Below are 288,358 nucleotides of genomic sequence, written 5' to 3' on the forward strand. Positions count from 1 at the left end.
ATCCCTTGTAAGTTGGATTCCTAGGTATTTTATTCTCTTTGTAGTAATTGTGAATGGGAGTTCACTAATGATTTGGCTCTCTGTTTTTCTGTTCTTGGTGTATAGAAATGCTTGTCATTTTTGCACCTTGATTTTGTATCCTGAGACTTTGCTGAAGTTGCTTGTCAGCTTAAGGAGATTTTGGGCTGAGATGATGGGGTTTTCTAAATATACAATCATGTCATCTGCAAACAGGGACAATTTTACTTCCTCTTTTCCTAATTGAATACCCCTTATTGCTTTCTCTTGCCTGATTGCCCGGGCCAGAACTTTCAATGCTATGTTGAATAGGAGAGGTGAGAGAGGGCATCCTTGTCTTGTGCAGCTTTTCAAAGGGAATGCTTCCAGTATTTGCCTATTCAGTATGATATTGTGTGTGAGTTTGTCATAAATGCCTTTTATTATTTTGAGATGCGTTCCATCAATATCTACTTTACTGGGAATTTTTAGCATGAAAGGCTGTTGAATTTTGTCAGCCTTTTCTGCATCTATTGAGATAATCATGTGGTTTTTGTCATTGGTTCTGTTTATGTGATGGATTATGTTTATTGATCTGTGTATGTTGAACCAGCCTTGCATCCCAGGGATGAAGCCCACTTGATCATGGTGGATAAGCTTTTCGATGTGCTGCTGGATTCAGTTTGCCAGTATATTATTGAGGATTTTTGCATCAATGTTCACTGGGGATATTGGCCTGAAATTCTCTTTTTGTTGTATCTCTGCCAGGCTTTGGTACCAGGATGATGCTGGCCTCATAAAATGAGTTAGGGAGGATTCCCTCTTTTCCTATTGATTGGAATAGTTTCAGAAGGAATGGTACCAGTTCCTCTTTGTACCTCTGGTAGAATTTGGCTGTGAATCTGTCTGGTCGTGGACTTTTTTTTGGTTGGTACGTTATTAATTATTGTGTCAATTTCAGAACCTATTATTGGTCTATTCAGAGATTCAACTTCTTCCTGGTTTAGTCTTGGGAGGGAGTATGTGTCCAGGAATTTATCCATTTCTTCTAGATTTTCTAGTTTATTCGCGTAGAGGTGTTTGTAGTATTCTCTGATGGTAGTTTGTATTTCTGTGGGATCAGTGGTGATATCCCCTTTATAACTTTTTATTGCATCGATTTGATTCTTCCGTCTTTTCTTCTTTATTAATCTTGCTAGCAGTCTATCTCTTTTGTTGATCTTTTAAAAAAAACCAGCTCCACGATTCATTGATTATTTCTTGAAGGGTTTTTTGTGTCTCTATCTCCTTCAGTTCTGCTCTGATTTTAGTTATTTCTTGTCTTCTGCTAGCTTTTGAGTTTGTTTGCTCTTGCTTTTATAGTTCTTTTAATTGTGATGTTAGGGTGTCGATATTAGATCTTTTCTGCTTTCTCTTGTGGGTATTTAGAGCTACAAATTTCCCTCTACACACTGCTTTAAATGTGTCCCAGAGATTCTGGTACATTGTGTGTTTGTTCTCATTGGTTTCAAAGAACATCTTTATTTCTGCCTTCATTTTGTTATTTACCCAGTAGTCATTCAGGAGCAGGTTGTTCAGTCTCCATATAGTTGTTTTGAGTGAGTTTCTTAATCCTGAGTTCTAATTTGATTGCACTGTGGTCTGAGAGACAGTTTGTTGTGATTTCTATTCTTTTACATTTGCTGAGGAGTGTTTTACTTGCTATTATGTGGTCAATTTAGAATAAGTGCAATGTGGTGCTGAGAAGAATGTATATTCTGTTGATTTGGGGTGGAGAGTTCTGTAGATGTGTTTTAGGTTCACTTGGTCCAGAGCTGAGTCCAAGTCCTGGTTATTCTTGTTAATTTTCTGTCTCCTTGATCTGTTTAATATTGCCAGTGGGGTGTTAAAGTCTTCCATTATTATTGTGTAGGACTCTAAGTCTCTTTGTAGGTCTCTAAGGACTTGCTTTATGAATCTGGGTGCTCCTGCATTGGGTGCATATATATTTAGGATAGTTAGCTCTTCTTGTTGAATTGATCCCTTTACCATTATGTAATGGCCTTGTCTCTTTTGATCTTTGTTGGTTTAAAGTCTGTCTTATCAGAGACAAGGATTGCAACCCCTGCTTTTTTTTTTCTTTCCATTTGCTTGGTAGATCTTCCTCCATCCCTTTATTTTGAGCCTATGTGTGTCTTTGCAAATGAGATGGGTCTCCTGAATACAGCACACTGATGGTTCTTGACTCTTTATCCAATTTTCCAGTCTGTGTTCTTTAATTGGGGCATTTAGCCCATTTACATGTTGGCTAATATTGTTACGTGTGAATGTGATCCTGTCATTATGATGCTAGCTGGTTATTTCACCTGTTAGTTGATGCAGTTTCTTCATACCATCGATGGTGTTTACCATTTGGCATGTTTTTTCAGTGGCTTGTATTGGTTATTCCTTTCCATGTTTAGTGCTTGCTTCAGGAACTCTGGTAATGCAGGCCTGGTGGTGACAAAATCTCTCAATATTTACTTGTCTGTAAATAATTGTATTTCTCCTTCACTTATGAAGCTTAGTTTGGCTGGATATGAAATTCTGGGTTGAAAATTCTTTTCTTTAAGAGTGTTGACTATTGGTCCTGACTCTCTTCTGGCTTGTAGGGTTTCTGTTGAGAGATCCACTCTTTGTCTGATGGGTTCCCTTTGTGGGTAACCAGACCTTTCTCTCTGGCTGCTCTTAACATTTTTTTCCTTTATTTCAACCTTGGTGAATCTGACAATTGTGTCTTGGGGTTGCTATTCTCAAGGAGTATCTTTGTGGTGTTCTCTGTATTTCCTGAATTTGAATGTTGGCCTGCCTTGCTAGGTTGGGGAAGATCTCCTGAATAGTATTCTGAAGAGTGTTTTCTAACTTGGTTCATTCTCCCCATCACTCTTAAATACACCAATCAAATATAGATTTGGTCTTTTCACATAGTTCTTGGAGGTTTTGTTCATTTCTTTTCACTCTTTTTTCTTTAATCTTGTCTTCTTTCCTTATTTTAACCTTTTGATCTACAATCACTGATATCCTTTCTTCTGCTTGATCGAATTGGTTACTGAAGCTTGTGTATGCTTCACGCAGTTCTTGTACTGTGGTTTTCACCTGCATTAGGTCATTTAAGCTCTTCTCTACCCTGGTTATTCTAGTTAGCTGTTCATCTAACCTTTTTTCTAGGTTTTTACCTTCTTTGCGATGGGTTAGAACATGCTCCTTTAGCTCGGAGGAGTTTGTTATTACTGACCTTCTGAAGCCTTTTTCTGTCAACTCTCAAACTCATTCTCCATCCAGTTTTGTTCCCTTGCTGGGGAGGAGCTGTGTTCCTTTGGAGGAGAAGAGGTGTTCTGGTCTTTGGAATTTTCAGCCTTGTTGCTGTGGTTTCTCCTTATCTTAGTGGTTTTTTTTTTTTTTTGAGACTGAGTCTCGCTCTGTCGCCCAGGCTGGAGTGCAGTGGTGCAATCTCGGCTCACTGCAAGCTCCACCTCCTGGGTTCACGCCATTGTCCTGCCTCAGCCTCTCTGAGTAGCTAGGACTACAGGCACCCGCCACCACACCCAGCTAATTTTTTGTATTTTTAGTAGAGATGGGGTTTCACCATGGTCTCGATCTCCTGACCTCGTGATCCGCCCGTCTCGGCCTCCCAAAGTGCTGGGATTACAAGCGTGAGCCACTGTGCCCGGCCTATCTTAGTGTTTTTATCTTCCTTTGGTCTTTGATGTTGGTGACCTATGGATGGGGTTTTGGTGTGGATGTCCTTTTTGTTGATGTTGATGCTATTCCTTTCTGTTTGTTAGTTTACCTTCTAACAGACAGGCCTCTCAGCTGCAGGTCTGTTGGGGTTTGCTGGAGGTCCTCTCCAGACCTTGTTTGCCTGGGTATCACCAGCGGAGGCTGCAGAACAGCAGATATTGCTGCCTGATCCTTCCTCTATAAGCTTTGTCCCAGAGGGACACACACCTGTATGAAGTGTCTATCGGCCCCTACTGGGAGATGTCTCCCAGTCAGGCTACAGAGGGGTCAGAGACCCACTTGAGGAGGCCATCTGTCTGTTAATGGATCTCAAATGCCATGCTGGGAGAACCACTGCTCTCTTCAGAGCTGTCAGGCAGGACGTTTAAGTGTGTAGAAGTTGTCTGCTGCTGCCTTTTGTTCAGATATGCCCTGCCCTGAGAGGTGGAATCTAGAGAAGCAGTAGGCGTTGTTGAGCTGTGGTGGGCTCTGCCTAGTTCGAGCTTCCCTGACTCTTTGTTTACACTGTGAGCATAGAACTGCCTATTCAAGTCTTAGCAATGGTGGACGCCCTTCCCCCCACCATGCTCCAGCATCCCAGGTTGATCTCAGACTGCTGCACTAGCAGCGAGCAAGGCTCCATGTGTGTTGGCCTCGCCGAGCCAGGCATGGGAGAGAATCTCCTGGTCTGCCTGCTGTGATGACTGTGGGAAAAGCACAGTATTTGGGCAGGAGTGTACAGTTCCTCCAGATACAGTCATTCACAGCTTCCCTTGTTTAGAAAAGGGAAATCCTCCAACCCCTTGAGCTTTCTGGGTGAGGTGACACCCACCCTGCTTTGGCTTGTCCTCCGTGGGCTGCACCCACTGTCCAACCAGTTCCAATGGGATGAACCAGGTACCTCAGTTGGAAATGCAGAAATCACCCATCTTCTGCATCAATCTCGCAGGGAGCTGTAGACTGGAGCTGTTCCTATTGGGCCATCTTGGAAGTGCCCCCACAAAGAGCTTTACTGAGAGACAGAACAGCTCTCAGTGAAGAGGAGATCCAAAATACGTAGCTCCCATCCTCAGGCAGGTAGTCCTGAAATGTGTCTGAGTCTGGCTGAGTCTGGGGTTTTTATGGGCTCAGAATGTAGAAAGTGCATGCTGATTGGTCTATGGGTGGGCCCAGAAAAAGCACCATCTGATTGGCCGAAAGGCATCAAGGAAGTTCTCACTCCTGGTCATGGACTCTACCCAGAACTGGTAGCCTGGCCCACAGGCTTCAGGCCATCCCTGGCTTGAAGGTTGGTCCTCACTGGGGACCTACCCTTTCCCACGTAGGAATCTGTCTGCCTTCCACCACCATCAAAACCTTGAAAGCCCATCTAATTGGTGGAATCTAAATCATATCTATAATCCTAGTTTTAAGTGAGTCTGAGAAATGTAGTTTTTATTCTAGCATGATATGTAATACAGAGGAAGAGGTGAGAATGAAAGTCACCTGCTAGTGGACAATATCTAGCCCAGTTCTATGCTTTGTCTACTCAGCAGCCAGATATACCCTTCTATCCATAAACCTCCCCACAATAACAATAGCCATCAAACCACTACCACCAAACATAAGATAACTCTTCCTAATATAGATAGAAACACTGTCTCCTTCAGGGTCAGAATTTGTCCTTGCCCCTTGGAACATACTAGGATCTGATTCCATTTATAGGGATGCAGTGAGGGGATGCCATAGAGATGGGCATGAGGAGAATCAGCATCCCTTTGCAAAGTAATGAACTCAGGTGAGTCCATTCATTACAGTGTCTTCAACAAGGCAGGTAGCTTCACCAAGAAAGAAGGGTCTAATTCTACTAAGAAAATGAGGCTCTGAGATTTTGAGGCTTGATTTTCAATTCTCAAGGTACCATTCTATCCCAATAAATATCCTAAATTCTTACAAAGTTGCCTAAAACCTGCAACTTGTGTATTCAGATTTATTGATTGTTAATGATATCAGTCCTATGATGACATGAGATGAAATTAATTTAGAGTAGTAGTTTTCATTGGAGGGGTGAGTGATGGTGGTGCCACTGTTGTTGGTAGTGATTTCGCTCCCCAGTGGATATTTGGCAAAGTATGTCCATTTTGGGTTGTCACAATGTGGGTTAGGGAGAGATGTTAGTGGCATCTAGTGGATAGAGTCCAGAGGTACTGAGATATCCTACAATGCATAGGACAGCCTTCCTCAGCCTTTTGCCACAGGGCCAAAGAATTATCTGGCCCATCAATAATGACAAAGATAAGAAATCACAGAAGCTCTCTGGGTATTGGAACAAGTTTTGAGTCAAGCAGTTCAAGTCAGCTGGATGTAGTCGCTCACACCTGTACCCCCAGCACTTTGAGAGGCTGAGGCAGGAGGACCAGTTGAGCTCAGGAGTTCAAGCCCAGCCTTGGCAACATAGCGAGGTCCCATGTCACATTTAGAAATTTTTTTTAAAAAGTTAAAACCCTGGGCTTGTCATCATTGTTCTCTAATTTTTCAAAGGCTGTCAGAACTGCCACCTCAGCCCACCCCAGTCCATTTATTTCTTATTTCCATTTTAGTGTTTTATCATAACAAACAATTGCTAACAGATCTTGTGTTCAACAGGCACCTTATTTCAGGTGATGACATATGATAATTTAAGTAAGTGTATTACCACTGCATGTCTTGGACTACCAATATCTTATTTTCCACTGGTAATCAAGATATCATTGCCTTTAAATCCAAACTGGGTCAAATAATAAATATCAAATTCCCAGTGTTGAAGTTTTATTTCTTTGTTTTTTGAACATCTTTATGTACCAACTATTGTATCAGCCAAAATTAGTATAGCAAATAGAAAGCACTATATATATTTCATGTAGAAAAATATTTTGGTACATACAAAATCATTTAAAAGACTGAAGGAGTGAAAGTCAGAGATTCAAGGAAATTTTCAGTTTCAAGATTATATAACTGTAGCTATGATCTAGAGGTCAGAAAACTAGTGCAGCTGTTGCTGCTAATCCTCTCCACAGCTGCTCCTCCACCTTGCCCTTATACCTTTGAATGAAGCTAGTGAATACAGATTCTATTCTTATAGATGATTGAGCTTGTTTTCTGCTGTTACAGCTACACGAACATGGCCTTTGCCTCCCTTACATTTTCTAAATATCAAGATGCCCATGGGATACCTAATACATCTGAATTAAGTAATTGTTTAAAGTTTTTAAAAATTTAGTTTCTCCAATGTTGTTAGTTTTATTTAAATATTTGATGATTCTTGGTTGTCTATATATGTGTTCATAGTATATAATATGTAGTGTTGGTGGCCAGAATTGATGTACTTTGTCCAAATAAGAAGCCCTGTTCACCTGGCAGAGAATAAATGCAAGTTTTCATTATAGGTATACTGGTTCTGATGGTTGTGTGTTTGTTTGTAGGGTTGAGGAAGTTGGTAGTATAGGGAGGTTACATGTGAGTAGGCTCTTCTTTATGATTTATGAGTAGTTTCTATGCTGGATCTTCCTATTTCAGCTATTAAGACAACTGAAAGTCAGTGAGGTTACTATCAGTCTCCTTCCTATAAACCTGTTTTCCATTCTGGTAATCTCTGAAGTTAGACTTCTCCCTTAGTAGAGCTGTACTTGAAGTTTTATTCAGGAGAGAAATGCTATTTTCAGCTCCTCTGATAACAGAATTACTATGTGGCTCTTTTCCTTCTAATGAATTATCCAGTCTACTGTCCAAGTTTCAGCCCTTCTCACAACCCTCATTGTCTCTTACCTAAGTGTTATGCAGACAATTTATCGGAAAAACTCACTTTAGTGATTCTTCTCTTTGATGATTCATCACCTGGATGAATTTATTAGCTCCATAGTCTTTTGGATTTTGTTGGCAATGTGGACCTGCTTCCAGAACTGTCAAAATTCCTCCATAGCCCTCGAAAGTCTGCTGGTGACATTACTCTCAGGTTTATAGCAATGTTATGATTTTATGGATTTATTTCTATTTGTATATTTCTTCTGTGATTTCTGTGTATTTTGGGAAGGATAGTGAGGTAATTCACATGTTCAATTAGTTCAATTAGTTGTGAACCAGCACTATTATCCTTAGATTTACAGCAAACTAATTTTACTTTTTGGCTTCTTAAAAAATTAATCAGGATCTGCAGTTTCTCTCTCAACAAAATAAGACAATTCACTTTTTTCTTCATTTATCTTATTTTACTTTCCCTAAGCACTCCATCTCTTTACCCCCTACCTCTTGGATTTGGTTACAATAATTTAGAATTATGACCCCTCTAGTTTGCATATCCTTGCTTAATAAAACTGTATTAAATCCCACAATCTCAGTGTTGACAATTATTCACAATTAATTCTGTTATTTTCTTTTTCTCTTACATCATTTTTTCATTGCATGTCCTCTAATTTCTTGGATTTAAAAGACTTTTTTCTTAGAGTAATTTTGGAAATAGGGTACACTGTTATCTGCTTCTCAAAACTTTAAGTAAGTAACCAGACAGGTTATTAATATTATTTCCAGATTCTGGGTGATGAATCACAGGCTCAATGTTGACTTTTTTAAGGTAACACAAATTCAGTGGCAAAGCCTAGACCCAAATTCGGATCTCCAGACTCTTAAGTTTGCTGTCTTTTGTATACATGTTTGTTTCTTTTTCTTATAGTAGGTGTCCACAACAAGCTGTTTATTTTACTATCTTTTGTTGGAGTAGTTTGAAAGACCATTTCTAAATATAGATCTCTGCTTTTCATAATTATTGCTGATGCTTGTACAGTCATATTCAGTTTGCTTAGTTAGACAGAATTGTGGACATTAAGAATATTATTTGGCAAAATCCTACATTGAGGCAGTTTGTGGTTGCTGTTTTTTGGGAATAATAATTATTATATAATTCTTCTTCTTTGTGTAGTCATGCATAAATATCTTGAATTTGAATACCTGGCAACTAGAATAAAAGAGAAACGTGATGGATTACATAACATAAATATTCTACCAAGAAGATGGCAGAGCATTAGGAGACTCAAAATTTTCTGAGTTAAGGCTAGGTGTGGTGGCTCACACTTGTAATCCCAGTACTTTGAGAGGCTGAAGTGGGTGATCAGTTGAGGTCAGGAGTTGAAGGCCAGCCTGGCCAACATGGTGAAACCCTGTCTCTACTAAAAATATAAAAATTAGCCAGGGATGGTAGCAGGCATCTGTAATCCCAGCTACCAGGGAGGCTGAGGCAGGAGAATCACTTGAACCTGGGAGGCAGAGGTTGCAGTGAGCTGAGATTGCTGCCACTACACACTCCAGCCGGGGCAACAAAGCGAGACTCCATCCCCCTACAGCCCCCCCAAAAAATTCTGAGTTAAGAATGCCAAGAGTAATTTATCACGTATGCCTTAAAGATGTTCAGAAGAATATTATTGGAGATGCTATTATAGCCAGTTTACAACTAATAAAGACAAATTCTTTATATGACATAAAAATGTAATTTCCTTTATAAATATGAGTGCAAAAATTAACAAAATACTAGCAAACTGAATCTAGCATCTATAAAAAGATTTATACAGCATGACTAAGTAGAGTTTATACTAGAAATGCAAGGTTGATTAAACAAATAAAAATCAAGCAATATAATAATATACCATATTGAAAAAATAAAGTACAAAAATCACATGATCATGTCAATAGACAGAGAATAAGTATTTAATAAAATTCGAAGCTCTTTCATGATAAAAACAATTGGCAAACTGGGAACAACAAGAAAGTTCCTCCACCTGAAAAAGGGCATCTATGAAAAACTATAGATAACATAAGACTAAGTAGAAGACTGAAAGTTTTCTTCCTAAAATCAGAAACAAGACAAAGAAGTCTTTCCCTCACCACATTTATTCAACAATGTTCTGCAGGTTCTAAGCAGAGCAATTAGGCAAGAAAAAGAAATAACAAGCACTCACAAAAGGGAGGGAAACGTTCAAGCCCCTTCATTTAATATCATTTCCTGGAAGTTACACGTACTGTTTCTGCTGACATGCAACTGACCAGAACTTAACTGCATAACTCCAAGCAACATCAAGAAAGTTGGTATATTAAGTCTTTATTCTTTGAAAACTTATGCCCAGTTAAAATTTGGAGATTCCATTTTTGAAGAAAAAGGAGACAATGGGTATTGGGAGACAACCAGCAGTTCCTTCCATGTTTATTAAATGCAGGTCAAAAAAAGGAATTAGGTAATTTTTTTCTTTTTTTTTTACTTTACTTTTCTTCTTCCTTTTTCCCTCCCTCTCTTCCTTCCCTCCTTTTCTCCTTCTTTCCTTCTCTTACTTTCTTTCAATACATGAATTGCAAAAGATTACTAACCTAAATGCAATATTGTCTTATGGATTGGATCTTGGAACAGAAAAAAGGACATTAGTAGGAAAATTAGTGAAATATAAATAAAGTCTTTAGTTAACAAAACTGTACTCAAGTCAGTTTCTTAGTTTTGATAAATGTATTATGGTTGTATAAGATACTGATATTAGTGGTAGCTAGGTGAAGGATGTACAAAAACTCAGTATTATTATTGCACTTTTTGGTAAATCTGAAATTACTTCAAAATTAAAAGTTAAAAAAAAATGATTGCTGATATCCAATGGCCATGGGTTTGGAAAACGAGAAAGAATTCTTATCCACTCTTGGTGGTGTATATATTAGTACAGACTTTTTTTTTTTTTTTTTTTTTGAGATGGAGTTTCACTCTTGTTACCCAGGCTGGAATGCAGTGGCGTGATCTCTGTTCACTGCAACCTCTGCCTCCCAGGTTCAAGTGATTCTCCTGCCTCAGCCTCCCAAGTAGCTGGAATTACAGGTATGTGCCATCACGCCCGGCTAATTTTTGTATTTTTAGTAGACACGGGGTTTCACCATGTTGGGTAGGCTGGTCTCGAACTCCCAACCTCAGGTGATCCACACGCCTCAGGCTCCCAAAGTGTTGGGATTAGAGGCGTGAGCCACCTCGCCCGGCGGTACAGTTTTTCTAGAGCAACTAGATGTTATTTATTAGAGGTAAATGAATTAATACATTTTGATTCTGAAAATCTCCTTCTAGAAATTAGTTTTACATAAACACGAATGCCAGATTTTGAATTTCTCTTTTAGATAATTCAGCACAATTGCTCCAAATAAATCTAAAAGGCTATTGTCAAACAGTGGAATATTTGGATTTATAATTTCATAGGTAAAACGTTGGTGTTTAAAGTAAAATGGAAGTGAAATTCCCAGAGTGGAGTTTTTAAAATAACCAAGTTCCTAGGATTTTAACTGGAAGAATAAATATCTGAAAGGCAATGAGGAGTATTAAGGATGGGATGCCACTTTTGCACCTTGAGAAAATGAAGTATGGAAGGATGAGTGGTTTTCATTTGAGAGGGCTGCAGGGTAACTGTTTCTATTTCAGATGAGGAGGTAAAAGAATGATCATTGAAAAGGAAAAAAGTTTACTAAGCAGGTTATACGTTTTGGAATAGAAGTTTCTATAGCACAATAGAAAAGTTTGAGAGGACACATAGCAATGATAGTTTGGGTGAGAGTGAGGCAGGAGAATAGGGTGTGGAGGCAGAGAACCTAAGGATGTTTCACGCTGACTTCCTAGAACTAAATTGAAAGGAAACCCCTAACTTTCCATGCCTAAGTAACAAAAGGACCAGAGGCTACTCCCTTTGCAAACCCCCACTTTTTCTGAGGGCAGATGGGAAATTGGCTGTCGGCAACAAATCAGACTGATTGCAGGCGAGTCTTCCTTTGCATAGAAGTATCACTTTGTAACTTCACCATCCGCAACAAATCAAACTGATTGCAGGGGAAATCTTCCTTTGCATAGAAGTATATCACTTTGTAACTTCACCGTAGCCTCTGATTGATTGCTTTTTGCACCAATGTTTGCACAGGAGCATGACCTTTGTAACTTCACTTCAGCCTCTGGTTGGCTGCTTTCTGCCACCAATCAGACTGATTGCGCGTTACTTCATTTACATGAGGTGAGCATTAAGTGGCCAATAGGAAGCTTCTAGAGGGTATTTGGACTCAAGATTCTGTATCCGGGCCCTTGAGCCGCTGCTCAGGTCGCTCCCGTAGAGAGCATGCTTTAATTTTAAATAAATCCCTGCTTTTGTTCTTTTGTTGCTTCATTCTTTCTTTGTTTTGCTGGGCGTTTTGTCCAATTCTTTGTTAAAAACGCCAAGAACCTGGACAACTTGCAGTCACGACCCTCTACCGGTGACAATATCATTTAATTATTGGTAGTGGCTTAAGGTAGCAAACATCCCTTTGTGGAAAGTTTACTCAGTAAATCCTTAAAAAACAGATCAGAAACAAAAACTGGCCTCCCAGGGATTTGGACTCAGGAGGTGAATTAGGCGCGGAGAGGGCGGAGCCTTTGGGGTTTATGGGCGGAGTTGCACAGGGTTTGGCGGGGACCTCTGCTTCTGCTTGGCACTACTTGGCTCCGCTCGCCTCCGCGCGGCTCCCTGGGCTTCCACTCGGCACTGTTCGGCTCCTGCTCGAGAAGGGTGCGCGGGGGCGAGTTCTGCGCATGCGCCCTCAATTCCTGCTGCTCTCAGGGCTGGTGCTCGTGTTTTCACTTCCTTCTTCTCAGAGCTGTATCCGGGTCGCTGCTTTCCCTATTGTCTGAGGCAGCCGGCCTCGCGCTGTGCAATTGCCGGTCTTTTGTTGCTTCTGGTCCAGGCTAATAAAGTTTTTCTTTCTTTAATTTTTTTTCTTCTAGTTTTAACGGGAGAAATTAACTCCCCAGGGCCGCCGGGTTGACTGCGCTGCCTGGGCCGGAGGTCTTCTCCGGCCAGGGAGCGCTGTGGGGAAGGGGCTCGAGCGGCCAGGGCCAGGCGAGGCCGGGGGGGCGGGGGGTTAGGGGACCGCGGGGCTACTCTTGGGAGCGCCCCTGTCCGGCTGGCTGCGCGCCGGTTTTAAATAGCATCTTTCGGACTTGTCTTCGCGGCCCCAGTCCCCGACCTCGGCGCTGCCTGGGCTCCTGCAGCCTCTCGCTAAGTCTCCTCCAAACGACCACCTCACGGATTCCTTAGTAAGTGTGTCCGAGGCCTCTGCGGCGAGAGATCCATTTCAGCCATTCTAGAAGTCAGGGCCGGTGGGAGCAGGGCAGGGGGGGGAGAGCCCTGCGGGAAAGCTGGATTGGTGGACCCTCGCCCTCCTTGGTCCACGAGAATGAAGCCCACTTCTTTTATTCCCTGATTTTTGCCTTTTTTATTGACTGTTACGATGTCTAAGTGGGGGATTACGAGGAAGGTGCAGAAACATCTCGAAAAGATGAGCAAGAGGGTCAGCTTCGATTTTAGCTGGTCTGAGTTGGCGTTGGCAGCATCAGGGCTGGAGCTGCCTCTGAAACTGCCCGTGGAGCTGTCCAGCCCTCCCCACCCCGCTTCTGCACCCCAACCTTCTCCTGACCCCTTTTGCTGAGAACTCAATTAGACAAAAATTCCTCGTGCGAGGTCATCTTTATGTTCTCTTAGCACCACAACTCTCCCCTGTGTTTGGTGTGATTATGAATGACAATGTAATTTTTTTCTCTTCACAGTGGATCGCAGCTCCAAGAGGAGGCAGGTGAAGCCTTTGGCAGCTTCTCTGCTGGAAGCTCTTGATTATGATAGTTCAGATGACAGTGATTTTAAAGTTGGAGATGCCTCAGGTAAATATTTCCTTCTCTCTTCCCCTTTTCCAGCTGTCTGGAGTTAGGCTTATTTTTAGACTTTTTAAATTGGTTTTGGTTAAAATGCCAATTTTAAGTGAAAGCACTAAACTTCATTTATTTTGTCCATTTGATTTCCCATTTTGCTTTTAGATCCTGTCACTAGACCTATAATTGCTTCTGTTTTCCTCAGAGATAATTAGCAGTCAGGGGAAGGACTTTTTCCAAAGATGCAAAAGGATTTCTCTGTTTTACACCTTAAAATATATTTATACTTATAGAGGAAAAAACTGAAAGATATCCCGAAGTAGAGAAGTATCCTGAGAGGTGTGTGGACCATTAATAGTCCCTGAGCAGGGTCCTTCTTTTTTCAGATCACTTGACAATCTCTTAGGGCAGTTTTGCTTTTTTTGTGTATTAGCTCTTTTACTAGAATAAAATTGACCAGAGTAAGAATTGCACTTTAAATTATAGTAGGTGCTGGACCTTGTGGATTGGGCCTTTCAGATATCTCTGAAGTATAAGTCATGCATGCTTGCTCACTATATTTAGTAATTTTAAAAACTTTTTTTAAAGGTCGTGTATTCACATTGTACTAAACTGGAAAACAGAAAAGTATGCTTTTCCTTTGTATCTTCTGTTCAGTGTACCTTATGTATATAATATATACAGTTTCAATTGAAGGAATCTGAGAAACATAAAAATTATGTTTAAATATTTTATGGGAAAAATACTGATAAACATGAACAATAAAAATTATTTGTAATTCCACCTCTTTTGAAAATTTTAATAAAGTGAGATGAAAATTTGAATAAAATGAGAAGTAAGGCCGGGCGCGGTGGCTCACGCTTGTAATCCCAGCACTTTGGGAGGCCGAGGTGGGCGGATCACGAGGTCAGGAGATTGAGACCATGGTGAAACCCCGTCTCTACTAAAAATACAAAAAAATTAGCCGGGCGTGGTGGCAGGCGCCTGTAGTCCCAGCTACTCGGAGAGGCTGAGGCAGGAGAATGGCGTGAACCTAGGAGGCGGAGCTTGCAGTGAGCCGAGATTGCGCCACTGCACTCCAGCCTGGGCGACAGAGCGAGACTCCGTCTCAAAAAAAAAAAAAAAAAGAAGTAAAAGCCTTTCCAATTTCATCTCTTCAACAGTTTTTAAATATATCCTTCCAGAGAATTTGCTGTGCTTAGTCACATCTCTCCTCCTTCTGGTTTTCCCTTGTCTTTTTCCTGCTAGGGATAGTAGGAAGGGATGAATGAAATTATATTACTGTTGCTACTTTTAGTAGCATCAACAGCAGAATTTGCATTGTGATTTACTGATAACTTTTTGTTTGCATAATCTCATTTAATTTTCACAGTAACTTAGTGAAGGAGATACTGTTTTACAGGTAACACGGGTATTGAGTTTAAAGAACTGGCATGAGGTCACTCAGGCAGTAGCGGATCCAATGGATTTGACTTCAGAATTTAGTCTGTTTATCTGCTTGGATCCCAAGAGTTGATGGACCGAATCTTAAACAGAAACTGGATATTTGGTTACTAATTGAATTCATCCCCAGCAATCAAAAATTGATAAGTTTATCTTGATTAACTGTTTTTTTATCCTTTGCTTCTCAGCTCTTTATCTCCCATTTAGTTGGTTTGCTGATGTTTGGTATTTCCAAAGAAGGAAAGGGGAAGGGAAAGGAGGTAAAATTTAAATCTTAGTTCTCTTGGTAAAGACCTTGGCAGATAAGAATATTCCTGGCTAGGATGTAGTTTTGGTTTGTTATGGTTGTGGTTGTAAACTTTGACAAACATAGTTGGGTCTTGGAAGTTATGAATTCTTTGAATATGGGAACAATTCTAAAACTTGTATTAAGTATTACATAATTATGTGACAATAAATCTTGACTTTATGGACAATTTGTTTCTAAGGTTTGTTCATTGAGATGGAGTAGTCAAAGGTATCACTTCTTTTTCAAGTGGTAAAACAATCTGATACAAACATAAAGTACTTTCTGAAAATATTTTATGATATCAAGCTAAGTAGAGATTTCTGACCTTGTTAAATCCCAATTATAGTTGAAGAGAACTGTTATTTGTGAAAAATGATAGGATGAATTTTGTTAGGTTGCTATATCTATATATCCCTTAAATACACTAAAAATATTTACTCTCTCTTCCCTCTTGTAATATAATATCTAGGATGCTGCACTCATAATTTACCTTCCTGGCCCCCTGGGGAGCTTAAATTTGCGACCTATGGTCTCAGGTCACAAATTTATATGTATAGTTCTTGGTATTTATTGTAAAAGGGAATTTAGAAGAAAATGATTGTATTTAAAATGATTAGTAGTCAACAGAAATTGAATCATATTTTTGACTCTTGTTTTAGGTGCATTGATGCTCTGCATAGCTGAGATATTGGCTTACTCTAGATTACCATTGTTTTCCATTTGAATCTTTTCTGTGCCTGAGATAGTATATATTTAATTGGAGTCTTATAGAGAATAAGACATTAGTCCTATCACTGGTTTCCAAACATGTTGAAGTTGTGGATTCCCAGCCCTACTTATGAATAGATTAAATTGGAAGTAGAGAAACGGTAGCTAAACATCTGTCTGATCATATCTTCTTTCAAAACAACTTCTAGAAATGACTTATTGAATGAACTACGGACTTCCTTAGAACTTAATATTAAAGTGGTTAGATTGGTTGGCCTTAATTTTGGCTAACTGGATTCCGTGGATCAATTTCTTCTTACCTTCATCTTGAAATCTGAAATTCTGCCTATAAAACTTTTTATATTTCTGTTTGGTTTTAAAAATAAATATAGAAAACATTTGCAGATAAACATAATTTAACTCTATCATGAAATAGAAACAAATCAACATTGGTAAAAAATGACCAACCCGTAAGATTGGCAAGTGATTACGAGCCTGTACCTTTAGAAAATTATGAAACTGGCTGGGCGCAGTGGCTCACACCTGTAATCCCAGCACTTTGGGAGGCCGAGGAGGGCGGATCATGAGGTCAGGAGATCGAGACCATCCTGGCTAACACAGTGAAACCCCACCTCTACTAAAAATACAAAACATTAGCTGGGCGAGGTGGCGGGCGCCTGTAGTCCTAGCTACTCAGGAGGCTGAGGCAGGAGAATGGCGTGAGCCCCGGGGCGGGGAGCCTGCAGTGAGCCAAGATTGCACCACTGCACTCCAGCCTGGGCAACAGTGAGACTCCATCTCAAAATAAAAAGAAAAAAAAAAAAGAAAATGATGAAACTGAAGATAGTTTATGTTTTGTTTTTAATGCAAAAGCAAAAGTAAGCTTCTCATTTTTGATTGAAAGCAGTCAATAAGGTTTGAAATGAGTAAGTCCTAAAATAGGATATATATGCATTAGAATTATGGTGATAACCACCAGAAGAACCATATGTAGAAATGTTAGGTTGAACCGTATGGAATTACCAGTTTTGTAGGTCCAAAACACACAAATATTAGCAATTTCATGGTTTGACCTAGTTAAAGTGTTTATATTTGAGATTGGGCATAGGATTGGGTGTGTCATAGTTGACTTATTTACATTTAGTTATCTGCTACATTAATTGAATGTTTTAAAGAATGTTTACATCTTTTTAAAGATGCAGACATGTATTTTATTACTAGACAGATTAGCCATGCCCTCTACCCCCATCCCCCACCAAGCAAAGTAAAATGGGGTTAACTTTAGATCTTGATCAAAAGTTAGTTTAGTTAGGCCATATTGCCAGGAAATAATTTAATGAGAAGAGTCAGCCTGAGACTTTGGTGGTATTTTGTGCTAATCTGACTTTGAATAAATGGACCAAGATGTGTTCATTGATTGTCCATAGTCTAGCCCTTTGCTAGATGTTATGGTGAATTTACAAAACAATAGTAATAATATTAGAATAAGTAAATAAAATAACATGTAAGCAAAATAAAAATTAGAATAATTAAATAAAATAATTGATACAAAGGATGGTTGATCACTTGTGTAGTTCAAGTCTTTCATAGGAGATGAGATTAGATTGATGTAGAACAATTTCATTGAGGAGAGGAGATAAGAGTGGAACTATGAACAGAAGGATTTAGATAAACAGCAATCTTGGTGAGGCAAAAATTAAAAGTGTTGAGACTTGGGATTGTTTTTTATCTTTGGGGATCGGTGTTGAGTAAAGGTAGAAGAGATAAGCCTGGAAAAATAGAATAAGGTCAGATTGTGGCCATATATACGAGTTAACGGTTTCTCAAACCCTTGGCGCTATTGGCATTTTGTGTTGGATAATTTTTTGTTGTGGAGGCTTGTCCTGTACCCAGTAGGATGTTTACCAACAACAACCCTTTCCTCTACTAGATGCCAGTAGCATCTTTCCTACCTGCCCCAGCCTCACCTCCACCCCCACTTCCACTGTTGTGGCAACTATTGTTTCCAGACATTGCTAGTTGTCCTCTGGGGGAAAAAATTCTTCCCATTTGAGTACCACTGGCTCATACAAACTAAGATGACATAGCTGGAACTAGAATCAGAAGTAGAGGATGAGTTGTGTTGACTGATTGGCTGTCTTCAAGACATATACAGTTTTGGTTAAACATAGCCCTGGGATAGCTGTAAATAACTAGTAGAATAGTGATTGATCTGTTATCTATTGTGTAATATTTATAGTACTAACACTGTTGTACCAGATCAATGAACAGAATTAGATTGATGAAATTGATGAACAAATTTATATTGCATATATTAACATAAAACTAAATTAAATCATATTGATTTTGTTATGGGGAGAACATTGGATATAATGGTATTGATGGTTGATATTAATTAAATTAATTTTTATTTTATTATTTGATATTGTAAAGGGATTCTTGAAGGTTGGTGTTTTAAATTCTAATTTTAAAATTTATTTTATTTTTTTGTCTGGCCATTACCACTCAGAGGAGTTTTTAAAAATTCTGTAATGTTAAAAAATTTCTTAACTGTCTGTTAGTTGAAATAGCTATTGCCTGGAGAGATTCTGATATATTGTATGTTTGAGAAAGGTTATCTTTTATTTAACCAAATGGGAAGTAGGATTTCAGTTTTAAAGATATATTTTTTTCAAATGTAAGAAAGGTTTATTGTAGACTTGAAATTAACTCTGTCTTTCTGCCTAAGATAATTTCTCCAGTCTATTTCTTTTTTTCCTTTCTCTTTTTTTTTTTGGAACATGGCACAGAGTCATTCTTTGATGACTAGGAAATTTTTTCTTTGCAGCCTATGGAAAAAATAGACAGCCAAGGACCTTGATTTTTCTCATTGTCATTATTACCCAGCTATGCTTGTAAATAAATATGGTTTATCTCCATCCCTCCAGTGCATATGTATAAAAAAGAAATAGTGACTAATCAGATGAAGAAGTTATTTTTCAGAGATCAGAGAAAGACAAGATTTGATATATTGCTGATCCCTATAAAAAGATAAAATTTGACATATTGCTGATCCCTGTAGTTGGAGTCTGACTAATGTACTATATTTGGAGAATGAGGGGTTGGGTAAGCTATTAGGAGTTGGTTTTGTGGAAAAAATGTCCATTCTTCTAATAGTAGTTAACAAACATAAAACATTGAAATTTTTTTAAAAAATTGCTTTCTATTCAGGCATGGTTATAAATCAAAAACAGAATCAAGGAGTCTCAATTTACCTCTCATTTGAAAAAACAATTAATTAATTGGCATTGGCAACTACCAAAACAAAATCACAAGAATCTCTGACATTTTGTAAAATTTACCAAGTAATAGCAAAGTTGGATTGGTCCCAATTTTGATCAGCTACACACACTTCTGCCCCAGTTAATCTTACTTTTGTGTCTATCTTGAAGTTTTTATTGGTAAAAAGCCTTCTAGAAGGTTGATCCAGAAGAAAAGTACCTTTTCTTTCATCTTCATCTCCTAGCTGTCTTAATTATGGCATTGCTTCCATTCTAGAGCCTAAGGTGTTTCAGTTTTCTTTAGTCAGTGCGCATAAAAAATCTTTCTGTGTCTTAGAAGTGTTTAGTCAACTCTGGTTATTATTTATTAAATCATAATTTTAAAATGTCTAGATATTACTATTGTTATTTTTACCAGATGTGATTTTTCTTGGTAGATTGGGTTTAATTGCTGTGAGTGGTTTACAAAGTCATAATTTTCTTAATGCTTTAGAGACTGAAAAGAAGTCACTTGTTTGTGAGTAATATTGGGTCCACACACTTGAAATCCAAGAAGCTCAAAAATCCAAGTGTTTTGTAAGGTTGACACAAACTTACTTGATGGCAAAGCCTAACAGGAACTGGTAGGAGTTTGTGGTATTTATTTCTCATACTCTGTAAATATTTATATTTTTCTCTGCAGAAATAATGTTTGATTATAGGATAATACCATAGACTTCAGTGGGGGTATTAGTGTAATATATGGTGCATGTTCCATGTTACCCTTGAAAATCTGAGAAATTATGAATTCTGAAACACATCTAGTTCTTAAAGTTTCAGATAGGGAATTGCTGACCCGTATGATATTGCTCTTGTATCCTGTGCAAGGTTGTTTAGGATAAGAGTGTTTTTTTCAGAACAGTCCCAAGTAAGCTATGGATACCTGCATGACAGTTGTGAGATTGATAATGATTTCATAGGGTCAGTCAGTATCTGTTAAATGTTAGTGTTTATTTTTTATGTAATTTTGCTTGCAGGATGTTTTTGTTAGCAGTTATTTGTATATGACTTGTGGGGTTCACTAGATACCAGATACTAATTACAGACAGCTTCCTTCAATTTTAGTGCTTAGTTAATTACAGAGGTTAAGCCTAGTTGAGTTAATAGAAATTAAAATGATGTGGAAACACTACTTTTTCCACCATTTTATCATTACCTTTTTCTTGGCTATAGGTGCAAAAAAATTCATCATCCTGTGGATTTTACAGGCTAAGACTTGACTGGTTTCTTCCCCATTTCCTACTGCTCCCTGTCCTCTTTCCCTCCTCCCATTTATTTCTCGCTTCAAATATTTTAGATTGTTATTTACTTGATTGGGTACAAAAAGAATGATTACTGAGTAATTACTGAGTAATGATTACTGAGTTACTAAGTAGTGTTGGGTTGAGAGGGACTGGGCTGCCCTAGGTAGGAGTGGAAGAAACCTGCTAGAAAGCTTATAGTCCTGTGAGCTCTTTAATGTCTTCAGCCTAACTTTTTAGTAACCTCTGTGACTGCTCAATTTCAGGATGGACTGCTTTATTCATCAATTTCTTCCATTCTAGAGCGTATAGTAGTTACTGCGTAGAAGTTTGGAAAGTGTAGTGACTCTTCTTTTATTGATATGAACAGTATCCTAATAAACAGGAAGATTGATAATTTCTCTTGCAACTTCCTTTTTCTGTGCCATTGCTATTGTCTCTTTTCACCTGTGTTCTTGGTATTCCTAAAATTTGTTTGGTATATTAGAATTGTAGTATAAGTTGACTGTCATAAATATCTATGCTCATTTTACTGGGTAACGAGTAAAATAAATGAAGCAGTTTTATGGGTTAGATTTATCTTGTTTTGGTTTTGACTCAATACTTACAAGTCCATATAGTTTATAAAAGATGTTTAAGGGAGGAAGAATTTTGTCTGTATTATCAGTAAAATTAAAATCAAGTGCCCAATCTTAAAAGAAGCACATTTACTTTAAAAAAAAATTGCCTTTTCGGTACCAAATATTGCCATATGACATAAAATAGTGCTTCTCTTTTTAAAGCATATTTTAATTTAGGGTTATATATATTCATCTTCATTAGCACTATACTGAACTAAAACCATTGTATCAACTTCATTGATTTATTATTTGATCAGGTTGGGAATGTCTACCATTCTTTGACTTAAATTTGTTTATATTGTTTTGCAAGTTATTCACAAATTTTGGTGGTTTCATTTGTGTCAGCGTTGTGTGTGTGTGTGTGTATGTATATACATATGTGTGGTTTTTTTTTTCTCATATTTTCAACAGATTCTGAAGGGAGTGGTAATGGAAGTGAAGATGCTTCAAAGGACAGTGGAGAAGGTTCCTGTAGTGATTCTGAAGAAAATATTTTAGAAGAAGAACTGAATGAAAATATTAAAGTAAAAGAAGAACAACTTAAAAATTCTGCAGAGGAAGAAGTACTATCATCAGAAAAACAATTGATTAAAATGGAAAAGAAGGAGGAAGAAGAAAATGGAGAAAGACCTAGAAAGAAAAAGGAGAAAGAGAAGGAAAAAGAAAAGGAAAAAGAGAAGGAAAGAGAGAAGGAAAAAGAAAAAGCAACAGTATCTGAGAATGTGGCTGCTTCTGCTCCTGCCACCACACCAGCCACAAGTCCTCCTGCTGTTAACACATCCCCTTCTGTTCCCACTACGACAACTGCTACAGAGGAACAAGTCAGCGAGCCAAAAAAATGGAACCTTCGACGAAACCGACCACTTCTGGATTTTGTGTCCATGGAAGAGCTGAATGACATGGATGACTATGACAGTGAGGATGACAATGATTGGCGACCTACTGTAGTAAAGAGAAAAGGGAGATCTGCATCTCAGAAAGAGGGAAGTGATGGAGACAACGAGGATGATGAAGATGAGGGAAGTGGGAGTGATGAAGATGAGAATGATGAAGGCAATGATGAAGATCATAGTAGCCCTGCCAGTGAAGGGGGTTGCAAGAAGAAGAAGAGTAAAGTTCTTAGCAGAAACAGTGCTGATGATGAGGAACTGACCAATGATAGCCTGACCCTATCTCAAAGCAAGAGTAATGAGGTAGATCAACCCAATTTTTATATCTGTCTGTCTGGGGAAAAGGGAATTCTTCTCTAAATCAGTCTACAAATTGTATTAAATGGCTTCCTTGAAATCCTATTTATAGACGGCTGTGGGATGAATGAGCACCCTAACTGTAACATTTTTTCATTTGGCCAACAGACTTTTATTAAATATCTACTATTTGTCACCGTTCTCAAGGAGCTCACAATCTCTGTCCTCAAGGAGAAATATTTAGAGAAATATTTTTATATCCATAGACTTGGGAAATGACAAAGTTTTCCATTCTCCTTTTTATCCCTTTACTCCTTTGTTCACAGGACTGCTGAATGGTGCTGAGTGGATTATGAAAACAAAGGTCACCTTTCTTTCAACTTAGTTATGTCCATATCCATATTAAAATGTAGGCCTTTAGAATACTTTAGAGCAGGGCAACAGTCTAATGATTTTCTCAAACCTTTAGAGATTCGTTTTAAAGATTGATTCCTTTACCGGTTGTAGCACTCATCATCTTTTTAGTCACCAAATCTTTGCTTTATGTGTATGGGACATACACATACGTATGAACTATTTTTACATACATTTAGTAAATAAATTTTCTCTACAAAGAAATGGAATAAAAACCCAAACATTTCCATCATAAAACAGACATTTTTGTCATAAAACTGCAGTAATGGCTCAGTGCTTCTACTTGAAGTTCTACTACTGAAAGTTAGGTTTATCCATTGATCTCAGAGATGCATCATTCAAGACTCTTCAGTCAAACACATTTGTGTCTCTTTGTCTATGTGTTTTTGTATATGTTTTTCTTCAAAAGAAAGATTGAGTTGTTGTCTTACATGTAGATGTATCTGTTACATCACATGTAGAACTGTAATAATTCTGTCATTTCTGTTAATGTGTTTATATTCACCAAAATTTAGTTCTTTACCAAACACTTATTTTTTTTCCATATCACTGAAGTAAGTTAAACTGGTAGAAAGATTTTTCCTCTTATGCTTTATTTGTTCTTTCACATTTTTCTGCCTACAAGTTTTACATAGCAGTGATTATCTATTTTAATTGCTTTGCTTAAAAATTTGGTGATTTTCTTACCAAAATAATCTATAGCAGGCTGTGAGGTTATCAGTGGAGATGAGACTGCAGTTTATATTTGGATTATAAACATTGGTTAACTTCTGAAACCAGTATTTTATAAGAAAAAATATTGCCTGCCTTCAATGTCATTCTAATTTTTATCTTTAAAGGAAAGTTGTCTTTTGGGAAATAGTATATTTTTAATGATATAGCACAGGCAGTTCCATATTATCAATGCTATCTTAAACAGGCATGGAAAAATCTAATTGTTTGTATTTAATTTAGGCATGCATGCAGTTTATGTTATAGCAGTTAATACTCTATATCTAATGAATAAGTTTACTTTTGACCACATCACTTCCTTCATTTTTATTAGGTTGATATTCTTAGAAGTGGTCTAGCTAATGATAGAGGCAGTGTGGATTAGATTTATGCTAAAGTGTGGGGGACACCTGCATATGTTTAGAAATCTGCCACGTAAAATGTGTATAGTATCTGTTTATTAAACCTGTACTTCATAAATACTGCCTAAGAGGTTGTAGACTAACATCTATGATGCATTTAAAGTCCATGTGTTGGTTGTTTAGTTTTTTTTCCCCACTAGAAGACACTTTAGTAAATAAAGGGACCTTTTATGTTTGGGTTAATAGTCCCAAACACAAACACATTCCAGGAATGAGATTCCAAAGTGCTTCTTCGAAAAGTGCCCATGTAGAAGAGATTATAAAAAGTTACTTTTTCTCCAGAATAACATTCTACTTAAAAGCTTGAGTCATTTTCCCCACAACTCTATTATTCAAGCTCTACAGTAATTTTTTGATGATTTTAGTTTATTGAAATTATGTCCCTCAAATTAGATAACTACATTTTAATTAAAAAACTAACTAATTGTGATTATTAGTTATATTTCTAGTTTTCTTATTTGTATGATCTTAATTTTGTAAAAAGATGATTAAAGCTAGTCCTTGTTGCCTGTGGCCAATGTTTGGGTCTTAATCTTCCTGGTTATTTTAGCTAGTGATAATTTCTGTCCATTACATAGTTAAGTATATATTTGATTATATTTGAAGTTTGATTTTCCCTGCTTTTACTTTGTTTTCAGAAACTACTTTGTAGTAGAGATAGGTGAAAATGTAGCTTTAGAAATACATAATAGAAATATATAATTATACCATATTTAGTTTATAAGCAGGCAGAAATTTTTCTTGGCTGCTATGTTAAGTTCAATTTGTAGCAAAATGATGACCTGAAACTTTCATAATTTTGAAGTTTCTTATGGGAACTTGATATTTATTTTAGCAGGGCCCTTTTATAATTACCTCTCTTAATGGCCTTAACATATGCTTAATGGCCTTAACAACATGCTGCAGACCCTGAAATACTCTCTAGCAGTGATTCTCAAACTGTTTTGTTTTTTTTTTTTTTTTGAGACAGGGTCTCACTCTGTTGCCCAGGCTGGAGTACAGTGGCGTGATCTTGGCTCACTGCAACCTCCACCTCGTGGGTTCAAGCAATTCTTCTGCCTCAGTCTCCTGCGTAGCTGGGACTACAGGTGCATGCCACCATGCCCAGCACATTTTTGTATTTTTAGTAGGGATGGGGTTTCACCATGTTGGCCAGGCTGTTCTCCAACTCCTGACCTCAAGTGATCCACCCGCCTTGGCTTCCCAAAGTGCTGGGATTACAGGCATGAGCCACCACACCTGGCCTCATTTTAAAATTTTTTAAATGTTTATTTTTTTTGAGACGGAGTCTCGCTTTGTTGCCCGGACTGGGGTGCAGTGGCATGATCATGACTAACTGCAGCTTTGATCTCCCAGGCTCAAGCAATTCTCCCACCTCAGCCTTTGGAGTAGCTGAGACTACAGGTGTACAACCACGACTGGCTAATGCTTTTATTTTTGATTATTATTATTATTTTTTTTTGTAGAGATAGTATCTCACTATGTTGCCCAGGTTGGTGTCAAATTCTTGACCACAAGCGGTCCTCCTGCTTCTGCCTTCCAAAGTGTTGGGATTACAGGTGTGAGCCACCACACATAGCCCCTTTACAGTTTTAAAAATTATTGAGGACAACCATTAATATTTATGTAGATTATATCTGTTGATATTTACCATTTCAAATTAAAACTGAGGAAGCACACAAGTTGTCAGATCCCATTTCATGTAGTGTCTGGAAAACTTCATGGTACTCCCATGAGAGAAAGAGTGAAAAAGACGGATAATGTCTTAGTATCATTATGAAAACTGCCTTTACCTTTTATACCTGCTGAAAGAGAGTTCACTGGACCACACCTTGAGAACTGCTGCTCTAGAACTGGGCATTAGATAAACTGCATTTTCTGCAAACGGACACCTGTTTTTGTCAATGACCTTATGGCATTTTTTTAATTTAGTGCAGCCTGAAGAATCCCCTTGAAGTATAGTTGTATGTCTTTTTCAGCTGTTAATCTTGCAGCTTTGAGATTCCTTAAGATTATCTTGCCCTTTAGTTTTCTGAGGTAAGTTTTTTGGGGAAGGCAGTGTACCATTTTCAGAAATGGTTCCCATTTTCAAGATTTTGAAACTAAAGTTTTGCATAAGAATTAATACATGACAGTAAATTATATCAATAGAATTGCCATTTTTTGTAAAAGAAAGGAGCTCTTTTCTCACAGAAAATATTTAATATTAGAGACAGTTTGGATTTTGGATTACTGCTTTATAAATGTAATTTTATGTTCTTTGCTGAGTAGAATTTTTTTTCCATAAAAGGCTCTGTTAAAGATATTAGGTGTCATGTTAAGAAATGGCAGTTGTCACCTGATTTTTGTGAATTAAAATGTAAAAATTTTGCCAAAATTTATAAATATCCACTTCTATTTGGGACTTCTAACTTATTAATCAGTTGCCTTTTTACACATTGCAAAATGAAACAAATTGCTCTGAGTCCTAAAAAAAGTCAGTTCTGTAACATTTATAAATATTGAGATTCATGAGAATTTAACCTTTTCTAAAAACAGAGGAAGTATGATTGGTCAAGCTTTTTGTTATAATAATTTTTTCTTATCTTCAGGGCAGTAGGATTCTTTTAATTCTAATTTTACAGGAAATGTGCTGGAATTTCCTTGTATTAAACATGTGATTTAGATAAAATTTAGCCTATTGTATATATCATTTACAATCATACGTGGAATATATATATATATAAATGAACAGTAAGTATATTTTAGAGCCTGTGGAGAACATTGATCAATATTATCATTTTGGGGGTAAGTTTTAAATCCTGTTGGAAAGAATGAAATAATTTACTATAAGTAGTGATTGATTTATTCATATAGTATCATTTATTCTTCCTATAATTACATTGGATTCCATTAAATTATTCCATCGTAATAAAGTTATTTTCTAGGTGGTACTTTTTTGCCATTCAAAACCTATTTTCCTGATGTCTATTTTTATGTAAAACCATATTTTAGAAATTTTATGTTAGAAGCTTCAGCTTAACTACTTTCTCTAAAACCTTGAAAGATGATATACGTCTTCAGAACTATACTAACAACAGTTGATAATAAATCAGGTTTTGTATTGATCTAATCATAAGTGTGCTTAAACCTGTGTTTGATCTGTTAAAACTGAGATCTACCTGGGCGTAGTGGTACATACCTGTAATCCCAGCTACTCGGGAGGCTGAGGCAGGAGAATCGCTTGAACCCAGGAGGTGGAGGTTGTGGTGAGCCGAGATCCCACCATTGCACTCCAGCCTGGGCAACAAGAGCGAAACTCCTTCTCAAAAAAAAAAAAAAAAAAAAAGAAAAAGAAAAAAAAGAAAACTGAGATCCTAATTTTTTTAAGGAGGATGTGTTGTTTAGATTTTCCAGTTGAAACATTGTCTGCCAGCCGTTTGGTTAGGGAAAGATTTTATCTCTAGTTTTCCCTATTTCCCTCTTTGCGTTACATTTCTATTAAGAGCCTCAAGTCATGAGGATCAGAGGGCCAGAAACATTAGTTAATGTTGTTTTCTCTGCCTCTAAATGATAATAGATGTGGAGAGAAATTGGCGTAGAGATATGATTTAGGCATTTATGGTTTTTCTGAGCAAAATGGAAAAATAGGAAAATAGAGGAATTAGAACTGCATTTTGATACAACTTTTTCTGACCCTTAGACATTTACTTGTTTCCCATATGGGTAAACCTTTTTTCCAGGGCTGATTAATTTTAATTCCACCAGAGAAATTACCACACAGTCCATAAAGACATGTAGCATCCTAATTTTCAAACTGTGATTGTTTGCTAGATTAGTTTCTAGTCTGTTTTTTTTTTTTTTAACCTAGATGTGGTATTCTAAGGAAAGTCTTTTTTGGACTTACCGTGGGGATGATATTTAAAGTAGTAGTGCTCATTGGAGGTCGCAACTTTTCTTTTGGGGATACAAGGAAGATCCTCAGTGTAATAAATTGTCAGTTCATGTTCCTCTTTGTGAACCACCTTAACAAGAGATACAGTGGAAAGGAAAAGGCATTGACCATTTATTGAGTGTCTAGTTTGTGCTAGGAACATTCTTGCCATATATTGTTAATTCTTATAACCTCCTGAGGTAGATATTATTTTTATCGCCATTTTGCAGATAAAGAAATTACAGCTTCGAGGTTCAGTAGGGAATAAGCGAGAGGTGAGAAAGAAACTTAAGAATGTTTGATTTCAAGTCAACTTTGAAGCATGGCTAATAGTATGAAAATCTGGGCAGATTTTTGTTTGCTTACTCTGGTACTATAAAACCAGATGACTTTTCTTTAGGATGTTTGCAGTTTTATTTGCCAGCCATTTGTCAGCCCCAGACCTATTTTGTTTGGTTTTATAACACAGAGAAGCAAAATACAGAACTTAGAAATACTAGAATTCTAAAGAGAAATGATACTATATTCTTGTTGATATTTGCATTCTTTTCTGATTGTTTTACAAATCTGCCGCAATTTTAGATGTTATACACAAAGTATATTGGAAGAATTATTAATTGTGACCTTCAAGTGTATTCAAGTGTCACTTACAAATTGCTGTTGAAATGATGGCTCCAAATGTTACTTTTGGATATTGCTTGAGTTTAAAAGAATATAAAAATACAAAAAATAATAAAATATATTTATGAAAAATATATATTGTGTATGGTATGAAACTAATTTATTAAATTTATTTCTGAATATTGTTAGGTTCATAAATAAAAATGTATGGACCCAAGTGCCATCTTTTATTATGTGTAATGTTAAGCACAATCTATTAAATATGCAAGAATCATTTTCTTAACTTATTTAAAGTTTAAAGCTATAATGCAGAAGGTTTAAATGAAAACAAGCAAACCCTGTTCTGAAATTTTATCTTTTAAATATTAGTTTATTAATACATCTTCCTATACTTTTTCTTTTTGAGACAGGGTCTTGCTCTGTCCCCCAGGCTGGAGTGCAGTGGCGCAATAATAGCTCGCTGCAGCATTGAATTCCTGGGCTCAGGTGATCTTCCCACCTCAGCCACCTGAGTACCTGAGACTAAGGGCATGCATCACCACGCCCAGCTAATTTTAAAGTATTTTGTAGAGACAGGATCTCACTGTGTTACCCAGGCTGGTCTCAAACTCCTGGCCTCAAGTGATCCTCCTGCCTCAGCCTCCCACAGTATTTGGGATTACCGGTGTGAGCCACTGTGCCCATCCTCTCTTTTTATAGTATCACTAGCTAGATGTCTTTATTACCAGTTTACACTAGATATTTCTTGATAGAGACCTAATTAATAGAGTTCTCTGACCCTTCTAGCAGCTAGTCAATCTGGATCCTTTTTTAGATTATTTTCTGTATCTGTGTATGTTCATATACCTACGCAGGCTCTCATGGATCTGTCTTACAGTAGTCTGATAATGCTGGAATTTCTGAATTTCCTGGTACTTAAGGAGTATAGAGTCCTTAAGTCTGCCATCACATACATACTGGCTTATATGTTATTTTGAATTGATTTTTTCCTATTTTGTATATGTGTGTCTTGTCTCCTCTAGGTAGGATTATAAGCTCCTAAAGTGTAAGAATCATGTCTTGTACTTTTAAAACACATGTATAGGATCGATGTTTACTTTGATTACTTGTAGATTCATTTTTCGTTTTTCCTAGTTTAAGGGGCAAAGCAGAATGGCAAAGCAGATCAAGAGTTGTTAGTTGCATGCGTGCTTTTTCATATCCTAGAGGAGAGAGAATACGAAGCTTGCAGAGAAGTGAAAAATTAAATAAGAGGGTGCTTATAGGGTTCTTTGACAAAAAGGTCAAGTATATATTTCTTAAATATAATGTACTTTGAAGTTAATAAAAGAATGGAAAATGGGGCATACATTTGGAAATGCATATAATAATGTTTAATAAAGAGAATTTTAGTGATTAATTTTTTTTTTACTTTGTGATTTTCTGATATATGTTAATATTTTAATATTAGGACTCGCTGATTCTTGAGAAGAGTCAAAACTGGAGCTCTCAAAAAATGGACCATATTCTGATTTGCTGTGTTTGTCTGGGAGATAATAGTGAGGACGCTGATGAAATAATTCAGTGTGACAATTGTGGCATTACAGTCCATGAAGGTAATGTTGCTTTCTTTTCTCTCTTTTTAGAAATGGCTGACTGTGGCTCTTTTACATTTGTACTAAGGTGGTTCTACAATATTTCATGGTGTTTCGGTTGAAATAATGCTAAATCATCAAAGTATGGATGCTATTTTTCAGGTTATCTTTTCTTTGAATTTGAGATGGAGTCTCACTGTGTCCCTCAGGCTGGAGTGCAGCGGCACAATCTCGGTTCACTGCAACCTCCACCTCCCGGGTTCAAGTGATTCTGCTGCCTCAGCCTCCCGAGTAGCTGGGACTACAGGCACCCACCACCACACCTGACTAATTTTTGTGTCCTTTTTATTTTATTTTTATTTATTTATTATTTTTGAGATGGTGTCTCGCACTGTCGCCCAGGCTGGAGTGCAGTGGCACTATCTCAGCTCATTTCAACCTCCGCCTCCTGGGTTCAAACTATTCTGCCTCAGCCTCTTAAGTAGCTGGGATTACAGGCACGAGCCACCACGCCTGGCTAATTTTTGTATTTTTAGTAGAGATGGAGTTTCACCATATTGGTCAGGCTGGTCTTGAACTCCTGACCTTGTGATCCACCCGCCTCGGCCACCCAAAGTGTTGGATTACAGGCGTGAGCCACCGCGCCTGGCCAATTTTTGTGTTCATAGTAGAGACGGGGTTTCACCATATTGGCCAGGCTGGTCTCAAACTCCTGACTTTAAGTGATCCACCTGCCTCAGCCTCCCAAAGTGCTGGAATTACAGGTGTGAGCCACCGCACCTGGTCCCCCGGTCATCTTAATTTTAAAAAAAAGTTTAAATAATGAAAATAGAAATACTATATGGAAATCAGTATTTCTTTAAAGGTCAGTGTTCTGGTATTGTATTTTATGGTACTATTTCTTGTTTTTTGTTTTTTTTTTTAAATTTTTAAATTTTTTTTTTTTGTAGAGACAGGGTTTTGCTATGTTTCCCAGGCTGATATTGAACTCCTGGCCTCAAGCAGTCTGCCTGCCTTGGCCTCTCAAAGTGCTGAGATTACAGGCATGAGTCAGTGTGCCAGGCCTTATTTCCAGTTTTTTTTTTTTTTAATTTTAAATTTTTAAAAATATTTCTAGTTTTTAAATAAAATTCAGAAGTAGGAAAAAGTTGACTATTTTAGTCTGATAGAAAGCATTCTTAAAAAACTTACATTCTATCAATTTTTTGTAGCTTCTTCTTTCATCATTGTACTTTTATTTTTGAGACAGAGTCTTGCTCTGTTGTCCAGGCTGGAGTGCAGCGACGCAATCTCAGGTCACTGCAACCTCCGCCTCCCAGGTTCAAGTGATACTCCTGCCTCAGCCTCCTGAGTAGCTGGGATTACAGGTGCCTGCCACCGTGCCTGGCTGATTTTTGTATTTTTAGTAGAGATAGGCTTTCACCATGTTGGCCAGGCTGGTCTCGAATTCTGGCCTCAAGTGATCCACCTCACTCAGCTTCCCAAAGTGCTGGGATTACAGGCGTGAGCCACCATGCCTGGCTGACAGTATGTATTTCTTAAGAGCAAAGGGCTGGGTGCAGTGGCTCACGCCTGTAATCCCAGCACTTTGGGAGGCCGAGGCGGGTGGATCACCTGAGGTCAGGAGTTTGAGACCGGCCTGGCCAACATGGCGAAACCCCATCTCTACTAAAAATACAAAAATTAGCTGGGTGTGATGGCTTATGCCTGTAATCCCAGTTACTCGAGAGGCTGAGGCAGGAGAATCACTGGAACCCAGGAGGTGGAGGTTGCAGTGAGCCGAGACTGTGCCACTGTACTCCAGCCTGGGCGACAGAGGAAGACTCCATCTCAAAATTAAAAAAAAAAAAAAAAAAAAGGCATTCTCTTACATAACCACAATAACCACATAATTATCAAAGTCAGGAAGTTAGCATTGATGAAATATTGTTTTATCTAATCTATATAGATTGTATTCAGATGTTGCCAATTGTCCCAACAATGTCATTTCTAACAAAATAAAACCCAGGATCATGTATTGCATTTAATTGTCACGTCTGTTCAGTCACCTTTAATGTGGAACAGTCCTTGAGTTTCTGTCTCACAGACATTTTTAAATATAGACCAGTTTTTTTTATTTTGTTTTGTTTTTACATAATGTTCCTAATATGATTAGATTTGGGTTATATGATTTTGGCTAGAATACCACGGAAGTTATATAGTGTTCTTAGTGCATCGTATTAGGAAACATATGATATTTATTTGTGCAGTTACTGGTGATATTAATATTATTTTTTTTCTCAGTTTTATTGCATAAGCCTACCAATTTAGAATACTGGTGATATTTTGATCACTTGGTTGAGAGGGTGTCTTTCTGGTTTATCTGTGGTAAAGTTATTTTTTCTTACCAACTAATTATTATTATTATTATTATTTTTTAATCAGGGCTGTGACTACCACAAAACAGTACTTCTATGGCCTTTCTCTTACCTGCTTTTCTGGTATTACAGCCCTTGTCCCAAGTAATTCTGGGAGTCTGCTGGACTTGTGGGACTTCGCATGATCTGTGATTCTCTAGCTAATCCTCTTGTCTTCATGTGGAGCTGCCCTTTTTTGCTGCTAACACTCACCATGGGAATATCTCTAGTTACTGTTATTCATTTATATTTTTAGTAATGTTTGTTGAGTACCTTCTGTGTGCTTGGTATTCTGTAAATTTTAGGCATATGAAATAGAATGTACAAATTGTTGACCTGGTGGAACTTAATGTCTGGACAGACAGGCAGTAAACAAACCAATAAATATCTCTTAGTTGGTGGCCCAGATTCTGAAGAAAAATGAAGTAGGACAAGGAGTATAGGAATGCTATGTGTGAGGGTGGTTGGGTGAGTTGCAGAAGTTTATATTTATAAAAGTTGATAAGGGGCCGGGTACAGTGGCTCACGCCTGTAAATCTCAGCACTTTGGGAGGCCAAGGCAAGCGGATCACCTGAGGTCAGGAGTTTGATATCAGCCTGGTCAACATGGTGAAACCACGTCTCTACTAAAAATACAAAAATTAATCCAGCATGGTGGCATGTGCCTGTAATCCCAGCTACTCGGGAGGCTGAGGCAGGAGATTCGCTGGAACCTAGGAGGTGGAGGCTGCAGTGAGCCAAGATTGCACTAGTGCACTTTGGCCTGTATGACAGAGGGAGACTCTGTCTCGAAAAAAAAAAAAAAAGTTGTTAGGGGAAATCCACTCTGATAGGATATTTGAGCAGTGACCTGAAGGAAGTAAAGGAGCAAGTCATGTAAATATATCGGGAAAGAGCACTGCAAGCAGAGGGAGTAGTGAATGTAAAGATCTCAGCCAAGCACAATGGCCCACGCCTGTAATCCCAGCACTTTGGGAGGCCGAGGCGGTGAATCACTTGAGGTCAGAAGTTCAAGGCCAGCCTGTCCAACATGGTGAAACCCCGTCTCTACTAAAAATACAAAAAATTAGCTGGACATGGTGGCATGTGCCTGTAGTCCTAGTTACTCAGGAGGCTGAGGCAGGAGAGTGGCTTGAACCCAGGAGGCAGAGGTTGCAGTGAGCTGAGATCGAGCCACTGCACTCCAGTCTGGGCGACAGAGTGAGACTCTGTCTCAAAAAAAAAAAAAAGATCTTGAAGTGGTAGCATGCTTAAGAGTGTTTGTATAATGGCACGGAAGTTTGCATGGCTAGCACTGGGTGAGCAAGCTGGTTAGTGGTGGGAGTAGAGATGGGAGTAATCCAGCTGGGGCCTTACAGATTCTGGTACTGATTTTAGATTTTATTATTGTGTCCGGAATTGGTGGGTTCTTGGTCTCACTAACTTCAAGAATGAAGCCGTAGATCCTCGCGGTGAGTGTTAACAGTTCTTAAAGGCGGCATGTCCGGAGTTTGTTCCTTCTGATGTTCGGATGTGTTCAGAGTTTCTTCCTTCTGGTGGGTTCGTGGTCTTGCTGGCTCAGGAGTGAAGCTGCAAACCTTCGCAGTGAGTGTTACAGTTTATAAAGGCAGTGCGGACCCAAAGAGTGAGCAGCAGGAAGATTTATTGCAAAGAGCGAAAGAACAAAGCTTCCACAGTGTGGAAGGGGACCCGAGTGAGTTGCCACTGCTGGCTGGGGTAGCCTGCTTTTATCCCCTTATGTGGCCCCACTCACATCCTGCTGATTGGCCCATTTTACAGAGAACTGATTGGTCTGTTTTACAGACAGCTGATTGGTCCGTTTTGACAGGGTGCTGATTGGTGTGTTTGCAATCCCTGAGCTAGACACAAAAGTTCTCCAAGTCCCCACAGAGCACTGATTGGTGCATTTACAAACCTTGAGCTAGACACAGGGTGCTGATTGGTGTGTTTACAAACCTTGAGCTAGACACAGAGTGCTGATTGGTGTATTTACAATCCCTTAGCTAGACATAAGTGTTCTCCAAGTCCCCACCAGATTAGCTAGATACAGAGTGCTGATTGGTGCATTTACAAACCTTGCGCTAGACACAGAGTGCTGATTGGTGTATTTATAATCCCTTAGCTAGACATAAAGGTTCTCCATGTTCCCACCAGATTAGCTAGATACAGAGTGCTGATTGGTGCATTTACAAACCTTGCGCTAGACACAGAGTGCTGATTGGTGTATTTATAATCCCTTAGCTAGACATAAAGGTTCTCCATGTTCCCACCAGATTAGCTAGATACAGAGTGCTGATTGGTGCATTTACAAACCTTGCACTAGACACAGAGTGCTGATTGGTGTATTTACAAACCTTGAGCTAGACACAGAATGCTGATTGGTGTATTTACAATCTGTTAGCTAGCCATAAAGGTTCTTCAAGTCCCCACTAGACTCAGGAGCCCAGCTGGCTTCACCTAGTGGATCCTGCACCAGGGCCACAGGTGGAGCTGCCCACCAGTCCTGCACCATGTGCCTGCATTCCTCAGCCCTTGGGTGGTCAATGGGACTGCGCCACAGAGCAGGGGGCAGCGATTGTCAGGGAGGCTCAGGCCGCGCAGGAGCCCACGGCGGGGCGGGGAGGCTCAGGCATGGTGGGCTGCAGGTCCCAAGCCCTGCCCCGCGGGGAGGCACCTGAGGCCTGGCGAGAATTTGAGAGCAGCGCTGGTGGGCCAGCACTGCTGGGGGACCCAGTGCACCCTCCGCAGCTGCTGGCCTGGGTGCTAAGCCCCTCACTGCCCGGGGCTGGCGGTGCCCGCCAAGCCCATGCCCACCCGGAACTCACGGTGGCCCGCAAGTGCCTTGTGCAGCCCCGGTTCCCGCCCGTGCCTCTCCCTCCACACCTCCCCACAAGCTGAGGGAGCCGGCTCCAGCCTCGGCCAGCCCAGAGAGGGGCTCCCACAGTGCAGCTGCAGGCTGTGAAGGGCTCCTCAAGTGCGGCCAGAGTGGGTGCCGAGGCTGAGGAGGCGCCAAGAGCGAGCAACAGCTATGAGGGCTGCCAGCACGCTGTCACCTCTCATTATGATGGATATGGGAAGCCATAACATGGCTTTTGAGCAGAGGATTAATATGGTTTGATTCATGTTTTGGAAGGATCACTCAGACTGTTGGGTTGGGAGTAGACTGAAGTGAATCTAAGGTGGGAAACTAGGAAAATATTTAGGAGACCATTGCAATTATCTAAGAGAGGAATTGGTTTTGAGATAGATAGTAAAAGTTTGGTTTTAAACTGTGTTTATGTAAGATGTTAGGACTAGAAATTTAAATTTGGGACTTATCAGCCTGAAGATGTTATGCAAAGATGTAAGACCAAATGCTTGTAACAAAGTCATCCTAGTACTTTAGAGGAGATGCGGAACACATGGCCAGTGAGATATGAGAACCATGGGTGATGACCCAGAGAAAACTGTTTCAAAAAGAGAAAGTCAGTAAATGTGTCAAATAATGTTTTTAAGAGTGGGAAATCACCCTAAGTCAGTGCTGGACTTCAAGTACACCACCAGGCAAGCTATCCCAGAGGTTATTGAAAAAAAAACTAATTGATAAAATGTTTATATCACATGATTCATTAAATAAATATACACAGAAGCAAGGGGAAAGATAGAGGATAAGTTAACACTTTTAGGCAGGGGTTTAAGTAGGATAGAAGGACCACACTACCTAAATAAATCCTGGGGTACATAGTGTTTATATGTTTTGGCTTATCAACCTTCTTTGCTAATGCTGTGGTTGTGAGAACCAGAGCCCACAAGGTAGGTGCCCTGGGCCAAAGATACACACACTGTCAGGAAGATACAGGAACAAGTATGCCTGGTCATGGCGTTAGCTCTCCAGTTAATCTACCCAACAGCCATAGGTTTTATTTGTATTTGTTAGTGGACAGAGTAGGTATCACCAATGGGTGGCCAAATTAAGGCCTCATGAATATTGAGTTCTAAGTGTTGCATATATATTTAATGTATTCTGACTCTTTGGTGCCTTTTGCATATTTGCCTGAAAAATATTAGATACATCTTGATCCTTCTATCCCTTTCTGTCTGTATTTAATGCATACATGCTTTACTTACTTTTTATCTATACATACACATATAAGTTTTATTGATCTCATTTTGTTTCTCTATAGTAGAGTTTAATATCTTCAAGCAGAGCAAAAACACATTATAACTGAAAATATATCACTGAATTTAGTAACATGAGGGTCATTGGCCATCTTGACCTGAGAGAGTTCGAAGTGAGAATAAAAGAAGGGAAAGTGCAAAAAGTGACCAAATGCAATTCCTATGATGAGTTTTTATATAGAGAAGGCAGGAGATGGGAAAAGGGATGTGAAATTGAGGGAGGGTTTTTTCCCTTCTTATTTTAGATGCTGTATTAATTATCTGCTGCTGTGGAACAAATTATCCCAAAACATAGCAGCTTAAAAGAACAAACATTTATTATTTCACATGATTTCTAAGGGTTAAGAATCTGGGAGCAGTTGTTTGGGTTGTTCTGGCTTAGAGTCTCTCATGAAGTTGCAGGTCAAAGCCATAGCCTGGGCTGTAGTCATTTTAAGGTTTGGCTGGGCCTGGAGGATTTACTTCTAAGCTAAGTCAAATAGTTGTTGGTAGGCTTCAGTTCTTTGATGGCTGTTGGCTAGTGACCTCAGTTTCCTACTGCATGGACCTCCCTCATAAGCTGCATGAACGTCTTCATCAAGGGCAGCTGGCTTCAGAGTAAGTGATCAAAGAGAGAAAGAGATGGAAACAGTTGTATCAGAGTGCTAGTATATTTTATAATCTAATATTGGTAGTGCATACAACGATTTTTGCCATATTCTGCTGTTCACACAAGCCAACCCTAGTCAGATGTAGGTGGGGACATTCTAAGAGTGTCAATACCAGGAGGCACTGATTATTAAGGGCTATCTTAGAGGCTACCTACCACATGTGCAGAGATTATATAGTATGTTGTGTGCTGATGGAAGTGACCCAGTGGAAAGAGAGAATTGGTGATATAAGGAAAATAGTAAGGAAAAGAAGGGGGAACAATTGCTGGAACAAAGGTTTTGAGTGCAAGATTAGAGGGGATGAGATCCAGTACCAAGTAGAGAGATTGAGTAGATAAGAGTAACCATAGTAATTAGGGAAAAAAGTATATATGGGTCCAGATGTAGGTAGGTTGTTAGATGTGGTAGTTGGAGCATGTGTAAGTTATTTTTAAAATGTTTCTTGTTTTCTCAGTGAAATAGGAGGCAAAGCCATTAGCAGAGAGTGGGGACAGTGGGGAGTTAGAGATTTGGGGAGGCAGAGTTGTGTAAATTTATTTGGGAAAATAAACTGAATAAGGAAATATACACCTAAAATGTATATGTATACACACACACACACACACACACATAGACACACATACATAACAATAAGACCACTTGATATTAGTGGTAATGAATATAAAGGGCTCATTAATATAAATATTCATATGAATATGATATTAGTGGTAATAAATACTGTTACTGAGAAAAGTAAACATGGTTGTATGTATGTGTATTTTTCTTCTCCAGGTGTGGTTCAGATTCCTGGGAGTAGGTAAAGAATATGTTAACTCAGGAGTAGCAGCTACTTTGGCAGTGTTTGTTACATTGATCACTGATGATCACAAACATGTTACTGCTGCCTATATCCATGAATGTCATTGCTGATGTGTGATACAGTCATGATGAGTTCTGTTAGTTTTGGTAATTCTCTTATGATGTTGAGGGCACTATCTCTATTTTTCTTTGTTTCATTATAATGCTGAGTACCATCTCTACTTCTTAAGTCATTCTTAGGTCTACTTCTTAGATTGTGGTCATTGACTATGGATGTATTTTTTTAGGCCAGCACAGTAGTTTTAAGTAATTGAATTGGTTGCTAACATTTAGACATTGGGAAATCTTACACATTTAGGATTTCAAGCTTTTGCAAAGTTCTGGCGGCACTAGGGTTTTTTGCTGTTATTGTCGTTGTTTTTAAGTGATGGAGTGTCCCAGGCTTGCCTCAAACTCCTGGGCTCAAACAATCTTCTTGTTTCAGCTTCCTGAGTAGCTGCGCCTAAAGGCATTAAAGGCATATGTGTGCCCTTGCATTAGTTTTCACTTTCTTCTAGCACAATCTGCTGGAGCTGAATAAGGCTGCCCCCTGCTAGTAAGGCCTGTGGTCTCCAGTTCACTACAGTCCTCTCTCAAACCACTTACTCATTTTTGTTAGTTGCCTAGTCCCTAACTATATATTTGAATATATAGTTCTTCATCTGCTTTGAGGGTACTGTCTCTTGTTGCTGATATTTGGGCTGCTGATGCCTTGTGGTCTCAATGTCTCACATCTATAATAGTAAAGCAACTCTTTTACTATAGCTTTTATTTTAGGACACAAGCTTGAGTCCACTGGGGACTAGTTCCATGTACATTTCAAAATGAACCTCGCTCTCTGTTCTGTTGTTTTTGAGTCATGTTTTGCTCCTTGGACTCTTAACTTAGGATGAGTTCTTTCCCAGTATATTCATTGTTCAGATAAACATAGATTTCTGTAAGGGCACAACATTAGTTCCACTGACATGCTTACAGCTATTAAAAGTTATAGGACCCCTGCTTCAGATGAATAGCCTCAGTACTGGAAAATCTACCTTCTTTCCAAAGTAGCTTTGATTTTCAGAAGCATTTAAAAAGTCTGAATCAAGGCAGACAAATGAGATGATCAAGCTGAGTGGTAATGCCAGTTAAGTCAACAGGATGTTGTGTCTATATAAAGTCATGTTAACAACTCTTCTTGTGTAATTGATTTAACGGCTTTGATGGCAGTCCAAGTTATAAATATTTTTGGGACTTTGCTAATGATAACTCATTTAATTCCTAAAACTAATTCATTAGAATTGGAGACCTATTTTTTCATGTGTTTTTTAGCTGCATAAATGTCTTCTTTTGAGAAGTGTCTGTTCACGTCCTTCGCCCACTTTTTGATGGGGTTGTTTGTTTTTTTCTTGTAAATTTGTTTGAGTTCATTGTAGATTCTGGATATTAGCCCTTTGTCAGATGAGTAGATTGCAAAAATTTTCTCCCATTCTGTAGGTTGCCTGTTCACTCTGATGGTAGTTTCTTTTGCTGTGCAGAAGCTCTTTAGTTTAATTAGATCCCATTTGTCAATTTTGGCTTTTGTTGCCATTGCTTTTGGTGTTTTAGACATGAAGTCCTTGCCCACGCCTATGTCTTGAATGGTATTGCCTAGGTTTTCTTGTAGGATTTTAATGGTTTTAGGTCTAACATGTAAGTCTTTAATCCATCTTGAATTAATTTTTGTATAAGGTGTAAGGAAGGGATCCAGTTTCAGCTTTCTACATATGGCTAGCCAGTTTTCCCAGCACCATTTATTAAATAGGGAATCCTTTCCCCATTTCTTGTTTTTGTCAGGTTTGTCAAAGATCAGATAGTTGTATATATGTGGCATCATTTCTGAGGACTCTGTTCTGTTCCATTGATCTATGTCTCTGTTGTGGTACCAGTACCATGCTGTTTTGGTTACTGTGTAGCCTTGTAGTGTAGTTTGAAGTCAGGTAGCATGATGCCTCCAGCTTTGTTCTTTTGTCTTAGGATCAAAACCACAGTGAGATACCATCTCACACCAGTTAGAATGGCCGTCATTAAAATGTCAGGAAACAACAGTTGCTGGAGAGGACGTGGAGAAATAGGAACACTTTTACACTGTTGGTGGGACTGTAAACTAGTTCAACCATTGTGGAAGTCAGTGTGGCGATTCCTCAGGGATCTAGAACTAGAAATACCATTTGACCCAGCCATCCCATTACTGGGTATATACCCAAAGGACTATAAATCATGCTTCTATAAAGACACATGCACACGTATGTTTATTGCAGCACTATTCACAATAGCAAAGAGTTGGAACCAACCCAAATGTCCAACAACGATAGACTAGATTAAGAAAATGTGGCACATATACACCATGGAATACTGTGCAGCCATAAAAAATGATGAATTCATGTCCTTTGTAGGGACATGGATGAAACTGGAAAACATCATTCTCAGTAAACTATCGCAAGGACAAAAAACCAAACACTGCATGTTCTCACTCATAGGTGGGAACTGAACAATGAGAACTCATGTACACAGGAAGGGGAACATCACACTCTGGGGACTGTTGTGGGGTGGGGGGAGGGGAGAGGGACCGCATTAGGAGATATACCTAATGCTAAATGACGAGTTAATGGGTGCAGCACACCAGCATGGCACATGGATACATATGTAACAAACCTGCACATTGTGCACATGTACCCTAAAACCTAAAGTATAATAATAAAAAATTAAAAAAAAAAGAATTGGAGACCTATTTTTGTTACAGAGAAGGAAGAAAATTAGAGAAGGAGAGGGAAATTGATGCATAAATAGGGAAGCTGAATAGTCTTTGACCACTTTAGGTGAATCATTATGTTGTATAATTAATTTGTTGGTAGTAGTTGGAATTCTGTGAACTTTATGTATGTTCCAAGTAAAGATGCAAAAAGGTCAAAAATACGTTTTGACTTTAATTGTGCTACTACTTTCATCCTCTAGTTTAAATAATTTCCCATTTCCCTTTTTAATTTTGGAGTTTCTGTTGTATGATTGATTTTGTATGTTGTATAATTGGACTTTCTGTTGTATGATGTGGAGTATCTTTTCATATGCTTATTTGCCTTTTGTTTTTTTTTTTTTGAGATGGAGTCTTGCTCTGTTGTTCTGGCTGGCGTGCAGTGGCGTGATCTTGGCTCACTGCAACCTCTGTCTCCCAGGTTCCTGCGATTCTCATGCCTCAGCTTCCTGTGTAGCTGGGATTACAGGCACACACCACTACACCTGACTAATTTTTTATTTTTAGTAGAGACGGGGTTTCGCCATGTTGGCCAGGCTGGTCTCAAACTCCGGACCTCAAGTGATCTGCCTGCCTTGGCCTCCCAAAGTGCTGGGATTACAGGCGTGAGCCACCACACCCACCCTTATTTGCCTTTTGTATATCTTCTTGGATGAGGTGTCTATTCAGATCTTTTGCCCATTTTAAAAAATTGAGTTGTTTTCTTATTTTTAAGTTTTAAGAGTTCCTTGTATATTTTGGATAACAGTTCTTTATCAGATAGGTCTTTTGCAAATATTTTCTCCCAGTCTGTAGCTTCTCTTTTTATTCTCTTGAAGGTATCCCTCACAGAGCAGAAGTTTTACATTTTAATGGAGTCCAACTTATAAATTATTTCTTTTGTTTATTATGCTTTTGGTCTTGTATCTAAAAAGTCATTACTGTGCCTGAGGTTATCTAGATTTTCTCCCATGTTATTTTCTAGTTTTATAATTTTTAATTATAAATTTTCTTTATTAAAAATTTTAAAATTTTTATAATTTTGCATTTCACATTTGAGTCTGAATTAATTTTTGTTACAAGTATAAGGTCTGTCTCGGAATTCATTATTTTGCATGTGTATGTTCAGTTTTTCTATCACCATTTGTTAAAAAAGCTGTCTGTGCTCCCTTATATTGCCTTTGCTCCTTTGTCAAAGATCAGTTGACTATATTTATTTGGGTCTTTTTCTGGGCTCAGTTTGTTCATCAACTGACCTATTTGTCTATTCTTTGATTAATACCACACTGTCTTGATTACTGCAGCTTCATAGTAAGTCTTGAAGTTGAGTAGTGTTACTCCTTTGACTTGTTTTTTTTCCTTCAATATTATGTTAGCTCTTCTGGGTTTTTTGCCTCTCCATATAAACTTTAGAGTCAGTTTGCAATATCTACAAAATTACATCCTGGAATTTTGATTGGGATTTTATTGAATCTATAGATCAAGTTGGGAAGAAATGACATCCTGACAATATTAAGGTTTTTTGTTCATGAACATAATAAATATTTATTTATTTAGTTCTTTGATTTCTTTCATCAGAGTTTTGTAGTTTTCTTCATAGAGATCTTGGCAATATTTTGTTAGGTTTATATCTAAGTGTTTTATTTTTTTGGGGGTGTTAATGTAAATGGAATTTTGTTTTTAATTTCAAGTCTACTTGTTCATTGCTTTCATAAGAAAGCATTTGGCTTTTGTATATTAACTTTGTATGCTGCAGTCTTGCTATAATTGCTTTTTAGTTCCAGGAAATTTTTGGATACTCTTCCAGATTTTCTACTTAGACAGTCATGTCATCTGAAAGCAAAGACAGTTTTATTTCTTTCTTTCCAGTGTGTATATTTTTATTTCCCTTTCTTGTCTTATTACCTGATGTTGAAAGCAGTAGTGACAGAGAACATCCTTGCCTCATACCTCATCTTTGTGGGCAAGCTTCTAGTTTCTCATTGTTAAGTATGATGTTAGCTGTAGGCTTTTTTTGGAGAGTTTCTTTATGCTCTAGTTTAGGAAATTACTCCTTATTTCTGTTTGTGTTTTTTTTTTTTTTTTGCTTGTTTGTTTGTTTTGAGACAGAGTCTCACTCTGTCGCCCAGGCTGGAGTGCAGTGGCGCAATTTCGGCTCCCTGCAACCTCTACCTCCTGAGTTCAAGTGATTCTCCTGCCTCATCCTCCCCTAATATGTATAATTTTAAAAGGTGCCTCGAGATTCCTCATGCAGGAGATGGGGAGGATCATCCTTTGAGAGACATTGGTTTAGAAGAAAGTAAAAATGGGGGGATAAAAGGAACTCTACAGTGTGGATGATGTCATGCTGGAGCTTAGACAGCCACAGGTATAGGTCAAGGGAGGAGCCAGAGCAATGTAGAATGAAGTATGGTTCCTGGTATAAGGCAAGTATCAGGTTGACAGTGAGGTTTCTAAAAATTAAGACTTTTTATTTTATTTATTTATTTATTTTTGAGACGGAGTTTTGCGCTTGTTACCCAGGCTGGAGTGCAATGGAGCAATCTCGACTCACTGCAACCTCCACCTCCTGGGTTTAGGCAATTCTCCTGTCTTAGCCTCCCAGAGTAGCTGGGACTACAGGCATGCGCCACCACGCCCAGCTAATTTTTTGTATTTTTATTAGAGACGGGATTTCTCCATGTTGGTCAGGCTGGTCTTGAACTCCCACACCTCTGGTGATCCACCCGCCTCTGCCTCCCAGAGTGCTGGGATTACAGGTATGAGCCACCGTGCCCGGACAAAAATTAAGACTTTTTATTCCTCTTAATAATGGTTAGGGCAAGCACAGGAAAGAAGAGGCAAAAATGAAATGCTGATGACAAAAAGTAATGGTGTGAGCACCAATAGAAGGTTGAGGGTCAATGCAGATGGAAGCTTGGGTAGTATATGCTAAACAGATGTGCCGCCTCTTGCTCCAGCTCTTCTCCTGTCTTCAGGGTGATTTTTCTTTTTTTTTTTTTTGAGACGGAGTCTCGCTCTGTCACCAGGCTGGAGTGCAGTGGCATGATCTCGGCTCACTGTAATTTCCGCCTCCTGGGTTCAAGGGATTCTCCTGCCTCAGCCTCCCAAGTAGCTGGGACTACAGGCATGTGCCACCACACCCAGCTAATTTTTGTATTTTTAGTAGAGATGGGGTTTCACCCTGTTGGCCAGGATGGTCTTGATCTCCTGACCTCGTGGTCTGCCCACCTTGGCCTCCCAAAGTGCTGGTGCATATCTGTTCATATTATTTTCTGCTTAAAATCAGTCCCTTAAAAATAAAGTTCACACTAATAGCAAGACTCTCTGAGATCCCATACCCTGACCATTTGAATGACTTGTCTTTTTCTCCAGTGTTTGGAGGCTTTCATATATGCTTTTCCTTTTACTCAGATTCCTCTTGTTCCACAAATATAACCTAAATACATAGGCGTTAAGCCAGTGTTTACCATTTGTCTTCCTGTTATTCAGAGATTTGAAAAATCTTATTTTTAATTTTATTTTTAAAGATTTTATTGTGTATATTTAAGGTATACAATGTGTTGTTATGGGATACATATAGATAGTATAAAGGTTACTGTAGTGAAGGAAATGAACATATCCATCATCCCACATAATTATGCAATTTTTAAAAAGTTTACCAAGTCCATCCTTCTGTAGAAATTACCCATTTTTTTGTTTTTGTGATAAGAACAGCTAAAATTTACATTTAGCATAAATCCCATACACAGTACAAGTTTATTACCTTGAAAAATCTTAATTCATTAAAATATTTTTTCTTAATTATAAGTAATATATGAGTAGATATGTAAAAATAGTTATGCTGTCTGTCTTAACTCGACTTCTCTTTGCATAGGGAATCACTGTTAAAAATTTGGTATGCATCTACCCCATCTGTCGTACCTTGTGTACCAGGGGTTTTTAAACTTTATTTTATTATGTAGATATATGTCCATTGTGGAAAACATCAGAAATAAGCTAAGAAAACATCTCCCAGTTGGGCTTAGTGGCTCACGCTTGTAATCCCAGCACTCTGGGAGGCTGAGGTGGGTGGATCGCTTGAGCTCAGGAGTTTGAGACCAGCCTGGGCAATGTGGTGAAACCCTGTCTCTACAAAAAATAGAAAAATCAGCCAGGTGTGGTGGCTTGTGCCTGTAGTCCCAACTACTTGAGGGGCTGAGGCAGAGGATTGCTTGAGCCAGGGAGTTCAAGGCTGCAGTGAACCAAGATTGCACCACTGCATTCCAGTATGGGCTACAGAGGAAGACTTTGTCTCAAAAAAAAAAAAAAAAAGAGAAAAGAAAAAGAAAACATCTCTCATAATCATATCACCTAGAGGTAAATATGCTTAAAATTTCAGTGTTTGTTCTTCCAGGCTTTTTTTTTTTTTTTTTTTTTTTTGCTTGCTTATACATATACACAAATATATATTTTTAATTTAATAGCCAATAATATGCACACTCTTCTTATAATCTCTATACCTCTATTGTCACTATGGTTTCTCCACACCCCACAGGATCCGTTCAGGTGCCATGAGTTGCACTTGTGTTATATCTCTTTAGTCTCCATTAATCTAGAACAATTTTTCTGCCCTTTTGTGGTGTTCATGATATTGACATATTGAAGAATCTTATTTTTTATAATGTCATATTGAATATCTCAGTCTGGATATATCTGATTGTTTTCTTGTGATTAGATTCAGTTTAAATTTTTTTTTTGTACGAGTATTGTGCTGGTGTTTATTTCCCATTATATCACATCAAAAGATGTATAATGTGGCTGGGTACGGTGGCTCATGCCTGTAATCCCAGCACTTTGGGAGGCCAAGGTGGGTGGATCACTTGAAGTCAGGAGTTTGAGACCAGCGTGGCCAACATGGTGAAATCCTGCCTCTACTAAAAATACAAAAATTAGCCTGTAATCCCAGCTAGTTGGGAGGCTGAGGCATGAGAATGGCTTGAACCTGGGAGGCGGAGGGTACAGTAAGCCAAGATTGTGCCACTGCACTCCAGCCTGGGCAACAGAGCGAGATTCCATCTCAAAAAAAAAAAAAAATGTATAATGTCAACTTATTGCATTACTGGTGATATAGTTTAAGTGGTGTCAACCACAAACCTCTTAATTTTAAAGGTTTTTTTTTTCTATTTGTAATTAATGAGAAATCTTTGGGGTAATAACTTTTAGACTCTGTTAATATGCCATTCTCTAGCAACTTTCCGCTTAATAGTTTTAGCATCCTTGTCAAAGTCACTGATTACAATTACACTGATTACATATGTGGGCTGCAAGATGGACATTTGCTAATTCTAATTCTAATTCCTCCTACATTTATTAGGAAGCATTTACTGTGTAAAGAAATTCTCTTCCCCTTTTTTTCCTTTTCAGTATTACTGTGAGCTTATATGTTATAATCTATTAACTGATTGCTGTTTCTGATACTTATTACATTGTCTAAGTTTGACCAGTGAGAGTCCTTTAAGCAGGCCCTTGTGTATACACAAACACCTCTCTCTCTCTCTCTCACTCTTTCTCTGTTCTGTCCACCACTTTTCTCTCTCCACCTCTAAATAAATTGGATAAATCCCAAAGATATTTTTCTATAACTTGCTTTGTTTCACTCGTCTGCTAATTCTGTAATTCTTCTCATGTCAGTGTATATGGGATATTTCATTCTTTTTAATGATACATAGAATGGCTCAACCATAATGTACTTATTTTTTTGTTTGAAGTTTTTCACTTATATATTGTGCTGAGAAACATGTGCCATGTATATATATGTAATAATTTCTGTGGGATAGATGCCTAGAAGTAAAAATTCTTCCTTTTTTTTTTTTTTTTTGAGACGGAGTCTTGTTCTGTTGCCAGGCTGGAGTGCAAAGGCGAGATCTCGGCTCACTGCAACCTCTGCCTCCTGGGTTCAAGCGATTCTCCCGCCTCAGCCTCCTGAGTAGCTGGGACTACAGGCATGCACCACCTCACCCGGCTAATTTTTGTATTTTGAGTAGAGATGGGGTTTCACCATGTTGGCCAGGATGGTCTCGATCTCCTGACCTCGTGATCTGCCCACCTCGGCCTCCCAAAGTGCTGGGATTACAGGGAAGTAAAATTTCTGAGTCAAAAGATAAGTGTATTTAAACTTCTAAAAACCATTTCCAGATTGACTACCAAAAAGACTGTACTAATTACCAACAATGCACAAACTGCTTGATAACATTGCATATTTGTGAATTTTCTTTTATTCTTTTGGATATAATCTCTTTATTACAATGTGCATTCACCTTATTAAGAATGAAGTGTGGTATCTTGTGGCCATTTGCCACATTTTGTTTTCTGTTACTTACCTGTCATTTTCTTAGTCATTTCTTTTTTTTCTGGTGAAAACATACACATATATTTAGAATTAGCCAGCTGGACTCAGTTTAGATTATCCCAATTTTGTTGGCAACATTCAAAGCATTGTAATCAGGAGCCAGTCGAACATATGCCTTCTTTTCTCCATCAGGCCGAATTAGGGTGTTGACACCTTGGCCACATCAATGTCAGAGCTCCTTCACAGCCTGTTTGATCTGGTGCTTGTTGGCTTTAACTTCCACAGTGAACACAAGCATGTTGTTGTCTTCTATCTTCTTCATGGCAGACTCAGTGGTCAGCAGAAACTTGATGATAGTATAGTAGTCAAGCTTGTTTCTCCTGGGGGCGCTCTTCTGAGGATATCTGGGCTGCCTCCGGAGTCTCAGTGTCTTGGGCTGCTGGAAGGTGGGTGACGGGCAGATCTTTTTTTGGTGGCTGTGGACACCTTTCAACACTGCCTTCTTGGCCTTCAAAGCCTTCGGTTTGGCTTCATCTTTAGGAGGGACAGGAGCTTCCTTCGCTTTCGGCGCCATCTTGTAAAAAGCGTAGTCATTTCTTGTCCTGGCGTGGTGGCTCATGCCTATAATCCCAGCACGTTGGGAGGCCGAGGCATGTGGATCACCTGAGGTCAGGAGTTTGAGACCAGCCTGGCTAACGTGGTGAAACTCCCTTCTCTACTAAAAATACAAAAAATTTCCCAGGTGTGGTGGTGGGCATCTGTAATCCCAGGTACTCGGGAGGCTGAGGCAGGAGAATCGCTTGAACCCAGGAGGGCTTGAACCCAGGAGGCAGAGGTTGCAGTGAGCCGAGATCGCGCCATTGCACTCCAGACTGGGTAACAAGAGCAAAACTCCGTCTCACAAAAAAAAAAAAAAAAAAGAAAAAGAAAAGAAAAGCTTAGTTATTAGGTTCTCTTTGTCTTTTTCTCATTGACTTGTTGGGATTCTTTTTTTAATGTTCTTTGTCTGTTATATGTGTTGCAAATATTTTCCATCCTTGCAAATATTTTTTATGTTTTCCATCCTGTTCTATATCCTTTAACTTTGTGATTTTTTTTATTGTTTACAATTTTCTGTACAGTTAACACCTGTAGATTTTTTTTTCCGTTAACTCTTTTGGGACTAGTTTTTAAGTTTCAAAATGAATTTTTATCCAAAACTCAATCCACAGAAAGGGACATTTTAAAAAGTGTAATAAGTAGCTAGTGTTACTGGAGTCTTTTGTTTTTAAATACGGGTGCTTACAGTGATAGACTTCCATATTGTAATTCAGCCATGCAATTTTTAAAAAACATCTCATGGTTAAATATGAACTTCATGAATACTTTATTTAGAGAAAGCTATTTGCCCATCATAATACATGAATATTAATTAAAATGTGGAAAATATAGAACAGAGAGAAGAAAAAAACATTTCTAATTGTCCTAATATCCTGACAGCCATAGTATTTTGTTGCATTTCTTTCATCTTCTTTTTTTTGAGAAATATGCTTATTCTCAAGTAATTGCATAAAGATTTTTAAGTTGAGATTTTGCTAAAAGATAGTATGCCAAATTTCGCTTATTGAATTTATAATTGTTTACTGTAATTACTTTTCAGAGTGCTCACTTCATCTAAATCTCTTTTCTTTTTGAAATTTGAGGGCTGCAGTGTGTCACTTAGTATAAATATCTTTGTGGGAAGCTCTTCTAATGTTAGGGTACCTCTGACCGTGATGTCACTTATCCTGATATCCTGATTGTAGTGTGTCTGAAGGAAAATGTCAGGTATATGTTAGTACTTGACGGAAGTTAGGTAGTGTACTTACCAGCGGTTGCCCTCAGGTTTAGTTGCTATTCATTAAATGAGATAAGGCTTACTAAGAGATGCTTCCCCCTATTTGTTTTTCAGTTTACTGTTACCCTAGCTCAAGGCCATTTTTGTTTTTTCGTGTATGCAAAAAGATATCCTTAGGAGTGTTTACTGGATAGTAGAATATGTTCAAGTTATAACCATTTGGCACTTTACTTCTTTTGTGCTTTAGGAGAGGGGTCCCCAACCAGGTGGTACTGGTCTTTGGCCTGTTAGGAACTGGGCCTCACAGCAGTGGGTGAGCAGCTGGTGAGGGAGCATTATTGCCTGAGCTCCAGCTCCTGTCGGATCAGTGGCAGCATTGGATTCTCCTGGAAGCGCGAACACTATTGTGAACTGCACATATGAGGGATCTAGGTTTCATACTTCTTCTGAGAATGTGATGCCTTATGATCTGAGGTGCAACAGTTTCATCCAAAATAATCCCCCTGTCCCATCCATGGAAAAATTGTTTTCCACAAAACCAGTCCTTGGTGCCAAAAAGGTTGGGGACCAATGCTTTAGGATATAGTTCTGACAGGTATTATGCATGTTGTAGGTACTGTCTGTCTCGTAAACAATATTACTCATTTTAAAATCTTTTTTAGCCGGGCGCGGTGGCTCACGCCTGTAATCCCAGCACTTTGGGAGGCCGAGGTGGGTGGATCACAAGGTCAGGAGATTGAGACCATCCTGACTAACATGGTGAAACCCCGTCTCTACTAAAAATACAAAAAAATTAGCCGGGTGTGGTGGCGGGCGCCTGTAGTCCCAGCTACTTGGGAGGCTGAGGCAGGAGAATGGCTTGAACCTGGGAGGTGGACCTTGCAGTGAGCCGAGATCGTGCCACTGTACTCCAGCCTGGGTGACAGAGCGAGACTCCGCCTCAAAAAAAAAAAAAAAAATGTTTTTTATTGATGAGTTTCGTAGTCAAAAGTCTAATGATATATTAAGTACAGAAAGAGTGTTTTAAGTTTTTAAATGGCAACTTTTATATACCTGTTTTATGTATACTGAAATATAATTAGGATAGGTATTATTAAACACATACTGCAGATGAAATAACTACGCTTCAGAGATTTGATTTGTTCAAAGTTACACAGCTAGAAGGTGGAAGACTGAAAGTCCACTGGCCCCTGTGTGAAAAGCTGAATGGGGAACATTTCCACTGATTTGAATTATCCATACCTTTGTACAACTCAGAGCAATTGTAAACACATATTTTTATTTTCTTAAATATGAGTTGTGTACATTGCATATATTAGTCAAAGATTGATCCTAATTAAATGGCCATAGAAACATGTCTTCTGTATTACCCATTGGAAACACATTGAGCACATATGAAATGAGTTTTATGTGTTTATACATTGTTTATTTTGTTTACCCATATGAAATAGAAAATATTTTTCCCATACTCATGTTTTATATGGAAGAGAGAAAGATTTTAGAACGTATTTAGTCACTAATTAAAATGAATTGGAGTAGATATACAGTGCTAGAACTTTGGTCTAGAGCTCAGTAAACCCAACAGGTATGACAGAAATATGGGATAAGTGGCAGGTAAAAGTGGCAAGAACTCTATAAAGATAATGACACAGTATGGATCATTTTTCAGGGACAGTGAAGCTGAAGAAAAAATACGTACACATGTGCTGGTTGTTCTTTGAGCCTGCACACCACCATTCTTCCAGATTACAAAGGAAGAATTTCCTGGGAATGGATTTCAGATCATTCCTAAGATTGTTTGTAGAAGGTTTAAAACTCTGTGCAAATGTGCACGTTTGCTATGTGTGTGGAATATTCTTTAAAAATATAATTGAAAATTGTCTTCGTTCTAAAAAAGTGAACTGCTGTGATTTACCTTGATTTGGCTGAATGAAGTTAATAAATTGAATAGCTCCTTAAGGGCTTTATTCTCTTGGTAATTGCCTACTTGTGTGAATGCAGATTTTATCTAGTTTGAATTTGTTTCAAAGGAACATTATTTTGTAAAGAAAATATATATTTTTTTCCCATGTGGTATTGCATAGCACATTGAGAAAACATATTGATGATATTGCTTCATTTTGTGATTTTTCTTTGAATATAATGTTTTGTTCTTTTATTGGAAATAAAACTGATCCCAAGAAGAAAATTATATTTCCTTTTAATTTTATGATAGTGCATTTAAAATAATGTATATCTAGACAAGGTGATGAAGGTGATGATTGCCAACCACAATTTAATGACATTAAATAAATTAATGAATTTTGATTCCTTTGCTTGTGTGTTATAGTCTAACTCTTTTAAATCTTTTCTTTGACATTTTATATGACTTTCAGATTGTGTGTGTATATATGATACATATAATTATGTATTAAAGTATATTAATTAAAAATATTAATTAAATGAAATTAATTATATAGTTTATAACTATTAATATTAACTATATTTAACATAACTGTTAACATAGTATATATGAAATCCATATATATATATATATATATATACACACACACACATGCATAATCTGAAAAAATGTATATACTTACTTGAGACGAGCTTTTGCTCTGTTGCCCAGGCTGGTTCACTGGCACCCTCTACATCCCAGGCTCAAGTGATTCTCCCACCTCAGCCTTTCTAGCAGCTGAGACTATGGTGTGTGCCACCATGCTTGGCTAAACTCGTTTTTGTATTTTTTGTAGAGACAGGGCCTCACTATGTTGCCCAGGCTGATCTGAAACTCCTGGGCTCAAGTGATCATCCTGCCTCAGCCTCCCAAAGCATTGGGATTGCAGACATGAACTACAAGCCTTGGCTGACTTTCAGATTTTATTAAAATTCACTGTTAGAAAACCTTTGAATAGCCTAAGGATAACAATTAAACAGTTACTTGAAGCAGCTTGTGTAAGTCATAGCTGCAAACCAACTTTTTAGTTTTTTGCTTACTATTAGGCTATTTTAATTATGATCTATATTAGGTAAGTAGTGTTTTAATGAAATACTTACATGTAACCACTGACATGTAATGCCGTCTAGTTAATTAATGTTGGTAATTTGAAATTATTTACTAATTGTATATGGCTATTTTCCTTTCTCATGGGTGATTTGTTTAACTCAGTATTCATTCATTTATATACTGTAGTTATTTATTTATTTTAGTTTGAATTTCTTGGATGGTTGTGAGAGTTCACTCTCCAATTTAGGCTCCTGGTTGTCTGGTTAGTGTTTACCAGTTCAAATAATCACATGATCTTACATTGGATATATATAAACTTACCCATATGGTGAAGTCTTTTAGGAGATGATCATGTCAAATGTTTCTCATTGTGGCTTATTTAATGTCATCAGTTTATTGGGGGTTACTTTGGGTGCCTCTTAGAACTTGGCACCAAGACCTACCCTCTTAGAATAAACCTGGTCAAAAGGATGTTGGGATGGTTGCTATTTTATCTTTAGAAATGACCTATCTTGGGATGTAATAAATGTGTCTTAGGAGACTGGAGAAATGCCCAAACCTAAAGGTGATACTTCAGGAGAAGAATTAAGTTGCAATGTATTCATTATTATATATGCTTTAAATTGTTTCTTTGAAGGATGTTTTACATTAGGGCAGTGCCTTCGTTTTTAGAGGAAGGGAAATTTGATAAGTTAGTGTGTGTCCATTACCATTTGGGAAAAAGAAATCTATTTAGGAGTCATGACTATCATCAGTAGAGAAATGTACTTCATTGTTGGTTATCAGTAAGTAGTTCAGCATGATTTTTACAGTCTGAATGAAATACTCTCTCAGAACTTTTCAATTTCCATTTATCAGATTCCATGTTTATTATACTTTGGTGGTAATAATACAAACTTCTACGCATCTTGATGCTGAGAAAGTTATTTATGATTATGGATGTGACATTGCTTACTAGCAGATTTTGTTGGTTTCTAAGGTACTGACAGCCTCATCAATGCTGAGTTCATAGACAAAATTGAGTTGTAGGAATTTTAATGATCAAAGCCTGATTTACCAAGATATTGTCAATGAAGTCCTGCCTGAATTTCTTATTGCAGCTTTGATAAATAATCTACTCTTTTAAACTCAAAATCAGGGAAAATACTTTGACTTTATAAAAATTTTAGGCAGATCTGGAAGCCTAAATAGTAACTTTAAATATACAGTCACCCCTCAGTATACCTAGGGGATTGTTTCCAGGACCCCTGGATACCAAAATTAGCACATATTCAAGTCCCACAGTCGGACCTGGGGAACTTGGGTTTATGAAAAGTTGATGCTTTGTATATGTGAGTTTTGTATCCCACAAGGGTATTTTCACACTGTGTTGTGTTGAAAGAAATCTGCATATAATTGCACCTGACCAGTTCAAACCTGTGTTGTTCCATTGTCAGCTGTAACTTGTAATTCCAGAGATGTATGTAAGGAAACTTTGCTTTTGATAATTGGAGGGCAATTGAATTGAAGTATGACATGTCCGACTCTAAAATGTAAAGAACATTGCCAATTATCTTGTTTGTTGGGTGTGTTCATGAGAATCTTTAAGGATTTTTATTACATTAGCTGCCTAAATAATATAATGAACTCCTCTCAGAATATTGAGTTTTGTGAGTGATAAGAGGAAAAAAGAGAATGACATATTGTTTTCATCCATTTCAGTTATAGACAAATTTTCACAGAAGACAGAATAATATAAATTTTTTTTTTTTTTGAGACGGAGTCTCGCTCTGTCACCCAGGCTGGAGTGCAGTGGCGCGATCTCGGCTCACTGCAAGCCCCGCCTCCCGGGTTCACGCCATTCTCCTGCCTCAGCCTCTCCGAGTAGCTGGGACTACAGGCGCCCGCCACCACGCCTGGCTAATTTTTTTGTATTTTTAGTAGAGACGGGGTTTCATCGTGGTCTCGATCTCCTGACCTCGTGATCCGCCCGCCTCGGCCTCCCAAAGTGCTGGGATTACAAGCGTGAGCCACCGCGCCCGGCCTAATTTAAAATTTTTAAACAGATTAAATACATCATAGAGTTAGAGACTGGCTCAGTTGTGCATGGAACTCAGTCTGTCTAACATTATTACTCTGAACTTTTCAAACTGTTCTATAGCTTTAGGTGCATAACTTTGCTTTTACAATTGTATTATACCTGTTTGTATTATAAGCTGCCACCTCCAAAATTAGATCAAAGACTTTTTTGTTTGTATGTTTGTTTTGCATGAGTTTGGTCTTTTATATATATATATTAGTATCTGGTACAAAGGGACCTCAATAAGTATTTACCAATCAATAGTTAATCTAAATTCTTTAATGACAACTTGTATTTTTTATATTTTATATTTTAATTTTTTATGAGATGGAATTTTGCTCTTGGCACCCAGGCTGGAGTGCAGTGGCACAATCTTGGCTCACTGCAACCTTTGCCTCCTGGGTTCAAGCGATTCTCCTGCCTCAGCTTCTTGAGTAGCTGGGATTCTGGACGCCTGCCACCACACCTGGATAATTTTTGTGTTTTTAGTAGAGATGAAGTTTCACCGTGTTGGCCAGGCTGGTCTCGAACTCCTGACCTCAGGTGATCTGCCCACCTCGGCCTCCCAAAGTGCTGGGAATATAGGCATGAGCCACTGCACCCGGCCTAATTTTTATATTTTTTAAATTAAAAATTTATTGTTTTCCCACCTTTAATGCTTTTACAGTAGGACTAAAACTATTTTTAAAATGTCATTTATTTCATTGTGTATACTACATGAGGTGAAAAAGTATATAAAATGAGTTTATTTCTGTATTTTAATACATTTCTTATAAATCACTGGTGTTTCATATCTTTTTCCTCATCCCTTCCCTTTGCTGTTCTTTTTCTTTTGTGATTTTATGTGACTTTAACAAAATAAACCCTATTTAATCATAGTGTTTTTGTTTTTTTTAGGTTGTTATGGAGTTGATGGAGAGAGTGACTCTATTATGAGTTCAGCTTCTGAAAACTCCACTGAACCTTGGTTTTGCGATGCCTGTAAATGTGGTGTTTCTCCTAGCTGTGAACTGTGTCCTAATCAGGATGGAATTTTCAAGGAGACAGATGCTGGAAGGTTAATGTCCTAATTATGTTGGTTCATATGTTTGCTTTACAATGTATCTGCCTTTGACTTCCCTGTTCTTCTGTTTATGATTATCCAGGTTACACACTTTCATTTGATTGCTTCTTTGTATCTTCTTGGCATAGAATAAATGACCAGTGGGATACAGATGGAGAAGGGTGAGAGGAAAGACCATTTATTGAGTACCTGCATTTGCCATTACATCCATAATCTTACTTAATCTTAATAATTGACCCTATGATGAGGCAGGTGGTAAAGTTTCTCATTTTATAGGTGTATAGTACCCAGGGCTCAGATTATTTAAATAACTTATTAGTTCAAGACCACAAACTGGTGAATGGTCAATTTTGAACCTAGGTCTGTATAACTTTATATCAGGAGATAGAACTTAATACAGTGACTTAAAAAGGAGAAGTTTAGTATAAAGAATTATTAAGCTGTGATAAAAGAATCACTATAAGGTATAAAAAAACTCTAAAGGATGCTCTGGGGCTGAGGGAGATTATCCAAAGAATGACAAAATTGGAATGATGACCTCCTACCCTAGGATGGGGTAGAGGCTTTGTTGGAGAAATTATAGTTAAACCCTACTGGATGGAGAGAAGTATGCTGGTTATAGCCTAGGCCAAATTTTGTCTTCAGTTTGTGGCAAGTAGGTGGTTGGGTACAGTCTGCAGGGAGAACTGGGGCACTGGTTTGAAACCTGGAGAGTATGCTATCTGTGTTGAGAGGGCCATGGAAAAATGATCTTTGTGTTGGGCCAGGGCTGTGAGGTCACTGAGGGACTGTGTATATGGCTGGGGCAGAGCACAGGAGGAAGTACTCCACCCATCCCTGCTGAAAAGCCTCTCCCTTCTACGAGACCTCCTGCCATTGAGTTTATAGCTCCCTCTACCATTGAGCTTAGTGCCATGCTCACTCTGAGAAGAAATGCTGAAGAAATTCTGTCCAGTATTGCAGAGTAGGTATCGAAGCATACATGAGAGGCAATTAAATCAATAAGTGGCACAAAGACCTGTGTTCTTTTTACTACATTCACACTCATGTTTGTTAACACATTTGAGCACTTGTCATCATAATGGTGTTGCCATCTTTCATGTTTTTTTTTTTTACAGGAGACTACCATCTAGGGTTGGTGACTAAAATTAAGAGTAATTTTCAACCTTTTGTATTTTGTGGAGATCACGCTCTGCCTCTTCCTCTCCAATATAAGAGTGGGAGTACTTAAATTTTTATTTTGTCACATAAGGATATTTTAGTATTTTATTAAACATGCTTTATATTAAAAACAAGATTAACAACAAAGCAACCTATATAAATTATCACCATCATTTCCCATATTTTAACATAAAAAAAACTAGGGTACATTATGTCCTAAAATAAAGGATAGGCTTTTAAATTTAATGAATTTTACTTTAGTAAAGTAAAACAAATCTTCTCTTATTTTTATCATTTTTACCTCAATTGGTGGACTGATCCTTGAGAAATATTGCCATACAAGATTGCTGGGATAGCGTAGAATCTACCATTGAATCTTGGAGAACCCCATGTGTTGATGTTCAGGACAAATGACTAAAGAATCTTACCTCTCCTTCCTTATCATCTATCCAAAAATAAAGTATGTAACAAATGATTTGAGGTACTGACATGAATCTGTGGTCTGTATCTTAGGCATAGGCATTACTCTAAGTTGGGCCTGACAGTGGCCTAGTATTAGGGAGTTTAGTAAGCATTCAATGTGCACCTTCAAGTTGGACTGTCTATTTTTGGATTCTGGTCTTTTTTTTTTTAATAGCTATAATTTTAGGCAAGTGATGTAACCTTTTTATGCCTCAGTTTCCTTAGCAGTGTTGAGCAGACTAAATGAGATGATCCATGAGAAACAATTAGCAGTTTCTGTAACATAATAAGTGGTCAGTAAATGTCTCCTTACTCTTACTACTGCCATTACTGCTACTACTAGTGCTTTCTCATTACCATTATTACTCTACTTATTTTAGGTAATCATGGAGTATTAGCTCATGCATAGATTTTTTTTTTTTTTTTTGGTAACTCTTCCAGTCCTGAGAATTGAAATTTTTGGTGATAAATTGTGGTGAATAAGTAAGGCAGTTTTGGAAAGACAGAACTTCCTTTTAGGGAAGAGAATTTATTTTACTGTTTTTCTTGTTAATAATTTAAAAGTTCTGTTAGGACACTGTCAAGTAGTGGTTACTTCATGCTATCATAATAGACAAAACAACTGGCAAAAGTTGTTTGTGAATGAAGAAAACTGAGGCCTCTTTACCATTTAGGTTTACCGAGGGATATTTTTTTGGATACTGTGGACGTTACATAAGTAGACACCTCCTGTGATGGTGCAATCTGGCAAAAATTCTTTTATATACTATTTGAACACTTTACTTGTGCTAATGTCTACACTCGCCTGTAGGCTGTACTGGAAATTATAGGCCTTCACAATATTTCCAAGGACGTAATACTAGTTTGATTAAAGGTATAAAAAGCCAAGAAAATTCGACAAGCCTTTTAGTATATGAGCTTCAAATGGAAAACGGAAAAAGAAAGAATATTGTATATAAAGAATAAAAAAGGTTTTGAAGTTCACTATCACATGAGTTTAATTAGACTTTTTTCCTTCTATTCTTGATGGGAGCCACAAGTTCTACATAGAAAATGATGTGATTTAATGTAAGAAAACCAGTACGTTCTTGTCATTAAATTTTTATTTTATATCTTATGGAGAGTAAGACTTGTAAACCTGACTGTGGGAAATTTTTAGGCATGCTCTCCTTTTTTATTTTTTATTTATGTTTTTACTATTTGTGGGTACATATAGATATATATATTCATGGGGTACATGAGATGTTTTGATATAGGCATGCAATGTGAAATAAGCACATCATGGAGAATGGGGTATCCATTTTTCAAACACTTATCTTTTGAGTTACAAACAATCCAGTTACCCTCTTTAAGTTATTTTTAAGTGTACAATTTAGTTTTTCTTGACTGTAGTCACCCTATTGTGCTATTAAACAGTAGGTCTTAGTCTTTCCACTTTTTCAGCTCATTAACCATCTCCCACCTCCCCCCACCATTTCACCCTTTCCCTGCACTATCCTTCCCAACGTCTAGTAACCATCCTTCTCTTGTCTGTGTCCATGAGTTCAGTTGTTTGATTTTTAGATCCCACAAATAAGTGAGAACATGTGATGTTTGTCTTGCTGTGCCTGGCTTATTTCACCTAACATAATGATCTGTAGTTCCACCCAAGTTGTTGCAAATGACTGGCTCTCATTCTTTTTTATGGCTTAGTAAACGATTGTGTATTGTGTACCACATTTTCTTTATCGGATTCATCTGTTGATGGAAACTTACGTTGCTTCCAAATCTTAGCTATTGTAAACAGTGCTGCGACAAATATAGGAGTGCAGATATCTCCTTAATATACAGATTTCCTTTCTTTTGGATGTATACTCAACAGTGCGATTGCTGGATTATATGGCAGCTCAATTTTTAGGAACCTCCAAAGTTTTCTTCATCATGGTTGTACTAATTTACATATTGTGCAACAGTGTATAAGGGTTCCCTTTTCTCCACATCCTTGCCAACCTTTGTTATTGCCTGTCTTTTGGATATAAGCTATTTTAACTGGTGTGAGATGATATTTCATGATAGTTTTGATTTGCATTTCTCTGACGATCAAGAATTTTGAGTCCCTTTTCATATGCGTGTTTTAGTATATGAGCTTCTTTTTATGTCTTCTTTTGAGAAATGTCTATTCAAATCTTTTGTCTATAATCAGATTATTAGATTTTTTTCGTTTAGAGTTATTTGAACTCTTTTTATATTCTGGTTATTTATCCCTTGTTGGGTAATTTGCAAATATTTTCTCCCATTCCGTGGGTTGTCTCTTCAGTTTGATGATGTATCCTTTGCCCAGCTTGTTGTGATCCTGCTTTTTAAAAAACCTGGTATGATATCTTTTATCTATTTTTGCTTTGGTTGATTGTGCTTGTGGAGTTTCGCTCAAGAAATTTTACCCAGAGCAATGTCCTGGAGATTTTCCCCAATGTTTTCTTGTAGTATTTTCGTAGTTTGAGGTCTTAGATTTAAGTCTTTAATCCATTCTGGTTTGATTTTTGTATATGGCAAGAGATGGGGTCTAGTTTCCTTCTTCTGCATATGGATGTCCAGTTTTTCCAGCATCATTTATTGAAGAAACTGTCTTTTCCCATATATATGTTCCTGGCACCTTTGTTGAACTAAGTTCACTTAGGTGTGTGGATTTGTTTCTGAATTTTCTATTCTATTCCTTTGTTCTGTGTATTTGTTTTATGATAGTACCATGCTGTTTTGGTTACTATAGGTTTGTGGTATAATTTGAAGTCAGGTAGTATGACTCTTTTTTGCTTAGGATAGCTTTGTCTCTTCTGGGTCTTTTGTGGTTCCGTATACATTTTAGGATTGTTTTTTCTATTTCTGTGAAGAATGTCATTGGTGTTTTGATAGGGATTGCATTGAATCTGTATATTGCTTTGGGTAGTGTGGGCATTTTAACAATATCGATTCTTCCAGTTCATGAACATGGAATATTTTTCCATTTTTTGGTGTCTTCTTCAATTTCTTTCATCAGTGTTTTATAGTTGTTATTACAGAAATCTTTTACTTCTTTGTTTAAGTTAATTCCTAGGTATTTAATCTTATGTGTGGCCATTGTAAATGCCATTACTTTTAAAATTTCTTTTTCAGATTATTCACTGTTGTCATATAGACATGCTTCTGATTTTTGTATGTTGCTTTTGTCTTTTGCAACTTTACTGAATTTATCGGTTCTAATAGTTTTCTTATAGAGTCTTTAGGTTTTTCCAAATACAGCATTATATTATCTGCACACAAGAATAATTTCACTTCTTTCTTTCCAATTTGGATGCCCTTTTTATCTTTCTGTTGTCTGATTGCTGGAAGCTAGGGCTTCCAGTACTATGTTGAATAACGGTGGTGACAGTGGGCATCCTTGTCGTGGTCTAGATCTTAGAGGAAAAGCTTACGGTTTTTCCCATTCAGTATGATACTAGCTGTGGGTCTGTCATATATCGCATTTATCATGTTGAGGTATGTCTTTCTATCCCCTGTTTTTGGGGAGTTTTTATGATAAAGGGATGTTGAATTTTATTAAATGCTTTTTCAGCATCAGTTGAAATGATCATATGGTTTTTATCCTTCATTCTGTTGATGTGATGTATCATGTTGATTGATTTGCTTATGTTGAACCATCCTCGTATCCCAGGGATAAGTCCTGCTTGGTCATAATGATCTTTCTAATGTATTGTTAAATTCGGTTTGCTGGTATTTTGTTGACGATCTTTGCGTCAGTGTTCATCAGAGATACTGGCCTGTAGTTTTCTTTTTTTGATGTGCCTTTGGCTGGTTTTGGTATTAGAGTAACACTGGCCTGGTAGAATGAGTTTGGAAATATTCCCTCTTCCTCTATTTTTTGGAATAGTTTGAGTAAGATTGGTATTAGTTCTTTAAGTGTTTGGTAAAATTCAGCAGCAAAGCCATCAGGTCAAGCAGTCCCAGGCTTTTCTTTACTGGGAGACTTTATTACTTCAATCTCGTTACTTGTTTTTGGTCTGTACAGGCTTTGGATTTCTTCATGGTTCAATCTTGGTAGGTTGTATGTGTCTAGGAGTTTATCCATTTCTTTTAGATTTTCTAATTTATTGGCATATAGTTGCTCATAGCAGCTGCTAATGATCCTTTGGATTTCTGCAATATCAGTTATAATGTCTCCTTTTTTATTTCCAATTTTATTTACTTGTATCTTCTCTCTTTTTTCCTCAGCCTGGCTAAAGGTTTGTCAGTTTTGTTTACCTTTTCAAAATACCAACATTTTGTTTCATTGATCTTTTGTATATTTTTTATTTCAATTTTGTTTATTTCTGCTCTGATCTTTATTAATTATTCTACTAATTTTGGGTTTGGTTTGCTCTTGCTTTCCTAGTTCTTTAAGATGCATCATTGGATTGTTTATTTGAAGTTTTTTCTCTTTTGATGTAGGCACTTAATAGCTATAAACCTCCCTCTTAGTAGGGCTTTTGCTGTATCCCATAGATTTTGGTATGTTGTGTTTCCATTAGTATTTGTCATACTCTTCTTCTTTATGTCCTTTGTTGGGTGTCCTCCGAGCTGTTGTGAAATGAAATATGGCTTTGAACTAAATTCCTTAATTTTTAAAAATAAGCTTTATGTTGCAATAAAAGGCAGCATTGAAATCTTTGTGTCTCAGTTCTTTCTTTTTTTTTTTTCCCGTCAGACAGGGTCTGGCTCTGTTGCCCAGGCTAAAGTGCAGTGGCACGATATTGGCTCACTGCAACCTCTGCCTCCTGGGCTCAGGTGATCCTCCCACTGAAGCCTCCTGAGTAGTGCAGGTTATAGGTGTGCACCACCACACCAGGCTAATGTTTGTATTTTTCTGTAGAGACGAGGTTTCAACCTGTTGCCCAGGCTGGTCTTGAACTCCTGGGCTCAAGCAGTCCTCCCACCTCAGCCTTCCAAAATGTTAGGATTACTGTACCTGGCCAATTTTTTCTTTTTTTCTTGAGACAACGTCTGGCTTTGTCACCCTGACTGGAGTGCAGTGGCATGATCTCAGCTCATTGTAAACCCCTGCCTCCTAGGCTCAAGCAGTCCTCCTACCTCAGCCTCCTAAGTAGCTGGGACTACAGGGGCATGCCACGACACCTGGCTAAATTTTGTATTTTTTGTAGTGATGGGGTTTCACCATGTTGCGCAGGCTGGTCTCAAACTCCTGAGCTTAAGTGATCCTCCTACCTCTGCCTCCCAAAGTGCTGGGATTACAGGCATGAGCCACTGTGCCCGACCACTTCTTTCTTTTTTTTTTCTTTAAAATTCTAGACTTAGTAAGTCTTAGTTCTGTCCCTTGCTAGACTTGTTATATTTGAAAATCAGTTAATCTTTCTGAAACCGATTCTTCATATGTAAATGAACAACCTCCTACTCAACAGAAGCTTTTAGGCTTTTTTTTTCCTTGTAGTTAACATTTCTTGAGTGAAGACAGTGAGCCACACTCTGCTGTAAGCACTTCACATACATCTTTATAACTTCCAAACTACCTTTATGGTGCTGTGTGCCTAGTAGACACTTATAATTGATTACTGAATGAAGGAATGAAAATAACATACTTGACGTGAATTTGTTTTACATGCTGTAAAGGCATTACTGATACAGAGCACTTCAAACTCCAATTTTATTGATTAATATAGTTTTCATTCTTAATGAGTCTTTTGAGAAGTATCATTCTACTTAGTCTGCTTTATTAAAATATATGAATTTAAAATAATCTGTAAATAGTTTGTGCTAGGGTGACAATTCTTACTCTGTGTTTTGGTGGTTTTATGTAATGCTTATTTCCTGTTCCTTTCCCCAGTCAACATCTGTCATAATAGCTCCAAGCAAAATTAATGGTAAAGTAACAAGGAAGATTATTTTTTTAATTTGTAGATTTGTCTGAATCACAAAGTTATAAATAAGGTGCATCTAAACAAATGAACAAGAAACTATTTACAGCTGGTATTAAAAGGGACCATAATTGTCTTGGCCATGATTTTCGTTGACTTTGATAGGTATTTTAATGAGGACTCAAGTTGGTTTCCTCACATGAGTGGTTGGGAGAAATGATACACTTGTATGCCAGTCACATTGAAATGGCAGTTTAAATCAGTAGTACTTGTGTACTACATTTTAAGAAGGTCAGTATGAAGCAAGCAGCCAGCTGTTAGGTTTATCAAAGATAAACTCCTACAGAGTATAGCGACATTTAATACATCAGTGGAGCATGAAAAAACTGAACAAATTAAATTGAGAAAGCAGCTGCTTGTTGAAGATGTGTATCTTTATATTGAACTCCACAGGATGTATTTGGGAGGTTGGATTAAAACGTTCTATCAAGAAAATCTCAAAACCTTGGATTTTTTCCCCAATAAAAAAGAAAATTTTAAAAAAAGATTTAGAACTATTTTTCCCAGTGCCTCCAGAGAATAATTTTTGGTCTTAGTCCTTTAAAACTCATAATGCACCACAAAAACCAGAACCATGTAGCATGCATAGCCTCTTAAGTTGTGATAAAGCAGAATTTGTTGTTAATATATTCACAGGGTTAATACAGATTTGCTGCTGTTACCCTCTTTCTTACAAAAGTGATAAGATCTACTGTTTAAATTTCAAAGTCAGTGATCCCACATTTTGTTTTGTTGTAAGCAAGCAGAAAGAGTGCCTAATATATTAAAAATGGTTCAGAGCAGTTTTTAAAAAATGAAATTAGAAACAGCTGCAATTTTTTTCAGTGTACTGAAACTCTGAGCATTCTTTGTTTTAGTCTTATAGCATCATTCAAACTTTAATAAATATTTATATTTGGGGCATATAAATTTTAGTATATAGGTTGTATGGTAAACAGGTAAGATGAATAAAAATGTGAATTGCTTATTCTGTACCTTTTCCCAGCAGTTTTAACCTGGAAAGGAAGTTAAACTGTATACAAAAATTGTAAAATATGTGCTTAAAGATTATTACCCCAGCAGCTTTTGGAAATGAGTAACAAGAAAGAGAAATTTTACCTAATTACTGCAGAGTAAATTCACAGTTATTAAATTAGTATCCTTAATTCTCAAAGGGCTTGAAAGAATGAATGTGACTACCTTTCCTTGCATATGAAAATGATGTTTTGTTTCATTTGAATAGTAGTTTTATGCAAATATTTAAGAATAGATAAGTGCAAAGTACAGTGAGTGAATTTTAAGTGAAAGGCAATTATAGTTGTTAGCTCTCAGTTTTGGCTAAGCTGCTGGAAAAGTAATTTCAGTCCCCTTTTTTGTAACTGTTATTCTGTAGGTGTTTTATATTTTTTAATGATGTGCCTGAGATTGGGAGATTTTAACATTTGATTACAGAATTCTCTTGGTAGTATTTTCAGATGGCAGGTGTTTTATATATTTGTTTTGTGTGTGGGAATTTTATTAAAAGATTTGATAGCAAAATCGTATCTTCTCTTCTTAGATGGGTTCATATTGTTTGTGCCCTGTATGTTCCTGGAGTAGCCTTTGGAGATATTGACAAATTACGACCAGTAACACTAACGGAAATGAACTATTCCAAATATGGTGCCAAGGTGAGACACAAAGCATTTTTGATTGCTTGAAAGAGAAAGGTTTTACTTGTTAGTTTACACGACTTTTTATTTGTATTATGTTGACTGCAGAAATGCTTACTAGGAATCATTCTATTTAGCACTAAATCATTTATTCTTGATAGTAGTTTTCCCAGAAGGCCAATAATGTATAAATTCTTCTATACATTCTTAATTTAGAATAACGTATGAGGTAAAATGATAATTGGTACTACTACCATTTCCCCGGTACTGTTCACAATGCCTAATACATAGACCAAAACCTTATTTACAATTAGTTGGATCAAATATAAGCCTTATTTCTGACTTTACTTTTGAAGTGGAATTTGTCAAAATTATGAAAAAGAATATTAGAAGTGATCTTTGATGCTGTTATTGTAATGGTTTTGGGGTGCCGTTAACATGCCCTTAATAGATGGTGAACTTAATTGATATATGTTATATGTGTTCTGACTGCTTCACCAACCTAGTGTTCCCCTATCTTTCTCCCTGACTTGGTTGGGACCTCTGTTCGCTGAGACACAGTGAAATTGAAATTTGGCCAATTAGGGCTGGATGCAGTGGCTCACGCCTGTTATCCCAGCACTTTGGGAGGCCAAGGTGGGCAGATCACCTGAGGTTAGGAGTTCGAGACCAGCCTGGCCAACATGGCGAAACCTCATCTCTACTAAAAATACAAAAAATTAGCTGGGCGTGGTGGCGCGTGCCTGTAATCCCAGCTACTCAGGAGGCTGAGGCAGGAGAATCGCTTGAATCCAGGAGGCAGAGGTTGCAGTGAGCTGAGATTGTGCCACGCCACGGCACTCCAGTCTGGGCGACAGAGTGAGACTCCATCTCAAAAAAAAAAGAAAAAGAAATTTGGCCAATTAATAATTCTGCAGTGGCCTCTGAGTGTTCAAGTGAAAGGAAGAGTCATACATCTGTCACTTTAAATTAAAAGCTAGAAATGATTAAGCTTAGTGAGGAAGGCATGTCGAAAGCCTAGGTAGGCCAAAAGCTGGGCCTCTTCTGCCAAATAGCCAATATGTCAGTGCAAAGGAAAAGCTCTTGAAGGAAATTAAAAGTGCTACTCCAGCAAACACGTGAATGATAAGAGAGTGAAGCAGCCTTATTGCTGATAATGGAGAAAATTTTAATAGTAGGGATAGATCATAGCAGCCACAGCATTCCCTTAAGCCAAAACCTCATCCAGAGCATGACCCTAACTGTTCAATATTGTGAAGGCTGAGAGAGGTGAGGAAGCTGCAGAAGAAAGGTTGAAAGATAGCAGAGGTTGGTTCATGAGGTTTAAGGAAAGAAGCCATCTCCATAATATAAAAGATGAAGAAGATGCAGCAGGTACTGATGGAGAAGCTGCAGCAAATTATTCAGAAGATTTAGCTAAGACAAATGATGAAGATTCGTACATTCAACAAAGATTTTCAATATAGGTGAAACAGTCTTGTATTGGAAGAAGATGCCATCTAGGACTTACCATAGCTAGAGAGGAGAAGTCACTGTCTGGCTTCTAAGGGCAGGCTGTCTCTCTTGTTTAGAGGTGAATGCAGCTGGTGACTTTAAGCTGAAGCCAGTGCTCCTTTACTATTGTGAAAATCCTAGAGCCCTTAAGAATTACGTTAAATCTACTCTGCCTGTGCTCTGTAAATGGAACAACAAAGCCTGTGCACAGCACATCTGTGTACAGTACATCTGTGTACAGCATGGTTTACTGGATATTTTAAGCCCCTTATTGAGACTTACTGCTCAGAAAAAAAGATTCCTTTCAAAAGATTACTGCTTATCGACAGTGCACCTGGTCACCCAAGAGCTCTGATGAAGTACAAGGAGATTAATGTGTTTTCCTGCCTGCTGTCGCAACAGCCATTCTGAAGCCCATGGATCAAGGAGTCATTTTGACTTTAAAGTCTTATTATTTAAGAAATACATTTCATAAGGCTATAGCTGCCATACATAGTGATTCCTCTGATGGATCTGGGCAAAGTAAATTGAAAACCTTCTAGAAAGGAGTCACTTTTCTAAATGTCATTAAAAATATTTATGATTCATGGGAGGAGGTCAAAATATCCATATTAACAGGAGGTTGGAAGAAGTTGATTGCAGCCTTCATGGATAACTTTGAAGGGGTTGAAGACTTCAGTGGAGGAAGTCACTGCAGATGTGGCAGAAATAACAAGATAACTGGAATTAGAAGTGTAGCCAGAGGTGACTGGATTGCTGCAATCTCATGATAAAAATTTGAACAGATGAGGAGTTACCTCTCATGGATGAGTGAAGAAAGTGATTTCTTGAGTGGGAATCTACTCCTGGTGAAGATGCTATGAACATTGTTAAAATTACAACAAAAGACTTAGGATATTACATAAACTTGATTGATTAAGCAGCAAGAGGGTTTGAGAGGATTGACTCCAATTTTGAAGGAAGTTCTACCATGGGTAAAATGCTGTCAGCATCATGTGCCACAGAGAAATCTTTCATAAAAGGAAGGATGAATCTATGCAGCAAACTTCATTGTTGTTTTAAGAAATTGCCAGCCGGGCACGGTGGCTCACACCTGTAATCCCAGCACTTTGTGAGGCTGAGGTGGGCGGATCACAAGGTCAGGAGATCGAGACCATCCTGGCTAACATGGTGAAACCCTGTCTCTATTAAAAAAATAGAAAAAATTAGCCGGGCATGGTGGCAGGTGCCTGTAGTCCCAGCTACTCGGGAGTCTGAGGCCGGAGAAGGCGTGAACCCGGGAGGCAGAGCTTGCAGCGAGCCGAGATTGCGCCATTGCCCTCCAGCCTAGGCGACAGAGCGAGACTCCGTCTCAAAAAAAAAAAAAGAAAAAGAAAAAAAGGAAGAAATTGCCAGGCTGGGTGTGGTGGCTCACGCCTGTAATCCTGACACTTTGGGAGGCCAAGTTGGGCTGGTCATCTGAGGTCAGGAGTTCATGGCAAAACCCTGTATCTACTAAAAATACAAAAATTAGCTGGGCGTGGTGGCACGTGCCTGTAACCCCAGCTACTCAGGAAGCTGAGGCAGGAGAATCACTTGAACCCAGAAGGTGGAGGTTGCAGTGAGCCGAGATTGCACCACTGCAGTCCAGCCTGGGTGACAGAGCTAGACTCCATCAAAAAAAAAAAAGAAAAAAAAGAAGAGAAATTGTCACAGCCACTCCAACTTTCAGCAGCCACCACCACCCCCATCAGTCAGTGGCCATCCACATCAAAGCAACATCTTTCACCAGCAAAAAGATTATGACTTGCTGAAGGCTCGAGTGATCATTAGCATTTTTTAGCAATAAAGTATTTTTAATGTACATACATTTTAAAAATACACAATGTTATCATACATTTAATGGACTACAGATAGCGTAAACCTAACTTGAAAATACACGGAGAAACTAAAAAATTCTCGTGATTTGTTTTATTGTGATACTTTATTGAAGTGGTCTGGAGCTGAACTTGCGTTATCTCTGATGTATGCTTATAAATTTAACAGAGGTTATTTGAGCATTAAGAGATGTATTTATTGGGCAGCACTTACAACTAGAAAAGGCTCAGAGATATCCACTTCAATAGTGTGAGCAGTGGGCTTTTATTGGCTGAATGTGGAACCAAAGTAAGGAAATTACTTAATTGGCTATAGCTGTGTTGTTTTTCTATCTGGGTATGATTTAGTAGAAAGTGTCCAGTTACATTATCTGATGTCTAGTTGGCTGTTGTGGTTAGTTGAAGCTTGTTTTTTGTTTTTTTGTTTTTTTAAATTTAATTTATTACAAGGAATTTTTCTAAATTAAATTTCACCTTGTGTAAGGTTCTATGTACAGAAACAGGTCCAGGCTAATTTCCTCTTGCTTATTTTGCTTTAAGAAAATATCACTGGGAAACAGAGTTGAAAATTAGGTACTCTCTGGCTTCTCTGCAAAATCAGATACAATGTTGTAAATTATGACTGGGACAGCCTTCTAGACCACATTGTCTACTCATTTTTCAATCTGAATTATGTTCTCCTGTGTTCTCAGTTGCTTAGTTGACTAGCATTTTAAATGATTCAGGCAATTGAGGAAGATTCTGTTTTCTTTGATAGATTGTTTTATAGTCTAAAAAGGCTGTCAGGAATATTTTCCTTATATTCACTCTGAAATCCCTTGCTCAATTTCAACATATTACATGAAATTACCCAGATAATTATCCTAAACAATATGTCTCTGTTCACAGTGTGGACATCCTTTAAATAATTTAATTTCTCTTTATCTCTCTCTCTCAATCTCATGTTTAGATTGCTATTTGCCAGTATATTATACCATTTATGTTCTACTGTTATTAGAGAAATTATATTAACTAGGCAGTAGAATGTCAGGATTTGACTACTGAAATTTTTAAATTTTCCTTATATTTGTTTCCTTCTTATGTAGTTCACTTTGAATACTTACATTAAACAATTCTTTAATTGTCCACTGTTAGTCTTTCATAATTTAACATCTTTTTCTTTTATGAAGATTTCTGTTACCAGAGTAGTTTAAACTTTTAGACTAGCTATTTCCCCCCTTTTCTTTTAAGAGATAGTTAAAGGAATTAAAAAAAAATAAATCTGAGAGGATTTGGGGTAATTTCAACAGTTCATGCCTTGATTTTATAAGTTTTCTCCTTTTATACAGAAAGAATGTAAATAATTGACTGTGTTGTATATCACTACCAATTTCACCTGATTATTCACCTAAAATTACTTTTAGTTGTCTTAAAGATATTTAAAACATGCATGATTTCTAGGTTGTAATGCCTAGATTTTTTGTTGGATTTTCCCTGGTCTCTTGTTTCCTTTTCCAAGCAATTTTATATTGTTTAAGAATTAGTATAGCTTGATGGTGGGCTTTAAAGTAAGATTGTCCTGGTTTGAAGCCTTACATTTACTTTCTTTGTTATTTTTGGCAAGCAGATTTCTTAACTTGTCTTTACTTTAATTTCCTCATGTGTAAAATGGGAATAGTTATAGTACCTCTTCTTCATAGTAGTTGTGTTTAATGATTACATATATTTATACATATAGTCCTTGACTTATGATGGGTTTACATCCTGATAAATCCATTGTAAGTTTAAAGTATTTTAAGTTGTAATTAATTTAATACACCTAACTTACTGAGCACAGCTTAGTGTTGCCTACCTTTAATATGCTTGGAACACTTACATTAGCCTGCACTTGAACACAATCATCTGACACAAAACTTTATTTTATAATAAAATGTTAACTATCTCATGTAATTTATTGAATACTATACTGAAAACGGAAAATAAATTTTCAAATTTATTTCAATAAATAAATTTATTGAATACTATACTGAAAATGGAAAATAAATGTAATTTATTGAATACTATACTGAAAATGGTTGTATGGGTACTGAAAGTGTGGTTTCTGCTGAGCGTGTATTGTTTTTGCAACATTGTAAAGTTAAAAAATTAGAAGTGGAACTGTTGTGAACTGGGGACTGTCTGTATATGTAAAGTGCTTAGAATAGTGACTGGCACATAGTAAGTCCTCAAATGATTTTGATTATGTTTGTATTATTATTTATTATCATTAAATTAGTTTAATTTTGATTTATTTGAACCATATAGGTAATTATGTTTTTTCATATAAACTCTTGGCTCACCTACAATTATTGTTTGTATTGGTACATAATTGGTTCATTATTTGTATTTAGCATTTTAAATATTTAGTGGACACTTTGTATGAGAATGCAGTCTTTAGTCTGGAAATAAGTTTGCTTTGAGAATTTTTCTGTTATTTTGTTGTAGGAGTGTAGCTTTTGTGAAGACCCTCGCTTTGCTAGAACTGGGGTTTGCATTAGCTGTGATGCAGGGATGTGCAGAGCCTATTTTCATGTGACCTGTGCTCAAAAGGAAGGTCTGCTTTCAGAGGCAGCAGCGGAAGAGGTAGGTTTATTTAAACCCATAGTTGGTGAACATATTCACAAGATATCTTTTGACTCTATGTCCTATAACAAGTGTAAATAATGAAAGAAATTTTAACATTTATTCTTAAAGTTGTTGCCAAGATCACTGTTCTAAAACTTTAAGACTAAATGTCTATGAGTTTTGGCAGTCTTAAAGCTAGTCAGACATTTGGAAAACATTAAAATTTTTATAGTGAGATCTGACAGATAAAATGAAAGATAATCCAAGTTGTCTTAAAGCATTAAAATGTCAGCATTTCAGCACCATGAATTATAGTTAAAAAAAAAATCGTATTTTATATGAGAATCTGAAACTGTATTTGGGTAACCTTGCTCTATTTTTTTTTTTTTAAATAAAATCATTACTGTGTCTTTAGTATCTCTGTTACTATGTCTTTACTGTTACTTTTAATTCCATAATATTCCTTTCAGATTTATTGGCTTTACATTAAACAATCAGTTGTTTTCAGTGTTTTGGGGACTGGTTAAGATTTGTTCAAGTATTCTGAGTTTAAAACTATTTTCATTACACTATAAAAATGTTATTTACTTTTCTGAACTCTGTTCTTTCATGAGTATTAGTGGAGACTTCCAGAGATTACATACAGTATAACAGAACCCACTGAATATAGAAACAATTTTGAGAATCCAGCTACCTTTTTTAAAAATGTCAGTTATCTAGACATTAGTATGTAAAAGGTAAAACAGTGCCACTCTCTTCACTCAATTTTTGTGTGTGTGTGAATTGTATTTAGTAAAAGTGTATACTTATGTAATGGACCCATTATTTAAAATAAATTAATGAATATTGCAAAACATTTTCAGTTTTAATTTTTAATATGGTAACTGTCTAAAATATAACTCACATAAACCCTTTAGAGTCCTCAGTCATTTTTAAGAATGTTAACAAATTGTGAGCAGGTTCAGTTCATTCCTTAAGCTTACATAGTAATGAATGTTTATTTAGTAATTTTTATTGCATGTTCATGATGGCTTTATGGTAATAATCTAAGCCTCTCCTTGTTACGTTTTTTCTTTTATTGGGTAAATTTTGTTTATTGTGCTGAGATTTTATCTTAGTACATTTATTTCATTTCCAGAAAGTAAGCAAAGATACTCTGATGAAGAAAATTTGTAGAAAAAAATTTGAAGGATATATTTTATGAATAAACAGATCTTATAGGAATTGTATTTTTGATACATGTAGCTGTTTTTGATACATATAGCTGTTCCAATCTCTTCATTTATATGGCTGTTCCAGTCTCTTGATTTTAAGGAGTTGTACTTTGATGAAGGCTACTAGATGAACAGTGAGCATCTTCTCAGCTACTAGGTAGACATAGAGTTATAATTATACGGTAAAGGTAGTCTGGATTCCTCATAGCTACAACTCAGGATGGTGGACAAAAGTACAAGAGGGCAATATAGGTAAGAGTTAGAGGACCAGATAAATACTACGTAAATACTTGGATCAGGGAATCTATAGGATAAGGTTAGTTGTCTACTTCTGGAAAACTTTGAGCTTTGCAGTTAGTAGGGTTCTTTTGGAGCCAGTGGAGAGCGTTCTTTTTTACTATGGTAGTTTGGATTCCTTTGCACAGCATCATATGTCATCATTTTTGGCAAGATGGCACCTAGTTAATTAACAAAAATGTGTGAAGCAGCCATGTTTGGAAAAGTGGAGTGTAATGGAGTTATGGGATTTGGAGAGAGCATCTCCTTCTAAAGGCATGCAAATTAAATGAAACTAAACATAATATTAAGCTACATAGTTTACATTCTGTGGTCTGTATATCTTACCTATAAGCTAATTTGAGGAAATTTACAGGGAAACAGATACATTAGGATGTGAGAATTAGCCCTGAGGCATCTTCCTTGCCTTGCTGTGTCCCTTGATTAATTAGGTGGGAGCCCTGGATGCTGGAATAATAAAATGCAACTTTTCTCCCTATTCACTACTTTACTCAGTGTGCTGTTGTTTTGGGGGGAAATGATTTAAAGCATATTTAAATATATATGTTACTGTTTTCTTGTTATAAACAGAGAATTAGAAAATTCTAAATGTTTTCCGAACGATGTTTCAAAACCCAGGATATTGCATGAATCAATATAAATGAAGTTTGCATTTGCCAGTAATCATTCTGTTAAAATGAAGGTCTTGTCTATTTCTAGATGGTTGTACTTGTGTACATAAGGATTTATGTAATAGCATTTAAAATTAAGAAACACATTTTAAACTAAAATAGATCTATGTTTGTGAGCATATCTTTCCTTCTATTTCCATTTTATACTCTTTAGACATTCTAGGGAACTTGTCAAAAGACTATATCAAGTTGGATTTACTACTTTTTCATGGTGGTTTTATATAGGCTGTTAAAAAAAAGGTTGAAAAATAGAATAAACATATCAGTTTCATCTAATGACATTGTATACCCTTCTGTATTTTTTATGACTTTGTATAGCCTTCTGACATAGTCCTTTATCTCATTGGTGAGAATCCATATGAAATTTCTATTCTTTTTCATCTACTTTGTGAATATTCCAGATTTATTAAGAATAGTCAAAGCATGTTATGACCAACATGCTTTATTAGAAGGATATTTAAAACCGTGTTATGACACAACATCTTATTTTTAAAACTGAACTATAGGGCTGGGTGCAGTGGCTCATGCCTGTAATCTCAACACTTTGGGAGGCCAAGGCCAGAGGATTGCTTGAGGCCAGGAGTTTGAGGCCCGTTTGGGCAACATAGCAGGACCCCATCTCTACAAAAAAAAAAAAAAAAAAATTAGCTGGATGTGATGGTGCCTGTAGTCTGAGCTACAAGAGAGGCCGAGGTGGGAGGATCACATATACCTGGGAGTTTGAGGCTGCGTTGAACTATGTTCTCACCGCTGCACTCAGCCTGGAGAACAGAGTGAGACCCTACCTCTAAAAACTTTAAATAAATAAGTAAAAAAATACTGAGCTATTGTGCAGGCTCAGTTATGCTGACTACAACTTATGTTACTATGTTTTACATTATGTAGTCTAAAGTTACTTATAGTCCAGGTAAGCCATATGGTAGTTTCTTCTGTAATTAAAGTATAATTTGGTGCTATTGAACATGCTGTACTGTGTTATGTAGAAAATTATATTTGAAACAATATAAAACCAGGTGTGGTGGCACACACCTGTAATCCCAATACTTTGAGAGGCCAAGCCAAGGAGGATCTCTTGAGGCTGGCCTCAAGAGGATTTTGAGATGAGCCTGGGCAACATAGCAAGACCCCATCCCTACACAAAATGTAAAAATTAGCCAGGTGTGGTGGTGTGTGCCTATAGTCCTAACTGCTCAGGAGGCTGAGGTGGGAGGATTGCTGAGCCCAGAAGTTCAAGATTTCATTCTGTTAGAGCATATATGGCTGAGGTGGGATGGACAAGAATATTGATAGTGCATAATTAAGAAGATAAGTTTGATATGTCATTAGGTTATTATTGTATTTAAATGTTTCTGGTTTCAGTAAACACATCAATTTTACTATTAAGATACCAATAAAGCATATGTACGTTCTTCAAATACACTGTTTTTACAAGTGCCAGGTGGTTCTCAATGTACAAGACTGAAGTTGTGTCTTCTTTCAGTTTATATAACTTTGATCTGCTATGTCAGTTTTACCCAGGGAACTTTGTTTAAAAAAAAAAAAAAAGATTTTAAGATTCTAGACCAAATCATGCCATCTAGAGGACCACAAGCTAAACTTAATCCATAGATGGATTTTGTTTGTTAGGAATAGAGTTAAAAAAGAAAACCTTGAATTTAAATGACTTTAGATGGGGCATTCCAGTTTGCCACAGGCTCTAAGTTCTCACAGGCCCCACCATTTACTAACTGCCTCTCATCATTCATTTTTGTCTTATATTTTTCTGGCATCTTTTAGGTCTCCTTCACCCATTTATGTTGACTGTTACTGCTTTTCAAGGCATTTGCATTTAAGGCCCTTGCCTCAGCTCTGCTGAGTCAGAATTTGCAGAGTTGGGCTCTAGTAGCCTCTATTTAGAAACCTCCTTAAATGAATCTGATGACAGTCAGGTAATGGTTAAGGAAGATGGATCTTACATACTGGACATAGGTCTTGGTTCGGCAACTTAACCTCTCTGGCTTTCAGTTTTCTGTCCATGAAATTGATATTAAAATGGTAGAACCCACCTCATGTGGTAGTGGTGAAGGTTAAAGAGATAGTATATACAAAAGCACATGTGCTTATTTCATGGTAGATATTCAGAAACATGTTTTTCCCTTTCTGTCTTCCACTGGGAGTAGGATCTTGAAAGCTGCATTCTCTAAGCAGGTTGAAGGGATATTCCATGTTAACCAGTGCATTAATTAGGACACTATTTTGACTGGTTTAACAAAACCAAGTAACGAGTTGCTTAAATGAAGAAGAAGTTGAATTCACTCTAATATACAATTCCAGGCTGATTGGATACTGAGGGGAGTTTGGTTCCAGGGATTAGTTCCCTTCTTTCTTCTTGCTTCACCTTTCTTTAGTCTATTGCACTCTCCAACACAGTCAAAGATGGTTTATCACCATCTTGACTGGATTCTTCCTCATTGGAAGTAGCAAAGAGGAGGTTAAGAGTAGGCAGCTTCCTTTCAAGGGCATGGTCTGGGAATTTCGTACAACTTATTGGCCAGAACTTAATCACATGGCCACATCTAGCTGTGGAGAGGCTGGATCAGATAGTTTCTAGCAGGGTAGCCATATGCCCAGTAAAAACTTACAGGGTTCTAGTACTAATGGGAAGAATGGATATTGTAAGACAGTTAGTAGTTTCTGCCATAGTAAGTATTGATGTTTTTCTTAAGTCAGAGTCTTGGTCCAAATGCTTAACTCACCTATGCAAGCATGAATCCTATCTCTAAAGACTCAATTTCAACCAGATTTACTTTGAAACATCAGAATAATTATCTAGATCTGGGTATTTGGGCTAAGGTTCAGTATAATCTTTATTTCCATTTAACATCTCTGTCACCAAGATTTACAGCATGTCATGAGAAAGCAGCTGTTTGTATGTGTTAATGTAGTCTCCTAACTAAATTTTTGTATTTTATTTTTAAAGCTATATGAAGTAATTATAAGTAAACCCTATTTTACTAATGTGGTAACTGAGGCCCAGAGATGTTAAGCAATTTTTTGAAGTCCCATAGCCAGTAAATGATAGAGCCAAGATTTGTATCTAGGTTTTTATGTCTTCAAATTCTGTGATACACATTGCTGTACTGTGACATCTATAGATACCACACTACAGAATTGCCTCATATGCTTTTTTTTTTTTTTAATATTAAGGACACATTAGATTTTTTTTTCTTTCTATTCTTATATGTCTCTCCTCGGTAGTGTTGTCATTTCTCTTTGGGTTGTAAAACTCTACTTAGAGACACTTTTGACATAACTTAGAGAAAAACTAATAGCTATGTTTACTGTTCCTTTTTGGGACAGACATAAAGAATGAACAGCCTGTTGTTTTGTTAGCAATTACATTGTAAATTACTTTTTTGGACTACATCTTTACAAGTTGTTTTTGATAGAGTAAATCTTTTTTGTACACTACTTTTTATGAATGAAAATGTACTGTTAGGCTATGAGAGAGCTGTAATTCCACTTGAGTTTTTAGGGAAAGAGTTAAGGGCATAACTTAAATTTTTTTATTGACAGGGCTTAGAATTTCTTAATTCTATTTTTTTTTTGTTTTGTTTTTGAGACAGAGTCTCACTCTGTCACTCAGGCTGAAGTGCAGTGGCATGATCTCGGTTAATTACAACATCTCCCTCCTGTGTTCAAGCAATTCTCCTACCTCAGCCTCCTGAGTAGCTGGGATTACAGGCACATGCTGTTGTGCCTGGCTAATTTTTATACTTTTAGTAGAGACAGGGTTTTGCCATGTTGGCCAGGCTAGTCTCGAACTCCCAACCTCAAGTGATCTGCTTGTCTCGGTCTCCCAAAGTGCTGGGATTACAGGCGTGTGCCACCGCCCCTGGCCCTTAATTCTATTTTTATCCTCAGTAGAATCTGTCCATTGTTAGCCAGTTAGAAATGCTACACTTATCTTGTTGGCTAGTCAAATATTGTTGTTTTGCAATATTAGTTTATGTATGCATAACTTTAATGTTTAATGATTATTTCTACTTAAGATTATTAAAATCCTATTTGTTTTAAACAGTGACTTTTAAAAAAAATACAGCTGGCCCTCCGTATCCGTGGATTACACATTCTTAGATTCAACCAACTGCAGATCGAAAATGTTTGAAAAAAAAAAGCATAATAAAAAAGAATACAAATGTAAAACCAATATAGTGTAACAACTATTTGCACGTTTACATTTGTGTATTAGGTATTATAAGTAATGTAGAGATTGCTTAAAATATGTGGGAGAATGCATGTAAACTAGATGCAAATACCACACCATTTAACATAAGACACTTGAACATCCACAGATTTTGGTATCCTTGGGGGGTCCTGGAACCAGTCCCCCATGGATATTGAAGGGCTACTCTACAAGTACACCCAAATAATACATTATATTTGATTTCAATATCTTTAAACCCACAGGCCCTTTAAAGAAAAAAGTTGTTGGTAATTTGAAGTTGACATACAAGATCAAGTTTCTAAAGAAGTAATTTTTATCATTATGTACAAAAATTATTTTTGTAATTTATTAGACATAACTAGCACTAGTAGATTCTTTGAAAAGGAAGTAATATTCTTTTGTGTTAGGTCTTTTATGACTCTTTGGAGTACAAATGTTCACTATTTTTCTGTGCTTTTTTTGTATAGGATATAGCAGATCCATTCTTTGCTTATTGTAAGCAACATGCAGATAGATTAGACAGAAAGTGGAAGAGAAAAAACTACTTGGCTCTACAGTCCTATTGTAAAATGTCTTTGCAAGAGAGAGAGAAGCAACTATCACCAGAAGCACAGGTATGAGATTCATGTCAAAACCCGTATGTTTTTGTTTTAAGGTTATGTAAGGATTTTACATCTCATATGTGGTTTCCAGTGACGTGAAGTATAATAAGTTTGGTTAGTTACCTAGGAAATGGATTGTGATTAAGGTAAATAGTGAGTATAATTTTTGGCTGAATACAGTACTCCTCATTTAGTCAAACAGAGCAGTCCTTTATAAAGTATATTTTCACATTGAAAAATGTGACTGTGAGGAAATTACTCTATCAGTGCAATATATTGACTACATCTTGTTTCAGTCTGTTCAAAGGATTTAGTCAGTTTGCCTATATTTAAAATATAATTTTATATACATTAAACCTATGGAGACAATAGCAGTTATTAAGAAGAGAAACTTCAGCTTAATTAGTTTCTCAAAACTCTGATTATAAGTTAGGACAGTTGTTACTAGGGGCAGATATAGTTTATTGTAACTCAAAAATTATACAGTATACCTTAAGGATCATTCATACCTATAATTTGGTGTAAGAAGTTCTGATTATCTTTCTGTGAACATGGGAATAAAAACCAATGTAAAAATCTTAAGGAACATGTTTCATTTCATTATCTTTTAAAATTTGAATACATTTCTTTTATAGGCAAGGATCAATGCCCGGCTTCAGCAATATCGTGCCAAAGCAGAACTAGCTCGATCTACCAGACCCCAGGCCTGGGTTCCAAGGGAAAAATTGCCCAGACCACTCACCAGCAGTGCTTCAGCTATTCGTAAACTTATGCGGAAAGCAGAACTCATGGGGATCAGTACAGATATCTTTCCAGTGGACAATTCAGATACTAGTTCTAGTGTGGATGGAAGGAGAAAACATAAGCAACCAGCTCTCACTGCAGATTTTGTGAATTATTATTTTGGTCAGTATAGACACTGATACTTACACATTTTCACTGAGAACAATTTGTTAATGAAAATGTTTGATATACTGTTAATTTTTAGAAATTTATTAGCCATGCTACATATATCACAGAGGAATGTTTATTTTCCTAATATGTTGTGGGTTTTTACAAAATGCTAGGTTCATTTATTTGTGAATATACTTAAAAGTTTTAAACTTTGTAGATTTATCAATGTGATCATCTTTATAGCTAGTTTCTTCCTATGTCAGTTTTTACTTCCTACTAAAGTAAAATTGGATATTTCATTTAAATAGAGAGAAATATGCGCATGATTCAAATTCAGGAAAATATGGCTGAACAAAAGAATATAAAAGATAAATTAGAGAATGAACAAGAAAAGCTTCATGTAGAATATAATAAGGTAAGTTAGCTACAAAATATGCAACATAATGTGATAGATCTTACTGATGATTTCTTTTGTGAATGTATGGCATTTCTTTTATGTTTTATTTTTAATTTCTTCTGGAGCTCTTAGGCTCTTCCCTATAACTCCTACTCCTCATTAGCTTCATTATCATCACCGTCTCTTACTGAGCACTTTGTGTGCCAGGCATAATTTTGATCTCTTTACATGTATTATTTTATTCCCAGCTTAACTTTATAGTGTAGGTTATAATCATTGCTTCCGTTTTCAGGGAGAAAACTGAATCCTGAAGAAGTTAAATAATTTGCCCAGGTTCACACAAGTAGTCAAGTCACAGACTTGACAAATGAAGTCAGTTGGTGTGAGGCCAACTCACCTGACTCTGTTCTCTATTTCCAACCAATAAAGATTGCTATAGAGCTTCACTTTCTAAGTGTGTAGAAAATTTAGAAACTTTTCTTTAAATTATTATTTACCTTGACTTATAATTTTTGGAATAAAAGTTTCCAAATTTGAATTTTCATGTACCTCTTCATCCTAATGAGAAAAGATTCAAAAAGAAATATAAAAGCAAAATGTGGTTAAAATGTCATACCAAGTATAACTTGACATATAAAATGGGTATTGACTTACTGTTAGAAAACATTTTAAGTCATAAAAAAATAGTAGGAAGTACGTTTCCAATAATCAGCTACACTGTGTAGTAAAAAGAGTACCTGGAATTAGATTCAGAGGACTTGGGGATTCTTGCTAGTTCTGTGATCTTGGCCAACTCACAAAAACTCTATGATCCGTAGTTTTTTTCATTGGGAAAATAGTGGAAATACATCTTGATAGAGTCACAAGGATTAGTTAGCAGAATGTGATGTTATATAACAAACTGTAAAAGAAGGTATAAACGTAGTTATCATTATTAGTAAAAATGCCAGCAGAAAACAAAATGCTTACAGCAACAAATACTGCTGAATAATTGGATAGCCTTGTCTCCCAGTGGTATTGTGGCTTGAATATATTAAAAATATATGGAGGCTGAGCGCAGTGGCTCATGCCTGTAATCCCAGCACTTTGGGAGGCTGAGGCAGGTGGATCACCAGGTCAGGAGATCGAGACCATCCCAGGAGTTTGAGACCAGCCTGGCCAACATGGCAATACCCTGTCTCTACTAAAAATACAAAAGTTAGCTGGGCGTGGTGAAGGGCACCTGTAATCCCAGCTGCTCGAGAGGCTGAGGGAGGAGAATTGCTTGAACCCAGGAGGTGGTGGTTGCAGTGACACGAGATCGTGCCACTGCACTCTAGCCTGGGCGACAGAGTGAGACTCCATCTCAAAAAAAAAAAAAAAATAGATCGAGACCATCCTGGCCAACATGGTGAAACCCTGTCTCTACTAAAAATACAAAAATTAGCTGGGTGTGGTAGTACACACCTGTAGTCCCACCTGCTGGGGAGACTGCAGCAGGAGAATCGCTTGAACCTCAGAGGTGGAGGTTGTAGTGAGCCGAGATCGTGTCACTGCACTCCAGCCTGGTGACAGAGTGAGACTCTGTCTCAAAAAAAAAAAAAAAAAAAAAAAAAAAATATATATATATATATATATATATGGAATAGAAATGTAGATATTTCTTAAATTGTCAGATATTTTAATGAAGTTTACTAATTTGACTTATTTTGTAGCTATGTGAATCTTTAGAAGAACTACAAAACCTGAATGGAAAACTTCGAAGTGAAGGACAAGGAATATGGGCTTTACTAGGCAGAATCACAGGGCAGGTTAGTTTCTTTCCAATTGCTGTCTCCTTCGGTTCTTGCTCCCTATATGATTTTCAGAGAACAGATTTTTGATACAACTGTCATTTGACTGAAGAATTCTGTTTGATCAGGGCCTAATCCTTTGGGATAATGATTTCTGCTTGAAATACACCTAGAGCATTGGAAGCTGCCTGCTGAGAACCTCTAGTTTAATTTGGTTGTTTCAACAGCTATCTTGTGTAAAATATTTTTTCATTTGCTCTAACTGATTGACCTGTCATTTGTGATGAAGCTTAAGACTTGAAGCATGAGTTTTTCCTACTACATTCTTTTCTTTAACTTAGCAGTTTTAGATTCCTTGCCACATTTTTTTCTTTCCTGTCCTTATGCGGTATTTTTTTTTTCTATTCTTTGGATGTATAATTTAAAATTTAAAAAGGCAAACTAGAGATATTCATTTTTATGTTAATTTGGTTTTCAGCCGTATAAGAGATGGTTTTTTAAACTTTAATGTTAAAATGTATTTTTTCCCCTTCAACAGTAGCTGTGATCGTAGTTATTAAAAAAACTTTATTCATGAACACCTTTAGTCTGTTAAAGGTTTTGGTGTTGAATAATTATTGTTAGATGGATTTCTTTGAATGTCTTTTTTAGTACTGTGTAAATAATTGATAAATTAAGTTTTTTACAAATTTTTTTTTTTTATATTTTTTAAGAATGATGGAGACCCACTGTTTGTGGTCCTTTCACTAAAAAGTAGTTTTATTTGTGAAGGAGCTTTTCGAGCAGATATTTTTCATTATACTTTTTCTAGAGGTTTATGTAGAGTCAAATTCATCACACAGCTTGTGTAGATATTTTATGAAGTGATACATACTGATTTGTACTGTGCTATACCAGCTTTGAAGATGCTTTATGTGAAAAGAATGTGTGTGGCTTGTATCCTAAAGAATGTTTTAAAAGGTGAGAATTAGTAGTTGCCTCTGGGAGGATCAGCCTTTGTTCCTGTTAATAGGTTGGTTGATGGATTTTTGGAAGATTATGTTTTATACTTAATATTTAGAGGAGTTAATGTTGAGTATAAGGCTTTAGTTTATTTGCCAAGCTAGTATTATCTTTTGGCTTGATTTGCAAGTTTTTCTCATAAGAATCTCCTGTTTAAAATATTATCTACCATAAAAGACATTTTCATTTATTAAAAGACTTTTAACAGAGGTTTGCAAATTTCCTTTTGCAAATGTAAAATACACAGCAGAAGTAGAATTCATTTATACTGCTTGCATGACACTTTTTTTTCAGTTGGTTGAACAGATGTGGGCCCACCAGGCCACTGAGAAATGACTTTGATAGATGGTTGCTGTCTGAGAAGCCAGCATACTACAGATTAGTAGAAACCCAAAGAGAATCTCACTTGCTTTGTTGGAGAGTTTGGTCCAATAAGATAATTTTTCTAATTAACCTGTGGAGCACCAATATAGCTGGTGTGCTGAAGAAAATAAATGGCCTCAATATTCTTTTTGTCAAGTGTACTGTGTTTTGTTTTTTTTAAACCTCCTACATATGTGTCTTTGTCTTTCAAAGCTGAAGTAGAAGTTTAATTTTTATGTTTTAGTGTACCACTGAAAATTGATGAAAGTCTGTAATTATAGATTTCTAATGGAAATAACTATTAGAAAAAAGCTCATTTTAATCCTTTTTGCCAATGTAAAATCTGGTAAAGCAGATTTCCCCCTAACAATCCTACTATATTTACTTGGCTTGAGTGGCAATTAGAGGAAAATGTTGCTTTTCTTTCTTTCTTAAAACAATATATACTACATTTGTTCAAATCAATAGAAGTTGAATATACCAGCAATTTTGCGAGCACCCAAGGAGAGAAAACCAAGTAAAAAAGAAGGAGGCACACAAAAGACATCTACTCTTCCTGCAGTACTCTATAGGCAAGTAATGAAATTAATAATGATAGAATAATGTTGTGTATTTTTTTAAACTGATATTTATTAGAAAGAAGATCCTGCAAATATTTGAGAATGAATTATGTCCATACCAGAATTTAATTTAAGTGCATTTGAAGTTCATTTTATCAAAGATGCATTCCAGTTTGAGTGATAGAGGAGATTTTTGTTGCTGTTTTAACCTAAACTCTATGGAAATGAGCAGTACTCTTTGGGGAATTAGAAAATTCCTTTAGATAACATTATGATTATTGTCTTAAATAATTAAAACAATATAACCGATGGGCATTTATATTTTATTTTACTTGAATGAATTGTAGAGTTTGTTTTTTAGATAGTGATGGGTATCATATATATACATAGAATGAATCTATTGCCTTTGTAGATAGTGGATAATGAAGGTAAGTTTTAATTTTGAGTTTCTACGCTTTTTTCTCTTGATGCTCAGTTGCAATCACGTTGTTTGTGTAAGTATTTTTGTTTTTTACTTTCTTTGCTCAATATTTTGAGTGTTCACCATTATAGTAATTTTATTGTAGTCAAGACTTCTTTCCATAAATAAATAGGTTATGATCTCACTTTTTCCCAAATAATTTATATTAAGTGAGAGAAGTTTAGAAGATGCTGGTGTGTTTTTATGTGTGTGTGTGTGTGTGTGTGTGTGTGTGTATGTATGTGTGTGTATATTTATGTATATGCATACATATATGTTATGCATGTGTAAATACATAAATATTCTTCTCAAAATTTCTTTCTCAGAAATAGTAGCAATAACAACAATATCAATCTCCATAACTACCTTCTATTTTTTTGTTGGAGCTCCCTCTACAAGTAATAGCAAATAACTTCTTCAAAGTGTGGGAAAAGCCCACATTGTCTTAGTGTACAATGTGTTAGCACATTCTCAGGCCAGCTTTTTCAAACACGGTTGGTTCATTTGGAACCATCAGGCAATATCACTATGCTTCTGACTTTTATGACTACAATTCGTTTTTGTTTCAGAATATATTTTAAGTGATTTTTTTTTTTTTGCTGAGACCAGGTACTGGTTATTTATTTATTTATTTTGGCTTTGTGTGTGTGTGTGTGTGTGACTATTTTCTAGGAGTATTTAAAAAAAAAAACCTAACCATCATTGCTTTCTGTACATTCCAAATATAAATATACTTTAGATTTTCAGGTGATAGTACTTGTGTACGCAGGTGTAGTTAAATTGCCTTTTTGCATAAGAGAAGTTAGATTTCTGAGAAACCAAAAAATCCTAAAATAATAGTAACAATCACAAAATTCCACAATCTTTGCAATAAATATCAATTGATGTGTGCGTTTTTAATTTTTTTACTTTTGAATTTAATTAGTGTATTTTTAAAACTCAAAATCCAATATTGAAAAGAGACTCACGTATACTTGTAGTATATCTACATGTTGAAGACTCTTTGAAAGGTTTACAACTAATGGTAGGAAATAAACTACATTCTGTTTGTGAAGTAATTTTTTTATAGTTTTAGAAAATTGGAAAATTACTTTGTTCTATAATTTATGTGTCTAGAGAAAAAAATGAACTAATGTGAAATGGGTTTTAAGTAATAATTTAAATTAAAATGGATATGATGTTGAGGATAAATACCTTATATATGTAATTCTTTAGAAGGTTTGACACTAGTAATATTTAAATTTATACCAGATCCAAGCTATTTTTAACATTCTCAAAAGTATTTAGAACTAACAGTTACTGACATTGTAAAAAGATGTGTTAATGAAAGAAATTGTCTATCTCAACAGAAGAAATATTAAGTTAAATCAAGATGAAATTTTATAATTTAAAAAATATGCTATAAGTAAACTGCGTTTCACTATGATAATTATTATTGAAATCTTTACTTGCTGCCTTTATTAAAAGTTGTGGGATTTGTAAGAAGAACCATGATCAGCATCTTCTTTTATTGTGTGATACCTGTAAACTACATTACCATCTTGGATGTCTGGATCCTCCTCTTACAAGGATGCCAAGAAAGACCAAAAACAGTTATTGGTGAGTAAAATAGAGGAGATTTAGATGTTTGAATTGATTTACTCTCAGTTTCAGCAGTATAAGATGAAATATTATATTTGTTCATAATAAAGTATTTGGCACATTTTAAAATTGACTGTCATCAGTATTTATTATAGCATTATGTGACTAAATCTATAACAACTTTTTTGAGAAATGAATTTTTCATTAATTGTGGCTATTATCTTAGCAATAGTTTCTTTAAGGCATGAATTCTGTCCATTGCTTGTAATTCTCTTGTTTTATTGTTAAGAATTTCTCAAATGCTTTATTGTTATTTTGAAATTGAATTTATCTAAAATTTGCCATCATACTATGCTTTTACTTGCAATTTAATATTTTATTTTTGGATTAGTGTCAAAGGCTTTACTTCTGGTATTTGGTATTTGTGCTAGTCATTTAAATTCAACCATTCTTTGAAATCTAGAAACATTTGATAAACATTTCTGAATTTTTTTATTAATAAAAAATAAGTTAACTTAGGCATGTCGAATCAGTACAGACATTTGATAAAGGTTATAGTATCTATAATGAGTTTTATCCTTTTCTTAGTTTTACTCCAAGAAAGGGACAGATGTTCAGATTTTAATAGAATGATTCCTCATAGGAAGGAGAATATAGGAAATGGAAAACTTTGGAATGAACATGAATATTCTTTTTATACAAGTTACCGTTCCAGTTTCAGAAAAGAGTGAACCCCAAATTTTTAAATGGTAATCTCTACAAGAGGTGTGTGTGTTCCTCAAATACATTAGGCATATTTTTTGACCTCATTGTTTTATCACTTAAGGCTACCTCTGTTCATTTGATTAGGAAGCTGAAATTTTTTCACTGTTTTCACATGATTGGTTTTTTATAGTGTTCTTTGTATCAGTTTGTTTTGAGATATTCATACTGGCCTGTTCTTTTGAAATAGAGTGGAATGTATTTATTATGGTTTTTCTGTGCTTCAGAAACTGCTATAGCATATTCAAATCCTAACAATGTTAATAAGCATCCTGGGTGAGTTTTTAAATTGAAAGCTAGTTTGGTAGTCTCCAGAGCCAGGATGTTTTGCCATGAACTTATATAGAGATATGCAGTTCTCTCTTTAAATGAAGTTATGGACCCTCCTGATACTGCTAAGCCTGCAGAGCTCTGGTTTCCAGCGTGTGAAAGTTTCTGCAGCGAAAAAAAAAAACACACACACACACAAAGGGAAATCATGTTCTTTGTAGCAACAAGGAGGCAGCTGGAGGCCATTATACTCAGTGAATTAACCCAGGAAAAGAAAACCAAATACTGCATGTTCTCACTTATAGGTGGAAGCTAAACACTGGATATTCATGGATGTAAAGATGGGGCCTACTAGAATGGGGAGGGAGGGAGGGGAGCAAGGCTTGAAAAACTGTTGGGTACTATACTCACTACCTGGGTGATAGGGATCATTCATATTCCAAACCTCAGTATCGTGCAATATACCCATGTAACAAACCTGTGCATGTACCCCCAATCTAAAATAAAAGTTGAAATTTAAAAAAAAAGAAAAGAAAAGAAATAATGTACATAGCCTGAGGTGTTTTAGTGAGAGCACTTCTAAAAGGGCCTAAACAACTTAGAGCCTTTTCATTGGTGTTAGTGGTTTTTTTTTTTTTTTTCATTTTTTATTATACTTTAGGTTTTAGGGTACATGTGCACAACGTGCAGGTTTGTTACGTATGTATCCATGTGCCGTGTTGGTTTGCTGCACCCATTAACTCGTCATTTAGCATTAGGTATATCTCCTAATGCTGTCCCTCCCCCCTCCCCCAACCCCACAACAGTCCCCGGAGTGTGATGTTCCCCTTCCTGTGTCCGTAAGTTCTCATTGTTCAATTCCCACCTATGAGTGAGAACATAGTAAAAGTAGAAGTTAATGTTGTAGCATAGTGAAGCCTTTAATTTCTCCTTGTTTCTAGTGATCATATTTCCTTTGGCATCTAAGATCAACTTAGCTTTGGTTAACAGTTAACTGAGTGTATTAATTTTGGAGTGTGCAAGATTCAGAGAATTATGTTTTTTCTTTAGTGTACCTCAAATGTGGAAGGCAGTTTTTACTTTTTGCTTTTTAACATTTTCAGTTTATTTGAAGTTATACTAAAGATAATAAATACTCAAAACTTCACACTTTCTAAATATTTTGTCACATTTTACTATTATCTATACTATTAAGTCTGTTGCATCTGGATGGTAGAAAAAAAATGATAAACGCAGACTGAGTATCCCTTATCCAAAGTGCTTGGGACCAGAAGTGATTTGGATTTTGTTTTTGTTTTTATTTTGGAATATTTGCATTGTACCTACTGGTCGAGTATCCCAAATCTGAAAATCTGAAATCTGAAATGCTCCAATGAACATTGTCTTTGACTGTAATGTCAGTGCTCAAAAAATATTTGGATTTTGGAGCACTTCAGATTTTGGATTTTTGGATTTGGGATGCTCAACCTATGATAGTTGCTACTACACACCTTTTTCCCCATCCTACATTCTGTGATGCCATGTTGATAATTTGAAATTGAAATTGCCATAGTTAGGAGTATTTGTACTGTAGAAATTACTAAATACTACATAATAGGGCTTTCCCCCCAGAGGGTCAAGTGTTAGACATTTATTAGCATATCACTGACTGACGTCTGCTTTAGACTCTACCTTGTTCTTACTAGTCCTTTCATTAGGGAAAGGGTCCTTTAATTTCTCCTTGTTTCTAGTGATCAAATTTCCTTTGATCACTAGGGCCCTGTTACTGGACTCTTACTTGATGACTGTGCCTTAGTCTTCAGCTTAAACTTCCACAGGTCCCTCTGATATAATATTTCTGAATGGCTGGTTTATTTTTGCTATCTTTGTGTTTTGCAAGCCTGTGGTAACACCCTTACTACTAAATACCCCGTAAGCAAACTGTACCTAGAATTAATTACTATACAATCTGTTGCCTTCTCAGATATCATATTCTACTCTAATGACTATTTTAAGCACTTGCTATCCAGCCTTTTCTTCCAGTACCAGCAGTGTTTTCAAGGAGACACTAGTTCTAGATTTGGATGCTTTCTTCAGTCCATCCCACAGTTCAGTGGACTGTGCTGGGCAGGTTAAGACATGTGACATCAAAGAAAAGATGGATACAGATACAGAAGTAATTATTGGTGGAGGGTAGGGAAGTTGAGTGAATTCACCTTGGACAGGCTTAGATATTTCAGTGATATAAGAGTCTATTGAGAGGGAAGAGACCTGGGATGATGATGGGCTCTTGAGAAGACAGCAGATGGTTGGTAACAACTTACTGTGGAAAAATCAAACTGACTTGCTGAGGCTGTGTAGCAAGAATGTTCAGCGCATAAGTAAATGTGATTATTTGATTTTTCTTGAAATGTGCTCTGCTGCCCAGGAGAAGGAGAGGGGGAAACTTAGGGGCTTCTTAAGTTGGGCCAGGGATGTGAAAAGCTAGTAAAGAATATTACTATTATTTTTTATTTTTTTATTATTATTTTTTTTGAGACGGAGTCTTGCTCTGTCACCCAGGCTGGAGTGCAGTGGCGCAGTCTCGGCTCACTGCAAGCTCCGCCTCCTGGGTTCACGCCATTCTCCTGCCTCAGCCTCTCCGAGTAGCTGGGACTACAGGTGCCCGCCACCACGCCCAGCTAATTTTTTGTATTTTTAGTAGAGACGGGGTTTCACCATGGTCTCGATCTCCTGACCTCGTGATCCGCCCACCTTGGCCTCCCAAAGTGCTGGGATTACAAGCGTGAGCCACCGCGCCCGGCCCGCTAGTAAAGAATATTATTAATAGGTGGGTGAAGAATTCCACAGAGAATAGAGAGGCTAGTGATGGTGTGATCTAGGCTCTATTTTGTTTGTACCTCTTTCTAGTATTTAAAATGCATTTTGTCTCATTTTTAGTTTATGTCATTTTGGTTTCTGTTGTTGTTTTTAAAAATATACAATCTCCACACTGCCTTAAATTCGAAGACACATTTGGTAGGATACAAATGGTATGGGCTTGATTTATTAGAGTAGTTCAAATAGTTAATCATCTCTTAATTTTAGAAGACTAATGTTATATTTCTGCCTCCACTCATCTGATTGGAACTTGTGTTGCATTTTCCAATTGTTTGAAGAATATTCTGAAACACATTATTTAACAGAGAATTGAGTAATATTGTATCCTTTTATTCCTTTTATTCCTTGGATATGTCTTTGTTTATTTTATGATGAAAAGAAAACACAAACCCTTCTAGGAATAGTTTACAGAGGGTTTTTTCCTTTGTTTTTCTTGATAATTTGTTCATTTACATTTTTTTTATTGCCTCTTCTTCCCATTAACTGCTAGTAGGAATTCCAGCATTAGAATGGGGCATTTACTGTATATGAAATAACAGGTATATATCTGCTATTAAAGTTTTATACAGGTATTATAACTACAAAAATAATAAAATTTACAAGTTGAGTTAAATGTTGTTCCCTGCCCTTCAAAGAGATACCCATAATGCAGAAGTAGGAGGGACTGAGGTATTACTTGTCTGAGAATAATGATATTTGAGCCACCTCTTAAAGTTTTATGTAGGCACCTGTCAAGACTTTCCTCTAAGTACAGGAGAAAACATGGCCAACAGCTTAGACATAAGAAAAAAAAACTCTGGTGTGGGATCCTGAGTTCTTGATGACTGAAAAAGATAAATTGTGAAGGAGAAAAAAGTAAATCATGAATTATTTGGAATATGGAATGTTACTGGATTTATTGCAATATTGCATTTAAAGATTCATAAAATCACTTTTTTTTTTAAACTTACACAAATAAAATTCTCTAAATTAGTACACTTTCTTTTTTTTTTTTTCTTTTTTGAGATGGAGTCTTGCTCTGTCACCCAGGCTGGAGTGCAGTGGCACGATCGCGTCTCACTGCAACTTCCGCCTCCTGGGTTCAAGCAATTCTCCTGCCTCAGCCTCCCGAGTAGCTGGGACTACAGGCAGGTGCCACCACGCCCGGCTAATTTTTTGTAGTTTTAGTAGAGACGGGGTTTCACCGTGTTAGCCAGAATGGTCTCGATCTCCTGACCTCATGATCCGCCTGCCTTGGCCTCCCAAAGTGCTGGATTACAGGTGTGAGCCACTGTGCCTGGCTTAAATTAGTACACTTTCTTGTCTAAGCACTATTAAACATTTTTCTTTAGTAACTAAGATTCTGAAATCCCATTGGGTCATCATTCTGATTATAGGTTGTAGTTGCATGGTGCTAGAAACATATAGAAGGTATAGAAACTGGAGAAAAGGCCAGATGCAGTGGCTCAAGTCTGTAAACCCAGCACTTTGGGAGGCTGAGGCGGGTGGATCACTTGAGGTCAGGAGTTCAAGACCAACATGATGAAACCCTGTCTCTACTAAAAATACAAAAATTAGCTAGGAATGGTGGTGGGGACTCGTAATCCCTGCTACTCAGGAGGCTGAGGTAGAGAATTGCTTAAACCTGGGAGGCTGAGGCTACAATGAGCAGAGATTGCACCAGTGCACTCCAGTCTGGGCGACAGAGTGAGACTCTGTCTCAAAAAAAAGACAGAAAAAGAGGAGGGAGGGCGGGAGGGAGGGAGGGAAAGAAGGAAGGAAAGAAGAGGGAGGGAGGGAGGGAGGATGGGAAAAAGGGAGGGAGGGAGGATGGGAAAAAGAGAGGAAGGAAGGGAGGAAAGAAGGGAGGGAGGAGGAAGGAAAGGAAGGGAGAGGGAGGGGGAGGGAGAAGGAGGGAGGGGAAGGGAGGAAGGGAAAAGAGAAAAACCTCTTGGTATTTCAACATGAAAATTATTCTGTTGCATAAATTCCTGACATGGATTTTTATTATACTTTAAATTTTTAATTGGCTTGGATGAATTAAAAGGTTAAGATTATCTTCAGTATTGTCCATGGGAATTATAAATTTTAGGACTCTATTCTCTAATACAGCGTGTGAAGTAAAAATATACAGAATTAAGGTGAGTTTAGCTAAATTAATAGATCATAGCAGTTTAGTGGATTATTGAAAGAAGCCAGGTATGTATTTGACTTTAGGAAAGATAATCATGATTTTCCTTAAAATATTATTTGATTTCAGCCAGGCGTGATGGCTCACGCCTGAAATCTCAGCACTTTGGGAGGGCGCGGCGGGTGGATCACGAGGTCAGGAGTTCAAGACCAGCCTGGCCAACATGGTGAAACCCCATTTCTACTAAAAATACAAAAATTAGCTGGGCATGGTGGCAGGCGCCTGTAATCCCAGCTACTCGGGAGGCTGAGGCAGAGAATTGCTTGAACCTGGGAGATGGAGGTTACAGTGAGCCTTAGATCATGCCACTGCACTCCAGCCTGGGCAACAGAGCAAGACTCTGTCTCAAAAAAAAGAAAAAAAGAATTATTTGATTTCATTGAATTAGGCCATGGCTTTATTCTAGGTTATTATTTCTTAGCATCTTGTGTACCAATTAATGTAGCAGAAACACTTTTACATATCTTAAAGGATATTTATAAGATGAAGACTGTAGTGTTTAATAGATTATTGAAGAATCGCTAATAAGTATTATGTCCATAATACTCTTGTAGTCTACTCAGTGTAGACTCTTATCTACTGCAACAATCACGTGGCAGTTGTCTTGAAATAGGAATGGATATATTCTGCATTGGCAGTTACATTTGTTTTGATTTTTTGAGTTGTTCAGTGTTTTGTGGTGTTCAGGGTGTAACATTTCTATTTTCTGGGAATTAGAGAGCCAAATTTCTTTGTCACCTAACTGTATTATTTATAGTGGGGATGGAAATGAACATAAGAATAAAGAATGTCCTGACAAGGGTAATTGCTACCGAAAGAGAAGCAAAGGGGAAATATTTCAGTTTTTTTAAAAAACAAAACAATGATTTATCTGAAAAGGTACTTGCTTCTATACCTAGGGGATTTAGATAACATTATGTTTGCCTGTTATTTGAATGGACAGTCAACATATTTTAAAAGTAAATTAGAGCCTGGCGCAGTGGCTCACAGCCACTGTAATCCCAGCACTTTGGAAGGCTGAGGAGGGCGGATCACCTGAGGTCAGGAGTTTGAGACGAGCTTGGCCAACATATAGTGAAACCCTGTCTCTACTAAAAAATCCAAAATTAACTGCCCATAGTGGCACACGCATGTAGTCCTAGCTACTTAGGAAGCTGAGGCAGGAGAATCGCTTGAATGGGGAAGGTGGAGGTTGCAGTGAGCCGAGATTGTGCCACTGGACTCCAGCCTGGGTGACTTAGCAAGACTGTCTCTCAAAAAAAAAAAAAAAAAAAAAAAATGTAAATTAGAACTGTTTGAGAAACTGACTACATTTCACTCAACTGCTAGAAATGATCAGTTAGCATTAAGATTATAATTTAATGCTGAAAAGTGAAACAATGTGCCTTTTTGTAATATAATTTGATAATTTCTCTAGTCATTTGTTTTGAAGGCTGTTGCATTTATTATTAGTTAACTAACAATATCTAACATTTCTGGGGTTTTCACAGTTCTGCTAATAAAGTCAGAATATACTTATCATTTCAATTCTGAGATTCTGTAAGGTGTGTATTTTCTCTTACCAGTCCTTGATGTTTTCATATGGGACAAATGCAGGAGCAATTTAGTATATTTGTTTAGTTGTATCTTTGTTAATGATGGTAATCTGACAATCTAGGGGATAATGTGCTAGCTATATTTACATGAAGTGTAGCAATAGATACATAAAAGTTTTCTGAGTAATACATGATTATGTACATTCTTGTTTTGCCTTCACTGATCGGTATTTCTAGTGCTAAAAGTTTTGCTAACCTATTCTTAAATAATTGGGAATTTTAAGATATTTAAATTAATACGTTAAGGATTAATTTGTATTTAAGGAATAATATCTTTGCATTAACAAAACAAATGGTACTTGGTATTTAACTCTTGTTGGAGTTCAAAATTTAAAGCTGTCACTTTGACAATTAAATATTAGTTTAATAAGTTTACAGTATTAGTGAAAGATGTGAATTTTGGTGGAACATGAAATCAAATCATAAATCTTTGAAAATACTTGCTATGAGAATTATAAGCTACATTCAAATATACTGATGTGAACATATATAAACTAAATATCAAATACAATTTTCAGATTATAATCATATTTATTAAGAGAATACTATCAAACTTTTGGAGAATTTGCTTTTGATCACTTTTACATTTGAAGAAAATATGAGTAAAAGTTTACTTTTAACAACTGGTTTTAACTTTTTGAAATGGTCCTTTATGATTGACAATATAAAGATTTCCAGCAGTTGTTGTTTAGATTTCTGCTGTCTAAATGTTAGCCACTGGCCACATATGGCTATTTAAATTTAAATCAATTAATATTAAAATTAGAAATTTTCTCAGTGGTTATTTGCCACATTTCAAGTGCTCAGTAACCATCTGTGGCTAGTGGCCACTGTTCTAGACAGCGCAGATATGTAGATAATCCTAATATTATAAAAAGTTCTGTTGGATACCACTTGTCTAAAGTTTTAGTTTCAATTAATTTTTAATATTACCCATATTAAAATTCTTTATAAATGCTACTTTAACAAATTCCTTTGGTAAATAAATGTATATTTCTTCTTTTAGAAGTAGTAGGGGCCACCAACTAACATGACCTTTTTTTCCCCCAACACTTCTTGGAGTCTGTTTCTATAGTTTCTTTAAGTAGTATATTCAGCACAACTTGTCATTGACTACAATTAAAAGATATGATAACTGTGACAAGGAGTAGTGTTAGGGTCCATGAAGGACTTCGATTTTCAGGTATCACAGTATATGTCATTTAAAGAAAAGTCATGCTTTCCAAAGGTAAATTGTTATTATTTAAGACAGGGTCTTGCTCATGTTACCTGGGCTGGAGTGCAGTTTTGCGATCATGGCTCACTGCAGCCTCGACCTCCTGGGCTCGAGTGACCTTTTCACTTCAGCTTCCTGAGTAGCTGCGATTATAGGTGTGTGCCACCAAGCCTGGCTAATTTTCTATTTTTTTGTGAAGACAGTGTCTCATTATGTTATGAGCAATCATCCTGCCTCAGTCTCCTGAAGTGCTGGGATTATGCGTGTGAGCCACTGCAGCTGGCGAAACCACCTTTTTAATCAGTATTGAATCTCATGTTGGTTCATTTAAACATACAGCATTGTTAAATGTGTTATTATACTTACAGGATACATTAAATTGCCTTAAATATTATATTCACAGTAGTCACTCTTAGAGGAGTTATTTCTGAATGTTTTTTCATTATGTACCCTGTAATCACATTACCTGTGTATATTTTTATGTATTATTCTTGTACCTGGATTTTGTATTTATAAAAACTATAGCTAAAGCCAGAAGATAATAATAAATACATGACTTAAATTTTTCCCCTTTATGTAGGCAGTGCTCAGAATGTGACCAGGCAGGGAGCAGTGACATGGAAGCAGACATGGCCATGGAAACCCTACCAGATGGAACCAAACGATCAAGGAGGCAGATTAAGGAACCAGTGAAATTTGTTCCACAGGATGTGCCACCGGAACCCAAGAAGATTCCGATAAGAAACACGGTAGTTTATTTTCTATTTAACATAAGCATCATACAATTCTGAGGCCAAAATTTAAGAGGATGAGAAAGACACAGGGCAAACATATACTCAGAAGTCAAAGAAAAAGACATCTATTGGTTATTCTTAACAATTTTTTTTCTATATTATGAAATATACCACATGCTTACCTGAGTGTTTGTAGTTTATATTTTGTCGGAGGCATAATATAATGAACACACCAGAGCATCCATCACTCACCTTAAAAGATAGACCGTTCCCAAAGCTTTAGAAGTTTCCTGTAAACCCGACAATCTCATCTTTATCTGTCTAGCCCAGAGGCCACCTCTTTACTCAGCTTTACATTTCTCATTCACTTCTTTTTCTTTATAGAAGAGGTTTACACTCTAAATCTATGTACTTATAAATAATACATGGTTTTTGTAGGTTTTGAATTTCATATGAATGGAATCAAATGTTTTTCTCTGGTAATTTGATATTTTGACCAAAATTATGTTGATTTGATTCAGACATGCTGATCCATGTAGTTGTAGTTTATTTATTGTCACTAATGTATAGTTTTCTATGGAAAGAATAGATTATTACCTAGTTTTTCTTTTGCTTTGTTGATGGGCAGTTAGGTTGTTTTCATGTTTTTCTATTCTGTACAGCTTTGTTTAAAATATTCCTATAAATATCGCCTGCAGCATGGTAACAAGGAGTTTGTGTATGTATTAAGGTGTAGATTTGCTAAGTTACAGACTATCTGCATCTTCAGTTTTGCTAGATAACTGCAATTGTTTTCCAAACCAGTTCACACTCATACCAGCAATGGATAATGTTTCTGTTGCTTCACAAACTTTTGTCCAGTGTTTTAATGCTTTCCAGTGTGATGCAGGGAAAATAGTATATTGACATTTTATGTTGCATTTCTCTCAGTACTAATGATTTTGAGCATCTATTTACATATTTTTGGTAAATTGTATTTCCTTTTCTGGGAAATGTGTATGCAAGCCATTCACCAATTTTTCTGTTGGGGTGTTTACCTTTTTCTCATTGCAAATTCTTTGAGGCCAGGTTTTAAAGAGTTTCTTCTGGGGAAATCATTTATGTTCATTTTTACCAGGTACCTTGGAGGGGCCTCTACCAACTTGAGAATATTTTAAATAAAAGTTTGGTGTGTATGTTTTCTATTACATCAGGAGTGTAAATTTCAAACCTTTAAGTGCTGGCTTACAGTTATGAATTCTTAGGGCATACTTTCCTTGCTTGAGCCGAGGCAGGCCTTTTCAAAAATCTTTCTTTCCACAAGGGAGATATAAAGATATTTTTAGGGTTAGTTGTCATCATTTGTTTTGTTACCTGTTTCATTTTAAAGAGTCTTTAATTTTTTCCTTAAAGTAACAGTTTTCTCAAAAAAATTTTTTTAAATCTGTATTAACCTCCTATATTATAATCACTTAAAAGATCTTATTTAGGAGAATTCAGCTTGATTTTTTAAATCAGTTTTGTGTTATGGGTTCATATAAAATTGATGAGGCAAATCTGAGAATTGTTATCTGTTAGATAATTGAAATAGTTTATTTTGGGTGCTCTAAGTAGATCAACTTGAAATAGTTTTTATTTGTAGTTTCAACTGTTTATAACTCTTTTTTTAGGCTTCAAAAATATATTTTGTTTATAAGGGAACTAGAGAGACTTTTCCTTTGTTAAATAAGCCTGCTAGTTTCTATTTCTAAAATATTTTCTATAATTGTTTGAAAATGGTAACTACAGTTATTCTTAAGATCTTAGAGAAGAGTTATGTCTTAGAGAAGACATATGTCTGTCTACAAAGATTATCCTCTTATGAAACATTATTTTTCCAGTTTGTTTATTGTTTCAAGAAAGCCTTGTGACTAGTATTATCATCCTTAACTTTGGAGTTATCATATAGAGGGAAATTATGTATATTACAGTGATATTTTTGTTGCCCATAATTCAGTATTACTTGAGATAAAAGAGAACTCTTTAATATTAAAGGATCCTTCCATTTTTTTCTCACCTTTACTGGTCTGCATTTTTATCCTAGAATTATAAGGAAGCTTTAAAATTTGCTAATGTAATTCCATTCCTTTCATCTTGTTCTTTGTCTCTAGTTTTCTTGTTTAAAAGTTTTAGACATATTACAGATTTTGGTCAGTGAAACACCAGGAAAAGAGTCCATGACCAGTAATTTCAGGAAATGCAGTGTGATTATTTTCTTACTTGTAGAAATTCCAATGCATGTTGAAGCTCCAAAAAAAATCCTAATATTTAGAAACAGGATTACTTTTATCTATTCTTTTTCTTAACTTGTTTTTATCAAAAAAGCATTTTTGTAAGACACTTTTTTTTTTTTTTTTTTGGTAGCGTAGAGTACTGTGTGGTGCGAAGTTTGGAAATGATGCTCCAGAGACCACCGATTAGTTGCATTAGGACCATCTTGGGTTATTTGTTGAAATGTAGACTTTGGACCCACCCTAGAGCTAGTATAGACTTTAGACCCATTCTGGAATTAATGAATTAGAATTTATGGGGTTTGACTAAGCAGATTTCTTAGGTGCTACGCTTATACTAAATAAAAGTTGAAAGTAACTACTAATGGTGATTACCTTTCCTCTTTCCCTCTCATCTTTTCTGCCTGCCTTCCAACAATCCATTCAGAAAACCAGACAATTGGTGTGAGGTATCACTAAACTGTTCAAGGAATGTAGGAATGAGAGATACAGAAGAGAGTGGTCAGTCATTTTGATCTTGATCTTACCGTTTATGCTGAGTTCCTGTTGTTACCTTAAGTTTTTACTTATTTCTGTTTCAGAGTTGTATTTATCTTTTTTAATCAATAGGTAGTATGGTGAAAAATGAGGTGTTCTAGTTGTGTTTCTTAGAATAGTGTTAATTATGAGAGACCAGGCATACAACAGCTTACTAACTTGTGTAAATACTTTTTGCAATATATAACTAATTTTTCTCTCCCGTTGTTAACATTTTTAAACTATTGCTCCCCATATCCTCCTACTTACACTTTTATTTCAGCACATGTATTACAATCGGGAACATTCTGTCTTGAAATACGTTATTATCGTATTTTTATTTTTGTCAGTTTTTCATTTTTCCTGCCATAAATTGATCAAAGTATAATTTGTTTTCGTGTTAGTCTTATTATTCTATCATGATTTTGAAGAAAATTTTACCTTCATGACATACATAGGGCAGTCATGACATACCCCAAGCTCATGGACCTGAACTCCTGGCAGACAGCAACTGCCCTGTTTACCACAGAAGAATGGGTCCTGTTCTTCACATGTTGCATCATTGAAACTATAGAATTATTGTAAAGGCAGCCTAAGATAGCTCTGTTTAATAAGTACTTTGTTATTTAGACATTTTCTCTGCATTATTTTCTATGTGGAAACTTTTTACTTACTTTTAGGCAAAGAAATTAATTTTGAAGAAAATATAAATTAGCTTACCCATATCCCTTTTGAAGTTACTTTAAAATTGATGTTTATACTTGTGGACATATTCTGATACTCTAATGTAACTTGAAAGCTTTCAGATTTTCTTTTTGCTTTCTTTGCACCCTATGTCATGTAGTGACATTTCATCTTTTATAGAAGTGCCAAAGGACTTGTTGGGACCTGTCTTTCCATTGTTCTTACACACATGCATGCATCATCTACTCTTTCTGAAGTTCTGAGATCTTTCTTCCTGACTTACAAATTCTGGTTGTGTTTTGTATATTTTCTTTTTTGCAAAATAAATGCAATAAATAGTCAAAATGCTTTTTAGCAGCTTTGACTGAAAACATATTGTTTTTCAGGATGCATTATTTCTTTTAGATCATTATTTCAGAAGGGGATTTAAACACATTTAATTGTTTTTCCATCGTACTTAACAATGTGAGCCACTAGCCTGTTCTAAGTGGCAGTCTTTATTTGAGAGATAATCAAATATCCTAGAGCCTATTTTTATTACATTTATGTTTTAACTAATTTTATGCATATACTAAGTACCTATTTAATATATGTTTAAGCTTAAGTCTTGAGAATCTGAAAATATGAGATATGTTTCATATAAATATTTTTTAGGTGCTAGTTTAGGAAAAATGTTGAAGCATTTGGATTCAGTTCTATTGAAGTGACTAAAGGTTACTGTACATTATGTTCATATTTATTTTACTCATTCTTATACTAACTGAATTATTACAGTTCTGGGACAGAAGGGTTATTTGTGGGGACTTTACATACCAGAATTTTCTATTATCAGACTCAAGGTGACCTCTGAGGTACGAGTCAGATTATAAAACCTCTATCTGTCATAGATTCTTAGAAGAAACCCTGGCAAACAGTTTTTGTAGTGAACTAGAACTCACTTTGGCTACTTGGAAGAGATCTACTCTGTGTGTGTCCTTAGCTTAAGTAATCTTATTCAGAACCCTGAGACTCCTGTTTTGCTTTTTGCCTCTTGGAAATCCATCACTTTTATTTATTCCCAGGAGTATGAAATAAAGATGAGAATAGGTGGAGCTTTCAAGACTTTCCTTATTTTGTATATACCATTATCTCTGAGAAGGTTTTTATAGCAACACTTACTTGTCATGTAGAATACATATTTTATTATATATCGTTAGACCCATAGTTATTTCAGTTTATAGTAGTTAAGACAAATTGGTCATGATTTTCTTTTTATTCTCCCATATATTTTCATAACCCTGTTAACATAAGCTAAATTAGATAAAAAGAAACTCTGCAGTCAATTGACCAAAGGGAAAGCACTCACTTTTGGTGACTGCCATTCCATCGGTTGTTTACTGGTAGCCAACAGAAACAGATGACACCTTGTTCATAATTTGTCTTTTGTATATGGCAATTTTCTTTGAATATTTCATGAACTTTAACTTGTTTTCAATATAGTTTCATAATTGAAAGACAAATATTTTTAGGAATTATGTATATGTATAATTTTATATTTTTTAGAAATTATATATATTTTTATTATATATTGCTACATATATACTATACATATAATTTTATATTCTTAGGAATTATATATTTATATATATTAGAATAAATTTTATATTGAAGCATTTTTGAATAGCTGCCAGAAAGCTACTGGCATTTATTCCCCAGCATAAATCTAATGCTATTTAGCTTAACAGAGGTTTTCAAAGGTTGACTTAATTGTCCTAATTAACATTGATTTTGGAATTTTGCCCATGAATAAGCATGTTCTATTTTTACATAGAAGTTACAGAGGGAAGCATTTCTTATGATTCATCTAACCATATGTGACTTACTTTAATTATTAATTTGTATAAATATTGATTTGTCAACAAAAACACAAGTGTTAAATTTAGTGACCTGGTCACAAGTGAATATGTGAAGCCTAGTTTAATGATATCAAAGATGTTAAGGTACTGACTCTTTTAGTTTTAAATTTAGTTCATTTGCCAAATGAATCATGCATTTGACTTGATTGCAAATTAAAATAACCTCAGCTCTAAAGAATTAATTAAAATACATTACATGTTTTTTAGTCCAAATGATGGAGAAGTTAGAGAAATGTTTAGTTATTTGTTTTTGATGAATAAACTATTTATTTACTTATTTTTATTTTTATTTTTTTGAGGCGGAGTCTCACTCTGTCGCCCAGGCTGGAGTGCAGGGGCATGATCTTGGTTCACTGCAACCTCCGCCTCCCAGGATCGAGCGATTCTCATGCCTCAGCCTCCTGGGTAGCTGGGATTACAGGCGTGCACCACCACGTCCGGCTGAGTTTTGTATTTTAGTAGAGATGAGATTTCGCCGTGTTGGCCAGGCTGGTTTCAAACTCCTTACCTCAGGTGATCCACCCTCCTCGGCCTCCCAAAGTACTGAGATCACAGGCCTGAGCCACTGTGCCCGGCCTGAATAAACTATTTAAAAGTTGCCTGCTAGTTAAGATAATTTTACACCTTTTCAGTTTAAATACATTGTCTCTAATACCATGCCAATCTCTTCTAGGGATTTTTTTAATCACCTCTTTTCAAGTAAGTTTATCATGGACAGATTACGAGCAAGGTGATTTAAGCAGCTCAGGTTGTAATTGTTCCCTAGCTAAATCAAGTTCTTAAAAAAAAAACAAAAAACAGAAAAAATTGGAATGTGTCAAGATTTGGAATGCATTGTAAACTTTCATTTACTTTTAATAGCTTAACTAATTACTGTCAAAATGAATCAGTTTGGAATTGCACCTTTGCTTGATTAATCATGTGGAATTTCCAGGTAACGTATCTGTGTTACATTCTAAAGCACATACTTGAAAAGTAAAATTCTTCCTTCTTCCGCGTATTATTTTCATCCTACTGTTTTATTGTTGCTAAAGTAGTTTCAGCCTCAAAATGTATCAGAAAAGGACCACCCAGTTATATATACTTCTATTCATCTGAGATGGGACAAGCTCTTTGGTAACTGAAATTTGTCAGATGGGCCCAACTTGTTTTCGTTTTTCTTGCTTTTTTGTACCATTTCTCCCTCTTTTAAATTCTGCTAATGTTTCGGGATTCATTCAAGGACACTACTTTCAAGATAACTTGTCTGTTGTGATGTTAGGCAGTTATAAATTTTCATAGTTATAGTTGCTGCCACTTCATTAAAACTAGAAATAAAACCCCATAGCTTTCAACATTTTCTTGGTTGGAGGACTTGGTATTTTGTATAGTTATATTTGGATCAAATTCTCTTTTTCTTTGGAAATAGTAATGTGATAAATGCTAAATAAGAGTGCTGTAATTACTTTGGTAATGAATCAAGTTGGTATGTAGTATGGAGCTACCAAATTAGGTAGACTATAGTGCCAGTTTGAATTTACTCTTTATTGGGTATAATTCTCTAACTTCATTTGAAATGTAAGAAATCTTCATTGGGCATCACAATGTTACAGTTTAGTTTAAGTATTTAAGTGCAATAAGAGATTTGCATTCTTAATAATTTTGCTCATTTCTATTTGGGATTAAATTATTAATCTTGGATTAGCCATGCAAGAAAAGTCACTGAAGTGACAGCTGAGATAACTGAGTTTAAGGTTTACCTCAGAAACTTACCAGCTGTGTGACATCAGCAAGTCATTTCTCTGGATTGCTTTTTCAGAGCTCTAAGATGATACTGTTTTATATTTTTATAACAAGTTTGTTTTTGTAGTTGGAAATTGTTTATGTGTCTTGCGTTATTTTAAATTATTACATGAATATATCAGTGATTACCATTTGGTAATAAATGTACTTAAAGTGACTATTTTAGATAATTACAAATACACCTAATATATGAGAAGAAATTTATAAGTATAGAGAGAAATGGAGCTATACCATTATGTGATTGAATCACTAATTGGCATTATACCATATGATGCCAATTGCAATCTGGTATAAAGAGAGTTTCAATTGATGGAGTCATACCAGATATTTGAAGATTTAAGTTATTATCAAAATGATAAATAAACATCCTTAAAAGAATTGAAAACATGAACTTGCAGCATTAAAATACATACTTGAAAAATTAATGCAAAACTAGATGATACATTTGCTAGTTCATTACCTAAAAGATGAGTTGGATGAAGAAAAATGTGAAAATGTATGGAAGTCTTTTGCACATTCTGTTTAGAAGTTCGTAGAACTCAAATGAGTAATTTGAATATTTTCCACTTGATATTGGTTACTAATTTGGAACATCTTATTGAAATGCCCTGTAGGCCACGTGCAGTGGTTCATGCCTGTAATCCGAGTACTTTGGGAGGCCAAGGCAGGTGGATCGCTTTAGGTCAGGAGTTCGAGACCAGCCTGGCCAATATGGCAACCCCTTCTCTAGTAAAAATGGAACGATTAGCCAGGCATGGTGGTGCACACCTACTTGCGAGGCTGAGGTATGAGAATCGCTTGAACCCGGGAGGCGGAAGCTACAGTGAGCTGAGATTGCTGCCACTGCACTCCAGTCTGAGCGACAGAGGGAGATTCTGTCTAAAAAAAGAAAAAAGCCTTGTAAATATACATTATGCAAATTAGATAATAGAGTACCAAATTAGGGAAAAATAATTTAAACTTTTTGTCAAATTTTTATTTTATTTTATTTTTTGAGACAAAATCTCGTCCTGTTGCTCTGGCTTGGAATGCAGTGACTCAATCGTGGCTCACTGCAGCCTAGATCTCCTGGGCTCAAGTTATCTTCCCACCACAGCCTCCTGAGTAGCTGGGACTACAAGCACTCACAACTATGCCTAGCTGATTTTTTCATTTTTATTGTTAGGAGAGATAAGGTCTCTCTGTGTTGCCCAGGCTGGTCTTGAACTTCTAAGCTCAAGCAGTCGTCCCACCTTAGCCTCTCAAAGTGTTGAGGTTATGGCCATGAGCCATGGTGCCTGGCTTGTCAGTCAGATCTTTTAATTTGTATTATATAGTATCATCATTCATTAGTTTTGATTTAACCACTTATAAATTTATTTCATTAAAACAAGTTAATTGAGTCTTTATGTCATAAGCATTGTGTTGTTTAATTGGGTGTAGAAAAATGAATATGATATGGTCCTTATCAATTTGGGAATGAATTTTGTAAGGGGACAGAAAATAAAGCATTAAAGGGCAAGAGTGGCACAGAAGGAAAGGAGATGAATATAGAAATTACTAGCCATAAGTTTTCAGTTAGAACTTGAATAAGTGTTGTTAAGGACCTTTCTACAATGGTGTCCTTAAACTTATGTGTATTTGACCTACTTAGGATTCTTGTTAAAAGATAGCTTCTAATTCAGTGTGTCGGAGTAAGCCTGAGATTCTGCATTTCTAATAGACACTCAGGTGATGCCAGTGCTTATGGGTCGTGATTGATATTTTGAGGAGCAAGTCTCAGTATTGTTCTTTGGAAGTAAGAATTGTAGATGTAGGGTCTGCATTTAAAGGCCTTTCCTGGATATAGTCTTCATTTTTCTTCCTACTTACTTCAATGATATAATTAAAACATACTGATTGGCAATATAAATGTAAACAGATTCATAGTTTATAAATTTACTTTTTTTGAATGACTAATTTAGTTGACTCTTGGTTATCTAGGGACAGATTAAATGGTAAGCAGTTAGCCATGGTATTAAATAACAGTGTACTTGGTATCATGAAGAATTGAAATTACAGTAATGTAAGAAAATATTAATATATTTATACTATAATGTAATTCTGTTTAGAATTATTTGGTACCTACTCTAGCTTGGGAATGTTCCTTGATCTCAGCTGTCAAAGTAATTTTTGGAAGCAGTGCCTGCATTCTCTTCCAGTCTCTAAGGAACATTGGTCTGTGCTGTGATTGGTGGAGATTTCTCACATACTGGCTGCAAATACTAATGAGTTACAGTTCTTTTAAACATTTGTATGCATTCTTTCAAATGGTATATGTATTCTGAAATATAGGATGTGAATTTTAGCTAAATTAGTTAAAAATATCGTTTTATATGGCAGTTTAATTAGTTTTATGTTAACTAGGATTTTGGATATGTGAGACCTTTTCCTTCTACTTTTTTTGGCTGCTTAAGAATTATTTCTTTACATAAACATGTATGCACATGCATATATGTAGGCAAACTGTGTGTAGTATGATCCCAGGTTTAGCATTTCAGCTATGTAAGTCATAAGTTATAAAAATTTAAATGCTCTGAGTAAATCATAATTATGGACAATTAGGAAGTGTGGAGAAAATCCTTTAAAATAATTTTGGAGAATTCTTTTTTTCTATCAGATACATGTTTATTTAAAAGTAAAGCGCTGTAAAGTATATTTAATTTGTTACTTTTTATTTCCTATGGCATAAATAGTAACAAAATGCAGTAGTCCAATCTAGTGTTAATTAGAAATAACTAATTTTGCAAGTGCCTAACTTAAGCAATAACATTTAACAGAGGAAATTTATTTTTATCATTAATTAAACATTAGATATACTGTGGATTTTTGTTTTTTTTCTTTTGTTTTTTTTTCCAGAGAACCAGAGGACGAAAACGAAGCTTTGTTCCTGATGAAGAAAAACATGAGGTTGGAATAAGTTAAGCACTTTTACACAGTCTTAACTTTGAGAAATTTTCTGGCTTAAAATTGTTTCCCTCATATCCTTATTTTGTTTTGTTATGTTTTGTTTTATTATCCCTTGTATGGCAGGAAAGAGTTCCTAGAGAGAGAAGACAAAGACAGTCTGTGTTGCAAAAGAAGCCCAAGGCTGAAGATTTAAGAACTGAATGTGCAACTTGCAAGGGAACTGGAGACAATGAAAATCTTGTCAGGTAAGTTGGATGCTGAACCCTTGTCTTTAGGGGATGAAAGTTCTATATTTATTTTCTCATCACAGAAAAAATGAAAAAACAATTGCCGGATAGGACCTTTCTTAAAATATGTAGTGGAAACAGTACTTCAGAAACAGATTTCATCCACTTCTTAACCTCTCACACATGGTTATACTCTGGATTTAGTGATAATCTGCATTTTTAACACAGGGAATTATTTTTCTCTTGACAAGAGAAATTGACAATGCTCTCTGTATAGAGGCCATAAAAGTAATTTGATCTAAACACTGTGTACTAAGATTATTATGTTTTATGTCATAAAACAATAAAGTTACTAAGCTCTGTTAGCATATTCTAAATGTTTGAAATTTAGAAGCAATGGTGAGAAGACAGACTTTTTATTGACAAGAACTTAATTAGCACTTTCTTATTGCTTATCAAAACAAATGTGTTAAATGCTTCTCCCTTACGAAATAAAGAAAGGTGAAAAGATGGCCTAGGTTGATTTTATTTTTTGTTTTGTCTTTGTTTCTTTGTTTCGTTTTGGTACTTTGTTTTTTAATCAGACATAATGCTAATCAGAAATCTTAGCTGATGCTGCACATTGGCTTTTCCCAATGGTCCAGAGGCTGCTAATTTTAGCGGAAATGAAGTAATTGATCAAAGCTCTGGGTGAGATGGCGGAGTGAGTGGGTGAACAAAAAGAGAGCTAATTTACAAGAGGCATCATACTTTCAAAGGGCAGTGTCACAAAAGTTCTTGCAGTTCTTATAGGGACTTTGTAAGGGAACCCATTCTTATTTCTTTAAAAAATTGTCTTCTGGTAAAGCCCTGTTAAATTAACTGAGGACACAGAAATTAAACATTTCAAAAAGAATAAACATATTGATAAAACAAATATATTAGTGTTGTTATACGTTTTTAAATATTTACTTCCAAATGATTTAATCTATTTTGGTCATTAAAAATATAATTTGTCTTAATTTCTCAAAGAAAGGCATGAAGTCTTAAATTTTATGAGTTTTTTATGCTATCAATGAGAAAGATAAAGTAAAAATTACAGTAGAGAAAGACAAAGTCCTTCAACAAAGTTAAGAAAGTTTATAATAATTGGCCAATTTTTTTTGAGGTAGTTCATGTAGAGTGTCTTGGGAGCTATCCTGAAGGTTAAGTTTATTAAAATTTAGGGTAAAGTAGTAAGTAGTTCCAAGTTCAGGAGATACACCTGAATAATTCTGACCACAGTATAAATTTTGCAGTATGTCGAAAATGAAATCCCAAGCATAAGGGTAACATAATGGAGTAAATGAAACAACAAAAATAAAGAAAAAAAATAACAATCTTATATAATGAACAAAAATTTAATTCAGGAAAATTCCCTTGGGGTTGAGGATGGAGTTGAGGACTATGATTAATTTGAAACAGTAGTTAAAAACTTATAGAGCTGGTGATCCTTTTATTAATTATTTGAACCTGTGTGAGTATCTACTGTGTCTTACTAAATTTTTTTTTAATATGAGATTGATTGAGGCCTTTTTGCTGTAGGACTTATAGGTTTTTATTAGTTTTTTTGTTTTGCTTTTGTCATATATTGGAAATTAGGAACCTGAGAAATATAATTTTTATTTTGAAAATCAGTTTATGATAGATTTCCAACCTGTCATATTTTAGTTGTTTAATAAAAAAAAATGCCATCTTCTAATTTTGATAAGATTTTTGAATGGTATTACTCTGTTACTTATTTCTTTAGTTTCTGTCATAAAATTTTTATTTCTAATTGCATTATTACAATATGCCAATGTCTGGAATTTTGTGAAAGTCTCCTGGAAGGTAAAGATATTTTTATTACTCTAAAATAATGGATATACAAAGTCCCCTTTCTTGGTTTTGCCTTATTAAGAAGATAATATCGTAAATTGTCTGCAAAGTTTTAAAGAGGTAATGTAGAGGAAATTAAATGTTTTATTGATACTATATTTTAATATTTCTTAGGACAAGATAAGCTGGATAAAAAGCAATGCCATAAAATATTTTTGGTTATAATGTGATCTTAAAAAAAAAATACATTGTTTACGTACTGTTCTTCTTGGGTTAAAGAATTTTATTTTATATAAAATTTCATATGTTTAATAAAAGTAATCTCATAAGCTAATATCTGCCATTTTCCCTGGCATCTCGTATTTTGGAATTGGCACTGTTATTGTTTGAAAATCACCCCCCAAAAGTCTACACTTTTTTATTACATTGCATCTTAAAACTATCTATACATGCTATTTTTTTAACTTTCAAATAAGATATTTTAAATAAGGATTTATTTTCTCTACAGATATATTTCAGTGCTTACTCAGACATATGTGTATATCTGTTAGGTTCTCTTTTAAAGTTAAACTTCATGGGTCACAATTAGTCTTTTATTTAATATACTGTGTTTACTTTCTCAAGTTCTTTTAAACTAATGTTTATATCTCACTAGAACCTGCTCTTCAGCAGTTTTGATTTTTTAAACCACACTTCTCTATGTAATTCAGGCTATGTAGAAAATTCCTTCTTAATTGTCCTTGCTTTTTTAGTTATTTGTGTATGTTTACTTGTGAATTTACATGTATAATTTTTTGTATCATTGAACAATTGCATGCAATTTGTCAGTACATTGTAATTAGTAGGTTTCAACTGTTATTTTCTGCTTTGCCTGTTTTTCTTGGGACTTTGGCAAGTAATTTAGCATTTCTGTGTCTTGGTTTTCCCCCTGTTGTACATGATCACAATCATACCGTGGTTCATTAGGTACCTTATGAATAATTGCTGAGTGGTAGTAAGGTTCTTTACATATAAAATGTTAGAACAGTGGTATTATTTAGTAACACAAAGAATACATGTATGTGTGCATTGAAGTAAAGGTCACAATTGGTAAATATGTTTCCAGTTATAATAAATACTTATTTGTTATGTCAGAAAATGTACATGTCCTGTTTTTGTATATAATTTTGTCTAAAATCTAGGAGACAAAAAGAAATTTGTCATTACATGTTTTCTAAAATGATTAGATTGAAGGTTTACAGCATCTCAGGGAATTTTATTTTTTTAAGTGCAAGTTTTTTGCCATCCGCTTTTAAAATTTAATTAGAAATTATCTGAGAAGTTCTCAACTAAATACATATTTCTTTATGTTATTTAATGCAATCTAAATGCTAAAGGTCAAATTGAAACTATTTCATGGAATTGGGAAGTCTTAAAGGCTTTGTCTGTGATAGGTCAGTCTTTGTTGGAAGTAGTTATGGAACTACTTAGTGATACCTTATTTATTTTTGTTTCCACAGTTCATGGCACATTTAATGATCAGAAAATGCTTGGTAAATGAACTCTACATAAGTAATGACTGAGTATTCTTTTGCTGAATTAATAAAAACTGTCACTATTACAATTTCTAGAGCAAATTGAGTCACAAAATATAATGTTTGATGAAGATATTTAAAGGGCTTGATAAAGGACAATTGATTTTTTGTCACTAAAATGTAGTGGATAGTTTTTCCTCCCCTGTATTTTAAGTGAGGAAATAGATTTGAGAATAATTGATTAATCTATGAAAAGTAGAGATGAAGTGATTCCTCTCCTTGAACGTATATGAAAAGGAAGTGGGCCTGTCTCTCTTTCAGTCTTTATTGAACTATCAAATTAGGAATAACACCAAACTTCTAAACCTCAAATTTTATCTTAACTATATAAACTCAATGTGGCACATTTTATTACTTAATCAGAGATAGGAGAGAGAGAAGAAAGGTTTCCTAAAGCTAAGAACCCTGGAATCCATGAGCCCTCTTAAATAGCATCTTTAATTTTATTTTGTACTGTGGCCATTTTTCAGAAGCATTGAGGATAGGAAATGATCTGTTAAGCTATTTCACTTTTATAGCCAATTCTGCACTATTAAATGCTTGCCAGATTCTCCCCTTTATTTGAGTATATAGCAAATTATATAGATATTGAACCATTTTGATAACAATGGTAGGGTGTCAATTTGGTCTCTAAATACTGTTGTTAGCACTTTTATTTATTTTACATTTAAAAATCTGGCTTGTCAGTGCATCCTCCCCAACTAAATTTGTTTGTATCACAAATTATTAGGAACACCAGCAAGAATTCATATATATTACATTTTAATTTCAAATATTAGTCTCTCATTCTGATTATAATTTTTTTGTGTTTGTTTTCGTTGTCACTCAGGCTAGAGTGCAGTGGCACTTTCTTGATGCAGTACAGCCTCTGCCTCCCGGGCTCAAGCAATCCTCTCACCTCAGCCTCCCGAGTAGCTGAGACTTGATTTTTTATTTTTAATTAACTTTTCTGTTCTAACTAGTATGGAGGCTTATAGACTTCCTGGGTCATAATTGTAGGAGTTTTTCCCTCTGAGATTTGATTAGACTGAGAGTAAAGCTAAAATTGCTTATAAGTTTAGTTACTATTTTTCATAAAACGTTAGGTCACTAAAAATGGATTATTTTAAATTTAACAAAATGAAACCAGTCTTGTCCCTCTTAAGATTAGTTAGGATTGCATTTGGTCAATTTCTTTCTTTCTTTCTTTCTTTTTGAGACAGAGTCTTGCTTTGTTGCCCAGGCTGGAGTGCAGTGGTGCAATCTTTTTTCTCTGCAACCTCCACCTTTTGAGTTCAAGTGATTCTCCTGCCTCAGCCTCCCGAGTAGCTGGGATTACAGGCGTGCGCCACCACGCCCGGGTAATTTTTTGTATTTTTAATCGAGACAGTGTTTCACCATGTTGGCCAGGCTGGTCTTGAACTCCTAACCCCAGATGATCCGCCCACCTCGGCCTCTCAAAGTGCTGGGATTACAGTGATGAGCCACCGTGCCAAGCCTGGTCAATTTCTTAAAACAAATTTAGTTATTTTAATTTGATTATAGACTTGCTAAATTAGTGTTTCTTGTGTAGTTTATCATATAGTACTCACTCTTAATGGTGATAAAATATGCATTTTCATGTAGGAATAGCATGATTCTGAAGTGATGATGCAAATGTATGTTATTTATAATACTTAAAAACTAAAATTAAGAAACAAATATAGGTTCTTAAAATGATTTGTGTCTTCTAATATATTTTAAATGCATTAAAAACATATTTCCTGCATAAGGACATTTTTAGATAAACTTCTGTTTCTCTTCTTTAACTCTGCCAACAATTTCCTGGATAAGTTTTTTGTTTTGTTTTGTTTTTTATTTCTAAGTCATTGATTAGTATTATACAATAATTATTTTTAAAGGATTGTTTCCAGAGCTTGGATTTCTAGTATTTTTTTCAATTAAGTATGGCAAAGTATATTCATTCATGTCACCCTGACAACCTGTGTGATATACCTTTTTCTTCCAATTCGACTACTGTTATTTCTGGTATAGGTTGTTTAAGTTGGCTTTCTTCCTTCAAAGTATCTTAAAAGAATAATTATTGTTTTACTAATCTTTGTGTAGCTCTATCTTTGCCCCAAGTCACTAAACAAAAAGCGCTTCCACAGTCGTTAGTCACATTAAGGAATCTTTGGCAAGATATTCAATCTTTTTAATTTTCATGTTAGATTTAATATAAAGGGCAGACATAAAGTTGTATAGCAAGATGTCTCTGAAGACATAGGGGCTTTCTAAAATTCTTAGCCTGAAGAATTTGCCACTTAACTCTTTTAACAGGATCTACATGAAAAGGGAAGAAAAGCCTGGCATTGTAAGTCCAAATTGATGAAGCATTGGGAATTACTTGAAAATTTTAAACAAAGGAATATAATTATGACCTTTTTAAAACTTTATTTTCGTAGCTTTTTAACTGTCCTTTTGATTTTTACGTTTATTTTTAAAGTAACTGTTATCGAAGCAGTTGCTTTTCAGGGAAATTCTGATGTGATTACCAAATAATAGTGTCATCTAATAGTTAAGTAAAATTGAAACTCAATAAAATTAATAACATCTATTTCTGCTACATTCTGTAGTGTTTAACATAATTACCTTACTATTCTGAGAAAATATTCACAAATACCTATTTTGTTCAGTGAACAGTTTTTTGGTTTTTTTCTTCTCTTTTTTTATTTTGAGACAGAGTTACACTCCTGTCGCCCAGGCTGGAGTGCAGTGGTGTGATACCAGCTCACTGCGATCTCCACCTCTCAGGTTCAAGTGATTCTTCTGCCTCAGCCTCCCAAGTAGCTAGGATTACAGGTGCACACCACCACGCCTGGCTAATTTTTGTATTTTTAGTAGACATGGGGTTTCACCATATTGGTCAGGCTGGTCTCGAACTTCTGACCTCAGGTGATCTGCCCGCCTTGTCCTCCCAAAGTTCTGGAATTATAGGCATGAGCCACTGTGCCTGTCCCATGAATAGTTATTTTTTAAGCTTTTTGATATCGTTAAAAAAAGAGATTACTTTATTGGGGTATCCTTTAGTTTTGAAAGTTTTATTTTATTATTGTTTTTGAAAACCTTTTTATTCAATGATACTAGCTTTTAAAAAGCTACACTTTTTAGTTGAATCAGCTTAATAATAGAAGTAGAGCTCTTTAAAGATGTCAATATTTAATATATGAATAGTGCTAGAATGTATAAAGAAACCAGCCTGAGCAGTGATTAACAAAGATATTTTTCTTTCCTTTTTAAATCAAAGTTAAGTAGACAAAAAGAGCAAATGTTACCACTATTTAAACTTTTATAATACATCATCTTTGCTGATATATATATTTTTGAATATACATTTCAATGGACCACAGTATTAGTAATTTAGATGTAGGCAACAAAAAATTAAAAGGCTGAAAAAATGACTGTTAACTATGTACAAACCTCATTATAAATGCCTTATTTTACAGATCTTAAATCTAGACTATGTAAACTAGATAAACAATAAACTTCTCCAAAGTTGAAAATTTTGTAATGGTGAAATGATGAAACAAACATAAACAGAAACACTATTTCTTAGAAATAGTGTTTATAAATTGTTTCATCCGATGGTTTGCTAACTTTTAGGCCTCAGCTTAAAATCAAGCATAAAATATGCAGAAAGTGGTTTCGGAATTGCCAGCCCAAACCACTGTAAAACAAGGTAAATCTAACCAAGTTTAATAGTTGTTTGGCCTGTGTGTGTGGGTTGGGGGTGGTAAAAGTTACATACAATGAAATGCATATGTATTATGTGAATAAATTGGTGAATTTTGACAGAAGCATACAATCATGTAACCCCAATTTCTATCAAGATACAGAACATTTTCATTGCTCCAGAAAGGTCAAAGACGACGACTCTTCTATGTTTTTTTCACCATAGATTAGTTTTGTTTCTTCTATAGTTTTGTACAGATGGCATTTTTCTCCTTTATTTGATTTTAGCCATTAAATGAATGTGTAGAGGTATCCCATTGTTGTTTTAGTTCTCATTACTCTGATAAGTAATGATGTTGACCATATTTTCTTTTCTTTTCTTTTCTTTTCTTATCTTTTCTTTTTTTTTTTTGTTTTGAGACAGGGTCTCACTCTGTTGCACAGGATGGAGTGCAGTGGCACAACATGACACACTGCAGCTTCAACCTCCCAGGCTCAAGTGGTCTTCCCACCTTAGCCTCCCAGGTAGCTGGGACTACAGGTGCGTGCCACCAGACCCAGCTAGTTTTTTATTTTTATTTTTGTAGAGACAGGCATTCGCCATGTTGCCCATGCTGGTCTTGAACTCCTGGGCTCAAGCAGTCCTCCCACTTTGGCTTTCCAAAGTGCTGAGATTATAGGTGTCAGCCACCACACCTGGCTTATTGAGCACATTTTTATTTGCTCACTGGCAGTATGTCTTTCTTTGTGAACTAATTCTTTTGCCTATTTTTTAAGAAATAGAGTTTTTTAGTATTGAGTGGTAGGAATTACTAATATAATTGGGATGTAATTTCTTTTTCAAATATATATTTTTCATACATACTCTTTTTTATTTGTGGCTTGCCTATTCATTTTCTTTAATGGTATTATTTAAGGAGCAGAAGTTGCTAGTTTTGCAGATATCCAGCATAGCAATGTTTTGTTTTATGGTTATTGTTATTTCCTATCTAATAATTCTTTGCTTAGGTCCAGGTGACAAAAACTTTCTTCTTTGTTTTCTTCTAGAAGCTTTGTAGTTTTGGCTTTTATATTTTATGTGAGCTATCTGAAATTAATTTTCGTATATGGTTTCAGGTAGAGTTAAGGAAGGTTTGTTTATTATCTGCCCCATGTAGATTTCCAGTATCATTTGTTGAAAATACTTGCCTTTCCACATTAAATTACTTTGGTGCCACTTTTAAATGCCAGTTGGCTTTTTCAATGCGGGTTTATTTCTAGATTTTCTATTATATTCCATTGAGTCACGTATTTATTCCTGTGCCAAGACCAACTCTTGATTACTCAGGCTGTGGAGTAAGCTGTTCCGTTTTTCTAGATCCTTTGCATTTTTATGTAAGTGTTAGAAATAGCTTGTCCATTTTCATTTTAAAAAGGAAAGCCTGGGCATAACACCAAAAGCATAGGTAATAACAGCAACAAAAAATTAGGTAAGTTGGACTAAATTCAAAGTTAAAAACTTTTGTGTGTGAAAGGACACCATCACCAGATAGTAAAAAGGTTAACCCATAGAATAGGGGGAAATATTTGCAAGTCATGTATCTGTTAAGTGATTGAGAATATATAAAGAACTTGGACAACTCAGCAATAAGAAACAATCCCATTAAAAATGGGCATAGGACTTGAAAATATTTCTCCAAAGAAGATATACAATAGCCAACAAGCATATGAAAAGATGCTCAACATCACGAATCATTCAGGAAAAGTAAATCGAAACCACAGTGAGATACCACCTCACACCCATTGGGCTAGTTATCATTAAAAATAATAATAATAATAAATAAACAAAATAACAGGTGTTGGCAAGGATGTGGAGAAACTGGAGTTCTTGTACATTGCCCTTGGGAATATAAAATTTGCAGCTACTATGGAAAACAGTATTTTAATTCCTCAAAATTAAAGACAGAATTACCATTTGATCTGTTAATACTGCTTCTAGCTGTACACCCAAAGCAGAAACTCAAACAGATAATTGAACACCTGTTTTCATAGCAACATTATTCACGATAGCCAAAGGTGGAAGCAACCCAAGTTCCACTGATGGATTAAAGGATAAACAAAATGTAGTGTATATATGTATATTGTCTTAGTCCATTTTATGTTGCTAAGAAGAAATACCTGAGGCTGGATAATTGATAAAGGAAATGTTTATTTGGCTCACAATTCTCATTGTTGGGAAGCTCAAGATTGGGCATCTGCATCTGGTGAGGACCTCAAGCTGCTTTCACTCATGGTGGAAGGTAAAGGAGAACTGGTATGTTCAAGAATCACATGACAAGAGAGGAATCAAGAGAGGGGGAGATGCCAGGCTCTTTTTAATATGCAGCTATCAAAGGAACTAATAGAGTTAGAACACACCCCTGAGGAGGTCATTAATGTCTTCATGAAGGATTCATCTTCATGACGTAAACACCTCCCATTAGGACCCCCCTAAATTGGGATCACATTTCAGCATTAGGTTTATAGGTGACAGGTATCCAAACCATAGCATACATACAGTAGAATATTATCCAGCCTTAAAAAGGAATGAAATTCTGGGCCGGGCGCGGTGGCTCAAGTCTGTAATCCCAGCACTTCGGAAGGCCAAGGTGGGTGGATCATGAGGTCAGGAGATCGAGACCATCCTGGCTAACATGGTGAAACCCTGTCTCTACTAAAAAATACAAAAAATTAGTCAGGCGTGGTGGCGGGCGCCAGTAGTCCCAGCTACTTGGGAGGCTGAGGCAGGAGAATGGTGTGAACCCGGGAGGCGGAGCTTGCAGTGAGCCAAGATCACACCACTGCACTCCAGCCTGGGCGACAGAACAAGACTCCGTCTCAAAAAAAAAAAAATCTGATACTGCAACGTAGATGAACCTTGAGAACATTATGCTAAGTAAAATAAACCAGTTACAGAAGGGGACAAATACTGTATGATTCCACTTATATGAGGTTCCTAGAGTAGTCAAATTTATAGAGACAAAAGTAAAAATGGTGGTTTCCAGGGGGAAGGAGGAATAGGCAGTTAGTGTTTAAGGGGTACAGAGTTTCAGCTGGGAAAGATGAAAAAGTTCTGGAGATGGATGCTGGGGATGGTTGCACAACAGTGTGAATGTGAATGCCACAGAGCTGTACACTTAAAAATGGTTAAGATGGTCAATGCTATGTATATTTTACCACAATTGATTTTTTAAGAGAACCTGAAGAACAAAAGTCTACAGGGATTATAATAGGCTTTGTGTTGAATACATGGGATTTGGTTGGGGGGGAGGGGGCTGGGGCAGGGGGACATTAACATTTTAACCATGTTGCATCTTTCAATTTATGATCATGGTATATCTTTCCATTTAGTCAGATACTCAGATAGTCTTTATTTTTCTCACTGATGTTGTAGTTTTGAGTTTAGGAATCTTGCATATCTTTTATTACATGCATTTTTAAGAATGTAATGTTTTTGATGCTATTGTATAGGTTATCTTTAAAGTTTTCTGTTTTCTGTTAGAGTTTAGAGCTGCCAGGTGGTCAATTAGGAAAACAAGCAAAGTTCAAAGTAACAAAACTTTATTTTCTTATTCTGGTAGTATCAGGAAGAAGCCAGTCAGGAAAGGTTGCTGGCTCCCGAGTATTACATTGGTTCCCACTAAACAGCAGTGGGCAAGAGTCAGGAAGATAAGTGCAGATACACCACCCCCCTCAACCAGCACCCCACACCACACATACCCTTGTACTTAGAGGAGAAATTTAGTCTTACTGCTGAAGGATTCCCAAACAAAGGTTCCTGCTGTTTTATGGACCCAGGGGCTTCTGGAAGGGAGATGGGGAAGGAGTAGGAAGTAGAAAAGTACTGAGTCCGCATGGAGAAGTGCCTTCAAGTCTCCTTAATAAGGAGGTTGATAAGGCACAGGTAATTGAACAGTGTTTGCTGGGCTCTTCCATTTCCTCTCTCCCAGGGAGGCTTCAAATCAACCTTGCAAATCTGGGATAAACCCTTCTGGTCTGATGTATTGCCTCTTTTATGTATTTTTTTAAATTTTATTTGCTAATATTTTGATAAGGGTTGTTCATTCTCTGTGAACGTATTCCCTCCCTCCCTCCCTTCCTCCCTTCCTCCCTTCCTTCCTTCCTTCCTTCCTTCCTTCCTTCCTTCCTTCCTTCCTTCCTTCCTTCCTCCTCCCCTCCCCTCCCTTCCCCTCCCCTCTCCTCCTCTCCTCTCCTCTCCCCTCCCTTTCCATCCTCTCCCTTTCCCTTCCTTCCTTCTTTCTTGTCTTTCCTCTTTTTTTTTTGATTGGTTGTTTGTTGCCCAGGCTTGGTCTCAAACTCCTGGGCTTAAGTGATCCTCCTGAGTAGCTGGAATTACTACCATGGCTTGGTATGACCACCACACCACTATGCCCAGCTGTTTTATTATTTATTTATTTATTTATTTTCTGGTAGAAGTATCACATTTTGTTTATTAGATAATACTGGCCTTCTGAATAGAGTTGGAAAAAGTGTTCCCTTCTTCTTTGTTTTTAAAGCATTTGTTTAAGATACTGTTTGTACATTAAATTTTGATAGAATTCTCTGGTGATACCATCTGAACCTAGAGTTTTCATCGTGGAAATGTTTTTGATAATAAATTCATTTTTTAGAACAAATATTTCCTTTCATCTTGTGTCATTTTTGGTAAGCTGTGTTTTTCTTTTTGTTTGAGATGGAGTCTTGCTCAGCTGCCTAGGCTGGCATGCAGTGGCATGATTATAGCTCACTGCAGCCTGAACTCTTAGGCTCAGGTGATCTTCCCACCTCAGCCTCCTTAGTAGCTGGGACTACAAGTGTGCGCCACCATGCCCAGCTAATGTTTTAATCTTTTGTAGTAATGGGGTCTGACTGTGTTGCCCAAGCTGGTGTAGAACTTGTGAACTCAAGCATTCCTCCATCCTCAGCCACCCAAAGTGGGGGGATTACAGGCATGAGCCGCTGTACCCGGCTAAGCTGTGTTTTTCAAGGAATGTATTGATTTCATCTCATTTGCCAGTTGCTTCTTTCTTATGTGTCAGCACCATGGTATTTTCTTTAGTCATGCTGGCCTTTTCAGTGTTCACTGTAACTATTTGCATAGGACTTTCCTGCTTTCTGTAATGTATTTGAGCATATTTTCTTCTTCCTTCTAAGCCTACGTCAGTATTTACTTCTTTCATGTATTCTTCCTAACTTATATGGCCCCATATTGATCGTCTTACATTGATTGTCCTTGGAACCCTCATAAAATCCCATGTCATGCTGTGATCCATTTTGCTTGTAAGTTGTGTCATTATTGTCTGTCAATTAATTTACTTTGTCCACGACGTGAGTATAGCATCTGGGCCTTCCATTTATTTCTAATGACTGTGATAGTCTAATACAATATGGCTCAGGCAGTTAATTCAGAATAACTGCTTGTTAATTTACTGATACACTGCTATATCTGTATATTTTTGCAACTCTATACAATCAAAATAGTTTATAATTTCTTTTTGGGCAAGGACATTTCTTTAAATAGTTTCTGATTTGTTTTATTTTTGAAAATATAAAAACTTTTAAAATTACTGCGTACAAAGTTAAAAATCGTGTATGCTTCTTGAAGCAAAAATAATAGGTGACAAATAGTGGTTTTTGATTAACTCTTAAAATTTATTTTTGTGGTAGTTGTTTACTGCACTGAGAGTTAGGAGATCGCAACTAGTTTAAGCTTGTCACTTGCCAGCTTTGTAATTTTAAGCAAGTCACTTAATCTCTTTCAATCTCACTTTTCTTATTTTAGGAGAATACCTTAGGCTGTAACCTCTCTGAAGCCTAGTACGCTAGCTATGATATTCAAAGATTATATATTCCATGTTCCCAAGTCCATGTTACCTGTTTATTTACATTTGATCACAAGCTCCTGTGTAACATACTCAGTAGCATCTTCTTCCAAACTACTCTGTGATTATGTAGACTGTTATTATTTTTCCTGCTTAAATATCTTAGAATGGAAGCCAGTTTTCCAGTTGCATTTTCTCTCATTTACCTAAAGGAGTAGAAAATAAGTCAGTTTAAAACACCCACTTCCTTTGATAAATAGCAGATATTTCCTTTTTTTAAAACAACTCTAGTGGGATCTAATTTTCATCCCATTAAATTTTACCCATTATAAGTATAGAGCTTAATGATTTTTAATACATTTGTCATTGTCTAACGATCGTTACAGTCCAGTTTTTAGAGTATTTCTATCACCTCAAAAATTACTATGCCTGTTTATAGTCAGTCATAGCCCCCATTTCCAGCGTCAGGCAACCACTGCAAATGTTGTCACTGGTTTCTCATATCCCTGAGACATGTTTCTGATTATGTATAAATTAGATTTTATTTCCACAACTAATTTAATGCAATAAGAGAACTTCTAATTAAAGAAATGTTAAAGTGACTCATATGAAAAAAGTTACACCATTTTATTCATTCTTCAACTCAGTACTTTTAATTTTGGATATTAAAGTAAGCCTGCTAAATTTAGATTAAGAGCCTAGATTCTATTACATTTTAAAGTGTCTATTATTTTGAGAGGCAGTACTGTAAAATGAATGATTAAGTATGAGGATTTATAGCCATCCTGCTGAGTTGTATTAGTCCATTCTTGCATAGCTGTAAAGAAATACTCAAGACTGGTAATTTACTAAGAAAAGATATTTAATTGACTTACGGCTCTGCAGGCTGTAAGGGAAGCGTAGCGGTTTCTGCTTCTGGGGAGGCCTCAGGAAACTTCCAATCATAGCAGAAGGCAAAGGGGGAAAAGGCATCTTATGTGGCAGGGACCAGGGGCAAAGAGAGAGATGGAAGAGATGCTGTATACTTTTAAACAGCCAGATCTTTTGAGAACTCGCCATCGTGAGAACAGCACCAAGAGTATGGTATAAACCATTCATGAGAAATCTACCCCTGTGATCCAGTCACCTCCCATCAGGTCCCATTTCCAACACTGGGGACTAGAATTCAACATGAGATTTGAGTGGGACATGTATCCAAACTATATCATGGTTTTAAACCTTCATTTGTTATTTGTGAACTCTGCTTTTATCTTGCCTGTGTTTTACCTTCCTTATCTATAAAATAGCAATAAACAATAGTACCTACTCCATAGATTGTCTGGATGATGAAATAATACTGTACAAGTAAAGGGCTTGGCACAGTGGACAAAAAATGGTAAAGGCTATGTATATGCAAACAACAGCAACTCTGATATAACATATATAGTGCTTATTGTGTCTGTCAGTCTATTTACATTGCTATAAAGAAGTACCTGAGGCTAGCTAATTTATAAAGAAAGTAAGTTTATTTGGCTCATAGTTCTGCAGGCTGTTCAAGCAGCATGGCACTAACATCTGCTTCTGGTGAGGTCTCAGGAAACTTACTATCATGGTGGAAGGCAAAGGGTGAGCCAGTATATCACATAGAGTGAACCACAGAGAAAAGAGGAGGTGTCAGGCTCCTTTAAACAACCATCTTTCATATGAACTAACAGCAAAAATTTGCTTATTCCCATGGGTTTAGTACCAAGCATTCATGAGGGATCTGCCCCTATGGCCCAAACACCTCCCACCAGGCCCACCTCCAATATTGGAGATCACATTTCAGCATGTTATTCGAAGGGGACAAACATCCAAACTATATACTTTCACTCCTTGCTTCCCCCCCACCCCAATTTTATGTTCTCCACACTGCAAAATACAATTGTCCTTTATTAATAGTCCTCCAAAGTCTTTACTCACTCCATCGTTGATTCAAAAGTCCAAAATCCAGTGTCTTACTGGGGACTCAAGGCAAGTTCCTTCCATCTATGAGCCTGTAAAATCAAAAACAAGTTATTTACTTCCAAGATACAATGGTGATATTGGGTAAACATTCCCATGTCAAAAGTGAGAAATTAACCAAAAGAAACAGGCAGTAGACCCCCACATATTTCCAAAACCCAGCCAGGCAGACATTAAACCTTAAAGGCTTCAAAACAATGTCCTTTGATACCATATCCTGCATCCTGGGCACACTAGTACAATGGGTAGGCTCCAAATGCTTTGGGCAGCTCTGCTGCTGTGGCTTTCCTGGGTTCAGCGCCCTTGGCTGCTCTCGTTGGTTGGAGTTAAATGCCTGTGGCTTTTCCCGGCTCAGGGTGCAAGCTGCTGGTGGCTCTACCATTCTAAGGTCTGGAAGGCAACAGCGCCCTTCCCACAGCTCCACCAGGTAGTTCTCTGGTGGGGATTCTGTGTGAGGATTCCAACTCCACATTTCCCTTCCGCACTGCACTAGTAGAGGCTTTGTGTGAAGGCCCTTTCTCTGTAACAGGCTTTTCTGCCTGGACACCAAGGTTTTCTCATACATCCTCTGAAACCTGGGTGGAGGCTGCCAAGCTTTTTTCACTCTCACATTCTGTGCACCTGGAGGCTTAACAGCATGTGGAAAACACCAAGGCCAGATTGGTGGCCCGAGCTAGCTGTACCTGGTGATGTGAGCTATACCTGGGGCTCTTTGTGTAGCAGCTGGAGCTACAGCAGCCAGGATGCTGGGAGCAGTGTCTTGAGGCTGAGAAAGAAAGCAGAGCCCCAGGCATGGCCTCTGAAAATGTTATTTTCTCTTAGACCTCTGGGCCTGTGATGGGCTGCACTGCCTTGAAGATCTCCAAAATGCGTTCAATCCCTTTCCCCCATGTCTTGGCTATTATCATTTGTCTCTTTTTTAGTCATGCTAATCACTTTAGCAAGTGGTTGCTCCACAACCACCTTGAATTCCTCTCCTGAAAATGCCTTTCCTTTTTTTTTTTTTTTTTTGAGACAGAGCTTTGCTCTGTCGCCCAGGCTGGACTGCAGTGGCATGATCTCGGCTCACTGCAAGTTCTGCCTTCCGGGTTCACACCATTCTCCTGCCTCAGCCTCCTGAGTAGCTGGGACTACAGGTGCCTGCCACCACGCCTGGCTAATTTTTTGTATTTTTAGTAGAGGCAGGGTTTCGCTGTGTTAGCCAGGATGGTCTCGATCTCCTGACTTCGTGATCCGCCCACCTCAGCCTCCCAAAGTGATTACAGGTGTGAGCCACTGTGCCGGGCCCCATTAGTTCCAACTTTAAGTCATTTCCTTGCTCCTGTATCGATTCATAGGCTGTTATAAGCAGCCAGGCCACATCTTAACTGCTTCACTGCTTAGAAATTTCTTCTACCAGAAACCTGTGTTATCACTCTTAAGTTCAAACTTCCATAGATCCCAAGAGCATGGACAAAATATAGCCAAGTTCTTTGCTAGGGCATAATATGGGTGACCTTTACTCCATTCCCAATAAGTTCTTCATTTCCATCTGAGGCCTCATCAGCCTCGCCTTCAGTGTCCATTTCTATCAGCATTTGGCCACAACCACTTGACAATACTCTAAGAAGTTCCAAATTTTCCCTTGTCTTCCTGTCTTCTTCTGAGCCCTCCAAACTCTTCCAACCTCTGGCCATTACCCAGTTCCCAAGCTGCTTCCATATTTTCAGATATCTTTTTTTTTTTTTTAGACGGAGTCTCGCTCTGTCACCCATGCTGCAGTGCAGTGGCATGATCTTGGCTTACTGCAAACTCCATCTCCCAGGTTCAAGCAATTTTCCTGCCTCAGCCTCCTGAGTAGCTGGGACTACAGGCACATGCCATCACACCTGGCTAATTTTTTGTATTTTTAGAAAAGATGGAGTTTCACTGTGTTGCCCAGGCTGGTCTCAAACTCCTGAGCTTAGGCAATCCTTCCGCCTCAGCCTCCCAAAGTGCTGGGATTACAGGTGTGAGCCACTGCATCTGGCCTTTCAGACATCTTTATAGCAACACTACACTTCTTGGTACCAATTTTCTGTGTTAGTTGGTGTTGCCATAAAGAAGTACCAAAGGCTGGCTAATTTATAAAGAAAAGAGGTTTATTTGGCCCACGGATCTGCCAGCTGTACAAGCAGCATGGCACTAGCATCTGCTTCTGGCAAGGCCTCAGTAAACTTAAAATCATGGCAGAAGGCAAAGGGGGAGCTGGCATATCACATAGTGAGAGCAAGCAAGAGAAAGAGGAGGAAGCACCAGATTGTTAACCAGCTTTTGTGTGAATTAACAAGAACTCACTCATTCCCATGGGAAGGAAAGAGGTTATTATTATTATTATTATTATGCCATTCATGAGGGATCTGTTCCCATGACCCAGACACCTCCCACCAGGACCACCTCCAACACTGGAAGTCACATTCCAACCTGAGATTTGGAGGAGACATATATCCAAACTATATCAATATGTATCAGGCATCTTATATACATGTATTCAGTCATTTAGATACCCTATGAAATAAGCAGTATTAATATCTCCTTTGAATTGATGAGGAAACTAAAGTATAGAGCTTAAGTCACTGCTTAGAAGTTGCATAGCTAGGCCAGGCGTGGTGGCTCATGCCTGTAATCCCAGCACTTTGTGAGGCTGAGGCGGGTGGATCACGAGGTCAGGAGATCGAGACCATCCTGGCTAATACAATGAAACACCATCTCTACCAAAAAAATAAAAAAATAAAAATTAGCTTGGCATGGTGGTGGGCGCCTGTAGTTCCAGCTACTCGGGAGGCGAAGCTTGCAGTAAGCCGAGATCGTGCCACTGCACTCCAGCCTGGGCAACAGAGCGACAAAGTTGGATAATTAGAAAGTGTTGAAACTGAGATTCAAAGTTATGCAGTCTGGCTACAGAGTCCATGGTTTTAACCTCTGTAGTCTCAGCATAATTTACATTTGAACAGTGTGGTTGGTAAAACTTTGTTTGATAAATGTAGTTTGTTAAAGGCTAAATGGTGGCATCCCTTTTGTGATCACATCTGTTGTTTTATTTTCTTTATTTTATGGTTTTCAATAATATATTTGTTGTTCTTTGAGGCTTCAGTGCTATAACCTCTATTCTTCTAAGCATGCTGTTTAGTTTTATTTAATATTAAATGATTTTATTAAAATGTACTGTCTGCTTTTTAACTTCAGATATCATTGGATTTTTTATATTTTATTTTGAATGAAGATCATCACACCGATTGGGAACTGAATCTTCTCTAGAGATGCTTATCTTGGATATGTTTTTTCTTTTTTCTTTTTTTTTTGAGGCAGAGTCTCACTCTGTAGCCCAGGCTGGAGTGCAGTGGCGTGATCTGGGCTCACTGCAACCTCTACCTCCCGGGTTCAAGCAATTCTCCTGTCTCAGCCTCCTGAGTAGCTGGGATTACAGGTGCACACCACCACACCCGGCTAATTTTTGTATTTTTGGTAGAGATGGGGTTTTGCAATGTTGTACAGGCTTGTCTCTAACTCCTGTTCTCAAGCAATCCGCCTGCCTTGGCCTCCCAAAGTTCTGGGATTACAGGCATGAGTCACTGTGCCCAGCCTTCAAATATGGTTTTTTTTTTTTTTTTTTTTTTTTTTGGCAAGATTACACCTTTTTCAGATAATTCTTAGGTATATTAATATAATTCTAATATATATGTTGTACTTATGTTGTATGTGCACATATTGAAATGCCATGTGTCATATTTAATTCATATATAGTATATTTAATACTATCTATATTTATGAAAGTTGCTGTTTGGGAAATTCATAGTATGTTACCATCTACACTTTTACTCTTTTGGTCGTTAGTAATGTTCATTATGGTCATCTATTTACTAAATGCTTTTGTAGTCCCTTTGTCTTGTCTTAAAGATCAACGCATATTATTGCTCTAATTATAAATTGAAGAAACCTCTGAATATATAGGCATAATTATGTAAAAATGTTAGAAACGTAAGCATTTGAATTAACCAGTAGTGCAAAAAAAAAAAAAAAAAAAAAGCCAGATTCAGCTGGGCGCAGTGGGGCTCATGCCTGTAATCTCAGCACTTTGGAGGCTGAGGTGGGCAGATCACAAGGTCAAGAGATCAAGACCATCCTGGCCAACATGGTGAAACCCCGTCTCTACTACAAATACAAAAATTAGCTGGGCGTGGTGGCACGTGCCTGTAGTCCCAGCTACTCAGGAGGCTGAGGCAGGAGAATCACTTGAACCCAGGAGCAAAGGTTGCAGTGAGCCCAGATTGTGCCACTGCACTCCAGCCTGGCAACAGAGCGAGACTCCGTCTGAAAAAAAAGAAAAAAAAGACAGATTCAAGCACACTGTATTTGCATTTTGTGAGTATGATTTGGAGAACAGATATACCTCATACATAGCCTCTTGTTTGCCTGTGATCTTAGAGGTTGTTTTTATTATCATTATTACTATTACTATATTTTGAGAGGATGGATCAGTTAAATGAGTGGAGCAATACAAGGTAATAGACAAAGAATTGCAGTCCCTTGAAATTTAGTAAGCTTAGCAAGTAAGAACATTATCTATTTCAGAATCTTCATAAAATAAATGTCAGTTTGTTCCTCCCTTGAGAAGTTTTGCACCATTAAGTTGCTTCTCTCTTCAGCATGCATGAAACTGAGGCTTAAATTTCAGGAAGACATAACCTCAGAATTACATAACCTTAGACTGATCTTTTTCAAGTATTAAAATGCCTGAGTGTATGTGTCATGTGGGTATTTTAGTTAACACTGTGATATTTGAATAGAAATGCTTTCACATTTTTGTTTTCTGACAAAAGAGAAGAGAAGCTATCTAACCTCATTTTTTTCCCTTGTTTATCCTTATTCACTTATTCTCTAGGTGGCATGTGTGTCATTAGCTTGACCCTTATTTTCCCCTTAATATTGTTGACATACATGGAGAGGTTTGTTAACTAGGAAAACCAGGATGATTATCTGCCTCTTCTCTGGGCAGTGGTAGTGCATTTAATGTTTATCTTAGTGAATAACAAAAAATGAACCTAACTTGAAAATTCGGTCAATAACTAACTAGGAAACATGGTGGGGAGAGGGCATAGAGCTAAAATTAAGAGGTTGAAATTTTGGTTAAGTCTCTGCCAGGGAGAGGCTGTATAACCATGAGAAATGCAAATAACCTCGCTGCGAGCCAGTTAACTCAGTCATAGAATGAGCAATGCATTAGCTTGATTTAAAAATCCCTTTTAATTTTCAAATTTCATGATTTTGTAATGCTTCAGAAGTTAAGCAGAGAAAGAAATTCAGAAATGCAAAGTATTATTCAGGTGTAAGGAATCTGAGTCATTTATAGAATAAGCCTCTTACCCAACACTGCTATTTTTGTTTGTATTATTGACCCATCATATTTTTAAAGTGTTGATATTATTTATATATTTTTTAGACTATAGCTATGAAAACCATGGGAATTAATTATAAGGCAGTCACTTTTCATTTATTACTAATTGAGATAAGTTTGTAAGAAACATTTTGTAGTAGAAAATGTTTTAATCTGAAAAATTTGTCTTTTTCTTTCTATAAAACAAAGTAAATTGAGCTTTTAAATGGACTAAACTATGTAGATTAATATGAGTTATATTATCTGCATAAGTATTTTTAGCATTTCTCATATTTATTATCTATGTAGCTACTAATGTATGATATATGGTTGCTTTTTATTTTAATTTTTAAGTACCTAAATTCCTTCTGTGAAACAGTTTCAAGGAGTGATTACATTTATCCTAAACTAAGATGAATTAAGGTTATCAGTTTTTGAATGAGCTCTAACTATTACAGTGAACTTAAAAGGATTTAATCTAAACATAATATACCTATATATATAGTATGCGCCCTTTCAAAAGGAGCTTCTTCTAATTCTGCTGTCTGTCTCTAGACTGACCTCATGTATTATTAATAAAATATCAAGAATTAGATTGTCTTTGTGAGATGGCTTGGTAGCTGGCTTTTGCCGTGGCATATAAGCCGAGCGGTTATTCTGAATCACAGCATTACTTTCAGCCAGATGACTGCTAAAATCACCGCATTGTGGTTTCCTGAAAATGCCATAATCTTTCAAATGCCACATTAAACCTAGAGAAAAAAGCCATTCGTAGTGCCTGCACAGTTATGTAGAAGAATGAACCATGAACCAAGTGAAAAGATGTTCTGGAAGAATAGTAACCTTTCCCTTGATGTGTGTATTTCCTATTACTTTTTTTGACATAAAATTTTGCAAAATGATTTAATGTTGGCATTTTGTTTTGCTGACTTTCTTTTTCTTCATTAAAAAGAAACCAAAGTTAGGATAGGAGTGTAGGGGAAGAGTGACCAAGCACTAAATTCTATAATAGGACCCTCTGTTTTCAAATTAAATTAATTAAATGTGTTAGGAACATGGCTTTCCCTCTTTTACATTGTATGCTAACTGTGATATACAAAATCATTTAGCTGTATTATCAAAAATGATCTTGTTTGTTCTTTACAGTTATTTTTTTTTCTCCATTGTCGTCGTCCTGTTTTTTCTTCTTAGTACCCTTTGATCATAAATGACATGTCAATAATCAGGAAAGCTTTATGACATAGAAATTACCAATTGCATGTAACTCAAAAAGTGCCATACTTTGGATTGTCACTTTTGTTGCATATTACTAGAGCTGATTATACAAAGAAACAAAATATGAATAGACTCAGTGGTCTAAAAGATGAATTCTTGTCAACTTTAAGAGGATACATTTTTATTACGAATGAATGTCATAAAGTTATTCCACGTAAAATGAGTTCAAAGTTTATTTGCACCTGTGAGAACATACCAAGTGTAGTTGGATAGAGGAAGTAACTTGCCAAAATAGACTTTGTAAGAATTTTGTAGCATTGGATTTTCAGTTTTAGCTTTGATGTGGGTACCTAGGTGTAGGCCCTGTCACATCATTATTTAAAAAACAATAAAATTTAGGAAAACTTGATAACTTACATTACACATGCATACTTGTTAACATCTCACTTTAAAACATGTATTGGGTAGTGATTGACTAAACACTACTTTGGTGTTTTTTCCCCCCCTCAGAATTATAGAATTTTTCATAAAAGTTGCAATTTCAATTAAGGGAATGGAAATTGGGTTGAAGTTTCTCAGTCAGTATGGCATCAGTAGTTCCTTTTCACTCAACTAAGTAACTTTTTCAGTAGATTTTATTGCTCTTTATGGAACTCTGCAGGTATAGATTAGATTCAGTTTTTTAATAAACATTAACTGTGCTGGTTTTTCTCCCTGATGTCTCAAAATAGAAGGGTTTACATTTAGTCAGCAATTCTTTGTCTTCATTTTATCTTATTTAATTTTTTGCAAGCAACTCTTTTCTAGATCAAAAGTACTATTCAGGACATTCTGCAGTGCGGATATATATCCTAATGGTTTCAACCAAAAATGACTGAAGGACTTTGTTAGTGATGTGATTAAAGCGTGCCCTAATGAGCAAATGCATTAGAGGGCTATCAAGCACAAAGTCTTGGATCTTGAATATAGCAGAAACAGCTAGATAATATTACTAATCCATGTGTTAATTGTGCTACAACAGTAATGAAGATAATGTCTAAGAAACTGTTGTCATTCCTAGAGTGTTGCTGGTGATTTGGCCTAAGGTGATAGACTAAAATCAAAGACTTTACCATTATACAATTCATTTATGTAACCAAAAGCCACTTATACCACAAAAGCTATTGAAATTAAATATATATGTATATGTGTGTGTGTATTTATATGTATATATATGTGAATGTGTGTATATAAATATATATATGAAACTATAAAAGAAATCCTTGCAAGAAATGTGTCATTCTAGTTTGGAAAATGAGAACCACAGAGAAAATTATAATACCCTTTTACCCTGGTAGTAGAAAATTAAAGTAGTAAAACTTTTCTGGGGAATAATTTAGCAATGTGAATCAAAGGCATTAAGCATGACAATACTATTTGTAAAGTAACAGCACTTGGAGGACTCTTTCCAGAGGAATATTCTGAAATTAGCTCAATTTTTATATAAGAATATTATTTATGGTGCTCATTATAATAGTGAAAAATATTTGGAACCAACACAAATGCCTGGTATTACAAGAATGGTTAAATAAATTAATAATATACCATAAATTTTTTTCCTCTTATTTGACCCCTTATTCAGCCATTGAAAAAAAGTAGTTCCTGTGTGGGAAAACATTTAAGTTAAAATTATCCCATATTTGTTTAAGATTTATCGTGATAGTCCACACCTGTAATCCCAGCACTTTGGGAGGCTAAGGTGGGAGGATTGCTTGAGCTCAGGAGTTAAAGAGTAGCCTAGGCAATGTATCGAGACCTTGTCTCTACTAAAATTTTTTAAAAATCAGCTGGGCATAGTGGCATGTACCTATAGTCCCAGCTACTTAGGAGGCTGAGGTGGGAGGATTGATTGAGCTTGGGACATACTGAGGCTGCAGTGAGCCATGAGCACATCACTGTACTCCAGCCTGGGCAACAGAGCGAGACCCTTTCTCAAAAAAGAAAACAAACAAAAACATCAATTTAATAAAACCGTAATGGAAAGGCATGAAACAAAGTGAATTCTCTTTTTGTTTATCCTAAATTAGCATAACAAATTTATAAATTTTCTTCCCTCACAGTTTCAATGTTTATGTTGCATTATTTGCAGATAAGCTGAATTTTCCTTTGTTATTCAATCATTTATGCTTTCTGATTTATAAACTCAGCGTTCAGTGCCTTTCTGATTTAATGACAACGAATTGTTGACTTGTACTTCCCAGTCTTCCTTATATCACAATTACTAGAAGATAAAGAGTTGGAGATAACTGAACATACTCAGTTTATCCTGACCAAATAGATATTTCTCCATTTCCTTCTTTATCACACATAGTACTTCCGCTCAGCTATATCAGGAGCCTCTCTTTAGGCTCAGCCTTCACACTCAGTAGAATTTTGGTTTCATTTTTTTCTTCCGTGTGGGATATGACAAGATTTCTCTTCAAATAGCGTATTAATCCTTTATTCTTTAATCCACAGTACCCCTCCCCTTCCCTTTTCTTCTCTTTTTCTTTCTTTCTGCCTTTACTACATGCCCAGGCATGGTACAGCACCAATGGCTTATCAGTACTAGCTCACATTCCTTTCCTTATTTGGGAAGAAAACTAGCTCTCTAGCTTATCACAGATGACTTCTACCCCCTCTCCCCTCTCTCCCTTACCTGCCCACTTTATCTAAGAAAAAGTTAAAATGTTCAGAGAATCAGGTCTAGCTTAGATTGTGTGGTCCAACCCCAGCCAATGGGGAAAGGGCACAGGGGCAGGATTTGTGTCAGGGATAAAAACTTTAACTCTCCTTTCTTCTTTGTGCTCTCGTGGTGACTGGCCAAAGAGAAGCACCCCTCTGCGCAGAAGTAAATTTGCTTTGCTGAGAAGTCCTTTGTCTGAGTGCTGGTTTTCCTTAAGACTCCGAGCTTTATTTCCAATATTCCAGAATTATAGTTTGGAGTCTTATTCTTCACTTATATTCTGCTTTACCTTCTAGGTGTGTGCACACTGTCTCTCTTTCTCCCCACACTCCCACCCTGTATCATTGTGACTGGAAAGCCACAAGAAGTTGTTACATAGATATAATCTACTTTCCCTATTTTTTTTTGATACAGAGCCTTGGTCTGTCGCCCAGGCTGCAGTGCAGTAGTGCGATCTCAGCTCACTGCAACCTCCACCTCCCAGGTTCAAGCAGTTCTCCTGCCCCAGCCTCCCGAGTAGCTGGGATTGCAGGTGCCCGCCACTACTCCTGGCTAATTTCTTTGTATTTTTAGTAGAGATGGGGTTTCACCATCTTGGCTGGTCTCAAACTCCTGACCTCGTGATCCACCCCCTTGGCCTCCCAAAGTGCTAGGATTACAGGCGTGAGCCACCACACCTGGCCTGCTTTCCCTAATTTTACCTAATGAGAATTCTTATTTGGGATAGAATCACTTAGTGAGATAATTGTAAAAATGAGTGGTTGCCAGTAAAACCAGTGGGGCTGTACAAAACTTGGCTAGATTTAAGCTAGGAGAAAATAAATAATGGAGGAAGGCATTCCAGAGGGGAAGAAGATGGGATGTCCGTCTGGGGCAATAGGTAGATTCAAGCAAAGTTTATGGAGAACTTTATCTGAAACAGCACAATTTGTGGTTGTTTTTATTGGAGTATAACATTACATAAGGATATGAGAAGATATGTTAAAAGATTTTACAAGCATTACTATCTGTTTAAAATGTAGTAAAAATAATTACAGAACTTAAACTTCAAAATATGTACACACAGAATCTGAAAAAATATTAGAAAAGCAAATATTTCAGCATACACAGCCATTTATTTTGAAGATAATAGCAATTAGAACATAAGTATTAATTTATTGGATTTATTTTTAAAGGACCAAGTGTTATTTTCTTCTTACATCCTCTAAACCTGTACCTTTGAGGGCACAGAATTAGTATATCATCATCCATACTTTTTTCCTCTAAGTACAAACAAAATATTCAGGGCCTACTGGTGGCCTCCTCGTTTCATTCCCATTCTAGCTATTATAGGGTTTACTCTTGTGTTTTTTTTTTTTTAACTTCACAATGCATAATGGACTTTTTCTCAGTAAATATAGAACGAAGCCAGTTTTTAAGTAGCTACAAAATATAATTTGGATGTATCATAATTTACTGTAATATTTCCCTATTGAAAATTTATTTTTTCTTGTTTAATTTCTATCCCAAAGTAAGTGTGCTAGGCCCAAATTATATGCATATTTTACATTTTAATGGATAATATTATCTTGTTACCCACTGGACATGAATGTGTAATGATGTCACAGCAGAGATTTTTGTCAATTTGATGGATGAAAATTGGCATTTTGATTGTATTTTGTAACAATGAGTTTAAATGTTTATTCACTCATATGTTGATGAACCATTTGGATTTTCATATCTGTGAATTGCCTTTCCATATCCTGTGCCACTTTATCTTTGGAGATTTTTTTTTCTTTTTTAAAAATGAGCTTATTACATATCTTTGTATAAGTTGCAAATATTTTCTTTAAGGTTGTTGGGGTTTTTGTTTGTTTTTGCTTTATTGCTAATGGTATGTTTTGCTGAATTGAAATTTACATTTTTCTGTGTTGTGATATTTATGTCTGAAAAACTAAAACCTAATTTGATATGTTATGAAATAGACAACAGATATACATTATTTAGGCAGGAAATGCAAATTATCTGTCTTTGCCCTTTAGATGATCTATGTACAGTTTTGCTTGACATGTTTTAAAGATTTATTGAGATACTGTGTCATCTATAAATAATTTTTTAAGCACACATTGTGACATTAGCTTAATATAAAAATACTGTTTTGCTTTACCAGAATGTCATATTCTTCTGTTGATTTAAAACAATTTTTTAGTTTTCAGAGGCTCTATTTTGTTAATTTTTGAATATCAGGACTGCTGATTTTAAAACATGTTGAAGCTATCATTGATGTAACCTTTTGTGTAATGTATTGGATCTTAAGGGTGTTGGATACATGTTTGGTGATTAATTCTAAAGGCAAAAATTATGTTTCTATTGTAGATGTCAGTGGTGAACAATGAATTGCTAAATTTAATCGTTTTTTAATTTTCTAAATACTCATCCTATTTGGCCTCATTTCAACATTTAACATTGGTGACCAGCCTTCCTCCTTACAACACTATCTTTTCTTAGTTTTGTTTTTTTCTTTTTTTTTTTGAGACAGGGTCTCACTGTGTTGCCCAGGCTGGAGTGTGGGAACTGCAGGTGTGTGCCTGGCTAATCTTTGTGTTTTTTTGAGACAGGGTCTCACTATATTGTCCAGGCTAGTCTTCAACTCCTAGGTTCAAACAGTCCTTCCGCCTTGGCCTCCCAAAGTGCTGGGATTTGCTACTGATAAGTACAGTTTTTTTAACCCTAGTTTTTATCAGTAGCAAAACATAATAGTTTAAAAAAAAACTGTGGTTAAATGCTTGAATTCTGGAGCCTAGTTATTTGGGTTCAGATTTTCACCCAGCATTTATTAGTTGTAACTTGTCTAGTTACATAATCTTTGTGCTTTAGTTTCCTCATCTGTAAACTGAGGATAATAATGCTTTTTACCTCTATAATTGCTGTGAGGATTAAATGAAGAAAAATATGTAGTGCTTATTCTCCTTCATCAACTCTCTCCTGGACCGTTGTGATAACCATCACCTTCTCTAGTTTGAGTACCTCTAGTCGGCATCCAGTTGTCTTACTAAAACATGAATTTGTTAATATTGTACTTAAATTTGTCCAGAGGCTTCCCATTGCTTGCAAGGTAAATCTAGACTTTATAGCATGGCTTATAAGGCCCTCCAAACCCAGCCTCAGTCTGTCTTTTTGTTTTCATTTCCAGCTGTTTACAGCTCCAGGTGACCTAAATTTAGATCATGGCAAGTCATTTTTCCTTTCTAAAACTAACCTGTTGCTTTTATGCCATCTTGCTTTTATTATACTTTATGTTATACCTTCTCTCTGAAATAACCTCGTCTTTTTCTCTGGGATGAGGGCTTCTCAGTCACTTACACTTAGTCCATATGTCTTGGTCAGTCTATGATTCTTAGTGTATAAGCACCATTTTTTAATGATTAAATTAATTTTAATATTCCAGGTCCCAAGCCAATGCCTATCACGTAGTATGCCCCCAGTACATAACCAAATTGAAGAAACAATCTGTGGATTTTAATTAGTGCTACTTATTTAATATTTTAAAAGTTTTAATTATCAGATATTAATGGGATCTTGGCTTAGCTATGTTATTTTTATATACAAAACATTGAAATTTTGGTTAGATTGGAATGGTAGTTTTTGTCATCCTTCATTTTAAAATAATTTGTATAGTAATTTAATTCATTATTTTCATGGCTTTTATTGTCCTATGTGTATGATACATTTTAAATTCTTACTTGAGTTTTATTACCCTTAGTCAGTCCTCTTGGGTTTCTATGGATAGTACCTATTTCACTGAAATCTCTGCGTTATCTTTAATCTAAAAATATGTATGTACTATTAGTTTTTGCTAATTTTTACTTGGGGCAATATCAAGTCAGTTAAATTAGATCTCACTACATCTTAATCCAGTTTTGGGTAGCATAAAATAAATAAGGGTATACTTTGTTTTGTAAAGTCCCTGGGTTCCCTTTTCATTCTATTCTGAAAGAAATTTGTTAACAAATTGAGAACTCCTAATTTAGCTTCCTGGAGTGATTTTATGGTAATAGAAAGCACTGCGCTTCTTCTCTTTCTTTTTTTTTAGAGATGGAGTCTTGGTCTGTCGCCCAGGCTGGAGTGCAATGGGCACGATCTTGGCTCACTGCAACCTCTGCCTCCTGGGTTCAAGCGATTTTTCTGCCCCAGCCTCCCGAGTAGCTGGAACTACAGGCACACACCACCACGCTCAGCTAATTTTTATATTTTTAGTAGAGACGAGGTATCACCATATTGGCCAGGCTGGTCTCCAACTCCTGACCTTGTGATCCGCCTGCCTTGGCCTCCCAAAGTGCTGGGATTACAGGCATGAGCCACTGCGCCCAGCCAGCACTGTTCTTTCTTGACCTGTTTTTTTTGTTGTTGTTGTTTTAGATATGGGTGCTATGATATTGGGCCATAATCTTTGCCTTTGCTCCAATGATTGACTTCTAAGGAATCTTTACTCATGAAATTATTCCTTTTACTGACTATTGCTAATTATATTGTGGATTATAACCACAACTATATTTTGACTCCCAGTGGTCTTCTCACTTAATAATCTCTGTGTGTTTTCATTTGGCCCATGCTTCATCTGTGTGTGTGATGTGTATGTGATACATATGGATACATGTATGAGACTCTGTCATTCTTTTCTGGCACTGGATAAACATTTTGAAATATGTAATAAGAAATAATTTAGGAACATTATGATTATTTTAAGAAGTCGAATGGGGGCAAAAAGATTTTTAAAGTGTATTACTTGAAACTAACATAACAATTAAAAGTTACCCAGGGCAATTATTTATAAAACATAATTTTACAAGTTCTAATTTATAGAATAGTCCACTTTGTTTCATTCAGTATAAATTATAACTTTGCAGAGTTATCATTATTACAGTCATCCCTCCATTGATTCCAGGATGGCCCTCGGATATCAAAATCTGAAGATGCTCAAGTCCCTTATGTAAAATGCCATCATGTTTGCATATAACCTATGCATATGTTCCTGTATGCTTTCAGTTATCTCTAGATACTTATTATAATACCTAATACAATGTAAATGCTATGTAAATAGTTGTTATACCATATTTTTTTTATTGTTGTATTGCTATTTGTTATTGGGTTTATTTTTCCCAAATATTTTCCATCCATGGTTGGTTGAATCCATTGATGCAGAACCTGCAGATATGGAGGGCAGACTGTATTAACTTCAGAAGGTAATGTGTATTGTTCACACACACACACACACACACACACACACACTGTCCTATTTCCCAACATGAGAAATTGTCAAATTTTTATGCATTAATAACTAATGAAAATAACAGTATTTTTGGTTTTCATCCATTTTTAAATGCCTTTTATAAATGTAATTATTTCATTTATAATCCTGCTTTTTCATTTTAATGAAGAATTTCATTTTCTTACTGTTTTGGTTTTGTTAGTCATGAAATTTTTTTTCATCATAATAACCCTCCTCCTGGGAATTTATCATAAGGAAATAGTCAAAGAAAGAAATGCTAATATAAAAAGACATTTATAGCTATAGTTATAGTAGGAAAATTATTCCCACCGTCAACATATAACTCCCCAAATAAAAACAACTGAAAACATTGTATAGGAGGGGAGTGATAAACTATAACAAATCAGTATTAAAAAATTATGTATCTCCTATAGATTTATATAGATTGTAAGATATTTACATAGGAATGAAGAAACCTGTTTTATGTCGTAAGTATATGCTACTAAATTGTTGCATATAAGTGGCTAGAGATTAGACGGGAGCAAAAAATGAGCATGGTATTATTTTAGAAAGGTAGAAGTCTGAGTAAAATAAAATCCTTCAACAACATTTTAAGTACATTAATCTCATGAATGTAACATTTAAGTAGAGCCTCATTTTGACCACAGACACACACAAAGATTAATTAGATATAAAAAAAAAACCCATAGCCCTGATCAGTTAACCACAGCAAATAAAAACCTAAGACAAACCTTTTATTAGGAACAACCATTGAGTAGGGCAACTCATATTCAAATGAGATAAACATCAAATCTCTTCCTCAAAACAACATTAAAGTTATCAGCTTTTTGTGTATGTAATTTCAGTTATGCAGTATAGTAAATAAGGTGTAAGGATATGTTCATTGAGGCACAAACAATTCATTGACTTTTATATATGTATATCTTTTAAAACTTGGATTGTATTTGAACACACCATGGTTTCTCTAAAAGGTGAAATTCAGCTGGGCATGGTGGCTCATACCTGTAATCCCAGCACCTAGGGAGGCAGAGGTGGGAGGATGGCTTGAGCCCAGGAGTTCAAGACCTGCCTGGGCAACAAAGTGAGACTCCATTCTCCACAAAAAGGAAAAAAAGGACAAAAAAGGTGTAACAAGTGAAATTCAGAACTCTGGAAACATTTTTTAATGAGATACTTAACATATGTCTATATTCTTAAAATACTTAGGCAAGTTTGAGCAAAGTATTATGAGTAGAAGAGGAGGAAGTTAGAATGGTTGATTATTGCCTCATGAATATACTATTAAAAGTGTGACTTTATGATGTGACTTTAGTGTAGAATTGTTCATGCATTTTTTTTTTTTTTTTTTGAGATGGAGTTTCACTCTTGTTACCCAGGCTGGAGTGCATTGGCGTGATCTTGGCTCACCACAAACTCCACCTCCTGGATTCAAGCGATTCTTCTGCCTCAGCCTCCCGAGTAAACTGGCATTACAGGCATGTGCCATCACATCCGGCTAATTTTGTATTTTTAGTAAAGACGGGATTTCTCCATGTTGGTCAGGCTGGTCTCGAACTCCTGACCTCAGGTGATCCGCCTGCCTTGGCCTCCCAAATTGCTGGGATTACAGGTGTGAGCCACCGCACTTGGCCTGTTCATGCCTTCTTTATGTGTGTATGTGTGTCATTTTTTTATACTTAAGATTATGCATGAAGCCTCCTTGAAGCCTTAAGTGTGATTTAATTCATAAATAGGCAACCAGTTGAGCTCTGTGAGAAGTGATTGATCAAACTACATGAAATTAATTCTTTAAGTATATTCTCTATGAATCGTAGCAAGAGGAGAAGTTCTGCTTTGAATGAAACTGGTAGGCACTCCCTGTAATTGCCCAGTGACTCAGATTGACAAAGATAGCTACACAAGGAAGATAGGCCTACAAAGGACTAAATCAGTGGGATTCAGTCACAAGCAAGTGAAATTATATCAGTCAATAACTTTCCTTATAAGTGACTGAAATCTTCCAGACCCATATTTTCCTTTTCAGGTTACTCATTTATGTCAATTATTAAAGAACTGCAAAATTGCCTGATTATATCAAGGACTTTGTTGTGACATGGTCTGTAAATGTAGATCTTTTTTTAAAGTTGAGTTTCATGTAGAGCATTGAGCACGTTGACTGAAGATTTGACTTTTTCCGAAGCTTGTAACTGTAAAGAAATTGTGAAATCTAGTTTTTCCCTTTAAAAATAAGATTCCTGTGTTTGTTTCTTCTCGCCAGATTTACTTTTGAATCTATTTCATATTAAAGATACTGAAAGACATTCACTTATTTATACATTAAATTTTTATGTAGAGGGTTTATAAGAGACAGAAGAATTCATAGGATCATGGAATCATTCCTAAAAGGATGAAGAAGTCTTCATATAAACCAAGGTGACAGGTGAATTGAATCTTGAAGTATGAGTAGGTTTTAGGAGATTGAGTTAGGAGGTAGCAATCCTTCAAGGGAATAAACAGACATGAATAAAGACGTAAAGTGGGACCATATGAGTCATGTGTGATGTAAATTTAAGAGAACAGGTAGATTGGGGCCTTGAGTGCAAGCTAATGATGTTAAGCGGTCTAATGGGGATTTATTGAAGACAAGGGATGATACAAAGGAGAGGATTGTAAAAGATTGATATTGTGGTGACATACCTGATGAACACATGGGCAGCTAGAGGAAGACCAATTTGAGGGCTGTGAACCTAGACTGATGGAAGTGGAAATGCAAAGGATTAGAAAGATCTAGGAAACATAACATCACACTAGGGTTGTAGCAGATAATCAAAAATGGAAAGGCAAGGAAGAAAGGGAAGTGTTTAAAGCAAACTGGATGACTTTAAGCTGAATAATTGGAGAGAATGGTGAGAGTAGAAACAGAAAAAAGATGAGTTGGCTGTATTTATTTTTTGGAGAAAAATACAATAGGTGAATAGAGGGTTATCTTTTTAAAGGTCTATTGAATTAGGCATTTTCAGAAAGCATTTAAAGTTATGTGATTATAAATATAAAGAGGAGCTGCTTGCAGTTGCTCACGCCTGTAACCCCAGCACTTTGGGAGGCCAAGGTAGGCAGATCAGTTGAGCCCAGGAGTTCAAGACCAGCCTGGGCAAAATGGTGAAACCCGTCTCTACTAAAAATAAAAGAATTAGCCGAGTGTGGTGGTGCATGCCTGTAGTTCCAGCTACTCTGGAGGCTGAGGTGGAAGAATCGCCTGAACCCAGGAGGCAGAGGTTGCAGTGAGCTGAGATCATGCCACTGCACTCCACCCTGGGTGACGGAGCGAGACCCTTTCTCGAAAATAAAATAAAAATGAATATAAAGAGGAATAGAACTCTGGAAATAAATTTGGTAACTGTTAAATATTTATTCTTTACCCCTTAAGTATTCAATTCTAATTTTCCGACCTTTAAGTAAATGTGTCTTTCAGTGGATATTGAAGGTACAGCAGGAAATCATGCTTTATAAGAATGGAACACCTGAAAGAATTAGGTAGGTGTCCTTGGTTTAGTTGAGTCACAGGCTGACTCCGGAGAAATTTAATTACCATGTAGCAGAGCCTCAAAATGAGATTTTAATACTCTGCTGTCTTTAAGCTTTGTTGTTGCTGACTGAAATACCTCTGTATATAAATAATACTTATCTCTGCTTAGTTGTATGTCAGCTGATTCACTTTAAAGTTGTGGAATATTTGTAATTTGTCTTTTACCCCCTTTATCTGTTTTGTATTTGTTTCTATTCCTTTTTCTTTGTGGTTACCTTCATCCCAGCTGAATTTGCTCTATTTTAAGACAGTGGTCCTTAAACATTAGGGTGCATTTGAAGCACTGAAAGGCTTGTTAAAAGGGTTTCTGTTTTAAAATTCTGAAGTGGTGACCAATAATTTGTATTTCTAACAGGTTCCCAAGTGATGCAGATATTACTGGTCTGGAGACTGTACTATGACAATCACTGCTTTATGCATAAAGCTCTTTAAGCTCAAGTCCTAAGATAGTGGTTCTCAGCTTGGCTAGAGATACAAAAATATCACCTGTAGAAGGAATTACAGAAAAATAAGCAAAAACAGGCCTGGATCTCACTCTTGAAGATTCCAAATCAGTAGTGAACAATTTAGGAATGGTACCTCAGAGTTTAAGTTTAAGAGTTTAAGGGCATATGCCTTTTTTGCATATGCCCACATATCACTCATCTAAACCCAGTGAATTGCCTTTTTGAAGTCTCTTTTTTTTGTCCTAATGTGAAGATGTCATGAGACCAAGAGCTCCATTCTTTACTAGCTGAACCTGATCATTGACTCTTAGAGCTTTTAGGAAGAAGATACAGTTGTCTTGGCCAAAATGGTATTATAAAATGTTGAAGCCAGCTGCTGATAAACTCAGAATTATTAAAAGCTCTTTTTGTAAAATAACAGACCAGTTAAAGGGTATTTTTTTCCCCCAATAGTGACCCTTGAATCAGATTGGCATGGCAACATTCTAGATTGCTCTGAAATAGCACTCTATCTATTGTCTCCCTGAGACAATGATCTGTTTTCACTATAGTCAGAAAGTGTGATACAGCCCTGCCAAGCAAAACTAGCTTTCAGGCTTTAGATTCTAAACTTCTAATTTCCCTTAGGACTTTCTTTTTAATTCATGGGTTATTTAGAAGTGTATTTTATTTCCAAATATTCGGAGGATTTTCCATGTATATTTCTGCTAATGATTTCTAGTTTAATTGCAACTCTAATATCTCCATCATCCCAGAGTTTGTTCTGCTGATTGCTTTGTTTCTTGACAGTGGATTTTCTTTTTCATTTTATGTGCCTCATAACTTTTGATTGAATGTTGGACATCATGAGTTGAACAATAGAATAATTCCACCTGAAAAGGGCACACCTGTTCTTTTTCAAGGCTGTTAGTGTGGGGGAGTTGAGTCAGTTTAATCTGGAGTTGAGCTGGGCTTATATTTTCCTGTTACTCTGCTTACCTCAGTGTACCACAAGGCTTCAGATTTCTTCACTATTTCCTGTGTTTGTGGTTGAGGTTATAATGCCAGAGTGCTTTTTGTCATTTGTACTCCCCTGTTAAATTTCACCTTTCTCAGGATGCCTGTGCTACTGAAGAAGCCCCATTCCACTGTCTTTCCTCTTACTTGGCAGTAGACTGTTGTCACATGTTACTCAGTGCTTGCTGGTCTGGTGGTATTAGCCAAAGGAGTTCTTAATTTTCCTCATTCAAACTCAGCCTTCAGCCTCCAAAGAACCACAAGCTTGGTTCTTGAGAGTAGGCCTTTTTCACTCTTCTCGGCCCTTTTTCCTATGGCAGCCTTATTCTGGCTTGTGTCTTTGGCATATCTTGTGAGGGAGTTTCCCTCTGACTCTCAGCGGGTAGGAGACCTTTAAAAGATACAAGGGTAGTATACTGGGCCCAGAAATGTTTCCTGTCACTCCTGTAGGAGTAGAGGATTTTTTTCCTCTTATATTTTTTTCTCTTCACAGTGAGATTGCTCTGTTTCCTGTGTGGCAGCAGGGTTTACAGCCTTTCTTTTAATGACATTATGGCTTTTATTCCTTAAAGGAGAAGGGTCTGGGTAGACTTTGGGTCTTTCCCACTGTGGTAGCTGCTCCCCTTCTCCAGGTCTACACCGCCAACCAGTGAATGGTCTTTCTAATGGCCCAACTTGTCTGAATCTTTTTCTTGAGTACCTGGTGGAGGTGTCTGTTAGTTTTCTATGGCTGTTAGAACAAATTACTACAAATTTGGTAGCTTAAAACAACACAAAATTTTTTCATAATTTTGGAAGACAGAAGTCCAAAACCAGTTTCAGTTGGTCAAAGTGTTCAGCAAGGCTAGTTTCTTTTAGAGTGTTTGGGGGTAGAACCCATTTTCTTGCCTTTTCTAGCACTAGAGTTGTCCTGCACTCCTTGGTTCATGACCCCAACCTCTTGCAGCTATAGCCATGTCTATTTATGTCTCTGATTCTGACTCCTCCTACTTCTCTCTTATAAGAACTCTTTCCTGTGATTATATCAGGCCCCTCATCTCAAAATTCTTAATCATATTTGCAAAATCCCTTTTACCATGCAAGGTAACATATTCACAGGTTCAGGGCATTAGAACATGGACTCTCGTATTGTTATTCAGCCTACCACAAGGTTCCTGGAAAAAAGTTTGTGAATGAAGGTAACCGTCCCTGGGGCTGTGGCTCCCAAGGCTTCTGTACTCTGATATTAGCCAACATTTCACCTTTAGCAAACCTTTAAAATTTATAACTGAATTCTTAACTCGTGTAGTGTTGAGCAGCTCTTCCTCTCATGCTCTGCCACAGGTGATCCAGAGCTTGGATCCCATCCTTCTTTTATGGGGCCTTTCTTGTATTTCAGGCCACTTGGTTGCCCTCTGACATCAGCTGTCTGATGGCTTGAAAAGTTACAATTTTGTAGTTTATCTTTTTTTTTTGTTGCTAGGATAGAAGGAGTGTTATTTCCAGTTGTTGTTGTTGTTACTGTTTTTCCATTCTAGCCAGAGGCCGTTCAAAGAAACTTCAGAAACTTTACTGAGCCTGAGGGAACACAAGTCAACTGCCAGTAATCACTATCTTCAGCTTTATAGTAATAGCAGTAGTAGTAAACTAGAACAAATTGTAGTGATAGTAAGAGTGGTTGAGTTGAACTCATAGTGAAGGTAAGTAAGCACTTACCACAACCATATGCCAAGCATTATTTTAATTATTTTATACACTTAATCCTTAAACTCTATGAGGTGGTTACTGTTTTTATTTACATTTATAAATGAGAAAACTGAGGCACGTGGAGATTAAGTAATTTTCTCAAGGTCTCAGGCTGATACTGACAGAGCTGGGATTTTAGTCCAGGAACTACTTCTCCAGAATCTATACTTTTAAGCATGAGGCTGTGCTGCTTCTCAAAAAATAATTTGCTCTGAGGATATGATGGGTCATTATTCTGTAGTTAACTCAGTTTCCTCTATGAACTTTTTGCTGAACTATTTCCCAATTTTTTTGAGAGTCAAGGGCATTTCATTTAATCCTATATCCCTAGAAGTAGATGGAAATAAGATCAGGTTTTCTCAACCTGGGTTTCCTGGGAGAATTAATTCTTAATACTCTCAGGCGTCCATTAAATGTAGGCAATAAATGTTTTTTTGGTGGATTTTAAATTGTATTCGTTATCTACTAAATTGGGAGAAGTGAAAAAAAAGTCAAATAATTTTCTATTTTCTGTGTTTCAAATGAGAAGCTCCTATAATCACCTACAAAATGATAATCCCTGCATAATGTAAGTATCAAGCATCATCATGGACATCTCAGCTAGAGTATGGGATAAAACCTCACCTTGATTCTGTAGATTTTTTTTTTACTCTACTCTCATCACCTTTGAAATTGGAGACTGATCTTCTAGTTGTTCTCTAGTCAGGGGATATATTTCTACCTGTATATAGAAGGTCAGCTTTGGGGCTACACTCTGAATTCATAACTTGTAATTCTATTTCAAGGTGCTGTGAGGTTTAGTCCACTGAGAATCCCAAGAGATTTATATCTTTGTCAGAATGCTAACTTTTAAAGATTTATTTTAAATAAGGAATAAAGAGGTCTTCCTTAATCACATGGTTTTCCCAGTCATGCAAAGTTCATTTTGGTTCTTTTATTCTTTTTCAGTGTCTGAGTATATGCATGCATGGATATTTGCATGTAAACTTCAACTGGGATTAAAACCATTTAGGGCCATCCATGTATTTTGTAAAGAAGATCATCCTGCATAATTACTCTTTATCAGTAACTATCATCAAAAAAATTTTCACTTTAGGATATTCTTATCCCAAAGTTTTTGAATGCTCATACAGACCTGACAATTTCACTTATAGGAGAAAGGGAATTTTGTAAAGAAGATCATCCTCCACAATTATTCCTCATCAGTAACTAGCATCAAATATATTTTTACTTTAGGATATTCTTATCCTAAAGTTTTTGAATGCTAATACAGACCTGACAGTTCCACTTATAGGAGAAAGGGAACTGGATACCATTTTCCAGTTCATTTACAGGTATTTCATATCATATGTTGCTTTAGCCTGGGACAGAACCCAGCAGCCTTTTAACACTTTATTAAAAGCTCTATTTGGTTGTTGCCAATTATAAAGCAGATTTGAAAAGAAAAAGAAAAAGATAAAGCAGATTTGAAAAGTAGACCTTTAAGAACTGTTTGGATATATCGGGTTTTTATAGCCATTCAAAAAGAACTCAAGATAATCTTCCCACAGGACAGTCATGGTGATTAATAAGGAACTACATAGGAAGTAAAGTTGTTTCTTGAGTTTACCAATTTCTGTTGGTGTTCTTCTGGAATTTTGACTTATCACTATATATTGAAAAAAGAAATCTTCAAATGATTTCAGCCAATTCAGTACATTTAATCTTAGTAGCTATTTACTTCATTGATAGTATCTTGCCCCAACGATAGTAGACTAGAACTTTTTTTTTTTTTTTTGAGACGGAGTTTTGCTCTTGTTGTCCAGGCTGGAGTGCAATGGCGTGATCTCGGCTCACTGCAACCTCCGCCTCCCGGGTTCAAGTGATTCTCGTGCCTCAGCCTCCTGAGTAGCTGGGATTACAGGCATGCACCACCGTGCCCAGCTAATTTTATATTTGTAGTAGAGATGGGGTTTCACCGTGTTGATCTGGCTGACCTCGAACTCCCGACCTCAGGTGATCCACCTGCCTCAGCCTCCCAAAGTGCTGGGATTACAGGCGTGAGCCACCATGCCTGGCCAGGACTAGAACTTTTTAATGTATTTTATTCATATTGCCACAATGGAGAATTATTATGACACCTAAAATAGATAATATTTTATCAATAAAAGCTAATGTTGATAGATTTAAGGTGACTAATCTATCATAGGTATTGATATCAGAGTCTCCTCAGTTTTCTAAATTATGACTAGGGATTACCATTAGGCACAGTAGTAGTCCTTTATCATTTGAAATCACAATTTAATTTCTTGGTGAATTAGGATTGGTAGGAGGAATTTGAGATATTGAGCTATTCAAAAATTTACCTAACTTTTGAACTTCATCAGCAGTATCCCCACCATGTTGTTATGCAGCTATTGTTTGAATACTTTCCCTTACCACAGTTAATGCTAGAGGCAGAGTTCAGGCTAGTTCAATCCTCATCTGAAAATTTGCCTTCCCTTCACATTCTCAAAGTTCATTGTTGATACCCATTTATCTAACTCAGCATCTTGTTTAACATCATTGTACTGCATAAGAATCAATAAAGTGCACACTCTCCCAAATCTTGTTTGTCCCTTCCTCTATTCTATCTCCTCCTTCATCTTTCTGTAGCTCTGAGCTGTCAAACAGCCCATGGTGGGAAAATGAAGACTTTAACATTTAAATTTAAAGGAAGGGGTGTGTGTTTGTATGTGTGTAGGTGGGAGGGAGTGTATTTGAATCTATATATTACCTGATTTTTCTGTAAATCTATCATATTCCTTTAAAGTCTTTTTTAAAAAGTTAAAGGACTGTAAGTAGAAAAATTAATATTTTTCTTTTAAAAGCTTTTGTTAATTATAAAAATTTATATACAAAAATATAAAAAGTAATTTTAAATCACCTATGATCTTACATTTCTCAATGTATTTACTTCTATTCACACATTTTTAATGATTCTGTTCAAAACATTTAAAAAACTTTAGCCATGGATATAATTTGAAAGCTGAAAATATCAGAATATGTTGGGAACAGTTTTCTATTAAAACATTTCTTGATCCATTCTCTTCCTTTCCCATTCCTATGGCTTCCTTGAGACCTTTCTCAGTGTCTAGCCTCTATTTTCTGCCGTGTTACTCTGTTCACCTTAGCTTCTTTGCTGTTTTCTCTTGCCTTCTTTCTCTGTTCCTCACTTCTGATTATCTCTCCCTTGGATCCCTCTGTCTGCCTTGCCTCTCCTCATTTTTATTGCTAGTGTATAATTGGGTTCTGCAGCTCTACTATGTCTCACTTCCCCCAACCTTCTGGCTCGTTTCCTCGCCTGATAAAATGGCCAGAACTTGAACTCCAGTTCTTGTGGAAAGTGCACCATTGTCCCCACTAATATCCAGAGCAGGGCATGTGTTGTCTTCCTTCTTTAATCCCCCCTGCACCCTGCTGTTATTTACTTCTTTCTCTAAATACCATTATTCCAAGTCTGTCTTGGACATTTACTGAACAAGGGTAACAGAGGCCTTACACACAGAACAGTGTAAGATTTAAAATTAAATGCTTTGTATTCTTGTTCATAAAAGTTACTTGGCCATCCTTGCCACTAAGAATGTTTCCTTTTTGCCTTAGACCAGGTTTCATAAAAAGCAGTGATCAGTGACTTAAGATAAATGTCTTTAGACTTAAAATGATGCTTCATTGTATGTCACGAAGAGATTAGATGCTAAGGAAGGAATTAGAAAATTAAGTAAACTTTGTGCTATAATTTTTAAAAGTTCTTTTCAAAAATGCTTTTCTATTAGTAAAAATCGGGGAAGAGAGGTTTAATTTTCAAAATATTCATATTTAGATAATGAGTGTAGCTCAGCTGCCACTGAATTTTTCTTATTAAGGTGGTATTCTGATGAAATTTAAATTAAAAAATGTTTACTTGGCATATTTTTTCTATAATTAAGTTGATTTGCTGATTTTGTTAGACACGTGGAATGGCTAACCTGTCTAACACATTTAGTATTTATTGTATCACATTCTTTGGCTTAAAATCTGTATTATAACATCAGACCTTTAAGTGTCTTTGTATTATTCGTAAATATTTTTTATGTTATAAATGTTTGGATTTTAAAATTTTAAAAAAATTTTTAATAGATGCAGTATAGTCAAGTAATTTGTATTTAAAGAAATCAGAAGCCTGAACGTGGTATATATTACATAGTGAAGTGTGGTATTTCTGGGGTACACAATTTTAGAGTAATAAACATTATAATTTCAAGCACCTACAGCAGTGAAGTATTTCTCGTTTTACACATTTATGTTTCTGTAAGATTTGTTTTTGCAGTTTTAATTTATCTTCCATTGCAGTGTGTTAATATTGTTAAATTATACAAGGGAAGGATTATATATTATATACTTAATCATTTGGAAAGACTGAGACTCTTACCACAGTTCTGCTGTTGACTAGATGAATGACCTTGAATCAAGTTACCTCTAGGTCATTGTCTTATCTTTAAAATGAAGACATTAACTTCATTTTTTCTCAAGTTATGTAACTTTTATAACAGAGATTTCAAAACAAATATACAGTTTCAAAAAAGATCCTAAAGTCTGTAATCTCACCATTCATCTGACACTTGATTTATCTGCCTAGCATCACTACTAAGCAGCAGGGAATTAGCTTTGTCAGGGATAGAGCTGTGAGCCCCTTCCCTCGTGGCAGGAACTATTAACAATTGACTTGACAATTTCTCTAAGTGAGCTGATGATATGTCTTTACTAAAAATTTCAACACTTGGAGTCATACAAAACAAGTATAATCTAGCTTCTAATTGAAAACCCAACTATATTGTTTTTGATTTTTCTTTCATTTTTAAATTAAGCATTCTGTTTCATCTGTTACTCCTATATCAAGGTTTTTATTTGTATTGATTTTATATTTCTTTGGACAAATGAAATAGACATTTGAAATAGACATAATAATGAAACAAGAGGTGAAATGAATTTGAAAATAGGACTGGACACAAATTTTGAAATCTGAGTGATTTCCCCAGCAAAATGTTATTTTAAAGTAATTTTGGCCTGGGAATTATAGTAATGATAATGTTAGATGCTTACTGTATCCCAGACTATGTTTTCTGATTTTTGACTCTACTATCACATTCAGTTCTTACAACAGTCCTATGAGGTATACATATCTCCATTTTAGAAGAGAGGTAACTAGGGTACGTAGACACTAAGCAGTGTGAAATAGAAATTGTTCCAATTATATATTTAAATGATATTATGACAAAAAACCAAACACCGCATGTTCTCACTCATAGGTGGGAATTGAACAATGAGAACTCATGGACACAGGAAGGGGAACATCACACTCCGGGGACTGTTGTGGGGTGGGGGGAAGGGGGAGGGACAGCATTAGGAGATATACCTAATGCTAAATGACGAGTTAATGGGTGCAGCAAAACAACATGGCACATGGATACATATGTAACAAACCTGCACATTGTGCACATGTACCCTAAAACCTAAAGTATAATAATAAAAACAATAAAATAAATAATAATAAAGAGAAAAAAATGATATTATGTAAATCATGTATTAGAATGTAATTTCTTCCCTTCCAGAAAAATACTACCATAGTGTTTAATAAAATCTACTGGCCTTGGCCGGGCATGGTGGCTCATGCTTGTAATCCCAGCACTTTGGGAGGCCGAGGCGGGCGGATCACGAGGTCAGGAGATTGAGACCACAGTGAAACCCCGTCTCTACTAAAAATACAAAAAATTGGCCGAGCGTGGTGGCGGGCGCCTGTAGTCCCAGCTACTCGGAGAGGCTGAGGCAGGAGAATGGCGTGAACCCGGGAGGCGGAGCTTGCAGTGAGCCGAGATTGCGCCACTGCACTCCAGCCTGGGCGACAGAGCGAGACTCTGTCTCAAAAAAAAAAAAAAAAAAAAAAAAATCTACTGGCCTTCACATTAGTTGCCAAGATTTATTGAGGGCTTATATGCCAGTCAGTGTGCCAGTGCCTTCCACATTTGATCCCATTTAATCCTCATAACAACTGCATGAGATAAATATTGACTTCATTACTATCTTATGCATGACGAAAATGAGAAGAATTACTTGCCCAAGATTATACAACTGGAAAATGGTGGAATTATAATTTGAGTTTAGGCAGTCTTAACCATACAGTTCATGCACTAATCATTAGGCATACCACCTCACCGCACTACACTGCTTTAGCATATTTGACTTTGTTGGGACAAACAAAGTAGATACTTCCTCTGGACAGGCAATTCTAACTATATAAGATACAGAATATATTGATAGTTATTGGTATGTGCATCAGTGAAGCCCTTTGAAAACAATTTTTTCTACATTAATTTGCTTACTAGCTGCATATGAATTAAATACAAAGCCCAAACTTGATCTTTGATTTAACTGCACAGTTTTTTGTCCTGGGAAGATAGGAGCCAAGACAAGTCACATTGCTTATTCTAGCTTATTTTAGTGAAATTTAGGATGTAGGGATATTAGCAATAGCTCTTTAGTTTTTATCAAACTTGACTTATCAACTTGAATTTAATTGGGGGTTAAAGCAGATTTCCATATCTAATGTGTCTATATTCAGATGCATTTCAAAGTCAAATACAAATACATATTTTCAGTTGTCTTCTCATCTCCATTATTTGTGCATGTAATTAAGAGTTAATTGTATTTCTATTATAAATGATTTGGTTGCTTCCTCTTGCATTATACTTTTCCAGTAGTAAACTACAGACAAAGCAGTTCTCAGAATATCAGATTCAGAATGTGCTCAAAAGCTCTTCACTTAGAGACTGAAGCACTGAAAAAAGTTAGCACGTGTGATCTTACTATTTAACAAGCGAATTGACCTCTATTATTTCTTATATGTTGATAAATACAACATGTCTTTGAAAATTATGTTTCACATTGTATTCTTTTGGGGGGGTGTTTACAATTTTGTTTTTACTTTCTTTGGAGGTTATTCAGTTTGGCATGATAGCTCTCCTCAATAACGCTTTATTTGTCTGTGTGCCACTTTTCACTTTCTTTTTCTCAATGGAACCTAGAAGCATTAAACACATCTCTAATTGTTAATATAAAAAAGTGAACTTCTTCTGTGATGTATGACTACTTGGCATTTTTACCTCATCTTCACAGATCTAAATGTTTGAAGGAAATGATAACTTTTTATGTTTACCCCAGTCAAAACATTTTACTTCTAATCACTAAAATTTCTCCCCTGAAAATAAAGACAAAAAGGTAACAAATAATTGTAACCAAACATATTTCTAATATAGTCTTTTTAAAACAAAGTCAGCTTAGGCACAGGATAAGAATCATTTGAAAATTTCTTCCCTGGGAGTGTCTGTATTTGAGTATAACCAGCACTGTAACATGCTTATTTTCAGTACGGTTGCATGTTTTCTCAAGCAATGTTAAATTGCCATATTTGATGAAAAAATAGCAAATTGAAATTTTTCAAAACATTTATTGATCAAATGTTTCCTTTTATAAATACAAGCCCTTCATCATTTTAATAGTATTTTCTTTTTTGCTTTAGAAAGATAGGTTTATTTTGACAACCAAAAGTAATAATAATAATACAAGAGGAGGCAACTCAATGTTTCAAATGATAAAATAGTTCAATTTTAACCAATAGGAACCTACACAAGATCATGGCATTTAGGTTTAGAGTATCTATCTCTTTGGACCAGATCATATGTTATTTGAATCTAGTGTGGTTTGTTAGTATGTTTCATAAGACATAGTGCAGAGCTGCTATGATCTTTAAATGTTAATGTTCTTTTCTTATCACTTTACTGTGTAGATACCCTTCATGAGACCCAACTCTGCCACAGCTCATCCTCGGAGGCAATCCCGGAAACCTCTTTTATAAGTGTGATTTTAAAAATGTGGATTAAACTCTCGATAGAGTACATAAAGTAAAGGAGAACAGCTATATTGTCCTTTCTATAAGCTTGTCACTGCAAAAAGTTGCCTTTTGATTGTCAGGTTTGGATAGAATATAATTGATTGGTTTGTTACTTGGACTAACAAGGCAGTAGATTTGCCTGTGTGGATTTTTTTTTCCTATTTTTCTTCTTTTTGCTTTTTTTGCACTAATCAGAGATACTTGATATGTGCATTGTTGAAAAATACTGGATACATGTCTTGTCAGAATTGTCGTATTAAGTAATGTCTTTCCCTCTTGCTTCTTTGGCAAATGATGATACACAGTGTTTGGACTTACTGAAGAGTTACTGAAGCCTGTGGGACTTAATAAATACAATATGCTACTCCCTGTTGTGATTGAACAATACAAATAACAAACAAGAAAGAATGCATTCCATTAGTCTGCTATTCTGTTTCCTTCAACTTCATACGTAGATTCATATGTGAAGTACTACATTGTAAAACAACTATAGACTCTTATAGTAAATGTTATTTCTATTTATAATATTCAGCAAAAGTGAAAGACTTGTGAAGCATATGACATTCTATTTTTGACTTATTAGTCCTAGTGTGAAAGCATTAATATTATTAGCATGAAATTTTTACAACTTCAGATTTGAAGCTCATGAATAAAAATATATCTGTGTTGATCTCTAGATATTTTTAGTAATACCCAGATATATTCAATCCTTATTGTTTTAATATAAACTTTCTGTGTTCAGTGTAATTTTATTTTTCTCAACCTTAAATATGAATTTAGGAAATAAGGAGGGAAGTACAAAGATTATTGACTATACAACCTACCAGCTGAAAGAAAGATCTTCATCAACATCTGTATCTTTCCAGAGGTATACAGAATTAAAATTTGATCTTCAAGCTTTAATGATCCAGTTTTAAGTCAACGGCAGAAATATGTTGAATATTTCGTCACTCAATCTTGAACTGATTTAGAAGAGACTCTTTGCTGAAATTGAATTGCACATATACATGTAAATTGTCAACATGTAATTTGGAATTTTCTGATTAATAAATGTGGTTTTGGACATCTTTTTGGATATAGTGACAATGGAAAATAGTTTAAACTTTAGGAATAGAGTAGGTAATGTTATAGATAATCAAAAGCAATTGTAATTGTAAAGCTGCTGTAATCTAGTAATCTCTAGTTATAGTGGAGAACCCTATGATTGGATGAGATGTTTGATAAAAGTAAAATGTGTATGAAATTACATATAAACAGATTATTAACTTATTGAAGGATCTCATAACATTGGAGGAAAAATATTCATAATCTTTAGCAAAACTAGTAGACTTTTGTTTAAAAGAGTAAGATAGGACTAGTTATTACCATATTAGCTTAAGGAAATGTTGGTAATTATTACTGTTGCTGAACTCTGGCTGCTTTTAAGCAAAATGACACATTGACATTTTCTAAGTGGAATATACTAATCCATTAGACCATGGCCCTTTGTTAATATTTAGTGAGAAATTACTCGCAGTTGCTTTATTTTAGGTTTTTTGAGAAACTCTTAGGCCTTGTTTTGGTATCACTGTTAATCAAAATCCTTTTCACTTTGATTCCAATTACAATACTATATTATCATCATTCTCCATCTTGCATTTTCAGTGGTGGTGGATATTCTGTTCCACATTTGGTGCTAGTCCTAAGAATCTTTGTCACATGTTATACATATAGACTGCAAAATTCATAAGATATAGGTCCTGCAAAAAGTATAGTTGAAGTAAGAAAACTTTTGAAGTAACTAGAATAGAATACTTTCTCCTAATAATCTCTTAAATGCTCTCATATCCTCAGTATAAAATTATTCCGTGTCCATAATTGGTCCAACTACTATAAGGAGAAAATTGATGTGTGCTTAAGAAAATATGTACTAAATGATTCATATTTCACAGACGTACATAAGAAAAAAATGGCACCTCAGGTAAATGATAGTTGTTTATCACACAGTAGGGAAAGGAAGAAACATTAAAATATCAGGAAGGAGATGAAATGTCTCTGAAATACAAGAAGAATGACATAATAGTAAGTAGTGGTTCTCAAACGTTGTGCATCAGAATCACAGGAAGGATTTGTAAAAACACAAGTGACTACCCTATTCATCTCCTCATCCGCCCTCTACCCACTTTACTCCCTCCCCCTTCACCCTGGAGTTTCTGATTTAGTAGAAAATTTGCATTTCTAACAAGTTCCCAGGTGATGCTGATGCTACTGGCCTGGAACACCACATTAAGAATCATTCATAGGTAGTATTTTTTTAAAAAATCATTGTGTTGTGCTTAACATTGATTGATAAAGGAATGTGCTTTTAAAATCTCCTTAAAAGGGCCCTTAGATTTCCTCTAGATAAAAGAATTAGTAATTTCATCTGCAACACATACAATTTTTTTTAATTTTATAAAATTTAGTTAAATGTTTGTTTTACACTGACTATGGAAACAGCACTATTTTAGATACAGAAAGAAATCAATAAACGTAGCCTGTGTTCACAATTCACTCACCCTTTTGTTATAAAAAGACTTGAAATTAGGGTTATGTTTTAACATGAAAACAAAATTTAGCCTTAGCTTTTATCCATCTTAACTTTAGAAATTATATTTATGCGTTTATAGATCATTGTCATTCATTGTTGCTTGAGTGTTCATCTGATTTTATATTTATGATGTTAAAAATAGACTGCTAACCAATAAATAATAAAATATTCACAGTCTATTCTATTTCCCTGTATTCACATCCTATTAATGAAAACCACTGGTTTTCAATAAGTATACAAAGATACTCATTTCATAAAACTCACCACTATTTTACTTGATTCTCAATATGAGAATATTTCATGAATATTTCACCAAAATTTATTCAAGGAATTCAGAAGGACTCTCCAGCAGAGCAGAATATTTACATTATTAAATTTTTTAAGAAATTTAAAAATGGCAATTGAAACTTGTTTAAGAGACTCAACTTGGAGTTTCCTGACATACGAAGGCAGAATCATTTTTTCTACCTGTCTGAATCTTTCTTTATAAAAGTGGAAGCCTCTTTCCCATAGTGCTCACTTTAAGGCTTTCTGTAGGCCTGCCGATAAGATTCACTGCTGTTCAGGTACATAAGATGTAATGTAATTGGATGTGCATGCTGGGCTTTGTAAATAAAATGAGATTGACCCCCAGCAATTATCTCATTTATCTGATTTACATTGTAAAATCAGGATCTACGCTATTGATTAGAGCATAATTAGTTAATTATGAACAGGGAAATACAAAGTTACATGGAGCTTGAGCACAGCAGGTTGTACTGCTGAAAAATTTCCAAGGGCATGAGCAGATGGAAATCAGTTTGTTAAAGAACAAAGCAGACGTGTTTCAGGTATGGAAATGTCTAATTCTTCTCTCATGCTGTGAAGAGTTGCTTGACCTTATTGTGTATTTTTATATGAATTGTTTTGTCTCATCTTTCATTTTCTTGTTTCACATTTAATCTTGTAATCTGGCTCCTGCAGATATAGCTAACTGAATTGATCACACTCTTTGAGTGGCTATTAGATACAGATTTGGATTTGCATATTTTTCTAATTTTTTAAAATTAATTTTTATGTGTACTTTTATGTGTAAAGAATTTTTTGTCTTTCTTACTACCCATTCATTCATTATTGGCTGATACAGAAGTCTGTAGTGGTATTAATGAAATAGGTTCAAGTCCTCCACATTAGTCTTATATTTGTGAAACGATTAAAAAACATTTTCTAATTATTTTGTATAGAAACTGCTTATGTAGGTAATTTGCACTAAAATTGTTGTAAATTACAAGGAATAAAATATTGTACTTATTGATACTAAATGTTATTCAGTATTGGTAGAATGCAGAACTTTGTGCAAGCTTGTATTATTTGTAAAGTGATTTAACTCATTGACCACAATTTGTATTCTCTCCGTCTGTTAAGATGTTTAATCGAAATAATTGGCCACTATTCAATGAAAGAACTCATCACTACCTGTTAATAGATTTGCGTAGATGTTTGAGCTGCTATTGAGATTTTTGTTTAAGTAATGACAGTATTCAGGACTAATTTTTTTGAACATTCTTGTGATGGAATTTTTACACAGAAATGAAAAAGTTGGAAAATCCAACCCATCAGTTCTCTGGATATCTAGTTTTTTTTTAAGTGGACAGACATAATATTCTATATTTCCAGAGTCCAGTTTTTGTTTTGCTTTATATAAACTTATAGGGGCTACAAGTAAAATGTTCCATTGGCATAAAAGATAATGTGATTATCACAATCAACTTGATCATAAAAATGTACATCCTTGTTCAAGTCTGTTATGGATTTTATTTCTTTCTAAAGTTTAGCTTACAAATGGCTATAAATTATTTGCATAGGAGGTGCACTTAATTGTTTCAGTTAGGTTTTAAAAAGTAGTTTTAGTTTACTCCTCTAATGAAATTATCCCTTAGAAATTAGAGATGTTAAAGAAACCCTTTGGAACACTGACTTTTGGCCTCTTAGGCATCCAGTGAAGTATAAATCAGCTGCTGCTTTTTACTTGTTTGCATATTCTCAGTAGTCAAGTAAACACCTGACTAATTGCTTGTTATATGGATCGTAGCACATATGAAGGTAAATCATTTTTTTCCGTCTTCTTTGTTTAGGGTGCTATTCTTAATAATATACTAAGTAAGTATTTTACATACATATAGACTATGTTTACTTGGTCACTGCATTTTGTTAATGGGTAAAAGACCATATATTAAGCTACTTTGTTATTTACATCTATATCTGTTATTAATCTGATATCTAGGAAGTTGTATTTAGTAAGAATCTAATTAGGTTCGCTTTTATCTTATGATTGGGATTCCTTTATGCTCTATAGTGTTAATGTGTACAGTGTTTATTAGAGGCTTAAATGATACTTCTTTAAGCATCCAGTTTTTATTTTATTAAAAAGTCTTAGTGTTTCTTTACAGGTTAGTTTTGTATTTTTTAATATTTTAAGACATTGCCTTCCTATTTAATAATGTGTTATTCGTATAATCTGTTTTTATTACATAGACATTTGTGTTATTTAATAAAGTATATTGTGTTATATCCCTATACTTTTGTGGGTCAATGACTGCTTTTGCAAAAGTTTTTTAAAACATTTTATTCACTATTTATTTTGGTAAATTTTGTCCTATATTATGTGCTGCATGTGTTTCCAAGTTTATGTAATAAATAAAGGTAGAAACCATAAATAGGTCAATAACTACTTTAACTCCATTGCAGCTTTTAGGTAGCGATGATTATAGACCCTTATGAGTTTTTGATTTTCGAGTTTTTTAAATGGTCTAAATTTGCAACATAGCCCAGAGTTTGTTGGGTGACAGGATTTGATAAAGATTACAAAGTGGTATTTGTGTGTAAAATTAATAAGCCACTATTTTGGCCATCCACAGTGTTCTTTGATTTCTTGGGTTCTTAATGGTATCTCTTATATTTGTCCACAGTTTATTAATTCTTGCAAGTTCTGCTAGAGTTCACTTGTGTCCAGTAAGATGTTTCTGTGATTAGCACATAAAGCTATGGATTTTTTCAATTCAATATTCTAAGATAGAAACAACAGATTTTTTTCACATTGAAATAATTTGGGACATCTTTACAAAGATCTTATATTTGTATATTTATTTATCACCAAAGCTATTGACTTTAAGATTGGATTCTTTTCTTTTTTTCCCCTCTCTTTTTTGCATTTTGGCAGTTCCTAAGGGTACTAACTACTTCTTTTTGCTACTTAGTCTTGAAGCTGAAGCTTTTATTTACTGTTGATGAGCTAGAACTTCAGAGAACTTCCCTATCACCCCTAATTCTAACAAGCAAATTCTGTTTCCTTTGGAATGCATCACAAATACATGAGAGTTCCACATGTTGACTAAGTAATTCTGAAAGGTATCACTAATGAAGGAATCAATCAGTAAGGATTAGATCATTTTTAAATGGCATGTATTTGTTATCTTCTGATAAGCTAGCATATAAAATCTTTCTCTTCCTCTTTTCATTAGTTCTTGAGCTGAAAGATAATTTGATTGTACGAGTAGTTGAAATCAGCAACAGATTGGAACTGTATTAGTGTAGCAAACTTGTTCTTGGTTTATTAGCTGGAATTTCATAGCTATATCAACAAGAATTATGTACATTAAGGTGATAGATAATGAATTATGATACACATTCATCATGATAGTTGCCTCAAGTTATACACTAGAAATCATAATTTGAAAATTATTATGACAGTTATAAAGTAAATATGCAGTAATTAGGTAGTAAATTCATATGAACTAGGAAAATGTTAATACTTCATCAAGAACTTTGATTATTAGCAATCTGAACTATATGGCGCACTACCCAAAAACCTAAAGTTAAGGAAAAAAGACTATAGTTAACAAACAAAATTGAGCCCATTTACTTAACTCAGTAGAAATGATCATTTTCATGTATTTTTACTGTCAGTTTACATAGCCTCAGTAAGTTTTAGTGGTCTGGTTTCTGAATCCGTAACAGATTGTTGTTGGGGAATTTATGCTTAAGCAAACACACTGACAATATCAGGAAGCAGTGGCTGATAGTTTTCAGGCAAGCGAGGACCCTGAAAATCTATAAAAATTGAATACAATAATTCAAATAGAACAGCCGACTACTGGTCCTCATTCCAAGGACAAAAGGCTGACACACTGCTAGACCTGTAGCAGCATATGTTATTCTTACTGATGACCTGAGATGACAAATATAAATTATATTTAATATGTTTATTTGATGAAACAAGCAATGTGATTATTTTTAAATTTCGCATCAAAGATGATTAAAACTCTAGTTTTTATGTATGAAGGAGTATGCTCTCAGTTATTTAGAAATCTCAGCCTTCTCATAAATCAGAAATACTTATACTTTGAAGGTTTCTATATCCATAAGTTTAATCAAAATTTTGGCTAATGAAAAATATGTTGTATTGAGAAAGAGCATAAAATTATGTGGGCTTGCCAGTTAGTCTCTTTATGTCGCATTTGAACTTAGCTTATATTATTTATTATTCTTTCTTAATGCCAGAACAACAGGTATTTGAACATTTTAACTGCTTTTAAATATATTTTTAGATACGTGATATTGTCATAGTAAGTAAAATACTGTTGGTCCTATTGGTCCTATTTGATTTTATCTATTCCTGTAGCTAGAACTGTCATAGTAAGCATTTTTTAAAGTCTTGAATCTACAAGGTTTTTGGAAAAGTACATAAGCTTATTTTATTCATAAGGAGAAAGTTGTAGAGGAAGAAATGCATAAACTTAGGACATTCAATTGTGTTTTAAACTTCTCTATATCTGAGTAACTTAATTAAGTTGCTTAACTTTTCTGCAACTCTTGATTCCCCAAATGAGTTTTTGGAAGACTGGATTTTTGTATCATAATATGAAATTTCTACTAAAAATGTAGATTTACAGTCCCTTTTATTATGATGGTTTCTTAAAGTCAATTGTTTTTCTTTATGTGTTGTTTATGTAAGAAGAGCTTCTTCCCCCTTTTTTCCTAAAAGGTTATTGAATAGTTTTTAACTTTAATCAAGTAATAACATGTTCTATAAATTTACCCCTTTGGTTTCTTAATTGTAGATTTGTTGACATTTGAAGTTTTAAATCAGTGAAAGATAAACAATAAAGAAAATCTGACAGATTGGTTGAGAAAGTATTATTGTTTAATTGTTTTTAAACTATGAAATGAGGAATGCAATCCCTTCTATAAGATGTATACACTTTGTTATTTGTTGTTAAATTTTGGTCTTGTTATTCCAACTGATGCAAAATTCTTTTTACAAAGCACTGAAATAATACAGATTTTTCTTCATTGTCAGCAGGATGAGATTGTCTGAAACGAAGAATAGGTATGATAGTTTTCTTAGATTTTGTACATCATAGGTGGCAAAGACACTATCAAAACATTTATAAGTTTTTAAATGTACTAGGAAGTACTTTGTAAAACCAAATGGTCTGAAGAAAGTGACAGGTAAATTTGAGAGAATAAAACTAAATTATTGGGGTGGTGTCTTACCTGTTTGTATATTTAAATGTTCTGTGATTTAACATGTAAAGTTTATTTTTATTTACTGTAGATTGTGTTAGCATGCTATAAATGTTAGAAAGCTCACTTACAATCTACTTTAACTTGAAGAAAGAAATCAGGTCCAAATTGTATGGCATTGATTGCAACCTACTGTAGCCTAGTAGAATTTCTGAGTTTTAAAATTTTTTAAAATAATCAAAATGTATTTTATTGAATTTATATCCTTGAATTATATATGTATCTTATTAAATACTTTAAAATGATTTAATGGGCAAATGATTAATTCTTTAAGTTCACAGTTGAAATTGTGGTTGTTTTGAACACATGATTATACATGTACATTCATTCATATGCTCTTAATATTTCTACTATCAGTGTTCTAAATATTTGTTTTGTTTGTTGATTTTATTGCTATTGTATTTTGTTTTTGCTAAAACATTTATTTCAGGTTTAGTTTGCCTTTATCATCATCATTAATTTAATGATCTTGTGAGCCAAGGATAAAATTAACAGTGTTGAAGTTGAAATATACAATAGTTTGTCTTTTTGTCTTTGAAGTAGATGGTTTTTATATTATTTAGATACACCTACCTATAAATCTGTTTACCCTGCAGGTGTGATGAATGCAGACTCTGCTACCATTTTGGCTGTTTGGATCCTCCTTTGAAAAAGTCTCCTAAACAGACAGGCTATGGATGGATATGTCAGGAATGTGATTCTTCATCTTCCAAGGTAAGGGGAGAAGTCTATAAGAAAAGGAATTGTTTTCCTTCCATTCGATAGCTTTCTCATGTCACACAATTAGCTTCTTTAAAGATATTTGGAATAGGAAGAACCAACATTTTAGCCAGTACACCTTAAGAATATATTGCTATGGTTATTTTCTTGCTCTTAAATTAAGGAAGAAAACAACTCTACTAAATTATGTGAATTTTCTCTATGGAATATTTAGTTGTTTTATGTATTCTCTATTATTGTAACATATTAAATAGTGCTCCAAAAGCCCAAACAGATCACTCTCTGCTAACTTAACATACTTGAGAATGGCAGGAAAATTCCACCCGGAGTCATAATAAATTATGTTAGCTAACAGAATAACCAATTAAATAGAATTTTATAGATGTTTTATTTTAAAATACAATATATTGTAATATCTTACAGCATCTGTTCCCTTAAAAAAAAAACAAAATAGTTTTAATATCCTAAATCTTATTTCTGATATTTATTTTAGCTGTGTAGAAAGAATGAAATTTCTAATAAGTTTGTTTAATAGATTATACCCCCAAATCAATTTGAAAATTACATCTTTTTAATATTAACATTCTAAACTTACATTGTAGTAATCCGTAGTTTATTTTGTGGTTCGTTAAAGTGAGTAAGTAAATAGCCAGACTCCTAATGTTTTGACTCATTTGGCAGAAATACTGAATACATTTGAATGAAGACATTCTGGTCAACTGTAGATTAATCAGATTTTTCTTTCTCAAAAAAGATGATGAAAATTAACTGTCTTCTGTATTATGGACATCCAGCCATCTTTCTTCAATGCTACTTAAATGATTTTTTTGGTCCTAGAGTGAATTAAAATTGATCATGTAATCAAAAACATTATTTTATCATTAACTAAAATGATTTGCTTCAGCTTACCACAGAGGCCTTCTGCAAAAGTTTATTAAAAACTGCAAAAAGACATTTGGTTATAGAAAGAAACTAAACTTTTTTTAAATATCAGAATTTATTTAAAATTATACATATTTTTTGCCAAGTGTGGTGGCCCACACCGGTAATCCCAGCACTTTGGGAGGTCGAGGGAGGTGGATCATGAGGTCAGGAGTTTGAGACCAGCCTGGCCAACATGGTGAAACCCCGTCTCTACTAAAGATACAAAAAATTAGCCGGACATGGTGGCGAGTGCCTGTAATCCCAGCTACTTGGGAGGCTGAGGCAGGAGAATCACTTGAACCCGGGAGGCAGAGGTTGCAGTGAACCGAGATTGCGCCATTGCATGCCAGCCTGGGCAACAGGGCGAGACTCCATCTCAAAAAAAAAAATTATAAATATTTGTATGAGGATTATTAAAATATAATATTTGCATATATTTTATTTAATAATCAAGCATTTTAACCTAAAATTGTAAACTATATAGTAGCAAGAATTATTTTCCAGGCATTTTATTAAGGCCTAGATTAAAGAGAGAACATATTTAATTTTAAAGATTTTATTGCATAATTCAAAAATGTATTCCCAAAATTTTATTTAAATGTAAAAATAATGAAACACTATAGAGTTTAAATAGTTGTCTTATGAGTCTCTTTAATAAGTTTTTTTAAGTGCATTTTTTGTTTGGGATTTTCTCCTACCCCCAACAAACAAGTTAGGAAAGCGATTTTTGAATCAGGATTTCCCACCTTTTTTAAACATAGCTTTTGCATATATTCTTTTGAGAAGGCTCAGTAATACTATAAATATGTAGTATTATGTTAAATGTTAAGTTATATAGTAATGTTTTTAATGAACATTGAAAAGGCAAGGGGGCATATTTCAGATTTTTTTGAAATATAGCATACATTTTGTACATGCCATAGGTGCCAGTAGCCATTGGATAAGGTTTTAGTTTTGTTTTTTTCTCTACCACAGAATGGGTCTTTGGACTTTGAGTGGAAATGCATTAGGAAGGCACATTGTTACAAAACTTGCTTTGTATTTTCTGTACTCTGTTTGACCTGTGGTTGAATACCAATATAAACAACTAACATTTTCAAAATTTTATAAAATATGGTTTCTAATATTGGAATGTCACAGCAGTTTACCGTGAGGAATGAAACAACAGTGAAATGGATTTGTATTTTCGTTATACTTATATGACTATTAATATACTACTATTTTCCAATGAAAAATTAAATTTAATATACTATTTAAGCTGAAACTTACAGAGACTTAATTGATTACCTTGAATATTTGTGCTGCATCAGTGGTTTTTCTTACTTTGGAAGACTTCCATTCATGACCAGTGGTAGTAAATTTCTGTTTGCATTTTCTTCTGAAAGATGTTTGCTAGTATTAGAGCCTAAGAAGAAAGCATTGATAGATAATGTCATGCTTTATAATTCAGTGAATGCTGCAGAAGCTTTTACATTCGTAAAGCTGTATATTATTAACATCCAAGTCAAGAAAATTAGTAACATCTTAGGGCTTAAAAGAAACCCAGAATGAAAGTTCATATGCTTTGCCTTATCCTTTATTCTTCTACATTTGCTTAGGTGGAATATTATTTGCTAGGTAGCACTGGGCATATTTGCCGTGTTCATATATTTTAATGAAATGAAAAGCTAAAAGAGAAATACTGCCATAAGAAAGGAAGTAATCAATTGCAAATAAATTTAGATGGTAAAATGTCTCCAACATCTTTCTCTGCGGTAGTCATGTTGTTAAGTCCAACAAGTCTTCACTTTTATTTGAAATTTTGACTCCCTATTTGTTTTGCCTAGAAGTTTAGATAATACAAAGCAAGGGTGTATAGTTGAATATTTGCTAGAAAAATGAATTGCACTTTAACATTTTGTCTAAATTCTGTGGACCAAGGGAAACTCTAAAATACTGCTATTTATACTGTCAGCAGCTATTTATATATTGCTTTGTCTTTCAAGTAACAAGTTTTTGATATGGGGTTGTATGAGGGCAAAAATTTCGATCTTTACCCCTGCCTATTACTTTTATAGAAATTCCATAAGAGTCTAATAAGATTCATCATATCTGAATTCACAATTTTTTGTTTTAGCACATGAAAGCTGAAATACACCTAAATATTTAGTTTTAATAATATTGATTTAATAACAATTTACCTAAAAGTAGAAGAATGACTATTTATTCTACCCAAACCCATGAAGTATAGCATAAGACTTTCTCTGTCTCATCAACTCTTCATAAACTTAAGTAGTCATTTTGACTTTCATAAAAAATAGCCAGTTACATGGACACAAACATATCCACATGTATTTACATACATGGAGGCACAAATATACACACATACAAATACATGGAGACACATACACTCGTATACAAAACATACCTTCTCCCATAGGCTATGCTTCAAAGCCATTGACTAAGACAGCAGCCACCCAGACAGTGCACTATGCTTATATTCAGTGGAGCTAGTTCATTGCTACCTGTCACCCTGCATTAGGGCTTTTTTTTCTTGCTCTTTACTGTGTTGTGAAAATCCTGTTGTTAATAAATGCCACATGCCTGGAAAATAAATGTATTTTCTTCTCTCTTAACCTCAACTTTTCTCTTATTTTTCCTTCATTTCTTCTTCCATCCATTCACCCAAGTCACATATCTGGAATCATCCTCAAGCCTTCCCCATCCTTATCTCACATAGCAAATCACTTCCTGAGTCCTATAAAAGTTTTCTTCTTTAAATATTTCTCCAGTCTGCTCTTTGCTCCTTTTTTCCACTACTAGTGTCTTGATTTATTGCCTCGCTTCTTCTCATTCTGTTATGGTTCTTCCTGTTTTAGAAGCTATCTAAATAGGTATGCCAGACTTATCCCCTTTTTAACCATTCTGCTTACTAGAGGCCTCTAAATGAAGTGTTTGCACCGCAGTAGATATACAAAATGACTCATTAAATTAATTTAATTCTATATAACATCTTTTTTAATTTTCATGTCTGAGTCTATTTTCATGATTTAAATATGCTAGTACTATAGAACAGGTACATAAAACTTCACACATACATATTTATGTTGAGGTGCATATTTAAAATGTTTTTACTATTGATATGCATCATCAAAAATAGCTTCCTGAAAATGTAGTTATCATACCTCTGCTTGAAATCTGTCAGTGTTTTTTCATTCTTCTTCATATCCAAAATAAAATCAGCCAGATTAGGAAATTAACATTGGTATATTACTACTGTCTGATCCTGAGATTTCATTCAGGTTTGGCTATTAATCCCAGTAAGGTCATTTATGGCAAAAGGATTCGGTATAGAATCACAGGTTACATTTAGTTTTCATATTTCTTTTGTCTTGAATCTGGACAGTTCCTTAGTCTTTCCTTAACTTTCATTAGCTTGTGACTTTTGAAAATTACAGAGCAGTTATTTTGTAGAATGTATTTCACTGTGCATTTTTCAAGTATTTTCTTGTGGTTTAGATTCATTATGCATCTTTGATAAGAATACCACAGATGTGATGCTGTGTGCATTCTACACAAAATTTTGATTTGAATTATAGATAATGATGTTATATCTTAGGAGTCGTCTGCCAGTTTTCTAATTAATTAGTGATTTCTGGGGAAGAACCTTGAGACTATGTAAAAATATCCTATTCCTCATCAAACCTTCATTTTCTGTTTTATTCAGTGGGATTATATTGAATGTTATTATTTATTTTTATTTTCAAATTACTACAAACTCGGCTAATGAAAGCCACTTCAAGCTGCCTTCTATGTCCTTTTGACATGATTCCACCAATCTTCAAGTACTTTCTTGCTGAAAGTCTTCCAGGCTCAGCTTATACTGTCTCTATCTCCATTCCTGGAATCAGCTGTTTCTCCAAGGAGCCCAGGTTCCTTTTAGTGGAAAATGATATTTAGAAACCAAGATCTGGTGTGGTCATTGTTACTGGGATATTGCTTTTCCTGGTTCTTCTCAGTAGAAAAAGCCAAGGACTAGATGTAGGTTTACGTATTCATACACAGCCACACTTACATCTATATTTTTGTTTTCATAGACACTGAAAACTAATTTTCTTCCTTTTCATCTTTGTAAATAACTCCTTTGTAAATAACTCTCTGACAGAAAACTGGCTCCCATTTTCCTTAATATGTACTCTTATATCATTACTCTCCTGATATGAAACCAATCTCTTATCACCCTCTCCCCCTAACCACATGGATACCTACTTTGCTTATCATCTGATAACTTTTAAACTGAATTGTTCAGGAAGAGGAGAGAAGGGATGAGGACTGACATTTGTATTTTTTACAAGTTCCACAGGTGATTTTATGAGCAGTTAGGAATAAGAACTACTGTTATACCTGGTTTTTAAAAACTTCAGTTTTTACAAAGTTTTGAAGCTAAAAATTAACTTTTTGGAATTTTAAGACAAATACACAATGTGTGTAACCCAAGTCAAATGTCAACAAATTGACATTTTAATATTATGTTGTATATTGCCATATAAGATATAAAGTAGACTTAGTATTGTAATTTAAAAAATAGGACATAGTTCATGCTTCAGTCTTTTCCAGGATATTCTTGATAAAGATCTCAACAACTTGTATCTGCTGAAACACTTAAAATGACGATAACTTGTCTTAATATGGTTAAATGAACATGTATAAATATTTCTTTTAAAAGTGCTTCCTCCAGGTCATATGTATTCACAGATGCCACTGAGGATTTAAATATCCATCATGTACTTTACCGTGACTATGTCAGTTACTATTGTAGCTTTTCATCTTTGTTTAAAGCTATGTTTTGTGAGAAGCCATGGAGTATACATGACAGGTCATTATCTGACTACTACAAGATGAACTGTCTTAGCTTGGAGACTTCTATTTGGTTCACTCTTATTGGATCTTTGTAGTATACATTTTTTGAGTATTAATAATTTGTGAATTCATACGCATAGGAATTTCATCCAAGTCCTTATGGGAGATTTTCTAGAACTACAAATGCGTGACAGACTAGCTAAGGCAAGTGATATTTCTCAATAATCATTTGTATTAAAAATCTTTAAGTAGAGGACATACGATATTTTTAATTTTGGTTTTATTTTTTATCTTTTCTGCATTGAAATAAATTCTATAATTATGTCAAAACAACATGTATAAATATATATTTTCAAGTAAAACAGTCATTGAGAATTTTGTCTCTTTAAGAACAGAACAATCTCTTCAGGAGTATCTTGCCACAATACATTAAACAATTACATTTAATTGAACTTGGTAATATTGGAAATTGAATGTCTGAATTTTATGCATTGAGAAGATTTATGAAAACTATAAAATTAAAATGAATTATCCTTTAAAGTTCTTTAAAATTTGAAGCTTATAATATAACTGATGCATAAAAAAGGGATTTTTTAATATTTTAACTATTCATTTGACCTCTGGGATTTTATCTGACATTAGATTGAATTCTAAGTTTCTGGATTTTACATGGCTGACAGAGAAATCATTTTTAGGTAAGATGTATACCACTCAGCTGTCTAAATTCAGTACTCTTCTAGCGTTTGTGGGACAAGCTTACAAAAGCTTGCAAAAATGTGCTTCATGGAGCTTTACTGAGTTTTGATTTGTTTTTTTACTAATACAGATATGTAAAAAGTCTGGAAAAAAAAGTTGTTTCTATTGTGTCCTATATTAGAATTAAATAGAACAAATCTGCAGTGTTTTAAAAGTCTGAGAATTAAAACTGTGGTATGTGGTTATCCTCAAAGATGATTTTAGTTTTGTATTAAACTTTAGATTTCCTCTTTCCTGGTGGGTGGGATAAAGCCCACAGATTTCCAGTTGATCCTCTACTGTAGAACAGGTCCTCGACTAAGTTCAGGCAGTTGCTAATTGCTTCTAGCATGTTCCTTGGCAAGTGAAATTGTTTGTATAAATGTCTTTTAATCCCTTAGTTTCTAATTGAGTGCTGTACTTTGGGACTATTAATAATTATTTGCTTAACAATCCCACTAATTATAGTTGGTACTTTGCTTTAAAAAAAAAAAAAGTAGAGTGTTTTATTGTTCATACTGAACATTTATATCCTGAATTGAACTTATTAGTCATCATTATTGCCTGGTCAAGTAGGTGGTTTTATTAATACTTGATTGTCCTAGACGTGTTTTCTGAAACCTATTTCTAGACAATGTTTTTATCAAGTAATCATTTTCAGTAAAACATAGATTGTTTACTAGTCACTCTTAATAGTATTAATAGAATTGGAATCAGTATTGATCTGTTTAGTTCTATAACCTAAGGTAGTTTTCATGGGAATCATATAATATATATTAAACATACATACTTCAGTAAATTATTCCTTAAGAATCATTTTGAAAATATGATTTATTAAGATAAGTTTGTCAGTGTTTATGATACACATATTTTGATATATTTAAATATCAAATTCACAGAGAAAGGAAAATGGTTAGAACATCTAAAAATAGACCATCTTTCTCTAAATTAATAATTTACAAAATTGAAAAACTAAGCCACTTTCTAAATTATGCTTACTACAAACTTGAAAAACTAAGCCATTTTCTAAGTGGCATGTGGCCTTGTGCATTTACATAGCATGCTGTGGAATACCATATGTGATGAGAAACTAAATCATAGCTGAGATAATTAATCAAAGTACAGTAGGGTGCCATACATATAAATGTCTTTTAAAAGTCACAAACCTCATACTGTCCTTTAGTTTAAAATTTTTTTGTGTGTTTTAATTTTTTGTTATTTCATTATTTCAGCTACTAAAATGCTGAGAGTTATTACAGCTTTACAAAAGTTAATAAAAGTATTTTTACCTTATTAACCCAGCATTTGAAATACTAAAATTAGGTTATATAATCAACCAATACATCATAGATCATACTGTTATAAAATTCAGAAGTGGCATGGAATATATTAATTATGTAAATTTTTATTCCAGTTTTTATTTGTAGTGTGAGTGTGAGAGACATGTTCATTGTGAAAAGATAGTCCTAGTGGAATTAAACTAGTCTATTCTCACAATTGTGAAAATATCGCCTAAATAATAGAAAATGCTTAAATCCTGGCTTCAAAAAAACAAAGTGAGATTGCATGCATTGTAGATGTAGATATAATGGGAGTAATTTGGTTCCTCTAATTTATTAAACATTTTAATTAGTTCATAATTTTATAAAATTATCTGTTAAAAAATGTTGTTTCCAACCTACATATTGTGGTTTAAGAAGTGCTCTTTTGCTTATGACTAAGAGACTTCTTCAAGAAAACCTTCAAATCTAAGCCAAGAAAATTCAAAGAATGAACTCTGGCAGTTAATGGAATTGAGTTCTTTGAAATCAAATACAGTTAAGCATTCTAATTTTGATTTTTTGATGGAATCTTTCCTAGGTGTGATAAGAAGTTGTAAATTAGAGGTTAGAAACATAAAGTGCATCATGCCATGTTATTTGCCTTTTAATATATTCATTTTTGACGTTTCTGAAATTAGATTGTGTATCTATAAGCAGTTTTTATCTTTAAGTGATAATAGTTATTTTTCCCAAAAAAATTGCCATTGAATTGGTGTTCTTATAATTGGATGCGTCGTATAGTAGGAAGATAGCATAATTTAAATTATATAGAAAGTTAAGTATGCAATTTGGTGTAGATGTAAGCGTTTTTCTGAGCTTTGAAAAGAAACAAACTGGGCTCAAGTCTTAACTATTTATAGTACTTGTGAACTTCAGCAAATTGTTTCACCTAAGCTTTAGGTTGCTCATTTGTAGAAGGTTGAATGGCAATACTGGGAAGTATAGAGGTGCTCAGTAAGTGACAAGCATTTTAGGCACAGAGAGAAAAGTTCAAAATTAGTGATAATATTCTGATTTTCAAACGTTAAGAAATGGTTTTTAAAAGTAACCTGAAGAGTAATTTTCTGTTTCATTTTCTGCCTTCACACACATCAAATGAAAATCTTTCCTGTCTCAGAGTTTCACACTAAACAGAGGAAGGTCATGTCTAACTTTTTCGTGTAGAAAAAAGTCCATTTGTTATAATTTCTTGGTAGAGTTAAGAGGCAATGAAAGCTATCTTTATAATTAATGTATTTTTAAACCATGGCATTCATGGCTCTCTAAATTTTTTAAAGTATATGCTATCCTATCAGATTTTCTAAATGTACTATAGTTAGTACTTTTAATATTGATGATAATTCATATTTCACTTTAAATATAGAATTGTGGTCCTCTGAATCATGCACTAATATATTTATTTTATAAGTAGAGAGAATGATATTTAGAAACAAAAGGTTTGTTTTGTTTAAGCCATATTTAAGCCACTGACTCTGCCTGGTATGAATAATAGGAAAAGATCTAACTCATATGGAAACTTGTTTTTAACTGAAGACATATTTTAGTAACAAGTGAAGAAATAATCCAAGAAATTTTTCTTAGACTATAAAGGCATATTTTTTTCTTTGTCAAGGTCATTAAAACTGTAAACTTGAAAATGAAATGAAAATACAAAGTAAATAAAGTAAAATGTAAATGTAACAAACCACTGAAGACAGTTGTAAGACAATTTATAAGTCCACTTTGTCAAGGTGTATGCAGTTTCTGATAATAAAAGTTTCATCAACCCTAAAGAATGACTTTTTAACAGGTAAATATCAGCAACACACCCTTTTTATTATATACATGTGGAATCTTTTAAGGATGGATATGTTGGAAAATCTGGGCTAGCACTTTCACATTCCTTGTCGAGTCTGGAATTTAAGGTTTTTAACTTTTAGAACATATTGTATAAACACATTTAGAATTTCAGAGCATGATTATGTGCCATCAATATGCCTTACAGCGTTTATGCAAAAGAAAACCTTACACTTAAGTAAGGAAATGTGTACTAATTCTCCGATGCTACTAATTCTTTTCTTTTAGAAAGGTAGACTCTCAGTACAGTAGCCTCTACCCACCGCCTACTTAATTGCAGGGGATATGTTCCAAGAAGATGCCTTAAACCAGTTATTTTTTTCCTAGACATGTCTTTTCAGTGAAAGGAAATATCTTATGACTTCTCTTTGGCACATCAAAATTGTTAGCATCGCTACTCTTGCACTTCGGGGTTGTTATTAAGTAAAATAAGGGTTACTTGAACACAAGCCCTGCAATACTGTGATGGTCGATCTATTCACTGAGACAGCTAAGCGACTAACGAGCAGGTAGCACATACAGTGTGGACATATTCTGGGCAAAGGGATGATTCATGTCCCAAGTGGGACAACGTGAGATTTCATCATGCTATTCAGAATGGTATGCAATTTAAAACTTCCAAACTGTTTATTTCTGGAATTTTTTTTTTTTCTGTAAGTTCTGGGGTACATGTCCAGAATGTGCAGGTTTGTTCCATAGGTATATGTGTGCCATGGTGGTTTGCTGCACCTGTCAACCCGTCAGGGGTTTTAAGCCCTGCATGCATTAGGTATTTGTCCTAATGCACTTCCTCCCCTTGCCCCACCCCCGGACAGGCCTCGGTGTGTGTTGCTTCTCTCCCGGTGTCCATGTGTTCTCATTGTTCCACTCTCACTTATGAGTGGGAACATGGGGTGTTTGGTTTTCTGTTTCTGTGTTAGTCTGCTGAGAATGATGGCTTCCAGCTTCATCCATGTCCCTGCAAAGGACATGAACTCATTCTTTTTTATGGCTGTGTAGTATTCCATGGTATTTCTGGAATTTTTTATTTAATATTTCCAGATCACAGTTTACCATGGGTAACTGAAACCTGGGAAAGCGAAACCACAGTTAAGGGGAGATTACTGATTGTACTTTAAATATATATATATGTGTGTGTGTGTGTCAAAGGGTAGTGATTCATACATATAAATTCTTCAGAACCCTATCTTTATGCCCTACAATTATTTCCCTTTCTACCCCCGGCTGTCCTGATTCCCAGTAGAGGGAACCATTAATGATATACTTCCTTAATCATATCATGTGTTTCTTTATTTGTTTCCCTTCATGTTACTTTAAAAATTGAATTATCTTTTTCGGGAATATCAGAAATGCTGTTGTTAACATGTTTTTCGTTGGCAAAATGCCATTAACAAGGCAAATTATAAGAGTATGGTCAACATGGTCCTTCCACTGCCCTATAGTTCCAGCTTAGTCCAGTCCTGCTGTATATTAAATCAGTAGTAGCTTCAGTAGTGTTTTCTTGGTCACCAATAAAACATATTCCCTTTCTCTTTTCCAAGTTCTGAAATTGCCCAGCTGCATGTCCAGGACCTTCTCTGAGCTGTGAATTCAGTTTGTCAAAATCAAGAATCTTCCTCTATTATTCTGTGTCATGTTTCATCCACGTTGTTGGTAATTTCCTCCTTTTAAAAATACTTCTTTCTTGCCTTCAGTGAACTTCTTCTCTCCTGCGTTCCCCTTTTCTTAGCGGACCATTTCTTTGGTTTTTTTGATAGGCTTCTCTAGGTTGGTTTCACAGTCTTTTTTTCTCACTGCAGTTGATAGCATCTATACCCAAAGCTCAATACCACACCCATTTTGCAAAAGGAAATCTTGGGATTTAGGATTTAAGTGATCCATCTACTTTCTCTGAGTTAATGTCCCTCAAGAGAGACTTTTTGCCTTTTAAAATATCCTTTTGTCTAGTAATTAAGACAATATAGCAATAAATTTACATATATGGTTTAATTGGCCATTTCCTCTTATAGTCTCCTTTTGCTAAGTAGTTTAAATGACATTTACTTAAGTAGGCAAATGTATATTAATTTGATCTTCAAATTAAACATTATTCTGAAGATATGATTAAATATGCTATAATTAAAGTGTTGGACTCTTGAATTTTGATTAACTTTAAAGCTAGAGAGTTGGCTGGGTGCAGTGGCTTACGCCTGTATTCCCAGTGCTTTGGGAGGCCGAGGCAGGTGGATCACGAGGTCAGGAGTTCGAGACCAGCTTAGTCAGTATGGTGAAACCCCACCTCTACTAAAAATACAAAAATTAGCTGGGCGCGGTGGTGCGCACCTTTAGTTCCACCTACTCGGGAGGCTGAGACAGGAGAATCACTTGAACCCAGGAGGCAGAGGTTGCAGTGAGCCGAGATCACACCACTACACTCCAGCCTGGGTGAATCGCTTGAACCCAGGAAGCGGAGGCTGGAATGAGCAGAGATCGTGCCACTTCACTCCAGCCTGGGTGAATCGCTTGAACCCAGGAGGTGGAAGTTGCAGTGAGCCGAGATCGTGCCACTACACTCCACCCTGGGTGACAGAGCAAGACTCTATCTCAAAAAAAAAAAAAAAAAAATCTAGAAAGTAATAATTCAAAATAGGAATTTTGTTTAATATAGTAAAATTGATATCCTTTATATAAAATATTGCTTTTAAAAAATACATGCCTCTCTCACTGTTTTTCTCCTTACTTTTTCCTTTTCTTTATTCTAACTCCACTTTTCTGAAGAAAGTTGGTATCAGGAAAAAAAAATACACTTTGGGGTTTTAAAAATATTGTGAAGGTAGTAAATGGTCATTGTCGAATATTGGAAAAAAATTTTAAACATAAAGAAGAAAAGTATTTTAAATTATCTGCAATTTAGCACCTAAAGATACTACATTTCTGCTCATGTTTTGGTAGTATGTCCTACTACAACCTACTTTAAAAAAAATTACAGTTATATCATACTTTCTGTTATATAATGGTATTTAAAAAATATAATTGTATGTATGGCAGTTTACCATGTTGTTAAATACTCTTACATAATCTATTTTTAAGTACTGTACAATTTTTTATACAAATATGCTTTCAATGTAATGACTAGATCAAACAATATAAACATTTTTAAAATAAGAAAGTACCATACTAATAATAATAATAGAAGTTAACATTTTGTTGAGCACCACTATGTGCCTGGCATTATCTAAGCATTTAAAATGTATAATTCTATTTAATCCTCACCACAACTTTTAAGGCGGTTATTGTTTTTTTTATCTCCTTTCTGCAGATGAAAGAAAGAAATGAGATTCAGAGAAGTTAAGGATTACACAGCTAATAAGTGATATAACAGTGATTCAAGCCCAGATCTCCCTGACTCTAGAGCCTGTGTTTTAGAAACTAGATTTTATATATTAAAATAAGTATTTTCTATTTCTTATTGTAAGAGATTCTCAAATTAGATTTTGTCCTAAAGCCATTTTAGATTTTCATCATGTAAAACTCAGATAATTTTTCTATTATAAATAAACATGACTTCTAATTGGAAAGGGAAAAATATTATTAAGTGGGATCTGCTTTTGTCTTTCTAATGGATAGGGGAATAAAACACAAAGATATTTTAAAACAAGTTGATTAAAGATGGTGCTATGGTATGGTGTGGGAAGATGAATGTGGAAGATGACATAACTCAACTCAGGGCCCTTTCTTCATGAAATTCAATTAAATAAGATCTGTGTTAGGGGAGGTACAATTTGACTATATGGATGATTTATGTAGACACAGCAGAAACTAATCTATTGAACTTGGAGGGAGGTAAAGAAAAGGGATCTAAAGGTGTTTTTTTTTATTAGACACTAAGCACTGTATTTTAGCTGAGTCAAATCTTAGTTTTTAATGTTTGTCATGAGTTGTGAAGTTTGAAAACCTGTACTGTGAACAGTACAGTCAGCCACACTCAATCCCTTTGCAAAGATAGTTTAAGAATATTCTCATTTGTGTAGTGTCAGCTATTATACTTTGTGTACACTGGCAGTTTTTGTATTTTTTTTATCCTAGTATCAGCATTCTTTTGCAGTACAAGTTTCTCTTTTTCAAAAGAATACTTGCTTATAAGTGTATTAAGTATAAATACAATTCAGTTTACACTCATTTGTGTTAATTCTTTTGCTGACAATTCTTTTGTTAATTCTTTTGATTATTAAACAAGGAGTACAAAATTATTACCTCACCTATAAAAGGTTTAGAAATGGTTCCTGCCTCATTGACAGACAAAGGTTTGTATGTAACTGTTTTTATTCTACTATATTTCCACCTGTAACCTAGCTCTGCCACCTCTTTTTGTGATTTCAGACTTTTACAAGTTGTTTTAGGTTTAATATATTGTTCTCTTTTTTTCCTCTGGACTATATTCATATGTTAAATCTAATCTCTGGTCACCTAAGATACAACCTATTTTAATATTTTCTCTGAAGGTTTCTTAAAGGTTTATGTTGTAGTGTTATACCTTCATTGAAGTTCAGTCGGTTTTTTGTTAAATGTACCTTCAATAATGGCTGCAAATGATTATGTGCTTCACTGGTTTGAAAACTCTTTAAAGTATGCTTATAGAGGTTAACATTTTAAGAATCACTTTGAAAAGTTCAAGCAATATCAAAGCACTTTTGTCAGCAATATGTTCACTTTGGTGTTCTTGAGGGTTGGACCATTCTCTCAATTTTTAAAGACCAATAGTATTCTTTATATTCTGTTTCTCAAATCAGATTTCAAAATATAGATGATTAGTTATTTGTAAATCATTTTTCCAAAGCACAGATGTATTGGTAGCTTAATGCAAGTAATGAGTATAAGGTATTTCAGCATTATGTCTTTATTTTAATGCAGCAATTTCAACAACCAACAGCAAATCATCTTAATGACTCAATTTAAAATTTATCCTAGTATCCAGTCATTTGCCTAATTATTAATTTTTACCACTTAGAACAGTTTTCAGAGTGTGAATGCAGTACGTATTTTTAGGATACATTATTTACTCTTTTATAAGCAGGATAAGTGCTATAAAGGATAGATATTTCTTTACCTTTCCTTGTGACAATGTTGAAGCTTTAACCTATTTACAGCATAAAGACTCTATTAAGTACAATCTTAATCTTTATTTTTTAGTATTCTCAAATCTACTACATATGAATCTAATTTTTGCAGTGAAATAAACTTTCTTTCTTCGTTATTTAGCTGTTTCAAAATCCCTAACTTTTCTCTTCCTGTCTACTCCTTCCTTTCTCCTTCACATTTCCAAGCAGTATTTGGAAACATGACAATATATTTGTCAAGTATGTTTATGTTCCTTTATCAATAAAAAGCTTCCCTAAGATAGCAATGTCCCTAATAGGATAAAATACAGTTAGCTGTATTTTTTTTAACCTCCTTATAGCAATAGGATGAAAAAAAAAAAAAAGCTACAGTCTGAATTTGACATCATTAAACAAAAACTCTTCAAATTAAACAGTATAAAAAGAGACAAAAAAGTGGTTTTATTTGTTCTTCATATTAAATGCCTTGAGGATTCTCAAGTGAGCTATTTTTAACAGACTAATCTTCCATTTTTATTGTGATTTAAGTAAATTTTGCTGTTGATTCCAAGACAAGGTACAAACAGAAATGAGCTCGATTCCTTCCATCCCAGTGCCTTTAAACATGCTCTGTTGGAGCTTCCTTTTTCCCCCAGTTACTCTCAGACAAATCTTACAGCTTTTCCAGTTACCTTTAGGTATTAATAGTCTTTTTTTAATATCAAAGTCCAGTCCAGTTTAATGTCAAAAGCTTCAATTCTCAAGCAGCTCAGACCTCCTTTAAACTGGGAAACCTGTAGTTTGGAAGTGGGGCATTCTAGATTTTGATTCTTGCCCCTCCCTTTTTTTTTTTTTGACTCATTGCTAGAGCTTTTCTGTGTAGAGGTGCCTTGATATGAGAGATGCCTTCTGTGGGTTACTCGTGACTTCCTTTTCAGAACTTAACGTTCCTTTTATCTCTTTTCTGATTGGCATCATCCCCATCCCACCAACCCTATCCTCTTTGGCTAGATTCCTTTCTAGAGTCTTGCTCTTTAACGGGCCCACATTTTGTCCTAGGGGAAACACACAACCCCTTGCCTTAACAAGCTCAGAAAGAACAGCCATTCCCACTGCAGCCATGCATCTTTGCTTTGCTACTACAGACAGACAGGCATGTATCATCACCTAGTCCTTGTCCTCCAAACTCCCAGGGGACAAACTCTCTGAGTAATTTTTAGAAAATTCCTCTTCTGAGAGGGACTTCCTTTAAAGTACCTCTTCTAAAGAAATCCTTACTCTCCAGTTTCACCTTTCCTCATTCTTCAGACTTCTCCTTTAATGAGTTACCATACGAAATTTTGTGTAAGACTTTGAAGAAAATATTTTCTGAAGTATTTTATCAGTGCATATCTTTAAAAATGAATATCTTAGACCATTTATGAGAGATTGAGAGAGAAAATTTCACTCACCCATGAGTCCTAAATCAAATATCCTGTCACCATGACTTAAATCATGATTTTTTTTTTCATAATTATCACTTCTTTCACTTCTTCAAACACTTTATACCAGTTCCTCTCAAGACCTCCAGGCCACGATTTACTCCCCTCCACCTTTTTAAAGTTGTAACTTGGCATTTTAATGTGCACTTTTTAAAACCATTAGAGTCCTCCATTGTAACTTCCCAACTTCTCTAAATCCACTGTGTTGGTTTATCTCAACTGTTTCTTTTTTGGCCAGAAATAACATGAAATTTATGGACTTGAGTTCACTACAAATTCATGCCTTCTAATTTAAACCAGACCTCATTGCTATCTTTTGTGAGCTCCTTATCAGATTTCTTATAGCAATTATTTCAAATCTTTGACATATATATCAAGTCTTCAGTTTTATTCCCAGCACACTTACTTTTTCAAGATGATCTTGTCTCTTATTTTCACTGAGGAAAGGGGGGTGATGTTTTTATCTTTCTCCTCTCAGCCTTAAAAATAGTCTTTGTTACTTTCCCTACTTCATTCTATTTCCTGTCTCAGAAAATAAAAGTGCCACTACCTCCTCTGTTCTTTATTCCAAACATCTCCTTTCTCTTCAGTACTTGTTTCTGTTCTCATTAAGCCATTCTACACACTTTTTCCCAGTCACTCTTTTGGAAAGATCACTTTTCAAATTTCCAGGTCAGAAAATCCAAGAAAAAAGTAAGGTGCTTTCCATTGTCTATACTATAGGATAGACATCAGGGTTTTATCCCTGACATTCAAGGCCATATATAATCTAGTCTCATGCTAGTATTTTAGATGTAAATCAGTCTCTCTCTCTCCCCCCGCCCCCACTGCCTTCCTCCTGTTCTCCTTCCGTCTCTCCCATTCTCCCTCCTCTCTCCCCCTCTCTTTCTCTCTCCCTCGTTCTTTCTCACTATTCTTTTGCAAAAAGCCTCATATATCATCAGGTTTTTTTTCTTCTTAATTAAATGTCCAGTTTAAATTCTAGTTTTCTAGTTTCCCTACAATCCTTAGGCCTAGATTCAATTTCTTTTGCACTTTTTTTGCCAGACTATTCATTTGACATTTGGTAGACATTTTTTGTCCTGCTATTGATCTTTTTATATCTGGGTTATTTTTACCAGCTAGATTACAAACTCCCTTACAACAGAGGATATTTCTGTCATACTTTCTTAAAGCAAGGAACCTGAATGTTGCATATTTTTTTCTAAGATAGATTTAAGATTGTTCCTGGTAGTTCTCCACTGCTAGCCTATTTTCTATTAGTTGTTATTGAAATTATTTTTAAAACTTTTATTTTGCCAAATGGCAGTAGAGGTGGTGCAGGTTCTAGTTTTTGCCTTAGAGGCCCAAGGCTGTTTATTGAAACAACAAATGATGTTTGGAACATAAATTTCTGGCAGCCATGACCCAAATATGCAAAAAAGACCAAGAAGATACCTGTTCAGCAAGTTTAAAATCATATTCTTTCTTAGATTATTTTCTTATCTAGTTCACTTAGCATTTCTGTTAACATTTAATAGTACTTGTTAACAGATTTCTTTGGAAGAGACACATTTTAAATTAAAAGGAAAGTAAGTTGTCTCCTTCAGAATAAAGAACACTGGCATCGTCAAAGGGTATAAAACTAATCCAAATGAAAATGCCTAGTGTGTGTGTGTGTGTGTGTGTGTGTGTGTGTGTGTGTGTTTGCCTTTACATAAAATTTAAGAGACACTAAACCTTTTATTTACCAAGATATTTTCTTTCTCTTGATGGACCTTCCAATATATTAGCAATAGGAGTCTCATTTTTATTGGATAAAAATCTGTATAGTATTCAGAAGGTGTGCCATATACTTCACTAGGTGCTTCAGATGTAGTAAGATGAGACATAAATCTTGCCCTTAAAAAACTTAGATTCTAGTAGGATAGATAAAGCATGTATGCATTTAATTATGATATCAAATTTAAAGTGTTAAGTGCCATTACGAAGTATAGGTAAGGTACTGTGGGAATTTTGAGAGTAGGAAGATTGCTTTCAGCACCGAGCAAAAAGAGATTGGCAAAAAATATGACATTTCAATAGAATTATAAAGGCTAGTAGGATTTGACAGAAGTATTAATTAGGATATGCTAAGTTATGCAGCAAACAAAAAGAATCCTAAATTTTTAGTCGATTAATATAAGTTGATTTCTCATTCATATAACATATCAGTACAGGTTGACAGAGCAGCTCTGCTCATTATAGTCACTTGGGGACCCAAGCTGTTGGAAGTTTTATTTCAATATATGTGATCCACACCATAGTAGCAGGAAATACCACAAATGTCACACTGGCTTTTAAAATCATATCTGGAATTTGATATATATCACTCCAGGCCACATTCCTCGGATGACACAGCCAAACCTAACTTTAAGAAGCCAGTAAGTATAATGCTACCACCATATGCTACCATACTTCCAAGGCCTTTCTGGGATTCATTCCAGGATTCAAGGAAATCCTTGGAGACAGAGAGAACGTATGTACAGTTTATATGGGGGAAACTGCATAATAGTGTGAAATGTAGTAATTATACTAGTAATAGCTACTAATATGTTCTCTTGATTTTTTTTCTCTTTGCTTTTTTTTAAATAGCCTTTTGGTGTTATTTTTGATTTTTTTGTTTCTTTTTGAGCAGTTTTAGGTTTATAGAAAAATGGAGTTAAAACTACAGATTTCCCATATGCCCCCTCATCCCTTCCTCCTTCCCCTAGTTTCCCCTGTTACCATCTTACATTCATGTGGTACATTTGTTAAAAATTGATGAGCCAGTATTGATACATTATTATTAACTAAAGTTTGTAGTTTACATTAGAACTTATTTTTTGTGTGGTACATTCTGTGGGTTTTGATAGTTGTAATAATGACACATGTCCACCATTACAGTGTCATTCAGAATAGTTCACTGCCCTAAAGATCTCCTGTGCTCTGCCTATTCACCACTCCCTCTCTATCATCAAACCGCTGGCAACCACAGATCCTTTTGCTGTCTCCATAGTTTTGCCTTTTCTGAATGTCATATAGTTAGAGTCATATAGTATGTAGCCTGTTCAATTTGGCTTCTTTCCCTAAGCAATACGCATTTAGGGGTTTGTCATGTTTTTTCATGGCTTGAGAGCTTTTTTTTTTTAATCACTGAGTAACGTTCTATTGTATGGATATGCTCCTATGAAAGGTAAGAGAGAGTACGTGTAAAATTTGTTTTGTACACAACAGTCTTGTTTGTTTCCAAGTTTTGGCAGTTATGAATAAAGCTATTATAAACATTCAGGTACAAGTTTTTAAGTGGGCACCAGTCAACTTAGTCAGGAGATACCCATGAGTTCCATTATGGGATCATATGGTAAGAGTCTGTTTGGCCGCCAAACTGTCTTCCAAAATGGCAGTACCATTTTGCATTTCATCCCACAACAAATGAGATTTGTTGTTCCATATCTTTGCCAGCATTGGTGCTGTCAGTGTTTTAGATTTTAGCCATTCTAACATGTGGGAAGTAGTTTTCATTTGCAATTTCATAAGGACATGTAGTGTTGAGCATCTTTTCATATGCTTATTTGCCATATGTATATCTTTTATGAGATATCCATTCAGATCTTTTGCCTGTTTTTTCAATTGGATTATAAAATTATTGTTTAATTTTAAAGAGTTATTTGTATATTTTGAATGCCAGTCCTTTATCAGATATGTGTTTTGCAAATATTTTCTCCAATTTGCCAAATATTATCACTGTTTTTTGCAGAGTAGAAGTTTTTAATGTCAATGAAGTCCAGCTTAATTTTTTTCTCTTATGGATTGTATTTTTGGTATTATATCATCAAATTTTTGGTCACCTAGATTTTCTACTGTGTTATCTTCTGGGAGTTTTATAGTTTTGCATTTTACGTTTATGTCTGTGATTCATTGTGAGTTAATTTTTGTGAAAGGTGTTAGACATGTGCCTACATTCTCTCTCTCTCTCTCTCTCTCATTCTTTCTTTTTGACATTTGGAGGTCCATATGGTCCAGCACTATTTGTTAATATTCAAAAGCCAGTTGCTTTCTTATGTTACAGCAGTAGACTACAGGAATTTTTTCTTGTTGGGTTTTTTGGGTTCTTTGTAAAAATTTTTTATTGTGTATATTTAAGGTATACAACATGGTGTTCTGGGATACATATATATGGTAAAAGGTTACTATAGTTCAAGTTAGCATATCCATTATGTCACATAATTACCTTTTTTTGGGAGGGAAGGTTTTGGCAAGAATAGCTAAAATCTACTCATTTTGCATGAATTCCAAATACAGTACAATTGTATACCTGTAGCCCTCATGTTGTATGTTTTATCTCTAGACCTTTTTCATCTTATATTTCTGCTGCTTTACATCCTCTGACCTCTGCTTGCCCATTTTCTTCCCATTGATAACCAGTGTTCTGTTCTCTCTGTATAACTGAGATTTCTTTTTTTTTTTAGATTCCACATAAAAGTGAGACCATTTAATATTTTTCTTTTTGTGCCTGGCTTGTTTCACTTAGTCTTGTGTCCTCCAGGTCCATCCATGTTGTGGCAGATGGCAAGATCTCATTCTTTTTTAGGGACAAATAACATCCCATTTATATACCACAATTTCTTTACCCATTTGTCTGTTAATGGGCGGTTAGGTTGTTTTTGTATCTTGGCTATTGTGAATAATGCTGCAGTGAACGCGAGAGTGCAAGTATCTTTATGAGGTGATGATTTCATTTCCTTTGAGTATATTCCTAGAAGAGGGATTCTGGGTCATATGGTCGTTCTATTTTTAATTTATTTAGAAACCTTTATAGTGTTTTTTTGTAATGGTATAATGGTAATACCAACTTACATTCCTACTAACAGTGTACATGAGTTCCCCTTTTCTCCACCCCCTCACCAACATTTGTTATCTTTTGACTTTTTGATAATTAGCCATCCTAATGAGTATGAGATGGTATCTCATAGTGGTTTGGATTTGCATCTCCCTGATGATTGGTGATGTTGAGCACCTTTTCATATACCTATTGATGATGTTTATCTGTTCTTTGGAGAAATGTCTATTCAAGTCTGAAATTTAAAACATAATACGATTTGATTTGGCACCAGAAAACCCATGAAATTCTTAGGTATGAATCTAACAAAATATACACAAAACCTGTATGAGAGAAAGTACAAAATTCTAATAAAAGAAAAAAAGAACTAAATAAATAGAAAGCTATTCCATGTTCATGGACAGGAGAAATCAATATTCTCAAGATGTCAGTTCTTTTCAACTTAAACTGTAGATTCAGTGCAATCCCAATCAAACTCTCAGCAAGTTATTTTGTGGATTTTGACAAACTGATTCTCAAGTTTATATGGAAAGGTAGAAAACCCAGAATAGCCAACACAATATTAAAGGAGAACAAAGTCAGAGGACTGACACTACCCAACTTTAAAACTTACTATAAAGCTACAGTAATCAAGACAGTGTTGTATTTGTAAAAGAATAGACAAATAGGTCAATGAAACAGAATAGAGAGCCCAGAAATAGACCCACGTAAGTATAGTTAACTGATATTTGACAATGCAGCAAAGGCAATTCAGTAAAGAAAATATAGTCTTTTCAGTAATATATTTTTAATGCAAAATAGTTGGGCATTAGATTGAGACCATATCCTAAAGGGTTGTAAATATTATGTCATGAGTTTATAGCCACTGCAAATCTATTTGGAGCCCTTTAGAGGAAGTTAGGGATCAGAAGAGGACAGGAAAAGCTAATCTCCAGAGTACTTCCCCTAGAAGACACTCCTTTTTCAAAGTAGAACATGTAATACGGAGTTTAGGGCAGTGTCCTTACTGAACTTTTCATCTGCTCACAGTTCTGCTATTTATACATTTGGATTATCCTCAACCATAAACACATCTTTATATTATATTGCACATATTTACATCATAAAACAATTCCTCCTGGATACTTATCTACTAAACACAACAATTGCAGTATGCAGTGATAGAAAAGGAAGTTTTAGTTTATAGAAGAGTTTGTGGTAAATAATTTTGGAGTTTGAAGTTTTATTAAGGTAAGGACTAACCTGGATCAGGTGACCCAAGTGGGGAATTTAAGGATATTAATCACTTAAGTAGAAAGCTACTAAGTAGTAAGAGGAGTTGACAAATTAGCCTTCCCACTTTAATCGTTTATCAAAGACTATCCAGTGCCTGGGAAATTTTTCTTGTCTTGTCAGGAGTCAGAATTTGAAATAGGCCTTGTGGTGGTGCTATAACCCATTTAAAAGATTTTTTGGGGCAGTGTTCTAAGTTTAAAATGACGAACTTTCCAGTAGGCTTGTAGAATCTAACTTGTTTAGAAACTGAGTACTGCCTGTATTTTCAATTCAAAAAAGACCTTAAAATCTAAAGTTTATGAGTGAACATTTTGCCGCTTTTAAAAGATATATCTTTAAATATATTAGAATTATAGAATTTAATAGCTAATATGGACCTGAAATATCATTTAGAGAGACGTGCAAACTTTTTAAACAAAAGATTCATTTTATATTGTTTGCTATATAATTTAAAGATTTCATGGAGTAAAGTATGCTGATAATTTTTGCTCTTTTATTTTTAGATTTAAAAAGTTAATCAGTATCCACTAAATTGATTTTACTGCCACTTATATGGTTAAACAATTTGAAAAATATTGATCTCGTCCAAGCGCTTTATTTTATAGATGAGGAAAGTGAGACCTGGAGAGGTAACCTCAGAGTAGCCATACAACTTTTTGACAGCTAGTTAATGACAGAGCTATGACCAGGTCAGTTCTGGTCAGTGTTCTTTCTGCCATCATTTATTGGTTCAGTCTATCATGAAGCACTTCAGAAATTATCGTAATTTTGTCATTAAATCTGTTCAGTAATTAAAAACAAGTGCGGGGCGCGGTGGCTCACGCTTGTAATCCCAGCACTTTGGGAGGGTGAGGCGGGCAGATCACGAGGTCAAGAGATCGAGACCACGATGAAACCCCGTCTCTACTAAAAAAAATACAAAAAATTAGCCGGGCGTGGTGCCGGGCGCCTGTAGTCCCAGCTACTCAGAGAGGCTGAGGCAGGAGAATGGCGTGAACCTGGGAGGCGGAGCTTGCAGTGAGCCGAGATTGCGCCACTGCACTCCAGCCTGGGCGACAGAGCGAGACTCCGTCTCAAAAAAAAGTTTAGTGCTGAAAAGTAATATGTAAAATAATTTTGCAAAAAAACATGAGTAAACTCAAACTATAGAAGGATACACAATGAATAATTAGGTAGAGCAACATATAGACCACCAAGTAAACTTTTTGTCAAAAGACTGAATGCATTCTTATGTGTGTGTAATATGAATACTTGCGCATAAACATGCTGGTATCTTTGTCCTCTGGCAATGAAGCCCACCTTTTTCTTCACTTGGCAGACCCTTCTAAGGTCTCTAACTTCCTCTCAGCAATACCCCTTATTGCATCTGTTACAAAATGTTTCCTGAGAAGTTAGTTTCTTAGATGTACTCAATGTGCCTGTACTTTTAGTCAAATACTCTCCTTCAAGAATGCAGACTTCGAATCAAATTATTTAGGTAACTGTGTAAACTTGGGCAAGTGGCATAATCTCTCTGTGCCTCAGTTTCCTCATGTTAAAATGGAGACAATAATAACACCTACTTATCAGGGCTTTTGAGGGGGGGCTCTTCTGTCACTTTCTTAGAATCTAGTGATGATGACAGTGAACCTGACCAATACCTAATTCACTCTTCTGTTTAGTTGCACATGTCCACAGGGAAAAGAAATGGTTTTCATTAAGATAAAAGTGAAAAATATATTTGTAAATAGATTAATACTTCTGAAGCACTAGAAAAAGCACATCTATTGTGTTTTTCATTTCTTTATTTGAAGACCATTTAAAATTATTTTGATACCATGCTGGCTGAACTATAATTTTTGGAAATGCTCTTTATTTTAAATTTAATTTTAATCAGTGTTAATTTTTGTGTATTTTTTTACAGTAAAGAAATGTTCTTTTTTTCCCATTGAAACTCCATCTTCATTAAGGAGCAACAATTTCCTGCACTGGCAATGTTAAATGTAACTATAGCTTTCAATTCATTGCCGTGGTTATATTTCCACAGCCTGCTATAAGAGATAAACCCATTGCAAATGAAGACAGCATTCATTTTCCTTCTACCTCAGGCCACACAGAATTGATTGGGGTAATAAAATGACAGCACCTTGTAATATACGGAAGGCTCTTTAATTTGAAAACCAGTTCTAACCTGATTCAAAGCTTGTTTAAAGCTAATTTATAGCTTACATAATTTTCAGCTGGCTGACCAAGGTAAAGGATGATGTATGAAAACTGATAAAGAATTAATATTCAGATATTCCTCGTTAAAGTTAACTGGTATTAAAAAAGAGAGAAGAAAAGGTAGAAAAAATAATTGGTAAGCTTTTGGTATTCATAAGTAACATTGTTGAAAATAGTTTACAATTCTGTCATCTTTCAAACCTAGCTTCTTGTCCTTTCTTCTTAAGATGAGTTCTATTTGCATTTCTTACATGGTAAAATCCTTCATTTCTCATCACATATTAAGGTCAGTGTAATGCTGTAAGGTCAATGTGGTCACTGTTGTGACTTCCGCAGTGCCAAATCTATTGTATGCCGTGGTGGCAGTGATGCTGTTAAATAGTTCTGGTCTGTCAGAATTTTAATTATAATTTTTTTTCAAGATGCAAACTGAAGGAATTTAGAACTTTTCATTTTTATCTGAGCTGAAAAATCAGTATTAGGCCTTTTGCCTCTGGCTGTTTTTATCTCTTTATTTTAGCATATTTAATCATTTAACCCACAAATAATATGATTACCAGAGTAATGTATTCTGTACTATGAATGAATCTAGATTTTCAGAAATTTCATTTCAGCATTCACAAGTAAAAAATGAATTACATTTTCCTTTTTTATGTTTAAGTCTTCTGCATAGTTATTATTTTTTTATCTTAAAAAAGTGGAGGATGAGCATGTCTTTTGCCATATTCTATTCTAACATCCTAGAAAGTATCAAAATTTTAAGAAATGCATTTATAATTCTTAATCATGTGTATTTCACTTTGTACACTACAAATGTTTTGGATATGTAGGGTAAAGAAAAAAGTGAATAAACAAATGTATATAAACATAAGGTTAGATATATGAGACCAAGAAATTCTGTAGTTTCAAAAAGACTTGTCTAGATATTTAGTTAGACATGAAGACCAAACATTTGTGGTCTGATTATGATGTCTGTGGTCAACATGGTCATAATTATTTTAATTACTTTAAAAAAATTATGAACTAGCACATGCTTATTATAGAAAACTTGGAGAACAATTACTATGTAAAGATAAAAATATTCAAGAAATAACCACTACTAACATTTTGTTAGGACCTTAATATATAAGACATATGCTATGCATTTTCAGTGGGGACAAACATTGGCTCTTATGGGGGCAAAAATGCAAAATTAAAGTGGTTTGTGACTCCGCAGCTAAACCTTTCCCAAGAAAATTTTATTCTTAATATTTAATCTCTCAGGTTTTCTTGGGTATCACACAAGCATTACTGACATTGAGTTCATGGAAAATACAGAAAATATATACAAAATTAATGCCAGAAAACACGACAAATGGCTGTGAGGGGAGGACTTTTGATCAATTGCTTGATCTTAAACTTACTTTAGAAGAGGTGGCCAGTGCCTGCCAATTGGCTGCCATGTGGATACTTCTTATGCTTGATCTTCAGTGCTTTTGTGTCTGACAACTCTACACATCTCCCTAGTTAAGAGTTACTTCTCACCAACCAAAAGTTTAAAAAGTTAAAGTTCACCAAGAATGATTTTTAAGACATTTATTTAATTTTTTTCATTTACTTTAGCTGGAACTACAGTTTTAATAGTTTTAAATGATTTTTTTAAAACTTGATTTAACATTATTATTAATATAGTTCTAAAGTTAAACATTAATCACTTTTACATTTTAACTTAAAAATTCTTTTTTTTTTGAGACGGAGTTTTGCTCTTGTTGCCCAGGCTAGAGTGCAATGGCGCAATCTCGGCTCCCTGTACCCAGGTTCAAGCGATTCTCCTGCCTCTGCCTCCCAAGTAGGTGGGATTACAGGCACCTGCCACCACGCCTGGCTAATTTTTGTATTTTTAGTAGAGACGGGTTTTTGCCATGTTGTCCAGGCTGGTCTCGAACTCCTGACCTCAGGTGATCTCCCCACCTTGGCCTCCCAAAGTGTTGGGATTACAGGCGTGAGCCACTGTGCCCAGCCCTTAATCTTATATTAAATAAAAAGGTAACCTTTATACCTAGCTCTTTCCTTGTATAAAGTACAGCTATGCATATAAACATAAACAGACCAGCAGTATATCTGTGGCATTAAAATTTCATGAGGAAACGGAAAAATACTTCTTTTTTTTGTTGTTTTTTTGTTTTTTTTGAGACGGAGTCTTTGCTCTGTCACCCAGCCTGGAGTGCAGTGGCACGATCTTGGCTCACTGCAGGCTCTGCCTCCCGGATTCATGCCATTCTCCTGCCTCAGCCTCCCGAGTAGCTGGGACTACAGGCGCTTGCCACCACGCCTGGCTAGTTTTGTGTATTTTTTAGTAGAGGCAGGGTTTCACCGCGTTAGCCAGGATGGTCTCAATCCCCTGACCTCGTGATCCGTCCGCCTCGGCCTCCCAAAGAGCTGGGGTTACAGGCGTGAGCCACCGCGCCTGGCCGGAAAAATATTTCTAAAGAGAGTCCTTAGAAGGTTATAATGAAAAAAAAAAAAAAAAAAAAAAAACAGTTGAGAAACACTGGCATAATAAACTTTTACCCACTTTATCCCTTATTATTACATAGTAAACATTAAAAATTATTTTTAAGCAAAGCCATTTTTGTGCGCTGCACACAATGAGCATACTACTAAATTAAGAAGTAAACAGTAGATTCACTTATGTTAACAGCATCAGTTGTGATAATTAAGCTAAACAAGGAAATACTTGGCAGAATAAAATAATAACATATAAATCATATACTTAACAAATATTTTAATTTCTAATATTTATCTCACTTGCATATCATTTGTGCAAGTTCTTTAAAGAGAAAAGAGATCGTGAGAGATAAGTACTCAAAGTCTTAACATGAGGAGTGAGAATAATGTATTTTTAATTGTATTTTCCTTGTTTTTACAATTTGAAGACTTCTGTTATTTTGTACTCAACTTCAGTGTCATTTGCTTCACTGTCGTTTGCTTCGTTGTGTTACTTGGAACTCAAGTAACCTATCTGAATACCAACAGATGGTTGTTACATTTTTTTCCTATGTTGGTAGCTTGGGGAAGATGATGTTTCTAAAACAGATACTTTCTTTTTTCCCCCGAATGAGTTTTAAAGTATCTAATACAAGCTAAGGCCATGGAGATATTATAAAAATCTAAGGGAGCAAGGAGGTCTGCAAATGGTATTATTGTTGTTTTCATATTCACAGTATTTATATACATATGAAACATTTTGTTATGTTCTTCTAGTTTCACTGAAATTGACAGTAGAAAGCAATTTTGAGTAATTTAACACAAAATTTGCCACTATCATAGAAGTGAATTATTTATAATTTGTTTTAAAATTTACAGATTTATTAAAAAACATATTGCGAGAAAATGTTTAAATAATTTTGGTTGTTGTTTCTAAAAATTAGACATTCATCTATCTTTCACCATCCAGAATCACTGTATTTATTTTAATGTATTCTCACCTGTTTCTTCTGCTGTTTGGGGAGTGTTTGATACATGACTTAGTGTCATTTGCATTATATAAGAAGATTAATTTTACAAGTTCTGTTCTCAATTTGAATAACTTTACATATCGACCTGTGCAGGAACATAATCAAGTTAGCCTAATGCAGTTAACTAATTTTCAAACTTTGATGAATTTTATATTGTAAGGAATTAAAGACAAACAGATATCATCAGCCTTTGCTTTGAAATCAAATTTAAAGGATTTTACCAAGTTGTATTATATTTAAATGAAGAATGTATCTATTTCACACTAACCTTAAAGTATTGGAGGTTTAAAAGGGAAGTCAAGTGTGTATTGTGTGTCAGTCATTTACCTTGGTTTCTGAAGTATGTGAAAAATAAATTACAAAAACTAGAAAATATAAGACGGATAACTTTTGGTACTCTCTAAGGTACAAAAAGTAAAAAGTAAATGTTTATAGAATTGATGAAAATTGAGTAAAATTTTCCATAGGGTATGACTTAGTGTACTATTCCTAATAATATACTAATGCATCATTGTGACCAGCAAGTCCGTATAATAATGATACTGACTTTGAGATTCTTATTAGAATAGTGAGAATGACCCAGCCTAACAGGCTGGTTGGTTGGAGCAGTAACTTCCAGAGGTCTTTGACTAGAACTCACAGTAAGAAATACCTGTTACCCTGTAACGTCTTACACGTTCCTACACACTATTCTGTACACATCCCTACATATACCTCTATACACATTTCTATACATGACTACACATCTTTCTATACATAAACCTTCTCATACCCCTGCACACACCTGTACATACATCTCTACAAACAACTCTACACATACCCTTTCACATAGTCCTACATAGCCCATTATACAACCCTACCATATATACACATGCATACACCCCCACACGGAAATAAAACTTTTTTTATCCTTACTATGTGCGATATACCCTATTTTATTCTACCTATTCAATTTCACCTTTAAAACAAATGTTGTTCACAACTCTAAATCTACATTTCGTTTAAACTAGTGTGCACTGGCCATTATAGTACATTATGGCTGATATGTAGGTCTATATGTTGTTTGCTAGGTATCTAGGTATATGAATGCAGTTATAGAAGCAAATATATACAGTATAGGAGAAAGTAATATTTTACCTATACTGCTAATTTTGTGTAGGGTTTTTTCAGGCTTTTGTGATGAGATCTTTCATTGTTCAGCAATAATGAGCTATGGATTTATAAATTTCTTGTTTTTCTTATACAAACAATATAATCCATAACTGCAAGAATATACTATACAGAAATATTTAAAGAGACTACCATTTCAAGCAAAGAAGTTGAAATAATAGGATTTTAAACATGGTCAAATAATAGGATTGAAATTTCTATACTATTTATGATAAAATAAAGAGCTTTATGCCAGTAGAATGGCAGTAGAATGCAAATGTTGGCATTATCTGAAATTGTTCCCAAGTACTTACTGACACTGAGAAATGTTTAATTCCTGGGAAGCGTCTTTGATATATGATCGGTTTCTTCATGTAAATGTCCAAAAACCAATACTGTTTCCTGTTTGTTACATTTATTATGTTTTAGGTAACTTCCTTTTTCATGTCTGTTTCCATAAAATTGAAATTAAGTAAAATATGTTCTGAGGAACATAAGACAGACCTGGATTTGAATATCTACTTCTCCACTTAGCTGTGCCACTCGGGGAAAATTCCTTAACCCTCTTGAGTTTACATTTCCTCATCAGGGAATGAATTGGTTCTCCAAGGTTGTTTTCGGAAAATACCAATCCAGTTACACCTTAAGTTTTACTTGTATTTCTCATTCATTTAGCATAGTTGAGATTGTATAATTTAAATTTAGAGCAACTGGCCAAATTCTTTTAGATCTTGTTTCTGTCAGGGTTATCTCTGTAATTAAGAAATCCAGAGTTCAGAAGGATTGTAAATGAATTGTCTGAAGATATGTAATAAGTAGGGGCAGGCCCAGATGAGGACTTTGGCTTTCTATCTCCAAGTCTAATGGTCTTTCCCCTGTATAGTACAGAATCTGGTGCTCATTTTGTGATTAAATCTCTTACAGTGCCTACACAATTCCCAAAAAGTATATATATCTCACAGGATGATTATGCTAGTTGGGTTTATTGTTTGTTATATGCAGAAAAAGTAAAAATATTTTCTCATTGTTTTGATATAAAATAAATTATTTAAAAATGTTCCTGGCATTGTGTTATATAATAGCCTAAGTTGCATCAAGAGTATAATTTGGTAGCTGTTTCCCACAGAGAAGTTATATCTCATGTACAGATTTCATTCCTTGAAATTATTAATAGTTTCATGTTGCATCAGTGACAGTATGTAAATCTCTACCTGATTATTGGTATTTTGGGGTTTCACTTTTTAAACCTAGTCTGAACTTGTGTCTAACAGCTTTTAAGTTTTTCATACTTATATGACTTTATTATTGATATAGATGTTTTTTATTCCTACTTGATACTGCCTTTTTCTTACTGTCTTATCTGTCACAATTGAAAATAAATACTGCTTTTGTGAGAGAAAAATACTAGTATGTCTTCCTCAAATTATCAAAATACGAGAAGTATTTACCTAGAAAATTTCAAATGGCCATATTTTGAATATCTAGAAATCAGAAAAATAAGCAAATAGCTTCACTGCTTATTTTTAGATTGGGATTTTTTTAATGTCCTAGGGGTTTTTGTTGTTGTTAGTTTTGCTGCTGCATATGCTTCTCAGTAAAAGCAAATAGTTTTATTGAGCTTTCTCCAAAATGTAGACAACAATGTTAAATTTATTATTAATGAAAAATTATGAACCACAAACACATATTATTCCAACTTATAAAATTACAGATTTTTTATTTTCTCAGTAAACTTAGGTATCTTCAAATTTAAAGCTGGTAGAAATACATGATGCCCTTTTCTGTTCTTATAGTGATACACATAGCAATTATTCACTGCGCCATAATGGATTATTTTTATCTGCATCTTGTGCCTGTTCTGTTTATATAGAATAAATATTTATGTTTTATCATTTTCCTGGACTAGGAAATACAAATAGAATAAGTTTGAAGTATCAGCTATAATTCATTGCTTGAAAAGAAATGCCTTATTCTGATATCGTGTAGAAAACTATCTAAATCATTTCAGCAGCAAGCTTATAACCAAGATAACATCAGCATTTTCCTTCTTGAAAATGTGTCTTCCATATATTAAAGTAAAAAAGCAGTATTTTATTAAAAATGCTTGTGACAAGTTTAACCTATCATCATCATAAACTTTAGTATAAAGAAGACCCTGTTAGGTTTGATAGGGGAAAAAATGATGGTAAGATTTTGCTTTAGTCACTTGTTCACTATCCAAGATTTTCACAAAACTCCTAAGATGCAATAAAATACAAATGAAATAGTTCCTATGTTACTGGATTACAGTTTTCTACTGTAAGTTTTCAGAAACAAATTTGTTATTCTAAGTATACATTGATAACACTCCTTTAATGACTTAATGGTTAATTGGCTAATATACAACCTCTCAGTTTAAAAAATCCAGAATTTTCTTCCCACACAGAAATTGTAGCCCTATAATTTGCTACTGCTTATATCTTGTTGTACAGTGAAATATTTGCATAGAATAGGAAAAAGTTATCTATTTGATCCACATCACTTAGAAATTAGGAATATAAAGCATTTTAGTTTTGTCAGAAATATTTGCCTTACTTTGGGAATCTATATTTCTTGAATTTGGCTTGATAATTGGCTTTTTCAACAATGGAAAAACAAAATTGTATTGAACTATGGTTTATAGTACTAAAATGTGTACCTAAATAATTTTTGAAGATAATATGCTATAATAATTTGTAAATAAAATATGTAAACTTCATTTGGCATAAATGTTTTCTATAAATAACCATGAAACATTATTTTTATTTTTTGTAGAGACTAGGTCTCATTATGTTGTCCAGGCTGGTCTCAAGCCCCTGGGGTCAAGTGATTCTCCCGCCTCTGCCTCTGAAAATGCTAGGATTATAGGCATGAGCCACCATGCCCAGCCAATTTTTTTTTATATTGTTCCATATCTATGATTTATTTAATAAGGAATTAAGTGACAGATCACTTTAAGAAATAATGACTGTATTATTTTGTTTTCATTATGGAAATAATGCATGTTTATTATAGATTATTTGGAAAATGCAGAAAAATAAAGAAAAGATAAAGAAAATAAAAGTCATGACCTACCTTCCAGAGATTACCACTGTTTGCATATTGGTGTATGTTTTTCTAGCTTTTATTTTTACCATTATTTAACAAATATCTACTAAGCATCTTGTAAGCGTAACACCCACTAATAGTACAGGGGAATACTCTGGTATTCTTGCAGGTCATAACCTTTATCCTCTTGATGTGTATGGCCTATAAAATGTATCTAGGCAAGTGACATGAAAACTGGAAGAACCCAAGGTGCTCTTAAAACAGATACCAAAACCAAAAATTGACAAATGGGACTATATCAAACTAAAAAGCTTCTGTACAGCAAAGGAAACAATCAACAGAGTAAAGAGACAACCTATAAAATGGGAAAAAAAAGTAATTGCAAAGTATTCACCCAGTAAGTGCTCTGTAGAGCATGCCTGGAACTCAAACAACTCAACAGCAAAAAAACCCCAAATAGTCCGATTTTAAAAAGGATCTGAGTAGAAATTTCTCAAAAGTCATACAAGCAGTCAATAAGTATATGAAAAAATGCTCAAAATCACTAATCATCAGGGAATTGCAAATCAAACCATGATGAGATTTCTCATCCCAGTTAGAATGGCCATAATCAAAAGGACAAAAAATAGCAAATGGTAGCAAGGATGCAGAGGAAAGGGAAATCTTGTATACTGTTGGTGGTAATGTAAATTCATGCAGCCATTATGGGAAACAGTATAGATGTTTCTCAAAAAACTAAAAGTAGAACTAACTTATAACCCAGCAATCACACTACTGGGTATTTATCTAAAGGAAAATAAGTTAGTATATTGAAGAGATACCTGCACCCCCATGTTTATTGCACTATAATATGTAATTATAAATTATGTACCTATACCCCATGTTTATTGCAGAGATACCTGCACCCCCATGCTTATTGCAGCATTATAATTTATAAACTATGTACCTGCACCCCATGTTTATTGTGGCACTGTAATTTATAATATTATATAAATATAATTAAATGTAATATATTTATATAATAATATATAATTATATTTACTAAAGTTCCTAATGTTTTTATATCATTGTAGGTTGAATATGGTTAACAGTAATTTAGTGTATATTCTTAAAAAGTTAGAAGAGAGGATTTTGAATGTTTGTGACACAAATGATAAATGTTTTTGGTGATGTGGGAGAAAAAAAGGAAGGAAAATCTGAGATGTGCTACAACATAAATGAACCTTAAGAACATTTTGCCAAGTAAAATAAGCCAGTCACAAAAAGACAGATACTGTGATTCCATTTGTAAGAAGTAGTAAGAGTAGTAAAAAATCATAGAGACAAGGAGTAGAATAATGGTTGCTAGGAGGTAAGGAAAGGATAGAATGAGGTATTTTGTGTGATACAAACGGGAACAGAGTTTTAGTTTTATAAGATAGAGTTACAGAGATGAATGATGGTGATGGTTTCACAACAATATAAATATTTAATATCACTGAACTGTATACTTAAAATGGTTAAGATGGTAATTTTTATATTATGTCTATTTTATACCACAATTATAAAAATGATTTTAAAAAAAACCCTCAGGGGAGGGGTTCAGGTGGTAGGGGAACTCACCTGGTTTGAAAGGTCCCAGCAAAATATTCTTGATATTTTTAAAATGTGGTAGAAGTTTTTCCTTCATTTCAGTACTATTATAGGTGTATGTCCTCACTTGCTCTCTTTTTCTCTCTTATTTTTTAAAATTCCATTGGCCATTTCAGTGAGGCTCTAGGAGGAAAAACAGTTCTTCCTAGAGTGTGCATATATCCTTCATATCTGAAAAATTCACATTTTTTAAAAAGTCACTATGCTATATTTATTGTTGCTAAAACTTATATAGACTGAAAATGAGCAAATCTCCAAATTCATTAGGCAGTTACTTCACTATAAGCAGAAAAGAATTGAGCATTTCCAAATTCTTATAATATAAAGGTGCTGATTAACTTTTTATAATTATGAAAGCATTTTTCCAGTTTTAACACTACCATTGCCCCAAAGCAGCAATTCAATAGCAACTTTATTTAAAAATTATGTTAATATACTTCATCAAACTATTTAAAGAACTACTTTTCTGATCAAATAACTGTGCTTTGTTTATACCACAAGGAAATATACTAATGAGCATGAAAAGTAACATGCATTATAGATATATGGAATATTATTATTTTATTAAAACAATAAATTAACATCATAGATGCCTAAACCTCTTAATTTTTTGCTCTTTTACTTCTATCGTATACATTAGACATTACCATATGTTACACTTGTTGGATTAGCATCAGAAAGTAAACTGAGGAAAATGTAAAAGCATAATTTATATTCTCATTAATTTTTTAAAAGCAATGGCAGATAACTTGAATATGTTGAGCCTAAATTTATCACAAACTATTATTAATTAAATTACATTATTATATTTAAATGTTTTATTGGAAAATCTATGGTCAAGACATTCTGTTTTTTGACAGTTTCTAGTGCTTTACAGTGAAAATGTCAGAATTCCTTCAATAGAATATTTCACATATATTTACATACATTACAAATATATTCACATTACTTATAAATTAAAAAATTATATTTTGAAATATAATTTTTGTGTGATTTACGACTTTACTTTTGAGACTAATGCCACAGGAATATCAGATGGGAAATATCTTTGTTCCTTCAAGAGGAATTTCTTTTTCAGTATTTTCATTGACAAATGTTTTAACAGCTTCTATTCTTCAGAGACTCTAACCTTGTCCTCATCCCTTCTCCAGCTGTTGCCCCATTTCTGCACTATGGCAAAATTTCTAAATAGTTGTCTAGACTCAGGATCTCCATTTCTTCACCTCCATGTCTCTATTTTTCACCAGAATTGGAAATGTTTTAAGAAATAAGTGAAAGACTACAAAATATTATATACCCCCTGACTACAATCATGTAGAGATAATTCTCAGGACACTAAATTGAAATTGAAAGATTTGAATTTGAGTATCTATCTATGGTTGGGGGTATAGGGCAACATATATGTAATTTTTACAAAAGCATTTAGAGAACTCTACTATGTTTGAGATTTTCCTTTCATACATACATTCAGCTCCACATGGTCATTTCCAGCATAACTAGGACATGTAAATATAAAATAAGATGATGAAACATGTTATGTTTACAATAAATGCAATTGACTCACTTTTTGCAAATCAACGATGCAGCTTTTTTGGTTTTTATTTACTTATGTATTTATTTAGAGACAGAGTCTTGCTCTGATAACCCAGGCTGGAGTCCAATGGTGCAATCACAGCTCACTTTAGCCTCAACTTCCTAGGCTCAAGCAATTCTCCCTTCTCAGCCTTCTGAGTAGCTGGGAATACAGGTGTGTGCCACGACACCTGGCTAATTTTGTATTTTTTAGTAGAGACTGGATTTCACAATGTTGCCCAGGCTGGTCTCGAACTCCTTGAGCTCAAGAGATCTGCCCACCTTGGCTTCCCAAAGTGCTGGGATTACGGGCATAAGCCACCACACCCAGCCTATTTTTTATTCAAACTGAAAGCTGAGAAACTAGGATAAAGAGCCATATGTGTTGTTTGGTTGTACAGTATATATTTTTATGCTGCAAGAAAGGTTTCATTAAATGTAGGACATATAAAATATAACACTTAAGAAGTCCAGAGATAGCAGCTCAAGGCCATCAGGAGTGATTTTTACTATGATTCTTTTGGTCTTTCCATTATGATTCGAAGATGGCTGCTACAGCTTCAGTTATTATCCATGTTCCTGAAGTTGAGAGGAAGGGTGAAGTGCAAAATAGGATCTCTCATTCCCTCTTTAAGCTATTTTGAACAGTCTTTGGTCCCCATTACTCCACTACAATGACTCTTGTTAATGTCACTTACAATCTCTTGTCACACCCAATAGTTATGCCTCTGTCTGAATCTTACTTGACCTCTCAATGTTATTTAACAATGTCAACCATTCTCTTTCTTGAAACATTTTCTTTTCTTGGTTTCATGACTTGTAATTCTCTTTGTAACTGGCAGACCCTTCTCAGTCTTCTTAGCTGAATTCTCCATTTGTGCTCAAGTTGTATTACTAAGGCTTGGCCATTGTGTCCCTTCTCTATTTGTATGTCCCTGGGTGATTGCATGCAGTTTTACCTGTATTTGGGGGACTTCTAAATGTGTAATACCATCCACAAACTCTTCTTCCGAGATCTAAATTCATATATTCAAATGTTTGCCTGACATTCCCACTAGATAACTAAAGATTGGCTCAAACTTAATGTTACCAAAATAGAATTACTGGTTTCTTGATTCTTCTCTATTCCCATCACAATTTACTTCTCCCACAGTCTTTCCCACCTCAGTCTCATCATTTTTGACAACCAGCAGCACAGTAATCATTCCTAATTACTTTCTTTTGTTTAATTCCAAAGCATATCATACTTCTTTCCATTCTGACTACATTGCAGTACTCCAAGTTACCAGCATTCCTGATCTGTTTGCAATAGACTGCTTCCTTATCTCTGTATTTGTGTTCTTTCCTAATTTCTACCCATCTTTCTCTATACTACAACCAGAATAAGCTTAAAACCCAAAAGCAAATCATATTATTTAAATTCTTAAACCCTCCAGTGGCTTCTCACTGCAAATCAGATCACCATTATGGGCTATGTAGTCAACTTAACTTTTCATCTTATGCTAGATTTCCTGTCCTTTCTGCTGCTAATACATGCTGTGCTCATTTCTACTTTAGGGCCCTTGGCCTTGTTCCCTATGCCTGTATATTCTCTTCTCACAGATCAGTACATGACTGTTTCCTTCAAATCATTCAGGTCTCTGCTCAAATGTCAGCTCTTTTGTAGAGGGGCTTCCTTGACTACCTTGCCTAAGAGAACATGTGCTCCCATACTTTCTGTCCCTTTACCCTGTTTCTTTCACTGTATCAAAATATGAAATTATTTATCTGTTAACAGTTTATTGCCTGTCTTTCTATTGAAATTTAAGGCTATGAGGACGATACGCTGTTGTTCACCACTATTACCCCATCTCCTATAACAGAACCTGACACGTAATAGTCACACATTTGTAGGTTAACAGACAAATAAACATTTATATAAGTTTAATTCTTAAAATAGAACAACTTTTAGAAAAGGAAGCAAAAAGGTTTATTTCAATTCTAGTTAGAAGAAAAAGCACTTTCACCAACAGTGCATCTGAGCTCAACTTTGAACCACAATTTTTGGAAATATATTTTAAATTTTAGATAACTATAGCTAACATTGTTTTGAATATCTACTTTTATTGTGTTATAAACATTTTACTAGCATAATTTGCATACATAATCATTTTTGTTTATTTAAACCCAAAGTCATTCCTTGAAATAGGGGTTTTTTTTGTTTTTTTGTCTTGTTTTGTTTTCATTTTACAGGTAAGAAAACTGAGACTGAGGGGTCATATGCCTTTCATAAAGTCAAACCAATAGTAAGTGCCGAAGCAGGATTCATTATAGATTTGTCTGACACCAAAGCCTGTGCATTTTCTGCTGTGCTCATGTAGATGTTTTAGGTAAGGCCATCACAATTGTTTTAAAAAGATATATTCATAGGATGCACACACACAAATTTTTTTAACATGCTTGATTTGCCATCATTTAATCTAAAGTCATATTGACTCATTATGGTCAGTACTGACTCATCATGGCAAACAATTCCTGACTACAACGTAGGAGACATAAATTCAGATTCTAACTCTACCAATTGGCTATGGGACTCTGGGGAAGTTCATTCTGTATTCTGGGAATGGCTTTTCTATCTACAGACTAAAAAAAATGGATCAAATGATTTTTAAATAAGATACCTTCTAGCTCTCAAATCTTCTAGAAATCCATTGGCAATCTATTGCAACTTGCTTTGGCATCTGATTTATCTTTTGAATGCAAATTACTTATTTAATATATCAATTTGCTCTTCCTAGAACTACAGTTGGTGGGCAGTATTCCTTTTAATCAGTCTTGAAATTTAGGGAGATAAATAAAAGCATGCTGATACAGAATTTAAAAGTTGTCTTGAATAATCTGTAGTTTTATTTTTTGTTATCTACTGATGATTTTCCTCACGTATGAATAGAGATTCTCACTGAATTATCTTGTTTATAATAGTGTTTCAATTAATTTTTTTTATATTTCGAAGTATACAGCAGGTAAGGATAGTTTCACCTCTTCTTTTACAATTTTTATACTTCATATCTTTCTCTTTTCTGCTTGTGTTAGCTAACATCTCTAAAACAAGATTAAATAATAGTGATATATTTATTGTTACTTTAACTTGAATGCTTCTAGTGTGTGAGGCTAGCTTTTGAGATGAAAAACATATATGTTATATTAAGTATAACATGGATAAATATATACATGTAATGTTGAAAATACATTGCAAGTCATGGAAGATTTACATAGCATCATACATTCATATGAAATGTTGAGGTGTAACAATATGCCAGGGAGTGATTAATATTCAATTCATTGTATTGGTCAGATCTGGTAAGACGGAAGGGAGGAGAATGGGATGGGGAAGGAACATCCAGGAGAGCTACAATAAGTATTAGAATGCTTATGGTTATTGTTACTGGTTGTAGTTATGGTTATTGTTGTGCAGGAAACATTTTATAGCAAAATAATTTGATATGCTAAAGAAACATGAAGGTTTCTGTGTTTGCTGGTTATAAAGAAGAACGGAGGCATAAACTGAACACAGGTTTGCCTTTCGAGTGTATAATTTTCTTGAGAATAGAAATCACCTCTATTCTCCTCCCTGTCCTGAACATATGGCATATTATAAGAATTCACGACATAACTACTGAATGAATAAAAGAAGAAAGAAGGAAAGGAAAGAGCGAGGAAGTGGGAATTTTTATTTCTTTCTTCTCATTCTTTCATTTGCATCATTAAATTTTCAGGTAAATCTTACTTTAAATAATGCATAGAGATTTATTTGTGTATTACAATCCTCTTTTTTTTCCAGAAAGCAGAATGTTACCAAGTTTTCTATACAGCTTTCTAGAAATCAGCATACTATTAGATATTTATTGTGCTGTTTGTGGTGTGTGTGAAACATGTTAACACAAATTAATTATGGGGTATGTCATTTCTGTGCTGAGTCCTCCAACAATGATTCAGGCTACTTAGATTCTAAGAGTTAAAACTGGTATCAAAGTCTCAAATGTCTACTGTGGTTTGCTTGTATTCCTGCTTTAATCAGTCTTTTGAAATTCAATATGTTAGCAAGGTTTCAAACAATCCTGAAAGTTTGAAATGTACAAACATTCAAGTACAGTTTATTTTCTACTTTAAAAGAAAATTAAAAGAACTACACTGTCTTAATGGGTTTTCTGTTTACAATAAAAAATATATCAATGATTTTAAAAATAAGAAAAGCAAAATAGAATCTTAGACAAAAATGCCTGTCATAATGCAATGGTGAAATATAAATTTAAATTTTCTGAGTAATTGTTGAACATCTATATTATGAGAAATAGCACTTTGTAAACATTTAAAATATTTTTATTGAACAATGTGGTTGCCACATAATGTCACTATGAAGTCATTGACTTCTGTGTATTTTCTCATTTTTATATATTTAAGTTTATAACTTCAGGCCAGGCACAGTGTTTCTCGCCTGTAATCCCAACACTTTGGGAAGCCGAGGTGGAAGGATGGCTTGAGGCCAGGAGTTTGAAACCAGCCTAGGCAACATAGTGAGACCACCATCTCTATAAAAAGTAAAAACAAATTAGCTGGTTGTGGTGGTGCACACCTATAGTTCCAACTACTTGGGGGGCTGAGGCCAGAGGATCATTTGAGCCCAGGAGGTTGAGGCTGAAGTGAGCCGTGATCACACCACTGCCCTCCAGCCTGGGTGACAGCAAGACCCTGTCTCAAAATAAATAAATTTATAACTTCATTTTTGTTGTTGTTGTTCTTAACCGTAGCATTGTGTCAGAGATTTGTAGTCATTTTAATAGTATTCTGGGATTTTCCTTTAAGACTCGAGTTTGAGCTATCAGTGTTCCCAAGAGCCCCAAGAGTCCTGCATGGCCCTGGCTCTGTAGAGGCTTGTGATTCTTCTTCTTACAAATAAAGGCCATTTTTTTCTTGCTTGGAAAATAACTCATTTTGTAAGTAGCTGTTAAAGAATTGAGAAAGCCACTATATGAGTGTATTTTAAGACATAAGAACAGTCATTCCAAGGTAATGACAGAATTTTATGTTCCTCAGAAGCTGATCCTTGTACATTTTTCCAATATACCTTTTTCCTCTTCTATTTCTGTATCCTCATGAGATTTAAGAAGTATACCACAATAAATCCTAAATATTTTCAGAATAGTAGAAAAACTAGAAGGAGAGTTAATATGTTTACCAAAATTTTCGTAAATAATCTTCAGGTAGCAGAACTGTCGAGCTGTTTTGGATTTGAAAGTTGCTTTTGATCAGTACTGCAAGATAGACTTAGGACCTTTTAAAATAACTGAATAATAATCTGGTCAGTATCCATTGAGCAAAAATTGAATTTTTTTGCAAAAGTATGTGAAACTTTTAAAATTTATTGATCATGAGCAATTCTAACTGTACATATGGTATATTGAAAAGAGAATACTTTTTATAATCAGAGCTGAGTTTGTAATCCTATCTCCTCTAATATTTTTGGATATGTGACCAAGGGCAGTTCCTGAGTGTCACCAATCTTCAATTTCCTCATTGGAACATAGGAACAATAATATTTATCTTGCCTGGCTTTTGTGAGGATTATAAATAATGAATGTAAATACAAGCCTTTAATAATATACAATAATATATTCATAATATATTTTGTATATATTTAGGAAGTACTCAAAAAGTCAAAATTATTATTTACTTGATTCCCATGCTTCTATATAGTAAGGAATTCATTCATATATCCAAGAACTATTCATAAGAACTATTCATTGAAAGGCTACAATATGATAGGAATAAGACTAACTTCTAAGGATATTGTAGGAAGAAAAACAGAAAATCTGCTGTCGTGGAGCATGCACTCTAGTAAGGAAGACAGACAATCTGTAAATAACCAAGTAGATGATCATTTTATTGTAATAAATGTTATGGAAAACAATCTGAGTGATGGAGGAAGGGCAGATTTTGTGCATAAAGTCAAAGAACTCCTCACTCACTGATACCTGCATGACAAGAAAAATGAGCCATACAAAATCAAAGTAGAGGAAACACCTAGTGCACTTTGTTCAGGAATCAGAGGGAAGAGCAGCATGTTTGGAGCCAGATGAGGAAACTGAACTTGTGAGCAGATTGGAGAACTTAGTGAGGCCAGAAAGGTGAGAAGGGCCTGATGATGTAATTTCTAGGTCATTGCAGTAGTTTGGATTTTACCCTAAATACAAAGCTACTAGAGCATTTCAAGCATGGGTGGATTGTGATGTGATGTGTGTCTTACAAAGATTACTGCCTCCTATATAAAGAATAGGCATACAATTATAAAACCAAAGCAAGGGGACTGATCAGGAAGCTATTGGATTAATCCACAGGCAAGAAACATGATAGCTTGAACTAAGATGGTAACAGTGGAGATAGAAAGCACTAGACAGATTTTAGATACCCTTGGGTGATAAAGACAACAGGAGTTGGCTATAGAGTATAAGAGAAAGGAAAGAATTAAGGATTGACCCCTAGAGTTTGTGTTTGAACAACTGAGTGTTATAGACCAAGAGAGGTATAAGGCTTTTTTAGTGGGGGTAGGGGAAGTGGAGGGATGGGAATCAAGAATTTGGCTTTGTACATGGTATGTTTGAGGTCCTTATTAAAAATTTAATGGAGACAAGTAGCAATTGGAATATGAGTTTAAAGCATGGTATAGATGTGAGGGCTGAAGATATAAGTGGGAAAGTCATCATAAAGTAGTTGGCATTTGTGGCCATTTAGAGTCATCTCCAGATAACTATTATCAAAGGATAGCTGAGTTCTAAGGACAGCATTAAACCTAGGGAAAAACTCATAGAACTAGAAGAAATGTAAGAGGCCAATGTTGTCATTGGTAAGGATTCTTTAACAGAAAACCCACCTACTTTTAATATTTCATACCCTGTATATTCAAAATTGAGGAAATTGGGTGGTTATAGGATTAATTAAAGAAGACTTTGTTTTCTCACATTATCAGTGTGTTGACTTTTAACCTTAGACTTACTCCCATGGCCACAAGATGGCTACAGGGTCTCGAAGTATTGTGTCCTCACATTATAATACATACAGGCAAGCCTATGGAAGTGGTCCCTGTCCTGTGTGTGTGTGTTTGTGTGTGTGTGTGTGTGTGTGTGTGTGTATGTGTGTGTGTGTTTTAAGAATAAGGAATACTTTCCCAGAAGCTCCCCTGTAGGCTTCCATATATGTCTTATCCAGAATCAGTTCATGTCTCCAACAGGGTCTACCATGATAATGATAGACAAACACATTTGAAAGAAACTAATGGATTTAACCAGGTTATTTATATGGAATTTACATTGCTGTGACTTGTAAGTGAAACTTCATTGCTATGACTTGGACTATTTACTAAATAATTACTATTGTATTTATATTAAGGAATACTGATATTTACCATTATGTATACAGAGTTCCTCAATTTAAAATCACATCCACTTGAGTATGTGTGTGTGTGTCTGTACATTTGCATATATAAAAGAAAAACAACATATAAACATCATTTCAAGAAGGTGAATTAAATTACTTTTAATTTCTCTTCCAATTCCAATAGTCAGTATTTCTAAAAATCAAAGATACAAGATAAAAATGCTTTGTATTTGTAAGAATATGGCCTGCTTTCTTTTAAGCAACTATATGCCTAAAAAGGTCTTAAGTCAATTTAATAAACTATATTTGTCTAATTTCTGTACCAAATCTGTCTTCTAAATAATAGTCCTACCTAGACCTATATTGGTCCTACCTAGATTCCCAATATTGTTTTCGTATCAGTTGGACTATCATGCTAACATTATTGCTTTATTCAGAGAGAAAGAGTATTAGTTTACATTCTCTACAATGATAACATCATGCAGACTATAGAGTAACTCTGGGAAGAACTTCAGTTAAAAATGCTAATCAAATGCCCGTGGTGTGACTTGGAGGAATTATTTAATTAATAGCCTTTTCCTAATTACTACCTAGGAACAAATGTCTTTAAATGTAATCATTCACCCAATTTATTTATTCTTGCTGTCTATGAATAATACAATTATATTGTCTGTGAATAATACAAACAGTTGAAATTGCAAGATCAAGAAATTAGAGTGACATAGGTAGAACTGGCTTCTATTTAATAATATAATGATGGTTATTTAGCTAAAAAAAAAGAAAAAGCACTGTTTTTGAAGAGGATCCTTACTATCTATCTGTAGGTACCTATCTTCACTACAGCAGTATGTCATTAATGATTAAAAACTGTCGTAAAGTTAAGCCTAGAAAGAGGAAAGAATAGACTTTATTGTGCTTTCTGTGGGCCAGGATTTGTGCTAGGCTCCTCACATTTTATTTAATAATTTTAGTCATCAAAAATAGTTACTGCCATTTTATAGATGAGAAAACGAGGTTCTAAAAGTTTAAGTGATTTCTTCAAAGTATTTTTAGGTAGTGTAGGTATCAAAGTTAGGATTTGCATCTAGGTTTGCCAGTCACTGACAACAAAGCCCAAATTTCCTCCACTACACAATTGCATAGAAGAAACAACAAATACGAAGTATGTCAGAAGTAACCAACCATGAGCACTGTGTAATGCTAGAACCAGAAAAGCAGAATTCCCAACCTTTCTGTGTTATTTTCCACTACTTTGCTCTTTCTCACTGGGCTTTGGCTGACTTACCCTTCCCACTGTTCCCTTTACTTAGAATATTCTTCCCTCCATTGATGTGGAAATAGTGAAAATAGGGACGTTATTTTTGACACTGATAATAAAGTGCCACTATTGAGGAATTTTTTTGTGCGAAATTTTCTAAAATAGTATTTTAAATTTTTCTTGAAGCAAATTCAATTTCGTTTTAATCCATGAAAAATTAATGTGCCATAAGAGATGTGTTACTTAGATGTCTAATGAGCTATTACTTTCCAGTAAAACTGCGAAGATTAATGGGTTCACTCTGGGGAAAATAACATTCCATTTGAAATAAGGATATTTGAGGCAACTTAATCTGTTCACTTGGTAGTAAAGTTTTAGAAATTCACTTTCTGGCCGGGCGTGGTGGCTCATGCCTGTAATCTCAGCACTGTGGGAGGCCGAGGCGGCGGATCACCTAAGGTCGGGAGTTCGAGACCAGCCTGACCAACATGGTGAAACCCTATCTCTACTAAAAAATACAAAAATTAGCCGGGTGTAGTGGCAGGCGCCTGTAATTCCAGTTACTCGGGATGTTGAGGCAGAAGAATTGCTGAATCCAGGAGGCGGAGGTTGCAGTGAGCAGAAGTCACGCCATTGCACTCCAGCCTGGGCATAGAGCAAGACTGTCTCAGAAAAAAAAAAAGAAAAAAGAAATTCACTTTCTACACTTAAGTTTAGTTCCAAAGCATATAGTCCTTGATGTTGAGTTTACATTAAAAGAGCCGTATAAGTTACATTGCGAAGTATTTGTTTTAAAAGATTCACAATACTCACCTTTGGGCAAGAGGAAGGGTATATTATTTTGATATCATAACCGAACTCTGTAGCATAGTAATCATAAAAATACTGTCCTTATATATTGTCATGGTTCAGTTATCTTTATCACCTCCATGTATACCTGATGCACTTTATTATATACTTTCTCCATTGCATTGTGATTATTTGCATGCCTGTCTACCACACTGGAGCATGAGATCTTCTAGGCAATAAAATGTCTCATTCATATTTTTCTGCAACACCTTGCTTAGTATCTGGCACAAAATCATTGTTCAATAAATTTTTGAGGGAGGAAGAAAGGAAGGATTCTAGGAATAGACGTGACTTCAAGAGTTAATATCATCTTAAAAAGACAAAATGTCTAATATGAGTCAAAGGACTAAATGTATTCCAAACTCTTCTAAAATGAGAACACTATTTGATCAATACAATAAAGTCTGTCAATGGGTTCCCCCCAAAAAATAGGTGTTGATTGCCAAATATTTTTACTTTGTTTTGACATTTTATTCTTAATTCAGTCCATCCTAGATCAAATGATGCTTCTATGGAGAAATTTCTTAAGTACCTCTTTTTCCCTATATAGTAGACATTGTTTTGAAACCCTTGATTAAATGTACTGAGATAAAATGTCCATATTAATAAGGATATCCACCTCCCAAAGAAACTACAGTTGAAGAAATAAAAACGGATCATATTACATTTTTACCATATTACAGTTGAATAATTTTCTAATGGTTCTTAAACTGCATGAGTTTAAAAACATGACAATGAATTTCGTGTGTTAGACATCACTCAGTGTTACTGAATGACTGTATGATTCTACTAGCTGGCAGTAAATACTCATTTATAGTGTGGAGTCTGTAATGAGCTGTCCGTATCATAGAAAATACTGAAACCCCATTTTCCATAACTCTGATTGCCCCTGCACATTATTTTGGCAGGTAAGTTTATAGTACTTGGAATCAAATGTGCTTCTAAATCATCTAACAAAAATTAGATGTTTGTCTGGTTTTATTTTTTGTTGAGATAACTTTAGATTTAAAAGAGTTGTAAAAATAGGATGGAGGGTTCTGATAGACCCTTTACCCAACTTCTCTTTAGGTTAACATCTTATATAAGCATAGAACAATTCTCAATCCTAAGAAATTAATCTTAATACAATACTGTTAAATAAACTGTAGAATTTATTTGTATTTTACCAGTTTTGCCACTAGTGTTCTTTCTCTGGACCAAGATTCAATCCAGGATCTCCTGTTTCATTTTGTCATTGTGTCTCCTCAGTCTCTTCCAGTCTGTGGCAATTCTTTACTTTTTCCCTGCCTTTCATGATCTTGACACTTTTGAAGAGTACTCTTCAGTTATTTTGTAGAATGTCCCACAATTTGGGTTTGCTTAATATTTTCTCATGATTAGATGGAGTTTGTGCCTTAATGGGAAGGCTACCATAGGTCATAGGTGATGTTGCTTCTCTGTGCATCAGAGCAGGGGAACATGATGTCGGTATACATACTATACATTTCTAGCGATGTTAGCCTTGGTCCATCAGTCAAGGTAGTATTTTTCAGCTTTCTCCACTATGAAGTTACTTTTTTTATTTTACTTTAACAAAGTAGTTTTAAATCATTTGAGTTTGGAAGACAGCTTGGGGAGTTGTTTTATTTTTAAGTCACTAAGCAGTTTTAAAATCTGGTGAAGAAATTGATTTTATATTTTTGTCAATCTAGTATTTTCATACATACAATGGGGATTTAAATAAGATATCTTAGGACTCTTTCACCTTTAATATTCTATGACTTGATGTCTCTAAGGAGAAATATAAGAGAATAAGAGAGGTGTTCCATATATGTCATAGTTGTTTACAGTCCATCTATGAATTTGACTGGCTTTTGAAATGAATACCTTGACATCATTGTGCTTACAAGGGTATTGTACACTGAAGACATCTTATATTAAACAGTTTCTAAATTTCCTAACTGAAAATCTATTATCTAAATATTTTGCTATTTAGATACTGAGTTGTTTCTTAGTCTCAAAATTGTCAGTTTAAACTATTTACAGTTTATCTGGCCTCAGAAGTAATAATATTAAAAGATTTTAAGTATTGAAATATTTAAATCAGGCTATTTTGTATCTTAATGCAAATTATAGTTTTCACTCTGAATCTTATAAACTTGTGTCAGTGAAGTCAAGTTCTTATGTAGGTAATATTATTTTCCTTAAGAAAATTTGCTACCTTTCATTTTTTAAATATCTGTTATTTATTCTAAAGTGATGTTAAGATTGTTATAATGCCATTTATATAAATTCTATTTGTTTTTGGTTTTTGATATGATATGATCTATAACTATTTTTTTTAAGTTCTAGGGTGCAGAATATGCAGGTTTGTTACATAGGTAAACGTGTGCCATGGTTTGCCTAGAACATCAAGACTCAGCAAAGGAAATATAAAATTATATTTTTAGTATTTTCTCCTACTTTTTATTGTGATGTCAATTAAATGGCCAAAGATGATGATTGTTATTTTTCTGTTTTTTTCTGAGAGAAAAATATATATTTAATACATATGAAATGATTTTCTTAATTTTCAAAGAAAATATTCAAGCCAATCATAATAAAGATGATTACCGCAATAGAAAAGTGGGCAAAAATTAGGAAAACTACATTCTTGACTTTATCAATGTGGGTATCTTGGTTATGAGATTACACTACAGCTTTGCAAGATGTTAACATTGAGGGAAACAGAGTAAAAGGTACAAGGGATCTCTGTATTATTTCTTCAACTGCATGTGAACTACAATGATCTCAAAATTAAAAATTCGATTTAATTTTTGAAAGTACAGAAAATTTAGGAAAGGCAATTTATAGAAAAAAAATTCTAATAATAGATGAAAATATATTCCTTTTTATTCAAAATGCAAATAAAAAGGGAATGAGAAGCAATTTTCCCCTTCTATCAACTTAATAAAAAAAATTTTCAACTTTTATTTTAGATTCAAGAGGTACATGGGCAGGTTTGTTACATAGGTATATTGTGTGATGCTGAGTTTTGGGGTGTGATTCATCCCATCACCCAGGTAATGAGCCTAGTACCCAGTAGTTAGTTTTTCAACCCTTATTCCCTCCTTCCCTCCCCATTCTAGTAGTCTCCAGTGTCTATTATTGCCATTTTTATGTTCCTGTGTACCCAATGTGCTCCCACTTATGAGTAAGAACATGTGGCATTTGATTTCTGTTCCTGAGTTAATACACTTAGGCCTCCAGCTGCATCCATGTTGCTACAAAGGACATGATTTCATTCTTCTTAAAGGTTGCATAGTATTTCATGGTATATATGTACATTTTCTTTATCCAGTCCCCCATTAATGGGCACCTAGGTTGATTCCATGTCTTCGCTATTATGAACAGTGCTGCAGTGAACATACAAATGTGTGTGTCTTTTTGGTAGAATGATTTATTTCTTTTGGATATATACCCAGTAATGGCATTAATGGGTCTAATAGTAGTTCTGTTCTTAGATAAATCTCCAAACTACTTTTCACAGTGGCTGAAAAAATTTACATTCCCACCAATAGTGTATAAGCAGTCCCTTTTCTCTGCAGCCTTCCCAGCATCGTTGTTTTTTGACTTTTTAATAATAGCCATTCTGACTGGTATTGAATGGTATCAATGAATAACCATCTCAAAAGAGATAATATCTTTTTGATTTGCATTTTGCTGACAATTAGTGATGTTTTCATATGTTTGTTGGCTGTTTGTATGTCTTCTGAGAAGTGTCTGTTCATGTCTTTCACCCACTTTTTAATCGAGTCACTTGTTTTTTGCTTTTTGAATTAAGTTTCTTATAGATTCTGGATGTTAGATCTTTGTCAGATGCATAGTTTGTGAATACTTTCTCCCATTCTGTAGGTTGTCTGTTTACTCTGTTTATAGTTTCTTTTGCTCTACAGATGCTCTTGAGTTTAATTAGGTTCCATTTGTCAATTTTTGGTTTTGTCGCAATTGCTTTTGAGGACATAGCCATAAATTCTTTCCATAGGCAGATGTCCAGAATGGTGTTTCCTAGGTTTTGCTCTAAGATTCTTATGGTTTGAGGTCTTACATTTAAATCTTTAATACATCTTGAGTTAATTTTTGCACATGGTGAAATGTAGGGATCCAGTTTCATTCTTCTGCATATGGCTAGCCAGTTGCCAGCACCATTTATTGAATAGAGATATTACGACTTTTTTTAATGGCAGTATAGAAGTTTGGTAAAACTTAATTTTAGGGCCTGACTAAGCAAAAAAAAAAATATTTTCCTCTCAATACAAGTTTTAAGTTTGGTACAATACGCTGAGTGTTGTATTAAAATTTTCATTGTCCAGGCCGGGTGCGGTGGCTCACGCTTGTAATCCCAGCACTTTGGGAGGCCGAGGCAGGCAGATCACGAGGTCAGGAGATCGAGACCGTGGTGAAACCCCGTCTCTACTAAAAATACAAGAAAATTAGCTGGGAGTGGTGGCGGGCGCCTGTAGTCCCAGCTACTCAGAGAGGCTGAGGCAAGAGAATGGCGTGAACCCGGGAGGCGGAGCTTGCAGTGAGCCGAGATTGCGCCACTGCACTGCAGCCTGGGCCACAGAGCGAGACTCCATCTCAAAAAAAAAAAAAAAAAAAAAAATTTTCATTGTCCAGTGAGAAGGATAAACAAAATGCTGTCATATTCTATTAAAGAAGGCATTGTTTCCACAATGGCCAATCCTAAACAATTCATGATTATTGCTTATATTAATGAATAAGTAATATACTTGTTTTTTGTGTGTGTATGATAAACTGAGTTATTGCTGAGTAATTTTTAGTCGTTTATGTCTCTGAAAATTGTATTGGGCCAATCACTGATTTTTATTCAATCTGAAAAATCTGAGTATGGAACTGTAGTTTGACTAGTGATCTTGCCTATCTTGAACATTTTTAGATATTATTTTTAGATTTTAGATAACATTTTTAGATATTATTTTTGCCTAAATATTTCAAAAGCAGGTAATAACCTTTAAATAAAAATATTTAGATTTTAGATAACATTTTTAGATATTATTTTTGCCTAAATATTTCAAAAGCAGGTTATACTTTTAAATGAAAATATTATAAATGAAGGAGTTACCAATGTAGGAGCCTCTAATATAGATTTCTAGCATACACTTCATGCATATTTCCCAGATATTAGTAGTTTACTACCCAAAGGAAAATTTTCTATTGTCAAGATCGTAAGTTCGTCAGGGTTATCAAACATACTCACCATAAAAGAATTCACCTGTCAGAAAAGGCTGTTACAGTATTCTTAGCCCCTTCAGATTAGCACCATATCTTAAATATGTCTTTTTTTTTTTTTTTTTATTTGAGACAGAGTCTTGCTCTGTCTCCCAGGCTGGAGTGCTGTGGCACGATCCTGGTTCACTGCAACCTCCACCTCCCAGGTTCAAGCAATTCTTGTGCCTCAGCCTCCCAAGTAGCTGGGACTACAGGCATGCACCACCACACCTGGCTAATTTTCTGTATTTTTAGTGGAGATGAGGTTTCTCCATGCTGGCCAGGCTGGTCTCAAACTCCTGGCCTCAGATGATACACCCACTTCGGCCTCCCAAAGTGCTGGGATTACAGGTGTGAGCCATGGCGCCTGGCCAGATGTCTTAAACACCTACAAATATCCATTATAAAAGTTGTAGCTTTTCATGTTTATGGAAATATATAAATTTATAGAATTGGGATTGTGCCCATTAAGAGTCTACCCTAACTCATGCTTATCATTCATCATTCATTTCCTTTCCTTTCTTTATCCTAGTTTGCCACTGTCACTTTTCATTCACTGATCTTTGTTGCCTTTAGTGTAAATATGCCCTCTTCAGATGGCTGTGCCAATCCTTAGGGCCTTTTTTTCCCCAGATCAGAGAGAGTCCCTCCTGATCCCAGGTCATACATGGGAAATCCAAAGTCTTTTTTTTTTTTTTTGAGATGGAGTTTCGCTCTTGTCGCCCAGGCTGGAGTGCATTGGCACAACCTCGGCTCACTGCAACCTCCACATCCTGGGTTCAAGTGATTCTCCTGCCTCAGCCTCCCAAGTAGCTGGGATTACAGGCACACACCACCACTGCCCTATTTCTTGGCTACGAAAAGCTGCCACAAAGAAGTAAAAAGTTACAGGAGGAGCTAAAAACTTACTCTACTCAATCTGCTCCAGAATCATGAATTGGAGACAGAAGTGATTGCTCAAGAAAAGAAATATTTATATATTCCCATACATGAAATTAGAAATTTGTTACTGCCCTTTTTCTATCTTATTTGCTATTTAAAAAATATTTGCTATTAATAAATAACGAATGAAATATTGCAGTATTAAAGGGAGATCTCTTTATCTTTTGTTTGCATCACTAAATAGAGAAAAAAGGTAAGGTTTTTAAAAAGAGCTCTATTCTACTTAATGATATATGTGTTTGAGCTGAGTTTACTAAGAACATCCCAAGTTACTTTAATTTCATAATATAGCCTTAGAATTTCTAATTAAATATGCAACTTGTGTCATATGAAAAAAATTCTTATGCTTTTTACAGTAAATTTAATTAAGCATTTCTTGTAAGTTCATTTCAGTATCTATCATGGCTCACTAAAGTTGGAATTCAATTGTAAAATGGTATATTAATTGCCTTTTGTATTAAATGAAATAAGAATCTCAAATATGCAATGTTAGGAAATTTAATTGTGGTCTTCCATTGCTTATTCAATGCATTGGAAAACTGAATGCAGAAGTATAGAAAAAAAAAGGCCAAAGGTTGTTAAATGTAGCATATCACACATTTCACACTTTACTTAATGATCCAAGTGTTTATTACTATGAGGTAAATGCACCATTTAAAGAATTATGGTGGAATTGTAAAACGTTAAAAACTCTAATTAATTTCGATCTGAAGCATAAAGTGTGCTCATTTTGCCTAAAACATTTTCATTATCGTCAGTATTTTTCCAGTTATTAAGATAAATTCTTTCTTCATTGTGCAGCACTAGCATATTTTCTGTATTAAAAACACAGTTTTAAATGCTGTTGAGAGTTATATATCTAGCATATGTTTTTAAATGAATAAAAGAATGTAGTTTTTTTGACCACAGATTGAAACGATGTAGTGTATCTGTTTTTCTACACTTGTTCCATAGCTACCAACAGTTAGAACAGGTTGAGTGTCTACATGTTTTTTCCCTAAAAGCTATATATTCTTACACTTTTAAAAGAAACATTATTAAAGTATAGAGATAATTCTGACTATTAATTTGGATCCAGTTATAATAACTGTTCCTTCTCTGGTTAGTAAAAGGAATATTTAAAATCTAAAGAAAATATCATAAGAATATAGAAACATTTTAAGTTAGTGCCTGTCTGCACCATCTCACTTCATTTTACTGTGGTGCCACCATGTATGTTTGCCTGCTATGAAGAACATATTTGGTAAAATAAAAACAAGTGACATCTTCTCTTTGTAATCATAGAGTCTTATAACTCTTACTTATTTCTGAAAATAGTTTGTTCATATGGCCAAATTATAAAGGGACTTAGTAAAAGAAAGCTATGTTTTCTGATTACGAAAGTAATCTGTGCTCACAGTGGGAAAGCAAGAAAATGTGGCAAAGCACAGATAAGAAAATAAAAATCAATAATATCACCATTATGAACATTTTAGGTACTTAGGAATTTGGGGTAGAATGATAGAAAGCAAACTATTAATTATAGCTGTATATTTCAGTGTAGAGGCTACAGGTACCTTGCATTTGTTTTCTCATAAAATCTTTGCCCATACATTTTACTTTATTTGAATTTAGGAAACTTTCATTAGGTAGCCATTTTTATTTTCTGTTTCTTCAATCATTTTACTTTGAAATAATTTTAAATTTACAGAAAAGTTGCAAAAATAGTATAGAAATTTCCCATTTGCCTTTTATCCAGCTTCCTGTAGTGTTGCCATTTTATGTAACCATAGTCCAATTATTGAAACCAAGACATTAACTTTGAGAGGCTACTACTACTCTAAGAACCATTTTTAAATTTTACCAGTTTTCTCACTAATGTCCTTTTTTATGTAGTCCAGGATTCCTCACTGCATTCAGTCATCATGTCCCCATAGTCTCTTCCAGTCTGTGATAGTTCCAAGTCTTGTCATTCATAGCCTTGACATTTTTTTTTTTTTTGAGATGGAGTCTCGCTCTATTGCCCAGGCTGGAGTGCAGTGGCGCGATCTCCGCTCACTGCAACCTCCACCTCCTGGATTCAGCGATTCTCCTGCCTCAGCCTCCCGAGTAGCTGGGACTATAGGCGCCCACCACCACACCCAGCTAATAATTGTATTTTTAGTAGAGGCAGGGTTTCACCATGTTGGCCAGGATCGTCTCGGTCTCTTGACCTTGTGATCCACCTGCCTCGGCCTCCCAAAGTGCTGGGATTACAGGCGTGAGCCACCGTGCCCGGCTGACCTGACATTTTGAAGACTACTGTTTAATTATATTGTAGAGGGTTTATCTGATGTTTTCTCAGATTAGAATTAGGTTATACACTGTTGGGAAGGATACCACAAACCAGAGGTGACGTGCCCTTTTTAATACATCGTATCAGGGTGTTAATATATATTATTGGTGATATTAACCTTGACCATTTGGTTAAGGTGGTGTTTGCCATGTTTCTCCATTATAAAGGTACTTACATCAGCATCTGTAAAGATATAAAGAAGCAATAGGGAGAGTTGTCCCTTTGTATAATCCTTTTATATAAAGGATTACAAGAGTTTAAGAAATCTTTTAAACTTGGCAGTCTACAAGGTAAACATAAAGTTATCTGTACTCATAGAGTTTAATTTGTATCCAAGTATTACCTGAGTGATATAAATTCCAGATGCTAAAATAGCTGGCCATTGTTAGGAGTTGGTTACGTCCTAAGAGGAAGGAAAAGAATGGATAGGTTTTATTAATTGGCATCAATTATTTGAACTGATTATCATGAGAACTAAATCACATTTATAAATAAAGAAAAACAGAGGTTCTCCTCTATCACAAATTGATAGTGCAAGCTGACATTTAAACAAAATCTTGCAAGTTTTTAGTGATAAGATAAACATGGCAGTGTTTTTACTTAATTTCTCTGTTAGAATAACTCAGTCTCATATTGCCACCTGGAGTATCAGCCCATTATTACATGGTCCATCTGTGCCTAGAAATTACCATTCTCACTACAATTCTGTCAGTGTAAAAAGAGCAAGGCTAAGGAACCAAATTTTGTCATTTGATATTATACGTGTTACTGTTAATTGAGTGCACATTCTTGAAATTTCACATATAACTAGCAGATCTGCAAGGTTGTTACAGTCAGTGTGTTTTTTTAGAGTATGAATTAACAAGTTTAAACATTAAGAGGTAAGCCTGTCTACTTTCCAGTAGCCTCAAAGGGTACATTTTCTTCACGATTGTTTCAGAACACTTCGTGAAACAAATGTCAAACTTGTCAGGGCTGTCACTAAGAAAATGATCCGTGTAGCCAGGGTCTTCTTTCATTGGGAAACAAACAGATGTCTTATCTCAGCAGAGAGAAAAAAAAAAACCTGCTGTATATCAGAAGAAATTTTTGCTTACCTATAATATCCAGTAGTAAAGAAATGCTTTGCTAAAAAGCTTCCTTTGCAATTTTATTTATTATGCAGTCATTTATCAATTATATTTTATTTGCTGTCTGAGTTACTTTAATGATTTTTATTAATCTGGAACTGCGTATAAATTCTTACAAAAAATTGACCTGCAATGTTAAAAACACAAATTAGCACTTCCTAAAAGACTTCTCTAGAGCTTTATTAGATCAAATTTTAATGTTCTTATTTATGATAAAATCTATTACTATTATTTTGATAATGTTATAGCAATTTTAATATTATACTCTAGCAATTAGAGTTGAATGCCTTTTTCACCCCTTCATAATCATTTTCTGCACCTAGGTTACAGCTATCCTTCTAAAAGGAAGAAAGAGATTGGCTCTTATTTGTTATATAAGTGACTTAACAGCACAAAAGGCAAGATGTTTTAAGACAAATCCTCAGCACAAAGAAAGGTGTGAAACCTGAACAGCAGGCAATGTTAGAAGGCATGCATTTATAAACTGTACTTTATTACTAAGAAAAATTCAACAACAAAAAGACAAACATTATATTAAGAATGTTACTTAACTGGCATATCTATATATATCTTATCCATATATTTAAAACATATTCAAATTAATGGAAGTTGCAAATTTTTAGTTCATTTAACCATGTTCCAATACCTTGTATCCATAGTTAAATATGAAAGCAAAGTATGTAAGTACCTCCTAGTCCTCGGGGTTATTATTAAGTCTTTACATTTCTGTTTTGACTTAGGGCAGCAAGGTTGCTAGAGAAAACTAGATAGCCAAGCATGTTAAACCGGGAAGTCATATGGTGCAGAAACTTAGTAGACTGTCCGTGTGATAAAGGCTCCATCTTTCTTTTATAAATTAAAGGGTATGAGCTTGATAATGGCTATTTTGGCTCATGTTGCTTCAAACATTTTTGCTTATTTTTATTTTCAGTGTTGTTATAGTAAGTTAAGATTGCTAGAAGTGTGAGTACTAGCAATCTTAATTTACGATAGTTAAGTAAGAACAATATTGTGCTTTTCCAAATTATGTATTAATTCAGGCATACCTTTTATTCATTCATTATTCCACTGTTTCACATAGTTCAGAAAATATTGATTGGACTACAACTATATACTAAGTATGTCCTGTTAGATGGTAGGAATGTATAAGATACAGAAGATAAAACCTTTCTTTGAGGAACATATGGACAAATTCAGTGCTACATACCAAAAGTTTCTTGCCATCCATACCTGCTGATTTAACACTTTCTGACAGTGTCTCTCCTGAAGAAGGCAGGGGAAAGTGTAGAGTAAGATTTAATTTTTATTATAATGTAGTTAAAATGTAATCTCTAGGCTGGGTGCAGTGGCTCACGCCTGTAATCCCAACACTTTGGGAGGCTGAGGCGGGCGGATCACAAGGTCAGGAGATTGAGACCATCCTGGCTAACACGGTGAAACCCCGTCTCTACTAAAAATACAAAAAATTAGCCGGGCGTGGTGGCGGGCGCCTGTAGTCCCAGCTACTCGGGAGGCTGAGGCAGGAGAATGGCGTGAACCTGGGAGTTGGAGCTTGCAGTGAGCAGAGATCGTGCCACTGCACTCCAGCCTGGGCGACAGAGTCCATCTCAAAAATTTCATCTCTAGGAACTTTTGTCTAAAAGTGGAAACCACATGTTCATTAATAAATTTTCAAGTGTCAAACTTAAGAGTATATCTATTCACTGGAGATAAAATAGGGAAAAATGAAATGACACACAGTGGCTATCATACTTGGAAAAATATATCAAAGTTACATTGCCAAAATGATACTCAAAACCTCATTCCTGGTGTTCTACATATCTATAATGATTCAGATTGGTTGATAATATTGACAATTTCTCTACTTTCCCAGTGTCAACAAAGTCTAAATCACAGATTCTGTTGAGTTTAGAGAAACAAAGTATATAAAAAAGCTTTTTTCACCTGCCTTAATCATTACTGGCAAGTGTGTAGTTTGTCATAGAAAACAAATATGCATACCTTGGTTTGCTTTTACTTAATAAAGTCAATTCACAAAGTAGAGCTCAACAATTATTTAATTCAGTTATTTAATTTGGTTTCATCAGATACAGAGATAGAGTGGTATGTTTGATGGTACTGATAATTATTACTGTTGTCTAGAAATACTTAAATTGATGTTTATGCTTTAACTCAGAAGAGTACCTTTATGTCAGTTAATAAAAATAAGTAATCTTAAATGATAAGTCATAAATATTAGGAAAGCAAGACTTTTGTACTTGGGTGTTGTTGAAGGAACATGTATGATGAGATGGGTTACAAATTGTAAGATGAAATATTTTTCCAGACTCTCATTATTTATACTTTGAAGGTTACCATTTAATACTGAACACAAGATGCACTTCATTTCTATGAAAGCAGACATTATGATGTCACTTCATCTATTCACCATGTTCCACAGGGACCTGCTATGAATTATGAGGCCACCACTTAGAATCGAAACTGTAGAAGATTGCAAGCATTCTAAGCCTGACATGCACATGCTTCCTATTTTAGACCTCACTGATCTTCAGATAACATATGGTGGTACAAGTAATTGGAAAATTGGCACACCTGTCAAGAAAGTATACTAGGTGGGACAAAAAAATGCCATGCTGGAGCACATGAAGTGTCTTAGTAATTAAATTTATTGTTTTTTATCAAGCAGTGAAGTAAAAATATCTAGCTCATCCCCTACAAAGAACACTTTTCAGTGGCAGGTGTTTCCAAAGTAATTTTTAGGGCATTGTTAAAATTGGTTGCTTTTAAAAACATATAGAAAATTTTAATGTGTTCTATAAAACAGTACCTATTGCAAATATTTAAATGTTACATAATTTTACCATTTGTGTTTAGGATTATTGGAATCATGGTAGTTCATAGTTCTACAGATGGCAGTTAAAATGTGTTAAGTATAGCTGATAAATGCCCTAAAGTTTATATTTTAATGTTTTCTAAAATTTATTTCACAGGAAGATGAAAATGAAGCTGAAAGAAAAAATATATCTCAGGAGCTCAACATGGAACAGAAAAATCCAAAGAAATAAAAGATTTTCTGTAGTGTTTTTGAAAAGTTTACAGCTTATGTAATAGCAGATAAAATTTCTAACTGTAAAATGTTAAATTGTAAAATCTAATTTGCAAAATGTTCTCAATAAAGTCATTCAAAATGAAATAGGAGCTTGTATTTGGAATTCGTATATTTTAGAGTAATTTCGACTTTTTTATTCAAAAGCTGGACCTTTAAAAGTTTTTAAAAGGAGAAAAATTCTTAACTCAAATTTGAAACAGAGACAGAATGTTGTTTTTTTTGTAACCTAACTGTTAACACATTTAAATGACCTAAAAAAAAAACTCTGAAAGTCTTTTTTCTCCTTACTAGACTCTGTGTTCTTCTTTAAGGGCCTTAACAGAATTCTGATTATCAATATAAAGAAAAACCGACATGGTTCAAAAATGAACAGGGAATGCTTGCACATGAAAATGGTTAAAACCAGTCAATGCCACAAGGAGAAATACTGTTTCCTGCTTTCATCTATTTATGCATTACACGATACTCTAGACTGCAGGGAAAGACTAAAAAGAAATGATAATTTAACACTCTCTGGCAGAAGTAATGCCATGATTTATAATTTATAAAACATTTACTAAGGACCTGCTGTGTGCAAGGTCCCACACACTATTCCTGGACATTTCAAGAATAGTTCTTTTATGTATTTATTTGGCTTAGTAATTTTTCAAAATTCATCTGTCCCCTATCTTTATCAGAGTTCTCAGTAACCAGCCTCTTTACTCTCCCCGGTTCTAATTTCCAAGCTGCCATTTGCCAATGACAAGAAGAGCAGTGAATCTGCTTGTTATTTGCAGAGCCAAGTGTTTTTGGCAGATGTCTTTGTTTGATTATTTAAGGCAGGGTTTCTTAAAATGAGAGGCAGAACTTTGGGAGGCTTGTAAGAGAATGTGAGAATGGAATCAGTGTATTTGCCTTGAAGCCATATTATATGCATTCAACAAGCCCAATAAATGTGTGACAGCAGGACGCACTGGCAGCTATGATACAGTGGGCTGAGATGGAGGAAAATGCAAGTAGTTAAGATAGAAAAATCAAAAGGATAGTCTCAAATAATCTCAGTATGCATGTCAGGAAAACAGCTAGAGCCCACAGATGGGATCCCTGGACTAATGAATTCCCTGGATGAATTTTGGAGCAAAGACTTTAAGCCAAAGAAAAGGTTGAGATGGCAGTTCAGAGTCTGCAGGGAGCCTTTGCAATAAGCAAATATAAAAATTAATTTGACATTTTTCCCACATCAATTTATTTCAAAATACCCATATTCACATAGATTTGGGTTATATCAGTAGTTTTAAAAAGAAGAAATAATACATGATTCACATAAAAGCTAACATGTTGCAGGTACTATGCTAAATGTTTAACGTGTCATTCCACTTAATTATGAACTTACAGGTTAGGTACTATTGCTTTTACCATTTTACCAAAGATCAATCCAAGGCTTAGACAGGGGAAATAGATTGACAAAGGTTATGTAACTTGTAATTGGCAGAGTAAGAGTTCAGACTCAAGAGTGTTACCACAGAATATCACACGTAATCATTGTGTAATACTAATACCATACATCATTTGTTCCACTGTCTAAAAATGTACAGTCTTATTAGCACTTCATTCGTCACCTGCTTCCTCTTCTTATTTCTCTTCTCCAGTCTCTTAGCTGCGCTTTAATTTATTTTGAAGACTTTAAGTGAAGTAAGTGAAAGCATTGTAACCACTATTCTATGTGCTCCATAACATGCTAATCCTGCTTTATGTTTTTTTTAACATCAAGTTATGATGGAACAAGGATGGAAGCACCTATTTCTTCTCTAAGATTTTTCAAGAAATTTTTGGCCATATTTTTCAGTAGATTGTTCAGTTATTAGTATGCCGTTATCTCATCAATTCACACTTGCATTTATGAAATGAAACTGTTAGTGTGAGTCACAGTGACACTTAGCCACCTTGCAGGCATTTTAAATACTAAATTTAAATGGTATCTTTGATCATTTAAAACCCACTTTTCCTTTTCAGAAAGTTTTTCGAAAATATATACCTCTTGGTTTAGGATGGTCAGTAACAAAGTAAAATCAATTTACATTTACTTTAGGAAAAATTTCTGTATGAATTACTCAGATTTTTAGGGCTCATACCATTATGTTGTATATACACACATATAAGTCTTAGAATGCTACAAGATTATGTGACTGATTAAGCCAGTCACTTTATTTGAGTCGAATGTTGCATATTTTATATAGAATGTTTTACATACTAATCGGCTCAGGCTGCCATAACAAAATGCCCGAGTAGGTGGCTTAAACAACTGAAAATTCTTTTCTCACAGTTCTGGAAGGTGGAAGTTCCAGATCAAAATCCAGCAGGGTTCAGTTTCTGTTGAGGACTCTCTTCTGGCTTGCAGATGGCCTGCATCCTACACAGCCTTTCCTTTGTGCTCGCACAGAGAGAGGGAGGAAGTGAGTGAGCCTCTGGCGTCTTCCTGTGGGGACATTAATCCTATCAGATAAGGATTATGATCTCTTAACCTTAATTCCATCCTTACTGCAAATACAGCTACCCTGGGAGTTAGGGCTTCAACATAGGAATTTCAGTGGGGTGGGGGAGGAGGGACACATTCAGTTCATAATACATTTAAATAAAGTCCAACTACCTCTGTTAACAATAATTCTGAGCTATGTTAAGGAGCACTGGAGCAAAATCCCAATGAAATGTCTGTGGCAGTATAGATTATATGTATTTAGGGAGAGTCCTTATAAACATTAATAACTGGGATATCTATAAATCGATTTCTAAAGAAGACAAACCACTAAAAAAATGTAGCTGTTTTGTTTACCTCTTTATCCCTATTACATAGCTCATTTTTTGGCCTATACTAGGTGTAACACTGCGACTGTAAGTCAGCCTGTAGCTTGCACTGTAGAATACCCGAAGAACAAGAATTTCTTTATACATTATGATACCTGTATAATTTTTACTTACTGAACCGAACTATCTTCTCTTTACGCTAGTTATTTGAGTTGTAGTTCTTCATATCTTCCAAGAATTCAAAAATAAAAGAACTTTAAATGAGTGTTTCTATCATCTTTAGGAAAAGCATGTTTTTTTAAATTGCATCTGGTATCATACTCTTTCCTCCAGTCTAGGGAACAAATAGCAGAAGCGGGAAGGGATATTATGCTACTCTTGAATGGAAATTGCTGGGCACTAAGATGCTCAAGTTTTTTAAATCATTCAACAAAGCTTTAGTAGGACCTACTATAAGATACACTGTTCTGCTTATTACTGGGGATTCAATGACAGACAAGCTTACTCTGCTGTTATGGTCTTGAAATTCTTAACTTTTGAAAAAGAGACCCCATGGTTTTACTTGTCACTGACCTCACAGATTACGTAGTAGATACCACTAATGTTTATACTCTTTAAATCAATTTTATTGGAGTATATTTTACGTAAAATTCACTCATTTTGTATGTGCAATTCAATAAATTTCAACAAATACATGTATTCATGTTACCACCTCTCCAAGATATAAAGCATTTGCATCACCCGAAAAAGTTCTGTCCTTCAGTTTTGCAATCATTTACACACCCCCACTATAGCCACTGATCTACTTTGTTTTCCCTATTCTAAGACTTTATACAAATGGAATTATATCATACACATCTTTTGTGTCTGGCTTTCTTCACTCAGCATAGTTTTGACGTTCATCCAAGTTATTGCATGACTTCATTTTTATTGCTGAGTACTTTTTCATTGTGTGAATATACTACAATTATATTGTGTGAATACTACTACAATGGAATATATACAAATGGCCAAAAAGCACATGAAAATATACTCAACATCATTAGTTATCAGGAAAATGCAAATTAAAACCACAGTGAGTTACCACTGTACACCCGCTGAGATGTCTATAGCTCTGTTATCCAGTACAGCAGCTATTAAAAATGTGTAGCTATTGAATACTTGAAATATGACTAGTCCCAATTGAGATGTGTTGTAAACATAATATATACATCAGAATTTGGAGCTAGAGTGCAGAAAAAAAAACTCCATAATTTTTGTTCTGATTACATGTTGAAACGATAATATTTTGAATAGATTTGATTAAAATGTTAAAATAAATTTCAACTATTCTTTTTAAATTGTGGCTACTAGAAAATTTGAATTTACATATTATAGTTTCCATTGTTTTCCCACTGGACAGGCCTCCTGGGCTCTAATTTGAAGGCCGATAATGAAATGTTGGTAAGGTTATGAAGCCACTGGAACTCTTATACATTGTTGGTAGAAGTGTAAAATGATACATCATTTTGGCAAAGAGTTTGGAAATTTCTTATGAAGTTAAGCATACCCTTAATATACGACCCAGTAATTCCACTAACAGATATTACAAAAAGAAATGAAAGCATGTGCCCTCACAAAGATTTGTACATGATTTTTTTTTTAAGATCTTGCTATGTTGCCCAGGCTGGATTTCAACTCCTGATCCTCCTACCTTGGCCTCCAAAAATGCTGAGAGTACAGGCGTGAGCCACTGTACTCAGCCTTGTACATGAATATTTTTAACAGTTTTATTTATAGTAGCCCAAAACTGGAGCTAATTTCTTTTTCTTTTCAAGTAAAAGTCACACTTCATACTGGTTATTCTTTTTAGAAACCATTTGTCACACTAAGCTGTCTGGTGTAGTTCACAAAATTAGGGTTTGATCCTTGATATTTTGGGGGGGAAATTTGATGTGTAATATTTATAGCAACAGTGTAAATGTTAGAAAGAATCACTGTCTATAAAACATGTTAATGAAAGACCTAAAAAAACTAAACAATATACTAAATTTTTTACAAATCCAACATTCAAAAACTAGTGAGTTCATATCTAGAGGCAAAAAGTAAAAAATAAAAATAAAAATAGTGTATAATATCTTATTTGAAAACATTTAATGTAGTTAAAGTTTTTAAATAATTTCACATTCTTTTAATGGTTTTTGAATGACCTTTGCAGTTAGAAATACATTTAAATTCAATTTTAAAATTATAAAATTATAGCTATATCTTCTGATAAATTGCATCTACTTTCCTTGGGATTAGAAAGCTTGAATGAGGGGAAAAGCAGAGGTGTGTGCCCAGTTGCTCCAATTTTAAGTCTATGAACAATTTTGAGTCTATGAACAATTTTGAGTCTATGAACTGCTTTAGGTTTCTTTTTTTTTTTTTTTTTTGAGATGGAGTCTCACTCTGTCGCCCAGGCTGGAGTGCAGTGGCGCAATCTCGGCTCACTGCAAGCTCCGCCTCCCGGGTTCACGCCATTCTCCTGCCTCAGCCTCTCCGAGTAGCTGGGACTACAGGCCCCCGCCACCACGCCCAGCTAATTTTTTGTATTTTTAGTAGAGACAGGGTTTCACCGTGGTCTCAATCTCCTGACCTCGTGATCCGCCCGCCTCGGCCTCCCAAAGTGCTGGGATTACAAGCGTGAGCCACCACGCCCAGCCTAGGTTTCATTTTTATGCATACCATACCAAATAGGACATACTCTTCCCAGGATATAGTCATTTTTCATTTGTGACTTTCTAATCATCCAGATGGAATGAGGTGAGTCTGAGTAGTTTTGTTCCTCTAATATTTTTTGAAAGGAGATAATGATATTGCCCACTTTATATATGTATATTCTTTCTGTAAAATGTTCTTAAGATTTTATACAAATGAAATTATGTTATACATACCTTTTGTGTCTGGCTTTCTTCACTCAGCATAAAGTTTTGAGATTCATCCAAGTTATTGCATGACTGTAATTATTCCTTACACTAATGATTTTCCTCTAAGCTTAAACAGTTGGAGGCATTTGATATGTCTGTACTCTCCTACATTCATTATAAACTTGTCTAGTTTTTCCCAGATGCAACAAACTATTCCTCTTTAAATTGAATGTATACCAAACAAAAAAGGGGAATCTTTCCTACAACTGCTTCTTTCGCATGGCTACATCAGATTTATTTTGAAGCCCATTGAGAAAGAAGAAGTAAGTTCATTTCATTGCTTTGGCATTTCCCCAGTGCCTTGAGTCCTTGAGGCCTGCACATATTTCTATTGGTTGTGTGCTAACACTGCTTGGGACTGAAACAACGTACTTCTGACATTAGGCTAAATAGGATTCTCTTTGAATAGTGAAAGTTGATTAGAAAACTACTCCATTTCTCATTACCTCAAGAAAAGAATTTTTACATAGCCATGAATGAGTAAATTTCACCCCCATCCCAGACTATCCTGAGCATTTATAGCAGGTAATAAATGTCTCCCCATGGTGAATTCAATGTGAAGTCCAAGGCTTTGTTATCTAGAGAGGAAGTTAAATGCTAACAGCAACAACATGAAAACGCATGCAGCTATGGTATAATTCTGATTTGTTTTAGAAAAACTATTAATTTCCTTGTTACAAAGCCAAGTAAGAACAACCCTTTAAAACTGTTGAACCATATGAAAGCCATTTTCCTTAAGGGTTTTAAATTTGGGAACAGACTCATGAAATTTATAGCTTTGATGAGATATTCTTTGCCTGCAGTCAAGATGAGAACTAGATCATTGGTTTCCCAGCATGACACCTATGTGTTCTTGTGTGCACTAGATATCATTAAGCTCATAATAACACAGCCAGCATCACATTTAATGTTTGAAAGGTTCACTTTTGTCCTGTAGTTGACATCTTTCATTTACACCTATTGCATGCTAAATATCCCACTCTAGAAAATGAGATACACTCTACCTATATTGATACTGTCAATGGAGTAAAAAAAAAATTACTATTTTCGTATCCATGGCTTTCAAGTTGCAGAGAGTCAGTAGATAATGACTTCTAGAAGCAATAGATACTTGAATCAGATATTACATGTGTAAGTCTGAATATGAAAACCTTCCCTGACATATAAGGAGCAGAAAATGTGAATCTCCATGATGCATGTCAGTTCCAACTGTTGTCATTTTTAATATTATGTCTAATTCTAAAGGTGATGCAAGATTATTATTTCTTTTAAAGATATATGAGTTCTTTCAGGATATTCTGATTTTAAGGCAATGAGAACGGCAGCTTATTAGGTAGTACCTAATGATCAGAAGCAGATAATAAACACTGTAGGAATCCGTCATTGTATGTTACATGATGAAATAACGTGAAAAAGCTCTGAAGAAAAGAAAACTATTGTTTTCAAAATGTCATTATTTTTTGACACTAGGCAATGAAATTGTGATTAAGGAACATATTTCTGCAAGCTGTTTCCTTAAATTTGTGCAAATGTTTGAAGGTATTTTATCTGTAAGTTTACAATTCCTTTACCATTTATTATTATCAACAATTTCAAACATATGCAAGACTTGAGAAAAGAGTACAGTGAATCCCCATGTACTCAGGACCCAGGTGAACAACTATTAAGGTTTTTGTCATGCCTGCCTTATCTGTCCCTTCTTTCCCTTTCTACCAAATTGTCTTAAAGCAGATCCCAGATTGCCATGCTTTTTAACATGCATGTTTTTCTCCTCTCAACAATTCTTTTATTATTAAATATGTTTAATATATACATTCTTTTCCATGGTAGATGCATATTTTGTTTTTTAATAATGTAGACAGTCAATAGATTAATATATAATGGAAGATTAGATGGCAGTACATTCTGCCTAATGCACTTCAGACGACGTTTTTAGTGAGATTCAAAAGAAGATTTTTGTTTTGATCTTTTTAATGGTGATGATGTAACAAGTAGAAATTATACAGACTCTTAGTTCACATTTGCATTTTTTGCACCTTAGGCAGAAAAACAGAACTAATCAGAGCTACAAATCATAAAGGAGAATACATTTCAACCTCCAGAGCATTGTGGAACTGAGATATCTTACTGATGATACTAACAAGGGACAAAACTAGTACATTCAGCAATGCCTTCAAAAATGTTACCTTGTTAGTAAAAATCAAATTAACAAATAGAACATCTGTTGGGGGTTATGATTCTTTCTCCTAGGGAATGCTTTTTTTGAGACTATATATTTTTGGCAAGTATTGATTTGGGATTTATGTATTTGATTATATCTAACTCTAGAAGTCGGGAATAGTCAGTCTTACAGAAAATGTTTCAGTAGGTTTCCTTCATTGTCCCTAGACACATCACATCTGGGAGTTTCTTATTCCCTCATCCTAGTTCTGGTCTACCTTCCCTGGGGAACAATTTCTGCTCAAGACCTTTCCTTCACAACTGCGTCTTTCCTAGACCCCTCTAAAATCAACCTCTTTTTCCTTCTCCCCTCAAAACCCAGAATCTCTTTCCCACGGATTCCACGTCCTCCTGTCAGTTATAACACAAGAAAATAGTTGAAAAATATGGTGAGTAAATTCTTCATAAGTATATTAGTCAGGCTAGACTAGGATATGCTATGAAAACAATCCCTGACATCTCGGTGGCTTAAACAAACAAAAGTTCACTTCTCACTCACACCACTGCCTGATGTGAATCAGGTGGCTCTTCTTGGAGAAGAACTGCCTCACGGATTCATGTGTTCATATTGCTACTTCACCATTTGAGCCTTCTTCGTGGAGAGCAGTAGGGTGGGGGCTGGGGTGAGACTGAGAGAATGAAGAATCAACTCATACTTCATTCCTTCAGACTCTGCTGCATCACTTCCATCCACATATCTAGTGGCAAGAATTGAGTGCCATGGTTCCAACCTAAGGATAAAGGAAGCTGAGAAAGGTAAGGTGGTCTTGGCTGTGTGCCCAACAAGAGGCAACACTGCTAACTAAACACAGAGCATTGAATATATCTCAGTTCCTTTTCTTGTCATTTGAAAACTGTCTTAACATATTTTCTGCTCTACCCAGAAGCACTGTAATATACGGCATGACTCTTAAGAGCGTTGGGTTTTTATTTTATTTTATTTTATTTTTATTTTTATTTTTTGAGATGGAGTCTCACTCTGTCGCCCAGGCTGGAATGCAATGGCGCGATCTCGGCTCACTGCAAGCCCTGCCTCCCGGGTTCAAGCGATTCCCCCACCTCAGCTTCTCGAGTAGCTGGGATTACAAGCACCTGCCACCACACCCAACTAATTTTTGTATTTTCAGTAGAGACGGGGTTTCACCATGTTGGCCAGGCTAGTCTTGAACTCCTGACCTCAGGTGATCCGCCTGCCTTGGCCTCCCAAAGTGCCGGGATTACAGGTGTGAGTGGCTGCGCCCGGCCTAGAGCATCAGTTTTGAATTGGACCAGCCTGATTTCCAATCCCACCTTCAAGACTTCTTGTGTTACCCTGTGCAAGTAACTTAACCTGTCTAAGCCTTAGTTTTCTAGGCTGTGAAATAGAGATAATATCCAGGTTTCATGCTTTTCTACTTTTATTGTGGTAAAAAACACATAACATTTACCATCTTTACCATTTTTAAGTGTTCAGTACAGTCATGTTAAGTATATGCATATTATTATACAACAGAACTCTATAACTTTTCATCCTGCAAAACTGAAACTCTGTGGCCACTGAACAAAAGTCTTCTTTCTTCTTGCCCCTCAGTCCCTGGCTACCACCATTCTCCTTTCTGTTTCTAAAAAGTTTGACTACTTTAAATACCTCATATAAATGAAATCGCACAATGTTTGCCTTTTGTGACTGGCTTATTTCACTTAGTGTAATGTCTTCAAGGTTGATCCATTTATAGCATATGGTAATATTCTTTTTTTAAGGCTGAAAAATATTCCATTTTCACACAAACACACACACTACTTTTTTTTATTCGTTCGTCAATGGACATTTAGTTTGCTTCTACCTTTTGTCTATTGCAAATTGTGACTAATGCTGCAATGAATATGAGTGTATTCAATTATTTTATCTACAGACCCAGAAGTGACATTGCTGGATTATATAGTAATTTTATTTTTAATTTTCTGATGAACCTCCATGCTGTTTTTCATAGCAGCTGCACCATTTACATTCCCATCAACAGTGCATAAGGGTTTCAATTTTTCCACATCCTTGCCAACACTTATTATTCTCTGTTTTTTGGGGTACAGGCCATCCTAATAGGTGTAAGATGATGTCTCATCATGGTTTTGATTTGCGTTTCCCCAATAATTAGGGATGCTGAGCACATTTTCATACGTTTTTGGCCATTTCTTCTTTTGAGGAATACCTATTCAAGTCCTTGGCCCATCTTTTAATTAGATTATTTTTTTTTATTGTTGTTGAGTTGTAGGAGTTCTTTATATACTCAAGATATTAGTCTGTTATCAGATATGTGGTTTGAAAACATATAATATATAATGTCATGTTATATAGTATGTATTATATATTATATGTATGTTATATATGTATTATATATTATATGTCATATTATATATTATATAATACATTATATAAACAAAAACATATAAGCATATAAACATATTATGTAATATATTATATATATTATATGACATATGTAATGTATTACATATTATATAATATATACGACATATTATATGTTATATAATATATATGACATATTATATATTACCTTCCATTCTGTAGGTTGCCTTTCACTCTGTTGATTGTTTCCTTTGATGTGCAGAAGTTCCTAAGTTTGATGTAGTCCCATTTATCTCTTTTTGCTTTTGTTGCCTCTGCTTTTGGTGTCATATCCAGAAAATCATAGCCAAATTCAATGGCATAAAGTTTTTCTCCTATGTTACTTCTAGGAGTTTTATAGTTTCAGGTTTTGTGTTTGAATCTTTGGTTCATTTTTACTTGATTTTATATATGTTGTAAGGTAACGTTTTTGCATGTAGATATTTCAATTCTTTTTTCCATGTAGATATTCAGATTCATAGCACCATTTGTTTAAAGCATGCTTTTCTTCTTTACCCTGTTTTTCTGTCTTGGTTCTGAAACAGGAACTTCTTTAAATTCTTTTAAACTCTCATGCTCTCGAGCAGTAACTGAGGAAAGGACTTCCACCTTTCCCTTTGCCTATTCCTAGCTGCATTCCATTGTAGGAGAGACTTTTTGGATTACTGTTTATGTTTCACATCCCTTGCTTCACTCCTCGGGCATGTGATAGCCTCATATCAGAACCCAGGTGAGTGAGTCAGTACAATTTAGTGGCAAAATTGTATATAGCCTATTTTCAAGTACAATCCAGCTTTACGAGAAATAGGCTGATGTCATATTTTAAATTTCCACTTGGCTTCTTTGTATGCTTCTCAATTGTTTCAGAATCCAGGGAGAATAGGTAGTGACGTAGTAACCAGGCTTGCTCAGAACCTCAAACATAATTTTTAATAAAGATTAAAAGAGATGATATATATAAAGCACTTAGCACGGCCTGTTCCATCATGCATATTCAATAAGCGTACTGACTATTTGGGGTCTGTCAACTGCACTTCTTTCACTGACACATTCTCCAGAGACTGGATCACTACTTCAGTTTTATTACTGCTCCCCAAATTATACCATCCATTGTGACCATTCTTCTGCTTTAATATTGATGATTGTTTCTTAACTCATTTATCAAACAGTCTCTATTATGAGACACACACTGTGTGGAGCACTATCTCCGCCCACAAACAGCTCATGGTCTGGTGGGAGCGACATACAGACACGGAAAGTTGTCATGAGTAAGCACTCGACAGAGCTTGATAAAGGGTGCCATAGAACGCAGAGGTGAGGAAGCTACGTAAACCTGGGGGTGGGAAAAACTTTCCGTAAAAACAATACTTGAGTCTACCTTTGAAGGCAAGGGATTTCATCAGATGTAAATAGTGGGAATACTGTTTCAAAGGGACAAAATAGCAACGTGCAATGTTAAAGAGTTTTCAAAGGTTAAAGATGCTTCTGTGTGTCTGGATCCAAGAAAATGCCAGGCAGAAAGTGCTAGGCGCAGAGTCTGGGAATATAGGATGAGACTTTCTCGTGAAAGGCTTTGGGGGTTTGCTTGAAGCACTTGGATTTAGTTCTGCAGAATTGGATACACATTAAAATCACATGGGGCTAAGGAACTAGCTATGATGGATACATAACTTTGTAAACATAACTAATGCCACAGAACTGTACACACAAAATGATTAAAATGGCAAGCTTTATGTTGTATATATTTTATGACAATTTTAAAAATTAATAATGGAATATGCCAAAAAACATTGAATTGTATATTTTAAATGGGTGAATTATGTGGTATGTGAATCACATCTCAATAATTCTGTTTGAAAAAAAAAACATTTATAACCTAGGCAATATAGCGACACCTCATCTCTACAAAAAATAATTTTCGCTGGGCACGGTGGCTCACACCTGTAATCCCAGCACTTTGGGAGGCCAAGGCAGGTGGATCACGAGGTCAGGAGATCGAGACGTGGATCACGAGGTCAGGAGATCGAGACCATGGTGAAACCCCGTCTCTACTAAAAATACAAAAAAATTAGCTGGGCGTGGTGGCAGGCGCCTGTAGTCCCAGCTACCCGGGAGGCTGAGGCAGGAGAATGGCGTGAACCCGGGAGGCGGAGCTTGCAGTGAGCCGAGATCGCACCACTGCACTCCAGCCTGGGGACAAAGCGAGACTCTGTCTCAAAAAAAAAAAAAAAAAAAATTGTTTTTCAAAAAATTAGCTGGGTGTGGTGGTGCATGCCTGTTGTTCCACCTACTTGAGAGGCTGAGACAAGACGATCCCTTGAGCTCAGGAGTTCGAGGCTCCCGTGAGTTGTGACTGTGCCACTGCACTCCAGCCTAGGTGACAGAAAAAGATTCTGTCTCAGAAAAATAATTAAAAAAAAAAAAGATTTAACCTTTAAAATAATAAAATCACGTGAGGAGCTAAAAAAACAAGAACGAACAAACAAAAAAACCTGACCCTTGACCAATTGGAGGTGGGCCGAGCATCTGGCACCTTGAAAAGTACTCCAGGTGATTCTAATGTGCAGTCTTGGTGCAGAATCACTGCTATAGACAATGGAGAACCAGTGACAAATTTTAATCTGGAGAACGAGATGATCAGGCTTGCATTTTAGGCAATCTGGTCCATCAATTTTGTGAATCATAGATCCCTGGCCTTTATGCTCAGATCTTTCAGGAGCCACAGGAATGCTCACAGAGATGTTATGCATAGCAGCCAGAACACGGAAACAACTCGAATGTTGCTCAACTGGCAACTAGACAGATAGACTCTGGTATACTCCTACAATGGAAAGCAACTCATCAATAAAAAGCTCCCACTACCTTGGCCATATTAACCCTATGTATTTCTAGTGCCTCAAACTATTTGCCAAGGCAGAATCTGCCTTGTTTTTTTGGCTGCCCTGCCAAGCCTATCTCTATTATTATTATTATTATTATTATTTGAGATAGGAACTTGCTTTGTTGCCTAGGCTGGAGTGCAGTGGTGTGGTCATAGCTCACTGCAGCCTTAGACCCCTGTGCTCAAGCAATCCTCCCACCTCAGCCTCCTGAGTAGCTGGGACTACAGGCGTACATCACCAAATCTGGCTAATGTTGTATTCTTTTGTAGAGATGAGGTCTCACTATGTTGTGAGGGCTGGTCTCAAACTCCTGGCCTCAAGTGATCCTCCCCTCTTGGCCTCCCAAAATGCAAGGGTTAGAGGCATGAGCCACAGCTTCTGGCCCCAAGCTTTTCTATTCACCTCAGCAATATCACTCTCCAGTTGTCACCCAAGCCAGAATCCTCATTCCTTTTTCCTTAATTTATAAAATTTATGATTTACATATAATAAAATTTACACTTCTAATTGCAGTTCTGTGTGTTTTCACAAAATGCACAGTTGTGTAACCATTACCACAATTAAGAGAGAGAAGAGTTCCATCACACTCGAAAATTCCCTTGTGCCCCTGTGTAGTCAACTGTCAATGCCTCCTCTGTGCCCCAACCTCAGAAAACCACTAGTCCATTTTCTGTCTCATACTATTGCCTTTTTCAAAATAGGATATAAATGAAATCATACAATATGTAGCCTTTTGAGTGGGCTTCTTTCACTTAAACTAAATCATTCATGTTGTTACATCAGGTGCTCATTCCTTTTTATTGCTGAGTAATGTTCCGTTGTATGGAGGTACCACAGTTTGTTTACCCATTCACCAGCTGAGAGACATGTGAGTGGTTTCCAGTTTTTAGTGATTATGAATAAAATTGCTATAAACATTTGTGTAAGGATCTTTGTAATGGCATAGTTTTTATTTCTCTTGTAAGAAGTATACATTCAAATTCATAAGATTCTGTAACAGCTTACATTCCCACCAGCAATGAAAATTGTTACAGTTGCTTCGTATCTCTACGTCTCACTAGCACTTGGGATTGCCAGTTTTTTGTTTTTGATTTGCTTTGCTTTGTCTCGTTTTTATCCATTCAAATGAGTTTGTGGTGGTATTTCATTGTGGTATTAATTTGTATTTCCCTAATGACTAATGATGTTGAACAATTTTTATGTGCCTATTTGCCATCTATATATAATCTCTGCTGAAATGTTTGTTCCGATATTTTGTCCATTTTTCTATTGGGTCATTTGCTTTCAAAGTCATTTTTTAATGTCCCTGAGTGCTTTTCTCTATGACTGAGGCAGTCAGTTGTTCTTTCATGGTAATGATCTAATTTTCTTTTTCCCTCATGTTTTCTGGAACTAGTAGCATCCTCTTGTTATATTCATTTGCCTTTCTTTCTTTCTTTGAGGCTATTCTCTCATAAAGTCAATGTCTTCAAACACCCCTCTTCATCTAATGAAGCTTTGAACTCTGGCCTTTAACTTCTTCCTGTAGATAATTCAGACTTCCTCATTAATACACATGGCTCCAACCCTGCATTTAACTGAGGTTATCTTGCAATGTCTTCTCTCCTCTATTCTCCCAAATATACTTTCCTCCCTCTTTCTCTCCCTTTGAAGGGCTTTAGTGGGGAGTAATGGTGTGTTACTCAACTCCAGCTATTTCTCTCTTCCAGTAAGGCTGAGACTTTTTTTCTGCTAACGTGCCTAAAGGTAACCTCATTTCACACCAAAGGAATTCATGTCTATCACCTTAACCACTTAGGCTAGTCTATGCGACAGGGCCAGACCCACAACCTGGACTGTGATTCCTTGCCTGTAGTTCTTCACCTGTAGTTCTTTTCAATAGCAGAGTCCCCTAGGGCTTTGCTCTTTATTAATTTATTTAAAAATATCTATGACTTTTCAGGAGCATGTCTATTATGAGAGAGAAATCCCCAAACCACTTTATAAACACATAATCCCCAAATGCTCATTGAGGCTTTAGTTTTGCTACACTACTTGTGTCAGAATGGAGAGCAAAATGATACCGAAAGCTCTAAGTGAGTCAGAGAAACTCTTAAGGTTGCCCCTGTCAAAAAGAAAGAGAGGAAGACATTTGTTAATGGTGGCAAGATAGATTTTATTTAAGCTAGTACAGCAGTGGAGAGAGACTCCACTAGACTGAGACAAAAAGCAGGAGGCCTTTTTAACTCTGGTATGGGCTAAAGAAAACATACTGAAGGATGTCATGAGGCGAGGTCTGTCAATGTGATTAAGCCATCCAGTCTGCCAACTGCTGCTATTTAAATTAGGCCCCTACCCTCCTACAGAGACTGGGAGCTAGGGACCCTATCTGTCTTGATGGTTACATTTCAAAGGATGAGGAAGACATTTCTGGTTGTAGAAGATTTACATCTCAAAGGAGCTGAGAAAGAGTTTACAATTGCAAGTTTTCGAAAGTAAATGCTCTAACAGAAGGGAGGTCAGGGGCCAGGTTCTAGCTGGAAAAAACAGTAAATTCTTCTGGCAGTGTTGAGGTTTCTCAGACAAACATTATAGGGGGCCTGATATCATTATCCTAGGGACATAGACTTCAGTGGACAGAAGCCATGCTAGAATTTGTTCAAGTCTCCTACTCTGGGTGATAGCAAAGTCATCTGTGTCAAGAGTTTTACAGTCCTCACCCCCACGTTCCCTACCTCCTGATGTTTATACCTTTGTTTAATCTTCTCTCTCTGAGTGCAGGTGAGACTTATGACTTGCTTCTATCTAAGTGATTATGATAAAGATGACAGGATGAACATGAATCACATATGTAATTATGTTACATAAGATGGTAATGCCCAGCTAGGCATGGCGGCTCACGCCTGTAATCCCAGCACTTTGGGAGGCTGAGGCAGGCAGATCACTTGAGGTCGGGAGTTTCAGACCAGCCTGGCCAACATGGTGAAACCCTATCTCCACTAAAATTACCAAAAAATTAGCCGGGTATAGTGGTGCATGCCTATAGTCCCAGCTACTCGGGCGGCTGAGGCGTGAGAATTATTTGAACCCAGGAGCCAGAGGTTGCAGTGAGCCGAGATCGTGCCACTGCACTCCAGCCTGGGTGACAGAGTAAGACTCTGTCTCAAAAAAACAAAACAAAACAAAACATAACAGATAGTAATGCCTGTCTTATGAAGACACTTGTTATGGTCTGAATATTTGTGTCCTCCCAAAATTGATAGGTTGAAATGCTAACCCCCAAGGTGATGGTAGGTGGGGACTTTGGGTGATGATTAGGTCATGAGAATGGAGCCCTCATGAATGGGATTATTGTCCTTATAAAACAGTCCCAGAAAGCTGCATGATTCCTTCTACCTTGTGAGGACACAGCAAGGAGGCACAATCTATGAACTAGAAAGCAGGCTCTCACCAGACACTGAGTCTGCAGGCACCTTGATCCTCATCTTCCCAGCTTCCAGAACTGTGAGAAATAATTTACCATTGTTTATAAGCCACCAATTTATGGTATTTTGTTATAACAGCTTGAACAAACTAAGCCAAGACTCTCCGCTCATTTGCTGACTTTAATGAAAAGACACCCAAGTGGCAAGAAATGAAGGAGGCTTGTAGGAGTTGGGGATGGCCTCCAGCCAGCAACCTGCAAGATCATGAGGCTGTCAGTCCTACAACTATAAGGAAGGAAATCCTGCTGACAACCTGAGTGAGTTTGGAATGCATCCTTTCCTAGTGGAACAGCTGGATGAGATGAGATGCATCCTTGGACAACACTTTGATTACAGTCTCGTAGATGACCAAGCTAAGTTGTGCTCAGACTCCTGACCCACAGAAACCATGAGATAATAAATGTGTGTTGTGTTTAGCTAAGTTTGTGGTAATTTGTTACACAGCAACAGATAGCTAAAACAGTTGATGTTTCCAAAAGCAGTTTCAGTTGAACATATTCCCACATCACTATGTACCATGAGAGGAAAAAAAAAAAAAAGTTTTCACATCTTTCCACATCCACATCAGTTTGGGAAATGTTGCATTCTATATCCTCTACCCCCTTAGAAAGGCACAGTTTATTCTGAGAAGTACAATGAAGTAACCTTGTTACATTGGAGTTGTTCCAATATTTCCCCATTATGAAGCCCTATTCAGTTTTTTTTTAACTTCTAGTAATATCCTATAAAACTAATTTTCAAATTATCTCACCACAAAGTGGTGGTTGGAAAAAGCAAGTCTTCAAGCTGGGGAATGCATTCCCCCGAGGTACATTAAGACCTGCAAAACACACTTGCCCATTGTAGTTTTAAGGTAATCAATGTCCAGTTTCTCAACTTTCTTATATTTTCTTTTCCAAACTGACCTGCCAAGAATACTCTGGAGGAGTCTTCAAATCAGTTTTCCATTCCTACTTTACAAAAAAGTCATCCCTCCCATCCATCCCCAGTAAATCTATAAATGACAATCAAAAGGACAATTTGAAATATTGGTTCCATATTGAGAAAGTGAATGACCTGAAGCCTGGGTATTGAATTTTTTCACAAACCAGATTCTCTCTCTCTTTTTTTTTTAATCCATTTTTATTTTAGATCCAGTGGGTACATGTGCAGGTTCGTTACAAGGGTAACAAACTGTAATGCTGAGGTTTGGGCTTCTACTTATCCTGTCACCCGGATAGTGAACGTAGTAACTTTTAGTGTCCCCAGTGTCTACTGTTCCCATCTTTATGTCCATGTGTACCCAAGATTTAGCTCCCCCTTATAAGTAAGAAAATGCAATATTTGGTTTTCTGTTTCTGTGTTAATTCACTTTGGATAGTGGCCTCTGGCTGCATCCATATTGCTGCAAAGGATATTTTTTCATTCTTTTTCGTGGCTTCATAGTATTCCATGGCATATATGTATTACATTTTCTTTATCCAATCCACTATTGATGGGCACCTACTTGATTCTATGTCTGCTATTGTGAATAGTGTTGCAATGAACATGTGAGTGCATGTGTCTTTTTGGAAGGACATTTATTATAATTTCCCTTTAGTATATATCCACTAATGAGATTGCTGTGTCAAATGGTAGTTTTCTTTTAAGTTCTTTGATAAATCTCCAACTGCTTTCCACAGTGGCTGAATGAATCCCATCAACAGTGTATAAGCATTTATTTCGTTTTTTGCAGCCTTGCCAAAATCCGTTATTTTCTGACTTTGTAATAATATCCATTTTGACTGGTGTGAGAGGGTAGCTTGTGGTGGTTTTGATTTTCATTTCACTGACAATTCGTGGTGTTGAGCATTTCTTCATGTTTTTGGGCTGCTTGTATGTCTTCTTTGGAGAAGTCTCTGTTCATGTCCTTTGCCCACTTTTTAATGGGTTTCTTTTTCTTATTTGTTTAAATTCCTTATAAATCCTGTATATTAGTTCTTTTTTGGATGCATAGACAAACCAGATTTCCTATTCTTTACTTTCACTTTGCAGAAGAGCTTATAGCGTGGGAGGAGTTGATGTGTATCAATGGAAAATACAGTCTGCCACAAATGAACGTAAACGCAAGTCTCCTCATAGATAGTTAAGGTAAAATGAACTGTGTCCAAGGCTATGTCTAGGCACATCACTCATGACAGAGTAAAACCGAAAGCTCTGAGCTTCTCTTGCTAAAGGCTGCTCAAGTGTGGCCATCAGTCATGAGGAAAGAAGAATGCTGAGTAAGTGCTGGTGTTCATGTATACCCTGAGTTAACTCTTACTGCAAAGCAGGGAGGGAGCAGGTAATGAGGGAACCTAGCTCCATGCCAAACCTCTTGACATTGAATCCTCACAGTCACTCTAAAGGTTAGGTGGATTATTATCCATGTTTTATAAGTGTAGGAAATTACATTTTGATAATTTGCAAAACCAGAACTTGAACCCAGATTTGGGGCTCCATATCCAGTGTCCTTTTAACACCGTCACGTGAGCTTTCCCCACTTCAGCAGGAAGGCAGCAAACCAACCCATTTCCTTTTCCTTTGTAAGGCAACTCCTTAGGTTCCTTTTAGAGAGGTTTTCTTTCTCCAAGGGATCTGGAGAGCACTGGGCTCCCACCGTGATTTAGATGCGACTTAAGTCCCTGAGGTTTAAACCTGTTCAATTACATACTTAACTTGTAAGCATAATGGCAGGGCATTCTTTTTTTAACCCCATGAGAAGTTTATAGAAAGGCTGATGGGATTCTGGTGTTCAGAAAGCACTTTTCTCTTTCTTTCTCTTTCCCTCCCTCCCTCCCTCCCTCCCTCCCTCCCTCCCTTCCTTCCTTCTCTTTCTTTCTTTCTCTTTTTTTTTTTTTGACAGAGTCTCACTCTCTCGCCCAGGCTGGAGTGCAGTGTCATGATCTTGGCTCACTGCAACCTCTGCCTCCCAGGTTCAAGCGATTCTCCTGCCTCAGCCTCCCGAGTAGCTGGGACTACAGGTGCGTGCCACCACATCCAGCTAATTTTTTGTATTTTTTTTTTTAAACGGAGTCTTGCTCTGTTGCCCAGGCTGGAGTGCAGTAGCACGAGCTCTGCTCACTGTAAGCTCCGCCTCCTGGGGGGTTCAAGCAATTCTCCTGCCTCAGCCTCCTGAGTAGCTGGGACTGCAGGCGCCTGCTGCCACACCTGGCTAATTTTTTTTTTTTTTTTTTGTATTTTTTAGTAGAGACGGGGTTTCACAGTGTTGTCCAGGCTGGTTTTGAACTCCTGGGCTCAGGCAATCCTCCTGCCTCGGCCTCCCAAAGTGCTAGGATTACAGGTATGAGCCACTGCGCCCGGCCTAATTTTTTGTATTTTTAGCAGAGATGGGGTTTCACCATATTGGCCAGGCTGGTCTCGAACCCTGACCTCGTGATTTGCCTGCCTCGGCCTCCCAAAGTGCTGGGATTACAGGCATGAGCCATCGCTCCTGACCAGGAAGTACTTTTCTAATAAATGATGGTATGGCTGAGAAATATTTACAGAAACTGAAAAATACAATATTATTTAAATGATGTAAGTCACTGTAAGAACTGAGACACACCAGCTTAATTTACTATGACTTTGTTTATCCATTCCTAAAGTGTATTCAGTAGTTACATAGCACATGAACAAGTTAAATAAGATACCCAAATGCAGGTGCTTTATTGTCTCTGAATGAAATATACCAGGAAAAAACAATGACAAAAGACATTGTGATTTTCTCTGGAGTTTCTCATGTAAGATGAAATACAGAGGCATATATGATCTACCTGTATAAATTTATTTCTCTATAGCTGGCCTATTCCCCAAACAAGGATATATGGCTTTTAAAATGCACAAAATACAATAGAAGAAAATAAACATAAGTAAGTAAAATCAGGAACAGGTAAAATATAAATTTGAATCCAAGGTTAAGACTGGAGAAAAGTAGAATGCAGACAGGTATGTCCTACTGAGTTATTAAAGTCAAGTTGCAAATTTGGCTCTGGGCTTCCTGGAGGCTAAACAGCTAGAAATTAATGGTTAGACTAACAGATTTTGATATGTTATCAGTAGGAAAAATGTATTTTCCGTTAGCCGTCTAATTCTTTAATACTTCACACTAAATATCCTTTGCAGATAAAGTTTAAATATGGAAATTTTGTGCAAAATAAAGGATTTGCTAATTAGTAGGAAATGTATAAAGAAGCATGTTTACAAAAATGTTTCTCATTATGAAAACCGATGGTTTCAAAAAACATATTATGATAAGGAAGAGAGTTTCAAAGTGTTCCCAGGTTAATCTGGGGAAAAGTAACCAAAAGCCTGCTGCTTTGAAGGTTTAATCCAAGATGCTTATCCAACCTCTTTGTTGAACAAATCTTGCAAATAAGGCCTTCTCAGAACATTCACAGCATATTCTGTGGGAGCTTGGAATGTCAGCAGAACAGGCTTTCTGATGATATTATGTAGGCATAACATCCTAACAGTTGGGGTGAGGGTGGAAGAGGAAGATAGCAAGATTGTTTCATTGCCTGGTTCTTCTGCTGTGCTACATAACAGCTTTTCTGGCAATGACGATAGGCATAACTTAAAGAGAAAAGAAAACAAATAAACAAAAGAAAGAAAACAAGAAAGCTTGACAAGAGCCCTCCACACAAATCCTTAACAGAAATCCTTGACAATTATGGGTGTTAACAAAACATTTCAAAAGACGATAGAATTATGACTCTCATACAGATAAAAAACAAATGCATGTTAAAGATTTTATTTAACTCCTTGTTAGGGAAAGAACCAGAGAAATGTTATCATCAGTTCGAAGGAGAATCCAAAGAGCGGATACATTTATAGATCAGTAATACTGAAATGAATTTTAAAATCGACCTGTAAGTGGCTTTTCCATGGAGGAGGAGGGCTGTTCCTCCACCAGACAATTCAGCCATATGTCCATAGACATTATGATTTGCTTTGTCATCAATTATACAATAGCTCAAATGTAATGAAAGGCTAGAATTAGATAACCCTGGAAAGGTATCTCTAAATGGGGCACCGTTTTCCATTGGAAATACTTGGTAATCTTATTTGTTTGCTCTGAATTTCCTTATTCTGGTAAGTAAATCTGACCTCCATCCTGGACACCCCACTTGTACTAGAGAGACAGCCAGGTGGGAGAGGGTCCCTGGAGAAACTCCAACTAGGCTGCCCACTGGGGTGGAGCCTCGGGAAGTTTCCTGTTTGCAGCAGGGAAGAGCCTGGCCCCTCCTCTTTCTGTGTGGAACTTGGGATTCAAACTGCTGGGCAGGAAGCATTCTAGTGGAGGGACTCTGGCCTTATGAGAGTTCCTGTTTCCCCCTTTTTTCGCTTTTCACCCAATAAAATCCCGCTTTACTTGCCCTTTAAACCATCTGCAAGCCTAAATTTTCATGCCCGTGGGACAGACAAGAACCCTGACTTTGACTGAACTAAGGAAAAATTCTGCAACATTTTTGTTTTGAACATTTAAAAGCAAGTTTTTATTTGTTTATTTACTTATTTTTAGAGACAGGATCTCACTATGCTGCCAAGGCTGGCCTCAAACTCCTGGGCTCAAGGATCCTCCTCATCCTCTCGAGTGCTGAGACTGTAGATGGCCACCACTGTGTTGGGCCTTTTTAAATTGAAAATTTTAAGGGAAGCACAAAGTTTATTAGTTTCAGAGAAAGTCAAATGACGTACATGGGGGATATTCATGAGTTATCCCATGAGCATACAAAAATAAATGCCACTTTAGCTTTTTAAACTTAAACAGCTATAGGAACTTGCATTCTTGAGTTTTTTTCAAATGTACAGTTAAGTCATTATTGACTGTAGTCACCCTGTTGTGCTATCAAATAGCAAGTCTTATTCATTCTTTCTAACTATGATGGAACATTTACCGTTTGCTGTCCCACAATGATATTCACTTTTGTAACTGATCTTTTCCAAACCAGGCTTTCTCAATTTCACCATCCCCACCTCCCCGCAGCACATCTGAGGCCCATCTGAAGAATGGTTACCAGAGGCTGGGAAGGGTAGTGGGAGATTGAGGGGAGGTGGGATGGTTGAACTCTCATGAGTTCAATTGTTTTCATTTTTAGACTCCACAAATAACTGAGAACATGCAATGTTTGTCTTTCTGTTCCTGGCTTATTTCACTTAACATAATGATCTTCAGCTTCATCCATGAAGTCCTGCAACATTTTTGGTGCCCAATGTGGGGCTCAAAAAGCGGTGAGTGAAGTGGGGAATCAAAACTGTTGCTTCTAAGCCTTTTCATCCTCGGACTTCTGAGGGTGGGGAAACCATGCCCCCATCCCCCGTCGCTCCCAGGTCTTTTCATGGCCTTTTCCTTCCTTTTTAAAGGCCCTTTTCCTTCCTTTTTCGGGACCCACTGATGAGCAGCAGCCCCCCCGCTCCCAGCCGGGGCTGGGACACTTGGCCCAAGGGTCCCGCACAGCAGGCTGGCTGGTTTCCAGCCACGCGCCGCTGCGCAGTCTTCCCTTTCCCTCGCCAAGGGGTTTAACTCTATTAGACAGTAATTAAGCTTAAACTTTTCTCCCTGGTGGAGGAACCACTTGCACGAGAATAAGAGGTTGTTCCCCAGGTATGTTTACACCTTTTTTATCCCCTCCTCTCCGCCCCATCAGCAGCAAAACCTTTAAAGTTTTTTTCCTCCCTTTACTAGATTAGGCTCCCCAACTATCACTCTTTATATTTTCTGTAAAGCTTTAATTGTGAGAAAGGATTTGTGGGGCAAGTGTTGGACTGTGGCCAGTCTGGTGTGCTTTGCGTCTTTTTGTTTGCACTGCAAGCCTCCAGCATGTTTTACATCCTGGGGGCATGGCCAGTAACCACTTGGCAAGGCTTCGTTTAGCAACCGTGCCTTAGGGAGTGAGCCCTCTCTGGTTCAGTATCAGCATGTTTTCCTAGCCCTGTCTCTTAAAGGGCCCCGCACAGCGACTGGGTTTTCTCTTGTCTGTGTGTGTGTTGTGTGTAATGTCTGTAAAAAGAGCTCTAATTAATTTGGCTTAAAGAAAGACAAGTGCTTGGATCATGAACTTTTTTAAGGGAAGTTAAAATCTGTGGTACCTTTCAGTTCACATGACTTTAATCTTTGAGAAATGAAAACAGCCCTAAAGACTATTGGTAAAATGCAGGTCAGATAAAAGGTTTGCTAAGTGTTTTGAGGTTACAAACTGCTGCTCTTTGGGTTTTGGAAACTGTTTGACTTGCCGGCTTCACAATTGGTAAGGGCTGGGGACATATGGAACTAAACACGCCGTTAACTTAAGAAGGCAAACCTTGGCTGCAGTTAGCATGCAATTAAAGCAACTTACCAAGTTTTACCTTAAAGTTAAAAATTGCAAGGTGTTACCATTATAACATGTAATTGAGACTATTGGAAATAGATTTACAATCAACGTGTGTAAAAACAGCAAAATGTGTTCTTTTCTGTGTGTGCGTGTTTTTTTTTTTTTTTTTTGGTAAAAGGTTGTAAGAAGGCATGGAAATGTAAACTTTGGCCTAGGGTTAAAGGATTGTTTTGAGTTAGGAAAAGCTGAAGGTTCAAAGAAGTGGTGGAAGACTTGTGGAAATCAATCTTGCAGAAGAGGTTCCCTGTGTGAACATACTGACTAAATTCAAAAAAGGATATTACTACATTGTTTTTCTGTAAGTTGAGCATTGAAACAAAAGGACAACAAGGTTTTCCTAAGGCGCTAGTCTGCTCTTTGGCAAAATTTGTAAAGGGTTAGAAAAGGTTTTTGCTTCTTTAAAATTTCTGAGTAATCATTTTGGCACAATAAATAACTCATGGTAATCTGGAATTCTATTTCATAATATCAAGTGTTTTAAACCTCGAACATTTAACAGCCTTCCCCAAATGAAACTTTAGTTTCAAAATTGTCTTCCTTGGCACCTGGCTTTTTGAATGCTTCAGAGGGCCTCTGAAGTGTCCAGGAAAGAGAGGTAAACAGGATTATTTGACATGTTTAGGTACATGGGAATGCGAAAATGATGCTCAGTCTTCTTTAGGTTATATCTTGGTGAATAATTCTAATATATGTTCCAAAATTGTATGGGATTTCTAAATTTCTAATGTCTGAGTATATGCTGTCAATCATAATTAAAGTTATTGAAACCATGAAGGTAACCAAACTTCTTTGTCAATTGTGTTTCTATAGAGCTTGAGTCCCTGAATGATTATGGGCTTTTGGCCTGAGTGAGAAATGAACATATATTAAGCCTTTGATTTTTGTGATTTATTTTCAATAGCATCTAGCATTACCTTAATGAATAAACATCCTCAATTTCTGTTGAATTTAAAATTTGAAAAATAGGCAATATAGTCACATTGTTCAAAAATCAAAACAATATAAAAGCCGCACATTGACAGTCTCACTTCCACTCTATTCTGTCCACTCTGCTCCATGCTCTCGTTTCCCAGCCCTATGGTGAACTACTTTAACAGTTTCTTGGATCTCTTTCCAATGTTTGTTTATGCATATAATACAAAAAGTACATGTAAATAATGTATATGAATATATTCTTTTCTTCCCTTCATAGCTCAAAGGTAGCATACTATTCAGACTGTTTTGTATTTTGCTTCTTTCACATGACAAAATCTCCTGATGACCTTTCCATTGTGGTGTATAAAAGACTTCTCACTCTTTCATAGTTGCGTAGTATTTCATTGGCTAAAGCATAGATTATTTACCAGTCATCTATTGATGGACATTTGTCAACCCATCTCCTTGAAAGTAGTTATGTAATTGGAATAAATCAGTTTCAGTTTAGGATTTAAGCCCGGTCCTAGTTGACTGCAGATCCTAGGCACTACCCCACCTTCTTTAGGAAGAGAAAGTTACTTGTAAGAGTCTTTTCCTTATTCACAAAAGGCAACAATATAAGGCATCAAGTGGGAGTCAGCTAACCAAAATAAAGTGAGGATGAGGTTGAGTGGACTTGCTCTCATCACACCAGATGGCAGGAGAAAGACACGGCCACCTCTTTCAGCTGTCTCCACATAGTATCCATGTCAACAGAGCATTACAATTGTATTTGTACTCCAAGGCCTTATTTATCCTGTCTCTAGTGAAACACCACTTTTGAGACCATCATGAGTTTACATGTCAGAACCAACTCTTTCGGCCTCTATCCCTCATTGGTGAAGGAACAAAAAGTATACTGATTTTATTGCCAATCTAAGAATTTAGGCTGCACGCAGTGGCTCACACCTGTAATCCCAGCACTTTGGGAGGCCAAGGTGGGCAGATCATGACGCCAGGAGTTCAATACCAGCCTGGCCAACATGGTGAAACTCCGTCTCTACTAAAAATACAAAAAATTAGCTGGGTGTGGTGTCACATGCCTGTAGTCCCAGCTACTGGGGAGGCTGAGGCAGGAGAATCGCTTGAACCCAGGAGATGGAGGTTGCAGTGAGCCGAGACTGTGCCATTGCAATGCAGCCTGGGTGACAAAGCAAGACTCTGTCTCAAAAAAAAAAAAACACTGTATAGCTCAGGGTCTCCACTCTGTCTTCTCTCTCTGGCTCTTCCACATTTCTCCAGCATGTCTAAAATTAGACTCTGCATCCTCGTCTTCCTGTGTCTTCCAGAATCAAAGTCAAGGAGCCATTTTTGAGTGTCCTAAACCCTAAAGGCCAGAAACAAGTCTTATAGATTCTTTCTTCACAATGTTCCTCACATGGCGGAGGAGGAGGCATGATTTGAACATAGCTTTGTGTGATTCCAAGTGCTGAGTGCTGAATGCTCTTCTATGCTGTATAAATTAGTTATCACAGATGGTTTAGCACATAGACACTGTTCCCACACCAGTGTTCCCACCATTCTCACAAATAACAAAACACACTGAGAACACATTAAGGCATCCATCCTGGAAAAGGTTAGGAATTGTGTAGTCCGGTGGAATCCAATATCTTCCAACATGGAAAGATCTCTAGAGATGAACTTGTGCCACAGGCTCCTTTCACAGATGAAGAGACAGCATTGAAGAGGCTGGGCCTTGGTCAAGAGTGACACAGATGAGGAATGGGATTTTGGTCTTCTGATGTCCATTGCATTTTCGATTATGTTTCAAGACTTACTTTCAAAAGTTTGTATTAGCCATGCTTTTCACTGCTCTTAATTTAACAACTTTATTAATAGGCTGTTTTTGACCTGCATAAGTAGTCCTTAGTTTAATTTAGGCTGAAAGAAATCATTCATCATTGTAAAACCATTGACCTTCGCAGCTGTGAGTACTGCAGGTTCCTGTGCTGTTTTGAAAGCAATGCTGAGCTTCGTGGGTAGGGGTAAGGGAAGGCTGGCTCCCTAGGCTGAGATGTGGAGAATGACTGTGTATTAGGCCATTCTCAAGTTGCTACAAAGAAATGCCTGAGACTAGGTAATTTATAAGAAAAGAGGTTTAATTGGCTTACAGTTCTGCAGGCTGTACAGGAAGCATAGTGCCAGAATCTGCTTCTGGGAAGACCTCAGGAAGCTTTAACTCATGGAGGAAGGTGAAGCAGGAGCAGGCACTTCACATGGTGAAAGCAGGAGTGAGAGAGTGTGGGCAGGGAGGTGCCACACACTTTAAAACGACCCGATCTCATGTGAACTCAGATTGAGAGCTCATTTATCACTGAGGGGATGGCCCAAGCCATTCATAAGGGATCTGCCCCCATGATCTAAACACCTCCCACCAGGCCCATCTCCAGCTTTGGGAGATTACGTTTCAACATGAGATTTGGGTGGGGACAAATATCTAAACTCTATCAGACTGCATCTGCTTTGAGCATGCCACTCCTTTCCCTACTGTTTCCCTTGAGCTTCTAGAATATTGCTGATTCCAAAGCTTCTTTGTCAATGTTGCAGAGCACATGAGTGCATCCCCAAGAAAACAACATAGATAAAGACACCCATTTTTTGTTATCCTTTGATGCTCAGCCAGATTTTTCCACCCCGGTGTAAATTTAATACTCCACTCACAGAGTTGACCTGTACAGACTTAATCCATGACCTGTCAGCAAGCTTGTTCAACTTGCATTGTCACAAATTATGACTTAAAGAAATGCAGTGCCAGAGTAAAAATTGTTGGGCTGCTCCATCCTTAGGAGAAGAGGGGAATGGGGGAGGCAGAGCCATGTGTAGTCTTCTACTTTGTAGGTTCAGACTCAGTTTCACCCATTATCCTTGGGACCATTGGGCATTAAGCATAATTGGTTCAAGATAAACAAAGGTGGTGATGCTGATTTTCTCTGTTGAAGGATGTAACCCCATCCTCCCAAACTTTGGAACAGGATTCTTACCCATCTCTGACCACCTGAGCCCACACTAGACTAATCATTGTATTTCATCCCTTTGGCATCTCTCACAAATGAGCATATAATCCAAATCTGAACAATAGGAAGTATTCGTTAGGTTTTCCTTTGCTGGAATGAACAAAATCACTTTTTTTCCATCTTCCTTGTGAGCTATAAACTATGACCTCAGAGCCGCCAGCATCTTTCCACACATGGAAAAGCCCCAAACAATGACAAGAACAGAATGTGGAGTGCTAGGTTCCCTAGCCTCAGGCCTCAAAGCAGCCCTGGTTCCTGATATTCCTCCTTTGCAAGCCAAACTGATCATTTTCCAGAAAACCTCTTTGCTTAGCATAGGTTGGGTTCATGTAAAACAAAGAGTGCTGTCTATGCACTGTATTCCCAAGAGTTTGTTTTATAAACTAGGCTGTCAATTTTAAAATGTATGCTAAGAAATAACTGCCAAGAAGATGGGGGTATTACTGTAGGCTGGGTAGCTCATTCTCTTCCCTAGAGGACAGCCTATGTGGGAAACCAAATAATGATGAAAAGGTTGCTTCGCAAGTGCAATGTCGGGATAAAAGGAGTAGGACAATCTCAAGGGGGCACTTTTGACAATCCGTGGCGCTTTGGGGACATAATGCCTGCTAAGTAGGGCAGAACAATTCTGCCAACTAAACAAGGCCCTGCTCCCTTGTGTAGTTCTTAGAGGCACACTGACAGTTCTTCTTTCCAACTTTCCTCTTTAATATTTCTTATCGATCACCAAATAATGTATACCTCTGGGACTTTGCCCATTGCACTCACCATCCTCCCCCAACCCAAAGCCTCTCACTGCCACCCACCCCTTTTCTCTTCTCTGATTGTAGAAATTCATCTTCTTGAACCTGACAGCCCACACCAACTCCTTTGCGAGGCATTCCTGTTTCTGCCCAAATCAGAGTTTAATCCCACCCTCTCCTGTGCTTCCCTTTCAGAGCAAATTGTACCCATTTTGCAGTGTTGCAAGCTGTGGATGTGTTATGTCTTCTAGAATATGAGTTCTTTGAGGACAGGGATAATGAGTTCAATCTTACCCATTCTTTGTGACCCCCAGTTTCTAATGTAATTCATTGCAAATAGTAGATGCACAAAATACATGTTGGGTGTTGCATATGGTAACATAAATTAGTGAAGTTTATTATTTGTTTCATTCATTACAGAGTGTTGGGTTGCCCAGGACTTTTTGAGTAACAAGGGACAGAAAATCAAACTAACTTGAAAGAGTTTGGGGAGAAGACCTCAGAAGCAGGCTTGAGCAACCAAATGACAGGAAGGGCAGGGACACAGTTAAGGCTGGAGGACAGCTGGTCCCAGGATTGTGGACATGCTGAGACTTTCTCTCTTTTGTCTCTATATCACTCTCCAGTACCAAGGCAGACTGTCTTCCTCCTCACATGGGGTAATGTGGATGCTGACAGGCTTAGAGCTTCACATCTCATAATATTTGCTACCCACAGGAACTGAAAAATTCCCCAGCTTGAGATGAGAAATTCCTGTAGGATTAGAGGGGATATGAGGTAGATTGTGGCATTGGCCCCAAATCTTTATTTCTCCCTGAATCTTTATTCTTTGATTTTCACTGTGAAAGTTCTCCCCAGAAGATGGGCTACATTTCCCACCTCTTGACTTCATGTTTGGATGAAGTAGAGACAGCAGAGTGTCTGGCCTCAAAGGCCTCTTCTGCTTCTGCCTTGCTTTTGTTCTTTGGCTATTTCATGAGAAGGACATGCCCAGGCCAGCTCTTAGGTCCCCGGATGGGATAAGAGGCATGTGGACAGAGCCACCCAGCTTGGTCCAGGCTGCAGATGCTGACCCCCAGCTCACCTAATTGCATGAGAGAGCTCAGCCAAGATCATCAGAGCTGCACAGCTGAGCCCAGCTGCCACTCATGTGACACACAGACCAGGGAAAATAAATGATTGTTGTTTTTAGCCACTGACTTGTAAACCTAGAATTTTTGAGGCAATAGTTAATTGATACAACCTAAGTCTCAGGTTTGCGACTTCCTGGCTACCTGACCTTGGGGGAGGTAACTACCCATCTGTATTTCACTCTCTACCTCTCTAAAATGGGGACGGTAACAGCATAGAATTGTTGTGAGAATAAAACTTGTTAAATATACAATGTCTGGCACATAAAAAACACTAATATATTTTAGTTATGATGGTGATGATGATGATTACTCTTTCACATACCCACTCACAAACAGTTGTTGCTAGGGAGGTGGGAGGGGTCCTAGGAAGTGACATTGCCTGGGGAAGTGTTCATCCCTGGGTGAATCCAGTGAGGACAGAGGAGTGGAGGGTCTGTAAAAACATTGCAGCTGGTTGGATGTGATGGAAGAAATATTCCCCCGAAGACATGAATGCTGATGCTAAATTAAGATGAGAGGAAGTTTGGGCAGACAAAACAAAAAAAATGTACTTTGAACATTTTAGTTATTTCTAAAATCATAGTTTCATTGGAAACCCTGGATCACAACAAATGACTTCAGACACATAACATAAAGAAAGGAACATGAGTGCATCCCATCTCCTCTGTTTACTAGGCATTTAATCTTAGGGAAGCTTGAATGAAAATAATAATTCCCATCTCCCAATGTGGTGTTAGGAATTAAATGAGATAATGTATGTAAAACAAGTGGGCTAGTCCATGATGTATAGCAGGCACTCAGTAAGTGGTAGCTGTTGTTGTGGCTGGTATCCTTGGCCCCTCTGTGATGGGCTATTTCTCATTAGCTTCCACTGAAGGAGGGGAGCCTTCATGACCTTGCCTCTTGCATTTCTGGAGTTCCCTCCACTGACTGCAGCCTAAAGCACATGCTGTTAAAATCATGTTTGTGAAGTCTGAACATGAGCAAGGTGCATCAATTCTAGCGCAATTAATGTTGAATATGTCCATTCCTCTAGTTTTTCAAAGGTGACAGGCTCAGAAGAAACCCTGTGATATCTGACCTGGAAATCCTTTTTGGTGCAGAATCTGAATTGCAAAGCTGTTATTAAAAGCTGCAAATGGTCAGCAATGGTAAACGGGGGATGTTAACTGCCTGTAACTCTCTTTGTCTTTTCTTGGCTGACACTCCTGACTGATGCCGGGAAAATGGCGAGCAGCTCGCTATGCTGGGCTGTAATTAGTGTATGCCTGGAAGTGCAGACCTTTTCATAAACAGAACTTTGTGGGGAATTGCTCATTATCCCCATGATTTTAGGAAATAAAGAAAGACGCCAATTAGTTTTCAATCTCAAGAAAGAAAAAGAAGCAACAACCAGTTTTCCTCTGGCAACAAAGAGAGAGACAGAGAGAGAACCTGGTCATACTCAGGGTTAAGTCTACAGGAATCACAATCTGATGGAGTGGATTTTTCCCCTCTCATCCCCATGCATGGCAGCAAATAGACACAATCTCTATCTTGCCCAGAGAAAGATGAAGATATGTCTTAATAGGCTGGCATTTCTGAGCACTAAAAGCAATCACCCTTTGTCATAACATGTGCTGGCATCAGGAAACTGGAGAGAACAGTTCATAGTGTTTGAATGAAAGGCTTTACCGTGAAGAGGAGATGAACAAAGAAAATGTATGACGTCACTATGTGGAGTTAAACTGCCGTTCATAATTGTAAATACATTCTTTGGATAAATTAAAAAGTTTTCATCATGGTACGTATATGTTTGAACATGGGGTGTGTTGTAGTAGTGGCAGAGAGGTGGGAGGGTTGTAAGTGGAGCTCAGTGGGCTAGAATGTTCTAATATGTTGCGGAATTTCAGAAAAGTGGAATTGTGCACAATAGGTTGTTCTGGTGCTTGGCCACCAGTTCATCAGAGGCGACAGAAAGACATCAGCAGGCTCAGGCATCTCAGCATATCCACAGAAATGTCACTGCACTTGCTGTCCTTCAGAATAATTGGTTAATTCTCAGCCTGTGAAGGGGCTTCAGTGAACTATACAGATGCTGTGATCACATGGCACCAGTGGTCCCGGCACACAGGAGTTTATTCCAGTGGCTTTGCAGGGAAGACATGATCAATGGCTGTTTTTGAAAGATCTTGATTTTGGGTAAATTTACTTTCCCATCATGAGTGCCATGCTATCAGAAAGACAAATTAATTTAACATGAGTGACTTACTGCTCCCTTATGAATTACTTTCCAATTGTTTTTAATAGCCTCTCTTTATCTCTAGCACAAGAAAACACAGTTGACCTTTAACAGCCTCTTTTTATAAATGAACCCAATTGAAGTTCAGCTTTCCCACTTTCAGATCTTTATCTCCTGGCACCTTGAATCCAAACTCATCTGGATGCAGGTCCAGCTGTCTCTCTAATGGTATCTATCCATTAATTAAACACTCTGTGCTTAACAGCTTGCACACCAGCAGCTGTAAAGGATGAGAAGGCAATTCTCCTTTAATCTACAAATATTTATTTTCTTTTGGGAGGATTGGTTGGGAAAAGATTAAGTGCATAGGAGGATGACCAGCTTATGGAGAATATGTGTGTTTTGGTGGAAGTTTCCTGCCAAGTCACATCAGGTGCAGTTCGTAAGCAGGAAGGCTGGCTCCTCTTCCCTGCAATCATAAATTATGAAATGCCGGTTAAAACAAGCACCTGGGCTGAGGAATGTGTCTTTGTCCTCTCAGTATTTTAATGAATGCATGTGAATGAGTTTACAGGGAAGAGTGAATATAACTCAAATGGAATTGGTCTCTGATACTTATGGGCTCCTGTCTGCACAGGAGCCGGGTCATGGCTTGTATATTCTTCTGCTGCCACAGGGCATTATGGGGGCGTCCTTAGTCCATTTACCTTTTTCTGTGTTTCTCAGATTCATTCATCACTGAATTGCATAGAAACTTCCCTGGAATAGCAAAATAACAAGTTGAAAGTTAGGCACAGCATTAGCTTTTTAAAAATATAATTTTTAAATACAGAAGGAGTATATGAGTGTGGTAGAATATCAGAAAACACAGAAAAGTAAAACTAGCAGAATAAATAGACTATATTGCAAACGCCTAAAGACTGAACAGTGAATACATCTTCCCAGATAACTTTTTATGTCTTTGGGATATATATATATATATATAATGTTGGGGGTAATCTGCTTCTTGAGTTAACAATGTCTGTTTTTCAATTCAGTATTATTTTATCTCATCAAATACCAGACTATATTCACATTTTTATAATTGTCTCAAAAATGTTCCTTATTGCATTTAATTGTTATATCTCTAAGATCTCCTTCAGTCTGGTGTGGTCATTGTTTCATGCACTAACATGTCAGAAAGAATGGACCAGTTACGCAGGAGGATTACTAAATTAAACTAAGCTCCATGGCTTCGTTTAGTTTTCCTGGTTAGCAGAGCCTGAGATAAGGACTTGGCACCAAGTAGTTTTGGGAATGTGATCCCATGAAGTAGAAGTTAAGGAGCAGGAAAACAAACAGGAAGAAGGAAATGTTAATGGAGAGATAGGTGTGTTATTAAAGTTGCCATTGTAAGCAATGGGGTTCAATTCTGCCAGGATCTCTGAGAAAGATCCAGAATGCCCCTGGAATTGCCCACCTGAAAGACAGGAGTCTGAGGGATTTCACCGACTCCTTTGGGAAGGAAGACATTAACTCCTCTCAGCTTTGAGCTGTGCTTGTACAGGCCTGGAGCTTATGGGGTATCAGAGAACATCTTGAGCAAGAACATGGAAACACTCACCCAGCATCTCTCCACACTAGCTGCAATCAGAGGTGGGCCAAGGGCATGTGATGTGGGCACTGGAGCCCGTGTTATAGATTTGTCTGAATTTTTTCCCCTCATTTTTCTCGATTTATTGCAGTATTCAGCTTATTTCTCTATGGAGGAATTTTCTACAAACAAAAAAGTTATCTAAGGTTTGATATAGCTAAATTAACCATTTTTGAAAAAAGAATGAATTGATTACTATTATCTACATATCCTTGCAAAGATGTGCTGATACCTTTGATTTTATTTTCAAGAGACTAATTCATCAAATAAACTTTTACTGAATACCACTGATACAGTTTGGCTGTGTCCCCACCCAAATCTCATCTTGAATTGTAGCTCCCATAATTCCCACATGTTGTGGGAGGGAGCCAGTGGGAAGTAACTGAAGCATGAGGGCAGTTTCCCCCATACTGTTCTTGTAGTAGTGAATAAGTCTCACAAGAACTGATGGTTTTATAAGGGGAAATCCCTTTTGCTTGGTTCTCATTCTCTTTCTACCTGCCACCATGTAAGACATGCCTGTCACCTTCTGCCATGATTGTGAGGCCTCCCCAACCATGTGGAACTGTGAGTCCATTAAACATGTTTTTCTTATAAATTACCCAGTCTTGGGTATGTCTTTATCAGCAGAGTGAAAACAGACTAATGCAACCATATTTTGAGGTTTGAGGTAGGTGCTGATGAAATAACCCCACCTTTAAGTTTAGCAAGTTTTGTAAAATAAACTGTGGTGGTGATGTTATAGAAGGACCTGTGGGATGTGGGGCTGGGTCAGTGGAGGAAGTGACCAATTCTTTCAGGGTAGCAAGGGAGAGAGGAAGGTCTACATTGTTGCAGTGATGCTTGCCTGGGTTTTGAACTGTGGTTAGATAGGGAGAAATGTCTTCTGGGCTGAGTTACGTAAAGGCAGGGTTATAAGCATGAAAAACAAAAACGTATTCAGGGAACTGAAAGTCATTCATTGTGACTGGCCAGTGAGTAGGAAGAGGTGGAGCCAGAACGGGAAAAAGAGGGAGGGACAGATCATGAAGCTCTTGTACCTCAGACTAGATATTGTCTTCATTGTTGAATTTACGGGGAAGATTCCTGTTAGGAACACAGCATGCTCAACTGTGTCCAAATTTGTGAATTTTAGAATACACAAAACTGCTACTAAAAACAACTCTGTCTAGAAGGCAACTCCAGAAGGTTGTTACTGTTTAGTAAAGACTTACTGCATAAACCTATCTTTCACATGATTTACAGAATGCAGCTATGCATGTAACTTCTTTTTGGCGTCATGGAATTGCATTAGACATCAAATGAGTGATACAGAAGCAACTTAGGAGAAGGACTGTTGAGCCAGTAGGGTTGGAGCCCCTCAGCCTCTGTTTGCAAGAATTGATGGGCCTGAGTGGAAGTAAACTTCAGGAAAGCCAGAAACGGGGGCGGAGAGGTCCAAGCCAGGTTTGCTGCTTCTGGGGGGACTTATGTCGAGTTCTGTAAAGAGGGACTAGTGGCTGAGACTGATGGAGCTGTTTCTGGGAGGGGATGTGGGGCGAGGAGCATGGACGAAGTTGCTTTTGTACCCGGGTGCTGCAGGGAGAGGAGCATGCTTCTGCTTCCTCAAGGGACACAGGGCCACACTAGCTCCTTAAAAGTTAGGAAAAATCAGGAAATTGACCCTGGAAACAGACCTTCAAGTTCTCATAGACAACATAGCTAGGAGGGCATCACCTTCAAGTGCCTTTGCAGGTAGCAGTTACAAAGGAGCAGACTGAAGAGAACATGGCAGGTGCTGCAGTGTAACTCTGGAGTGATCTGACAACTGGCTACGGGAGCACATCAGGGTGACCCCCTGCAGACTCCCCAAAATAATTGAATCAGACTTTACATGGTATTGCATAAGTAGATGGAATCAATGCCATTGAAATTAGTGTGTACGTAGATACTGTGAATCTCATTTCTTTCCACATAAGAGTAAGGCCTGGAAGATATGGGTTACAAATAAATCATGATAGAGCCAGAAGTGCACCTCATTGGGCCTGGTGGCTCAGGGCCCTTAACCTGTACCATAAAGCCTCTCTGGCATGTGTTTCTAACACTATCACAATTGTGTCTAGCTTGTGATCATGTCCTCCTAAAATGTGGAGTATTATTATAGATTACGCTGTGGAGGTTAGAAACCGCTCAAATGTGACACATAATTATGGAAAGAGCCAGTCCTATTGCTCTCACCCACCCTTTGTTGGCTGGCTTATCTCTGTGTAGGTATTGATCACTGCTGGGAGAAAGGTTGTATATTCAACCCCTCTGCCAAAGCAAGGAGATTTATCTGAGTACAAGTAATGGAAGGTGACAGGAAGAGGGAAAATATGGCCAGGAATCAGCTACATTTGATGAGACAGTGATGTCTGGAGGAGTCGGTGACAAAAAAAGAGGAAAATCAGAGCACTGCCACTCTGCAGAGCACGGCCAGCAGCACCTGCAGGTGATGTATGATGATACAGGCCCCCGTGTGCTACCTTCCTAAACTGGGCTATGTCAGCCTCTCATGAACAAGGAGATTTATTGTATTGTCACTGGTGCATCAACGAGCAAGGAAGTTGTAAGGAATTGTGGGTAATAGAGTTTTATTTTTTTCTGGTTAAAGCCAATAGCCTACCTCCTTTGTCTCAGCAAGCAGGGGACTCACAGACAGAACAAATTGGAGTTTATACATACATTGATTATATTCCTATCCTTCCATGTTTTGTTATCATATGTTTTTGATTTTTGTTGTTACAAAAATAATAAAAATAACACAAATTATAGTAATACATAATATGTGAAGAATAAGCTTTACTTCTGTGTTTCCTGCTGCCTATATTTTTACAAATTATCTATGATTATTTATATTTTTAGTTATTGTGAGCTAATAATAAAATACACCTGGGGAGAGAGTTTGTCAAGGTGCAGAGGGGAGTGTTTGTATACTCTTGGTGGCAAAGTCATTTGGTGCCTTGTTTTAGGAGGCAGCTTGGAAATATGTAGTTGAATTTAAAATGTGAATTCCCTTTGATCATGCAATTTCACTACTAGGAAAACTCTCATACTGATATGCTTGTAGAAACATGCAAAGGTAGATGGAAGGATGATCACAGAAGTACCCTTCAGAAATGAGAAATTGAAAACAAACTAAACATTGGTCAGTAAAAGAACTGATTAAATAAATTATAGTGCAACTTCATGATGAAATATTACTCAGCACTAAAACAAGTAGTGTGCATTGAAAATAGCAAGCCCTAGAACAGTTTGTGGTGTACAATTCCATTTTAAAATATATATACATGTGTGGAGCCCAGTAGTGAGCACCTGCAGTCCCAGCTACTCGGGAGGCTGAGACGAGAGGATCCCTTGAGCCCAGGCATTCGAATCCAGCCTTGGCAACATAGTAAGGCCCTGTCTCTAAAGAAGAACAAAACATTACACACACACACACACACACACGCACGCGCACACACACACGTATGTATGTGTATATTGTTATATATACCTGTGACATTTCTGGAAAGGAATGAAAAGTTGGAACAATCACTCTGGAAAATGTAACTGAGGGGTGGTTGTAGAGGTGAAAATTAGATACTATTGTACAAGGTGAAAGCATATTACCAGCATCTTTTACTTATGTAAATTTTAAACACTCAAAAATAAAAAGCAAAAGGACTATAATTATCTTTCAGGATTTTTTTTGAACACAGACTGCCTCAAGATAGGTAGGTGGCCCAAATGACTAACTGAGGAATATCATTTCATGTGATCTTATCCCCACTGAGTAGGTGTTTCCTTTCCTCTTTTTACATTCAGTATAATTTTCAGCAACTGCAAAATATGTCAAGAAGGGGGAGAAATAAATTGAGCAAAAATGGTTGTATGGAATTAGAAGAAAACACCTATAAATGGTAGGGAAAAAATCCTTGTTGACAGTCATCAACCAAGAGGAGTGTACCATCTACTTTGAAATTTTTTCATTTTATTTTAAATTAAAAAATTTTTTTTGAGTGGCTGGAGTTCTAGCAGCCAACTCTCTACTCTTTTTTTTTTTTTTTTTTTTTTTGAGATGGAGTCTCGCCCTGTCACCCAGGCTGGAGTGCAGTGGCATGATCTTGGCTCACTGCAACTTCCGCCTCCTGGGTTCAAGCTATTCTCCTGTCTCAGCCTCCCGAGTAGCTGGGATTACAGGTGTGCACCTCCACACCCAGCTAATTTTTGTATTTTTAGTAGAGACAGGGTTTCACCATGTTGGCTAGGCTGGTCTCGAACTCCTGACCTCATGATCCACCCGCCTCGGCCTCCCAAAGTGCTGGGATTACAGGCGTGAGCCACTGCGCCCAGCCAACTCTCTACTCTTGACTGCCTTTTCTGACTATTTTTGTCTGAAGCTACTGACAATGCTATTTTGACTGAACTCATGGTCATTTTAACCACATTTAATTCTCAAGAAGTAGAAGTTCTTGTTAATATTCTTTCCCATGTATAGCTGTTGCTGATGTTCTTGCAGGTGAGGGGGAGCCAAATTGTTTAGAAAGAACAATATCTCCAGTTCTTGGAAGGAGTTTGAGCTGAGAGACCACCAGAGATGTCACCACTGTTTGATGTTACTTGCGAAAAAAAAAAATCTGTTAAAGAAGCCTATACATGACTGGTTAAAGTGAACTTTTTGATTGAATGAACATTTTATTAAATTGGCTACTTCACTGGCATTGTGAAGTATTTTCTATGTGTTAGGTCCTGCTAGACATTGGGGGTATAAAGATAAAAGTACGTATTCTTATGAACTTTACAGTATAGTTGGAGAAGTAAAGACATGATTCACAAATTACAATATACCATGTTAATTGCAAGGAAGTGAGTGGGTACAAGCTATAGTCAGCAGGAAACACACACGCTGATATTTATAACTGAAAAACACATGGTCACTTTAGCTTATTGATTAGGCCGGACAGAATCTGCTATGTAGAAACCATCCTAAGCATTTTCTAAGAGGAGCTATACGTTGTTGTAAAATCAAAACCTAATGGTGGGGATGGTGATCCTGGAGGGGGAAAAAAAACCATAGAATTTCGTGACTGTCCATTTATGACACTCATCCTGTTTTCATTCTTGGAAGGTCCTCTTTTTCTCCAAATAATGTTGCTATTAAAAACTCAGTGTCCTTTTGAGTAGTTTTACAACTTAGGTAATTGAGAAATATTTTCCTTCTGAATTTTGTACAAGAAACAGACAATTAGATTTGCATTGTTTGCAAAAACTTAGGAAATTTTGAGTCAAAAGTAGTAGTTATTAATGAATAAACAAGAGAGCTTTTGACATAATTAAATACCACTAGATTCCTCCTTCCTATTTTAAAGCCTTCCACACTTGTCAGTTCCATTTACTTTTAATTATATGATTATGAATAAATCACATAAAAAAATAGATCTGGGTACATTAATTATGTATTGAAAGACAAGTAGATCCAACAGATTAAACAGAATAGAATAAGTGTGTATGTATTTAGTGATTTTTGTTTGGCTGTCTGCTCTAACAAGCACCACCCAAATTTACTGTTGTGTGCAGAAAAAAGAGATAAAGGAATGTGATAGGTAATTCTAGGACTGTGTTGAACTGAAAAAAAATTATATAATTAAATAGCTCCAAGGTGTACTGTATCACAGTTCTTAGTTCTCGAGTTTAATATTTGGGGCCCTTCAGAATGAATGCGTTCTAGCTTTCTAGAAGGCTTTGGAGTTAGCCTTCCGCCATCTGCTGGATTATGTTAGTATTTGCATCTGCACTAGAACGGGGTGTTGGAAAGACATTCAGATTCACGTTTTAATGTCTTTTGCTACTAGCCATGGCAGAGGACCCCCCACCATTTTTTTTCCAGCTTATAGCATTTTCCTCTGAATGTGCTTTATCTTCTCTCTGTCTTTCCTGCCAGAAAGACACCTAATTAAGAAAATTCCATTTGTTTTTCAGATACAGTGTGTCTAAAATACGGCCTCTGCAAACAAACGAGATGTAGAGGACAGTGGGCGGGTGCACAGATCTGAGCCTCCTCCCATATGCTTGCTTGGATGCTTATGTCTGTAGGCAGGGGACAAAATCATAGTCAGATAAGCTGAACTGCTAATGTCTTATTTTATTCTTTCTGTTTTTATAAAACATCTTGTAAATAAAGCTGTCGTCATTAGGTTTTATTCGGTAAATGAACTTTGTCTGATAAGAAACGGAAATGTTCGGGTAAAGAAAAAAGGAATTGCTAAAACAATGAACATTTCAATTATTAGGTTTACGGAAAGATCAACACTTGAAATTATGACTGATAATTTCTTTATTATTCTCGGATAACTAGACTGCTTTTGAAAACAAACCATTGCCTAAACATTTCATGAAATTCTGTCACGGAGTGGGATGAATTCCAAGATGGCTTCATTGTTCAATGTAAACAAAGGCCAATAAGCAAAGCTGCAGAAAAATGCCCAAAGGACATTTTCTCATTGAATAAACACATGAGGTCTTATTGGTCGTGGGTTAACTACTTCACATATTTTAGATTTTTGAATTGCTGGAGCACTCACATGGGAAACAAGCATAGCCACTGTTTTTATGATAAAGATTTTGCCATCATTTCTTTCTTTATCCTTTTGTCATTTTGTGTGCATTGTGGTACTTGTGGATGAGTGTTATTGGTATTTCTAACTGCACTGTAAGCCTAAAAAACTGCAGTATTCCCCATTTGACTCACCAGTCCCCATTTAACAAGTTAGGAAAAGAAACGAATCTGAGACACTGAGTTCCTGTCTTACAAATTGTGGGATCTCATGGAAAATACCAAGTCAGACAGCAAGTTAGCATTTTATTCTTTTAGGATGGTAGGTCAGCAGGAATGCAGCACAGGAGAAGGTGCAAAGGTCCAGAGACTAGGGACATAAGGATCTGACAGCTTGCTGCAGTCTTGTTACGCAAGATCAGTTGTTCAAGAGAAAATCTGTTAAATCTCACATTTACTTCTTGTCTGTCACTGGGGTTGGCCACTCAGCAGATGCAGATGACAAGAGGAAGGCAACTGTAACAAAACAGAGCCTTGCATGTCAGGGAAACTTCTGTCATGGCCCATTTTCATTTAACCTCAGCACTGAGTCCCATTAGAGAAGCCCTCTAAACACCTCTCTGAGCTGCTTTGATCTGAGAAGATTGAGTTTCATGTAACTTGGGGAAGAAATAGAAAGTATGTATTTGAATAACTATGGGTGAAAAGTCTTGGATGAGGCCACTTTCAGAAGACATTTGTTATTCCAAGAGTGTTTGACTTATGTAGGAGAGTAATAGAATAGAATAATAGCAACGTAAGTATATAGGAAGTAAATTCCATCATTACTAAGTAAACAACTGCCATCAGCAACTTTTCTATATAGTCACAGCACCCTTGAGGGCTCTCTCTTTGCAGCAACAAATGATAGGAATGGAAATTGGTCCCTTCCTTCACCATATATGTACAGGTGATCCTTATTATTTGTGGACTCTGTGAATGTTGTGTATTTGTGACTGTTGGGGAACATGGAAATCTACAGTTTAAACCAAGTTCCTAGGTGATTCCTACATTATAACATTTGCAAACATAATTGTAGGCTCCAAAAACAGAAGCTTAGTCATTGACAAGCTGTGGTCACATGGGAAGCTCAGTACAGCCTTCTTTATCTTCTCCTACCCCTCATTCCAATGGTAGATACTTATAATGTCTGGAACTTGGTGGGTTTATGGACCTCTGAGGCAAAAAGCAGACAAAACACTGGTGAGTTCTCTTCTTAGGAGTTGTTATGGGTGTTCTAGATCTTGTCTTTGGGAAGGCCTAGAAAGTCAGAGATCTGAAGCAGCCAGAGTAAAGTCACTGAGAGCTCCAGTCCCCTCTACCCAATTTGGGATCACGGTCTTTATGCCTCCACGGCTCTGCTTCATGAAGGCAGATGGGGAACAACCCCAGTGCATTCAGTTCAACCGTCACCCTGTACCTGGTCCTTCCAGATGTACCCTCTATCCTTCACCTCTAGCCTTCTCTTCCACCACTCTCCTCTCACTTACTTTGCTCCAGCTGGACAGGCCTGCTAATTGGTCCATGAACACAGCACACTCATTCCTGCCCCAGGGCCTTTGCACTTAAACTTCCCTGGGACTTCACATGCCTGGTGAGACTCTCACTTGGTTTAGCTCTGTGCTCATATGTTACCACTCAAGGGGCCTTTCTTGAATGCTCTGTCACTCTTCCTGTTACACTGTTTTATCCTTTTTTTTTCCTATCTCTCCCTAATATTACATGGTTATTTTAAAATTTCTTTCTGCCCCACCACCCTTCTCTTCAGAATGTAAACTTCATGAGGAAACTGTCTTGTTCAACTCTTTATTCTTTACCTGCTCCCAAAAATGCTTGGCATATGGTAAATCCTTAGTAAAATAACAGACTGACCGAATAAATATTTGTCCATAAAGTGTTCTTTGGAAATCCCTTGGCGCATTATCATTCCTGTTCACCTAGTTAAAGGAATCCGGAATTTGATTAAACAAATCAGTTTATGTTGCACTAACACATGTTCACATTTAGAACACATTATATTTAAAATTAATAGAAAGATGCCAACACGAAATAAAGACTGTGCAGGGCACATCTGTGAATGCCTCCAGGGAAAACATCCTGTTACAGAGGGTCTTGTAGAATGTAGAGTAACTCCATATATACATTTGGGGGTTCTATAAATGGTCACAGGGCGCCAGGAAGCAGGAACAACATGAGCAAAAGCAGTATGTTTTAGGAAACTGGGAGTAACTTCAGGTGATGAGAGATAAGGACACATGGGGAGAAGTGGTAAGAGATGAAGGTCCAAAGATAGAGGAAAGTTAAGAAAAGTTTTGCCTAGTGTGCAAAGTACTCTACTCAATTTAATTTTGAAGAAATGAAAAAAAATCAAAGGTTTTTAAATGCAATCATGCCTGTGTTTTAGAATGATAGTGCCGGCAGTGGGTGGTAATGGATTAGAACAATTATGTTAGAATTAGCGAGGAGAGTTAGGAAGCATCAGGGAAATACGCACAGAGTACAGGGGTGGTGGCAATGAAGGAGGAGAAGGAGAAATCATGCTGAAGCAGAATCAGTAGGATTTGGAGATAGTTTGGATGTGAAAAAGAATGGTCGTAAGCAACCCATTCAATAGTTGTTCTTTCCTTTGGGTATGAGATGAGTGGAGGGCCCTACCAAACAAGGAAATGCTTCAGAATCACCAAAGAAAGAGGAAACCACAGTTTTTAGTCTTGAAGAGTAAATAGTGGAAATAAAGAAAACCAATTGTTAACATATCAGTGCCAAAGATATAGAACATATGATTATTCAGGTACCTGATAGTTTCTCTGGAACAGATCCATGATAAAATGTGTATTGAGCAGAGATTTGTAGGAAAATGCCAGATGATAATTAATTAGAATGCAATAAGAAAGATTTGAAACCAATAACAGCCAACAGGAAAAGCTGATTTAAAATATGCATTTAAAATCAGCTGGTCACGGTGGCGTGCACCACTGCACTCCGGCCTAGCGACAGAGTGAGACTCCGTCTCAAAAAAAAAAAAAGAAAATGCATTTACGTTATAACAAAAGTACCTTAGAGAAAGAAATATGCATTTATACCAATTAACAATATACACCCATTCCACTTTCATTAAGTTCATTATTGTTAGGAGTACCTCTGCTGATCTAGCCAGAGTTTTATAGCTTCTTCCTTACTCACTCAGATGTAGCAATAGAACTGAGCATTCAATTTTAGGCACTTAAAAAATAAAAAAGGAATGGAGACTTATTTGGTAAATAGTGGCAGCCACTGCCTGCCTTCACTTCCTGTCCCATGGCCAGACACTCTGCATTCAAGGCAGTTTCCACTGGAATGAAAGAGGCTGGTGAAGGATGCAGGCTTAAAAGTACCTTCTTAACTGAGACTCAACAGCAGTAGGTGCCAAGGATCCTGTTCATGAGGGAAAGGGAGAGGCATGGAGGAGCAGAGCTGGGTTTCTGGACACACGTATATAGCATGCTAGTTGCAATAAATTCAATCTTCAATCTTCTAAAAAGCTCACCTTCTCAGCTTCTGAATATCAGACGTGGGTTTATGTCTCAATAGTTTATTCATTCTTAAGAGCTACTCAGAGAAAAGAAGAGTCAACTGATTTATCTTGCTGAGGAGGACAAAGAGTTAGGTACCTTGTGCTCGCCATTTTTTTAAGGCTAGGTTGTGCTCATTGTTCCAAACTATCTGAGGTTCACCATACATTTTAAACAAAAATAAACTCAATATCCAGAACAAAATATGTTTAATATGACCTTCCCTTGCCTTTTGTGTCTTTCACGGTGAGGTAATTGCATCAATTCTTTTAGAAAATTATTCTCCATAATTAGGCTGATTCCAACTTTCCTTTTCTCACTTTCCCAGTGGAGATCACCACCAATAAAATCTCGAGAACCTCCCTGTACAATTATTAACTATTACTTGCATCTTTGAGAGGCCAAATACAATATATGGAGCGGTGAACTGGAGCTTTCAACTTCAGTTTTCACATCAAAGTTTTCTCAGAAAACTTGTTTGTTCATATCACCTGACCTTTACAAAGTACATGCATACTCAATTAACTCTTAGGTTCAGTGATTTCCAAGCCAGTCTCATTCATCTTTGGCTTCATAAACAATATGCTCAAGTTGCCAGATAGCAATCAAATAAATCTTCAGGAATTGCTCTTCTTTATTTGATTGTTTCCATAATTAGGTTTTAAGCTTCTCTGAAACATTAGTTTATAAATGTTGAAAAGCCTTCTACCTGCGTGCATATAAGCATATCTGTAGTTCCCCATTTTCATAATGATCTAGTGCATACGTTAGAGTCAGTACAATTACAATTGCTAACAGAATTCCAAATGTATGAACATAAATTTGGCTTCAAATTATATAGGAAGTTTGTTTTGAAGGGCTTGGGGAGCATTAGATTGACTGTAGAGCTATAACTTAGAAAAATAAAGGATTGAGTTAGGTCAATAGGATGATAGCTTATGTTTGTCTAATTGGAGTCTGATCATATTGGTAAATCAAAATCATTTTATAAATGATTCATTTGCTAGAAGTCTTGAATTATACAGAATTTAGAACAATGAGTACCAAGTGTAAGAGGCAAAGTGGGATAAGGCCCATTTGCTACCTTGTGAATCTTAGTATCCAGAGGGGTAATAGACTTAGACATAGCAGACTCTAGTAAGGATTGGGGATTATTATTATTCCCAAAGGAGGGATAAACAAAGGGCTATGAAAATGTAGTAACAATTCTCAGCAGAGTCATTAGGAAAGGCTTTATGGAGAAAGTGGCATTGGAACAAGGCTTTGAAAGACAAGGAAGTAAGAACTAAGGATGATGGAGCAGCACAGCTATCATATTAAAGTCAGAGATAACGAAGGGCTATAAGAGGCCACAAGGAATTGAGAAATCATCAAAAGTGTACTCAGGAAATATTCGTAGTTGTATGGGGTTGGTGTATGGGGTATTTATGACTAGACATTTTATCTTATTTGAGAGGAAATTAGAAGCCACTTCTGGGTGCCAAGAATGGCAAAGACAGGATAAAAAGCATGACTTTATGTAATTCTATTTAGCTTTATATTTTACAGTTTCATGTGTCAAGACAGGAAGTTCTGCTTGATGACACTGAATAATTTTCTGGCCCCCAGTGATTCTGTAAGAAAGTATTGTTTCACATAATTGTGTGGCATTCATTATGAATCATTATGAACATTCATTTCCTTCATATTTTTTTAATTGAGTGGCTGTTAATTGCTCTCTTCACACCAAGGTCCCAGGTATAACCATTAACGATTGTTCTCAGTCATCAGTAATGCTCACTGTGTTGCAGTGAATTAGTCCACAAACATTTTCTGAAGCTCTTTATTAGGTTAGTCTTATTGCATTGGGAAGACCAAAGCCAAGAATAGGTGTTTTGCCTAAACTGCAGTCATTAATTTTCTCTTATTGCTGGATTTCTGACTCTTACTTTGTAAATTCCCTACTTGTTAACTTCGATCTAACCATGTCTGAGAAGACATTCAAAAGATCAGTATCTACAATTTGGAGGGATCCATATGCTCTCAGTGTTATTCTTTGTAAGAATGATAGACAAGATGGTCATCCCTTACTATCAGAAATCAGGTTCTGTTTAATAAATATGTTGAAATTATACATAGCAGTGGGAGTAGAAACAGAAAATAAAACTGCTCCTCACCAAAGCCATGTGGCCATTGTGATCTAGTGTCAGAGAAAAGAACAAATTTAGGGTATTGCTAAAAAAGACACTCAGGTCAAGACTAAGGGTGAGGCTAGAGACTAAGTCAAAACTGGTTGAAAGGCCTTTAAGCCAAGACTTTTGAAACAATTAAGGTGCCTACTAGATCCTTTTATGTGCACAAAAGAATTTCTAGAAATATTAAACTCTTGATTTTATAGAACCTGGAAACCTCCAAAATATCTGTGATTGAGTATCTAGAGACAGACATCTCAAAAGTAAGTATGAGTATGGCTTTTGGGGCCTACTATGTTTGGAACTTACAATGCTTTGGTGAAAGCTGTATTAGAGGAAGCATTGCCAGGCTGTCCTAAAAGACTGAAATCATTTGAGATATGAAAAAATCTCAGGACTCTCAGCTTTCCTCAGGCAGGGATCAAGCTGGGAAAACTGCTCAATATCCAAAAATGGTGTATTCTCCAGTGCTATCTCCTGAGGTGGCCAAGGAGAATGATAGAAAAGGAAGACACTTCCAGAAGGCAGAGCTGTGGAAACTAACCAAATCACTTCCAGGAGCAGAAGCAGGGCCGCATCAAGAAACATTTCCTACCCTCAGAGGAGGGTGATCTGGCAACATCTGAGCAGCAGGATTTCACCTTATCTATAATGCAGTTGTGTGACTCCCATACTCCCCCTTTTTCTAATGGGAGTATTTATTACTTTTATCCTATTCCTGTTCCACTTTTGTATGTTCAGTTTGTGCGGGGCAGATAACTTGTCCTTTAATTAAGAGGTCTCTGGATTAAGACGAATTACATTCGGACCTGATGTAAATCACAAGATCGTAAAACATGAGGCTACGATTAGATGAGACTTTGGTGGGTCTTTAACTGGGGATGAATCAGTTTTGCATATGACGAGGATATGAATAAATATCAACAAGACAATAGTTTGTAGTAGTTCGCATGATCGTTTAGCAGATACTCCTTTCCACTTCCCACTTCTTTGTCCCATTGATGCTGGACTTGGTCATGTGATTTGCTCGAGCCAATAGGGCGGTAGTGGACATAACAAGCAAATACTTGAAACGTACTTGTGCGGTGGTGCTTGTGTCATTGCTCCAAGAACACACCCCAGGGACCCTGCTGGTCCCAGGATAAAAAGATATGTGGGTCACCTCGTCTCTACTAAAAACACAAAAAAAAAATAGCTGGGCGTGGTGGCGGGCACCTGTAGTCCCAGCTACTCGGGAGGCTGAGGCAGGAGAATGGCGTGAACCTGGGAGGCGGAGCTTGCAGTGAGCCAAGATCACGCCACTGAACTCCAGCCTGGGCGACAGAGCGAGACTCCGTCTCAAAAACAAACAACAAACAAACAAACAAACAAAAAAACACAAAGACGTGTGTCAGAGCCTCCTCAGCTTCCCTACACACCTGCAACTTGATATTTTCACCCTAGGCAGCTCTAGACCTATAAGTATGAGAATAAAAGCTTATTGCTGTCATGCCAGTGAATTTTGGGGTTGTTTGTTATATACCTCAATAGCTGTCTGACAGAATGCTGTATCCTAAGCACTATGCTATGCACTTAATTATTCCATCATTATGCTCTTGATCCTGGTGTCTTAGTCCATTTAGGCTGCTATAACAAAATACCAGAAATGGGTGGCTTATAAACTACAAATACTTATTTCTCACAGTTCTGGAAGCTAGGAAGTCTCACAGCAAGGCACCAGCAAGTTCAATGTCTGTTTCCTCACTGATGGCCATCTCCTCACTGTTTCCTGACGTGGCAGAAAGGGCAAGTAATCTCTCTGGGGTTTCTTTCATAAGGACACTAATCCCATCCATGAGGGCTCTGTCCCCATGACCTAATCATCTACCAAAGGCCCCAGTTCCAAATACCCTCATAATTGGGGATATGGTTTCAACATGTGAATTTGGGGGACACAAACATTAATACCACAGCATCTAGTTACTTGCATTTTAATCTTCAAATATGGAATTTTGGCCGGGTGCAGTGGCTCAATTACAGGTGCTGTAATCCCAGCACTTTGGGAGGCCAAGGCAGGAGGATTGCTTGAGCCCAGGGGTTTGAGACCAGCTTGGGCAACATGGTGAAACCCTGTCTCTACAAAAAATATGAAAATTAGCTAGGTATGGTGGCGTGCGCCTGTAGTCCCAGTTACTGGGGAGGCTGAGGTGGGAGGATTGATTGAGCATGGCGGGTTGAGGCTGCAGTGAGCCAAGATCACACCACTGCACTCCAGCCTGGGTGACAGAATGGAAAAAAAAAACTGTGGAATTTTCGGGTTTGTATTCTCTTAAATACATTTGAGACTGATGAGAGCAGGTTGGGAAGACTGCAGGAGCCTGGAGAGAACCTCTAGATTCCTGAAATACTGTCATAAATAAGTCTAGCTCTAATGGGCAGGAAGGAAAGATAAGAAAGAGGGAAGGTAAATAAACAAAAGAAAGAACAAAATGTGGATATCAGCTCACGCTAAGTGACAGACACTTCACATATGTTCTGGTGTAGTGTGTAGCCCACCCACACAGAAAACATCCTGCTTAAGGCCTTTAAGAGGTGGCACATACCATTTCATCTACTCTGTAAAGTTGAATTTTGGCTGAAATAGACAGGGGTCTCTCTCATTAAACCCCATTTAAGAGGAGAAAATGGCTTGCAGCCATTCTTGAATAGTCTTTTAATTTGTTACAAAGCGAATTATGCCTTATATTGAATGGGTTTTAAATTTCTGGGTTTTTCTTCATTAAGGAAATGTAAAAATCTTTAACCAAGGAAAAAATTTCACCAAACTTTGTTTGGGACAGAATCTTTTTGTGCAAATATAATTCATGACTTCCTTCTGGGAAGACATTAGCAGAGCTAAAAAATGCTAAGCAATTTTCAAGTAAACTTCATGGAAATTAATGGGATTAAAATTTGTTCTTGGAAAATCTGTTATCCATTCTTTCAGGAATCTAGTGGTGTTTTTTTTGCATTTTTTTTCTTTCTGTATTTCGTTTAACAAGGGTTATTCAACCTTTCTCTGTTTCTAAAAATGTCATTACCAAGACTAAAATTTTCAGTTGGCCTCTAAACGGTGAAATAGTAAACAAACATTTTCTTGTATGTGTCAACAGCAAGATTATAACCAAAAATATGCATATAACTAAACTTCTAGTATCAGAAGAAGATTTTAACATTCGTCTGGACCAATTCCCCCTCCCGTTGTGCTGTGTAAGGCTCCTCCCCTCTTTAGCAGTTCACACTCTTTTTGCAGGCTGGCAACTTGGGGTGGGGTGTACTCAGTTCAGCCTTAATGGACCCAGTGTTACACGATGATATTTGCAAAACGCCTGGCATGAAGAGTTACTCAATTGATGTTTATTTCCTTCCTTATTTTCTCTTCCTTTCATTTCTTCCCTTTTCACTCCCACCGTTCAGAGCAAATGTGACAAATGGTTTCAGGTCAAGAAACTTTCCCTCCAAACATCAGGCATGTCCTCATTCTCTGCTCATGACTTTCCATGATTTCCACTTTAATAATTGCCTTTACAAATTATTTCTTAACAGAAATTTACTCCTTCAATATATACATTAATCACAGAATGACTTACTTTCTCTCTGTCCATGTGGCTGACACTGCACATTGTTCTTTCTGGAAATGGGGCATGCTTTTTTCCTATTCTATGTGTGGAGTGTGCATCTGTGTGGGGATGAGACAGGTGTGGGTGTTTTGTTCTAAAGCCTTCAACTCAAAGAACTTCATGGCTGAGGTCAAAGCTGAGAATAGAGCCTTTCCCACTGGGCAGAGACGTGGGTGCCAGGACACTTCCTGTCCCACATCGTTAAAGCTTATCCCTGATAGCAGAAGCCCAGGGTGTCCTTTTTGTTTCATGCCTCCTATGGTCTGTGCAGGCTAAAAATCACACTGATCACTGCAGGAAACCAGAAGCATGGGGACTAAGATCTCTATTTTGTTGAAAGAAAATCCAGTTCTCAAAGAGATTAGGTCAGTTTTCCCAAGGTCATCTGGCCAGTGAGGGGTGGAGGAAGACTCCCACACCGTCTGACTGTGGAGAGCACGTGCTCGTCACTATTCATCTGTGTACCTCCATGCCTGATGTGCTACCTAGGACCTTGCTCTACAAAGTACGGTCTACAGCCCAGCAGCATTGGCATTTCTTGGAAACTTGTTAGCAATAGGGAGCTCAGTCTCCACCCCATGATATTGAATCAGAATCTTCATTTTTAATAATATGCTCGGGTGAGTTGTATGCACGTTAAAGTTTGAGAAGCATAGAGATAGGACATACACTGTAGTTAATAGACAAAGGCATGGAGAATATAAAAGAAAATTAAAAATATATGTGATAACGTCAGGAAGTTCCAATATCAGTCAATTAGGAGATCTAGAAAAGACCAGAGAGAACAGAGGGATGGCAACATGCAAAGAATAAGAGAACAATTCCTTGGCATTGAATGTCAGATTGAGAGGGCTCATTGAGTACTAAGCCGAGTAAAGGGAACAATAACAGCAACTCATACCTAGATAAATGGCAGACACATTTCAGAATACTTGGAATGAGGAAAAAAACCTGCTAAAACTTCTAGAGAGAAGGAAAAGATTAACTTTGCAATGAGAAACAGATACACAAGTGCAAGAAGAAAATGGAATAATATGAAAATCCTGAAGGAAAATGTACCTGAACCTCTTATTTCATACTCAGTGAATCTATTATTCAAAGACAAGGGCAATGTAAACAAGTTTTCAAACATAAAAGTTGATTCAGTCAGGATTCTTAGTGACAGGGCATAGAAAACCTTGTACCTATCAAGGTTAAGCAGAAAGGGATTTATAAAAGGACTTTAGAAAGCTCACAGAACCTCTTGGAGGGCCAGAGAATGAGGTTAACAGGCTGTACAGCCCGAACAACACAGTCAGAGGCAGGGGCACTTACCCAAATCACTGCACAGGGCCATCAAGGCCCTACAATTGTAGCCACTTGCTGCCTATCACCTACGATGCTAAGAACTACATACACTGAATTCTGCCGCAGCCCCCAGAGGAATGTGGTACCCCTTTCATTGTGCTTGCCCAAACATCACCTCTCTGCACTTGGCCTTCCCTTGTGGTTGCACCTTGCTGTCCTGAGCCTCATGTGGGAACATCTGCTTGGTAGAGCTAAGGTCCCATGTAAATATCCATATTCTGGGAGATTGAGAACACAGTTTCCAGGGTGACAAACTCTATACGGGAAGGCAAGCTAGAGGAGGGATGGAATCAGAGTTTAGTGAGCCAGACTACAGTATCTAGAGCAATCCAACAAAAGATAGATAATGAAAAAGAATCATGGAAAATTGGATGCACAAAATAAGAGAGGAATAAATCTAAACATATTGGTAATCGCAATACATGATAGTATATTAAGTTTATTAAACAACAGATTTGCAGACTTAAAAATTTAGCCTCAGAAGTTTCCAGAAAAGTAGATATTTATGTATGAGGCAACTGTTTATAAAAAGAAAGCATGTAGAGTAATTGAGATGATAGATACAATAAATTCAGGATGAAAATGACTAAAAGTGCAAAAACGGACAGCTCATATTGATAACAGAAATAATATATCAAAAGTATCTGAGCCTTTATATTCTATATTGTTAACTAATTACTTAACTAGCTAGTTCTTAAACTAGGAAGAATTTATAGAGAATTATAGCACTGAGGGCTCAAATGAAAAAATGGGACTTATGTCTAGCATTGCAGAATTTTTTTTTCCATTTAGGGGAATATGTAATTATTGGGCAGACATGCAGATCATTAAGGCAGGAAGAAAAAGGCATAAAGCAAACAGAACAAGATCATATGTAGAAGCTGACTGTGGACTCTTACAAAAAAGTTCAAACTGCAGCTGACCTGACCCAAGCAAACTGAATTTCCCAGAAGAGATCAACATAACTTGAGCAGAAAAAGGAGAAGCAGGATTATTCAGTGAGGAGAACAAGAAGTTTATACAAAAACTTTGCTGTATGGCGTTTATGCCATACAATCTCTATTTATGCTTCAAGCTACTGTATAGAAAATATATTTAGTTTATATTCCAGAATGTAACTTCATTTTTTCTCAATCAGTAAATAAAGCTATCCTTAAAATTGAACAGTGTTCTTTTAACCCATCCAAATATTAATTACCAATTACATGATTGAATAAAATTTTTTTCCTACAAAAAAGGCTGTAGCATAGTCAGACTTAATTTTCTTTTTATTTGAAACTTCTTGCTTCATAAATGTAGCTAAACACCCTAGGGTCAAGCTGGAATTTACAATCATTTTAGCAGTTGAATATTTTGGTAGGAAAAAATATTTCTCCAAAAATCATCATGTTATACTTGGGAAGTTCAGAGACCATTTCTGTGCCCCCGGTTCTTGGAGCATCCTTGTCACCTGGTGGAATGCTCTCCTGCCTGCTGTTGATAAACTGCAGGGCTTCAGTTGAGCCTCTTCCCTTTAGGTTACTGTTTGAAGGTCCGCCTTGTAGGGAGTCACTGTGATCAAGGGACACAACTTAGCATCTGATAAAAATCAGAGCATGGTAAAAGTTCAAATTTCCATTCCCTTCATTTGAAGGCATCTGTGTCTTACAAGTCCCTTGTCAAATGTGGCAGGTAGCAGTTGAAAGGATGTCTTCCCTTCCCACTGCCAGTTTTATTAAGGTAGAGTTGACAAATAAATATTGCATATATTTACAGCATACAATGTGATATTTTGATATATGTTTACATTGAGAAACAATTGAATCAAGCTAAAGAACATATCCATCACCTCACATACTTATTTTTTTAAGATCTAGTCTCCTAGCAAATTTAAAGTATACAGTCCATTGCCATTAATGATAGTCACCACGCTAAACAGTAGGTCTCCAGAATTTTTCATCAAGAGGATGGGTTTTAAAATAACATATACTAGCATTTTAATCTAGGCTCTGCTACTTTGTGGCTATATAAATTTAAGCAAGTCATTTACTCTGTCTGAGCCTCAGCTCCTAGTCTGTAAAGTAGACATAATAACAACATTCAGTTATCAGGATCAGATAATGAGATAATGAGTGTAGAGTACTTGACACAGTAGCTATTAAAATGAAATAGCTATAGATGTCCTTGAAAATAATTTCTTAAAAAGTTAGCTGGGAGACCTCCTAAATATCTTTATAGTTGTTTATCTGTTGATGGTGAATGTGGAGCCTCAGGGACCCAATGAGAGAAAAAATAAAATTGAGGATTAGAGAAGTAAATTGGAGCCATTCACCTACAAGGACCTTACCATTGATTGCAGGTCTCATTTTGAGTATTTTGACAATATGAATTTAAGCATTAAAGCTGAGCCTTTAGGGGTAGCAATTCCCCTTCCAAGGACTTTTTCAAATGAGTTAATTATTTGCTATGAACCAGGTACCCTCTATACGCTTGGGACATATCAGTATATAAATTAAGCCAGCTAAATTGCAAAGATGTATTACAGTCATCCTTGTAGTATAATTTATGTTATGAGTCCAGCCTGAAGTACAAATAAAACACAGCCTTATTTTTCAAATACAGTCTAATTTGATCACTTCTATGATTAGATTAGCAGCAAATGCAGTAAATCTTTGGTGGGGAGGAGGCTGGTGGGAGAGTCCCTCTTTCTTCTAAAATGTTTATGAAAGCTATAGGTTTAGTCAGTCCAAAAGGGCTTTTATAACTTCCAAAAACTTTGTAGAGAAAGAACCAGAAAACATGTTCTGTTTACAGAAACTTTTAAGCTGCTATTGTTACTGTTTGTTTCCTGTGGTGATTCCAAAATCTTCTCCTGAAAGGCATAGTATCAGTCCACACAGCTGTGACGATGATGATGACATCGGTGGTGTCAGTTCAAATCTCAGTGTATGCCTGATGGTTCTTCAAACAGGGCATCAGTTCACACAGCATTATTCATGGTGAATAGCACTCCATGTCAAAGCATTAATAACGATTTATCTCTAGGCCCTGGGATTATGGATAGCTTCATTTTTTTTCTCTTTGCTTATCTGAAATTTCTAATTTTTCTATAAGAGCATGGATTACTTTGTATTAATATTTTAAGTCAAGAAAAGCCTATTTTAAAGTGAACTTTATCAGTTATATTTAATGTGAAATTCCTCTTCTAGAGCTGATCAAGGAAAGATTAGGCATGGGTATTCAGTTTAAAATGGTGAGATTAAACTTTTCCTTTATGTGCTAGTCTTTTATTCAATAAGCAATTTGGAGCACAGCTTTTGTCATGGGGAAAATAGCTGATGGGGAGACATAGATAGAAAAGGGACATGACCCTATCCTCATAGATTTACAGACTGGTCACTGGATTCTGGTGACATATGGGGACATTTTCATTTGCTAAAGCAAGGTGGAATGATGACTTTATACTCTGCATGTGGTGGCTCTGCCATTAAACAGTAAGTTTCAAATGGCACTAAGTCAGGCGTAGAGGAATCCCCGAACATTCATGGGTGTTAGGGAGAAGGAGAGAGTCTTGGTGGATAGATGCAAGATGAGAGTCAGACCTTCCTGGGCTCTGATTCTCTGCTCCTTCTGTCAGTTAATTGCCAAGTGACCCTGGATTAGTTATTTAATTCTCTCTTCATGGCTCTGTTTTCTCATCCCCAAGTAAAGAACCATAATAATACCTACCTTGAAGTGATGATATAAACTACATGACACAGAGTACTTGCTTCACACAATGTTGGAACCCACAGAGCTGCCACCTGGAAATCCCTGCTCATCTAAGGGTTGTATCTAGACTCTGGTAGATTTGGGGGGGGGTGGGATTTGAATTATGTCCCTTCCTGAGCTGGCCCATGCCACAGCTTGCTGCTCTGTTGTCTCCTGACAACTGGTCTCCTTGCTGTTATTTCCAGAAAGCTTCACACAGGATACTCCTCTCACTCCTCAGACCATCTTTCACATAATACTGCTGTGTCTAACAGACATGTACACATGATGGGAGTAATATACGGGGAACACAGCAATACAGCAGAATTTCAATACATGACATCACTTTTCTTAAAAATTCCCGGGTCTCACTGGTAGCAGGGATTTATCTCTGTTACCTTTTTCTATGATCTTTTTTGCCTCCATGTTCCTAGGCTTTTCAGCCATTACCCTTTTCCTGTTTCCCCAGCTGCCTCGGAGCAAATTTGGTTTCTTTATTATACAAAACAATCTGATCTTAATTGAGATTAAGCTCCTGGTCTATCTTCACACGTCTAAAAAACCCTAATGACTTTTACTCAACAAAATAGTCAATCCTTAAGTCAATTCTTCATTTCTCCCAGAATGCGAAAGTGGAGGCAGAAATTCTTTTCTTTTTTAAATCTAATTTCTCTTGTCCGTTAAACTAGCTATTGCTGTTGTTAGTTCTGACACACTGAAACTGGATTCTCAGAGCAGGCAACTTGAAAACAAGTCAGTAGACTGGCTGCATTTCTCCTAAGCCATTTCTCTAACTATGCTTACACATTGAGGTGGAACTATAAACTGCTTAATTTAATTGAGCTTAAACATTTGTTTCCCCATTATTTATTTCTCCATTGATTTTTGTCCAACGGCTTGCAGTGCTTCCACAAAAGAACTTCATAAATTTGGTTTGATTGATAACTTCTATAGGCCTCATAGGCACCATGGCTGGAAGATAAATAAACCTCAACACAGAATGGAAGCTGTGTTTCAAAGGACAGTGGTGGTGGGGAAGAGGAGGGAGAGATTACTTTGAGTGGTATTGCCAAGTTTATTTCAACAGCTTGAAAACAGCTGATAAACACTGTAAAAAAAAAAAAAATTGAAGTCCTTCATTTAGTGAGACCTGCTTGTCCAGATAGGGTTGGGTGGCTGCCAGCTGGTGAATCAAATGTCAATTGGGTTTACACCATAGGAGACAATCTGTTCTAGCAGTGCTCGGACTGGAAAAAGGGAATGAATTGGTAAAGAGCTGTTCTACAGGATGCCAGTCTTTCAAGGAGCTGAGGAAAGCCCGCGGAACACCAAATTATTACAGGGTCAGGACTGTGTCATTTATCTATTTGCAGGCACAAGAGTAATTATTTTCTCAGCATTAGGCATAAGCTTTTCAGAAGAATACCGCCAGGATGAAAAAATGCATGAAACAGATATATGTGTTGAAAACTCAGTGACAAGATTTGTGTAAAATTCATTGCTTTTGGGTTTCTGCTATGAATCTAGGGGAATATTGGAAAATAACCAGTAGATTCCTTAGCTTACTTATTTCAGATTACCTTTTAAGCCTTAAAGTTTCTGATTTCTTTGTGAATGAGACTTTCCAATTGTAATAACTTCAAAAAAAACCCATAACTTTATATTTTTAAAATATCCAAATAAGTGCTCATATTTGAAAAAAGTTTTCACAAGAAAAAAATCTTAAAATAGAAAAATTACTCATAACCCATCATCCAATAAAATTACTTCCAGTGTTACTTTATAATGTATATCTTTCCGTGTGTGTGTGTGTGTGTGTGTGTGTGTGTGTGTATAGAGAGGGAGGTGTTTGTGTGTGCATTTTTCTGTACTTACAAAATGAGATCCCATCATACGTGTTGTTTGAAACATGTCTGTTTTTCTCTCACTGTATCATGTCATCTTTTGATGTTAATAAATATACGTGCAAGTACTTTTATTTAATGGCTGAATAGCATTCCATGTGCGAATATACAGTAATGCAATTAATTTTCTATTGGTAAATATTTGGGTTATTTCTAATTTTTGCCCATTATAAACAAGGTAAAGACATTTTGTTGTGGAAATATTTATACCTTTGGGTGATGATTTTATAAGGATAAATCCCATAAACATAAGATAAATACACATTAAAATTTTTTTAAAAAAATTGTGGTCAAATACTTATAAAATTTAACACTTAATAATTTTTAACTATATAGTTCTGCGGCCCTAAATAAATTTTTGTGCTACCATCACCACCATCCATCCATAGGATTCTTCATCTTGCAATACTGAACCTCTGTCTCCATTAAACACTAACTGCCCCTTCCCCCTTCTCCAACCCCCGACAACTATCATTCTACTTTCTGCCTCTATGACTTCGTTGACTATTCTAGGTACCTCATATAAGTGGAATCATACCATTTGTGTCGTTTTGTGACTGGCTTATTTCTCTTAGCCTAATGTCCTCAAGGTTCATCCACGTTGCAGCATATGTTAGAATTTCTTGTCTTCCAAAAGCTGAAATAATATTCTGTTTGATGTATATGCTATATTTTGTTTATCTATCAGTGGACACTTGGGTTGCTTCCACCTTTGGGCTATTGCCAGTTCTGCCACTATAAATGCAGATGGACAACATTGCTTCCAATCTCTTCTCATAATTCTTTTGGATATATCTAGAAATAAAATCACTGGATCATATGATGATTCTATTTTTGATTTTTTGAAGAACAACCACACACTGTTTTCCACAGTGGTTCTACATTCTCAACAACATTGTACAAGTTTTCTAGTTTCTCTACATCCTCACCAATTTTGCTGTTTTCTGCTTCTTTTTTTAATGGTAGCCATCCTAATAAATGTGTGGTGGTATCGCATTGTGGTTTTGATTAGCATTTTCCTAATGATTAATGATGTTGAGCATCTAATATGCAGATTTTTCAAGTTTATGATTTACATTGCCAAATTGTTCTCTAGAAATATTCTACCAACATAATCTCAGTAAATAGTGCTCATTTACCTTCTCTGACATCCACTGGTAACGTTTATCGTGTAACTTTTAAACAACAGTGCTCATAGACATAGAAAATGTTGCTGTAAGCTCTTTGATTTAAGTTAGAAGGTGCTATATTTCTTCAAGGTTACTCATGGCATTAACAGGCTAGGCACTAAAAATACATGTACTGACTTGAAAGCTATATTTTTAAACATATAATTGATCTTTAGGAAGATTACATAAGGTTAAATAACTGTTTTGAGTCTTTTATATCTCTATTCTCTCCCACTCCTTAGCAGGACTCCCATGCTAAGCCTCCCATTTCCCTAAGGATTCCTTGATGATATTGAAGTTTACTTACCTAATCTATGGTTCATTTTACTATCCTTCTGTCATCATAATCAGTAAACAGCAGTTATCCTTTTATGAAAAAGAAAAGAAAGGAGAATAGGAAAGTGCATTCTTCTTGAGTAAGCTCACATTTCTTGAACAGTGGCCCAAGAATTAATTGACACAGCACGCTTTTATCATATTTAACATTTCCCTTTCTCTAGACGTTAACTCTAAGGGTGTCAAATCTGCTCCTAAAAGTGTTTCCTTACTAATATACCCTTCAGTTACCGGGGAGATGCAGCTGAGCCTCTTGCTTGTGTATTGCCTCCTCAATGTCAGATTTTAGTGACTCTTTTGTTATTTCTGTGGCTTGTTGATAAACACAATTGATAGAAGAGGAAAATGTCCAGATGTAGACCTTATCTGAGAAAATGTCTTGGTTTGTGTGGAAATTGCTTGGAGTTTTCCTTCTCACTGAACCCTATGTCCCACCCTGACTTTTTGTGCTTTTCTAATCAAAACAAGGAAGACTCATTTAGTTTCTTCCTTTTTCAGGAATATAAAATGAATTAAAAGTACACATGTTCTACTGGGACAAACGGGGCCATAAAATTGCTTAGCCTGCAGTCAAACATAGAAACATAAAAAAATAGAACAGCAAACAAACATAAGCTAGCCTTAGAGAGGGCATTTAGAGAATAATCCTTGGCCACTTTCCCACAGGAAAGAAAAGGAAAACTTTCAGAAAGAAACTTGGAGGGTATTTTCTTTTTTTTTTGCAGAGCATATAGTACCTGTTGATACTATATCTAATTATGTGCTAAATACAATATAATTTCAGTTGTTATTAATATTAATATATTAATAATATTAATATATATTATTATTAGTACAATATATATTCAGCATCAATGAACATATATTGATATTGCAACCAGGGACAAATAAAAGCAATTTCTTGTCAGTAAAGAACTCCTGATTTAGTAATGGAAACAGGCATATAAAGAGATCAGTTTAATATAATGTCAGAAGCGCAGACAGAAAGCTGTACTGGGTGTTATTAGGAGTGGCTTTGCTGAGAAGGCTACTGCAGGGGTGAGCCTGAAGGTGTCAAAGGATGGAGGGTGTCAGGCAGAGGCCCAGTAGGAGTAAAAAGCACAAGGGACTACAGCATTATGTGTGGAAGGGCAACCACAAATGACGGATGTAGTTTGTTGGTTACATGAAAGCAGACAAGGAGTAAGTTAGCAGAAGCTAGATCACCTTCAGTGTGTGTAGGCACTTCTGAACCACATGATGGAGCTTGCCTTTTGTAATGTAGGGATGGATGCTCCCTAAAGCCATTTAATCTGTGCAGTGCCACAGTCATTTCTGGTACCACATGTATCACTTGGTGGGATTTGAGGGAATGGATTTGCAGGGGTGGGGTGGGATGGGAGCTGGAGGTAGATAACCTGCCAGGAGTCCATGGGAATGGTCCAGGGGAGAGAATGTGAGGGCATGAGCAGAGACCATGGAAGAAAGGATGGAGAGAAGATACAGCTGAGAAATTTTTAGGAAGAATTGCGTATGAAAGAGAAGGTGGAGGAGGGGAGTCTCTTGGCTTTTATTTTTGCAACTAATTCCTATACACACTGAAAAATGTAGGTGTTTTCTCATACAACTCTGGGGAAAAGGAAGCTTAGTGGTAGGGCTACTTCTAAGTTCAATCTGCTTCTGAAATCCTAGGCAGTCATCTCTAGACTATTCCCATGCCAGGACGACTCACACCTACAAGACATCTGTCTCCAGGGATCCAGACAAGAAGTACGGCACAGATCTTCATTGCTCTTGTATTTAATTTTGTTATATCATTCTCCCTTTCCCCTGCTGAGGGGGCTGGGGTACCTGGCTTCTTCATAGCAAGCCACACTACCATAGAGTTCCCAGGAGCCATGGGCAACACTTATGATTGGCAACTTTCAGAGGATAACATGTACAAGGACCTAGGCAAACTAGTTCTAGAAACTAGAAATTCTAGAATCTTAAAAATAGGGTCAACAAGTGTTGCAGTTTGCCCAGGATGGTTGTAGTTTATGGTTATCATCCTAGTTTAATTGTTTATATTTCACCTTGTCATTCTAAAAAATTTCCTCATTCAAACAATATGTGATATGGTCAATCTGTTTATAGAAGGAAATATGGGCCAGGTGTGGTGGCTCACGCCTGTAATCTCAGCACTATGGGAGGCCGAGGCAGGTGGATCACGAGGTCAGGAGTTCGAGACCATCCTGGCTAATACAGTTAAACCCCATCTTTACTAAAATACAAAAAATTAGCCAGGCATGGTGGCACACACCTGTAGTCCCAGCTACTCGGGAGGCTGAGGCAGAAGAATTGCTTGAACCTGGGAGGTGGAGGTTGCAGAGAGCTGAGATCGTGCCACTGCACTCTAGCCTGGGCAACAGAGCAAGACTCTGTCTCAAAAAAAAAAAAGAAATATGATCACACTTGTAGATTCTCTGAGCCTTCCTTCTCTAGGGTTTCTTCCACAGATGGATGACAAGAGACAGGCCTGGGAGGCACCATGGAACTATTAAAAACTTAATTCTACCCAAGATTTGATAGATTAAATTTGTGGGAAAGTCGATAGGCAAGTACCAAACAGACACTCCTGAGTTCATGGGCTCAGTTTTTCTTAAAATGTGTATAGAATAAACCCTTTCCTTTCCTGCATGATCTCATTGTCCTTTCCAGAAATTATGCCTTAACTACAAGTCCCTTGCTGACCAAAACATTGCTTGCTTTCTGAATCATATTTATATAGTAATATTTATTCAATATGATAATGCTCAGGACATGCTACCCCACAATATGGTACCATGGCATTTGAGGAAAGAGTAGAAGCAGCAAAGTCTCTCTGACTCCCCATCCTCTCTCCCCTGGTGTAGACCATAGAAGACTTCTCTGACCTTCCTCTAAAGTAGGTCATTCCAGAGGGACTCTCCCTATACCTGGAGAAAAGGAACATTCTTATCTCTGAAGACACTGGGACACAGAAAAGAATCTGAACACACAGGGCTCCCTAAGTTCCTCCAAGTTTATTAGAATTAGATCTTATGTTGTTTTTCTAATTATACTTCTGCACTACTGTCCACTTCATCAGACTTAGCATAAAAATACACAGGTTGTCCTGATTCTTTGGGTCTGTATTTTTGAAAGCTCTTGTGTCAAGTTTATTATTGTCAACAAAAAGAGTCAAACTCTGTAAAATATTTGACTGTTCAGTCAAATATTCATTCTGAGCCAAATACGAGTGACCCTGGCCCATGACACATCCCAGCGGATCCTGAAAACATGTGCCTGAGGTGGTCAGGCTACAATTCGTTTTTATGTATTATTGGGAGACATAAGACATCAGTCGAAACATGTAAGACGTACATTGGTTTGGTCAAAAGCTAAAAGCCCCACACGAAGTGGGGGCTTTGAGGTCATAGGTGGACTCAAAGATTTTTCTGATTGGTAATTGGTTGAAAGAGTTTATCTAAAGACCTGGAATCAATAGAAGGCAGTGTCTGGGTGAAGATAAGGAGTTGTGGAGACCAAGATCCTTATTATGCAGATGAAACCTCCAGTTAGCAGGCTTTAGAGAGAATAGATTGTAAAGGTTTCTTATCAGACTTTAAAAGGCACCAGACTCTTTAGTCAATTCTCTCCTGGATCAGGAAAAGACCTGGAAAGGGAAGGAATTCTCTAAAGAACGTAGATTTTTCCCACAAGAGACAGCTTTGCAGGGCCATTTCAAAATATGTAAAAGAAATATATTTTGGGTTAAAATACTTTGATTTCTTTTAGGGCCTGCTATCCATCATGTTGGTATCCTATTGCTACAAAGAGTCTGTTTTGTTAGTCTGAAGGTCTAACAAATGTTAGACCTTTTAATGTTAATGCCAGTCAGCTGTGCTGAATTCTGGAGGGAGGAAGGTATAATGAGGCATGTCTGATCACCCTTTTCCATCGTGGCCTGAACTAGGGTTTCAGGTTTACTTTGGAATTCCCTTGCCAGAAAGGAGGGGTACATTCAGTTGGCTGGGGGGCTTAGAATTCTATTTTTGGTTTATATTCATAAATATCTCAGTCATGAATCCAGCAGTGAGTGAGAAAATGAATTTCTTTCCTTCTGAATTCATCTGCTTTTACCACAGAGCACAAGCTCCAGCAACATATTACTCATTCTGTTAGCGGTGGTAAATCTGTACAGGTCTGCAGCAACCTGAATTCTTGGGCATAAGGCAGAAGGAGAGACTGAGGCAAATTTTAGAGCAGGAGTAACAATTTATTCAAAAGCTTTAGAGCAGGAATGGAAGGTAGTAAAGTACACTTGGAAGAGGGCCAAGCAGGTGACTTGAGAGATCAAGTGCATAGTTTGACCTTTGACTTGGGGTTTCATATGTTGGCATGCTTCCAGGGTCTTGCATCCCTTCTCCCCTGATTCTTCCCTTAGGGTGGGCTGTTTGCATGAGCAGTGGCCTGCTAGCACTGGGGAGGGAACATGCACAGCGTGTTTATTGGAGTTGCATGCATGCTCACTTGAGGCGTTCTTCTCCTACCAGCCAAATAGTTCCTAGAAGGTCATACACCAGTTAAACTGCACCATTTTGCCTCTTAATGTGCATACTTGAGTTCACTTGCCCAACTCGTGAGATCTTATCAAGAAGTGCTGATCACCAGTTTCAGGTTTTTTCTATCTGTTGGGAGGCTGACTTTCCTTGGCGCTGGCTGAGACTAATTACTATTTGAGAGAGATAGTTACCAACTGCCTGACCCATCACCTGATGGTTGCCTGACATTCCCGGTGTGTGTGTAAATGAGGTAAATGCGGGCATTGGAGGGGAGGGACTGGGGGCTGGCGGGAGGGTAATCTCCTGCCTTTCTTATGTCTGGCTAGCTACCATTTCTTCCTTGTATAAAAAATTTTCCTCCTGATAGTACCACCCATCCCCTCCTCAACATGTGTTACATGTGTCCTTTTACAATGTTATCTCACTATACATGGAGCTAACATGTGAATCTTTCTATATCCTTCTCTCCTGACTAGTAGTATTCGTGAACACCAACATGCACATACCATTACCACTGTAAACTCAACCGAAATCCTGACAGTCTATTGCATGGATTGCGAGTTGATAAGATTTGGCTGTGCTCCCCGACCCAAAATCTTCTCTTGCATTGTAATCTCCATAATCTCCATAGTCCCCACCTGTCAAGGGAGAGACCAGGTGGAGGTAATTGAATCAAGGGGGCAGTTTCCCGCATGCTGTTCTCGTGATAGCGAGTCAGCTCTCACTAGGTTACTAGTGTTAGGCAGTTACTCCAGCATTCACTTCTTCCTGCTGCCTTGTGAAGACAGTGCCTTGCTTCCTCTTTACCTTCTGCCGTAAGTTTCTTGAGGCCTCCCCAGCCATGGTGAACCATTAGTCAATTAAACCCCTTTCCTTTATAAATTACCCTGTCTCGAGAAGTTCTTTATAGCAGTATGAAAACAGACTAATACATAGTTACTCTTCCTTATAGTCAATATCGTTGACGGTTTTTACTAAGTTAAAGTTTCCCTATGAGGGAAATTAAGAAGAAAAAAATGGAAAAAAAAATTGGGGCAGTGAACTGTGGGAGAACAGTAGAAAGGGTTCAGAGAGTTTAAACTTGTTTGATACAACAGACCTGACAAACAAAACATCAAATTCAAAAATAGCATGAATGTGTATTAGAGGGTGTTGAGGAGAAGAAAGAGGCCAAGAAAACAAATCTATAGGAAAAAATATGTTTCTGAGGGACTCAGGTGAGTTAGGACAATAAGCAAAGCTTAGTTGCAACATTGGCAGGTGGGTAGATATAGAAGGGCAGTCTACAGATTAAAAAAAAAAAGATGAACACTTCAGGTACTTTATGCTATTGTGTACAGTTTCTTATAGTACTAATCTATTTTACTTAATGGTCAAATTTTATAAAATATTAACAAAATTAAGATGTTTGAACTAAAATTCTCTATGCAACAGATTTATAGAGTGTCAAGCCATAATTATTTGCAAGGAGGTATATTTAGCTGCGTTATTGGAAACAATATCATTATTGGATTATTGGTTGCTATATGAGAATGTTCATAATGAGTTGAAGCTGCTGGCAGCATTTAGTGAGGTTTCCTATTTTTCTTTCATTTGTTCAGCTTTTAGTAATACCGATAAGGCTCATTGCTTATTTCAGGGGGCTGGCAACAAACGGTTGTTAGAAAAGAAGAATGCTGCAAGGCTGCTCCAGTCCTAAAGTGCTGCTACAAATTGTCATAAGCATTTTAGGATCATTTGTTTATTCACTCTGATTCCTTTCTCTTTATCATGGTGTGTGCTTGGTCATAAATGATAACACTGAATTTCTTTTTGTTGGCTGACAACTTGCCAGCTAAGCACTATGCTGTGTTCCAGGGAAAACATGTAGTTTCTTTGAAGTATTTGCTTCACAATTTTTCAAAGCTTAATCTTGTTGCTGGCTGCCTCTTTTACCTCTCAACTTTGTATATATAGAGTCTCGGATTAGAGAATTAAAAAAAAAAAAACAGCGATTACTATCTGGGCACCAATTGAGTTCCATATATCCATCTATCCTGCTAAGACAATAAACTAAGTTTATAACACATTTTCATTATCCTTTAAGATTTCTGAGCCATTTGTGTGTGAGCATGTATAGGTTCTCAGCTATTGACTACATTAGGTATAAGGTAAAGTAAATGGTGTTTATTTTTGATGTACAAGAGTTTAACATTTCATGGAAACTATAAGCTAAGCCTAATGAATTTAAAGCAACATTCTGAGTAAAATGTGTAATTATTGCAAATAAACTCTGAGAACCCTGTGATTGTTTGCTGTGGTTAACACCATAAAGCAAATTACCCTATCTTTTGTTGTACACAGTTTGCATCACAAATTATAAGGTAACTGCATGCTATACTCTCTCTCTAGAACAATTAATATTACCACTAATAGTAGTAGTTTACATTGCTGTAATTGTCTCCATCTTTTATACAGTTTTTCTTATTAAGTATTTTGATCGTGACTTCACCGATTTTAGTCTTCTGTTGAAGATGAGAGGAAAATTAAGTTGTCTCCTTTGGCATTCCTTAGAGCCTTTGGGGATTTGATTTCTCGGCTATGTTAAAGATAGTTCATTTGTTTTAAATTCCATGATTTGCATGTAAAAGTTTTCCCTCGTCCCCTTTTGAAATTTGCATTAGATTTTCAAGAAGAAAATTGAGGTAAATGTCAGTAGAATGATAGTTTTAAGTACTTTTCTCCCATGCTGTAAATCTGTCTTTTTTGAGATGGGCTCTTGCTCTGTTGCCCTGGCTGGAGTGCAGTGGTACAATCTCGGCTCACTGCAACCTCCGCCTCCTGGGATTCAAGCGATTTTCCTGCCTCAGCCTCCAGAGTAGCTGGGACTACAGGTGCGCGCCGGCACGCCTATCTAATGTAAATCTGTCTTGAAACCAGCTCAGCCTCTCTGTCTTGCCACACTGCATCTGCCAATGCACTAGCAGATATTTCTTCCAGAGCCATGACTACAGCCTCCTACCTGGTGTTGCTCCCTAAGTTTCACTTTCAGTTATCTGTTCAAATATCACCTCTTCAGAGAGGAATTCCCTAGTCTCCCAATGGAAAACAGCACCCCATGACTTTTCCCCATTACCTTGCCTTATTTTTCTTCAAAACGTGTATCTGTCAATATTTGAAAATATGTTTATTGACTCTCTCCCCCTTAGAATATAAATTACATTGCTTAATGGGTTTTGTTTTTTGCTGTATCTATAGCATCTAGAAAAGTCCCTGGCATATAATAGTCGATTAATAGACATTTGTAGTTAAAAAAAAATACTGGTAGGCACCAATGGCTTAACACATTTTTATTTTTAAGTGAAAATTTATATTGTGTATAGTTCTAATCACACACAAAACAAGAAAACTTTTGTTAGATAGTTGATTTATCTGTGTTATCAAATGACAGAGGCCCACATAGTGAAAGGCATACTTACAATATAGGTAATAATTTTCATTCTAGTAAACATTTTTTATTAGTCCAGATAAGAGTGTTTTATGTATAGGTTTATGCCTGTAGTTCTATATAAATTTTCTTGGTACTGAAATATTTATTGAGCTTGCTAATTCATATAGTGCTCTGCTAAGTATATGGCACTGTCATCTTATGTTGTTTCCCAATTTCATTGTCACGAATAAGGGGAGATGTTTTTTCTTTTGTTCTTTTTTTTTTTTGAGACAGGGTCTTGCTCTGTTGCTCAGGTTGGAGCTCACTGCAGCTTTGAACTGCTGAGCTCACAGGACTCTCCTGCTTCAGCCTCCCAAAGAGCTGTGATTACAGGCACACATATCACCATGCCCAGCTCATTTCTATTTTTTATTCCTAGAATTTAATTTATTTTTACTGTTTAAGATATTTATTAAAATAATGCTTTAGGGCTATCACAATTTTGCTGAGTCCCTACATATTGTTTCAATTCACTTCTCTACTAAATTATATGGCCTTTTACCATAACACTTAATAATTTCTTTATCTTTTACATAAATTTTCCCATCCATAGACCTCTTTATGTTTTATGATTAGATCTATGAGATTTCTCATGAAGATCATTAGGGATTATGACTTAAATTTTTTTAGCATCCTTTACTTATAATTCAGACATATTTTGGTGAAAAACTTCCAAGTTTTAAGAAAAATTACTCTTTTTGTTATTCATATAAGTTTACTCTTTATTTTCTAGTTATAATTTATTGCAGTTTTTAACTTCTAGCTGCCCTTAGAATTCCTGACTTTTTCTTTTAAAAGGATATCTATTCAAATAAGATGTTTTTGTAAGATGAATCTATCTAACTCAGTGTAAAAGATTACTCAGAACAGTATAAATGTAAGCACTTTCCATTAGGAATTTCACCCAAAACATTTTTCCAATGAATAAAAGCTAGTGAAGAGATACTGTAAGGAAGAAACAGGTAATGCAATACATTCTTCCCATGTATGATGTCATTACTTATTTAGTCATAAATGTATTTCTCAGTCTTTAAATACTTTATTTGCGGTGTTATCTTGCCAAATGAAAGTTGTTTTTTTTTTTTTTTTGAGACGCAATTTCATTCATTCTTGTTGCTCAGGCTGGAGTGCAATGGCGTGATCCTGGCTCACTGCAACCTCCAGCTCTGGGGTTCAGGCAATTCTCCTGCCTCAGCCTCCCAAGTAGCTGGGATTATAGGTGTCCGCCACCACACCCAGCTAATTTTTGTATTTTTAGTAGAGATGGGGTTTCACCATGTTGGCCAGGCTGGTCTCGAACTCCTGACCTCAGGTGATCTACACACTTTAGTCTTCTAAAGTGCTGAGATTATAGGCATGAGCCACCACGCCCAGCTCCAAATTAAAGTTTTAGTGAGATATGATATGATTGTTTCTGTACTTAGCGCTATTATTTGCCCTGCCATTCCTGTCCTTCATTTCAATGTGAGTCAAATCATGATTCCCACTTATATCCAAAGTAATGCAAATTGAGTTACTGGAAAAAATGCCATGCTACATGAGTGTCTTCTAATATTGCAACCGTGGCTGACAGAGAGCTTTCTTGGGCATTTACCCATAATTCTAAATTCAAAGTTAGCATCATAAGAGTTAGGAACTCTGAATTAAATACTTTTGTGTTAATCAAGTTTTAGCTAGATATGTAACAATAAAATCAAATCCTAAATCATTTTGTGTTTATTCAATAAAGCAAAGGCAGCACTAATGTGAATTCATGGATGCTTATTTTACAGTTCAATTTTCTTCCTAATTTGTCAACTCCTGGCCTGCTTTGTCCCCAGTTATTCTGCTTTGTCCTGCAAAAATCAATGAGAATGTTTTCTGCTTACAATTCAATTGACTTTTGGGATGACAGCAATGCTTTTCTGAGAAAAGTCACCTGATGACAGTTTTACTAGCCTGGTTTTATTTGTGAAACAGAAAAATAGCAAGTTTCCATCCTCTAATTTTTCACTGGATAGGTGAGAATGCTAAATGATAGCTGTGTGGATTAGGTTCAGCTTTTCACATTGGGAAAAATGACTGATGGACCCTCAGTTGAGAGTGTTGCTACCATGTCAACATCACAATAGTTTCCCTCCTCCAAAAAGCACCAAAACAAGCATGAGCCACAAGAAACTGGGAACAAAAGGAATCTTTGTTATTTTATTCAACCGGTAAATTAACTTCAAATTTTAAAATATTAGCAATTGAAATAAAAAAGGAAAGTATCAGAATCTAAAAGATAGACTTGAAAATAGAGTTTATAAACAACTGTAGCTATAATCTAAGGTACTTGTTTATATCCTCATAATCATAAATTTTCTCAATATATCCTGCTGTCAATGATGACTAGTAATAATAAAAAGTAATAATTCTTAAATATCTACCTCGTACCAGGTATACTTCAGAATACTCTTGACATGCTTACATGAAACTTATAACATGCAATAGATATTATCCCTTTTCACTAACGAATGTGCTAGGTCTTGGAGAAGTTAAGAAACTGCTTCTGATCACACAGCTAGTAAAGTGTAGAGCTGATGACTCAACTATGGTCAATCTGAGTTATCTTAACAATTACGTATATCAATATAATATTTATCTTGTACTAAAGAGCTGTCTGAAACTTAAAATCTATAAAATCAGGTTGGAATTTTCTTTTATTTGATAATATATTTATTTTTACCTCCATTAAGTTTTGTTGTATCTGTTTCAGTGATAATTTCAAGTGATAATTCAAGGGAATGAAATAAAGGAGATGTGCAAGTTGAATGTGCAAGTGAAAAATCCTGTTTTTTGTAGAGATCTTGGCAAACATTTAAAAAAAAAAAAAAGCAAAAAACCTGACATTCTTCATGAGACCAGGCGCGGTGGCCCACGCCTGTAATCTCAGCACTTTGGAAGGCCGAGGTGGGTGGATCACGAGGTCAGGAGTTTGAGACCAGCCTGGCCAATATGGTGAAACCTCATCTCTACTAAAAATACAAAAATTAGCTGGGCACAGTGGCATGTGCCTGTAGTCCCAGCTACTCGGGAGGCTGAGGCAGGAGAATCACTTGAACCCGGGAGGTGGAGGTTGCAGTGAGCTGAGATCACACCACTTCACTCCAGCCTGGGCGACAGAGCAAGACTCCATCTCAAAAAAACCAAAAACAAAACAAAAAACCCCCCGATATTCTTCATGAAAAACAAAGGCAAGATATATTATTGAGCCCATCTAGTGCAAGTCCATTCCTGTACCTGGGGTGTATGCTAGCACTGGAGATGGGTGCTTCAGTGTAGCATACAAGGATCCTTTGTCCACTGCTAGAGCCAATCTATGAAGTGGTTAAAAGAGTACTAATCATTCTGTGCCCATCTCCAAAATCTCAATTGTCTTTCTTAGAGATGCCCAATTGCCTTCTAGAACATATATGCCAGTTGTCTCTTTCTAGTAGGGTAGAGGAACAATGCCAAATATAATCACCAAAATAAATCTAAATATGTTACGTTAACCATACTTTTACTATTTGTTTTAAAGTTGTGATCAAATGATTGTGGTTCTAGGACAGTAAACTAAAAAGACTGAGATCCACCGATCTTGCTCTAATCACATGAAAGTTTACAACAGAAGCACTCCAACACATATTTAGGGGTATACGTGAATATTGTTTGGCCCATGGTAATTAGGCATAAATGTAAGACGGTTCGCAGAAATAAGTCTTGTGCTTCTTTCATGTAACCAAATCAAGATTTCTCAGTCTGTGAGGCCAACTTTTCAGTATATATATTTAAAGCTTTCAGTGTTGACACATATCGTTATACTAGTTATCGTTATGCATATAGTTTCTTTGCTTATCGTTACACTAGTTAACAATCTCTGACCACCTGGGACACTTGTTCACTTTAGAACGCTAGAGGTCAGCCTCCAAGAGGCAGAATTTCTTTCCCCTAACTTTGAAGTTCTTTGTGGTTTACTATTGAACATTTCAATTCTACCACTTGTATTTTTCCCTAGCTCGGAGTTCCAAAATCTCACATTCTGAAGTGATATATCTACAGGTTCTGTATTAGCATCAGTGTCACCTGAGGTATTGTGTATTAACATGTAGGCTTGGGTCCCACTCCTGAACTACAGAATTAAAATCTCTGTGTTTGGGGGAAATGTTAAACCAGCTCTCAGGTGTTTCTGATGCAGACCAGAGTTTCTGAATCAACTGTGTTGTGTTGGAGGTCTTGAATGCACAGACAAATTATAACGTGATCCTGAGATTTTGAATATATTATAAGATATTGTAGGAAGAGGGATACCCAGACCAATGAGGAAGACAGTAAAAAACCTCAGAATTTAATGTTCTCTAAATGATACATTCCTAAATTTATAATAAATACGAGGGCTGTTGGGTATCAAGTTAATGGGTATTAAATGTGGTAGTGGACACAAAGCACATAACATGTAGTATTACCAATAGGAAGTGCTCATTGGTTGTTGCCTTGTGTATTCATTTATTCAACTAATTTTAAGTGCCTACAATGGTCAAGCCCTATGTTAAGCACTAGAAATACCAAGATGAGCAAAAACAGCCTTGGCTTTCCCTCAAGGGGAATACAGAACCATGGTAAAGACAGGCATGAATCATATCAATATAAAATTAATATAAAATAACATCCAAGATAAACACTGGAAGGAAATGGGAGAGAGGTGGTGTTATGGGAACATACATACAAGGGAAATTTGACCTAAGCAAAGAAAAGGAACAGAAAATGTTTTCCATGGAAATCTAAAGGAAGAGTAGAAGGGTTGGAGAATTGAAGTATTTTAGGCAAAGAGAACACCATGTGCTTTAGAACCCTGTGGTTACTATGAGTGCCTACTGTGTTCAGTGACTTTACCTCGTAAGTCTATAGATAAGGTATCAATCCTTTCATAGAGGAAAAAACTGAAGCTTAGAGAAATTAAGTCATGTGGGCAAAGTCTCACAGGATTCAGGAAGTGATAGGTTTACAATTAGAAATTCTGTTGGTTATATTTGAAGCTTATGATCTTTCTTTTTTATTTGGACATTAATATGTTTCAGAGGGCAAACGATAGAACTCAGGATTTGCTTATAGAAAGGTGTTAGAAATCAGGCATTAAGACTATAAAGTCTGGAGTAAGGCGCAGAAGGGAAAGAAAAAAGAACTATAAGGATATTTTATTGCATCACAATTTTGCTGTAGGTTGAAGACCACTGGGTGTAAATCCCATTATGGTAGGAATGCTAAAATGGAAGCCTTTGGAATTTCCTTTCTCTTCCATAGAGTAAGTCAAAATCAGCTCTGTATCCTTGCAGAAATTGTAGATATTAATACTGCCATGAAAGGCTTGAAAGATGAAGATTAATGATTCTTATCACATCCCTAGTTAGATTAATGCAGAAGACAGATGTATTTTGGAGAATGATGGTGGATTATTATAAGCTTAATCAGGTGGCGAATTCAATTATATTTGATTTTCTTGATAAGGTCTCCTTACTAGAGAAAATCATTACAGCCCTTTGAATCTGTTATGTAGCAATTAAACAGGTGAATATTTCCCTCCTTTATTCTGTAAACAAAAAATAGCGAAGGTGGTTTGTTCTTACCTGGAAGGGAAAATAGTATACCCTTACTCTTCTGCCTCAGGATGCAATCAGTTTTCCAACTCTGTGTTATTTTTTCTAAAGGAAATTTGTCCATATCACTGTTTCACAGAAAGCCATGTTGGTTCACCACATGTATCGCATCCTGATAATGTGAAGTGAAAAAGTAAAGCCTGGAAGCCTTTGTAAGATGACTGTACCAGAGGAGGAAGATAAATATCTCGATGCTACGGAGGCCTGCCATCTCTTTGAAGTATCTGGGCAATATCAAGATTTCTACTTCAGATGAAAAAACAAATAGTTATTCATGGACCCTGTTGCCTGCAAGAAAGAGGTACAATCCTTTGGAATGTTTTTTTTTTTTTGGTATATGTCTGTTTAGAGTTGACATATTTCGTATCTGTGTGTGTTCCATGACCCCAAAGATATCCAGAATGAGAGGAGAGCTCTTTAGCTGGCCAGGCAAGCAGCTGTGCCACTCTGGTTTAATGACCTAGCACATCTAGTGATGATGAAAGTATCTGTGGCAGACTGGGAGGCTGACAAAACCTAAATCAAGCTACAAGAGGAGAATCTGCAACAGAAGGCCCTGAATGTTAGAAAAATAATTCTCCCTTTGGCAAGTAACTGTACCATTTTGAAACGCAGCTTTTATTTGTAACTGGCTCAGTAGAGACCATAGGACTGTGGGATGAAGTGAGCTGAGTTACCCCTCAAAAACTGTGCTATCTTATCTTTCTAGCAATTAAATTGAGGGTAGAAGGTACTGAGGTGATATTTTAGATATTGTTTAGGGAATCTGACAACAATACAGGGTAGATGCATTGCAGACAATTTGGAATAGATGGCAGAAACATGCTTGTTCTGTTCAAGAAGCAGCAAGGAGGCAAATTTGACAGCAATCAGGGGAACAAGTGGAAGAGGCAGAGGCCCAGTCATATAGGGTCTTATAGACTGTGGTAAAGACTGGATTTCATTCTCAGTGAAATTGGAAGTAAGTTTTGTTGGAAGAGTAACATGATAGAACTTATGTCTTAAAAGGGTCATTTGGAATGCTGTGGGGGAACAGATCACAGAGAGTGAGTGGGAAAGAAGAAAACAGGCTTCAGGAAAAGAAATGATGGATGAGACTATAGTGGTTGTGGGGAAGGTGGTAAGAAGTGGTTGAATTCTGGATATGCTTTGCAGGTAGAGCTGACAAAATTTGCTAATGGATTGGATATGATATGAGAAAAAGAATGGTGTCAAGGATAGCTCCAAAGATTTTGGTCTGAGCAATGGGAAGGATAAAGTGGGCGTTTACCGAGATGAGGAGTACTTTATGAGAAGCAGACTGTGGGATAAGAAGAAATAATTTTTTGGATATATTAGTTTTGAGAGTCCTATTAGATAAATGGAGATATTGAGTAGGTAGTTATATGGGTGTGGAATTTAGGGAGGAGGTCTGGAGTGGTAACATAAAGGGGAGGATCCCTAGCATATAGAGGACATTTAAAGGCAAGAGATTGGATGATATCATCTCTAAAGGGAGTGTAGGTAGGGAAGAAATATCTGAAGACAGAGCCCTAGGGAACTTCAGTGATTAGAAGTTGGAAGAGGAAAAAGATCTAACAAAGGTGACAGGAGGAGCGTGAAGTAGGAGAAATTGGAGAAAGGAGGGGTCCCAGAGGCTAAAATAAGAAAAGTTTCAAGGAAGGAGTTGAAGAGGGTTGACCAGGTTGTGGATTGATTACTGACCATTGGATTTGGCCAAATGGAGGTTTTTAATTACCTTAAAAAGGGCCCTTTAAGACCAGTCGTGAGTATGAATGCCAGACTGGATCAGAGTAAATTGGAGGCAAGGAAGTGAAAGTAACTAATACTGAA

General features: G+C 36.2%; 1 protein-coding gene and 1 pseudogene across 2 annotated transcripts; one reads left to right on the top strand and one right to left on the bottom strand.

The window, feature by feature from the left end:
- The first annotated feature begins 12,360 nt into the window (after positions 1-12,360).
- PHF14 (PHD finger protein 14) lies at positions 12,361-214,759 on the top strand. 2 transcript variants are annotated; one of them, XM_012510400.2, is made up of 18 exons: positions 12,361-12,817; positions 13,328-13,438; positions 21,438-22,219; positions 29,745-29,889; positions 54,754-54,913; positions 64,001-64,112; positions 69,908-70,045; positions 76,884-77,030; positions 77,654-77,924; positions 78,221-78,327; positions 80,004-80,099; positions 81,915-82,018; positions 83,934-84,065; positions 93,500-93,668; positions 103,657-103,707; positions 103,831-103,952; positions 156,845-156,962; positions 214,557-214,759. In XM_012510400.2, coding segments are annotated over exons 1-18 (2,841 nt in total). In that variant the 5' UTR covers positions 12,361-12,816; the 3' UTR covers positions 214,632-214,759. The 2 variants fall into 2 exon arrangements, with proteins under 2 accessions (XP_012365854.1, XP_003252612.1); XM_003252564.4 differs by lacking the exons at positions 156,845-156,962; positions 214,557-214,759 and adding an exon at positions 148,010-150,867.
- LOC100590100 lies at positions 47,099-47,583 on the bottom strand (annotated as a pseudogene).
- Positions 214,760-288,358: the final 73,599 nt, after the last annotated feature.

Source organism: Nomascus leucogenys, chromosome 11 (assembly GCF_006542625.1).
Source record: "Nomascus leucogenys isolate Asia chromosome 11, Asia_NLE_v1, whole genome shotgun sequence".
Classification (NCBI taxonomy): domain Eukaryota; kingdom Metazoa; phylum Chordata; class Mammalia; order Primates; family Hylobatidae; genus Nomascus; species Nomascus leucogenys.

Bases quoted from the DNA above. Each gene is read 5' to 3' on its own strand.
- PHF14 (XM_012510400.2), top strand. The intron at 70,046-76,883 runs GTAGGTTTATTT...TTTTTTGTATAG, and splicing joins CAGAGGCAGCAGCGGAAGAG to GATATAGCAGATCCATTCTT. The intron at 82,019-83,933 runs GCAAGTAATGAA...CTTTATTAAAAG, and splicing joins CTTCCTGCAGTACTCTATAG to TTGTGGGATTTGTAAGAAGA.